Source organism: Rhinopithecus roxellana, chromosome 4 (genome assembly GCF_007565055.1).
Source record: "Rhinopithecus roxellana isolate Shanxi Qingling chromosome 4, ASM756505v1, whole genome shotgun sequence".
Lineage (NCBI taxonomy): Eukaryota > Metazoa > Chordata > Mammalia > Primates > Cercopithecidae > Rhinopithecus > Rhinopithecus roxellana.
The window spans coordinates 30,787,918-31,075,150 of record NC_044552.1 but is presented as its reverse complement, the minus strand read 5'-3'; the positions used below and the strand labels follow the sequence as shown (position 1 = coordinate 31,075,150).

The 287,233-nt window shown below is 44.4% G+C and overlaps 4 protein-coding genes and 1 non-coding gene across 9 annotated transcripts; 2 read left to right on the top strand and 3 right to left on the bottom strand.

Annotated features, from left to right (window-relative positions):
• Nucleotides 1–33,703: 33,703 nt before the first annotated feature.
• RNF8 (ring finger protein 8) lies at nucleotides 33,704–72,314 on the bottom strand. 3 transcript variants are annotated; one of them, XM_010389712.1, is made up of 8 exons: nucleotides 71,994–72,314; nucleotides 65,704–65,832; nucleotides 57,143–57,880; nucleotides 54,802–54,864; nucleotides 51,285–51,374; nucleotides 48,679–48,786; nucleotides 44,567–44,771; nucleotides 33,704–34,199 (listed from the first exon to the last, which is right to left on the bottom strand). In XM_010389712.1, the coding sequence occupies exons 1-8, from the start codon at nucleotides 72,102–72,104 to the stop codon at nucleotides 34,183–34,185; spliced, it is 1,461 nt and encodes a 486-aa protein (XP_010388014.1). In that variant the 5' UTR covers nucleotides 72,105–72,314; the 3' UTR covers nucleotides 33,704–34,182. The 3 variants fall into 3 exon arrangements, 2 of the variants coding, with proteins under 2 accessions (XP_010388014.1, XP_010388015.1); XR_004056861.1 differs by having other exon boundaries at nucleotides 33,712–34,199; nucleotides 51,253–51,374; XM_010389713.2 differs by lacking the exon at nucleotides 44,567–44,771.
• A 21,831-nt stretch (nucleotides 72,315–94,145) lies between these two features.
• On the bottom strand, nucleotides 94,146–170,130 carry TBC1D22B (TBC1 domain family member 22B). Its single transcript, XM_010389709.1, has 13 exons — nucleotides 169,904–170,130; nucleotides 157,693–157,749; nucleotides 147,505–147,812; nucleotides 145,008–145,187; nucleotides 144,419–144,489; nucleotides 142,928–143,056; nucleotides 140,633–140,698; nucleotides 136,346–136,460; nucleotides 114,974–115,080; nucleotides 114,109–114,184; nucleotides 111,157–111,284; nucleotides 110,780–110,875; nucleotides 94,146–96,031 (listed from the first exon to the last, which is right to left on the bottom strand). Exons 1-13 carry the CDS (start codon nucleotides 169,957–169,959, stop codon nucleotides 95,903–95,905), a joined length of 1,518 nt encoding a protein of 505 aa, XP_010388011.1. The 5' UTR covers nucleotides 169,960–170,130; the 3' UTR covers nucleotides 94,146–95,902.
• On the top strand, nucleotides 169,722–217,228 carry TMEM217 (transmembrane protein 217). 3 transcript variants are annotated; one of them, XM_010389710.2, is made up of 3 exons: nucleotides 169,722–170,310; nucleotides 210,352–210,967; nucleotides 216,418–217,226. In XM_010389710.2, the coding sequence occupies exons 2-3, from the start codon at nucleotides 210,363–210,365 to the stop codon at nucleotides 216,446–216,448; spliced, it is 636 nt and encodes a 211-aa protein (XP_010388012.2). In that variant the 5' UTR covers nucleotides 169,722–170,310; nucleotides 210,352–210,362; the 3' UTR covers nucleotides 216,449–217,226. The 3 variants fall into 3 exon arrangements, with proteins under 3 accessions (XP_010388012.2, XP_030784958.1, XP_010388013.2); XM_030929098.1 differs by lacking the exon at nucleotides 210,352–210,967 and having other exon boundaries at nucleotides 216,418–217,228; XM_010389711.2 differs by lacking the exon at nucleotides 216,418–217,226 and having other exon boundaries at nucleotides 169,733–170,315; nucleotides 210,352–211,197.
• Nucleotides 177,977–178,080, top strand: LOC115897202. The gene has a single exon (XR_004057130.1). It is a non-coding gene; the product is annotated as a small nucleolar RNA U13 (small nucleolar RNA).
• Nucleotides 217,229–266,076: 48,848 nt separating the features above from the next.
• On the bottom strand, nucleotides 266,077–271,337 carry PIM1 (Pim-1 proto-oncogene, serine/threonine kinase). Its single transcript, XM_030929066.1, has 6 exons — nucleotides 270,836–271,337; nucleotides 270,611–270,717; nucleotides 270,458–270,508; nucleotides 269,998–270,364; nucleotides 268,330–268,506; nucleotides 266,077–267,564 (listed from the first exon to the last, which is right to left on the bottom strand). Exons 1-6 carry the CDS (start codon nucleotides 270,915–270,917, stop codon nucleotides 267,407–267,409), a joined length of 942 nt encoding a protein of 313 aa, XP_030784926.1. The 5' UTR covers nucleotides 270,918–271,337; the 3' UTR covers nucleotides 266,077–267,406.
• Between the last annotated feature and the right edge of the window lie 15,896 nt (nucleotides 271,338–287,233).

Sequence of the window (287,233 nt, the reverse complement as noted above, 5' to 3'; positions counted from 1 at the left end):
CCAGCCTGGGCGACAGAGCGAGACTCCGTCTCAAGAAAAAAAAAAGAGGCCGGGCGCGGTGGCTCAAGCCTGTAATCCCAGCACTTTGGGAGGCCGAGACGGGCGGATCACGAGGTCAGGAGATCGAGACCATCTTGGCTAACACGGTGAAACTCCGTCTCTACTAAAAAAATACAAAAACTAGCCGGGCGACGTGGCGGGCGCCTGTAGTCCCAGTTACTCAGGAGGCTGAGGCAGGAGAATGGCCTAAATCCGGGAGGCGGAGCTTGCAGTGAGCTGAGATCCGGTCACTGCACTCCAGCCCAGGCGACAGAGCGAGACTCCGCCTCAAAAAAAAGAAAAAAAAGAAAAAAAAAATACTTAGAAGTAAATGAAAATAAAAAACACAATACACCAAAACTTATGAGATGCAGCAAAAGCAGCGCTAAGGGAGAAATTTATAGCTATAAAGGCTTATATTAAAACAATAAAAAAGATCTAAAACGAGCAACCTAACTTTACAGCTCAAGAAACTACAGGCCAAGCACGGTGGCTCACACCTGTAATCCTAGAACTTTGGGAAGCCAAGGCAGGCGGATCACTTGAGGTCAGGAGTTTGAGACCAGCCTGGCCAACATGGTGAAGCCCCATCTTTACTAAAATACAAAAATCAGCTGGGTGTGGTGGCATGTGCCCATAATTCCAGCTACTCAGGAGGCTGAGGCAGGAGAATTGCTTGAAACTGGGAGGCGGAGGTTGCAGTGAGCCGAGGTCCCGCCATTGCACTCCAGCCTGCGGGACGAGTGAAATTCGGTCTCTTAAAAAAAAAAAAAAAGAAAGAAAAGAAAAGAAAAAGAAAAAAAGAGAGAGAGAGAGAGAGAAAGAAGCTAAGGGGAAAAGAACAAACTAAACCCAAAGCTGGCCTAAGGGAGGAAATAATGAGATTAGAGCAGAGATAAGGGAGATAAGGAAAATACAGACCAGAAAAACAATAGAGAAAATTTGCCAAGCGAGTTGGTGCGTGCCTGTAATCCCAGCTACTTGGGAGGCTGAAGCAGGAGAATCACTCGAACCCAGGAGACAGAGGTTGCAGTGAGCCAGAATCGCGCCACTGCACTCTCACCTGGGCAACAGAGCAAAACTCTGTCTCAAAAGAAAAAAAAAGAAAGAAAGAAAGAAAGAAAGAAAGAAAGAGAAAAGAAAAAGAAAAACTATAGAGAAAATCAATGAAGTCAAAAGTTAGTTCCTTTAAAAGATTGACAAATCCCAGCACTTTGGGAGGCTGAGGTGGGTGGATTGCCTGAGCTCAGGAGTTTGAGACCAGCCTGGGCAACACGGTGAAACCCCGTCTCTACTAAAATACAAAAAATTAGCCAGTCGTGGTGGCGTGTGCCTGTAGTTCCAGCTATCTGGGAGGCTGAGGCAGAAGAATCACTTGAACCTGGGAGGCGGAGGTTGCAATGAGCCGACATCGCACCACTGCACTCTAGCCTGGGCGACAGAGCAAGAATCCGTCTCCAAAAAAAAAAAATTGACAAAATTTATAAACCTTAAGCTAGATGAATGAAGAAAAAAACTAAAATTATTAAATCAGAAATGAAAATGCAGACATTACTACCAATTCTAGAAAAATAAGGATTACAGGAGAATATTATGAACAATTGTATGCCAACAAACTGGATAACCCAGACGAAATGAATAAATTTACGCCGGGCGCGATGGCTCACGCCTGTAATCCCAGCACTTTGAGAGGCCGAGGCGGGCGAATCACGAGGTCAGGAGATCGAGACCATCCTGGCTAACACGGTGAAACCCCGTCTCTACTAAAAATACAAAAATTAGCCTAGCTTGGTGGCAGGCGATTGTAGTCCCAGCTACTTGGGAGGCTGAGGCAGGAGAATGGCGTGAACCCAGGAGGCGGAGGTTGCAGTGAGATGAGATCCTGCCATGCCACTGCACTCCAGCCTGGGAGATGGAGAGAGACTCAGTCTCAAAAAGAAAAGAAAAGAAAAGAAAACCCATAGAATAGGAAAAAATTTCAAATTATAAATCTGACATGAGTTTAATAGCCAGAACATATAGATACTCTTAAAACTCAACAACAGAAAGACAAAAGACCTGATTAACAAATGGGCAAAAGACCTGAATAGACATTTCTCCAAAGTGGATATACAGATAGCCAATAAGCGCATGAAAAGATGTTCAGCATCATTAAAGAAATTCAAATCAAAACTACAATGAGATACCACCTCACACCCAAAAGGATGACTACTATTAGAAAAAAAGAAAAAGTGTTAGCAAAGATGTGGAGAAATTGGAACCCCCATTTATGGCTGATGGTAATGTAAAATGGTACAGCTGCTGTGGAAAACAGTATGGCAATTTCTCAAATACTTAAACATAGAATTGCCATATGATCCAGCAATTTCACTTCAGGGTATATACCCAAAAGAATTGAAAGTAGAGTCTTGAAGGGATATTTGTACATCCATGTTCAAAGCAGCATTATTCACAATAGCTAAAATGTGGAAGCAACTAAATTGTATATTGGCAGATAAATGGATAAGCAAAATGTGATATAAAAATGCATACAATAGAATTCATTCAGCCATAAAAAGGAAGGAAATTCTGCAATATGCTATAACATGGAGGAAACTTGAGGACATTATGCCAAGTGAAATAGACCAATCACAAAAAGATAAGTACTATATGATTCCACTTACATAAGATACTTGGAATAGTCAAAATCATAGAGACAGAAAGCAATAATGGTGATTGCCAGAGGCTGCAGGGAGGAGAGATGGGGAGTTAGTGTTCAATGGGTGTAGAGTTTCAGTTTTACAAGATGAAAAGAGTTGTGAATGGCTGGGCATGATGGCTCACACCTGTAATCCCAGCACTTTGGGAGGTCAAGGTGGGAGGATTGCTTGAGGCCAGGAATTAAACAGCGTAGGAGACATAATGTGACCTCATCTCTACAAAAAATAAAAAATCAGCGATTTGGTAATGCACACCTGTAGTCCCAGTCACGCAGGAGGCTGAAGTGGGAGAATCACTTGAACCTAGGAGGCCAAGACTGCAGTGAGCTATGATCACACCACTACCCTCCAGCTTGGGCAACAGAGTGAGAACCTGTCTCAAAAAAAAAAAAAAAAAAAAAAAAAGGCCGGGCACAGTGGCTCATGCCCGTAATCCCAGCACGTTGGGAGGCCGAGGTGGCGGGCAGATTGCCTGAGGTCAGGAGTTCCAGACCAGCCTGGCCAACGTGGTGAAATCTCATCTCTACTGAAAATACAAAAATTAGCTGGGCATGGTGGTGTGTGCCTGTAGTCCCAGCTACTTGGGAGGCTGAGGGAGGAGAATCGCTTGAACTCAAGAGGTCAAGGTTGCAGTGAGCCGAGATCCCACCACTGCACTCCAGGCTGGGCGACTCTGTCTCAAAAAAATAATAATAATAAAATAAAATAAAGAAAGGAAAAAGAAAAGAGTTGCAGAGATGGATGGTGGTGATGTCCACCCAACATTACGAATGTATTTCATAACGTGGAACTGTACACTTAAAAATGGTTAAGAGGACAGTTTCATGTTATGTGATTTTTGTTTTGCTTTGTTTTATTTTTTTTTTTAAGATACAGGATCTCACTCTGTTGCCCAGGCTGGAGTGCAGTGACACAATCATGGCTCACTGCGGCCTTAACTTAATAGGCTCAAGAAATATTCCTTCCTTGGCCTCTCAAAGTGCTGGGATCACAGGCATGAGCCACCATATCTGGCCATGTTATGTGTATTTTACAACAATAAAAAAAAATGGAAAAAAATCTAGCCTCAAGCAATAGTATCTGTGGAAAAAAAAAAAAAAAACCTGTCAAAATCAACATTTTTTTTTTTTTTTTTTTTTTGAGATGGAGTTTTGCTCTTGTTGCCCAGGCTAGAGTGCAATGGCACAATCTCGGCTCACGGCAACCTCCGCCTCCTGGGTTCAAGCGATTCTCCTGCCTCAGCCTTCTGAGTAGCCAGGATTACAGGCATGCACCACTACACCCAGTTAATTTTGTATTTTTAGTAGAGACGGGGTTTCTCCATGTTGATCAGGCTGATCTCGAACTCCCGACCTCAGGTGATCCGCCCACCTCGGCCTCCCATAGTGCTGGGATTACAGGCACGAGCCACTGCACCCGGACCAAAATCAACTTTTTCAGAACTCTGGAAAATACAAAAGGCTTGCAAAATTCGAAGAGTGTTTATTCAACAATAATGGCTTAATCTCAGTAATACAGAGCTTTGTGGTATTTCAACTTGTTAGAGTTCCAACCCTTTTTGGCAGCTCCATGCTCACCTTCAAAAACAACAGCCTTGCAACTATGATAACTGTGAAAACCAGCAATGAAGCCACCACTAGAGAGGACAAAAATGGGTTTTAACTTCCCGAAAGCCCCACTCCCAGAGAAATTGTGAGAAGCTCTATTCTTAGAGCTTGTCTTATTTTACCTAACTCAGGGCTCACTCTGTGCAAACAGTCCTGTCTGCAGAGCATTGTCAAAAATAATTAGCAGCAATTGTTTAACAGTGCAGCTGCCTGAGGCAGCATTACCAATTGGTGCTAACAAAAATATTCAAAAGAAAAACCTGGGGAATGAGATGTCCATAGAAGGCTCAGAAAAGCCCTGAATATTCCAAGAGAGCTAGAAGGCTGCATGCATGTGCAGGGCTACACAAATGCCCAGGAGAGATCTGAGAAGGCCCTAATCTCTCACCTTTGACTTTGAGGCTCTATACAATAAAAGAATAAAGTGAAGGTTAAAACACAGTTGTATACTGCCTGCCAGAGCATTGAAGCCATATACCAACACACACAGAGAGACCTTCAAAAAGGCTGGGAGATTTATTGGTTCATGGAATTTATGGAAATCTGTCCAGTCGTTAGGCAACCACTAAGCTTACCAAGAAGAGATTCAGTAGACAAGCATGAAAAAGTACATAGACTGCAGAATCAGTCCAGGAAAGTGATTTAAAAAACAAAAACAAAAACAAAAAAACCAGCAACAAAACAAACCTGGGTGATCTGATTTCCACAGGTGCCACGTTATTTAAATGTTGGGCTTTCAACAAAAACTTAAGAGACACACAAAGAAAAGGTAAAGTATGACCCATAGACGGGGGGAAGAGCAGTTAACAGAAAGTGTACCTGAAGAAGCACAGACATTGAACACATTAGACAAAGACTTTAAGTCAGCTATTATAATATGTTAAAAGAATTAAAGGAAACGATGTCTAAAGAATTAAAAGAATGAGGACAATGTCCCACTAAACAGAGAAAATAAAGAGATAAAAATTACTTCTTTTTTTTTTTTGAGATGGAGTGTCGCTCTGTTGCCCAGGCTAGAGTGCAGTGGCACGATCTTGGCTCACTGCAAGCTCTGCCTCCTGGGTTCACGCCATTCTCCTGCCTCAGCCTCCCAAGTGGCTGGGACTACAGGCGCCCGCCACCACGCCTGGCTAATTTTTTGTATTTTTTAGTAGAGACGGGGTTTCACCGTGTTAGCCAGGATGGTCTCGATCTCCTGACCTTGTGATCCACCCTCCTTGGCCTCCCAAAGTGCTGGGATTATAGGTATGAGCCACCGTGCCCGGCCAAAAATTACTTTAAAAAGAACCAACTAAGACTAAATTGTCTTCTCCAAAAATTTTTATGTTGAAGCCCTAACCTATATCATGACCATATTTGGAGATGGGGTTTTAGGAAGTTAAATGAGGTCCTAAGGATGGGCTCCTAATTTGATAGAACTGATCTACTTATGAGAAGAAGAAGATCACTCACTATCTCCTTCTCCCCTTCCCATTCCTCCGTCCCCCCTTCCTCCATGTGTACACAATGAAGAAAGACCATAGCACACAGAGAGAAGGTAACCATCTGTAAGCCAGGAAGAAAACTCCCACCAGAACCTGATCATGCTGGCTGCAGAACTGTGAGAAAATACATTTATTTTGTTTAAGCCACCCTGTCTATGGTATTTTGTTAGGACAGCCCTGACTGACTAAGGCAGCACTCAACAGCAGAGTTGAATTGTCAAAAGAAAGGATCATAAAACTTGAAGTCAAATGAGATTATCCAGGCTAAGGCACAGAAAAAAACAATAGTGCCGGGCGCGGTGGCTCAAGCCTGTAATCCCAGCACTTTGGGAGGCCGAGACGGGCGGATCACGAGGTCAGGAGATCGAGACCATCCTGGCTAATACGGTGAAACCCCGTCTCTACTAAAAAATACAAAAAACTAGCCGGGCGACGAGGCGGGCGCCTGTAGTCCCAGCTACTTGGGAGGCTGAGGCAGGAGAATGGCGTGAACCCGGGAGGCGGAGCTTGCAGTGAGCTGAGAGCCGGCCACTGCACTCTAGCCTGGGCGGCAGAGCAAGACTCCGTCTCAAAAAAAAATAAAAAATAAAAAATAAAAAAAATAAAAAATAAAAAATATAAAAAAGAAAAAAACAATAGTAATGAAGAAAAATGAACAAAGCCTCAGACACCTATGGTACACCAGCAAGTGTACCAACAAACACATAATGGGAGCCTCAGACATAGAGGATAGAGGAGCAGAAATAATATTTGAAGAAATAATGGCCAAAAACTTCCCAAATTTACTGAGAAGCATTAATCTGCACAACCAAGAAGCTCAATGACCTCCAAGTAGGATAAACTCAGAGATGCACACTACATTGTCAAAGTGTCAAAAAACAATAAGAGAATCTTGAAAGCAGCAAAAGAAGCAACTCATTACATATAAGGGATCCTCAATAAGATTAACAGCTGATTTCTCATTAGAAACCGTGGATGCCAGAAGGCATATTCAAAATGTTGAAAGAAAAAGACTCTCAACCAAGAATTTTTTAAATCACTCTCACTAAATTTGTCTAGCTTATTAATATTTTCAAAGAATTACTTTTTTGTTGTTTTTTTTTTTTGAGATGAAGTCTCGCTGTTGTCAGGCTGAAGTGCAGTAGTGTGATCTCGGCTCACTGCAACCTCCACCTCTTGGGTTCAAGTGATTCTCCTTCTGTAGCCTCCCAAGTACCTGGGACTACAGGCGCCTGCCACCACACCCAGCTAATTTTTGTATTTTTAGTAGAGACATGGTTTCACCATGTTGGCAAGGATGGTCTTGATCTCTTAACCTCATGATCCTCCTGCCTCAGCATCCCAAAGTGCTGGGATTACAGGTGTGAGCCACTGCGCCCAGCCACAGCTACCTATTTTTAAAGAGATGGTGTCTCACTGTGTTACTCAGGCTGGCCTTCATCTCCTGGGTTCAAGTGATCCTCCCACCTGAGCCTCCCAAGTAGCTGGGATTACAGGCATATGCCACTATGCCCAGGTTCAGCCAAGAATTCCATACCCAGCAAAACTATCTTGCAAATGTGACAGAGAAGCCAGGCACCATGGCTCATGCCTGTAATCCCAGCATTTTGGGAGGCCAAGGCGGACAGATCATGAGATCAGGAGTTCAAGACCAGCCTGGACAACATGGTGAAACTCCATCTCTACTAAAAATACAAAAATTAGCCAGGTGTGGTGGCTCATGCCTGTAGTCCCAGCTACTTAGGAGGCTAAGGCAGGAGAATCGCTTGAACCTGGAAGGCAGAGGTTGCAGTGAGCTGAGATCATGCCATTGCACTCCAGTCTGGGCAACAAGAGTGAAACTCCATCTCAAAAACAAAAACCAGAAAAAAGTGACAGATAAATGAAGACATTTCCAGATAAACAAAAACAAAAAAGAGAATTTGCTGTTAGCAGATCTGCCTTACAAAAAGTATGGAAAAGAATCCTTCATGCTAAAATGAAAGAATACCAGACAGTATATTGAATACATACACACACACACACACAAACAAACAAACAGATGTTCCTCAACTCAATGTAGGGTTAGACCCCAATAAACCCATCATAAGTTTAATTATCATAAGTCAAAAATGCATTTAATATCCCAATAAACCCATTGCAAAGTCAAAAAATTGTCCATCAAACCACTGTATGTTGTCAACTGGCTGCCCCAAATCTATTTTGGGAATAGGAACTGGAAAGAAATTATACTCAGAGTTCTCTGTTTCATATTCTCTTCCATTTTCACCCTTTCCTCCTAAGCGGAAAATCAAGTGAGAAGCAACTTGAGAAGATGGATTTTTTTCTTCTTTTAAAAATAAATAAAATGAATATCAAAAATAGTCAAAATTCACTACAGCAATTAAAATTGAGTATTTAAAATTTTCAAATAATCCAAAAGAAGGCAAGAAAGGGAAAACAGAAGTACAAAGAAACAGAAAACAAGGCCGGGCCGGGCGAGGTGGCGGGTGCCTGTAGTCCCAGCTACTCGGAGGCTGAGGCGGGAGAATGGCGGGAACCCGGGAGGCGGAGCTTGCAGTGAGCCAAGATCGCACCACTGCACTCCAGCCTGGGCGACACAGCGAAACTCTGTCTCAAAAAAAAAAAAAAAAAAAAAAAAAAAAGAAACAGAAAACAAATAGTAAAATGGTAGACCTAAGCCCAAACATATCAATAGCTGCATTACAAGTCAATAATGTTTAAAAAAAAAACAATTAAAAGATATATTATAGAAGGACTTTTTAAAAATCAAGAACCGATTTCATGCTGTGTACAAGAAACTCACTTTAAATATAAGGGTATAAGCTGGGTCTGGTGGCTCACCCCTGTAATCCTACCACTTTGGGAGGCCAAGGCAGGCAGATTGAGCTAAGGAGTTTGAGACCAGCCTGGGCAAAATAGCGAAAACCCATCTCTACTAAAAATACAAAAAATTAGCCAAGTGTGGTGATATGTGCCTGTAGTCCCAGCTATCTGGGAGGCTGAGGCAGGAGAATCACTTGAACCTGGGAGGCAGAGGTTGCAGTGAGCCAAGATCGTGCCACTGCACCCCAGTCTGGGTGACAGAGCAAGACTCGGCCTCAAAAAAAAAAAAAAGAAAGCTGACGTGGTTATAATAATATTAATCAAAGTAGACTTCAGAGTGAGAAAAATTACCAGACATTAAAGAGAGGCATTGTATAATGATAAAAGTAAAATCATCAAGAAGGCATAACAATCCTAAATATGTATGCACATAGCAATAGAGCTTCAAAATAAATGAAGCAGTCTGGATGTGGTGGCTCATACCTATAATCCCAGAACTTTGGGAGACCCAGGCAGGCAGATCGCTTGAGCTCAGGAGTTCAAGACCAGCCTGAGCAATATGATGAAACCCTGTCTGAAGGGGTGGCCTGCCCCTCTACACCTGTGGGCGTTTCTCGTTAGGTGGAACGAGAGACTTGAGAAAAGAAATGAGACACAGAGACAAAGTATAGAGAAAGAAAAAGTGGGCCCAGGGGACTGGTGCTCAGCATACCGAGGACCCACGCCGGCACCGGTCTCTGAGTTCCCTTAGTATTTATTGATAATTATCTTTGCCATCTTAGTGGCAGGATAATAGGATCACTGTAGGGAGAAAGTCAGCAGTAAGACATATGCTCTGTGACATGAATAAGTTTAAGGAAAAGTGCTATGCCTTGATATGCATATGTAAATATCTCCATAAACCTTTTTAGTGCATAAAGAGCAGCATTGCGCTAGCAAGTCCTGCCTTTCGCCCTAAGGCGGTTTTCTCCTTTCTCAGTAAACAGAACATACAATTGGGTTTTATACCGAGATGTTCCATTGCCCAGGGATGGGCAGGAGACAGATGCTTTTCTCTATCTCAACTGCCAACAACCGCCAAGAAGCCTTCTTTCCTCTTGTACTAGTCCTCCTCAGCACAGACCCTTCACGGGTGTCAGGCTGGGGGACGATCAGGTCTTTCCCTTCCCACGAGGCCATATTTCAGACCATCACATGGGGGAGAAACCTTGGACAATACCGAGCTTTCCTAGGCAGAGGTCCCTGCGAACTTTGGCAGTGTGCATATCCCCGGGTACTTGAGATTAAGAGAATGGTGATGACTTTTAACCAGCAAGCTGCCTTCAGGCACTTGTTTAAAAAGCACACCCTGCACAGCCCAAAATTCTTTAAACCTTGAGTCATCATAGCACATGTCTCTTGCAAGGACAAGGTTGGGGGTAGGGTCACAGATTAACAGCAGCACAAATACAGAACAAAATGGAGTTTCTCATGTCTACTTCTTTCTATGTAGACACAGTAACAGGCTGATCTTTCTTTCTTTTCCCCACACCTGTCTCTACAAAAGCTGGATATGGTGGCATGTGTCTCTATTCCCAGCTACTTGGGAGGCTGAGATGGGAAGATCACTAGAGCCTGGGAAGTCAAGGATGCAGTGAGCCAAGATTGTGCCACTGCACTCCAGTCTGGGCAACAGAGCAGGACATTGTCTCAAAAATAAATACATAAATAAATAAAATTAATGAAGCAAAGACTGATAGAAATGAAAGGAAAAATTAACAACTCCACAAATATTGTTGGAGAGTTCAATATTCATCTCTCAGTACTCTGGAATATTAGAGATAAATCAGCAAGGATTTATAAAAACTGAACAAAATCATCAACCAGCTGGATCTAATTGACACTTATAGAACAATCCATCCAATAACAGCCACAGAATACACATTCTTTTCAAGTATGTGTGTGTACCAAGATAGACCATATCCTGGATCATAAAACAAATGTGAGTAGATTTACAAGAACTGAAATCATACAAACTAAGTTATCTGACTATAATGGCATTAAAGGAGAAATTAATAACACAAAGATAATGAAAAAATCTTCAAATATTCGGAAATTAAGTGATTTAATTTAATAGTTAAATAGTTATTCAAAATACTTCATAAGTCATAAAGATATCTCAAGAAAAATTAGAAAATTAGAAAATGTTTTGGTCTGGGCGTGGTGGCTCACACCTGTAATTCCAGCACTTTGGGAGGCTGAGGTGGGCGGATCACCTGAGGTCAGGAGTTTGAGACCAGCCTGGCCAACATGAAGAAACCCTGTGTCTAATAAAAATACAAAAATTAGCTGGGCACGGTGGCACATGCCTGTAGTCCCAGCTACTCAGGAGACTGAGGCATGAGAATCACTTGAACCTGGGAGGCGGAGGTTGCAGTGAGCTGAGATCATGTCATTACTCCCGCCTGGGCAACAGAGTGAGACTCCTTAAAAAAAGAAGAAAGAAAGAAAGTGTTTTGAAAAAAATGAAAATAAAAAAACAACATGTCAAAATTTGCAGGATGCAGCTAAATAATGCTTAGAGGGAAATTTTATAGTATTTAATTGTATTAAAGAAAAGAAGAGCCAGGCATGGTGGCTCATGCCTGTAATTCCAGCACTTTGGGAAGCTGAGGCAGGTGGATCACCTGAGATCAGGAGTTTGAGACCAGCCTGGCCAGCATGGTGAAATTCCATCTCTGTTAAAAATACAAAAATTAGCTGGGTGTGGTGGTGCATGCCTGTAATCCCAGCTAATGGGGAGACTGGGGCAGGAGAACTGCTTGAATCTGGGAGGTGGAGGTTGCAGTGAGCCGAGATCGTGCCACTGCACTCCAGCCTGGGTGACAGAGCAAGACTCCATCTCAAAAAAAATTAATTAAGAAAAGAAGAAAGGTCCCAATTCAACAATCAAAGTGTCTACCTTTAGAAATTAGAAAAACAAGAGCTAATAAACCCAAAGCAAGGAGAGGAAGGAAATAACAAAAATATAAAGATAAATTAATAAAATTCAAAACGGTAAAATGAGGGGAAAAAACCAAAAATCTGATTATTTGAAAAGATTAATAAGATTAATAAACTTCTTGTCAGACTGACAGAGGAAAATAAAAGAAGATACATATTGCCCGTATCAGGAATGAAAGAGGGGAATATCTCTACAGACATTACAGTCATGCAAGTTTGGCCGGGCGCGGTGGCTCATGCCTGTAATCCCAGCACTTTGGGAGGTCAAGGCGGGCAGATCACTTGAGGTCGGGAGTTCAAGACCAGCTTGATTAACATGGAGAAACCCCATTGTACTAAAAATACAGAATTAGCCGGGTGTGGTGGTGCATGCCAGTAATCCCAGCTACTCGGGAGGCTGAGGCAGGAAAATCGCTTGAACCCAGGAGGCGGACGTTGCGGTGAGCTGAGATCGCGCCACTGCACTCCAGCCTGGGCAACAAAAGCAAAACTCCGTCTCAAAAAAAAAGTAAAAAAAAAAAAAAATTAACGAGGAATACTGTGAACGTCTTTACACACATAAGTGGACCCGTTGATAAGGGCCAACTTCTTAAAAACTGCAAACTACTAAAACTCATCCAAGAAGAAATAGATAACTTGAACAATCCTATATCTATTAAAGAAATTGACGGCCGGGCGCGGTGGCTCAAGCCTGTAATCCCAGCACTTTGGGAGGCCGAGACGGGCGGATCACGAGGTCAGGAGATCGAGACCATCCTGGCTAACACAGTGAAACCCCGTCTCTACTAAAAAATACAAAAATCTAGCCGGGCGTGGTGGCGGGCACCTGTAGTCCCAGCTACTCGGGAGGCTGAGGCAGGAGAATGGCGTCAACCCGGGAGGCGGAGCTTGCAGTGAGCTGAGATCCGGCCACTGCACTCCAGCCTGGGCGACAGAGCGAGACTCCATCTCAAAAAAAAAAAAAAATTGCCAGGCGCGGTGGCTCAAGCCTGTAATCCCAGCACTTTGAGAGGCCGAGACGGGTGGATCACGAGGTCAGGAGATCGAGACCATCCTGGCTAACACGGTGAAACCCCGTCTCTACTAAAAAATACAAAAAAGTAGCCAGGCGACGCGGCAGGCGCCTGTAGTCCCAGCTACTCGGGAGGCTGAGGCAGGAGAAAGGCGTCAACCCGGGAGGCGGAGCTTGCAGTGAGCCGAGATCCGGCCACTGCACTCCAGCCTGGGCGACAGAGCGAGACTCCGTCTCAAAAAAAAAAAAAAAAAAAAAAAAAGAAATTGAATTCATAATTTTTAATATCATCTTCAAAAATTGAGGTCCAGATAGCTTTGCTGGTGGAGTCCACCAACCATATAAAGAGGAAATAATACCAGTTCTACACAATCTCTTCCAGAAAATAAATTAAGAAGGAACACTGTGGCCAGTGGTGGCTCATACCTATAATTACAGCACTTTGGGAGGCTGAGGTAGGCGAATCACAAGGTCAGGAGTTCGAGGACAGCCTGGCCAACATAGCATAACCCCCGTCTCTGCTAAAAATACAAAAATTAGCCGGGCATCGTGGCACGTGCCTCTAGTCCCAGCTATTCGGGAGGCTGAGGCAGGAGAATTGCTTGAACCTTGAACCCGGGAGGTGGAGGTTGCGCTGAGCCAAGATAGCGCGCCACTGCACTCCAGCCTGGGCAGCAGAGTGAGACTTCGCCTCAAAAAAAAAAAAAAAAAAGAAAGAAAGAAACATTTTCCAACATCTCTTATGAGGCTCAGCATCACCTTGATACAAAAAGCAGATAAAGACAGTAGAGTGAAAGAAAATCACAGACCAATATCCTTCATGAATAAAAAACAAATATCCTAAACAAAATACTAACAAATCAAACCCAGCAATACATAAAAATAATTATACACCATGGCCCACTTGCAAGACTGGTTAAATATTCAAAGATCAATCCATGTAATCTATCATATTAACATACTTGAGTATCAAAACTTCATATTAATTGCTGCAGAAAAAGCATTTGACAAAATTCAACATCCACTAATTATTAAAAATTAGTAATAAAAGGGGACTTTTATAACCTGATACTGAAGGATATATGTGTATATTCATATTGGAGTGCATATATATATATATAGAGAGAGAGAGAGAGAGAGAGAGAGAGAGCTAACATCCTCTTCAAATCCTCATGGATGTCCTAGACAGTGAAATAAAGGCAGGGGAAAAGGACATACAATTGGCAAGGAAAAAAGAAAAATGCCCTGTTCAACACATTACATGATGAATTCACAGAAAAATCACAAAGAATCTACCAAAAAAGCTCCTAGAATTAATGAGTTTTCAAAGTTTGCAGAATCCAAAGTCAATAGATAAAGATAAAGATTTCTATACGCAGCTGGGCGTGGTGGCTCACGCCTGTAATCCCAGCACTTTGGGAGACCGAGGCGGGCGGCTCACCTGAGGTCAGGAGTTCGAGACCAGCCTGGCCAACGTGGTGAAACCCTATCGCTACTAAAAATACAAAAATTTGCCGGGCATGGTGGCGCACACCTGTAATCCCAGCTACTCAGAAGGGTGAGAAAGGAGAATCGCTTCAACCCAGGAGTCAGAGATTACAGTGAGCCAAGATCGCCCCACTGCACTCCAGCCTGGGTGACACAGCAAGACTACATCTCAAAAAATAAAATAATATATATGTATATTATATATTATATATATTTATTTTATATATTTGTATATTTTAAATATACTTATATAACATATATGTTTCTGTATGCTTGCAATTAATAATTGGAAATTAAACACAATTTTAAATGATTTATAATAGCTTAAAGAAAATGGAATATTCTAACAGAACTTGTGCAGGATGTGTCTGCTAAACAATATAAAATGCCAATGAACTAAATCAAGGAAGACTTATATAGAGAGATATAAAACATTCATGGATTAAAAGACTCAATATAGTTAAGATGTCAATTATCTCTAAGTGATCTATTGATTTAGTACAACTCCAGTAAAAATTCCAACAAGAATTTTTGTAGAAATAGATACACGGATTTTAAAATTTATGTGGAAAGGCAAAGGAACATGGATAGCCAGCAACAATTTTGAAAAAGAAGAATAAAGCTGGAGGATTCATACTACGCAATTTTAAGACTTGCTATCAAGCTACAGTAATCAAGGCAGTGTGGTGCTATAGAGTAATAGAAACACAATCAGTAGGACAGAGAACAGAGTTCAGAAATTGGCCACAAAAATACTGCCAGTTGCTTTTCCCCCCTTGAGACACAAAAATACAAACCAATTGCTTTTTAAAAAACTTTTTACCAAAAACGGGTACATTTCTGATCAAACTAATTGCTTTTTGACAAAAGAGCAAAGGAATAGACTATTATCCAGCTGTAAAAAGAATGAAAGCCTCTCATTTGCAGTAACATGGATGAAATTGGAGGCCACTCTTCCAGGTTACTCTTTTTTTTTTTTTTTTGAGATGCAGTCTCACTCTGTTGCCCAGGCTGGAGTCTGGAGGGCAGTGGCACGATCTCAGCTCACTGCCACCTTGGCCTCCCAAAGTTCTGGGATTACAGGCGTGAGCCACTCACTGCTCCTGGTCACAACTGGAAGTCTTGTACATTACATGGGAATACAAAATGGTACTGGCAGTCTGGCTAACAGTTTGGCAGTTTTTTATAATAAAACTTAAGCACAGGCTTACTGAAATGACCCAGCAGTTCCACTGAATTGTTTAGTAACTAGAATCTTATGCTTACAGATAAATGAAGCTTATGCTCACAGAACAATCACAAACAAAAGTTTTTAGCAGCTCTTTTCATAATCGTCAAAATCTAGAAACCAAATGTTCAACAGGAGAATAAACAAACTGTATAAAACTATACAATGGAATACTATGCAAGCAATAAAAATGAACAAACTGTTGACATAAGCAATGACGTGAAAGAGTTTAAAATGCTGACCGGAAGAAGCCAGGCTCCAATTGTTATATACTGTATGATCCCATCTACATGACCTTCGGGAGAAAGCAAAACAACAGGACAAAGAATACATCAGTGGTTGCTAGGGGTTAGAGATGCGGAGGGGGGAGTTTGACCACAAAACAAAGGGGAATCTACGAGGGATTTTTTAGGGTGATGAAACTGTTTTACATCTTGATTGTGGTGGTGGTTACACAGCTCTACATACGTATTAAAACTTATAGAACTGTTTACCAAAAAGCCAATTTAATTGTATTCTATTAGTTATCAAGAAAATGCAAATTAAAACCACCACAATGAAATACCACTTCCCACTCACTTGAATAGCTAAAATTAAACATACAGACAAAACCAAATGCTGACAGGGTATGGAGCAACCATAATTCTCACACATTAATGTGGGAGTGTAAAATGGCACAACTATTTTGGAAATCAGTGTGGCAGTTTCTCCTGAAGTTAAATATACACCTACTCTATGACCCAGCAATTTCACCTCTAGGTATTTACAATAGAACGAAAACACACAAAAAGGCTTGCACATGAATGTTCACAGCAGTTTTATTCATAATCACCTCAAAAATAAAACACTATGCAAAAACACCATGCACAGAATAGTATATATGCTATGATTTTATTTATATGAAGTTCAAGAAGTGTCAGAACAAATCTGTGGTGATATTTGAGCAGTAGTTGGCTCTGGGACAGAGGAATTAACTGAAAAGAAGTATAAGGGAACTTGGTGGGCTGCTGGAAACATTTTATACTTTGATTGATGTGGTGGTTACACAGGTACATACATTGCCAACACTTATGGAACTGTTCACTTAAGATCTGTGAATTTGGGCGCAGTGGCTCACACCTGTAACCCCAGCACTTTGGGAGGCTGAGGCAGGTGGATCACGAGATCAGAAGTGCGAGACCAACCTGGTCAATATGGTGAAACCTCATCTCTACTAAAAATACAAAAATTAGCAGTGTGGTGGTGCGTGCCTGTACTCCCAGTTACTCAGGAGGCTGAGGCAGAAGGATCGCTTGAACCCGGGAGGCAGAGGTTGCAGTGAGCCAAGATCATGCCACTGTACTCCAGCCTGGGTGACAAAGTGAGACTCCGTCTCAAAACAAACAAACAAACAAACAAACAAACAAAAACTGTGACTTCACAGTATGTAAAATTTAACTCAATAAAAACACTTAACATATATATGTGTGTATGTATGTATGTATGGTAAAATTTATAAAGGAAAGAGATTTAATCAACCCAGTTCCACGTTGCTGTGGAGGCCTCAGGGAACTTACAATCATGGCAGAAGGCAAAGGAGAAGCAGGCACCTTCTTCACAGGGTGACAAAACAGAGTGAGTACAAGCAAGGGAAACACCAGATGCTTAGAAAACCATCAGATCTCACGAGACTCATTCATTTATCACGAGAACAGCATGGAGGAAACTGCTCCCATGATTCAATCACTTCCACCTGGTCTGGCCCTTGACACAAGGGGATTATGGGGATCATTAAATGATTCAAAGTGAAATTTGAATAGGGACACAGAGCCAAACCATATCAGTATGTATGTGAGAAGGCTGTTACTTAGCTTAAATAAGAAAATTAAATTGTAAGATGATGTTTGACAATGAATGTTTTGTTACACATTAAATCAATCTTCAATGGTCGTAAGTGTTGGAAAATCCCCATTTGTGGATTCAAAAACTATTGTTGCAAACAGAATGAAAGTTTCTGGACCTTGTTAAAAATCAAGGCAAAAATAATCCTTTATTAAGGAATTCAATAATTTTTCAAGGATTTTTGAGTTAAACTTCAACTATATTTTTTATCCTAAGACATATTAATTCATCTTCAGTTAGGTCAACATCTTAACATCTTTGATTCACTTTGTGTAAGAAATAAATAGATTGCACGTCTCTGGGTCAACTTAGAAGCCATCAAGATAGAAATAGCCTTTGGAAGATTTCTGAAGTGTTCAAGAAATTTACAGATTTCTCTTTTCAAAGAAAATGACAGAGAATTGTGTGTTACAACTCCATCTTAGAACAGCATATCCTCCAGCTTCTTTCTTATTGGCCACTTAGCCAGGAATCTTTTTAATATTTTCAGTAGTATCTATAACGTTGATGTCATAACATTGAACTGGAGGTTCAACTCATTCATATGGTTTAAAGTATCTGCCAAGTAAGCCAACACATTGATAAAATTCCTTTTCTTGTAATGTCCCAAGAGTGGGTTTTCTTTTCTTTTGCTCTTGTTTTATTTCAGTTAAAGTAAAACTTCAGTCCTTAGTTTGAAAAAGTGCTTCAAGGCATATTCTCATAAGGGTAGCAAACTTCTGTGTGGAGAGAAGCAATTCATATTTTGCTCTCACCTCTTAATGGAAAATTTTTAACGTGTTTGACTCAGAGACCTGCCTCTGATAAAGCTGATGACGTTTATGGCTGTTGACACACCTTATTTTTCAGGATTGTTGAAGGAATCTTTCTTGTCAGTACATGTCTCTGTAAAAAAATATAATAATGATGATGCCTATGTGAAGAGTTTGCTTTCTCATTAAAGTAGGAAAACTAGATGCAATATCAGGCATTGCAGGAGCTCCATCTGTGCAGAGTATGAAAGTCTTCATTCCAAAGTTTTATTTGGCAAAAAATCCTTTCACCATTTCCAAAATGAACAGGTTTTGTAGTTTCCAAAAGGACTCACAAAACAAGAATTCTCTTTGATGATATCAGCATGCATACTGCATACAGAGACAAAAAGAGGGAGCTGGCTACATTGACAGATGTCTGCCAGGACACATATCTTACTTAGATGCCCTTTCAAGCTGGGCAGATGTGATACACTCTTTCAATTTTTCTGATGTCATACTTCAATTCACATTAATTGCTATAGACACAACACCACTCTGCCCTTTGTGTCCCATAACGTTCAATAATAGAAGTTAAAAAATATAACATATGATTTTCATCATTTGTCATTTTCTGTGACATTTCATTCTAAATTGGGTTTGTAAAAAATATGCAAAGTAGGCCAGGCGTGCTGGCTCACGCCTGTAATCCTAGCATTTTGGGAGGCCAAGGAGGGTGGATTGCTTGAACTCAGGAGTTTGAGACCAGCCTGGGCAACATGGTGAAGCCCCGTCTCTATCAAAATTACAAAAAAATTAGCCAGGGGCCAGGCGTGGTGGCTCATGCCTGTAATCCTAGCACTTTGGGAGGCCAAGGCAGGTGGATCACCTGAGGTCAGGAGTTCAAGACCAGCCTCGTCAACATAATGAAACTCCATCTCTACTAAAAATACAAAAATTAGCTGGGCATGGTGGCATATCAGCTACTTGAGAGGCTCAGGGAGGATAATCACTTGAACGCAGAAAGTGGTGGTTGCAGTAAGCCAAGATTGTGCCACTGCACTCCAGACTGGACAACAGAGTAAGACTCTGTCTCAAAAAAAAAAAAACAAAAACAAATTAGCCGGGCATGGTGGCATGTGCTTGTGGTCCCAACTACTAGGGAGGCTGAGGCCAGGGGATCACTTGAACCTAGGAGACAGAGGTTGCAGTGAGCCAAGATCGCACCACTGCACTCCAGCCTGGGCGACAGAGTTAGACTCTGTGAAAGAAAGAAAAGAAAGGAAAAGAAAAGAAAGGAAAGGAAAAGAAAAGAAAAAGAGAAAGAGAAAGAGAAAGAAAAGAGAAAGAGAGAAAGAGAAAAGAAGAGAAGAGAAAAGAAAAAGATAGGGTGGGCAGGCAGGCAAACTAAAATAAAAATTTTGATCCAATTTACTTGTTTTAACTTTTTTATTTTGAAATAATTCCAGACTTACAGAAAATTTGCAAGAATAATACAAGGAATTTCCATATACCCTTGACTTAGATTCTCCAGTTGCTAACATTTTACCACATTTACTCTCATGTTCTCTCATATACATCTCTTTATGTATACATGGTTTTCTGTATTATTATTTTATATACACACATACTTATCTCTTTATGTAAGTAAACACTGTTTTTGTGAACCATTGAAAGTAAATTGCAGGCATAATGCCTCATTATCCCTAAATGCTTCAGTGTTCATGTCATAGAAACAAGGATAGTCTGTTACTTAACTACAGTATAATTATAAAAATCAGGAGGTTAACACTGATATGACACTTGAATCTATATTCATATTTCACCAGTTGTCCCACAGTGTCCTTTGTAGTAAACAAGAAATTTTTTTTTTTTGAGACAGAGTTTGGCTCTTGTTGTCCAGGCTGGAGTGCAGTGGCATGACTCAGCTCACTGCAACCTCTGCCTTCCAGGTTCAAACGATTCTCCTGCTTCAGTCTCCCGAGTAGCTGGGATTACAGGAGCAAGCCACCACGCCTGGCTAAGTTTGTATTTTTAGTATAGATGGGGTTTCACCATGTTGGCCAGGCCGGTCTGGAACTCCCGACCTCAAGTGATCCACCCGCCTCAGCCTCCCAAAGAGCTGAGATTACAGGTGTAAGCCACTGTGCCCAGCCGTAAATAAGATTTTTTTCCCCAAGGACCATTTCAGGATTATATATCAAATTATATGTAATGCCTCTTTAGTCCCCTTTAATCTGGAACAGTTCCTAAATTTATCTTTGTCTTTCATAATTTTGACATTTTAAAAAAGTTATCTAGTCAAAAGTCTCCACCAGGTGCAGTGGTTCATGCCTGTAATCCCAACACTCTGAGAGGCTGAAGTGGGAAGATTGCTTGAGCCCAGGAGTTTGAGACCAGCCTAGGCAACATGGCAAGACTCCATCTCCACAAAAGAAAATAAAAAATTACCCAGGCATGGTGGCATGTGCCTGTAATCCCAGGTACTTGGGATGAGGCAGAAGGGTCGCTTGAGCCTGGGAGGCGGAGGCTGCAGTGAGCCTTGATTGCGCCACTACACTCCCCCTGGGTGACAGAGCAAGACCCTGTCACAACAACAACAACAACAACAATAAAAGGAAAGTCTCTCAATTGTATTTGTCTGAGTTTTCTCATGATTAAGTTGGAGTCGTGCACTTCTGGCAATAATACATTGAAATGATAGTGTCCCTTGCATCAGGAACGGCATGATGTCAGTTTGCACCATTACTAGTGAAGTTAACTTTGATCACCTTGCCTAGGCGCAGTGGCTCACGCTTATAATCCCAGCACTTTGGGAGGCCTAGGTGGGCGGATCATCTGAGATCAGGAGTTCGAGACCAGCCTGGCCGACATGGTGAAACCTCGTCTCTACTGAAAATACAAAAAAATTAGCCAGGCATGGTGGCAGGCACCTGTAGTCCCAGCTACTTGGGAGGCTGAGGCATGAGAATCGCTTGAACCCGAGAGGTGGAGGATGCAGGGAGCCGAGATCACACCACTGCACTCCAGCCTGGGCGACAGAACAAGACTCCATCTTAAAAAACAATAACAACAACAACAGAAAAAAAATCTGCACTCATATGTTTATCACAGCACTATTTCCAACAGCAAAGTTATGGAATCAATCTGAGTGTCCAACAGTGGATGATTGGATCAGGAAAATGTGATATACACACACGATGGAATACTACTTAGTCATAAAAAATATAAAATTGTGTCTTTTGTAGTAACATGGATGGAACTGGAGGCCCTTATCTTAAGTGAAACAACTCAGAAGCAGAAAGTCCAATATTGCATGTTCTCACTTATAAGTGGAAGCTAAATAGTACGTGTACGTGGACATAGCGTGTGAAGGGACAGGCATTTAAGACTTGGAAGGGTAGGGAGCAGAAGGAGGATGGTGATGAGAAATTACCTAATGAGTACAAGGTACATTATTTGGGTGATGGATACTAAAAGTCAAGACTTCACCACTAGGCAATGCATCGTATAACAAAATTGCACTTGTGCCCCTTAAATTTATACAAGAGAAATTAGTTTAGGTGCTGTGCTGGGGGCCAAAAAGGACAAATATAGGTGAGATAGTTGCAGGAAAAGGGCAGAAATCAAAGAAGATTTTTGCAACATTTCATGACAATGTGAGGCGGGAAGTTAAAGAAAAATAAAATTAAAAAGAAAGAGAAATAAGCTTTCCTGTATTAGGCTGACTTGACCTAGAGGCAGCAACAAGCACAGGCCAGACCGAGGAAAAGTCTTAATAATATTATCTGATGTGCTCTGGAACTCTCCTAGCACTCCCTCAACATAGGGAGAAGAAAAACAAATTTTCTTTTGTTTTATGATATGAGTTTATAGATTCTTGTTCTCTGTAACTAGTAACTTCAAGTATCCTGTTTTATCTAGTAAGTACAATGAAGGTCATGAGAAGCTGGAGCAGGCCTGAACTACAGCTGCCTGGGCACCGCAGTGAAGGTTATGAGATAAATCAGTGCAAGGCCCTTTAGCGCAAAACCTAGATAACAGACATCTGGGTTGCATAGCAATGGTCACGTGCAATCCTCAGTTATGAACCTGTTACAATTTAATTAACTGTCTTTGTCCTGCCCCTGTATCCTTCTTTTACGCCACTGTAAGCTTGCCCACTCCCTTTTGTGAAGTGTGTATAAAAGTCAAGTGCTGTCTTTGTTCTGCACCCAGTCTTTGGACGTTAAGTCTGCCGGGTCTGATCGCACTCAATAATAAAGATATCCTCCTGTGTACACCCCAAGGTCTCTCTCTGGTCCTCCTAATTCCACAACAAATGCATAATTTGTTCCTGCTGTTGCAGCTGAAAATTAAAGAGAAAAGAGAGTGGGAAATTAAGAGATATAAGAAGAATATATTATTGAAAATGAAGAGTTCCTATGGACATTTTGTTTAATACTTACTCTTATTTTTAATATCTGTAAGACAAATATAGCCACAAGAGCAGTATATTGATGTATATACATATATATGTATGTGTACACACACACACACACACGCACACACACAGTTGGTCCTCCATATCCATGGGTTCTGCATCCATAGATGCAACTGAGTGAGGAACAAAAATATTCAGAAAAAAAATTATACAAAGTTCCAAAAAGTAAAACTTGAATATGCCATGTGCCAAGTACGATGTTGAATCCACACAAACGAAGTGATGTGTAGGCCTTGTTTAGGTATTATAAGTACTCTAGAGATTATTTAAAGTATATAGGAGGATGTGCATAGGTCATATGCAAACAGTATGTCACTTTATATCAGGGACTTGAGCATCTGTGGATTCTGGAACCCATGGGGAGTCCTGAAACCAGCAATCCCCCACAGATACCAAAAGATGACTCTGTGTGTGTGTGTGTGTGTGTGTGTGTGTGTGTATGTGTGTTTACACTGTTCTTTGACCCTGCAGGAAGCTTCCCCAGACCCTGGACCTGGACCTGGATAAGTACTTTCTACTTATCAACTCCCTCCTGTTTTCATTTTCCACCTTAACCAGACCTGAATCCAAGTTCCATCACTTCATTAACCTCTATTCATCTCCAGAGTACCCCATTACCACAATCCCAACCCTGGGTCCATCCAGCTGCCTTTTCTCCAGATGTAGGGTCTGCCGGGGAAAAACCACACAAAAGTGCCTACTGGTGTCATAGACACCCATGGCCCCCTCATCACCATGCCCCCACACAGCCCAACAATCCTTCTGTTTCCCTTGTGAGCACTCCCCTGTTCTCTCCAGTAGCTATTTTAGACCGTCTTCTCCTTCTTCCAACCTTCCATCCAAACACCTCTCTCCCTTCACACTTGTCAGAAGATCCGTTTTCAACTGCACAGCATAAATAGAAACCATCAGTAAGAAAATTCCTCAACTTCCCTCTTCCATATTTTCAGACTTTTCTCTCCATCTCTATTCTATTTTTTCTCTTCTCCTGAAATATAGTAAGTGCTTATTTTTCACTCATTCCCTAATGCAAGGAAAATGGTTGTTTTGCCTCTACTATGCCACTAAAACTGCTCTTCCAACAGCTTCCTGGTTGCTAAACCTGTTGCGATGTTTTTAAGATCTTATCTTACTTGATCAAACAGCAACCTTTGACCCGTTTGACCATTCTCTACTTCTGGAAACACGGCTTTGCTATACTGGTCAGGGTTCTCCAGAAAAACAGAACCAACAGGAGAAAGAAGGAAGGAAGGCAGGCAGGAAGGAAGGAAGGAAGGAAGGAAAGAAGGAAAGGGAGGAAGGAAGGAAGGGGAGAAAGGAAGGAAGGGGAGAAAGGAAGGAAGGAAGGAAGGAAGGAAGGGGAGGAAGGAAGGAAGGAAGGGGAGGAAGGAAGGAAGGAAAGGGAGGAAGGAAGGAAGGGAGGAAGGAACGAAGGAAGGAAGGGGAGGAAGGAAGGGGAGGAAGGAAGGAAGGAAAGGGAGGAAGGAAGGAAGGGAGGAAGGAAGAAAGGAAAGGGAGGAAGGAAGGAAGGAAAGGGAGGAAGGAAGGGAGGAAGGAAGGAAAGGGAGGAAGGAAGGGAGAAGAAGGAAGGAAAGGGAAGAAGGAAGGAAGGGGAGGAAGGAAGGAAGGTGAGGAAGGAGGGAAGGAAAGAAGGAAGGAAGGAAGGGAGGAAGGAAGGAAGGGATAATGAGGGAAGGAGGGAAGGAGGGAGGGAGGAAGGAAGATCCATTATATGGAATGAGCTCACACAATTATGGAGGCTGACAAATCCGAAGATCTTCAGTCAGCAAACTAGAGACCAGGAGAACTGACGGTGTATATAGATCTAGTCCAAAGACCTGAGGCTTGAGACCCAGCCAGAACTGATGTTTCAGTTCAAGTCAAAAGGCAGGAAAAAAACTGATGTCCCAGCTCAAGGCAGTCCGGCAGGAAGCAATTCTGTCTCACTTTCCAGAGGGTCAGCCATTTGGTTCTGCTCAGGCCTTCAGCTGTGGATGGGGCCCATCCACATTAGGGAGGGCAATTTGCTTTATTTGGTATAGATTCAAATATTAGTCCTATCCAGAAATACCCTCACATACCTAGAATAATGTTTGGCCAAATGCCTGGACACTCCATGGCCCAATCATGTCTACACAGAAAGTGAATTATCACATTTGCCCTCTTAGCTATGTCACCATTTTTATCTCCTACCTCTTGCCTCCTACCCTTTATCGTTTTCTGCAAGCTGCTCCCTCGAATATCTGTTATCCTCAATGTTCTGTCTTGGGTAATTTTTCCCTTGCCCACTCTCCCTAGGGATTTCACCCTCTCTCAGGACCGCAATGACCATCTATACATCCATGAGTCTCACATTTGTATGACCAGGGCCAGCTCTCACCTCTGCACTCTCAACTCTGTTGAGAAGCCACAAAATCCTTATGATTGACACCTTCTCCTCTGCCCAAGGGCAGCAGCTGCTTTATGTCCTGATATGGGCAGTGATTTCATACGTTCACTTATTGGGGCATTTCTTTTTGTCAATGTCAACCACAAGGGTTACTTGAGTACATTTCACATGTGAATTTTCCCACAACTGTGAGAGGAAGGCCTTGAAGCAACAGCTCTCCTGCCCCAGCACTTATGCTCTCCCAGTTAGTGGATACTTATCTTGACAACCAATTACGTGGATGCTGGAATGGGTGTGGGTGTAATAGCATATGGCACACTTAACAACATGTGATGATTTTCTTTTGGACGTTGTGAAAGAGTAAATTCTCAAATCTACACAATCTAGGACAGTTTTAATCATTTCCAGCCATGGCTATGAAAGGTGATGTCCAGAAGGCTATGAGGAAAAATCTAAATTTGTGTGAATAGCAGAGGGGAGCATACAAGTCAGCATACATAGGGACTCTGTAGACGTTCCATGAAATTTTCTCTTTTTTTGAGATGGAGTCTCGTTCTGTCGCCCAGGCTGGAGTGCAGTAGAGCAATCTCGGCTCACTGCAACCTCCACCTCCCGGGTTCAAACGATTCTCCTGCCTCAGCCTCCCAAGTAGCTGGCACTATGGGCATATGCCACCATGCCTGGCTAATTTTTTGTATTTTTAGTAGAGATGGGGCTTCACCATGTTGGCCAGGCTGGTCTCGAACTCCTGACTATAAGTGATCTGCCTGCCTCAGCTTCCCAAAGTGCTGGGATTACAGGCATGAGCCACTGTGCTGGGTAAAGTTTTCTTTTTGACATCCCAAAACAGAATTCATGCTTGCTCAGCATCTCCAGTGTCTTCCCCAGACGTGTTCCTCTCCCTGAGTTACTTCAGTGAACACTATTACTGAGATTGTTGTCCAAGGCAGAAACCCATGGTCATCTTTCCCTCCAGGCTCTCCCTCACCCCCACATTCAATCAATCATAAATCTTGATCTCTCATTGCCTTCACTTCTCATCTATAAAATGTGAGACCCTGTCTCTACTTAAAAAAAAAAAAAAAAGTTCCTCATCTAAAGTGCTGGTAACAATGCTCAACCGAAGTTATTGTGCTGCTACTAGCTAACATGATGATTTATCTCTTCAAAGTCCACAATCCAGTCACACAGAATGCCTTTCACTTCAAGGGGCCAGGCTGTCTCTCACCTCCACACCCTCCCACTTCCTTGTCTGCTCCCCAGCCCTATCCTCTCCCCACCCTTACTCTGCTGACCCCTAGTCATCCTTCAAGTCTTTACTAAAATGCCACATGCTCCCGGAAGCCTTCCATGCTCCTCAGTCTGGGTTAGTTGTCCCCTCTCATGCTTTCTTGGCTCCAAGACTACACCTACGAACACTTGTTACTCTGTGTGTTCTCCGCAGGACAAGCTCCAGAAGGTCACACATTGTGCCTGTCTTTTTTCAGGGTTGTAACCCTAGTAGCTAACACAGTGTCTGGCACGTTAGGTATTTGGTAACTATTTGTGCAACGAATGAATGTGAACACTTCTTCCCCAGGAGTTCGGAAGCTAAGTTCTCCTTAGAAGGGACTGGGTAACTCCAGGAGAGCAGGGAAAAGTGAGTAGTCTGGCCAGGCGCGGTCGCTCACGCCTGTAATCCCAGCACTTTGGGAGGTCTAGACGGGTGGATCACGAGGTCAGGAAGTTGAGACCATCCTGGCTAACACGGTGAAACCCCCATCTCTACTAAAAATACAAAACATTAGCCGGGCGTGGTGGCGGGCGCCTGTAGTCCCAGCTACTCCAGAGGCTGAGGCAGGAGAATGACATGAACCCGGGAGGCGTAGCTTGTAGTGAGCTGAGATCATGCCACTGCACTCCAGCCTGGGCAACAGAGCAAGACTCCATCTCAAAAAAAAAAAAAAAGAAAGTGAGTAGTCCTACCCTTCATATTCAGGTATGGGAAGAGAAGGTAGGGGAGACTCCTTTCGTCCCTTGAATTTCAGGACCTGACCTGTGGCAGAAGGGTAAGGAGATTTTCCAAATGGGAGGAGGATAGCCACAGCAGCTCTGTGAGGATTGTACACTTAGAAACAAATTACATGACTAGAGGCATTCACTGGGAAACCAGCCTGCTCTCCAGGTTAACCCTCAAGCCCCATACTATGATCTTTGAGTCAAGGGCAGCTGCCAGCTCCCAGGTCATAGCATGCTTGGGAGGGATTTTCCCCAAAATCAGGAAAGACGCTACCCATGACAGCCTGTGCCTTTGCTGGAAGAAGTCAGAGCTGCCTTGCATGGGGGGAACCTCCTGGGTAGAAACCATGTATCCCAGGGGAGGAAGGGCTAATATCCAGACTCACATGGCTCAGGGTGAAATGTAGTTCACATCATTCAGCACTGTCTCCAGCTCTGGAGAAATGCCCAGTGCCCCAGCCACAATGTCTTTTTCTCTGTTAAAAGAATTCTTGTAGGAGGTTGGAGGTGGTAGTTCATGCCTGTATTCCCAGCACTATCGGAGGTCAAAGTGGGAGGACTGCTTGAGGTCAGGAGTTCAAGACCAGCCTGGGCAGCATAGCAAGATTCCGTCTTCACAAAAAATTTTAAAAATTAGCTGGACGTGTTGGCATGTGCATGTAGTCCTAGCTACTTGGGACGCTGAGGTGGGAAGCTCACATGAGGCCCGGAGTTCAAGACCAGCTTGGGCAACATAGTGAGATCTTGTCTCTACAAAAAATTTAAAAAATTAACTGGGTGTGGTGGCACATGCCTTTTGTTCAGGAAGCTGAGATGGGAGGATTGCGTGAGCCCAGGAGTTCGAGGCTGCAGTAAGCCATGATGGTGCCACTATACTCCAGCCTGGGTCAGAGTGAGAATCTTGTCTCTTAAAGTAAAAAAGCTTGAAGCCGGGCATGGTGGCTCACGCCTGTAATCCCATCACTTTGGGAGGCTGAGGCAGGTGGATCACGAGGTCAGGAGTTCAAGACCAGCCTGGCTAATATTGTGAAACCTCATCTTGACTAAAAATATAAAAATTAGCTAGGTGTGGTGGCATGTGCCTGTAGTCCCAGCTACTCAGGAGGCTGAGGCAGAAGAATTGCTTGAATCCAGGAGGCAAAGGTTGCAGTGAGCCGAGATCGCGCCACTGCACTCCAGCCTGGGCGACAGAGCGAGACTCCATCTCAAAATAAATAAATAAATAAATAAATAAATAAATAAAATAAAATAAAAAAGCTTGTAGAAGGCAGGCTTGAGGAAGTATAATGGAGCACACTGACTGACTGGCTGTGCTGAGGACTGAGGCTATGCTGGTGGCAATGACATCCCTTGCCTCCACCCCTTCCACCAAGTGCCTATCTTATCTACATTGACAGCTATGAGGAAGGAAATGGGGGCTATTTACAGGGGGCGCCATGACATCTACTTTCTCCCTGGTCTCTGGGATACGTTCTGGGTTCCAGTGGTTATGGTACTGATGGTCAGCAGCAACTTGGTTGAGAAAACTGAGAATTCTAAAGGTGTTGGTGATACCAAAGGTGCCAAAATGTGGCCTCAAGTTTTGGGAAGAGCTGTTCTCCTGCCTCTGTAGTGACACTGCTACCATGCTGGGCAATTCCAGAGCACCAGGAAGGAGAAGCATTCTTAGACTGAATGGTGGCTTTCTCACAAGAACAGGGAAGACCTGGGGTGAGCAGGCTTCAGGAGTCAACCATGTGGGGCGACGCCAGCGATGCTCTGGTGAATGTTTAACCGCCTATCCAGGGGTGGGGAAAGCTCCAACTTACAGCATTTGCCAATTTCCATGGTGTGAATCCTCCCACCATGGCTGATTTCAAACTACCAACATGACCTCACTGAATGCAGAGTTGGGAACAGATGCACACCATTAGCTGCAGAACCAGGGCAGCACTGGGAGAGGCCCAGGGAAGACGGGGAGGAATTGAGATCAGGAGAGCACTCTCACAGCCAGGCTGAAACTCACAAAGGCTCATGGTCCTGAAAACCTGTCCAGCCCTATCCACCACTAGGTTAAGTTTGGTGTCAATATTCGCATCAGAAACATTCAGCTGTGCTTACCTTGGCTGAAGTATCTGAGGCTTCCACAGAGGTCTTCTGGGTACCTGCCTATACAGGACAGTGGTGTGTGGTGCTTCAGAGCCTATTCTCCATGCTAAGAGGCCAAACTTGCCCTGAAACCTGCCACAGATATGCCCTTGAAGGCCCCTGGGTAGAGCTGGGTAGAGGCCCAGGAGAGTTTGATCTCTAAGGAGCTGATCCCTACATCCTGAGAGCCGGTGGATGGTGGTAAAAGCAGCAGACTGCAAACGTTTGGGGCTACCCAGGTCCTAGAGATGTGAAATGCCAGCTCCGGATCTCAAGGTGGGCCAGCGTAGCCTGCTGGCTCTCCTGCGTGGAGGTTGAGGAATGTGAGGAAACACCCACTATTGCTAGCTCAGTAGGCAGCAGTGCGTAAACCCCTCCCACAGCATCTGATAAACCTTTGAAACGCTTTTGACACCTTACTAGAACATCAGCTCACAATGGTTGTTTTGCTCATTGCCATACCAAACACCTACAGCAGTACCTAGTAAGAAAATGGGCATTTGATAACTATTAATGAATTGAATTTATTGGATACATGCAGAGTATAAATAGCCCCAAATCACAGCAGGTTGAAGTATTCACAGAGCCTGAAGGAAAGTGGATGGCAGAGATAGTGGCTCTGGAAACTGGATGAGGTGGGCATCTGGAATGCAGTAAAGCAGCAGCAGGCAGGAGATACTGCTTGGTGACTAAATGAGCTCAGGCAGCCCATCACTGGTACATTGTTTGGGGATGCTGTAGACAAAGGAATGACAGCATTGGAGTATTTATTGAATACCTATTGCAAGCTCAGCCCTTTCCTAGGATCCATATACTTTTCTAAATGGGAGAATCAAGAAAATAGTTCATTATTTCTCCTTAATACAAGGCCCCATCGTCTTCCCAGGAACCCCACACTCCCACTGCCTCAACTCCCATTTGTGGGAGAAGCTGAAAAAGCTGACCAGGCAGGAAGTTTTTTTCTCTGAATGAGGCTAAATAGGGTTCACAACAAGCCCTTGGCCTATTGTGACCAATGGCAGATCCTGTTCCAATCAGACCCCACATTTAGGAACAAGTCTGCGTCTCAGAGCAAGAGACAGATTCCAGGATTCTCCTCATCTTAGATTAGGACCACGATACAAAGTAGACATTCCTTCTCTTAATTTCTATGTCAAATTTAGCTAATCATTGGATTCATCAGAAGCCTAGGGGGTTGAATGTCGAGGTAAACATACCTAGAGTACCCCATGTTTCCGGCTTATCTCTCCACGATGAGGTGGAGAGATTCCAGCCACAGAGAAAGGCTGTAAAGAGCAATCAGACAGTTGGAGAGAGCTACCAATCCCAGACACTCCAGCAGCTATGGTGACTGCCTAGATGGTCACTCACAGAGGAGGAAAAAGTAGTGAGAGAACTGGAGATAAGGGGGAAATCCAGGTCTTTCTATGCAACAGCAGCTTCCAATCAGAGAAACAGATGATGGGTATCCAGCTATCCAATCCACAAAGCACAAAGTCCCCTGCTTTGGCACAGCCTGATTGTTGGGATGAAGCATGCCTAGAGGTAGAGTGAGCCCTTTCTAGGTTAACACAACCAGATACGGGACACCTGCCATTCACTGCAAAGTGCTTCACATAGCTGGCCGCATTCATCTGCTTAATAAAACCAGATAATGAAACAACTCCCCTTTTCCAGGTCCCCAGAGTCCTGCTGTAAAGAATGTGCCTTTAATTAGAGCCAGACTGCACAGCACTGGGGCTCAGCTATACTACAGTTTGATGCTGCAAGGCAGAAAAGTTACTATGTATTTTCTAGGCAAGCAAAATGCAGATGATGTTTAATATCAGGTATCTCTCCAAGGAAAGAACATTCTGTAGCTGAGACAAATAATGCAAGTTTGTGTTAATTTTTGGTTTGTCTTTTAAACATAGTACATTCAGGCCTTTGTTTGTGATCAGTGCAATAATGACAGATAAAATTATTTAGAGATGAAGAAACCAAAACGAAGATACCAAGGAGGTTGTGTAACTTGCCCAAGGCCCACACAGTTACTAACAGCAGGGCCAAGATTCAAATTCTGCTAGTCTGGCTTTTAATGTTGTTGTATTGATTTATTATTCTTTTTAGTCTATCTTTAAGAGCTCACTTTCCTAGATGTTGTGGAACATTTGAGAGGGATATGGTATTCTGAAAGGAGGGGCTGCAAATCACTCTATGTCCAGCAGCTGTGGGACGGAATGGTCAGTCTGTGAGGTCAGTCTCTGTACATAGTCTTCAGGCTCAAGTCAAGATGATTCTTCTTGGCCAGGTGCAGTGGCTCATGCCTGTAATCTCAGCACTTTAGGAGGCCGAGGTGGTAGGATTGCTTTAGCCCAGAATTTCAAGACCAGCCTAGGCAACATAGTCTCTATTAAAAAGTAATAAAATAATTTTTAAAAAGATATTTTCTTTTTAAAATATCTTTTCTCTAAAGATGTATGTACAAGGTGTTCACTGCAGCATTGTTTTAAGAGTAAAAAGGTTTGAACCAACCTAGATTTCTATCAAAAATAAGCCGGAAAAGTAAATGATGGTGCAAATACACAATGAAATAACAGGCAACTGTAACAAAGAAAGGAAACTATGTACTGACATGGAATTGTTGACAACATATATCTGAAAATAGCAAGGTACAGCATAGTGTACAGTTTATCATTTGTGCAAAACAAGGAAAAAGACCACATGTGTATTTGCTTGTGTGGACAGGGAAGATCTCTGGAAGAATACACAAGGAACTGTAATACTTGTTGCCTCTGAGTGGGAAGTAGTCGCTGTGGGGAAAGGGTGAGAGGCATTTCATTCTACGCCATTTTGTACCTTTTATTTCAAACTATGTGAACATATTGTCTACTCAAAAAGTGTACGTCTGTAACTCTCCTAAAAATGAATTACAATATGTAAACTAAAGACATTACATACAAAAGTTGACATATACCCATGCAATCTATAAACAAAACACATTTATGGGGAAACAAGAAGTTATTAAATCAAGGTTGTAACAATCTTTTCCTTTTGCTATTTTTCCAGAATTGTTATGATGTGGTTATAGTAAGTAATTTTAAAGCAATTTTTCCATGTTTAACTTGACTTCCTCCATGATTCTACCAGTATTTCAATCAGTAATCATGGGCAGAAGAATGGAAATGAAGACTAAGGACTCCAGAATCCTCAAATTCACAATATATTCAACAAAGAAAAAAATCCCTGCCATCCTTAAAAAGTTGGCAAGTCAATAGTTTCCAACCCTTTATGAAAATACATGGGGTATAGGCTGGGAGTGGTGGCTCACAGCTGTAACCCCAGCATTTTAGAGGCCGACGCAGGTAGATCACTTGAGGTCAGGAGTTTGAGACCAGCCTGGCCAACATGGTGAAACCCCATCTCTACTAAAAATACAAAAATTAGCTGTTTGGTGGCACTTGCCTGTAATCCCAGCTACTCAGGAGGCTGAGTATTTCAATGTAATCACTTGATCCTGGGAGGCAGAGGTTGCAGTGAGCCAAGATCACACCACTGCACTCCAGCCTGGGAAACAAAGCGAGACTTCATCTCAAAAAAACAAAAAAGAAAATACATGGAGTATAAAGAACTACGAAAGAACGGTTCTTGGCTGAGCATGGTAGCTCCTGCACGTAATCCCAGCATCTTGGGAGGCTGAGGCAGGAGGGTTGCTTGAGGTCAGGAGTTCAAGACCAGCATGGTCAACATAGCAAGATTCCATCTCTACAAAAATTAAAAAAAAAAAAAAAAAGAAGTGGAAAAAGGAATGGTTCTCTAGCTAGGCAGTAAGAAGGCAGAGGGAAGCAAATCATTAAATTATGTAATGCACAGTTTCACAACCCGAGTAGAGGGCTCCTAGTTTCAAATAACCATTCTTTAATTTCTCATATTTTTTCTCATTCTCATCATAGGAAACCAAGGAAGCCACAGGTTATCCCTAACCTTCTATCTCCTAAACATCAAAACTAGTTTCCTTTCTGTTTAAAAAGGGGATGTTGGCCAGGCATAGTGGCTCACGCCTGTAATCCCAGCACTTTGAGAGGTTGAGGCAGATAGATCATTTGATGTCAGGAGTTTGAGACCAGCCTGGCCAACATGGTGAAACCCCGTCTCTACAAAAAATACAAAAATTAGCTGGGTGTGATGGCATATGCCTGTAGTCCCAGTTACTCGGAAGGTTGAGGTGGGAGGATGGTTTGAGTCTGGGAGGTGGAGGTTGCAGTGAGCTGAGATTACACCACTGTACTCCAGCTTGGGCAACAGAGTCAGATCTTGTCTCAAAAATAAAAATAAAAAATAAAAAATAAAGGAGAGGTGGAGAAAAGAGAGACTTTTAATTTAAAAGAAAAATAAAGAAAAAAGCACATCAAGTTGTCATAAAATCATTGCCTGTGTGTTTATGACGCAGGATAAAATAGATTTGGAAACATTCAAATGCCAGCTGAAGGAAAGGAGTTCTTCCCACCCCTGAAACAAGGTAAACAGTGACCCAGCTCTGTAATAAAAAGGAAACACGACAATCAGGGGGTTAACAGAGCTCGTCTGGTGTGGCCATGATCTGCGGCTTGGCCTCTTAGGCTGACATTCACTTGAAGTCTATCATCTGATATAGTCACTTTCTTGGTTGTAATCTATGAGCTGCCAGTGTTTACTTGTGAGACTGTCTGGGAGCAGGAAGGGAAGGAAGGTAAATATACCAAAGCCCAGCTGAGCAACTGACAGGTTTTACATTTTATTTCCAGGAAATGAGACAGTATTTTCACAAAGAAGAGGTAAGCCATCCATTCAAAATAGACACCGCCTTCAGAGGCAGCCACGGGATACACCCAACCTATCCAAAACAATTGTCAACGGAGGTGTTTCTGAGGTATCAAAACAGTAACAACAACAACAAACAAAAAACAAAAGAGAACTCAAATAACTCATTCGACATGTAGTGAGGCAGAGTCTATAAAGTACCCTAAAGCAGTTGGGTGCCGGGAATCCTGGTGGTGCTTCAGCCAATGATGGCAGCAGGGCTGGCCACTGTGGAAGGCAAGTGACTGAGGGCTTTCTAACTCAGTCTCTGTCCCACAAGACTTCTCAGTTGACCTTCAGAGCAGCGGAGTCACGGCTAGAGAGAATGCTCCAGACCATCTCAGGCTCCCATTGCCTGGCAGTCTTTCAAAGGCCCTTAGAGCATGGTCTTCAGAACAATCTCTTTGCTTTGGAGAAAAAGAAGAGAAATAAATAAATGAGGAGCTGGCATTTCCCTTCCCTGGACTCCCTGCTTCCAGCCTTGCCACTCTGTCTCTTCCTCACACAGCAGCCATAGCAAACTGAGAAAACAGAGGTCAGATCATGTTACTCTCACTCAAAGCCCATTCCTCATTCCTCTCATAGTAACAGTTAAAGCCAAAGTCCTTTCAAAGGCCTACAAGGCCCTATACAATCTGCATCTTGCCCAAGCTTCCTCTCCTCATCTCCTACCCATTCCCCAGTGTTCACTCCACTCCCCAGCACTGGCCTCTTTGCTGCCCCTCCAACATACCAGCACGCTCCCCCTTACCATTCCCTCTTTCCCCACACGGCAGCATGGCCACCTCCTTCAGAGCTTCCCTCAATAGTTCCTGCTCAGAGGTGCCTTCCTTGATTACCCTATCAAGCATTGCCAAGGCTTTTACCATCACCCCTTCTCCCCTTCTTGCTTGATTTTTCTCCACAGCATGAATCACATCTAACTTAGATTTTCACTTTTTACATCCTCAGCATCTAGAACAGTGCCTAGCACAAACCTGGCCCTCAATAAATCTGCTAAAGCATGTTAAAGGAGGGAATGAATTATATACAAGAATAGACAGGGAGAGGCGGGAGTTCTTCCTGTGTCCAGAGAGGAAGGGGACAAGAAAGGCTATTTACTTACTAGCCTCCAGGCTTTTCCAATAGCTTCTGCTTCCTTGATCCCAGAAAGGTGGGGATCCTGGCCTATGCCAAAGGCACAATAAAGTCACCGAGCAAATTTTCCCCTTTCTCTGAGACTGAATTCTGGAATGCTTTGGTAGGGGATTGAAAGGACTACAGAAGTTATTCGTCTCCCACTTCTGGGTAGCCTTTGAGGTGGTGGGCCTTGGGGCTGGGCATGCCTTCAGCCTTGGAGAGAGAGAACCAAGTGGGGTTCCCTCCCTCTTAGCTAACGGTCTCAGCTATTAGCTCACAGAAGAATACAGAAGCCACAAGAAAGAAATTACCTCGACGCCCCTCAAGCAAACTTCCTTGCCCCACCTCCCACATGAAACTCTTCCTTCTGTACAACAAAGAATGTACCCTTTTACTCTTCAAGACTAATTCCTTTCTGAGCTCTGCACTCCCTGTCTTCCCCTGCCTTCCAAAGAATCACACCCTATCCGCTATCTTGGTTTTCCAGCATGCCCTTCTCTACCGGCTCCTTTCAATCAGCAATTGAACATGCTCGAATCTCGTCTTTAAAAAACAACAAAAACTCCATTTCACCCTACTTCCTCCTCCAAATACAGCCTTCTTTTGGTGGTGGTCCTCACCATCTTAGTCACAGCCAAATGTTGTGAAGAAGTTGTCCATTCTTTCTGGACTCCCTCATCTCATACTCACTCCCCAATCACTGTAAACTGACGTCTTTTTTTTTTTTTTTTTTTTTTGAGACGGAGTCTCGCTCTCAGTGCAGTGGCCGGATCTCAGCTCACTGCAAGCTCCGCCTCCCGGGTTCTCGCCATTCTCCTGCCTCAGCCTCCCGAGTAACTGGGACTACAGGCGCCCGCCACCTCGCCCGGCTAGTTTTTTTTTTTTTGTATTTTTTAGTAGAGACGGGGTTTCACCATGTTTGCCAGGATGGTCTCGATCTCCTGACCTCATGATCCGCCCGTCTCGGCCTCCCAAAGTGCTGGGATTACAGGCTTGAGCCACCGCGCCCGGCGGTAAACTGACTTTTGACTCCACCATCCCCCATGACTTATAGTAGATAAAGTCACTGATATCCCACATGCCTGCACACTCAATGGGCAATTTTTCATCCTTATCTTGTTTAATGTCTCAGTAGCATTTCATATACGGACTTCTCACTTTATAACTCTTCATAAACACGTATTTACTGAAGAGCTACCATGTGCCAAACACTCTTCAATGCCCTGAGAATACTACAAGGAGTAAGATAAAATTCCTGCCCTCAAGGAGTTTAGAAATCTAGAGGCAAGAGTACACTAACAAATATTATTTCAATCTGGTAAATGCTTTCAAAGAAATAATAGGGCAATGTCTAGAATGTAATGAGGGGGGTCTACCATAGACAACAGTGTGGCCCAGCAAGGCTCAAAGGACACCATGTAATGTCTGTTTTTTTGAGACGGAGTCTCGCTCTGTGCCCCAGGCTGGAGTGCAGTGGCCGGATCTCAGCTCACTGCAAGCTCCGCCTCCTGGGTTCACGCCATTCTCCTGCCTCAGCCTCCCTAGTAGCTGGGACTACAGGCGCCCGCCACCTCGCCCGGCTAGTTTTTTGTATTTTTTAGTAGAGACGGGGTTTCACCGTGTTAGCCAGGATGGTCTTGATCTCCTGACCTCGTGATCCGCCCGTCTCGGCCTCCCAAAGTGCTGGGATTACAGGCTTGAGCCACCGTGCCCGGCCTGTCTTTTTTTTTTTTTTTTTAAGAGATGGGGTCTGGCTCTTTTGCCCAGGCTGGAGTACAATGGCACAGTCACAGCTTACTGGAGACTTAAACTCCTGGGTTCAAGGGATGCTCCAGCCTCAGCCTCCTGAGTAGGCAGGACCACAGGTATGTGCCACCATGCCTAATTTTTTTTTTTGAGATGGGGGTCTCACTGTGTTGCCCAGGCTGGTCTTGAACTCCTGGCATCAAGTGATCCTCTCACCTCAGCCTCCCAAGTAGCTGTGAGGACAGCCGTGTACCAGCTCTAGTGTCATTTGTTGCCTGCCCCACATACCTCTTTTCCCAGCTCTCTCTTTGACCATTCATCAGACTGTCCTGTAGGCCCTTCCTCTACTACTCATCCTCTAATGTTGGTGTTTCTCACGGCTAAGAACTTGCCTTTTGGCTCTTAATACCACAGAGAGGGTAACAGTGGTTCATCCACTTCCATGGCTCATGATCCCCAAACCCAGGATCTCAACTTGGCCTGTCCTTCAGGCTTCAGATCCACACATTCAAATACCCACTGAACAGCTCCATTGATGCCCTCAGGTGCCTTAAACTTTTCAGTTGAGAACTAAATTTGTCTGCCCCAACTGCTCCTATTTTAGTAAATGCATCATCATCAACTCAGGTGCCCCTAATAGAAAGAAACCCGGACATGATCTGAGCTCCCCTGCACTCCCCACAGCATATCAGTCCCACAGACCTGTGGATTCTACCTCCTTAACTACCTCTTGAATCTATCCACTCTGGCCATCCCTGCTGCTACTTCTCTAGCCTAGCCACCATCATCGCTGGCCATGATTACTGCCTTTATTCTTGTTTCCAGAACCATGTAGTCTCTTCACTACAGCCAGACTAACCTATCCAGAAAAACACAAACATCAACAGTCAGATCTCCACTTAATATCTTCTGATAGTTTCCCCCTGCACCTAGACTAACTCTGCAACATGTGTGTAACACCCTTCATGACCCAGTCCTGCCTACTTTTCCAGGCTGAATGCTCAGTATTTTCTCTAGCACTCTGTACTTCCCTCAGCCCCTACAAACCCCTTGCTTTTGCTTCTTGTCCTTCCACCTAAAATATACACTCCATGTCCTTCACTGACTCGGGGAAGACTTTCCTTGACTCAGCACCCTTTATTATTCATATTGTAGGATTTTACTATAAGGAGCCTAGGGCCTGCACTTAGAGCAAAAGTTCCACGAGGGGAGAGGTTGCACATGCCCTCTTTGCTTTTATCCCCAAGCACTTAGCATTTAGTAGGAGCTAAGAAAAAGGAAAGACCCAGGACTGGGCATGGTGGCTCATGCCTATAACCCCAGCACTGTGGGAAGCTGAGGGCTGATTCAATGAGCACAGGAGTTCGAGACCAGCCCAGGCGACACAGTGAAACCCCATCTCGGCCGGGCGCCGTGGCTCACGCCTGTAATCCCAGCACTTTGGGAGGCCGAGACGGGCGGATCACAAGGTCAGGAGATCGAGACCACGGTGAAACCCCGTCTCTACTAAAAATACAAAACAAAAATTAGCTGGGCGTGGTGGTGGGCGCCTGTAGTCCCAGCTACTTGGGAGGCTGAGGCAGGAGAATGGCGTGAACCTGGGAGGTGGAGCTTGCAGTGAGCCAAGATCGCGCCACTGCACTCTAGCCTGGAGGACAGAGTGAGACTCCGTCTCAAAAAAAAAAAAAAAAAAAAAAAAAGAAACCCCATCTCTGCAGAAAATACAAAAAATTAGCCAGGCATGGTGGTGCACACCTGTAGTCCCAGCTACTAGGGAGGCTGAGGTAGGAGGATGCTTGAGCCCAGGAGGTGGAGGTTTGCAGTAAGTAAGCTGAGATCATGCCACTGCACTCAGCCTGGGCGACAGGAAAAAAAAGGAAAGACCCAGAAGAAAGGAAGCAAGGAAGAGATTTTCTTTGGGGTTGGTTCTGGTTCAAGTTTAATGAGACAAGGGTAAAAGCAGTCCAAACTCTCCAGGGTACAGAAAGTAATTGAAGTAGAAGCCCTAGCCAGGAAAAGGAGCATGTCTGGTTATATCAAGAACCATAGCAGTAGGCAGTTGGACAGAATATATATCCAGCTGATGAGGTATAACCAGACACTCTCTATGATTAGTTCATAGAATATCAACTTATTTGAGCTTGCTCTAAAAATACTCAGTGTTCATCTAGGGTTAACCAAGAAACTCAAAGAAAAGTTGCTTTGGTTAATGATGCTACTCTATATTTGCACAGGTAGTCTCCTACAATAGACATTCCTGGAAGTAGGTATGAAAAATCATAAAATTACATGTTAGGAGGGAAGGAGGACCCATTTTTTAGAGGGCCAAAATAACTGTATTATCACTAAAAATCAAAAAAGGGCAGGAGAAAATTTTACTGTGGGAAATAGCAATGAACAATCTGAAGTGTCTCCTGCTAAACACCAGAGATGGCCAGAACTGCTCGTGTTCCATCTCCAGGCCCTTTTCCCAGCCTGATGGACAAGCTAGGCTGGTGGGCTGACAGCTGGGCTGCAGCCTCCAGCAGCAATGGGATCCCACCGTGGCCAGCAAGCACTGATTTTCACTCTCAGTACAACATGGTGCAGGGCTCACTGGAGTCACTGACTCTCCTGCATTGGACTCCTCAGGGTGTGTTTAAAGCTATCGTAGCCCAGCAGTCAAAGTCAGCCCTGGATCTCTCAACCGGGGCATGCATGGTTCCCTTAAACTCAATCTTCCATACATTTAGGGTGCACTGAAAGATGATTAATAGCATCTAGGAAGGCCACTCTCCTAAACTGTGAAAACTTTTCTGGGTGCCGGCAAGACGGCAGCAGCTTTTGGTGAAAGGGAGAAGACACTCTACCACAGAGCACGAAGTCAGAGAACAGCCTTTTGACCTCCAGAGGAAGGACCATTCGGAAATCACAAGGATTACAGAGACAATAAGGAATTCAAGGTTCTAGGACTTCCTGGGTTGCTACTCCATACAGTCCAATTAATCCCACAGCAGACCTCTACTAAGTTTCACTAGGTGAAGAGTTCCTATGATGCCCTTGTCATTTCAAACTGTGTATTCTGAGGTGTCAATAAGAGTGATAGGGGGAAAAAAAATTAGACCAGGCGCAGTGGCTCACACCTGTAATCCTGGCACTTTGGGAGGCTGAGGCAGGTGGATTGCTTGAGCTCAGGAGTTCGAGATCAGCCTGGGCAACATGGTGAAACCCTATCTCTACAAAAACTACAAAATATTAGCTGGGTGTGGTGGCACGCACCTGTGGCCCCAGCTACTTGGGAGGCTGAGGTAAGAGGATTACCTGAGCCTGAAGGCCAAGGCTACAGTGAGCTGTGATCACGCCACTGCACGCCAGCCTTTTTCAAGAAAAACAACAACAAAAAAAAGAATGACAAAGGAAAGAAATTCAAGAGAGGAAAAACCACACCTTGATGACAAGGAAGGATACTAGGACACAAAAGAAGAGAAGGAAAAAAGAAGGGGGATGAATAGGGAAGTGGTGAGAGAGAAATTAAAAAGCTTCTAGTAACAAGTCTGATAATGTTCCATCCCATTACAATTTTGCAAAGCATACTTTTTCTTTCTTTTTTTTCTTTTTTGAGACGAAGTCTCACTCTGTTGTCCAGGCTGGAGTGCAGTAGCGTGATTTTGGCTCACTGCAACCTCTGCCTCCCAGGTTCAAGCAATTCTCCTGCCTCAGCCTCCTGAGTAGCTGGGATTACAGGTGTGTACCACCACGCCCAGCTAATTTTTGTATTTTTAGTAGAGATGGGGGTTTCACCATATTGGTCAGGCTGGTGTCAAACTCCTGACCTCGTGATCTGGCCCCCCTCAGCCTTCCAAAGTGCTGGGATTACAGCTGTGAGCCACAGTGCCCAGCCTGCATACATTGTTTAAAGTAAAAAAATCTTAAGAGCCAGACGCAGTGGCTTACGCCTGTAATCCCAGCACTTTGAGAGGCAGAGGTGGGCGGATCACCTGAGGTCGGGAGTTCGAGACCAGCCTGACTAACAAGCAGAAGCCCTATCTCTACTAAAAATACAAAATTAGCCGGGCGTGGTGGCGCATGCTTGTAATCCCAGCTACTTGGGAGGCTGAGGCAGAAGAACCGCTTGAACCCGGAAGGCGGAGGTTGTGGTGAGCTGAGATCGTGCCATTGCACTCCAGCCTGGGCAACAAGAGAGAAACTCCATCTCAAAAAAAAAAATAAAAATTCTTAAGAATACAGTGTTATATACTATTTGAGTACAAGCATGTGGACACTTCTGCCTCATCCTGACCTTGCCACGATCCATTTTCTCTTAGACAAACACTGTCTTATACAAGGCAGGCAGAAATGCTGACTTCATGCAAATGACCCTGATTCTCCAGGGACAGAACTGAGTAGGTTACAATTACCTGCTAACAAGTACTCTCTCTGGAAGAGAGAGGATTACTGCTGCCACTCCCTCAAAAATCCCTTTAAAAGGCTGTCTTTCAGCAAAGGAGGATGGGCAATATCAGGGAAAGCCTTACAGGTGGGCTGACAGATACTCCTCAGAGCTTGGGCTTTGCCAGTTTCTCCTGTCCTGTGTTGGGACCACCCTCTACTTAGCCTATAGGAAGCTGGCAAGAGATACAGGCCATGTGGTCTGACCTGGATACATCTTCCCAGACACCCCCAACCTCTGGAGGGGACTTTGTGTCACAGATTTACACAATAGTTCACAAACAACTCACACATGTGAAGGCCATGGCACACTCTAACTAGTAGCCACAATTCACTATTATAGTAGCAAGGGGCCAGGCGCAGTGGCTCACGCCTGTAATCCCAGCACTTTGAGAGGATGAGCGGGGCATATCACCTGAGGTCAGGAGTTGGAGACCAGCCTGACCAACATAGTAAAACCCCGTCTCTACCAAAAATGCAAAAATCAGCTGGCTATGGTGGTGTGCACCTGTAATCCCAGCTACCCAGGAGGCTGAGGGAGGAGAATCACTTAAACCTGGAAGAGGAAGGTTGCAGTGAGCCAAAATCGCGCCATTAAACTTCAGCCTTTCAGCCTGGGCAACAAGGCAAGACTCCATCTCAAAAAAAAAAAAAAAAAAAAAAAAAAAAAAAAAAAAAAAAAAAAATTGTAGCAAGGCAGCTAAGGAATATAGTTTGAAAAAGCCCCTTGGTTGAAAATCACTGTTCTAAAGGACCAAGGAGATTTTATTTCTACATTGCTTGTTATTTTCTGAGTACAACCCAAAGAAACTGCTAGGAAAAGCAAAACATAAGAGTTTTAACACTCTTGTCAACCAACTAACATTGAATGAGAACGAAATAAACGGGAGGGGAGCAGCTGACAGAAGACTGCTCTCTCACCTCACCAGCTCCAGAGGGAGATCATCTATAGGGGATTTCAAAAAAACTTTTCCATTCAGAAAAAGTCTCATGTCAATATCCCAGAGAGCCACAGTGACTCATGATACAGGACAGTCTGTTATCTGTCCTAGCTCCAGAGCATCCATCTCCAACTCAGGACCCAGCATCCTAACATTCCCATCCTCCTCCTCTCCTCTGGTCTCACACAAGAGATCAATGGCTAATCAGTCATGAGACTCTACTCCTCCCACTGACATATGAAGCTTCAATAACCAGCCCAGGAGGCCTAGAAGTGAGGCTGCTCTTGGTGAAATCAGAATACAGGCATGTCTGCATGGGCAACCCCCTGCTGCCACAGGCAGGCAGGTCTCCTCTGAATTGATAAGAGCAATTCCTGCTCCAGGGCCTGCAGTGGTAGGACTCTGACAATTATAGGCTTGCCAGTCCTAGTTCCCAGATCCTAAACTTGGTCCTTTTTAAAAATTCCAATGCAACAGGGATTAAACCAGCTTTCAGTTGGCCGTGGAATATGGAAGGAAGGTTGGTATTTAAACCGAGAATTTTCTCTAAACCCAGTGAAGCTGTTGATAGCTCTGGCATGTCTTTCCCTAAATCAGGTCTCAGAAAACCTGTCTGTCTCTAGAGAAAACTTCAAAGCTGCATTCGGTGCGATAACTACAGAAACCAAGATGGGTGCCAGAACTGCTCCCAGCCAATGCATTTAACAGGGAAGCTGACTCATTTTACTGTGTAGCCCTCTAGTGTTACAAAAAAAGTGAGAGACACCCTCTTTAGCCTTTGGAGAGAAAAAGGGTATCTGTTATTACTCCGCAGAATTAGCTCTGTGTAATAGGAGCCAGACGTAAACTTAGGACACAGGGCCCAAGGCCCTTCTTTCCCTTTTTTTTTTTTTTTTTTTTTGAGATAGAGTCTTGCTCTGTCGTCCAGGCTGGAGTGCAGTGGTGCAATCTCGGCTCACTGCAACCTCTGCCTCCCAGGTTCAAATGATTCTCTTGCCTCAGCCTCCCAAGTAGCTGTGACTACTGGCGTGTGCCGCCACACCCAGCTAATTTTTGTATTTTTAGTAGAGATGGGCTTTCACCATGTTGACCAGGCTGGTCTCGAACTCCTGACCTCATGATCCGCCCATCTTGGCCTCCCAAAGTGCTGGGATTAGAGGTGTGAGCCACCGTGCCCAGCCTTTTCTTTCCCTAATGTTTTGTGAAGCCATTTACCATGCTTAGATTGCAGGGAAAGAACTTAGGTGGTAGACTGGGTGAAGAAAGCCCATGGGTGTCCCTAGGTCTGCCTCCAACCCCATCCCCCGACTCAGCAGACTTCAGTTCAAAGGCCACAACCTGATCTTGGCCAGATCTGGGTTCCCAGATCACCGCTCCTCTCAAAAAGGGAAAGAGGGAAGAAAAAACATTCGCAAAGCCTCCATAGGTACTTTCTAAGCCTTGGCATCATGTGAATATTATGTCTCGTGTGGGCCACACTGGGAACTGGGGCAGGGCAGGTCACTGCTTCTCATGCCTGTGTTTTGCTTGTGCTACTGTCTCTGCTTAGAAAGCTAACTGCCTAGGGAAGCTTTAAGGCTCATTCACATGTCATTTCCTTGATGAAGCTTTCTCCCATACCTGCACCTCCCCAGGCCAAATCAGATGTGTCCCCTCCTTTGAAGTTTCATAGCACCCTGATAAGGAACTCATCACACTATCTACTTGCCTTTCTATCTTCTCCACCAGACTGTTCATGCTGTAAGGGATGAGATAATGTCTTATTTATCTTTTTCTCCTGAGGCCTAGTGTAGTATTCCTATAAATGCTTATGGAGTGATGGGAGGTGAAAAGGAAGAACAATGGGATTCTGCCAGAATCAAGTAGCTCTTGGAGGTGAAATTCTTTGGGGGCTTAAATTTAGGCACAAAACCCAGTAGCATACAGCTGTTAGTAAAGTGGTAAAACTTCAGTTCCAAACAGCCAACTTTCAAAGGCCGCTCTGCCCTCCCACAGGTCAGAATGTATTCCTTGGGCATAACAGGCACAGACACACGTCCTGCTCGGCCTTTGCAACAAGCCTGCTGCCTCCATTCTGGCTGACCAATCGAGGGCCAGTTTCAAACTACAGCTGCTTGCAAGTCAGCATCAGATTCCTGGCCCTACTATCCTATTTATAACTCACTGTATACTCAACTCAAGGTTTTTTCAACACCTGGACAGCAACAGAAGTGTCTTGACAACAGCACCATCTAGTGATTGGTACAGCAAAACGTCTGACTGCGTGTGTTTTTTAAAATCACATCTTTATTTTACCTCCACAACCAAGGCACACATACGTAGCCTCCCACTTCCCTGCTGCTCAAGTAACAGTTGAGGTTAATTCTATCTCAACTCTTCCTCTCATGCATTATCTTTAACTCCCTTTACTCCTCCCCATTTATTCCACCTCTTCCCTAGTTGAAGAATTGTTTATCTGACTCTCTTTCCAAAAAAATTTGTTGAAGTTTGGAAGTAAAAAAGTCCTTTCTTGAGGGGTAGGGATTCTCACACCCACTCACCTTTTCGTTCCCTAATGAGAACAATTCGTCGTTCTTTCACTTCTGAGCTCAGATTATTTACCATTTTATTAATGCAATTGTCCAGAACCAAAGAGTACGTTTTGGACTCAATGTCCTTCCGACAAATGGGGCATTCTCTCTTCCGCTTCATCCATTCATTGATACAGTAGGAGCAGAAACTGTGGGCACAGTTCAAGGTGACAGCCTACAACAGGAATGTGAACACACATATCAGAACTTTCATGCTTACTTTCTCAGGATGCTTCTGATCTCAAAGTTAGGCCAGGAGGGAATTTCAAAGGCCAAATGGAAAATCAACCACAATCCCATCTTGAGGGCTTACAAAGAGTATCAGAATCATTCTTGGGGTTGGGCCAGGCGTGATGGCTCATGCCTATAATCCCGGCACTCTGGAAGGCCGAGGTGGGTGGGTCACCTGAGGTCAGGAGTTCGAGACCAGCCTGGACAACATGGTAAAACCTCGTCTCTACTAAAAATATGAAAATTAGCCAGTCATGGTGGTGCACACCTCTAATCCCAGCTACTCAGGTGGCTGAGGCATGAGAATTTCTTGAACCCAGGAGGTGGAGGTTGCAGTGGGACAAAAATCGCGCCAGTGCAGTCTGGCCTGAGTGACAGAGGGAGACTGTCTTTAAAAAAAAAAAAAAAAAAATCGTTCTTAGGGTTGGGAAATTTTGAGCTTTATGTTAGACAATTCTTTTATTTTCTCAAAGTTAAGGGATTTGTCTGTTTCAGTCCACCGAGACCACGCTCCCAGTGTGGGCTGGCCACCTTGCAAACAAAATGTTACTGGATATGAGTAGGACTAATAAGTGTGTGAATGCTTACACCTGTAATCCTAGCACTTGGGGAGCTGAAGAAGGTGGACTGCTTGAGCCAGGAATTCAAGACCAGCCTGAGACATGGTGAAATCCCATCTCTACAAAAAAAAAAAAAAAAAAAAAAAAAAAAAATATATATATATATATATATATATAGCCGGGCATGGTGGCACAGTCTGTAGTCCCAGCTACTCAGGAGGCTGGGGTGGGAGGATCACTTCAGCCCGCGAGCTAGAAACTGCAGTGAGCCATGACGGCGTCACTGTACTCTAGCGTGGACAACAGAGTGAGACATTGTCTGAAAAAAACTAACAAACAAACAAAAACAAACAATAAATATTATTAGTTTACACCAATCTGATGCTTTTGTAAAACAAATTTTTCAAAAAGAAAAACAAATTTATGTCTTGCTAATTAACATATGAAAGGAAACACATACTAAATTTTCAGTACAGAGAATTATATAAGATATCATTTCTAAAACTGAAAAAGTAAAATAATATAGAAGGCAACTAAAAATGCTGGGCAAAAAAAAGAAATGAAAAAAGTAAAAACATAATGGGTTTATTGACAATGCCTGAATATCTAAGTAAACATGCCAATGAAGAGAGAAAGCAAAAAGAAGCCTGTATTTGTGGGGCTCCTCTGAGTAATCCCTCTGGTCAATTTCTGCCAGAGCCCTTTTCACTCTGGAGAATACAAACCTTTCTCTTTGTTACTTTTGTTTATGCACATCTCCTAAGATACAAGGCTCTTGTATCCTATGCTCAAAAGTGCTCATTCTTGCTCTTAGGATAACAGTGCAAAATAACACTGATATTACGTATTTTTCAAATGCCAAGTTGAGCACAGAAGCTAGGAAACACTGTGTTTATTATATAAGACAAGCTCTCATAAACAGTACTGAAAACCTATGTGATAAAAATGAATCACTGAGGCTTACTGTATCCCCAGCACTTTGGGAGGCTGAGGTGGGCAGATCACCTGAGGTCAGGAGTTTGAGACTGCCTGGCCAACATGATGAAATACCATCTCTACTAAAAATATTAAAAAAATTAGCCAGGCATGGTGGTGGGTGCCTGTAGTCCCAGCTACTCGGGAGGCTGAGGCAGGATCACTTGAACCCAGGAGGTGGAGGTTGCAGTGAGCCAAGATCACACCATTGCAATCCAGCCTGAGCGACACAGTGAGACTCTGTCTCAAAAATAAACAAATAAATTAAATAAAACATATTTCTGAGACTGATTTTAAGAGGTAACCAGTAAAGTAGATAAGATAGTATTCCGTAAACAAAACACAGGTCAAGTTGTTTATGTCTTATATGTCTCTGCAGATGCTCCAGGTTGGCTAACTCATCATTTATTTCAATCCGTTTCTTGTCTTCCTCTTCTAGAGTCCATAAGCCTTGTCAAAACAACACAGAGCTTCTCCAAAGTAGAGAATCAGATGACTAGAAATTATGGGGGAAGTTACGATCTGAAGTCTAAGTGGACCCAGAGCAAAAGAAAAAGGTCTGCCCAAGAGAGATTTTTCAAGAGGCTAACAGACCCAACCTCCCTAAAGATCACCTGAGAAAAGAAAGCTGTGCGTATATGCGCTTTCTTTTTTTTTTTTTTTTTTTTTGAGACGGAGTCTCACTCTGTCACCCAGGCTGGAGTGCAGTGGTGCGATATCACTTCACTGCAACCTCCACCCCCTGGGTTCAAGTAATTCTCCTGCCTCAGCCTCCTGAGTAGCTGGGATTACAGGTACATACCACCATGCCCGGCTAATTTTTGTACTTTTAATAGAGATGGGGTTTTGCCATGTTGACCAGGCTGATCTTGAACTCTTGACCTCAGGTGATCCGCCCACCTTGGCCTCCCAAAGTGCTCGGATTATAGGCATGAGCCATTGCACCCTGCCTACATTTTTTTTTTCTTTTTCTTTTCTTTTTTTTTTGGGACGGAGTCTCGCTCTGTCGCCCAGGCTGGAGTGCAGAGGCGCGATCTCGGCTCACTGCAAGCTCCACCTCCCAGGTTCATGCCATTCTCTTGCCTCAGCCTTCTTTTTCTTCAGCCTTGCTCTGTTGCCCAGGCTGGAGTACAATGGTGTGATCTTGGCTCACTGTAGCCTCAGCCTCCCGACTAGCTGGGACTACATGCACACACCACCATGCCTGGCTGATTTTTGTATTTTTAGTAGAGATGGGGTTTCACCATGTTGGCCAGTCTGGTCTCAAACTCCTTACCTCAAGTGATCCTTCTGCACTCGGCCTCCCAAAATGGTGGGATTACAGGTGTGAGCCACTGTGCCTGGCCTTCTTTTTAAAGGAGTCTGAAAAGCACTGTCATTTAGTAACTTGAGTTTAACACTTGTGGTCTAAGGTGAACTGGTCACAAATGGCAGAATTTGTTAAATAAATAAATAAGTCAGTGCAAAAATATGACAGGCTAACAAATGGTAGAGGTTTCAAGTTTCCATAAGGAGCCTCAGAGTCCCTGAAATATACTCAGCTTGGGCCCTGAATTCCCAAAGTGACCACATTTTAATGGCGTTTACCCCCTCGTTTAAAAGGCTGCACTATAAGCATATTCTCAGCATTGGGCCCATTCAGAGTAAAGAAAGAATAGCTTTTACTGAGCAGCTTTATTCTGATACTTCCAAAATCTAATTTGGCCCTGTTTTCCCCTCAACAACAAAGAGATAAAGGCTTCACTGCAGCTAAAAATGTTGATCATACCAAATAAACATTTAAGAACAGATGAAATGCCAAAAAAGGACAGTGAAGGGACAGAAGATTATAAAAACAAATGAGAAATGGTCACCTCTAGAGGTCACTTTGAAATCAAATAGTTATAAGTTCCTGGAAGAAAATCTCTTCAGAATGTTCCCCTATAGTAGAAGCAGGCTGTATAGCCCAAGCTCCATTCAGGGTTGGGAGAATAAGAAGGGGTTGGCCAGGTGTGGTGACTCACACCTGTAATCCCAGCACTTTGGGAGGCCGAGGTGGGCAGATCACCTGAGGCCAGGAATTCGAGACCAGCCTGGCCAACATGGCAAAACCCCATGTCTACTAAAAATACTAAAACTTAGCCAGGGGTGGTGGCATGTGCCTGTAATCCCAGCTACTCAGGAGGCTGAGGCACAAGAACTGCTTGAGCCTGGGAAGTGGGGGTTGCAGTGAGCCAAGATCGCAGCACTGCACTCCAGCCTGGGTGACAGAGTGAGACTCTCTCTCAAAAAAAAAAAGAAGGGGTGAGCAAAAGAAGGGGTGAGCAACTTCATTACCTCAATGAAGTATTCTGAACAAATAATACATTGGAGCTCATTCTCTAGCACATCATTCATGTGGCTGAGAACTTCTTCCTTCTGTGCTTGCACCATCTCCTTCTCTTCCTGCAAGACACACAATCCTACCTGTCATTCAGAGAACCAACAAAAATGCAAAAGGGGACAGGGAGCAGGGTTAATTATTTAGAAGAGGATTCAGTCTTAATGAATGATTCATTCTGGTGTAGCAACATTAAGAATAGAACACTTTCCCTAAGGGTTATTGTTAATAATTGTTTTCTAATACAGAGCACTAACCTCCTTTCTTTCCTCTCCCTACTTGCTATGGTGTGAATGTTTGTGTTTCCTCCCAAATTCCCATGTTGACACTTATTTCAAATGTGATGGTATTAAGACGTGGGGCCTTTGGGAGGTGACTAGGTCATGAGGGCTCCATGCTCATAAATGGGCCCCTTTATAAAAGGGGCCCAAGGAGAGCTCATGTGCCCCTTCCACCATGTAGGGACACAGCAAGACTCTATCTATGAATCAGAAGATAGCCCTCACCAGACACCAAATATGCCAGTATCTTGATCTTGGATTTCCCAACCTCCAGTACTGTGAGAAATAAATTTCTGTTGTTTGTAAGCTACGCAGTTTATGGGTCTTTTTTGTAGTAGCCTGAATGGACTAAAACACCACTTTTTCAGTATTTGTTTTGCAGCTTCTGTCTCCTTCCCCAAAATTAGTCAAATGAGAAAAATGCAGGTGGTATACTAACCACACTAACCACCCAACACCAGATGGGACATTAAGTAGTTTATAGCAAGCCGTAGTTCAGATGTTACATAAGATCATCCCAAACAATTTAAAACTCACTGGACAAGAAAAGAGGCATGAATAGTCCAGAGAGGCAGGACACTTGAATTAGTTATAAAGTTAAAGTGTTCTTTGCAGCTGCCTTTTCTATAAAGTAAGGCACACCTGGCCGGGCGCGGTGGCTCAAGCCTGTAATCCCAGCACTTTGGGAGGCCGAGACGGGCGGATCACGAGGTCAGGAGTTTGAGACCATCCTGGCTAACACGGTGAAACCCCGTCTCTACTAAAAAAATACAAAAAGCTAGCCGGGCGAGGTGGCGGGCGCCTGTAGTCCCAGCTACTTGGGAGGCTGAGGCAGGAGAATGGCGTCAACCCGGGAGGCGGAGCTTGCAGTGAGCTGAGATCCGGCCACTGCACTCCAGCCCGGGCGACAGAGCAAGACTCCGTCTCAAAAAAAAAAAAAAAAAAAAGTAAGGCACACCTCTGGAGGCAGAAGGCTGGAGAAAGACCTCTTGAATTACCTTCAGGCTCCATGCTCTATGATACCTGCCACTTCCCACTCCTGCAGAGGCCTGCAGTAACATCTCCCCGGCTTTCCCCAAGAGTGTGGACACAGTTTTTAAGGAGGATCCTAGGTATGCTCTCTTGAAGCAGACATTTATTCATCCCCAAAACAGAAAGCATTAAGAGCCCCTGAGGGGGACAGGATAGGCCATTTGAGGTGTATTTGAGTGGCTGGCTCATTTTTCATCTTTTTGTTTTCTTTTCCAATCAAAGCAAAGACTGGCAGACTGCTTAGGGCAGTGAAGAAAGTCTGGACCCCCTTAACTATAGTCAAATTGCCTGAGAACTTAAGAATCACTGGGTTTAAAAAGATGTGGTAGTTTCTTGGAGGTTGGAGAGGAAGGTATTATGTGATTTAAACAGGAAATCAAACCAACTAAAGTCCCTCCTTCAGCTCTAGGTCTGTACATGGAGAGGGTGGGATGAGAGATGCAGTCAGACTCAGGTATTAATTTCAGGTCAGAGGTTGCAAATTGGTGGCCTGTGGACTGGATCCACCCTGCAGACTTGTTTAATTTGGCCTTCACATGAAAGAAAACACACACAAAAAGCTGAAGTTGGTGCCAATATTTAAAATTTGGGATATTTCACTTAAACATTTGGACTTTCATCTGCTGTGGAAAAATCAGAAGATCTGACAACACTGGGCCTGCACTTCTGGATGGCAACAATTGGCTGAGCAGAGAAGAGTTGCCTCCTGGGATGGGGGTGTGGGCAAATACCCCATCCAATGAACCATAGCCCACACAGCTCCCTACTGTGTTCTCACATTCAGGCCACTTCACTCACTTGGATTACCAGTCTGGCCCTGGTGGGCATTTAAGTTTATAACCCCTAATTCAAGAGTTCTCCTGATTTGACATAGGAAGGAATTGTATTAAGTAATTCACTTTACTTTATGTAATTCAAATTACATAGTTCAGGAGGAACTATTTCTTGACTACAATATTCCTCAGTCTGTATCAGTGACACACCCTGAAGGAGTACCCACCATAGACAAAGGACTAGAATGCAGGATGCAAGTGCCTTATTCCCAGCATTTTGCTTCTGAACAAGGGAAGGAAATAGATCTTGTCTGACAGGCAGAACCTTCTATAGACCTCTATAACCTTATAGATTATTTCCCCAGAGGCAAGGAGCAGCCATAATTTCTCTCATTCTCCATAGCAACCCTTACACTGTTGAAAATGCTGAGTTGCATGCACTAACCAAATTCTAAACTTCCATCTTCTTTCCAGTACCTTGGTCTGCTCTAATTCTTTGTTCTTGGCTTGAATGATTGCTTCAAAGTCCTTCTTGCTGCGATTTAGCTCTTCCATTAGAGCCCAATGCTGCAAAAACATAGCAGATACATACTCAGGATGAACTACAATGCAACCTTCCTTTTAGCCACAAACATGCCTGTTCTCTCCCTCTAGTTAGTGACTTTGGTTCAGGGATCGATAAAATGGCAATTTCAAAATAATACCTTTATTCCATCGGGCTATGTTACCTACCTGCTGCTTTTTTTCAGGGGAGATGGCAGTTAGGGAAGGAGGCCACCAAATGCACCGGGGCCTCTAACACTAACCCATCATTGGTGGCCATCCATGTCAACTGAAGAACTTTCACTGCGTCCCAGAGTCTGCTTCTATAGGTTTGGCTTGAAGCCCAGATATGTGCTTTTTTTTTTTTTTAAGCCATGTAAGTGATTGTGGGAACAGTATTTAAGAACTAGTAAGTAGGCTGGGCGCGGTGTCTCAAGCCTGTAATCCCAGCACTTTGGGAGGCCGAGACGGGCGGATCACAAGGTCAGGAGATCGAGACAATCCTGGCTAACATGGTGAAACCCCGTCTCTACTAAAAAAATACAAAAAACTAGCCGGGCGAGGTGGCAGGGAACCTGTAGTCCCAGCTACTCGGGAGGCTGAGGCAGGAGAATGGCATGAACCCGGGAGGTGGAGCTTGCAGTGAGCTGAGATCCGGCCACTGCACTCCAGCCTGGGCGACAGAGCAAGACTCTGTCTCGGAAAAAAAAAAAAAACAAAAAAACAAAAAAACAAAAAAGAAAAAAAGAAACAAAAGAAAGAAAAAAAAAAAAAAGAACTAGTAAGTAATTACAAGCTATTCAGAACTGGAAGCGGCTTTTATGAAATAATCAGGAGGAAATGGGAATCAGCGAAATTAGATACTCATTTTTATTGAAATAAAAAAATCTTTAACCTATTTATTCTACAAATCACACACTACATGCTCATAAGATAATGCTGCCTGAACCCTGCCAGTGTCTTCTGGAAGAAGGCACACCCAGGAGCTAACAGCTCATTCATTGTGACTAAATGCCTATGCTGAATGTCAAGAGGTTCCACATATATGAAACATAATTTATGAGCACTCTCATGCTTAAGTATAGCTTATACTTTAGAATCTCACCTCAAATTCTTTTTAAAAGAAGGTGGAGTAAAGGTAAGTATTTTTGAAAAGATATTATTCAAGAACCAAATTTTAAAATGTGTGATCTCCTGACAAAAAAAAAAAAAAAAAAAAAGCAGTTATATCAGAAGGCCTGGGTCTTCAACTTGACTTACTAATGAGATATGTGCATTTTAACCTTCTCATCTATAAAATGGAAAATACAGCCGGGCATGGTGGCTCATAATACCTGTAATCCCAGCACTTTGGGAGGCTGTGCTGGGTAGATCACTTGAGCTCAGGAGTCTGAGACCAGCCTGGGCAACATGGTGAAACCCCATTTCTACCAAAAACACAAAAAATTTGTCAGGAATGCTGGCACGCGCCTATGGTTCCAGCTACTCAGGAGGCTGCAGTGGGAGGATCACTTGAGCCCAGGAAGCGGAGGCTGCAGTGAGCTGAGATTGCACCGCTGTACTCCAGCCTGGGTGACAGAACAAGACGCTGTCTCAAAATAAAAATAAAAATAAAAGGAAATGGGAAAATAGGTGCTCCCTCCTACCTCAGTGTTGATAAGAAAATAAAATAATAGGTATGAAAAGCAGTCAGAGAAGTTTCTTGAGCCGTATATAAATGCATCTTTTTATTTTCTTTTCCACTCAAAGACTGGCAGACTGCTTAGGGTAGTGAAGAAGGTCTGGACCCATTTCTAACTATAGTCAAATTCCCTGAGAACTTATGAATCACTGGGTTGAAAAAGATGTGGTTGTTTCTTGGAGACTGGAGAGGAAGGTATTATGTGATTTAAACAGAAAATCAGTTATAAAACACCATTATAAAATCAGTTTTTTAATAAACTATAAAGAACAGCTTTCAAAAGGATCAGCATAGTGGAACAAAAAACCACCACCGCATGAGTGGCACGTCCCCCAGGCATGAAATAGATCTAGATCTATGACCTAAAAGTATCATTTTTTTTTTTTTGAGATGGAGTCTTGTTGCCCAGGCTGGAGTGCAATGGCACCATCTCGGCCCACTACAACCTCCACCTCCCGGGTTCAAGCGATTCTCCTGCCTCAGCCTCCTAAGTAGCTGGGATTACAGGCATGCATCACCACGCCCGGCTAATTTTGCATTTTTAGTAGAGACGGGGTTTTTCCATGTGGGTCAGGCTGGTCTTGAACTCCCTACCTCTGGTGATCCACCTGCCTCGGCCTCCCAAAGTGCTAGGATTACAGGCTTGAGCCACCGTGCCTGGTCGAAAAGTATCACATTTTAAGCTAATAAATCCATGGCCAAGTATCCCACACAAAATGATAGTGTGCTTTCCTGTCTCAGGAGAGGGTGCAGGGTACTGAGTGATCCCTCAGCGATTTCCAACTAGCAGAACCACATTCTTTTTCAATTTCAAAACAGTGTCTGAATATTAACTTAATAATGCTCCAAATGGGAAACACGCCTACTCTCCCACCCTAGAAAATAAACAAGCTCAAAAAATAAAATTCTAAAACGACTGAATTAATTTTCATCTAGTTCTTTCCAAAGCTGTTTGTGCAACCCTCAAGGAGATCAAGGTAGGCACCCTGTCGTGCTTATAATACAATATGACTGTTAGCACTGTAAGGTTGGGAAGTAGGTTTACGATAAAAGAATAAATTCCCCTGAACAAATTCCTATGCGATTTGCTCACTCTCTCCAGTGAGATCTGAACCATCCTGACTAAATGGAACTACTAATCATAATACATAAAAGGTAGAAGACAAAGTAGGTTTTAAAGATGCAAAAGAGTGCACAAAAAAATAATCAAATGAGAGTAGTCAGGTTAAATTAAATAAATTACAGGTAATCTTTTAGGAGAATTTTAGTCCTGCTTGAGCTTTACCTTTTCAATAAATTGATATGTTTTGTTGATTGTTAAACTGCACATTCTCAACCTGGCCTAAAATGCTTAACTGGAACATTCTCGAATTGTTTCTGGTTGGCTACAGCTCAGGGACATTGTGGTAACAGAGGCCTTCACGGGCCTGGTGGCCAAGTCATATCTCACATTTTCCCTCTGCTGCCCTCACCTTTCTGGAAGTGGAGCCACTTCCCCAGAGAGCCTCTTAACTGCTAACGTTCCATTCCATCTTCACCAGAGCAACTTCAGATCAGATGAAAATCTAAGTTTTCATGCTGAGTTCTGGCATGTTTGTAAGGCTCCAAATCTCTGATGTGATGGTGTGAGCAGCTGCAACCTGCTCTGTTTACAGACTGGAGATGCCACAGAGGTATGCGCTAAGCAGCAGAGGCAATCAATGGTCATGTGATGCCTGGTTGCTCCCCACTCCACAGCCCACTATAATCTTAGTACTATGGCAAAGTTACCTCCTCCAGAGCCTGGGCCAGCTGTTGCTTCAGGTCCTCTTCTCCTTGGGCTATCTCCAAACCCTGCAAAGCCAAAACAAAATGGAAGGTTTCTCTGCAGGGAAAAGAAAAAAGGAACACAATCCAGCAACAAGCAGAGCAGACCAGCTAGTGTGAGCATCTGGAAACAACAGGGGTGAGGGAGCAGGTGGAAAATCTCCTGTTTTACTTCAAGCTGTTGGCAGTAAAGATTTGAGCAGAGTTATCTGCTCAAATGCTGCACACTTCAGGACTGTAAGGTTTAAGACACCAATTGGATTATTCTGGAAATACTATGGCCTAACAGTCCAAGCCTCCTTCACGGACTAGGCCATGATTCCCAAAAGGATGTAAACTGAGAACTTCTGAGCCCCCAAATAACTATAAACTCAGATGTATTACCCAATGCTGGCACTCACAACATCTAGCATGCTTCTTTTCCCTCTACTCTGGCCACCTTGTCTCTCATTCTGAGTCTTTACACTTCAGTTTATATACTGCTCTTCCTCTCTCCTTGCCTGAGCTTGTATTTCCTCATCGGCCCCCTCCAATGTGGAAGCTTTCCAGGTTATCATTAACCTATTTTATCCAGCACCTTCCAAAAGAACTTCTGGGCCCTTCTGTCCTTAAGAATTACCTACCCATTTAATATGCCAACTTAAAATTGTTCTCTAATTTACTATATTGACTGAAAACTATTCTCTGATTATATCATGTGTATGATACATCTTGCCTCCTCAACAAGATAAATTCCTTAATGGCAAAAACCATTTGTTAAGCATCTTTATAACTGCCAGAATTCCCTAGTTCCAGGCAATTTGAGTACTTAAAAAAAAAAAGTGTGAAGCAGCAAGGGTTTAATGAGCCTCTAACAAGTAGTAGGGGGTAGGATAAATCCCTAGGGCTTGGTGGGCAGAGGGAGATGCAGCTGATAAACAAGGGACTAGATACACTTCACTATGAGCAATATGTACACGACCTACTCATACCCAGAGAAATTATCCAAACTGATCCTTTTGCCTTTAACATTTTGGTTCAAAAAAAAGATTTTGCAGCTATACCTTGAGGCATGTCCAGAGCAGCCACAAATATTAATCAACAGTAACTTGTTCCTGAACATATTAGCCTTTACAGAGAGTTCTGTCCTAGTGAAGGTGTGATATACTAAACACATAGACATAAACCACCCTCTACTAATTTCAAGAACTAGTCTAGGCTGGATAAGGGAAGCAAAAAGGTACATGCAAGCAAGCAGTGTATACTCTCAAAAGACCTATTTAATCCATGGCTTTTGCTAATACTACCAGTTCAAGGGGATGGCAGAGATCAGAATGAAATTTATAAATTGCTCAGAAATAAGCCAACACTACCTCTGGTTGTTCCTTACCCTGAGCAACCCAAACAAAAAAGTTTATTCACTTTAGTTGTGACTGGTCCGTGTGAGTTCTAAGTCAACAATAGGGAATTCTTGACATTCAATATTATCTGAGCAACTGGGTGGGAGTAAAATGTGTGGTTCCTGCCAGATAGGAAATGACATTTTGAGTAGGGACAGGATCTGCTCTAGCCTAAAGCTTTGTGCAAGAGTTTGTCATCGAAGCAAATGACTCAGGGATGGAAACACATTTGGTCTTACCTTTACACAGTTAAGACAGTCATTATTTTACCTTCCTACTATAAGCACTGTGGAAGGTGGTTTATCATTCAACCCAACAATGCAGTCATGGTGCATCTGTCCCATCACATGCTGGCTGCTCAAAATAGAAACAAAAACATTTTCTGCCTTTTTAGCCTCTCACCTCCTGGGTTAGCTACAGAGTTAACTAACCTTTATAGCTAACAAACTGTCAGGTACAAAGGCAGAGGAACCAGCTGACCTGTACTTGCCCTGGGACTAAGTGATTTGGCCTTGGCCACAGAGCAAAGATAGGTAAGTCTTGAAGACAACTAATGATTTAATTGGACTATACTGTGGTTTTGTGGCATCTTGACCTTCACCTAACTTCCCCCTGAATTCATGTTGGTTCTGAGTTGCCTCAGCTTTGCATCCTGAGATAAGTTATGTCCTGGTTGGCTCTGCTGGTCACTTTACCCTATCTTGGCACCCCATCTCTGGCTCTTGATCTCATCAGCATGCTGAAGCCTTAACCCTCTACTCAATCTCCTTCCCTGATCTCAAAAGTTTACTGTTCCCATTCCATTTCTTGTCTTTGGTGCTCAGAATTTGGTACCTGGCCCAGAAACTGAGAACTCTGGCCAGAGGTTCATGAAGTGCCTGCCCTACTCCTGAAGACCACTCTTGCCCTTCCCTTCTGTGTGGTACCTCAAGATGCCGTTCCTCTTCCTGGAAAGTCTTCTCTAGTTGCTCCACTCTTGCCTGCTGCTGCGCCTGCTCTGCACACAGCTGGGACTGTAAGTCCTGCAGTTCCTGCTCCATTCGCACAATTTTCTTTGAGTTCCCTTTTTGGGTCTGCTTTTTCACATTCATAACGGCTTCATGTTTTTCTTGCATCTGTATTTTCAGCCTCAGAATCCTGGACATGGTCACCTTAAACATCTGTAAGCTTCTCTGAGATGCTGAAGAGTTTGAGGCTTTCTGCTCATGATGAACCTCTGTGACTACGGGGAAGCCAGGGTAAATGGGAGCCCCTGTGGTCTTCTTACTTGGCTCAAGGGCAGTCAACTTAGGATCCAAATTTTCAGAGGGTGTACTGGCCACTTCACCTTTCCCCTGTGATTTCACTGACTGACCAGATTCATAAGACACTTTATTTATTTTGGATTTCAAATTTGACGGGCCTTCAGCTCCAGGACCTCCTAATTGATCCAAACTGAATTTCCTTTTAGTTCTCAATTCCTTATTTTTTTCTATCATCTGGTCATTCTTTGGGGAAAGACAAGGATATATTGTCTCCCAGTCTTCTTCAGTAACTTCATATTCATACTCGGCATTCTCCTTATTTTCCAGAGGCACTCCAAGTTGGATGTAGTCCCCCTGATGAATGGAATAGACCCTTAAAGGTTCCAGACGTGCTCTGTTCAGCCAAACACCATTTAGACTCTGGGGAAAGGGAAAGACAGAAGAAATAAGCTTCGTGATTTTCGTCTTCTTAATGGAATCTCTCTCCTGCTGCTGTAAAACCTTTTGCCTTTTCAGAAGGAAAACTCTTGATAACAAATAGAAAAGAAAGATTCATAAACTACCATCCCTAGAAACAGCATTCGTTAAGCAGTGCTTCGGCTTTTTACCTATATTTCACATTCATGCTTCCACAGAGAACTGCCATATTAACAGGCAGGAATCACCTTATTATTGGTGGATAATTTACCCAAACACATGGAATAGCATTAAAGGAAACTGAAATTGGCTAGCTCCTATTGACCTAAACTGCAGCAACGTCCCAAAACTAGAAAAAATGTTATTAGTGAAGAAAGCAGTAGTTAAGGGTGAGGTCCATGAAGTAGGTTCAAATGCTATCTCTGGATGTGGTTCCTTAACACACTGGTAAACAAGCACGCACACATAAATAAAAAAAGAGAGTACTAAATCCGGTACTGGGGTCAAATGGCAGATAGGATCTGAGCCACTTAATACCAACAGGGATATATGGGCAATACAGGATAATGGATAAGAGCTGGAGCTCTGGACTCAGATGCGGGTTCATAGTCTGCATGGCATTTGACAATTCACTTAATCTCTCCATGCCTGTTTTGTATGCAGAATAGGGATAGTACAGTACCTATCTCATACTGTTCCTGTGAGGAATGAATAAGATAATACATGTGAATCACTTAGCACAATGACTCACATAGAATGAATGCTTAAGAAATATTTACTGTCTGAGAGTGGTGGCTTACATCTGTAATCTCAGCACTTTGAGAGGCCGAGGTGCGTGGATCACTTGAGGCCAGGAGTTCAAGACCACCCTGGCCAACACAGTGAAACACCCTCTCTACTAAAAATACAAAAATTAGCCAGGTGTGGTGGTGGGTGCCTGTAATCCCAGCTACTTGGGAGGCCAAGGCATGAGAATCGCTAGAACCCAGGAGGCGGAGGATGCTGTGAGCCGAGATCGTGTCACTGCACTCCAGTCTGGGTGACAGAGCGAGACTCTTGTCTCCAAAATAAATAAAGTAAAATAAACTTTTATGGTTTTAAAGAAGTCATAGTATCGAGGTTAAGAGCACAGATCCTGGAGTGAGACTGCCTGGGTTTGTAATGTGGCTCTATCGCTTAGCAGCTGGGTGATTTTGGCCAGGTTTCTTGACCTCTTTATTGTCCAGTTACTGCATCAATAAAATGGAGGAAAATAAGTCTCCCCTCATGGGGTCTGTGTGGATTTAATGAGATAACATATGGCAATTATTTAGACAGTGCCTGGGCATCGTGTTACATAAGTGTTCACTACTATTACTATGCTTTGGTTCAACTGATTCATCAACAATCATTTCAATTCTATGCTCAATGTCATGCAAGGTAAATATATTGAGTGGAAAAGACATGAAAACTTTCAGCAGCTGACTGTGGAAAAGACAACACAAGGGCACAAATAAGTAAATATGGGATTACATGGCATAGCCTATAAATGCAAAGGAATATCATGTGCAGCTGGAATAGCTAAGGGATGCTACATGGAGATGATAGGTCCTAAAATAGACTTGAAACAAAGGCAAGACTCAGAGTTGAAATATACTGGTGAGCATTTTAACCCATATCAAGGACTTAAGTTCAGGGGATAGGCCAGAGATGATGCTCACTTCTGAATTGGGACCAAGATTTATGTTTACACTGGCAACTATAGCTACCTACTTTCAGCTAGAAAAAAATCCCCAGTCAATACAAATGTAAGGGACAGGGGGCTTGACCACAAGGCACAGAGGGTAAAGGGCAAGTAGAGATCAGATCTCAGCTCTGGTTTGGCATTAGGCTCTTGCTTCCAGTTTTATCTTCTATTACTTGGTTTACACAGAAAGAAAAGACTGGCATAGATATATACAGAAAGATTAGTCTTAACCCACTGTGCATTGGGTCTAACCTGGTTCATCTAGGAAACCTCCTCACACCCTTTCTATACAGCCTGAGAAACTATGGGGAGTGATAAGTTTTACTGAATTTTGAAACAACATATGAGAAACAACAAACAAGAGGGATGGAGCCAGAACAATCTATCCGAGAACAATTTTAGAGCAGGACAGTCAATTTTAGATTATATGCAGGAAAAAGGTATCAGAAAAAGTAGTAAGACACAGAAGGCCACCCACCTAGTGCCAAAGTACAGAAATTTAAGGAAAGTCTCCAAAGCTAAGATAAGGTAAAATAAATAAATAAGATTACAGAAGCAGCCCACAGCTAAAGAGAATAAGAATCCCTCAGAAGCTGGGGCAAACTTTCACAATATGTTGCAGACCTCCATTAGATCCTCTACATTAACCCATTGCCTTCAGAGCCCTTTTAGAAGCTGGCAAGTAAACTCAAAATTCTTCCATCACGTTTTGTCCTTGAATCCTTGTATATTTACCCATTCATCACTTCTTGATGACATCTAGTGGTATAATTTAAACCAAAGCCCTGAGTCAGCTCTGTTCATGTAAGGAGACCAGAAAAGGACAAACGTCCCATGGCTGTAGAAGAACAATCAAGTACTGCTGGAGATGATATCAAATACAATGGTTTAAATAATCGGGCTCTGTTCAAGGCTTTCTTGATGTTGGTTTTCATAACTACCCACTTGAACAATGTTAGCAGCAGAAAACGATACCCAGGTCTGCCTGATGTCTCTCAGCCACCAATGGGAAAAAGGTGGGATAATGCACATCCGCTTAGATAGGAATTACTTCACTAGATGCTCAATCTCTGTCCAGCTGCTTTTAAACAGTTTATTGAGGAAAGTGGAAACTCAAAACCAAAAGGCAATGTTTTCTTGGAGTGCTTTAGATAATTTATGTAGCTCAGTGGTTCTCAACCCTGGCTATACAGTAAAACCACCTGGGAAGGTTTAAAACAAAGAGTGGTGCCTGAGTTTCACCCTCAGAGTGAGTTAACTGGTCTGAGATAGGAACTAAGTATCAGTATTTTAAAAGTTACATTTATATACCAACACATACAGTTGTGTAACTACAGCAAGATACACTGCCCCTTGGTAGTCAACCTTTCCCGCATTCCCAGGCAACTACTTACCTGTTCTCTTCCCTTTCCTAGAATGTAATACAAATGGAATCTTATTATCTACACTTTTGAGTCTTGCTTCTTTCAATTAGTGTAATGCCTCTGAGATTCATCCATGCTGTTGCATTACCAGCAGTTATATTTTATTGCTGAGTAATATTGAAGGTAGTATGGGTGGAGCACAGTTTATCCATTCCCTAGTTGTTTTTTTCCAGTTTCTGATGAATATTAATAAAGCCACTACAGGCGGGGTGTGGTGGCTCACGCCTGTAATCCTAGCACTTTGGGAAGCCGAGGCGGGTGGATCACCTGAGGTCAAGAGTTCAAGACCAGCCTGGCCAACATGGTGAAACCCCAACGCTACTAAAAATACAAAAATTAGTTGGGCGTGGTGCTGCACACCTGTAATCCCAGCTACTCGGGAGGCTGAGGCAGGAGAATTGCTTGAACCCAGGAGGTGGAGGTTTTGGGGAGCCGAGATCGCACCATTGCACTCCAGCCTGGGTGAAAAGAGCAAAACTCCATCTCACAAAAATAAATTAAAAAAAGAAAGCCACTAGAAACATTCACATACAAGTTTCTGTGAGAACATAAGCTTTCATCAATCTTGGGTAAATACCTAGAAATAGGATCACTGGACAAGTATATATTTGACTCTTAGAAACCACCAGTTTTTCAAAGTGGAGGTACCATTTTATATTCACACTTGAATGTTGAGGAGTTCCAGTTATTCTGCATGCTTGCCAGCACTTGATATCATCAAGTCTTATTTCAGCAATTGTATCATGTATCCTCAATATATTTTTTAAACTCTTTACTAAAGTAGAACATGCAAACATAAAAGTGCACGAATCATAAATGTACCAACTAGATGAACAGTCACAAAATGAACATCATAGCGTAACTACCACGAGGTCAAAAACAAAACAAACCCCACATTATCAGCATCCCAGAAACCCCGTGTGCCTCCTAGTCAGTAGCCACCCTGGCAATAAGGTGACTACTATCCAGATTTAATAGCACATGTTAATTTTGCCTGGTTTTAAACATTGTATAAATGGCATCATATAATATGTGTTCTTTTGTGTCTGTCTTCTTTCACTCAATATTATGTGAGATTTGTCCATGTTATTAGATACAGTAGTTCATTCATATTCACTACAGTATAGTGTTTCAGTATAAGATTATTCCACAATTTATCCATTCTACTGTTGATGGACATTTGGGCTGTTTCCCTGGGAGTGAAAATACGGTGTCAAAAGCTATATGTACACTGAACTTTAATGAATAATGCCAAATAATTTCCCGAAGTAGCTGTACCAATTTACACTCCCAACAGAAGGGTAAGAGCATTCTATCGCTCCATATCCTTACCAATACCTGGCATCACTGGTCTTCAATTTTAGCCACTCTGGTGAATGTGTAGAGGTATTCCATTATGGTTTTAATTTAAATTCCCCAAATTATTAATGAGGTTGAACAACTTTTCATTGGATACAAACTTTTGTGAAGTGCTTGTCTCTTGCTCATTTTTAAATAGGGCATATCTTTTTCTTATTGGAGTTCTGCATGTAACTCAGGATAAGCCCTTCATTGACTATAATATGTAGCAAACATCTTCCTCTGAGTTTGCCTTTTACTCTCTTAATGGTGTCTTTTGACGAATGAACGTTTTTATTGTACTACCATCAGTATTTTTAAAAAGTACCCCAGGTGAGAGCAAAAACTGGAAACGGGGTTGATAACCACTGCTCTAGTTGCTGAGGACCAGAAGAAGCTGGACTGTCCCAAGCAGCAAAGATTGTTCACATAAGAGTACACTTACCAAAGACTTCAAATGCCAGATTCTGCAGAAGAACAATAGTAGGAATCACCAGGCAGCAGGTGAAAAGCAACAGGAGAGGAGGGTAAGAATGGGAAAGGCTCAAGTAAGACGTGACCGAACCTCTAAGGCATTTCATACTGTGACTTTAAAACAACCAATTTTCTGAAAGAGCTGGATACCAATACAAAGGATGGCCAACTGAAGAGCTTATGAATTGACCAAAACCTACACAACTAGAACTATCCTCATACTGTGTGCAGAGTTAGCTGTCCTCCAAGGGTTTTTTTTCCTATATCTTAAGCCAATTTTAAACCAAAATAACATTTCTTGCAATTTTTGTAACTATACTTAAGCTCTCACTTTCCAGCCATTCCAGCAGATAAGAGAATGCAGCTCTGAGTGTTAACTTATTAGAAACACCTATCTCTTGAAAGAGACTTGGCAAATGACTTCAAACACAACCACAGCAATAATATCCTACAGCTGAAATTCAGGTCCCTTATCAGCAGAAGAGGGCTGCCATGGCATCATGCCAGGAGGAAGCCAGAAAGGGGGCATCTGTAATCAAAAGAAAAGTGCAGAGGGGAGGGGGGATTTACTTGTAAGAATTGTTCCATCAAAACACCCCAGTCCTAGCTTCTCTTAAAAATCAGTTATCTCACAATCACAGCTAAAAAGTTTAAACAGGTTGTTAAGAAACCTATCTTTCCTTTCTATTGCCTGAGTGAGACCTCAGAAGAATCACATGGTAACAGCAACCCTAGAAGGAAGGGTACAAAGCAAACATTGGAGAGTGAGCCCGGAGCACAGTCATGATCTGATCTTGCACAGGCTGCCTCTGTATCCCTGTGGTTGACATTTAAATAACACTAAAGTTGATCAGCTGTTGGCTTCCCAACCTATGAAAATCTGCTAATCCCATAAGTGGATCACATCTACTGCACATAACTAAGAAAAGCAGCAGCAGAAAACTCACCTCTATAATACTGTAATCCCAACTCTCATACAGCCTACTCTGATGAGGAAAACATCTTTTCCTAAGCTGTTTTGATATACACTATTTCAGAGGCTTTAAAATCTTGCAGCTATATTTTAAATATGCATAATTAATTGTTTGACGTCATAAAGCCAGTATAGCAAATTGCTTACGTACTTTACTGGTATTTGCACAGGGCATAGCAGAGAAACTTAAGTCCTGGCTCATTATAGAGAAGGACTTGGGCAAGACAGTTTATCTCTCTGGGCCTCAGATTCATCTGTCTACATAAGGGGTTAAAGTAGATAATGCCAGTGTCAATTTTTACCCCACTCATGGTGCATTGCTGAAAGTGCTGAACCTATTTACTTAGCATTTGTGTATTGTCTCCTTCAATACAGTGCCAACTCAACTTAATTCTACAGCAGGAAGATACTTTACAACAGCTTAAATCTAGGAGTTTTATGCATGCAAAATGAGGCTGCTGGGCAGACCTGTGGGATATCCTCCCTTCTAATGGTACCTTTAAAATCCTAACTGGGGCAGTGAAGCAATATGAAATGGTACTTAAAGACATGTTATACTTCCTAAACATGAACTGTTTATGTTAGAATTTCTCTCACCTCATAGTCTATATTTTCATCATATATCCTGGGTGCTTATATATCTGCACTTTAGGTATTTTCTTTTCTTTTTTTTTTTTGAGACAGAGTCTTGCTCTGTTGCCCAGGCTGGAGTACAGTGGCCAGATCTCAGCTCACTGCAAGCTCCGCCTCCCGGGTTTACACCATTCTCCTGCCTCAGCCTCCTCCCAAGTAGCTGGGACTACAGGCGCCCGCCACCTCGCCCAGCTAGTTTTTTGTATTTTTTTTTAGTAGAGACGGGGTTTCACCGTGTTAGCCAGGATGGTCTTGAACTTCTGACCTCGTGATCCGCCCGTCTCGGGCTCCCAAAGTGCTGGGATTACAGGCTTGAGCCACCGCGCCCGGCCCTTCTTTTCTTTTTGATAGAGACAGGGCTTCACCATGTCAATCACACTGGAGTGCAGTAGCTACTCACAGGTGCAATCCCATTGCTGATCAGCACAGCAGTTTTGACCTGCCCTCCTTCCAACCTGGATCAGTTCACCTTCCTTAGACAAACAGGTGGTCCCCTGCCCCCAGGAGGACACCATATTGATGCCAAACTTAATGCAGACACCAGAACAGCGTAGCACACTATAACCCAGAACTCATGGGCTCAAACAATCCTCTTGCCTCAGCTTCCCCAGTAGCTGGGACTACAGGCATGCACCACCACGCCCAGCACATTAGGTACTTTCTAATTGCTGGGCTTTATATACTATTGCACCTCCCTCAACACATTTACCACTAAACTAGTGGTTTTCAAATGTGTCTAAAGGAGAAAAACCCATTATTCAAAGGAAATCTTCAGAACACCAACATTTAAAACATGTTTTAAAAGCCAGGGGAGGTTGCTCAGATTGAAAGGAATGAGGAAAGCAAGGAGCTAAGTGCAGTCAGATCAGTTTCTCCCTTCTCCCCCTGTTCACTGAGCCGTAAGTGTACTCCAGAAGCATTAGCGGATTCTGCAGATTCCCAGGGTCTCTGGGAGCTTCACCTCAAACAGGCTGATTTGCCCAGTAACTTAGTCTAGTTTCTGGAATAGGACCTACTACCCCAATTCAGGTATTCTCCTCAAGGTAACAAACTTCAACCCAAATCAAGAGAAATTATTTTAGTATAATCTAATCTCTGGCAGCATATGGAAGTGGCTGCGCCTCTGGAAAAGGAAACTGGATGGCCACGAAAGAAGAAGTTATACTTTTGAATTTTATACCATGAATTACCTATGCAAAAAAAAAAAAAGTAATTTAAAAACAAATAAAAGTCATCAGGATTCTGTGAATTCTCGTACCTTGTTGTCCATGATTGTCCACTGGCCCTCAGGATTCTGCTTCAAAACACAGTGGTTTCGAGAAATCATCAGGGGGCAGATTTTTGATACCAGTTGGTATGTGACACCAAATCCTCGTCCTACAGTCACCTGGGAAGACAACAACAATGTAAGAAATACAATCAGTCATTGTGCTGAAAAGGGAGTGCCTTTACAAATCTCGTCAACCAGCAGCATATGCAGGTCCTGACTTATGAAACCAGACACCTGTGGAACCAAAACAGTGCATCAGCTATCTCCCCTTCAGCTGCCATGAGAACCACCAAATAGAAAAAGGCAAACAGTTGTGACAAGAAGAGAAAGCTGAAAAAGAGTTATCCATGTATCTCAGGGTTGGCAAGATCTTGAAAGGTCATCTGGTTCAGTGACCATGAGATGGAGGAATTCTTTCTACGCATCCCATCAACTCATAAATACTGCCAGTAACTTTATGTAAGGCAGGCCCTCCAATTTTTAAAATGTCTCTGACTTGGCATCTTTCTCCCTGTAAATTCCATCCATTGGCACTGGCTTTGCCCTGGCACCATCAGGAAATCTCCAGTCCCCTTTCAATGTCACAGCTATAAAGTGAACCCTGAGTTTTCTTTTCCTGACTCTGTATTCCCAGTTACTTCAACTTAACTCCCAGGGGATGGGCTTGAGTCTCTTTGCCATTCTAATGAGTCTGTGAAAGGACTGCTGGTTTATCTTTATTCTTGGAAGGCATATTAAGAAAAATAAACTTAATTTCTATTACACAGCCAAACACAAGTGTTACTTTCCCAGTTCTAGAAATTATCACTGGAGCATATAAATTGCATTAGCTTTCACAGCAGATCTAGTACACTGCCAATGTATCCTCCAACTTAGGAAGGATTAAATTTCTTGGTCTCCCCCTCCTCCAAGAAATGCTATGCTAAGTCATGTCTCTTCCGTTCTATACTTGATCGAATGGAAAACCTTGGATTCAAGTGCAGGACCTTAGATTGATTCCTACTAAATTTCATCTTGCTAGTTCAGCCTATCAAACCAATTTGTCAAGACCTTTCTGAATTTTTAATCTGCCATCAGATGAGACATACTTAATATCCCTTCCACCAAATTTATATGATATGATGCCTTCTATACCTTCTTTCAAGACACAGAATGGGATGCAGCCAAAGGCAAAGTTTTCAGGAAAGCCTAGTAAACACTAACCCACACAGCCTGGATATACCTTTGGCCAGTTATAATTCAACCAAAAGTCTTTGCATTGGAGTACATATTCTCTGTCTTATCCACAAGAACAGCTTGAGAGCTTCTGGAAAAGGTTGAAAAGAAGCGCCAATTCACATCTATCATACTTTCCTGTTGGACCAGTCTAGTTCATAACAACCCTGTGAAGGAAGGAAATGAAATTCTTCTGAGATCCAGATCACAGAATTCCCTGCTTCTTCTTCTTCTTTTTTCTTTTTTTTTTTTTTTTTTGAGACGGAGTCTTGCTTTGTCACCCAAGCTGGAGTGCAGTGGTGCAATCTTGGCTCACTGTAACCTCTGCCTCCTGGATTCAAGCGATTCTCTTGCCTCAGACTCCCACGTAGCTGGCATTACAGGCATGCACCACCATGCCCGGCTAATTTTTGTATTTTTAGTAGAGATGGGGTTTCATCATGTTGGTCAGGCAGGTCTCCAACTCCTGACCTCAAGTGATCCGCCTGCCTCAGCCTCCCAAAGTGCTGGGATTACAGGCCTGAGCTACCGCGTCTGGCTCCCTGCTTATTCTTTTTAGTGCACAAATGACCTCTTTAATGACCCATACCACAACCTTAACTGGGAACTTTAAACCAACTTTAGCTAAAAACTGCCCTCTTCTCTTCGTTTGAAGATCTTTCAGAATCATGCGTGTCCTCCTCAGTCCCTCAAAGACCACTACGACTCACTGACCTAATCTATTCCTTCCCACAAACTCTCATCTCAGTATTGACAATACCATCCAATCAACTATTCAACCCATAACCCAGAAGTCATCTTTGATTCATCTCTGTCCCTCATCCCCACACTGAAATCACTGGTAAATTTTATGGGCTATAATCCAAATATGTCCTAAGTCTGTTCATTTCTATCTCTACAGCCACAACCTTAGTCCAAAACACCTGGCCTCCTACTGTTTCTGTTCCCACTCTAGCCCCCATAAACTTTATAGAGTAACTGGAATAGAAATGTAAACATTTTAAATCAGATCATTTTCCTTCTTTCCTTAAAACTGTCCAATCATTCAAACTTCCTTCCATGGCCTATAAGACCCTGAAAGTCCTGAGCCCCTCTACTCTTTAGTCTTAACTCATATCACGGTGCCAACATTAGCTGCTCCAGTCCCTCAAACATTCTTCTTGTTGTTGTTCCTTAAGCCCCTCTCCCTGAAGTGCCAGCCTACCCGAGGGTCTTTTCACTTAGCCCCCTGCTAAGAACACTCTTCTCTCAGATGTTGCATGGGCTCCTTATCTTTCATGTTTCAGCTACTCATAAGCCTACTCTGATCACCACTGTCTAAAGTTGGTTGTCTGCTTCCCATCATATTTCTTCAGTTATTAGGATGCTCTTATCATAAACCAAAATTACCTTGCTTATTTTACTTTTCCCCTCCGTGCCCTTAACAGAATATAAATTAGATAAGCAGGGACTTTATCTGTCTTGTTTACCACTGTGTTTCTATACCCGGCATAGTGTTCAGTTAAGTATTTGAGAATGAATGAAAAAATAACGAGGTCTTGCATATGAGTCCTCAAGATTTTAGGGTGGGTGTTTCTATGTCAGAAGTTAGAGACTGTATTTATTACCACTGGAAAATATGGAGCAGCAGCTGGAACTCATACGGTCTCCTTGTTCCTCTCTAAAATGTTGTGGCGACCACTCCACCAATACTGAGCACAAAGTTTTTCAGTTCTTTCACACTCTGCCAGAATTATATTAATTATAGAAGTTCCTCTGAATACACATGTCTGTTAAAATTGGAATGGTTAGGGATTTATCTGTCATCCATATTCCGTAAAATTTCTATTTAGGTAGCTTTATCTCTAAGAGAGGAAGCATCTCATATATTACATGCTAATACTGGAGGGGAGACAGCCAGACTGCCATTGTGAGTAGCCTGGGGAAAACAATACCAAAAAAGTGGAAGAGTGCCTTTTTCTGAAACTGCCTCCAACAGACTCTGAACCCAGAAAAAGGAATCCTTCTTTTATATCCTTCCCTGCACTGCCTGGTCTTAGAATTTACCTTGGTACTACTGATATTTCTCCTATACTATAGTTAAAGAGTGCAGTGAGGTTAACTGGAAATCTCAGGACCACTCAATGGAACACTAAATTTCCCATGGGAACTGACTGCTGACCTATATGTGAGGGGTTGTTTTCATTTACAATAGTTTTGTAAGCATTTGAGCTTACATACATTATTGATCTAAAAGATCATCTTGTCCTTGCCCACCTTCACAAGACTATCTCTTTCCTCCTGGGCACAATTCCTACTGTTTCTCAAATAACAATATGGCCAGGTACAGTGGCTCACACCTGTAATCCCAGCACTTTGGGAAGCCCAGGCGGGTGGATCACATGAGGCCAGGAGTTCGAGACCAGCCTGGCCAACATGGCGAAACCCTGTCTCTACTGAAAATACAAAAATTAACTGGGCATAGTGGTGCACATCTGTAACCCCAGCTACTTTGGAGGCTGAGGCAGAAGAACGGCTTGAACCAGGGAGGTGGAGGTGTGATCACACCACTGCACTCTAGCCTGGGTGACAGGGAGTACTCTGTCTCAAAACAAAACAAAACACCCCACAACAAAAGCCCCCAAACCAGTAAATATAACCATCCTTTCCCTTTTTTCCCTTGGGGCAGAAAATTTAATGAAAACTAAATACAAGAGAAGAAAAGGAAAGAGAAGGTTCTGTTGTTTTTCCCAAAGGCCTAGATACTTTATAGTACCTGAGAAGTAGCTAATTTGCAATAAATCTCCATTGGTTTTTCCACCAAACTCTACGCATTGCTTTAACAAGCTTAAAGCCACTTATTTAGACAATTTACTACAGTATTCTCACTAATGAAATGAAAGGAACTCTGTTTTATTATTTTATCCACAACATCTGAGACTAAGAACTAGAAAGGCAGGGAGCTGACCTACCTTTGCTGTTATAATGTTATTAGCATACCTCTTAAAATCTTGTGCAAAACAGCTTGTGCTACGATGTGGGGACATTACAATAAGTACAACTTCTTCTCTTGCCTTTGATTCAGACTTCTTTTCAGGCTATGCTACGACCTGACCTTGCAGGCAGCCAAGCCTGGCAGGCTTCTCCTACACACAGGTCCCTGAAGCCAGCCACAGTCTTACCACTGTGTCTTTACCATTCACTCCGTTTGCACGGGTCCCTCCCCATAGAAGTGTCCCCACAAAGAACTATCAAATGGTTCAGAATATGTCTAAGAGTGCTTTGGAGTCTTCCTGCCCTTCCTACAGGTGCTTTAATTCTTCCTCCCCATCCCACCTGCCCAAGACTGCAGTACTACCAAGCTATTCAGAAGAGTCATAAATTAATCCACAACAATTGAATCTAAAGGAATAACACTTGCCCACTAAGTTACCTTATAAAGTTGTGTGTATGCAGGAATCACACTAAGTAATGTATGTGAAATTAACTAATAGTTATACACGAAAACAATTTATTTTTGTGTGTAGTATTCAGGTTATCATTCAGGTGTTCGTGTTTTAATTTGTTAAACTTCTCACAAACATATGCTGTTGGAAAGGGCCAGGCAGGGAAAGATCAGTGCTCAAGCTAAAAGACTGAATGCTTAATGTGGACTTTTAGGCACTAATACCTGGATAGAAGAGGTATTTGGGGGCAGAGATGTTTTCTTGGTGTTCCTCAAATCACAGCACACAAGTAACCCTTTATAACACCCCCTAATCGAGCAAAATTTGAGCCTGGACATGAATTCCTCCTCTGACTTGAAGAACTACTGCTCTGGGATGGAATTAAATAATCCACATCTTGGCACTTGATCATACAGCCCATATGGATGTTCTTAGACTGCTTCATTGTATAAATCCTCTCTCCCCACTCAAGCCTTAAACTCTTCGAGCGCAGAAATTTTATTTGTCCTCATTGTACACCAAACAATGTTAAATACTCAAGAAATACCTGGCAGACTGAATTGAGGCGGTACGGCTTATAGGAAAAATCTACCCGAACATACATTAAGACTTAAAAGACTTACTGAATTTACAACATCATGACCAACCATCCACTTTTACTGCGAAGAGAACTTTTCATACAGATTATTTCCAAAACCCAGGTGGTTCCCAGGCATGACAAGCTTGTCCCTGACCCAGTTCTCCTTCTCAACCTGATTGCAATCTAACTCCCTCCTCCCCTCTCTCGCCCTTTCAAGATGCACCACGCTGGTGCACCTTTCCGCTTAAAAATTTTTTCATTTGCAACTGCATTAATAAAGACGACAGGCAGCCTCTGGAGAGAACTCTGAATCCCTGCCCGACCCACCTCAGGGAGGGCCACTCGGCCGTACCGAGCCTCACCGGAGAAAGGTGGCCCCAGCCCAAGTTGCCCATGTTCCTCAGAGTTGGGAAGGAAGAATACATTTCTACGTGAAAGTTTGATTGCTTTAAGGGACAAAGCCCAAAACTTGAATCGTTTTCAAAACAAACTCGAGAAAGTTCACGCGCCGGGCCCTGCCTCGGCTTCCCTGCGGCTCGCGGCCCCCGCCACCGTTCCCCGACCTGGGGACCGCGGGGCTCCGTGCGCCCTAAACCGGATCTGGCCAGCCCCCGCCCTCCCCTCCTCGACACCCCCACGTCTCCTCACATTCTCTGCGCGTCCCTCTCCTTCCCGGCCCCGGCCCCGCTACCCGCTGGCCCAGGCCTCTCTGGACGGGGCCAGCTTCTCGCCCCACAGGCCGCGGGCCAGGGCCTCCGTCCTCACCCCAACCCTTGTGGCCCCCCAGGGCTCCCCAGAGCCGAACTCTCTTTTCTTTCTCTCATTCGGCTATTTCTCCCCCAAACACCTCCCACCGCAGACCCTTCAGTCGCTCGCGCCAGAACCGCTTTCTCCCTTCTCTCCCCAGGAATCCACCCCCCACAGACACTTCGCTCCTCTTCCTGGTGCCCGCCTCCTCTCTGCCATTCATTCAGCGCAGCAAGGCACCTTCCTCCCTCCCCGGAGCCCCGCTCCCTCCAGCCCCTGCCCTCCGCCCCACAGGACCCCTTCCCCCGTACCTCGCGCCCATCTTCCAGCAGCAGCCACCCGGCGCTCATTCCCACCCGCCGCAGGCACCAGCTCCGGCCACCGGCGCGGTCTCCTGTGACGAAGAAGCCGGGCTCCCCCATCGCCTACTCGACCCCGGGGGCAGTCAGCACCGAGCGAGACCCCGACCCAGGTTCCGGCTGCCTCTGTGCATCCTCTCAGCTTCCATATCTAAACAACAGACAGAAGCAATCACCACACGCTCGCGATCGCTGCGAATGCAGGCTCCGCTCGCCCGCCCTCGGCCAGGAAGCAGGAGCACTGCGCCTGCGCAAGAGGACGGCGGCCGCCCTGAAGCAAAGAGGGTGAGTTAGGAGCCAATCCGGCCCTGGGCGGGGCGGGCGTGACGCGAGGGCGCTGCTCCCCTCACAACTTCCCTCGCCCCCACAGAACCATCACCTCAGTCCTAGCCGCCCCAGACTGGAACCTCTCCTCACCTTTCCTCTTTTTAAAAAAATCATGTAAAACTATAGCCCACTTTTAAACAACTTTAAACTTTCCATCAGATTTAAGTCTGCCTAGTCTGTTCCTAAATAGTCTCTATTTTGCACGACCTCCTTATATTACCGAAGTAAAAAATAGATTACACTAGGCAAATCTACAAAGACACAGAGCACAGTTACCTGGGGCGAGGTGTGGGAGCGGGGATTGAATGCAGATGGGCTTGAAAAAATTGGAGGAAAGCGGTAATAGAAATGTTCTAAAAGTGGATTGTGGTAACAATTGCACAACTGTGTAAGTTTATTAAAAAGTCATGGAAGTGTGGCCGGACGCAGTGGCTCACGCCTGTAATCCCAGCATTTTGGGAGGTCGAGGCGGGCAGATAGCTTGAGTTCAGGAGTTGTGACCAACCTGGCCACAAGGGGAGACACCGTCTCTACAAAAAAAAAAAAAAAAAAAAAAAAGGAGGAAGGGGGAGGAAGGGAGGGAGAGAAAGAAAGGAAAAAGAAAAATTAGCTGGGTGTGGTGGTGCACACCTGTAGTCCCGCTACTCGGGAGGCTGAGGTGGGAGGATCACCTGACCCCGGGAGGCAGAGGTTGCAGTGAGCGGACATGGCGCCCCTGCATCCCAGCCTGGGCGACAGAGTGAGACCCTGTAAGGTGAAGTGAAGGAAGTGTACACTTTCAGTGGGTGAATTTTATGACATGTAAATTATACTCAATAAAACTGTTAATTTTATTATTACTATTATTGATTAGAGACAGAGTCTCACTTTGTCACCCAGGCTGGAGTGCAGTGGCGCTATCTCGGCTCACTGCAACCTCCGCCTCCGTGTTCAAGCGATTCTCCTGCCTCAGCCTCCAGAGTAGCTGGGATTACAGGCATGCGCCACCAAGCCCGGCTAATTTTGGTATTTTTTGGTAGATACTGGGTTTTGCCATGTCTTCTGGATTCAAGCGATCCAACCGCCTCGGCCTTCCAAAGTGCTGAGATTACAAGCATGAGCCACCGAGCCCCGCCAACTAAAAAAGCTGTTTTTAAACTCAGCCTCTCATTTGGATTTTCCATATAGTGTGATAGCTGCTGCCTGTAGTGAGTACCTCCAATGGTTGAGCCCCTTTTGTCTTTTCAGTTTTCCAACACCTAGTTAACAATTTCTTTTCTTTCTTTCTTTCTCTTTCTTTCTTTCTTTCTTTCTTTCTTTCTTTCTTTCTTTCTTTCTTTCTTTCTTTCTTTCTTTCTTTCTTTCTCTCTCTCTTTTCTTTCCTTCCTTCCTTCTTTCTTTCTCTCTCTTTCTTTTTCTTTCTTTCTCTTTTCCTTCCTTCCTCCTTTCCTTCCTTCTTTCCTTCTCTTTCTCTCTTTCTTTTTTTTTTTTTGCACAAGGGGAATGAAGGAAAACAATTTTCCTAAATAAAATTCTGTCAAAAAAACAGCCAGGCCTGGACATGGTGGCTCATGCCTGTAATCCCAGCACTTTGAGAAGCCAAGGTGGGCGGATCACCTGAGGTTGGGAGTTTAAGACCAGCCTGACCGACATGGAGAAACCCCATCTCTACTAAAAATACAAAGTTAACCCAGCGTGGTGGCACATGCCCGTAATCCCAGCTACTCAGGAGGCTGAGCCAGGAGACTCGCTTGAACCCAGGAGGCAGAGGTTGCGATGAGCTGAGATCTTGCCATTGCACTCCAGCCTGGGCAACAAGAGTGAAACTCCATCAAAAACAACAACAACAACAACAAAAACACAGCCAGGCATGGTGGCTCACTCCTGTAATCCCAGCACTTCGGGAGGCCGAGGCAGATGGATCACCTGATGTCAGGAGTTTCAGACCAGCGTGGCCAACGTGGTGAAACACCATCTCTAGTAAAAACACAAAAATGATCCGGGCATGGTGGTGAGCACCTGTAATCCCAGCTACTGGGGAGGCTGAGGTGGGAGGATCCCTTGTACCTCGGAGGCAGAAGTTGCAGTGAGCTGAGATCACACCCCTGCACTCTAGCCTGGGCGACTGAGCAAGACTCCGTCTCAAAAACAAATACACAAACAAAAGAAAACAACAAGAAAAGAAAATATTTACACTAAATGAATTACACAGCGTACAATAGTAAATGGCTAACTTTTACTGAGTGCTAAGTGCCAGGTACTAGGCCAAGCACCCTACGTACTTTATTTGTCCTTTGCAAACAAAAAGAAAAAAGAAAAATTAGCCAGTTATTAGTGGTTACAATTATAATCCTTACGTTAGAGATGATGAGAAAAGAGGCACAGAGAGGTTTTGGTAATCCTCCCAAAGTAACAAATGAAATGGCGGAGTAGGATGTCAATTCAAGTCTGTTTCAAAAGTCTAGTTTCCTAACCATGGGTGCAATCCCAACCTGGAATGTTTTATCTGTGTTGCACAATCAGATCAAGAAATGCAAGCCCTGACATCACAGAGGGCCAGGAACACTGGTGAGAGTCATAGCTGCACTCATGGAGATGCTTCCCTAAGCTGTGCATAGGTATCTGTTGGTGCCCCCACCCCACCTTAGCATTCTATCCCAGGAACAGCAAGCACACCTAGAAGCCGCCCTGACATTTAGTCTGTGTGTCTCCTTAGGCTTCTCTTGGCTGTGATAGATTCTCAGACTTTCCTTGTTTTTGATGACCTCAACAATCTGAGGAGTACCAGACAGATATTTTGTAGAATGTTCCTCAATTGGGATTTGTCTGATGTTTTTCTCATGATTAGACTCAGGTTATGGATTTGGGGAAGGAAGACCACATAGGTAAAGTGTCATTCTCATGGAATCATATCAAGGGTACATGTTATCAACTTGAACTATCCCTGTTGGTGTTCATCTTGTTCACCTGGCGTTTCTTATTTCTTGATCTGACAGTGCCACGCAGATAAAACTTTCCACATTGGGATTGCAACCATGGTTAGGAAATCAGTCTTTGGAAATCTAGGTAGTTTTTGTCAGGTTTCTCCATTGTAAACTTACTTTTTTTTTTTTTTTTTTTGAGACCGAGTCTCGCTCAGTCGCCTAGGCTGGAGTGCAGTGGCGTGATATCCGCTCACTGCAAGCTCTGCCTCCCGGGTTCACGCTATTCTCCTGCCTCAGCCTCCCGAGTAGCTGGGACTACAGGCGCCCGCCACTACGCCCGGCTAATTTTTTTTTTTGTATTTTTAGTAGAGACGGGGTTTCACCATGTTAGCCAGGATGGTCTCAGTCTCCTGACCTTGTGACCCGCCCGTCTTGGCCTCCCAAAGTGCTGGGATCACAGGCGTGAGCCACCGCCCCCGGGCTTTTTTTTTTTTTTTTTTGTTGAGACGGAGTTTCACTCTTATTGTCCAGGCTGGAGTGCAAAGGCGTGATCTCGACTCACTGCAATCTCTGCCCCCCGGGTTCAAGCGATTCTTCTGCCTCAACCTCCCGAGTAGCTGGGATTACAGGCATGCGCTACCACGCCCGGCTAATTTTGTATTTTTAGTAGAGACTGGGTTTCACCGTGTTGGCCAGGTTGGTCTTGAACTCCTGACTTCAGATGATCCACCCTCCTCGGCCTCCCAAAGTGCTGCGATTACAAGCGTGAGCCACCACACCCAGCCTAAATTTACTCTTTTTTTCTCTCTTTCCACACTGTACTCTTTGGGATGAAGTCACTATTCCTAGGCCAAATTTAAGGAGTGAGGAATTCTGCTGCATTTCCTTGACTGCAGGGTCTCTACAGAAACTGTCTGGAATTCTGCATGAGAGTTTGCCTCTCCTCCCCTGTTATTTATTCAATCACTTATTTGTGTCAGGCCGGGTACGGTGGCTTATGTCTATAGTTCCAGCACAGCACTTTGGGAGGCCAAGATGGATGGATCACTTGAGCCCAGGACTTCAAGATGGGTCTGGGCAACAGAGCAGGACCCTCTCTCTACAAATAATAAATTAAAAATTTAGCTGGGTGATGGTGGCACGCACCTGTGGTCCCAGGTACTTGGGAGGCTGAGGCAGGAGGATCGCTTGAGCCCAAGAGGTCAAGGCTGCAGTGAGCCACTGCACTCCAGCCTGGGTGACAGAGCGAGACCTGTCTCAAAAACAAATAAATAAAATGAAAAATATATCAGTGTGAACCCATGGATATTTATTTTATACTTTGGGTTATAATCTCATACTGCTTTATTTTGTTTCTCAGATTGTTCCTACTTTGGCCATTGAGAGCTCTTTCAGGTGGCTATGGTGTCCTTTTGACATACTCCCATTGTTGTGTTTTGCTAAGTACTTCCTTACTTTCTGTCACAAGATGCCCTAGACCTAGAATCAGCTATTTTTTTTTTTAATTATTTTATTTATTTATTTTTTGAGACAGAGTCTCGCTCTGTCGCCCGGGCTGGAGGGCAGTGGCCGGATCTCAGCTCACTGCAAGCTCCGCCTCCCGGGTTTACACCATTCTCCTGCCTCAGCCTCCCAAGTAGCTGGGACTACAGGCACCCGCCACCTCGCCTGGCTCGTTTTTTTGTATTTTTTAGTAGAGACGGGGTTTCACTGTTAGCCAGGATGGTCTCGACCTCCTGACCTCGTGATCCGCCCGTCTCGGCCTCCCAAAATGCTGGGATTACAGGCTTGAGCCACCGCGCCCAGCCTAGAATCAGCTATTTCTCCAAGGATCTCTGGTTCCTTTTTTGGAAAATGGTATTAGAAACCAAGAAACTCTCGGCACTAGGTGCAGTCATTGCTAGTGGGATGTCATTGTTTCTAGGCCTTCTCAGCTGACACGGCAAATAAATATATGGGTGAATACTAACCTTCTATATACACATATTTATAAATGTTTATGCATATATACACATTTGTGTTATATGTGTGTGTGTATCTTTAAGCTAGGCATGAGTTCATTCTGATGTCTTACCACTCTAATCCATTCCCAGAATCATCCTAGTTATCTCCCCTTGTTTATCTGTAACCTTCTACTTCAAAAGTGAGAACCCAGAATCCCACCATCTGCCATCCCTTGACTTAATCTTCCATTTCCAGTATACATGTGTAGTGATTTCAGAATTGTTAAGCCATACACTTGTGGAGACAACTTTATCACGTATAGTACAGTACTTATATGCAGGTCTTTTGACTTCGGTCTTACAGACTCCACTCATTTCCAAAGTGGCTGAGGTTAGCACCCTTTTCCCTCAAACCCCTTCAGAGAGGTTGTTTCATACATTTGTAATACAGTTAGATTAGATTTTTTTTTTCCGAGATGGAGTCTTGCTGTGTTGCCCAGGCTGAAGTGCAGTGGCCCAATCTCAGCTCACTGCAAGCTCCGCCTCCCGGGTTCATACCATTCTCCTGCTTCAGCCTCCCGAGTAGCTGGGACTGCAGGCGCCCACCACCATGCCCGGCTAATTTTTTTTATTTTTAGTAGAGATGGGGTTTCACCATGTTAGCCAGGATGGTCTCGATCTCCTGACCCTGTGATCTGCCTGCCTCGGCCTCCCAAAATGCTGGGATTACAGGCGCGAGCCACCATGCCCGGCCAGATTGTTTTGTCATAGTCTATTCTATGTGGGATCCTCTGACCTGCTAAATGATTGCTTAGAATTTGTATACATTTTACATTAATAATGATTGACTAATGTATACATTAACATAAGGTTAACATAAGGTTAAGGTTCACTCTTACTGCAAAGTTCTATGGGTTTTTATAGATGCATAGTGTCATGTATCCACCATTACAACATCAGAGAAAATAGTTTATCACCCGAAAAAAAATCCTTTGGGCTTCACCCATTCAGTCCCACTCCCACCCACTGTACCCCACCTCACTTGTTTTAACTAAGTATCCTGGAGATTACTCCATAACAATATATACATATATTCCTCCTTTCTCTCTCTCTCTTTTTTTTTTTTTTTTTTTTGAGGTGGAGTCTCGCTCTGTCACCAGGCTGGAGTGCAGTGGCATGATCTCAGCTCACTGCAACCTCCACCTCCCAGGTTCAAGCGATTCTCCTGCCTCAGCCTCCTGAGTAGCTGGGATTACAGGCACGCACCACCATGTCTGGCTAAATGTAGTGTTTTTAGTAGAGACAGGGTTTCACTATGTTGGCCAGACTGGTGTCAAACTCCTGACCTCATGATCCACCTGCCTCGGGCTCCCAAAGTGCTAGGATTACAAGCGTGAGCCACCACGCCCAGCCTCTCTTTTTTAAATTTAATAATAATTAAACAAAAAAATCCCTCAGCCTCCCAAAGTGTTGGTGTGAACCACCGTGCCCAGTCCCTCCTTGACAGCTGTATATTGCTCTATTGTGTAGATGTTGATGGCTGTTGTGAGACCTTAGTTCTTGTCTTCTTAGTTTAAAAGAATTTAAACAAGAGACACACAGCAGGAGATGCAACATAGAACAATTTATTGCAAAGGAAAAAGAATATTTTGAAAGTTAAGTGCAGAAGAGGTAGTCCACCCTGAGAGAGGATTCAGGGTGGGGCAGCCAAGACTGGCACTAGGGAGACTCCCTTTACGGGAGACTTACATCCTTCTTAAAGGATTGGAAAGAGGTGTTACTAGGAAGCATGCTCCGGGTGGTCCTCTGGGTGCACATGTGCAGTAGCCGTGCCTGCCTATTCATTCCCCACGTCTCATTAGCACCTCACATCTCTACCCAAGGGTGTGGTTTTTACTATTATGATGAGCAAAGGGTCAGTCTGAGGACAGGTAAAATCAAAATATGCATGCTGTCTACAGGGGAAATTCTCTACTAGAGACAACTTTGCTTGAATGAGCTTGACTACAATGTGAATGCTGGGGCTTATTGTGTTGACTGTACAGTCACCATGGTGACCATGGTTGTTGCATCCTGAGGACATGGTTACTTCCTTGAGTACCTATCCTGCTTCATAGATAATACCATTGTTTATTCAACCAGTCCCTTGCTGATATGCAGTAGGGCTCTTTCCGGTCTTTTGCTGTCACAAATAGCCCCGCCATGAATTCACAGGCACCACTTTTGAGTGCCTATTATATGCTTATCGTATATCGTCTTATTAATCCTCACTACCATCCTGCAAGTTATCCTCATTTTGCCTGTGAGAAAACTAAGAGTTTCTTGAAGGTTATGTCTTGTTTTCCATTGCATTTCTGACATTTTATTGAATGAATAAATGTAACTCAACTAGTAAATGGCAGTGCAGGAAACAGAAACCAGTGCTGTAAGCCTAGATCTGTCTGGCCCCAGAGGTTGCATTCATTATGGTCTAGCACTAGAAATGGCCATCCACAGAGAGTGACCAAGATGATTATATCAGGATATTTAATTAGTTTTTATTTTGTCTTTTTTTTTTTTTTCTTTTTTGAGACAGAGTCTCCCTCTGTTGCCCAGACCTGAGTGCAGTGGCATGATCTCAGCTCACTGCAACCTCCGCCTCCCAGGTTCAAGCAATTTCTGGCTGATTTTTGTATTTTTAGTAGAGACGGGTTTTCACTATGTTGGTCAGGCTGGTCTTGAACTCCTAACCTCATGTGATCTGCCTGCCTTGGCCTCCCAAAGTGCTAGGATTACAGGCATGAGCCACAGTGCCGGGCAGTTTTTGTTTGTTTGTTTTGTTTTTTTTCTTCTTCTTCTTCCTTTCTTCCTTGCGTTTTTTTTTTTTTTTTTTTTTTTTTTTTTTTTTTTTTTTGGTGGAGTCTCACTGTGTTGCCCAAGCTCGTACTGCACTCCCAGGTTAAAGTAATCCTACCTTGGCCTCCCAAAGTGCTGGGATTACAGGGGTAAGTTACCACACCTGGCCTCTAATTAGGTTTTTATCTAATCCTTTTAAAAATGCCTACTTTTGTGATTATTTTATAATTACAAACAAGATCAACATAGAAGATATGTATAGACTTTATATGAATAAAGAAACATGCACATATTGGGTTGCAGTCTCAGACATTTGTTTTGTTACTAAGGGTGCATGACCAAAACAGTTTGAAGACCACTGACTTCTGTCTATGGCCATACCACCCTGAACGTGCCCGATCTCGTCGAGACCACTGACTTCTAAGATTTGGGGATTTTATCAACTCTACCTCCGCTATATATTCCCTTTTAACAGTGGCTCTTAACTGGGGGTAATTTTGCAATGTCTGGGGACATTTTTGGTTGTCATGATGTGAGGAGAGGTGCCACTGGCATTTAATGACTAGAGGCCAGGGATGCTGCTGAACATCCTACAAATCACAAGATAGTCCCCACAACAAGAGTTATCCCATACAAAATGTCAACAATGCTGAGGCTGAGAAACCCCATCTCGGCGGATCACGAAGTCAGGAGATCGAGACCATTCTGGCTAACACGGTGAAACCCCGTCTCTACTAAAAAAAATACAAAAAACTAGCCGGGCGAGGTGGCGGGCGCCTGTAGTCCCAGCTACTCAGGAGGCTGAGGCAGGAGAATGGCGTAAACCCGGAAGGCGGAGCTTGCAGTGAGCTGAGATCCTGCCACAGCACTCCAGCCTGGGTGACAGAGCAAGACTCCGTCTCAAAAAAATAAATAAATAAATAAACCCCGTCTCGGCCTGGCGCGGTGGCTCAAGCCTGTAATCCCAGCACTTTGGGAGGCCGAGACGGGCGGATCACGAGGTCAGGAGATCGAGACAATCCTGGCTGACACGGTGAAACCCCGTCTCTACTAAAAAATACAAAAAAACTAGCCAAGCGAGGTGGCGGGCACCTGTAGTCCCAGCTCCTCGGGAGGCTGAGGCAGGAGAATGGCGTGAACCCGGGAGGCGGAGCTTGCAGTGAGCCGAGATCACGCCACAGCACTCCAGCCTGGGCGACAGAGCGAGACTCCGTCTCAAAAAAAAAAAAAAAAAAAAAAAAAAGAAACCCCGTCTCATACCCACCTCAAGAGGGAAAACTGAAGTGGGAAAAGACAGCAGGATATGGAAAAGTAAGTAGGGGGTTATTTACGTGAAACTGACAACTGTCACATTATATATGCTCAGTTAATGTCAATTAAACAGAACTGAGGAGTGTTAGAGCTGACTGTGGACAGGCTTGGGGAGTGGGGAAGGAACATGACAAGAAGGAGAGAAAGTACAGGGCAAGAAGAAGAAAGGGAAAGGGATGAGAAAAGTGTGGAAAACCTGAGCACAGTGGCTCACACCTATAATCCCAACACTTTGGGAGGCCGTGGTGAGAAGATAACTTGAGCCTAGGAGCTCAAGACCAGCCTGGGCAACATAGGAAGATTCTAGCTCTACAAAAAAAAAAAAAAAAAAAAAAAAAAAAAAAAAAAAGTTTTTTAATTAGTCAAGTGTGCACCTCAAAAAAAAAAAAAAAAAAAAAAAAATAGTGTGCACCTGTGGTCCCAGCTACTTGGGAGACTGAGGTGGGAGGATCGCCTGAGCCTGGAAGGTCAAGGCTGCAGTGAGCCATGATTGTGCCACTGCACTCCAGCCTTGGTAACACAGTGAAACCGCAAAACCCTGTCTCAAAAAAAGAAAAAGAGAAGAGAAGAGAAAGAAGAGAAGAGAAGAGAAAGAAGAGAAGAGCGAGAAGAAGAGGAGGAAGAAGAAGAAGAAAAGGAAGGAAGGAAAGAAGGAAGGAAGGAAGGAAAAAATAAAAGAATTATGGAAAGGAAGTGTGGCAGGTCACTCTTTTAAAAGATGATTATAAAATCTCCCATCCCTCTTGCTCTTAACATGTAACACTGACATTCCTCACATTGCAAGGTGGAGTTTATATTTCCTCCCCTTGAATCTAGATGGGCATGGGACTCCAGCAGAAGTAATGCTATGTCATAAAAGGTGATATAGCTTCCACCTGGTCTTTTTGGGATGTTCACTGCTGGAACCTAGTCTACATAAGGAAGTGGAGAGATCACATGAAGAGGCCACATGTAGATGTCCTGCCTGACAACCCCAGCTGAGGTCCCAACTGACATCCAGCATCAATGGCCAGTCGTGGGAATGAAGGTTCCCCTGGATGACATCAGCCTGACCCTGAATCATCCCCAGTCCTCTGTGTCTTCCAGCTGAGGCTTCAGACATTGTGGAGGAGATCCAAGCTCTGTTGTACCCCACCTGAATTCCTGACCCACAGAGTCGGTGAGCGTAATACGATGGTTGGGTTAAGACATTTAGTTTTGATGTGGTTATGCAGCAGTAAGAAACTAGAACAGAAAGGGTGCAGGGACATGCTGGGGGCTCTTTGACAGTCATTGGTTGTGTGCTTTATATATTAAGGTAATGCTAGCTGCGGTAACATACAAACCCCAAGTTTCAGTGGTTTAACACAACAGAAGGTTATTTCTTACTCACGTATTTGTTCAGTGTCCCTAGACAGTGGACAGCCTTCCATTAAGTCATTCAAGTACTCAGACTACTTTCTTCCTGTAGCTTCTCTGTTCCCTAGGGCTTGGAGTCCTCTGCATCGAGAAGGCAAAACAGGGGAAGAGAGAATGGAGAAGGTACACTTGCTTCTTCATTGTCTTGTCAAAGTCACATACACTCCTTTGGCTCACATTTTACTGGAGAAAACTGGTCCACGACCCCACCTAGATCTGAGGGAGGCTGGGAAATTCAGGCCCTAGTTGATTAGTCCTTCCCAGAAACAACTCTAAATTGTGGGAAGAGGAGCATGAATTCTGCCAGACTTTAGAACTCAGGTTAACAAATTAAAATGATGATAATAACATTATCTCTCCTATTTCCTTTGTTTTTATCTCTCTGCAATAGAAGTAAAAGGATAGAATTTTTGCTCACTCCATGGCTTTTGTGTAAGACCAGCTTTTAATTCAGTGGTAAACTAGAGGCTACTGTAGCATAGTAGTTAGGCACATGGACTCTGGAGCCCCGCTGTTCAAATCCTAGCTCAGCTATTTGCTACATGAGACCTTGGGCAAGCTTCTTGACCTTTCCAAGCCTCAGTTTCCCCATTTGTAAGATGAAGGTGTTGCTAAGTATAGCACCTAACTTATAGGATTGTTTTGTGGGTCAATTCTTGTAAGATACAGAGTAAGTACCAACAATGGTCAGCTACCATTTTGTGGAAGAAGGGAGCACTGGCTTCTGCAGATACAAACACTATCTCCCCATGCCTTTTCTACACTCTCTCATCCAAGAGACATAAAAATAAAAGCTTCCTCCTCTTTAAATTGTTGATGTTATAAGGTAGAAATCTCTTCAATCAATGTTATTCTTTTTAAAAACAACCCATGTCCGAGCAAGATGGGTTTTTTAAATGTCTAAAACACATAGTTCCCGCTGTGAGCAAGGGTCGGTCCACTTTGGGGGCATAGCTCTGCCAACTGAAGTGTGGTTTCCCTGTGTGTTTCAATAAAGGCGAGACACATAGTGGAATTTTTCATTATGTTTTCAAAAGATTGAGCAGAGAAGAAAAGGGTCTTGATGTAGCATCTCAAGGAAAGTCCTGTGTTTCTCCGAGTACTTTCTATCTTGAGACCACAGGCAAACTTTTCAATAGATTGCTGCATGTAGCCATCTTGTGGGTGGGGTGGGCAGGGAGTGCTCAGATTAGTACCATAGACTTGGAGGAATTCAGGGTGACTGGGGGAGATGAAATCCCAGATGGGATGATGCAGCCTGAGTGTGTGGTAGGGAGAAGTAGGGAGGTGAGACTTAGGGCACCACATTCTTATTCATTCTACCTTTTCTCTCACTCCTTTATTCTACCACCTTCTCGTCTCCACCCATCCCCAAAATGTAAGACTCCACACTGAAGGAACCAGGAAAAGATGTCTTTCATCTTGGAAAAGGAAATGTTTTAGAAAACCAGAAGACGGCCGGGCGCGGTGGCTCAAGCCTGTAATCCCAGCACTTTGGGAGGCCGAGACGGGCGGATCACGAGGTCAGGAGATCGAGACCATCCTGGCTAACACGGTGAAACCCCGTCTCTACTAAAAAAAAATACAAAAACTAGCCGGGCGAGGTGGCGGGCGCCTGTAGTCCCAGCTCCTCGGGAGGCTGAGGCAGAATGGCGTAAACCCGGAAGGCGGAGCTTGCAGTGAGCTGAGATCCGGCCACTGCACTCCAGTCCGGGTGACAGAGCGAGACTCCGCCTCAAAAAAAAAGAAAAAAGAAAAGAAAAGAAAAGAAAAGAAAACCAGAAGACGAGAAGGGGAAAAGTAACCACTTGCTTTGGTCGGCTTGTGTGTTCAGTGCTATTTTATGTAAATATAGGGTTTCAAGTATAGAGCTGTAAGATATTTCTGATACCTTCGATCAAGTTTATTATATTTCAGAAGTACTTGTAACAGGTAATCAAATTTACGATATTCTGGAGGTGTCTGTTTTTTTTTTGAGATGGAGTCTCGCTCTGTTGCCCAGGCTGGAGTGCAGTGGCGTGATCTCGGCTCACTGCAAGCTCCGCCTCCCAGGTTCAAGCAGTTCTCCTGCCTCAGCCTCCCGAGTAGCTGGGATTACAGGCGCCCACCAGCCACACCCGGCTAATTTTTGTATTTTCAGTAGAGACGGTGTTTCACCGTGTTAGCCAGGATGGTCTCGATCTCCTGACCTCGTAATCCACCCGCTTCGACCTCCCAAAGTGCTGGGATTACAGGCATGAGCCACTGCGCCCAGCCTGGAGGTGTCTTTGATCAATAATTAAGGTGGATATTTTGGAGGTACTTAAGATTAGTAACCACCTTTTTGGTGGGGGCCCTGTTTAAGCATCTACATCCTTTAACTTGCCAAGGATCAGTATCCAGATAAAATATTTATTGCCAGCCAGGCTGGTGGCTCATGCCTGTAATCCCAGCACTTTGGGAGGCAGAGGTGAGCAGATCACCTGAGGTCAGAAGTTCAAAACCAGCCTGGCCAACATAGCGAAATCCCGTCTCTACTAAAAATACAAAATTAGCCGGGTGCAGTGGTGGGCACCTGTAATCCCAGCTACTCTGGAGGCTGAGGCAGGACAATTGCTTGAATTTGGGAGGCAGAGGTTGCAGTGAGCCGAGATCGTGCCACTACACTCCAGCTTGGGCGACAGAGAGACACTCCATCTCGGAAAGAAAGAAAAAAATTCATTACCCAGCTGATTTTATTCAGGAAGAGGGGAGGAAGGAAAGAAGGGAGGGGAGCTAAAGGGGGCAGCAGCAGCAGAAGGCAGTGAGAATCAGGCATCAATAATGACCACTTTGTTTTCCTCTGAGTTGGCTTCAGGCTGTTTATTTTGCAAGTAACATGTGTATCAGGCACCTAATATAAAATTTAGATTTTGGATGACTTACAGTTGCTTCATATCACTTTGAGTTTGCTATTTTTGGACTACAAAAGATTACAAAGATCCCTAACTCCATTCACCTTTGTCAAGGGTTGAGGAAGGGGAGCAGAGAGTCAGGTGTTTCTCACATGGAGAACCTGGAGTTCTACAATTAAAGGTGATTATGCAATTCTCATCACATTTTTTGACTCGCAAGTTTATTGTATCATCAGTTGTGGTATATATTATTCAGGACTTGTTTAAATGTACTTATTTCAGCTAGTAGAAGCCTTGCCTCTCCTGTTTCAGTGACAGTGTTTAGAGCTCTGTTTTTCAAACTTAGGTTAACGCCGAGTAATGAGTCTTAGCACTATTTATTTATTGACAAGTTCTCTCTCTCTCTCACCAAGGCTGAAGTGCAATGGCAGGATCATAGCTCACTGTAACCTCAAACCTCTGGGCTCAGGCAATGATCCTCTCGCCTCAGCAGCATCTCAGGTAGCTAGGACTACAGATGCATGCCACCGTGCTGGGCTAATTTTGGCTTTTGTATAGATGAGGTCTCACTATGTTGCCCAGGCTGGTCTCAAACTCCTGGCCTCAAGCGATCCTCCCACATGAGCCATCACACTGGTCTCTTAGCACCATTAAAACATAAGAACAATAAAACCGAAAAGGAATACAATAGAATAAGTAAGAGGCCATCACACACAGCATTGTTTGTGAAACACTGATCGTCTGTGTATGTGTGTGTGTATGTGTGTGTGTGTGTGTGTGTGTGTACTGAGTCTCAATGTAAAATGTGTTTTTTCACTATAGGTCGTGGTCACAAAGAAGTTGGGAGGTTTCCAGTACCAGACAAAATGGAGTAAGGCACTGCAGTCTCTGCCGCTGATCACAACTAAAAATTCTGGACAAAATGTAACTAAGGACTCTGAAAAGTAAACAAGCAGCCAAATTACGGAAAGGAATCAAAGCTTGAGGAAACTATCTGTATGGGGTGAGTTTCCCCCAATTTTCTTCTTTTCTATCACAGCTTTGAGATGAGAATAGGTCCAGTTGGGGAGCTGCATGGTAGCGGAGACAGCAGAAACTCTGAGAGAAACCCCATCTCTCTGACCAGAAGACTTAGGAGAAGGGTCCCCGTGAGCCAGAGAGTGTAGAGTGAAATCCCCATTAAAACTATTTCATTTTCTCTCTCCTAGATCTGTCCCCAAGATGATGAGACATAATTTGCAGTTTGAACCTCATTAGATTGATTGCCTGTGAAAACAAACAAAACAAAAACAAAGTCAACACTTTTTTTTTTTTTTTTTTGACGGAGTCTTCACTCTGTCCCCGAGGCTGGAGTGCAGTGGCACGATCTCGGCTCACTGAAACCTCTGCCTCCTGGGTTCATGCCATTCTCCAGCCTCAGCCTCCCGAGTAGCTGGGACTACAGGTGCCCGCCACCACACCCAGCTAATTTTTTGTATTTTTAGTAGAGACGGGGTTTCACTATGTTGGCCAGGATGATCTCGATCTCCTGACCTCATGATCTGCCTGCCTCAGCCTCCCAAAGTGCTGGGATTACAGGCGTGAGCCACCACGCCTGGCCCTACACTTTCTAAAGCTGAGGTGAGCAAACTTTTTCCACAAAAGGCCAGATAATAAATATTTTAAGCTCTGTGTCATACAGTCTTCCATCACAACTACTCAACCCTGCTATTGTAGTGCCAAAGCAGCACAGTATGTAAATGAATCAGCCAGGCTGTGTTCCAGTACAACTTTACGTATAAAAACAGGGGGAAGGCTGGATTTGGCCTGCAGGTCATAGTTTGCTGACTCTTGCTGTAGAAGAATTTTAACAAGATTCAGAGTCTCACAACATATTAATACTATTCAAAATATCCAGGATGCAATCCAAAATTGCTCAACAAAGCTCTAGAAAATGTTATCAATTTTTATGGGAAAAGATGATCAAAAGATGCCAGCACCAGAGAGGATGTGGAGAAATAGGAACGCTTTTACACTGTTGGTGGGAGTGTAAACTAGTTCAACCATTGTGGAAGACAGTGTGGCGATTCCTCAAGGATCTAGAACTAGAAATACCATTTGACCCAGCAATCCCATTACTGGGTATATATCCAAAGGATTATAAATCATGCTACTATAAAAACACATGCACACATATGTTTACTGTGGCACTATTCACAATAGCAAAGACTTAGAACCAACTCAAATGTTCATCAATGATAGACTGGATTAAGAAAATGTGGCACATATACACCATGGAATACTATGCAGCCATAAAAAAGGATGAGTTCATGTCCTTTGCAGGGACATGGATGCAGCTAGAAACCATCATTCTGAGCAAACTATCACAAGGACAGAAAACCAAACACCACATGTTCTCACTCATAGGTGGGAACTGAACAATGAGAATGAGAACACTTGGACACAGGGCAGGGAACATCACACCCCAGGGCCTGTCATTGGGTGAGGAGTGGGAGAGGGATAGCATTAGGATAAATACCTAATGTAAATGACGAGTTAATGGATGCAGTAAACCAACATGGCACATGTATACCTATGTAACAAACCTGCATGTTGTGCACATGTACCCTAGAACTTAAAGTATAATAATAAAAAAAGCAAAAAAAAAAAAAAAAAAAAAAAAAAAACCAGATGCCAGCACCAATATGACCAAGACGTTAGAATTATCAGATAAAGACTTAAAACATCTATTATAAGTATGCTGGATGAAATAATGGTAAACACACTTGTAATAAAGGGAAAGCTAGAAGCTCTCAGCAGAAAAATAGAAACTATAAAAAGAACCAAATGGGAATTTTAGAACCAAAAAACACAGTATCTGAAATAAAAATTAACTAGATGGGCTTAATAGCAGAATGGAGACCACAGAAGAGGAAGTTAATGAACTTGAAGATAAATGAAGAGGAATTATCTATTCTGATGAACAGAAAGAAAAAAAGATTGGAAAAATAATGAAGAGTCTCAGGGTCTAATGTTCATATCACTGGAGTCCCAGGGGAGGAATAAAAGATTGGTGCAGAAAAGGAACTACTTGAAGAAATATGCTCAAATTTGATGAAAGATATAAAATTACAGATTCAAGAAAATTAGTGAACCCCAAACAGGATGAATGCAAAAGATGAACAAACTCCAGAAAACAAACACAAACAACTTACACTCAGACACATAATCAAACTCCAGAAACTTAAAAAAAACAAAAAATCTCAAAAGCAGTCTGAGAAACAATACAGAAGTTCTTGAGAAAATTAAAAAAATAGAATTATCAGCAATTCCACTTCTGAGTATATACCCAAATAATTGGAAGCTGGGTCTTGAAGAGATGTTTGCACACCCATGTTCATAGCAGCATTATTCACAATAGTCAAAAGATGGAAGCAACACAAGTGCCCGTCAACAGATGAACGGATAAACAAAACGTGGTATATATACACAATCAAAATTTAACCTTAGAAAAGGAGAGAAATTCTGATGCATGCTAAAACGTGGATGAACCTTGAGGACATTGTGCTTAGTGAAAGAAGCCAGTCACAAAAAGACAAACACTATATGCTTCCACTTCTACGAGGTACCTAGAAAATTCAAATGCAAAAAGACAAAGTAGAATGGTGGTTGCCAGGGGCCGGGGGCAGAAGAGAATGGGAGCTGTTGTTTAATGAGTATAGAGTGTCAGTTTTGCAAGGTGAGAGTTTTGGAGATTGACTGCACACAATGTGAATGTGCCTAACACTACTGTATACTTATAAATGATTAAGATGGCAAGTTTTCTGATATGTACATTTTACCAGTTATTTGTTTTAAAAAAAAGTCAGAGGGCCGGGCACAGTGGCTCAAGCCTGCAATCCCAGCACTTTGGGAGGCCGAGACGGGCGGATCACGAGGTCAGGAGATCGAGACCATCCTGGCTAACACGGTGAAACCCCATCTCTACTAAAAATACAAAAAATCTAGCCAGGCGAGGTGGCGGGCGCCTGTAGTCCCAGCTACTCCGGAGGCTGAGGCAGGAGAATGGCGTAAACCCGGGAGGCGGAGCTTGCAGTGAGCTGAGATCCGGCCACTGCACTCCAGCCCCGGCGACAGAGCAAGACCCCATCTCAAAAAAAAAATAAAAATAAAAAAATAAAAAGTCAGAGGAAAATAATGAATTAAACACAGAAAATTATTCAATGACTGTGGATTTCTTTTTTTTTTTGAGATGGAGTCTCGCTCTGTCACCCAGGCTGGAGTGCAGTGGTGCAATCTCAGCTCACTGCAACCTCCACTTCTTGGGTTCAAGCGATTCTGCTGCCTCAGTCTCCTGAGTAGCTGGGATTACAGGCATGGGCCACCATGCCCAGCTAATTTTTGGTAGAGACAGGTTTCGCCATATTGGCCAGGCTGGTCTCGAACTCCTGACCTTGTGATCCCCCCACCTCGGCCTCCGAAAGTGCTGCAATTACAGGCATGACTGCGGATTTCTTATCAGAAGCCATGGAAAAAAAGATGATGGAACAACATGGGTAAAGTGCCAGAAAGTAAAAAAAAAAAATCCATATCAAGAGAAAATAGATTTAGGATGAAGGCAAAATAAAGGCATTCTCAGATGAAAGACAACTAAGAGAACTGTTGGCAGATCTGTTCTAAGTGCTAAAGAAAGTTATTTAGGCTGAAGGCAAACAACTATACCAGAAAGAAACCTGGAACTTAAGGACTGAAGGAAAAACATGACAGGTCAAGTGTCCCCTTCAGTTCCTTCAAATATGTATGACTGTTGAGAACAAAATGATAATAGTATCTAGTAAGGTTTTCAATGGATGTATATGTAATTCATGTAATGATTATAAAGGAAGGAGAGATTAAGGACCTAAATGGTTGTAATACTTCTGAATTTTAATTGAAGAGATAAAATATAAACTGTAAACAGACTGTGAACAACTTCAGGTATGTATATTGTAATCTTCAGAGCAATCTCTTAAAAATATATATATAGTCAAAAGCCAACAAATATGTTATTCAAATAATTCAAAAGGTGACAGGAAAGGGTGGGGGGAAGAAAGGGAACAAACAGTAAAAGAAATAAAATGGTAGACTAAATCCAACCATATTAACAATATTAATTGCAAATGGTTTAAATACACCAATTAAAAACAAGAGCTTGTCAGACTGGATTGGAGAACAAGACCCAACTACATTGTCTTTAAGAAATCCAGGCCGGGCACGGTGGCTCAAGCCTGTAATCCCAGCACTTTGGGAGGCCGAGACGGGCGGATCACGAGGTCAGGAGATCGAGACCATCCTGGCTAACACGGTGAAACCCCGTCTCTACTAAAAATACAAAAACTAGCCGGGCGAGGTGGCGGGCGCCTGTAGTCCCAGCTACTCAGGAGGCTGAGGCAGGAGAATGGCGTAAACCCGGGAGGCAGAGCTTGCAGTGAGCTGAGATCTGGCCACTGCACTCCAGTCCGGGCGACAGAGCGAGACTCCGCCTCAAAAAAAAAAAAAAAAAAAAAAAAAAAAGAAATCCACATTGAGGCTGGGCACAGTGGCTCATGCCTGTAATCCTAGCACTTTAAGAGGCTGAGGCGGGTGGATCACCTGAGGTCAGGAGTTGGAGACCAGCCTGGTTAACATGGTGAAACCCTGTCTCTATTAAAAATACAAAAATTAGCAGAGTGTGGTGGTGGGCGCCTGTAGTCCTAACTACTCAGGAGGCTGAGGCAGGAGAATCGCTTGAACCCAGGGGGCAGAGGTTGCAGTGAGCTGAGATTGACCCACTGCACTCTAGCCTGGGCAGCAAAGCAAGACTCCATCTCAAAAAAATAAAAATTAAAATAAGAAATCCACATTGGACATAAACACATAGATAGGTTAAAAGTAAAGGAAGGAAATTAAGTTTGGAGACCAGTGGTTTGAAGAGGTTTGGGCTTTCCTTTCAGATAGCTGGGTTGGGTGGGGCAGGTTTAGTGGGGTCACTATTGAGACAAGCTTAGTATCCATACAAGCAAAAGTAGCCCAGGGTCTGGCTCCCAGATTCCCCACAATGGCTCTCACTTCAGGCAGGGACTGTCACACTCACCCTGCAGAAACCACAACACCTGCAGAACCAAACTGAACAGGGATTCTCCTTGCTTCCAAGAATTCTAATTCAGCCTTTGCCAAAGCAAGGGGATGCCTTTCCTTGGGAGATGCCTTGGTTGGCCATGGTTGTGGGCGTGTGGCACCTATCCTGGCAAGTTGGCACAGGCTCAGAAGACCCTGGTCTTGTGGTACTGCACTTTAGGCTGATTCTGTAGGAAGCTCATCCTTTTCGTCAAGAATCTAAAATCATCACCTTGGCGTCTACGGCAGCTTCCAAAACTGTCTCCAACGAGGAAATGAGTGTTGGACGTCCTGAGAGAGGTAAGAAAGGCTCGGTTATGGGGGCTTAGTTTTTGCCTCCAATCCTCAAAGCTTTACATAACTGTTTTGAAATGCAAAGTCCAGTTCAAGGCAAGCCAAATGCTGTCAACAAGAGGCTCTTGCCTCTAGAAGCAAATAAAGTCACTGTTTGAGGAATCTGTGCCACTATCCCTTTGCAGATCAATACAAACAGAGGCAGGGCCTGTTTTAAGTAGAATCTTGTAGAGATTTAAATTGTAGAAATATTGGATAAACTGTAGGTTAGAGTATGCCAGGATTAGTTCAGAAGATTTCATCAATTTTCTAGTCATGATCAAACAAACCTGTCTCAGAAAATGCTTGACTTCCTGCATAAATGAAAAGCAGAATGTTTGAATGAAGACTAGTTCAGATTATTTTTAGCCTCAGGAACAATTAATAGCTTCAGTTCAAATAATATCAAGTAGAAAGTATTTGTGTTTTATGACAAAGGTTAAATTCCAAATTGTGAAGAGTGACTTAGATTTTCAACACACATTCCCTTTCTGTATGCTTATGGGAAAGTCTGTCTCTATTGTCAACTTATTTTTGTAAGTTCTTATTGTAGAGACTGTTACCTGAATCCTAATGTCTGTGTTCCCCTTCCTCCATATTACCAGAATCCTTTTAGCCAGGCATATGGTTACCTGCAATGGACTCATCCTCCCAACCTCTCCTGCAACTAGGTGCAACCTACCATGGACTAAGTTCTGCTGTGAGTTGTAGGAGGAGGTACGATGGGGCACCTTCCTGGAACCTTCCTTACAACACTGCTGGCACATTTCCTTTTTCTTCTTTGTCGCCTCTTTAATTCATCCTGTGGCTTGGAAAGTTGGTGTTAAAATAGTTGGAGTGCTGGCTACCATCCATGAAGACATAGGGAGGGAGTCCAGGTTCCTAAGCACTTTGTGAAACAGTCATCTTACTAGCCCTGTATTGCCTACTTTTAGACATTTATGTGAGGGAGAAGTAAATTCTCATCCTGTACAAGTCACTGTTATTTATTTATTTACTTATTTATTTATCTATAGAATGAGTCTCGCTCTTGTTGCCTAGGCTGGAGTGCAGTGGTGTGATCTCGGCTCACTGCAACCTCCGCCTTCCCGGGTTCAAGCAATTCTCCTGCCTCATCCTCCTGAGTAGCTGGGATTACAGATGCCCACCACCATGCCTGGCTAATTGTTTTTTGTATTTTTAGTAGAGATGGGGTTTCACTATGTTGGCTAGGCTGGTCTCAAACTCCTGACCTTGTGATCCGCCTGCCTCGGCCTCCCAAAGTGCTGGGATTATAGGCATGAGCCACCGCGCCCGCTGTATTTTTGTTTTTTGTTACACATAGCTGAATTTAATTTTTATATGGTTCCTAATGACTGAAACCAAGAAATACTCTCAAATAAATCCTAGGAAGGAATTCTGGGTGGAGAAACCATTCCAACCTGTCCTTTGTAGAGGAAACGTAATCAGCTACCTTTCTTGAGATATTTCACAGTAAGGTTACCAAGAAAAAAAACCAACAGCTGACAACCAAAATAAGACTTAAACACAATCTTACATGGCGGCCGTCTTAGTTCTTTCTGCTTTGGTGGAAACGCACTGAACAGGCAAGCCAGGACACCGGTCCTCTGGTTCTTACTCTGATGACTCTGATGCCGTCTTCCTTGGCCTTGGCTTGGATTTTCCTCTGTGAATGAGGGGGTTAAACTAGATATCTCCAGGTTTTCATCCAGCACTGAAATTCTAGTCTGTTTTCTACCCTCCATCAGATAACATACTCCTTTTGGATGAATCAACTAATCCATGTAAAGTGCTTATCAAAGTGGTTGGCAAGTTAACTCTTTTTAGTAGTTTCATTTACCAAGTTACTCATTTGTGTAGTTTCCACAGTACCTTTCACAGATGGATGTTGGGTAAGTGTTTGCTCGCTGTCCTCTAAGAATGCCTTTTGATCCTCTGCTGATCCTCTGCTGATCCCCTGCTCACCTCACAGAAGGCCTGACTGCACACCTACTAGTATCAGCAAGAAAAACTCAGGAAGAGGAGACTCTTTAGGTTCCATGAACACACAGGAGAAAAACCAGCAGATGGAGGAGGAAATACACCATTTATTTACAATTCTTTTCACTTTATCCACAATTTCCCATACAAACATAAAAACTAAAAAAATAAAACCACCACTTGGGAACACAAGTGTCTTTCTTTAATTAGTCCGGTTGAGGGGACCACTGAGGCACACCGAAGGGGAAAAGGAAGAGGGTCGGGAAGAATGCCTGAGAAACAGCTCCAGATGAGAAACCTAACTCACACTGGTGTGGTGGGCCTCACTGGCAAAGAGACTCAAGGGTGTTACCCACCAGGCTTCCCAGGAGGATGACAGCTACTGGCCCCCATCCCCCCACCCTCCACTACCAAATACCAAAACTCAAACAAGGGGTCACACATCTCATGAGCTGTGTGGGGAGTGAAGGTGACAGTAAGGGACAAGGAGTGCTGCTCTCTGAGAAGAGCCCCAAACCCGAGGGACACACAGGAAGCCCCTTTCCTTGGCACAGTCTTCAGTCACAGCTTCTGTCCTGAATACAACGCTGAACTTGAAAATGTGAAAACAAAAGCCCTCCCCAGATTCTGGGGAAGGTGGGAATAAAAACATAGAGAGGGCTTGCCTGCCTCTGCAGTCCCTTCTTGGGGAGGCTGCTAGGAGCAAAGGGAAGATGCTCCAGGAAAGTCTGGGGGTTGGAGGGCAGGGTGAAGAAAGGGGCAAGGAGGACTCTGAGACACTGATGCTTGGGATGGCTCCACCTGCTCAGCCACTCACTCCAGCAGCCTCCAGTTCTACCCCTCACAGCAGGACACCCAGAACCAACCTGGAGGCACTGAAGCCACCTTCCTGGCAACTTCCTCTGTGCTAGTGACCTAGATTGCTTTCACATGTTGATGCACATTATAAATATAAAATCATATCTGCTACAAAGAGGACATATATTTGTACATCTTTACCCATATACATAATAACACAATTTACACATAATATCTTGGAGTGGGTCATCATGGAAAAGGAGTTTGGAGAGGTAAACAGCCCCTTCTGCCTCCCTGGCCCTGATCCCTCTTCAAGGGATGCTTATACACTTGGTCACTGGGGCCCTTCCCAACTAGTCTGATGGGGCTCATCTGGACACAGAAATTCAGACATGTGACTAAATGCTGATGGGTGTGTATACACATTCACACCCACACACACATGCAGACACCTGGTGAGAAAAGGAAAAATAAAATTCCTAGCTCTTGGGTGTAGGCCTCTTCCCAGAGTTACAAGCATCAGTGCCTCCTCCATCTAGAATAATGGTTTTAAAAAGCTACCCCTCACTGGCTCAGACTAGGGCAGAAGGGGAAGGGCTAGGAAACCAGGGAGAGGGAAGAGGGGCCAGGAGTCTTTTGAAAATATAAGGCGTTTTTGACCTGTGATCAAATCAAACTATGTTCACAAAAAAAAAGCAACGGTTATCAGTTGGGGCCTGTCCTTGTAGGGACAATGTGAGTTGACACCCTGAGCCTTCCCCTTCTTTGTCCAGTTTCTTTTAAAGGGGCAGACAACCCTGTACCACCTTTTCTGTCCTCTCCCAGAACTGGGCCCATCCACGTGGCATGGAATACTGACAGTGGTCCAAGTGACACATCCAGAGACATGGAGTGGTGGACGCCAGAAAGTTAAGACCTGGGCGGCGGGTGTGAGCTTTGTACAACAGGAGTGGTTCCTGGCCGGGGTCCACGGCTCGCACAGTGGCCACAGTGATCAGACTGCCATCAGAGATGAGGGCAGTCTGGGTCCCCGGAGGAGACAGCACCTATCGGCGGTAGTGATTCGGGGCATCGGCAAACATGTACTTGAGTCTGTACGCCTCGGCGAGAAGCAGCCCAATCTCTTCGTTGCCCCAGTGTATTGTAGGTAGGTTCTGCAGCAGCATGAGGAGACCCTGGAATACAAGAAAGGACTTTTATATCATACCAGACTATAGACCAGCGGACCAGCGACCCCATTCTTAGAGACCAAGGCCTAGAATGGGGCCCCTTCCTCCTGGCTCACACATCCGAAAGAGTCCAGCCTCCTTCCTCCCAACAGCACACAGCTTTCAGTCCTAGTTCACCTCAGGAAGCCTTGCAAGCCTCTGCTGATTCTCTAGTCCGTTAACATCTGCCTCTTTAAAAACATAAAAACATAAGTAGGGAATGACAACAATAAAGATTTTTAAGAGAGAAAAATAATCACATCCAAATATATCTCTCTTAATCTTAAAGTATTCATTTTCAGTCTTTTTTTCACATGCATATTTCTTTAAATAGTTGTAACAATAATTATGACTTTTTTTTGAGACAGGTTCTTGCTCTGTCACCCAAGCTGGAGTGCAGTGGTGCAATCATAGCTCACTGCAGCCTCGAACTCCTGGGCTCAAGTGATCCTTTGACACAGTTAAAATATAGCCCGGGCGCGGTGGCTCACGTCTGGAATCCCACACTTTGGGAGGCTGAGGCGGGTGGATCGCGAGGTCAGGAGATCAAGACCAGCCTGGCTAACACAGTGAGACCCTGTCTCTACTAAAAATACAAAAAATTAGCCAGGCAAGGTGGCACATGCCTTTAGTCTCAGCTATTCAGGAGGCCGAGGCAGGAAAATCGCTTGAACCCGGGAGGCGGAGGTTGCAGTGAGCCCAGATTGCACCACTGCACTCCAGCCTGGCGACAGAGCGAGACTCCATCTCAAACAAACAAACAAAAAAAAGAAAGAAAGAAAGAAACGGACAAAATATTTATAACATTTATAGAAGATAAAGGGTTAATATATGCAATCCATAAGGAATGCCTACAAATCAGTGAGAAAGAAGGCGAACAACCAAATGGGAAAACAGACTATCCATGTGACTAGCTAACGCACTAATGCCAGTGGCCACTCACACTGTGATGACTTACAAACCCTGCTCCTAGCTGATCTGAATACTCCAGCAGCATCCTGCAGTGCTGAGTGGAAAGGTCTTGTGCATCCTTTACAAGATTTCCTCCTTTAGTACTAGAAGTGTAGCTGGGCATAAAGCTGCCCAAGGCACATCACTGCTATGTGTGGCCAACACAATTAGGTTCTGGCCAATTCTGGATATGAACAAAAATGATAGGTGTAACTTCCAGGTTTTGCTCTAAACTTCTCTCCTTCCTAGAAAATGGATATGAATGGAGGAGTAGAAGTGTTCATCTTAGACCATAAAATTAAAGCATGTTTTGAAGATGGCAGAGTAATAAGACAAAAGAAATCAGAGTCCCTAACACTCCAAAACCATAATGTTAGCCCTGGACTGCTTACACTTAGACTGTTAGTTGAAGGGAAATAAACAACCATCTTGTTTTAAGTCACTGTTATTTTGAGGTCATGGTTATAGTAGACAAGTTTATATCATCTTAAATACATACTATATCCATCAAAATAAGAAATGCACATGGTCTTTGATCCAGCAACTCTCCTTCTAACTCTCTATCCTAGGGAAATAGTCACACTATTGTGTGTACAAAGGTATTCACTGCATCATTGCTTCAAATAGTGAAAAAGGATACTAGAAAAGCATCTGCCAATGTGGGAATGGTGAGATAAACCATGGATTATCCACATCATGAGATGCAAGGCAGCACTTGAAACAAGTGAAGCCGGTCTACATGTATCAATATGGGAAGATATAGAAGACATTTTGGAAAGAATAAAAAAGGTAGTTGCAGAAAAATATTTACAGTATGATCCCACTTAGGTAAAAGAAAAAACACAACAATCTATTTGTGTATGTACATGTACATATAAACATTTTAGAGAAGTGGGAAACTGTTCACAGTGGTTACCCTTTGGGAGGGAAGCCTTTCACTTTTCTCTCATTATACTTATGCATCTTTTAAAATAAAATCTTTGTATATTATTGTTATGAAATAACTTTCTTTTGAGTAATAACTACTCTAGGCTGGGCACAGTGGCTCATGCCTGTAATCCCAGCGCTTTGGGAGGCCAAAGTGAGCCAATCACTTGAGGTCAGGAGTTCGAGACCAGCCTGGCCAACATGGTGAAACCCCATCTCTCCTAAAAATACAAAAATTAGCCAGGCATTGTGGTGGCTGCCTGTAGTCCCAGCTACTTGAGAGGCGGAGACAGGAGAATTGCTTCAATCTGGGAGGCGGAGGTTGCAGTGAGCCGAGATTGTACCATTGCACTCCAGCCTGGGTGAAGCTACTCTGTGGAAATTTTGTTTACTAAAAAGTAAAAAAAAACCCAGAAAATAAATTACCCATAACTTCACAATCAAGAGGAAGCCATTTTAAGAGATTTTGGCGTATTTCCTTCCAGTCCTTTTCCTATACATTTTACATACTTGAAATATTTTCTCTATATAATTTTGAATCTATTAAGCATTTACCATAAGCATTTCCTCTAATATTAAAAATTCCTTGTAGATATTTTCAATAACCAAAGAATCTTCCATGATGTAAGATGTACCATAATTTACATCCTCCTGTTTTGAGCATTTAATTATTTCTGGTTTTTCACTATAAAAAATTATAATGAACATCTTTATGCACAAAGTCTTATCTTGGATTATTTCCCTAAGCCAAATTCCTAGAAATGAAATTACTATTTCAAAGGGCATAAACTTTAATTAATTAATAATTAATTAATTTAGAGACAGAGTATTGCTCTGTTGCCTAGGCTGGAACGCAGTGGCATGATCTCAGTTCACTGCAACCTCCGCCTCTCCTGCCTCAGCCTCGCGAGTAGCTGGGATTACAGATGTGCGCCACCATGCCTGGCTAATTTTTCTATTTTTAGTAGAGATGGGGTTTCACCATGTTGGCCAGGTTGGTCTCAAACTCCTGACCTCAAGTGACTCACCCGCCTTAGCCTCCCAAAGTGCTGGGATTACAGGTGTGAGCCACTGCGCCTGGACTGCCACAAACATTTTAAAGGTTTCAACATTCAACCAGAAAATATATTCCAGAAAAATGTCCATTTCCCTAGATCTCTACCAGCACTACTCTCATTAAAAACAGCAAACTTTGCTAATGCTAATGTCTTCCCTTTGATCCCCAAGCCTGAGAACAGTACTCAAAGCCGTAAGTCACTATGGTGGTGAACCGCCCGAGGACTGCACATCCCAAGGTCCCCACTCTCCCCTCCATGGTTGCTGGCATCTGCTTTCTCCAACCCTCCAGGCAAACCCCTCCAGTCACATGGTTACAGAAATTCACTCAACCAGACCAGTTATTCAACCAGTTATTGATATTCACTCAACCCAGCAGATGCTCTGCTTTTAAAAACTCTGCCTTTAGCTGATCGGAACATCTTTGGAATACTTCCCTCTCACAGGAGTAATTCTCTCTTGGTTCTATCCTGGCCTCAGTCCTGTCTGCCTCAAAGTTTTTTTTGTTTGTTTTCTTTGAAAGAGAACTAGCCAGGCAAGGTGAATTAGCCTTTTGGCCGGGCGCGGTGGCTCAAGCCTGTAATCCCAGCACTTTAGGAGGCCGAGACGGGCGGATCACGAGGTCAGGAGATCGAGACCATCCTGGCTAACACGGTGAAATCCCGTCTCTACTAAAAAATACAAAAAAACTAGCCGGGTGAGGTGGCGGGCGCCTGTAGTCCCAGCTACTCCGGAGGCTGAGACAGGAGAATAGCGTGAACCCGGGAGGCGGAGCTTGCAGTGAGCTGAGATCCGGCCACTGCACTCCAGCCTGGGCGACAGAGCAAGACTCCGTCTCAAAAAAAAAAAAAAAAAAAAAAAAAAAAAAAAAAAGAGAGAGAGAACCATCATTTCTATCTCAGCTTATTTTTTAAAATGCTGACCTTGGACTATAATACATGCCCCCACCCCCACGCCACCATGAACTCCCTGGCCTGTGTGGTCCCTTTGACTCATCTCTCCTGCTTCCTACCTCCTTCCCGCAACGTGCCTCTATCCCACAACAACTGGAAAAGGCGTTGCCTCTTTTTGCTAACTTTCTCCTCAGGTAGGCAACTTCTATCCTAAGTAGGCAGGTTCTCTTTATAATGCTCTCAGTCTTTTCTGTACCTTAGACTCTTGGGCTGTCTGGTGAACCCCATCCATCTCCTCAGAATAATGGTTTTAAATATTAATACATAAAATAAAATGCATATTAATAAAAAAAAAATTTTTTTTTTTGAGCCGGAGTCTCGCTCTGTCGCCCAGGCTGGAGTGCAGTGGCCGGATCTCGGCTCACTGCAAGCTTCGCCTCCCGGGTTTACGCCATTCTCCTGTCTCAGCCTCCCAAGTAGTTGGGACTACAGGCGCCCACCACCTCGCCTGGCTAGATTACAGGCTTGAGCCACCACACCCGACCCAAAATTTTTTTTAAAATTTGTGATATTCACCTCTGTGTGGTATAAGATTTATTTTTCTTATTTTTTGAGACGTAGTCTCGCTCTGTCGCCCAGGCTGGAGTGCAGTGGCACGATCTTGGCTCACCACCACCTCCGCCTCCCGGGTTCAAGTGATTCTACTGCCTCAGCCTCCTGAGTAGCTGGGACTACAGGCACGAGCCACCACGCCCGGCTAATTTTTTAAAAATTTTTAGTAGAGACGAGATTTCACCGTGTTAGCCAGGATGGTCTCAATCTCCTGACCTCTTGATCCGCCTGCCTCGGCCTCCCAAAGTCCTGGGATTACAGGCATGAGCCACCACGACTAGCCTAAGATTTCTTACTGGAATTTTCTAAATTTTTCTATGATGGTTACATACACTTGCATAACTGATAACAAACAAGAACAGCCAACAAAGGACATAGCTCTCTAGAAGAGAATACTTTTTTTTTTTTTTTTTAAGGCAGAGTCTTGCTCTGTTGCCATGCTGGAGTGCAGTGGTGATCTTGGCTCACTGCAACCTCCAACTCCCAGGTTCAAGCGATTCTCCTGCCTCAGCCTCCCGAGTAGCTGAGATTACAGGTGCGCACCACCGCACCTTGCTAATTTTTGCATTTTTAGTGGAGACGGGGTTTCACCGTGTTGGCCAGGATGGTCTCGATCTCCTGACTTCGTAATCTGCCTGCCTCAGCCTCCCAAAAGTGCTGGGATTACAGGCGTGAGCCACCACACCTGGCCAAGAATACTCTTTGTTGAGATGAGATCTACCTATAATTTCCAATTCTTCCAGTCTTAACAGAAACCTCTCAAAAGCTTCCAAATAATTCCACCCCTGGACAAGTGAACGTCCCCACTTCCCCCAAGGGAAGTGACGCTTAGCCGTAAGGAATCACTCTGCCACCTGGTGGCTACGCCTAAAACTGCCACATCCCCTCCTCTAGCCCCTACCTAGTCTACCGCCTGCTGTCCTCATGCTGCAACAATGGGAAATCCTGCCCAATGGATTAAAAAGTAGAAACTCACTTTGGGAGGCCGAGGCGGGCGGATTGCCTGAGCTTAGGAGTTCGCGACCAGCCTGGGCAACACGGTGAAACCCCGTCTCTACTAAAATACAAAAAATTAGCCGGGCATCGTGGCGTGCACCTGTAGTCCCAGCTACATGGGAGGCTGAGGCAGGAGAATTGCTTGAACCCGGGAGGCGGAGATGGCAGTGAGCCAAGATTGCGCCACTGCACTCCAGCCTATGCGACACAGCGAGGCTCTGTCTCAAAAAAAAACAAAAAAAAAAAACAAAAAAAAAAAAAAGGAGAAACAATAATTATGGCTGGGGGATGAAGGTGCTAATCACAAATCAGGAGCTTTTATCTAGGGTCAGGGAAGAGACACTACCAGGGCAGGGAACAACTGAAGATTTGTTACAAAGCCAGTTAATGGGAGCACTTAAGTATGACATGCACTCAGATGAGATACTACAGTCAGGAGGAGGAGAAAGCTTGTAGGGCAAGCATCAGAGATGCCCAATTAATAGAAAGGGAGCAAACACCTCTTGTAGAAAACAGCTGGAAATAGCTGAAATAGCAGAAAAGGGCCAAGCATAGTTATCGGCTGAAAATCCACACAGGAAAAGGCAATATGGCAGAGAAGGACTTTGAGCCATATGTGACTGGTGGAAAAAAAAACAATTAGATAAGAGGCCAAAGGCAAAAGGATAGTGGGTAATAAGCAGAGATTTTGAAAAGGGAAAGGTATAAGAAAATTCCACTAAAGACTGTCCAATAAAGGTGGCAGAATAATTGAGGAGGAAGACAAACACCAAAGATAATCAGTATAAAGGCAGTTATTATTTATTGAGCACTTATTACATAACAGATGGGGCTCTAAATGTTTCACATGTACTTTGTACTAGTTCGTTTAATTCTACATCTACTCTATGAGATACATATTATTACCTCCATTTTACAGATGAGGCAATTGAGGCACAGAGGTTCAGGAACTTGCCTAGGGTCACAGGGTAGTACTGGCCAGGGATTTGAGTCTAGACAATCTGGGCATGTGCTCATAATCACTAGACTATCTACTGCCTGCCCTGGCATGAGAAGTAAGGCATAAAGCAGAAGGAACAAAAAGAAGAGAAGTCATAAAAGAGGCTGTTTGAAGGAAATCTAGAAGCATTCACTTTTTTTGTTGTTGATTTTTACTTTTATTTAGTCATTAAGTCCTTGGACTCATAGTAAGGCTTGATGCCATATTGGTGTCACACTGCCAAGCAATCCGAAGCATATGTTAGCCTTCTATTTCAACTTCTTTGTTTACTAATGTATCACTGGACCCAGCAGGCAGCTCACCCAGACAATCTTAGTAAGGATTTTGGTGCATAATAGGCCACAGTCCTTACAAAGTATCCAGTTTGTCTTATAGCTGAGAGGTGTGAACCGGCTGCAGATGTGTCACAGCTAAATTCTTGAATGGATTTTTATTATCAGTGCCACCTCTTCCTCTGCCTCTTCTTGGTCTTTCCCAGCCACCAGTGTGACCCAGCTGGTGACTAAGAGTTGACTAATTTTACTCTGCAATAAGGGCTGGCACAACCAAAGACAGGATGTATCATGATGAGCAACAAAAGAACATTAAATATGTGCTACTAAATAAGATACTGTATATAGAATCACTTTGCAGTACTGGAACATTCTTTGCAAATGTAAAGTGTATTCAAGCATGTAAAAATACCTTTCTAGTCAAATACTTTAAAACCAACCTCTTCTATTTTGAGAATCAGTGAGGAGGCAAAACATTTCCTCTGGTCACAATACAACTTTTCAAAAACATGTCCCTGCCATATAAGCTTGTTGAGAGTCAAACTTTTATTCATTGGCTCTTCCTGAATCTAGGCATTTGACAAAGTTTCCTCTCAAAGAAAGCTGTGTAGTTTCCCTCAATGGCTTGTTTTTGTTCATATGTCTAGGAATTGTGCCCTTTCTCACACCAGCTTGTTTTGGGCAGAAAGATCTTCAGTTCCCAGGGTTCCCTCCGAACTCTTGTGTGCAGGATTCAAACTGGCAATTCACCAAATGTCTGTAAAGACAGGGCCCCCATTTGGGCAATGTTCCACAATCGCACCCTTGAGTTCATGCAGAAGTGGTGGGTGGATGCCATCTGGTTCCAGGGATTTATTTACATTTAGTTTATTATTGAGGTCTGGAACATCCTACGGGCTTAGCACTATTTAATAACCCCGACCTGTCTCCTACAAAAGAAACCTTCAGAGTGGGAATCTCTCCAGTGGTTTCTTCCAGCTGACTCCCTTGTCATTTCACTCACTCACTCACTCGAGATTAACTCTGTTGTCCACTGATGGCTCATCGCACCCTCGACCTCCCTGGCTCAGATGATCCTTCCACCCAACCTTCCTAAGTAGCTGGGACTACAGGTGTGTGCCACCATGCCTGACTAATTTTTAAATATTTCCCTATGTTGCCCAGGGTGGTCTTGAACTCCTAGGCTCAAGTGATCCTCCTGCCTCAGTCTCCCAAAGTGCTGGGATTACAGGCATGAGCCACTGCACCTGTCCTCTTTTTATGTATTTAAAGAAATGTTGATTATTAGTCCTTAGAGTGCCCTGCATGGTGCTTCTCAAATTCCGTCCTGAGTCCTCTGAGGCCTTGCTGGTGCTGGCCGACATACTCCTGGGCTTCCACGTTCTGGGCTTCACTGCTGCTGCTTTCCCGAGATGACTTTTTAGAATAGAGTAACCAGGTATTTGCTCAGGCACCTGTCCCCTCTGACTCAAGCAGACACTCTTCATAGAACTATTATCCTAGAGTCGGTTTTCAGGCCTCCTATGGGTTGCTTAATACTGTACAGATTTTCTGCCTGCTGCTCATCTAAGTGCCCACAACTGGGCACAGCTTATGCTCGTCTACATGTGCCGTGAATTTTTGATTTTTGCAGGTGTTCCCCTGCTCCCTGTTGTAACCCCTTGGTTTTGGGTTGTAATTATGTGTGCTGCAGTGACCACAGGGAAGCCCCATCATGCCTTTCCTCATCACAGAACTCACTCAACCAGTTCCTGTCCCAAAGTCTGACATTAATCTGCTTTGGGAAGTCTTCCCCAAGTCTGACATCAGCAACCTGCCTTGATGGCATATTCTGCCAATGGCTGTTGGGAATAAAAACATGTTTTTATTACAACCACCTGTGGGGATAGCAGGCCTCTCAGCACTCACAGGCTCCAGCCGTATTCCCTCAAAAGTTCCCTTTGCTTACTTCCTTTTTCTTTTTCTTTTTTTGAGACAGAGTCTCACTTTGCTGCCCTGGCTGGAGTGCACTGGCGCGATCTTGGCTCACTGCAATCTCCGCCTCCCAGGTTCAAGCGATTCTCCTGCCTCAGCCTCCCAAGTAGCGGGGATTACAGGTGTGTGCTATCACGCCTGGCGAATTTTGTATTTTTAGTAGAGACGGAGTTTCACCATGTTGGCCAGGCTGGTCTTGAACTCCTGACCTCAGGTGATCTGCCTGCCGTGGCCTCCTCCCAAAGTGCTGGGATTACACGCATGAGCCACCATGTCTGGCCTCTTACTTCCTTTTTCTAGGATCAGAGTGGAAACAGGAGGCCCTGACAGGCCTCCTATTGCTAGCCCTGATGGCCCCGTCCTCTGGGCAGATACAGTCCTCGTCGGGCTCCCTGCTGGGTAACAGAAGCTCCATTCACTTCCTTAGTAGTACATAACTGTACACTGTGGTAATGAATTGTGATTATGTAAAAATGACCCGCATCAAAATGGGTAGAAAACATCTATTTGTCTATTTGGTAGGTAGATTTGAGCGCTCTTACACTGTCTCCACCATTTACTTTCTTTCTTTTTTTTTTTTTTTTTTTTGAGACGGAGTCTCGCTCTGTCGCCCAGGCTGGAGTGCAGTGGCCGGATCTCAGCTCAGTGCAAGCTCCGCCTCCCGGGTTCACGCCATTCTCCTGCCTCAGCCTCCCGAGTAGCTGGGACTACAGGCGCCCGCCAGGTCGCCCGGCTAGTTTTTTGTATTTTTAGTAGAGACGGGGTTTCACCATGTTAGCCAGGATGGTCTTGATCTCCTGACCTCATGATCCGCCCGTCTCGGCCTCCCAAAGTGCTGGGATTACAGGCTTGAGCCACCGCGCCCGGCCGTCCACCATTTACTTTCCTTCCAACCTTTTGAGGGTGGACTCATGACATAAATCTTAAGCGTGCAGGTTGATGACTTTTTACATAAGTACACACCCAATTAACCACCACCCAGATGAAAACAGAGAACACTTCCTGTGTCTCAGGGACTCTTGCTCCTCCCCAGTCAACACGGCCTCCCCAGCCACTGATCTAACTGAAGCCTGAGAGCTCCACCAGGGCCCAGGCAGGGCTCTACCGCTCCACAAATAGGCCCAGAGCTGCTCTTCACCCATAACCTGCACCAGCCCAGTGGACTCCCTGCTGCAGTCCGCCCTGGAGCATTAGAGCCTCTGCTTCCCCCAGGGATGCATGCGAGGTGATTTCAGGCCACTTGGAGGGAGAGCATGAAAGGGCAGTAGGAGATCACTGATCTTTCTGGCAGTGGAAGGAGAAAAACCCAACAGCCAGAATAGGAGGAGGTCACAAGGAAGACCCTGGGAGGAATTCTTTTTCAGTTTTAAAACAATAGGTTTTTGTTGTTGTTGCTAAATGTTTCTTTGTGAGGAGAAAGCCTGCTAGCAATCTCCAATGTAGGGGGATACATGGGGAAGAAGAAATCTTGAGGTGGAAACATAAGCAGATCCTTGCCTGGGAACAGCCACCATGTGAATTTAGCTCAAGAGCTCCAGGAAGCACTTGGCAGGCCTGGGACTGACAGGCAGCAAAGCACAGTGGTTCAGAGAGTACCACTCACTCGGGTGACCTCGGCCTAGTTACTTAAAAAAAAAAAAAAAAAAAAAAAAAAAAGGCCGGGCGCGGTGGCTCAAGCCTATAATCCCAGCACTTTGGGAGGCTGAGACGGGCAGATCACAAGGTCAGGAGATCAAGACCATCCTGGCTAACCCGGTGAAACCCCATCTCTACTAAAAAATACAAAAAACTAGCCAGGCGAGGTGGCGGGTGCCTGTAGTCCCAGCTACTCGGGAGGCTGAGGCAGGAGAATGGCATGAACCCGGGAGGCAGAGCTTGCAGTGAGCCGAGATCACGCCACTGCACTCCAGCCTGGGCGACAGAGCGAGACTCCGTCTCAAAAAAAAAAAAAAAAAAAAAAAGCGCTAAGATTTAGCTGCTATGAGATTGAGCCTCACAAAACTGCCAATATTCAATCATTCTGATCTACAAAAACAATTGCATATGATTCAACCTAACATTATTATTACGATTCTATTACACTAGCCCAGGCTGAGGGCAGGAATTGTCGAGAGTCCCCTCCTACCACGAGAGGCTTTGGCCCAGCTCTGCTGACAGCTCTCATTTCAAGCCGCCCATGGGCCCCGGAGGATCCAGCCGTTCTGCTCCCAGAGTCCTGTGTGCAAATGTGCCTCAGGCTCCTTTGTCCAGCGGTCTCAGGAAGGAAACCTCTGTGTTATCTCCTTTGTCAGTTTTTGGTCCCTCTGCCAGGCAGTGGCCCCAGACAACTGCTTGGCCAGGGAGAAGCACGCACCCTTGCTGCTGGGGGGTTTTGCCGCAGCTAGGACCCAGCCCTTTGCCCCTGTGTTCATCTGGACGCCCATCCTCTTTTATCCCTGTTTCCTATTCGCCAGGTCAAGCAGTTTCCACAAGCATGAACGTATGGTCTAATATTATGTTTAACCAAACCACTTAATTAGAAAAGTGGGTTTTTAAATCTAGCCTCATTAAAGGTAGTATTAAAATCAACGACAATAAGCTCACTGTTTGGAGGACTATGTATCAAGTACACTATTCTAACTGCCTCACATGTATTTGTTACTTTAATCTCATCATAGCCCAAGGAGGCAGGTCCTATTGCCCCATTTATTTATTAATATTTTTTTTTTTTAGAACGAGTCTGTCTGCACAGAGAGCGCAGTGCCAGATCTAGCTCACTGCAGCTCGCTCCCGGTTCCGCCATGCTCAGCTCCCGAGTAGCTGGGATCAGCGCCCGCCACCTCGCCGGCTAGTTTTTTTTTTTGATTTTAGTAGAGACGGGGTTTCACGTGTAGCCAGGATGGGATCTCTGACTGTGATCCCCCGTCTGGCTCCAAGTGTGGGAAGGCTTGAGCCACCTGCGCTCCCCATTTAATAAGAAAATAGAGGCACAGGAAACAGTTTACTTACAGCCACTTAGGAAGATGGAGAGCTGGATCTACCTAGGCATCGGCTCAAAGACCATGATACATGTACGATTAAGTCCCAACTTGACGGACTATTGCTCTCCTCTGAACCCCTTACTGGCTTCCCTTATATCTAGCTCTTTTTCCCTGTTCTTTAAGTGTAATCAGTTTGCTGGTCTGCTAAAACTGCTGCAAGTACCACTTTTATTTCTGTAACCACTTCACCTGGTTTTTCTTTGAGTCACTTAAGGTGGCTTTTAGCCCTAAAACTTCTCTTCCAGGCTGGGCATGTTTGGTTTTTTACAATACCTGTATTCATCTACAGAGCTTCCTTCACAGTGATTTCACCACAAGCAGCCCTTCAGCAGTTAGGATACAGGTGCCTACTTTCTCTGTGAAAGTCACACCCAACAGGTCAACCTTACACAATGCTTTGTGCCCTTGTTCCTCACACCTCTGCCATGATTCTGTCTCCTAAAGGGCACTGCCTGTCTAGCCTAACACCCAGGCACATTTTCTTCTTTTATCATTCATAGAATTTTAGAACTATGGAGGTGGGAGGAACTTTTCACCTTATCCAGTTTAATCGCCCATTCTACTTTGTCTGAAAGAAAGACGTGAGACTCCTCCACGAACAGGATTAATCGAGGTGTTAATAGAGCAGCAGACAATATTCCCAATGCTGTTCTGTTGGGTATTGCCAAAAGACCTCAGACCTACCAGATAATTGAAAATGCTACCCAGTAAAGAACATCTCTAGGATTAACATAGCTGTAAAGTCACAGAGCATTGTCCTCTGTTCTGCCGATATTGTGAACTGCTAAAAGCCGTTCCAGGAATCGTCTGCACCTCCCTGAGCTGATCTGGGAAGCACTTTTATCACATATGGCAAAGCTCTGTGCCTGGCTCATGATAACTAAATTAAACTTCATGCTCTTATTATCCGGCTCCACCTCAACCACATTATCAAAATGGACAGCTCATCCCGGCATACAGCCATTCCAGCCCCTTGTCCTCATTTATCCTAGAATGCCACATATGCTGCTCACTGGCAGAAGCCATGGTTCTTAATCAGTAGCCTGAAGCCTCGGCACCATGGCTAGCATCTACTCACAGAAATCAACACATCCGCTCTCCTTTTTCTTCCAAAGCCCTTACTTGGGCAAGCTGGGTCCTGTCTTTCCATCTGTCTACTAAATAGTCTTCTGTTCTTTTGCCGCCTAACACCAATCACAGAGTGGTAATGCTCAGGGACCACATGGAGACACTGCGGATCTTCAGAACATCTACGTTATAGTTAGAACTTATAAAAGCATTCAACTTTCTCTGGCCTTTCCCCCTGCTTTTAAAATAAGTATATGCCTATTAAAAACAAACAAACCAAAAAAACTCTCAGTTCAGAAACATGCAAAGCATTAAAGCAACACAGCCCCCACCCCCAACCCCAATGATTCTCTCTGGAGAGCCTGACAATCTCTCTCCTCAATCCTTATTTCCCTGACCCTGGAACAGCTCCTAGCCCACTCATCACATAACACAGGCCCTTCTTGAGTTTTCTACATAGGGACTCTGAAGCACCCCCACCCCAGGGGTTCCTAGAAGCTGTACTCTCGCTGGTCATCCCCTCTCAGCCTCCTCTGCTCCCTGACCTCTTCATGTAGTCACATAAGAGTATGTCAGGGCTGGGGCCCTGATCCCCTTCTCTGTCCATCCTTCCTTCCTTAGGGATCTCATCCAGTGTTGGCTTTAAGTAGCGTCTAGGCAAAGGCTCCTAAATTTATAGGTCCAGTCCAGATCTCTCTTTCAAACTCCAAACTCAAGATATATTTGCCTAGTCTGCATCTCTATTTAGACGTCTAATGGCACTTCAAATCCAATATGCCCAAAGCTGGACTCTTGCTGTCCCCACTGTAGCCTTCTCTATAAACTATAAAGCCATCCAGACTCACCCGTTTCTGTTGTACTCTACACCCAATTCATCAGGAAATGTTGTTGGCTCTATTTACTAAATAGATCCAAAATCTGGCCACTTCTTACACCTCCACCGTCACCATCCAAGTCCCACCACCCTTCATGTCTCATCTGGAGGACTACCGTAGCATCCTGGGTGGTCTCTATTTCCACTCTTGCCCACACCTACAGTCTACATAGAAGCCAGCATGGCCCTATTGAAACATAAGTCAGATTGTGCCACTCTCTTCTGCTCATGGCTCTCTTACAGCTCCTCTTCCACTCAGAGTAAAAGTCAAAGTTCTTACAGTGGCTACAAAGTCCTCTGTGATCTGGGTCCCTGTGACTCTTCTGACCTCACCTCTTCCTACTCTTCGCTTGGATCACTCTGCTCCAGGCCACACCAGTGACCGCCATGATTCCTTCCGTGGCTCAGGCATGCTGCTGCCTGAGGCCCTTGCACTGGCTGTTTCCTCCGCCTAGACACTCTTCCTGCAGATGTCCAGGTGGTTCGCTCCTTCACCTTCCCCAGGTCTTTCCTCAGACGTCACCTTCTCAGTGAACCTATCGAGACTACTTTATTCGAAATTGCAACCTGTCTCTTCTCTATCACCTAATAAAACCTTTACCCTGCTCTACTTTTTAAAAAAAGATTATTTCTTAGCACCTTTACATTCTTGTTAATTTACTACTTACTATGATGTTTACTGTATGTCTCCCCACAACTATCAGAATATATAAACTTTATGAGAACAGAGACCTCTCTCTGTTTCACTTCCTAATACAGCCTTTGTCTTTGACAGTGCTGGCATGTGGCAAGCATTCAATAAATGCTTGTCAATGAATGACTGAAAGATCTCTCAGGCCTGCCCAGTCACTCTGCAGCCATTCTGGCACAAAGACCCTTCTCACACTGAAGAACCCTGGGCTCCAGTGACTTCCTGCCAACTAAGAGGGACGACCCCTTCAGAGCACCCCTTCTGCCTTCCTACTCCCAGCCAGGTACCTGCTGTGGCACCTTCTGTCTGCGCTGCCCACTGAGGGGCTAACTCCCTTTCTAATGTTCATTCCCTGCCCACACTAAGCTCTTGGCCACTCACCTGAAAGTCCTCCTCATCCAAGATCTCTTTCCTCCACTTGATCAAGAAGGCTGCACACACATAGAGATGAAAGTGGGAGAACCCTTCTGGTTCAGACTGGGAAGCAAAAAAATAAGAGTTAGGTCTTCCAGCCCTGACAAGGATTCAGCTCTGGTCCTCTCAGTTCCATTCCTACTGGGAGGAGGGAAACTCTTTCACGGTTGGGGAGATGGAGTTGTGAAGAGACTTAGCAAAGGCCCTGCCCTGAGGCTAAAGCAGACATGGAAGTAGAAAAGGGGAGAAGGGGAAACTTCTAAGCAGCTACACTCTACAACTTGGCAGGGAGCTGGACACCTCAGGGACAGCCTGGCACAGAGAGGCCTGGGAATCCCTCCTACCTGATATGTGTCCCACAGGCGGATGGTGCAGCGAAGAGGAAGCTCCCGCATAAGCAGGTTGTTCATCCAGCGGAAGGCAAACTGCAGGTATTCTACCTCGTACCTCCTGAAGTGATTATGTACCTGCTCTGAAACAGGAAGCATCATTGGGGATCATCATCCTAGGGGACTGGACCCTGACAGGGCCACAGGAGCCAAAACAGCAGCCCCCACTTCTTACTGCCCCCTCCCATGGGTAAGCAGACACAGAGGGGGCAGACAGGCATCTGACTGTCCTTTATGTTTGATTCCATCATCTCACAGCAACACTGCATGGTTAACTCAGCCCAGCAGACAGAACCATTTTAACATCCCACAGCAATGTTCTAGGAGCCCCACTTCCTTCACGGGGCTGCTCTGGCCACAAAGCAGAGGATATGAGGTTCACTTGGCTGCTCCACCTTAGTACTCATCAGAGAAGGAGCCAGAATGGAAAAGGACCATGGAGGTCACCTTGGCCACCCTCCTACTGGCAAGGAACTCCTCTTCAGCATCCCCGCCAGATGGCTAGCCAGCAGGGATGTGAACACTGCCAGCGAAAGGGGCTCACAAACTCCACTCAAGGGCAGCCTCTTCCACTGATGTATGAAGTGATTCACCAGAAAGCGCTTCACCATATTCAACAAAACCAGCTGCCTCCTCACTCCCACCTCTTGGTGTTCGTGTGGTGTTCTCAGGTAAGCCCAAATAAACCTGACTGCTGTTCTACATGACAGCTCTCCAAATAACGCTTAGTGGGATTGTTTTCTAAATTACTGTCCTCAGTTTCCTAACCTATAAAACGGGAATAATCACTCACACCTCAGAGGGTTTCAGGGAAGATAAACAAGAAAACACAAGTAAAGTGCTTACAGTGGCACCTGGCACGTGGTAAATATTTCAAACAATTCTTAGAAGAACTATGAACAATGGTTATGGCCAGGTGCCGTGGCTCATGCCTGTAATCCCAGCACTTTGGGAGGCCGAGGTGGGCGGATTGTTGAGCCCAGGAGCTCAAGACCAGGTTGGGCAACATGGCAAAAGCCTGTCTCTACTAAAAATACAAAAATTAGCCAGGCATTGTGGTGCACACCTATAGTTCCAGCAACTCGGGAGGCTGAGGTGGGAAGATCCTTTGAGCCAGGAGGTCCAGGCTGTAACGAGCCAAGATTGCACTCCAGCCTGGGTGACAGAGCAAGACTCCATCTCAAAAAACAACAGTTATTTCTGGGGAGAAGAATTTAAGGAGAGGAAGGATTCCTACCTTATCACCCTGGCTGGAGTACAGTGGTGCGACCTTGGCTCACTGTAGCCTCGACCTCCTGGGCTCGAGAGATCCTTCCATCTCAGCCTCCTGAGTAGCTGGGACTACAGTCGTGTGCCACCATGCCCAGCTACTTTTTAAATTTTTTGTAGAGAGGGGATCTCACCATGTTGCCCAGGCTGGTCTTGAACTCCCAGGCTCAAGTGATCCTCCTGCCTCGGCCTCCCAAAGTGCTGGGATTACAGGTGTGAATCACTGTCCCCAGCCTGTTTAAATTTTTTTAAATGAGGAAGTATTACTTCTACAATGCAAAGAAACATCCAAGATATATATACACTTAAAAATCCACTATTCCAAAGTACTATGCCTTTATGTATCATGTACTTGTAAGGGCGGAAAAAATAAGGATAGGGCAGACAGTGGCAGAAACCACAGCATCTGCTTGTTGGAACCTGATTGATGACCAGCCTCTGGCAGCCAGCTTATCCCCCAGAAGAGGGCAGCATACACCCTGTGCTAGGATAGGCTCCAGTTGAGGGATGTCAGAGACCTGCACCTGGGGCCCCACCATGAGGGCTAACAGCTGGGCCAGAGTGATAAGACACAGCGGAAAAAAACATTCCACATGTGACATATGGGAAGTAACTGTGAATAAACAAATGGGTTCAGAAGATTGAAATGTTGAGTCAAAAAACAGAGTGAGTGGAACAACTCAAGGAAGGTTTTCATGAAAAGAGAACCTGGGAAAGAAGAGAGAAAGATATACAATGTTGGGGTTGGGGGTGGGCAGCAGGTAGGGAAGAAAGGCTTTGCTTGGGTGAAGCAGAAAATCCAATGAGTAGGAAAGCCTGGGAATAACATTTGTTAGCTGGTGTCAGGACAGGCAGAGTCCTATGGGGGCTACTACAACTTAACTAGTGTTAGAGATCCCACCAACTTCTCTCCCAGGGCCTCAGTTTCTTCATCAGTCAACAGCAGAGCTTCCTGAGTTGTCCTTTCATTCTAACATTCTACAACTCTAGGCTAAAGCTGAGGAATTCCATAAGGCTGTTCCTCAAAGACATGTGCCTTAGGAAGAGCCACATCTCAATTTCCCCACTCCACACAAGTCCTGGGAAGCTGTGTAAAGTCCTTCTCGGGTATCAGCCAGGCCCGAAGACTCCGTGTCAAGCCCAGGAGTTCTGAGTTACATCACAACATGGAGGACAAGGCCGGATGACAGGCTGGATGCTGAAGGCAATGGAGAGTCATGGGAGGCTTCAGAGCAGAAGAGGGATGTGGCCAGAACAGAGCTGCAGAAAGATGCAGTTGTGTGACAGATAGTTTGGAAGAGAAGAGTATGGAGGAGGCAAGTCCTCTGAGAAGGAAGCTGAACCAGAGCTGTGGCTGGGGAAATGGGGAAGGGGCGTACTGAGGAGAGCTGCTGAAGGAGAACCGATAGAGACTGGTGATAGGAAACCAAGGGGCAAGAAGAACTTGAGATAACAGCACAGTTCTCACTTTGCCTTCCTGCTGAGATGTGGAAGGATGCTGGTGCTGCCAGCAGCACTGAGTGCACTGGAAAGGGTCATGGCTAGGAAGACAGCTGAGGAGAGGACCCACAAGTACAACCGGCTCAAATCAGAATCAACTGTGCTATTGCTAGAGAACTCTTCTCCCTCTGAACCTACCATCAATCCGGCTGACAAGCTCTTCCAGTGCCTTCACCTTCTTCTGGATCCCTGGTTGTGCAAAGGTGTAGTTATCCTGCAAATGACATAGAGCCCAGGATGAACATGGACTCTAACTTGTGCTACCACCTGACATTCACTGAAACAAGTTTAAAAGTTCAGGCTGTTTTCCAAAACTAGTACCAATGGCCAGTGACAGTGTTCTGGGAAACAAAGAAATCTACAGAACAACAGTGTAGGGGGAAAGCCCAATGGAGCCCTACAGTGTGGAAGCAAACCAACATGCTTGGGGTGCAGGGCAGAAAGGAGCAGTCTACTTCAATGACAAAGCCAAGGCAACATGGAGATTTCTGCAGACTCCAAGGGACATGACACCATCACTGTTTTGTTTTTGTTTTTGTTTGAGATAGGGTCTCACTCTATCGCCCAGGCTGGAGTGCAGTGGTGTGATCATGGCTCACTACAGCTTTGACCTCCTAGGCTCAAGCAATCCTCCCACCTTAGCCCACTGAGGACCTGGTACTACAGGCACATGCCACCACGCTTGGCTAATTTTAAAATTTTTTGTAGAGATGGGGTCTGTCTATGTTGCCTAGGCTGGTCTTGAACTCCTGAGCTCAAGCGATCCTCCAGTCTTGGCCTCCCAAAGTGGTGGGATTATAGGTGTGAGCCACCGTGCCCGACCCACCATTGGCTGTTTGAAAGCTGTAAAGCTAATGAAGAAGGATAGAGAGGGACCAAAAGGAGGAGAAGCCATAGTGGGTGGGTGGGTGGTCCTGCCTGATACAGAAGAGCAAGAGTGAAACCAAAGGCCTGCTGGGAGCCCCTGGACCTAGATGCTCCCACAAGGGCAGAAGCAGCTCACCTGGATTCCATCCAATAGCTTGCTCATGCACCAAAAGCTGTCAGCCTCAATGCTTCGCAGCATGTCTTGGGACAAGTTGGTCACGTCAAAGTTCTCCACATCCTCTTCTGTAAAACAAAAGGTGAAGAAAGTCCAGAGGTCTTATCTAAAAATAGAGAGAGAAAGATAGATTCGAGTGTCTTCAACGGGGTCTTTAGCACCAAGTGAGGACCAGGCTAACCTGATGTTAAGAAACAAGGGCCTGCCCCTCTACTCTCTGTGTCAGGTGGACAAATGTGTCCCAGGGAAGTTCTTGAAGATCTCATTACAACACTGGACAGGCCATTTCTCACACTAGTCCCATCAGGTTCAACATATCTTTCTCTTCCTTGGTATTTGTTCACTCAGTTTTAGAATATGATACTTCAGGTCTCATGTTCAATGAATTATACTCAGCTCCCTGAAGATGGCCTGGAAAATGTCTTTGATTTCAGCTCAGTGAGCTGTCTAGCACACTCACACTCATATGTAGGGAGAACAGCTAGGATCAGAAAGCCCCCACAGTTTATTTTAAAGATGGAATTCCCAAGTTCTGGTAAGGCAGACCCACAGTCTTGCCACTCAGAGGAGAAGGTATGCATGTAAAGGAAAATGAGTCAAGCCTGTGAGTGCTTCTAGGACTTAATTCCAACAAGATGGTATTTCTCAAGATGGGTTCTGCAAAACATCAATCCTACACGACACTCAAAAGGGGGGGGGGGGTCGGGTTCCACAGACAAATATGGTTGGGAAATGATGCATTAGATATCCCCATCTTGGAGATTAGCAAAGATCACAGAACACAAAAGGGTTTGAGAAGTTAACAGAAATTCTGCATTAAGTAAATCTGCTTAACTTGTTTATCCAGCATTTCCCAAGTTTATCTAGCCACGAGACCTCTTTGGAGAGGATTATTTGTTAGCTTCTCATGGAAACCTCCCACTGAGTAACAGGAATGAGAATCTGTCTCGTCTGAGATGCAAGTGAGGAAAACATAAGCAGCCTTCCAGAAACCCGAAGAAGGAAAAGAAACCCGAAGAAGGAAAAGGCTATGTGATGTGTCCTTCCTAGCCCGTGTTTAACTCCCTCTTCCTGTCACAGAGAGGTGAAGTAGTAAGAAGCGCTGTATTTGCCCAACAAGAAAGGCCTCTGTGTATGTCTGTCAGAGGCCACACACACACACAGTCAAGCCCTTGAGTTCTCCACCAGACAGCTTTTCTCCTCAGACCTACAACCCCTATTCTGGAAACAGATGTTCACTGCAGTCCCTTGCGCTACAGAGACATAGGCATCAGACAAAATGTATTCAGAATCTAGCTTTTTCTTCTTTCTTTCTTTTTTTTTGAGACAGGATCTCACTCTGATGCCCAGGCTGGAGTGCAGTGGCATGATCTCGGCTCACTGCAGCCTTGACTTCCCAGGCCCAGATGATCCTCCCACTTCAGCCTCCCAAGTAGCTGAGACTACGGGTGCACACAACCACGCCCAGCTAATTTTTTGTAATTTTTGTAGAGATGAGTTTTTGCCATGTTTCCCAGGCTGGTCTCAAACTCCTGGACTCAAGTGATCCTCACACCTCAGCCTCACAAAGTGCTAGGATTACAGGAGTGAGCCACTGTGCCTGACCCCAGCCTTTTCATTTCTAAGAATTGTTACTAAGACCTATAACTGAACCTCCTTGAGATAACATGTAACAACTCTTGGATTCTCATCCTGTTTGAAAAGCCATTTTTAAAATGAACATGGAGGCTGGGGGAAAAAAAAAACCCTCTTGAGAAGGGTGGGGTGCTTTATCAGAAAAGCTATGACTCTACGAATGACCTAAAAAAAAAAAAAAAAAATCCAACTTGAAGGCCAGCTGCAGTTAATATACATAAAGTGCTAAATACAGTGCCTGGCACACAGTAGGCACAATATAGCTATCTTAGATGAAATTTATTAGGAACTTGTAATGATATAAAAAAGCATGTCACAGTATTAAGGAGAAAAGAGGGGAAAAAGTATTTATGGCATACTTTCTTACTGTACATACAATATTTATATGTTTATATAAGCACAGAGGAAAGACAAAACATCGCAAGGTTTATAGTATTTATTCCCCAGGTGGTAAGAATGAAGGATTTTATTTCCTTAAAGCTTTATTGGACTTTTCAAAATTTCTATAATAAGCAGAATTTTTATAGTCATTTTACATGCACAGTATCTTAGAAAAAAAAAGAGCCACAACTGACTACATCTGCCGTTTATCACCAAAAAAGAATAAAGAAGATTTTGTAAAACAACACTAAACTTGCAGAAACTAAAAATCTAGATAGCATATAAAGATCAGTTTGAGAAATCACATTTTATTTTTGAGACAGAGTTTTGCTCTTGTCACCCAGGCTGGAGTGCAATGGCACGATCTCAGCTTACTGCAGCCTCTACCTTCCAGGTTCAAGCAATTCTCCTGCCTCAGCCTCCCAAGTAGCTGGGATCACAGGCATGAGGCACTATGCCTGGCTAATTTTGTATTTTCAGTAGAGACGGGGTTTCACCATGTTGGCCAGGCTGGTCTCAAACTCCTGACGTCAGGTGATCTGCCTGCCTCTGCCTCCCAAAGTGGTAGGATTACAGGTGTGAGCCACCATGCCCAGCCGAGAAATCATATTAAAAAAACTCTTTCAGGAAATATCATTTTTCTTTTATTCCTATTATTCCTTTTATTATTTTTCTTGCATTCCTATTATTCCTTTTATTCTTTTATTGTATCCTAACTTAAACATTTACTGTGTAGTGGTTTTTGTTTTTTTATGTATGTAAGTATATATAGATATTTGTGTTCTTATATATGGAAGTATATATACACATTTTAAAATATATGTAAGTAAATTTTATATATAGATCTACAGATCTAGATATCTACATACAGATATAGATATATATATCTATAGCAGTCTATAGATCTCTGTAGATATCTATAGAGATATACTTACATCTATTTAATATAGACAAAGCTATATTAAAATATAATTATATTATATATAATTATATTTCATTTATATTTCATATATATGAAATATAAATTTCATATATGAAATATAATTATAAACTATATAAAATAATTATATATTTTATAATATATATTTACATATTAAGTTTAAATTGTTTTACCTAATATTTTACATTATGTTTTATATTATATTTTAATATTATATAATTAATTAATTTAGTTAAATGATACTGGGCTGTAAAACCCAGTTCAGGATCTTCCTTTGACTTTTTGCTTCATGTTACATTTCTAAGGTCTGTGTTCCTGTACATGCCTCTAGTTCATTGCTGCATAGTGTGCTTCCATCACACTTTATCCATTCCCTCAGGGATGGATATACCCAGGTTGCCTCCAACTCTTATGACCATAAACAATGCTCCAAGGAACTGTCTCCTTTGAGAACTGCTCTGGGTCACAGGCTCAGGCAGACTCTTCTTCAGGACTAATCTCACAACAATGCACAAAGGAGGAGAGCCCTTTCCCTATTCATGAGCATGACTTCTAATCCATCCTAGGCAGCAGCTCCCTCTTTATGAGAACAGGGTTGTTGGAAAAAAGTGAAACCCACAAGGAAGGATCGAGACAAAACCACCCCCACTCCTCATACACATTTCCCAAAGGAAGATCCAGAGCTCCATAATAAATTGAAGGGTCTTTTCCAACTTGGGCATTTTAGGATTCCAGAACATTGCAATGTAAATACAAGCAGAATTGGAAACCGCACATGGCAGGGTAAAAAGAGAGCAAGAGCCCCAGTTCCTGGGGGCAACAGGATCATCGCTGTCACATCAGCCCTAGTGACCTGTGGCTTTTTTGTCAGACAGAATAGCAAGCACGTGGCTAAGACTCTGGAGCCAGACTGCAGAGCTCAAGTCCTGGCTCTGTCACTCAGTAGCTATGTGACTTTGCACAAATGACTTTACTTTCTGTGTCTCAATTCTCATCTGTTAAAGTGGTAATATCGGTACCAATGTCATAGGATATCTTATGGATTAAATAAGTTAGTTAACATATGAAAAGTGCTAACAACAGTGCCTGGCACAAAATAAGCATTACATAAAAGTTAGCTGGCATAATTATTATTGTTACCAAAGGAACAAATACACTTCTATCTTAGTTCAGCCACTGGCACTTTTTTTTTTTTTTGAGATGGAGTGTTGCACTGTCACTCAGGCTGCAGTGCAGTGGCGCAATCTCGGCTCACTGCAAGCTCCGCCTCCCAGGTTCATGCCATTCTCCTGCCTCAGCCTCCCGAGTAACTGGGACTACAGGCGCTCGCCACCATGCCTGGCTAATTTTTTGTATTTTTAGTAGCGATGGGGTTTCACCATGTTAGCCGGGATGGTCTCGATCTCCTGACCTCGTGATCTGCCCGCCTCGGCCTCCCAAGTGCTAGGATTACAGGCGTGAGCCACCGCACCCGGCACTTTTTTTTTTTTTTAATTAAGAGACAGGATCTTACATTATTGCCCAGGCTGGTCTTGAACTCCTGGGCTTAAGTGATCCTCCCACCTCAGCCTCCCAAAGTGCTGAGATTACACGTGTGAGCCATCATGCCCAGCCAGCACTGATATTCTGGATCTATATTATTCATAGCCAAACTTAATCCTAACTGATATACCTGCCATCCCAAAACATACTTTAAAAATAAGTCAGTTTTAAAAGTTCTCTACTTCTGCCTTTCGTCTTAAGGAGGAAAACCTGACTAACAACATGAGGTCATAAGTTGGTAAGGTGCCATGCTCGGTAACTGTACCCACTCCAAACCTTTAGCCATCTAGGGAGCAAAGGGAACAACAGACAAGGCACTGAACCCTATTTTGGGGCCCTGAATTGGGGGCTGTTGTTTGCCCATTAGCCCTTCGTTTTCACAGCCAGTGAGATAGCTCCGCAGCACTTCAGAGAGTGGGAGGGAGGGTTTAGTTCTATTTTTCTGCCTGCTGGGAGGATAAAATTCAAACATTTAGTCAAAAACTGTGAGCTGAGTACACCAGCAAAAAGCAGCGGAGAAAGGGAGGAGCAAATGCTCTCTGAAGGGCTTCATTCAGCATAAACAATCTGTTCAGAAGGATCATTAAGCGTCCACTTGAGGAAATTCAACATATAATTGAAGCTGAAATGGGAAACCGTGCCAGCAGTGTAGTCTCGAGCGAGGGCAGCATCTTTGGTTGTCATGACAGAGCATACAGCAGCAGGACTCAGATGGGAGGAAACGAGATTTGAAGGGATATTTTATGGCTATTTTAAGAGGCAAGGCATCCAAAAGGAGGAAACCCAAAAGCTCTTCATAAAAATCAAATTGGCCACTCTGGGCCTGACAAAGAACATGCTTATTTATTAGCTGATGAAATATACTTGAGTGATGGCTCCAGTCAACTGTTTAGTTTTTTAAGAACTGAGCCCCAGTCCTAAAAAATCAGCTTAATATATGCCTGAAAAATTCCCTGACAGCTTTGGGAAGAACTGGTTTTGCCTACACTGACAAGAGTAACTTGTCTATTCACTGCTCTAGGCATTTCCCAGGAACCATCTGTGATCTCAGGGCAATTTCTAGATGTGATCTGGTGGGCCAGCATGATTCAACCTGACCAGCCGGACCAAGAGGCTCCAACGCCTCAGCTACAGATAGCCTGTTTTCCAAAGCCTCTGGTTTACCTGATCCGGGTCCTTGTTGTTGTTGTTGTTTAACTGGACTCATAAGAATACCTTGTGTAATATTTTCTGGTAACAGGCTGGGTGCTGCGACTCACGCCTGTAATCCCAGCACTTTGGGAGGTCCAGGCGGGTGGATCACAAGATCACGAGTTCGAGACTAGCCTGGCCAATATGGTGAAATCCCGTCTCTACCAAAAATATAAAAATTAGCTGGGTGTGGTGGTGGGCACCTGTAGTCCCAGTTTCTCAGGAGGCTGAGGCAGGAGAATTGCTTGAACCCGGAAGGCAGAGGTTGCAGTGAGCCGAGACTGCGCCACTGCACTCCAGGCTGGGCGACAGAGAGAGAAGACTCCGTCTCAAAAAAAAAAAAAAAAAAAAACAAAGAAAAACAAAAATGTCTGCTAACAAAAGTAAACTGAGAAAAATAGAAAATCCTTTTCAACCATACATCTAAAGAACCCGTTAAAACAGGAACAAATATTTCATCCAGAAAAAAACAGTTTTAAGAAAACCGTCAAGAATTCATCTTATTACTTCTTTTTTTTTTTTTTTTTTTTTTTGAGACGGAGTCTCGCTCTGTCGCCCAGGCTGGAGTGCAGTGGCCGGATCTCAGCTCACTGCAAGCTCCGCCTCCCGGGTTTATGCCATTCTCCTGCCTCAGTCTCCCGAGTAGCTGGGACTACAGGCGCCCGCCATCTCGCCCGGCTAAATTTTGTATTTTTTTAGTAGAGACGGGGTTTCACCGTGTTAGCCAGGATGGTCTCGATCTCCTGACCTCGTGATCCGCCTGTCTCGGCCTCCCAAAGTGCTGGGATTACAGGCTTGAGCCACCGCGCCCGGCCTCATCTTATTACTTCTATGTAATAATTTTAAACTGGTTCAAGCGCTATATATAAACGCAATATATATATTGTTGGGTGTTATGCATCTGGCATTTTCAGGCAAGTACCTCATGGGAGCAGCTGAGACAGTAACAGCACTGCAAACCTGTAAGCATAGAGAGGGTGGAGAGGCCCGTCACTAAACCTGGGAAAGCCAAACCACCTGACAAAGACAGGGGAAACTGGTCTCTGAGAGAGACGGCCACTCCAATGAGATGGTTGGAGGAAAGACTTATTCTGAGATTCCCACGGAGAAGAGACCCACTGGGAGGTAGTTCTGTCTCGCGAGGCCCATGTTTCTGACTGTCAGAGGAGATGTGCTATTTTGAAGATGCTGCTTAGCTGACCATACAGCATTCTGACACTGTGCCTGTCAATCAGGGTGGTGACTATTAACTTGGAATAATACATGAACTCTGGCTGCTCAGTATGGGATAGCACAGGTATACGTGTATCATGATGCCCTGGTTAAAATTAATTTTAAAAACCAACATACCACCAAGTTTTCACTATTTTCCTTAAGTTGCTGTATTACTTTTACTTTTATTTAGCAAACATTAGTTGCTGCTGGTTAAGTCAGCCTCCTGACATTGGCTATAGGATCCCAGATTATACGAGCCCAAACTCTGAGTATTCGGGCTATGGGGTAAAGGAAGAGGAGGCAAAGGAAAGGCAAGGTCCAGCACATACTTAACCTTCCAGGACCTGCCCAAAGACCATTCCCAGAGATGGGCAGCCTGTTACTAAGATGCTGTGGATGTGAACAGACTCTGGGAGGCTCAGGACCCCCAGTGCCAATGTCAGCTGTTCATACCTCAACTTCTCCTGTTATGATTTCTCACTTATCCCTGGGGTCAGATAAGGGACAGACAGCAAATGCGTACCACACCCTGCTCAGCTCCCTGCCAGGGTAGAGGACCAGGCTAAGTCTTATAGTCTCAGAAATGATAAGCCACAACTTGCCCTTGGAGAGCTCACCTCCTGCAATGATAGGAAATGCAGCACTGGACACCCCACCAAACGCACACACTGTCCTCAAATGTCACTGAAAGCAGCTCAGCATCCTGGCTGGGCTGTCTCCACACACTGCTGGGAAGACCCTCAATATTTTCAGCTGCCTATCACACAGGAGACTACTTCCTCTATGAAGATGGGGCCAGGAGGCAGCTTGAGTCCCAAATAGGGTGGCTGCTAAAAATTCAGCATCAAGCCCACTCCCCACCAATTCCCTCCAAACCAACAACATTAAAGTGGAAAGTTCTTACTGTATGATTCAATTTAGATAAAGCTTAGAACTAGGCAAAACTAATCTAGGTGTTAGAAATCAGTAAAGTAGTTACCCTTGCAGGGGCAGGGGAGGAGAGGACGGGGTAGGGTAACTAGGAGGGAACACAAGGGGACTTCCGAAGTTCTAGAAACATTCCATGCCTTGCTGTGGGTGCTAGTTATTTTGGGGAAATTCATCGAACTGGGCATGTATGACAGATGCACTTTTCTTTTCTTTTCTTTTTTTTTTTTTTGAGATGGAGTCTCGCTCTGTCGCCTGGGCTGGAGTGCAGTGGCCGGATCTCAGCTCACTGCAAGCTCCGCCTCCCGGGTTTACGCCATTCTCCTGCCTCAGCCTCCCGAGTAGCTGGGACTACAGGCGCCCGCCACCTCGCCCGGCTAGCTTTTTTTGTATTTTTTAGTAGAGACGGGGTTTCACCGTGTTAGCCAGGATGGTCTCGATCTCCTGACCTCGTGATCCGCCCGTCTCGGCCTCCCAAAGTGCTTGATTACAGGGATTACAGGCTTGAGCCACCGTGCCTGGCCGATAGATGCACTTTTCTAAATATACAATTTAATATAAAGTTCACATTTTAAAAAGCAGAAAAGGAATATCCTCTTGAGACAATAATAAAGTTTGTCCAGTTTCATCTCTGGCCTAGCCAGACAGGGAAGAACAGAATGGGCGAGCTGATGTCATGTGCAGTGTCAGATGTAAGATGGAGGATGCTGCCTCCCAGGACTACAGCAGTGCCCTGCACGTGTGGGTGCTCATCAAAGACTTGTTGACTAAGTGGTGGTGCTCCACTCCATCTCTTAGGGGAGAGAGAACTTCGGCTAATTCAGCACAGAATCAGAAAAGTGTAACTCACTGCCCTCCAGTGGCCAAGCCTGGTGAAACTATACTCATTTCTGGGTATTCTGCAGTTATCATGGAATTTTCATTCTCTCATTCATCTGGACATGTGTGGAATGCCTATTTTGGATGCCAAAATGAAGGTACTGGGGATATGAAGATGTTTAAAATACTCTTTCGTCTCAAAAGTGCCACGGGAGAAATCTACAGAGTGACAGAAATAGCAATACTGGATGCCGGGGGTCAGGGGGACCCCAGGGAAGGCTTCTAGGAGGAAGGGGGGTCTTAAAGGGCGCACAAAGATTAGCTCAGGAGATAAAAAGGTGGTGCAGGACAAGGCTTTACATTTACAATGCCCATTTTGGATTGCTGAGTTTGAGGGGTGAAGCAGAGAGCAGGTCACAGGGCCTTTACATGCCAAGTTAGAAAACCTGGACATTTAACCTATAGGTGATGGAATGCTAAGGAAGGCTTTTGTCAGAGGAGTTGTGTGGGCGAGTCTGTGTTTGAATGGTGTGGAAGATGGGTGTGAAGGAGATAAAACCGGGGGTGGAAAACATGCTTGGCTGGTTCAGCAATCTAGGCCTGACCTGGGGCATGCATAGTGGGAATGAAGAAGCAGCATATCAAGAAACATTTAGGACATGAAATCATCAGAGCTTTGTAAATGATTGGATATCGAAGAGCAAGGAAACAGAATCATGAACAATTCTTAGCATTTCTGACTTAGGTGACAGGAAATGCTGCCAACTAAGAGAAAAGGGTGCCTGGGTAAGGGAAGGAGAAGAGCCAAACACAGAGTCTGAGGAGCCTAGGAATAGCAAAGATTGCCTAAAAATAACTGTTCCCTTCTTCCTCCTCGGTAACAGGACCCCTAAGGGTATTGGCCACCTAAGACAGACTGTTTCTCAGCCTCACTTGCTGCTAGGTGTGTCCACAAGATTAAGTGCAGACAAAAGAGAATCAAGCCCGAGTCATGCACCACTTTCAGAAATGTTCTTAAACAGAACAAGTATACCTTGCTTCCTTTCCTTCTCTATACTGGCTGGAATACAGATGTGATGGCTGGAGCACAAACAGCTCTTGGATCATGAGAAAGAAACCACATGCTGAAGATTGCAGAATGAGAGAGAGGAACCTGGATCTCTGATATTTTGGAGCAGCAGATAAGCCCCAGATCACTTACCTCTGGACTTTTAATGTGAGAGAAATAAGCTTTTCCATCTTACTTAAGGAACTATTACTTGGGTTCCCTGTTATGTGCAGCCTAGCTAATCCTAAGTGATCATCTATGACATAATCAGGTGGAATGTCATGCAGGGAACTGGACACAAGTCAGAGGTCTGCGGAGGACTTCCTTTCTGAGAGTTCCACTGCCATCATGCTTCCAGGTAAAATCTACGGTGAAAATCCTATTGTGCTATTTCATGCAGAGGAAAAGAGAAAAGGTTACTTGATAATTGGTGTTGCATTTTGTACCTAAAAATATCATCAGATAGGACTCTTCTTTTGAAATAGGAAACATCATGAGTCCTGCTCTTCTACATGACTTCCTTATATGAATCACTTCTGTTGTTCCTGTTAAGCAGTTTATTTTGATGATGGCTACATGGTCAATTATATTGGACCTTAGTAGTTCAGAGCTAGACTAATATTGCCTAAGCCTAAAAGCTCTTGGAGGAAAGAGTTCAGAATTATACCAGTCTCAGAGATAAGACTCCAGAGACTTTATCTCCACAGGGGTGACCCCCCACACCTGCAGCATTGTCACCACTAGACCCAGACACAGCTGGCTTATCTGCAGAGGACCGACTTTTACACGAGCAGCTGGCTTCAGCAGATAAAGAAGCTGCTTGGCGGCAAGGCTAGAGCTATAGACAACTTCTCTATCAACTCACAGGGGAATCACTGGAACTCACTGTTTCCAACTACTTTACAACAAACATGACATAAAGCATGAAGCATGCTCAGGTACTAATTTTTAAAAGTGATACAGGTGGTAGAGAATAGGTAGGGGAAGAGATATGACAGAAGCCAAATAATGTCCCAGTGGCATGTGGACCCCATGGCTCTACTAGGGCAGATCCCCCATGCTATGATTCAGTGAGATGGGGCAGTGGGGTAGGGCTGCCTGGAGAGACCTGCCCAGGATAATGAGGGCAACTGCTGGCCTGTTCCATGAGAAAGACACTTGAGGCTTCCTACAGTAGGGAGAGTCACACCAGGAGGGCCATAGCAAAAAACCTTTGACAGCAGCTGCCTCATTCAGGTATGCCACCATGAGAGAAGTACAGAAGAGAAGCATTATTGTCCAGACAAAAAAATGATGCTTCATGGCCACAATGTTGTATCTATCTCTGTTCAAGACACCCGTGAGGGTGAGAAGTCTGTATTTCTTTGAAATTTAATTGATACCCAGCAAGTGACAGGTAAATAAGATGAAGTACATCCATATAATAGAATATTTGGCCATAGAAAAGAATGAAGTACTGACACGTGCTACAACATGAATGAATTTTGAAGATATTATGCTAAGTAAAAGAAGCCAGACACAAAAGACTCCATACGGTGTGGTTCCATTTATATAAAATGTCCACAATAGGGAAATCCCTAGATACAGAAGATTAGTGGTTGCCCAGGGATACAGGGGCTGGGAGGCTTAGGGGTGATGGCTAAAGAGTATGAGCATTCTTTTTGGGGTGATAAAAATGTTTTTAAATTGATGTGGTGATATACAACTCTGTAAATATACTAAAAATTATTCACTGTACCCTTTAAATGAGTAAACTGTTTGGCATATGAAGTACATCCCAATAAAGCTGTTCCCAAAAACCCCACAAAAATGGTAACTTATAAATTTATTGCAACTCCAATAAAAATTGTATTAATAAAAGGTTCCCCACTCCTAAATTTGATAAAAGTTGATTCTCAAGCTCAACTGGATGAACCTGGAAGACATTATGCAAAGTAAAAGTTGGTTTACAAAAGGACACATGCTGTACGAATCCACTCATATGAGGTATCTAAAATAGTCACAAACATAGAAACAGACAGAGTAGTGGCTGCCAGGGGCTGGGGAAAGGGGAAACAGAGGGTTGATGTTCAGAGGGTACAAATTTGATAACTGTATGCAAGATGAATATGTTCTAGAGATCTGCTGTACAACAATGTGCCCACAGCTAACGATACTGTATTGTGCACTTCAAAATTCATTAAGAGGGTAGACCTCATGTTAAGTGCTCTTATCACTATAAGAAAAAGATAAAAAATAAACAAAATTGAAAAATAAAGAAGTTCACCTGGAAGAACAACCAAGACAGTATTTTTTGAAAGGATAATGAAAGAGACTGGCACTGGGGTGGGCAGGGGGGGGGGGGGCGCGGAATTAAAAGAAAAAAGCCACTAATAAAGAATAATTGGCCAGGCGCAGTGGCCCATACCTGTAATTCCAGTGCTTTGGGAGGCCGAGATGGGTGGATCACTTGAGGCTGGGAGTTCCAGACCAGCCTGGCCAACAGGGTAAAACCCCGTCTCTACTCAAAAACACAAAAATTAGCCAGGCATAGTGGTGCATGCCTATAGTCCCAGCTACTAGGGAGGCTGAGGTGCGAGGATGGCTTGAACCCAGGAGATGAAAGCTGCAGTGAGCCGGGATTGCGCCATTGCACTTCAGTCTGGGCAACAGAGTAAGACTCCATCTCAAAATAAATAAATAAATAAAATATATAATAATAATAATTTAACAACTTTATAAACTCAAAAAAATCTAAGCTGTGTGGTACTGGATAGAAATGGAGACAAATGAAATTAAACCAACAAAGCAGCAGAACCATGTAATTAAATGTATGTAATATTATGAAGAGAGATTTCACATCAGTGAAAAGATGGTGTATCATTTATAAATGGTGTCAAAATATTAGCTATGCAACTGGAATAGTAACTATAAATCTCAGTTCTCACCATACAAGAAAATAAATTAGTAATGGAATTTAAAAAGTTAAATGTTAAAACCACCAGAATATTAGAAGAAAACATGGGAGAGTATTTTTGTAATCTGTTTTTTTTTTTTTTTTTTGACAGTCTCACTCTGTCACCCAGGTTAGAGTGCAGTGGCGTGATCTCGGCTCACTGCAACCTCTGCCTCCTGGATTCAAGCGATTTTCCTGCCTCAGCCTCCCAAGAAGCTGGGAAAACAGGCAGCCACCACCATGCCCAGCTAATTCGTGTATTTTTGGTAGAGACGGGGTTTTGCCATGTTGACCAGATTGGTCTTGAACTCCTGGTCTCAGGTAATCCACCTGCCTCAGCCTCCCAAAGTGCTGGGATTACAGGCGTGAGCTACCGTGCCTGGCCAGTACTTTTGTAATCTTGAGGTGAGGAAGGAAAGTGTTCCTAAGCAAGATACCAAATCCAAAAATCCTAAAGGAGAAGCTGCTTCCTTCAAAGGCTTCATCACAGTTTGCAACTATCTGGTGACTTGTTTGTGAGCCTCCCTACCAGACAGGAGTTGCCACAAGGGCAGGCCATGTCTATCTCCTGGCACACAGTAACAGCTCAATAAATACTTGTTGGACAGATCTGACTGCATAAAAATTAGTAAGTTCTACATAAAGAGACACAATTAGCAAAGTTAAGAGATAAATAATGGTCTGGGGAAAATATTAGGTTGGACTATATAAAATCCCCATGTTGGGGGGTAAAAAATGGTTGAGTATTAACAATTTATATGATTCAACCTAATATTTTAACACATAGCAGATGAAGGATGAATTTATCTAATATACAAAAAGCTCTTACAAAACAAGACACGTCAATAATCCATTAGAAAAAATAGGTAAATGATTAAAGCAGCAGACCACAAAAGAAAATGATAATACAGATGAGAAAAGACACATAGTATCACTGACCAGAAAGTAGGAACAAAAACTGAAACACAAACCATAGTTTATCTGCTAGACAGGTAAAATACACTAGACTTCATCCATACACAGGTTTTGCTAAGGAGGTGAGGAAAAGTGCATCTACATATTAGTGGCTGGAGTACAAAGTGGTATAAACATTTTTGGATTATAATTTAGTAGTACCTATTTGGCATGCTTTTAGGATTATTAATTTCACTTCTAGGACTCTTTCAGAGAAATACATATTTTAACAAGTGCACAAGAAAATATGTACAAGGATATTCACTGCAATGTTACTTATAACAGCTAAAAACTGTAGGCAACTTAGGCTGGGCGCAGTGGCTCACGCCTGTAATCCCAGCACTTTGTGAGGCTGAGACGGGCAGATCACAAGGTCAGGAGATCGAGACCACCCTGGCTAACATGGTGAAACCCAGTCTCTACTAAAAAATACAAAAAAATTAGCTGCATGGTGGTGGGCACCTGTAGTCCCAGCTACTCAGGAGGCTGAGGCAGGAGAATGGTGTGAACCTGGGAGGCAGAGCTTGCAGTGAGCCGAGATCACGCCACTGCACTCCAGCCTGGAGTAAGACTCCATTTAAAAAAAAAAAAACAAAACAAAACTGTAGGCAACTTAAATGTCCTTCTAGAGAAGAAAAGTTAAATAAACTGGTTAAGTCTTATTACAGAAATAATGGAATTGCTGAAAATAATGAAGTGGATCTGTATGTTCAGGCTTGGAAAGCCTGCTATATGACATTTTTAAATGAACACAAGCAAAATATAGAAAAGTATGAATAGCTTGATTTCATTGTTCTGAACCCAGTAAAGAAAAACAATGCATGCAGCTCCATCCATACATAGGAAATGGTCTGGAAGAACATATAACAATAGGTTAACAACTGTAGTTATCTTGGGGGTGTGTGCGTGTGTGTTGTAACACTTCTATGTTGTTTTGATTTTTTTTTTTAATTATACTTTAAGTTCTGGGATACATGTGTAGGACATGCAGGTTTGTTACACAGGTACACACATGCCATGGTGGTTTGCTGCACCCATAAACCTGTCATCTACATTACGTATTTCCCCTAATGCTATCTCTTCCCTAGGTCCCCAGCCCCCAACAGGCCCCGGTATGTGATGTTCCCCTCCCTGTGTCCATGTGTTCTCATTGTTCAACTCCCACCTATGAGTGAGAACATGCGGTGTTTCGTTTTCTGTTCCTGTGTTAGTTTGTTGAGAATGATGGTTTCCAGCTTCATCCATGTCCCTGCAAAGGACATGAACTCATTCTTTTTTATGGCTGCATAGTATTCCATGGTCTAAATGTGTGACATTTTCTTTATCCAGTCTATCATTGATGGGCATTTGGGTTGGTTCCAAGTCTTTGCTATTGTGAACAGTGTTGCAATAAACATACACGGGCATGTATCTTTATAGTAGAATGTTGTTTTGATTTTTTAAGCATACTTCTACTACATTTTTTTTTAAAAAGATGAGCAATAAGAAAGGTACTGCCTGCTTTAGAGCATTAAATATAATCAGTGAAGCCATTAGAAGCTCAAGGACAAGGATTGAAGTTGAGATTCCACCAAGTCATATAAAGAGCACAGGTATTAAGACCAAAATACCTAGGTTTGAGTTTGAGAAGCTCATTAGACCCCTGAGTCTTGGATTTTTCACCTTATAAAATGGCTTGATACATCTACCTTCAACAGACATTGGGCCCTACTAAAGGAAATCAGGTATGTCCAAGATCTTTGCAAATAGTGAAGTACTTTAAAAACCAGTGTAATGTTACTGCTTGGCCAGAAAAACAAGGGCTACAACTACAAACTCCTAGGGAAAGAGAGATGGATGGGAGCTGGAGGATTAGGAGAGACAGCCAACTATAATATGCAGCTCTGATTTGGACCCTGATTCAAACTGTTAAATAGATTTATGAACACGACTGTATACTAGATTACATAAAGGAGCTATTACTACTTTTTAGATGCGATAACTGCATTATGGCTTTGTGTTTTAAAAAATGTCTTTGGTCAGGTGCAGCGGCTCACGCCTGTAATCCCAGCACTTTGGGAGGCTGAGGCGGATAAATGGCTTTGAGTTCAGGAGTTCAGGACCAGCCTGGGCAACATGGCGAAACCCTGTCTCTACAAAAAATACAAAAATTAGCCAGGCATGGTGGTGCGAGCCTGTAGTCCCAACTACTCCGGAGGCTAAAGTGGGAGGAATGCTTGAGCCCAGGAGACGGAGGTTGCAGTGAGCTGAGATCGTGCCACTGCACTCGTCTGGGCAACAGAGTGAGACTGTCTCAAAAAACAAACAAAAAATTATGATATATATACGTGTGTGCGTGCGTGTGTGTATGTGTGTGTATATACATATATACCTTTCAGAGATACATATAAAAACATTTATGCATAAAATGATATGATGTTTGACATTGAGATTTGCTTCAAAATAATTCACAATGGTGAGGGAGTAGAGAATGGATACAGGTTTAGATAAAACAAGACTGGGATCAGGCATGGTGGCTCTCGCCTGTAATCTCAACACTTTGGGAGGCTGAGGCAGGAGGACGCTTGAGCTCAGGGATTCAAGACAAGCCTGGGCAACGTGGCAAAAACTTATCTCTACAAAAAATACAAAAAATTGGCCAAATGTGATGGCACTCCCCTGTAGTCCCAATTATTCGGGATGCTGAGGTGAGATGATCACTTGAACCAGCAGGTTGAGGCTACAGTGAGCCATGATCATGCCACTGCACTCCAGCCTGGGTGACAGAGTGAGACCCTGTCTCAATCAATTAATCAATCAACAAATAAATAATACTTTATTATTTATTAATATTTTTTGAGACGGAGTCTCCCTCTGTTGCTCAGGCAGGAGTACAATGGCACGATCTCAGCTCACTGCGACCTCTGCCTCCTGGGTTCAAGCAATTCTCCTGCTTCAGCCTCTCCAGTAGCTGGGATTACAGGTGCATGCCACCTTACCCCACTAATTAGTAAATAATACTTTATTATTAAAAAATGCTAACAATCATCTGAGCCTTCAGCAAGTCATAATCTTTTTGCTAGTGGAGGATCTTGTCTCACTGTTGATGGCTGCTGACTGTCAGGGTGGGTGGTTGCTAAAGGCTGGGCTGGCTGTGACAATTTCTTAAGACAGTAATGAAGTTGGCCACATTGACTTTTCCTTTCACAAAAGATCTCTCTGTAGCATGTGATTCTGTTTGACAGCATTTTACCCACAGTAGAACTTCTTTTAAAATTACGTCAGTCTCTTGCCTGCCACCATGTAAGACATGACTCTGCTCCTCATTTGTCTTCTGCTATGATTGTGAGGCCTCCCCAGCCATGTGGAACTTTGGCTGGGGAACAGACCAGGGAATCAATGGCTTTGGAGAGGAGCCAGGAATTAAATCTCAGCTAATGAACCTTATTCAGTCTGTAAGAATTTTGATGAGAGTGCCGTTGATAATAGTAAACTCAACTGCAATTGTGTTTGTCTTATTATTTGGATAAGTATCAGTGAAGGAAATGGAGACTCAGAAGACATGCCAGCAGAAGTTATTACCTCAGTCATTACTGGAAATCTTAGCTGGCTGACCTTGCACTTGACAAGAATGTAACGCTGAAAATAAAACCAGACTTTCTATTTATCTGAAAAAAACAAAACAAAACAAAAAAATGAAGTCAATCTGGCCAGGTGTGGTAGCTCACTCCTATACTCTCAGGACTTTGGGAGGTCAAGGCAGGACTGCTTGAGGTCAGGAATTCAAGACCAGCCTGGGCAACACAATGAGAACCCCATCTCTACAAAAAATAAAAAAATTAGCTGGGTGTGGTGGTGCACAGCTGTAGTCCCAGCTACTCAGGAGGCTGAGGCAGGAGGATCACTTGAGCCCAAGAGTTTGAGATTACAGTTTGAGCTATGATTACACCACTGCACTCCAGCCTGGGCAAAAGAGTGGGACCCTGTCTTCAAATAAATAAATAAATAAATAAATAAATAAATAAATAAATAACATTTTTTAAAAAATTGGAGTCAACCTTCTCAAGTCCTGCCACTGCTTTACTAATTGAGTTTACGTAATATTCTAAATCCTTTGTTGTCATTTCAAATGTTCATAGCATCTTCACCAGGAGTAGATTCCATCTCAAGAAAGTATGTCAGCTATAGCTTTACTAAATTACTAAATATATCTCTTAAATAATAAGACTCAGAAGTTGAAATGACTCCTTGATCCACAGGCTGCAGAACAGACATTGTGTTAGCAGATATGAAAACATTAATCTCCTTGTACATCTCCATCAGAGCTCTCAGGTGTCTAGGTTCATTGTCAATGGACAGTGATATTTTGAAAGAAATCTTTTTTTGTGAGCAAGAGGTCTCAACAGTGGCCTTAAAATATTCAATAAACCATGCTATAAACAGATGTGCTGTCATCTAAGCTTTATTGTTCCACTTATAAAGCACAGGCAGAGTATATTTTGCATAATTCTTTTTTTTTTTTTTTTTGAGACGGAGTCTCGCTCTGTCGCCCAGGCTGGAGTGCAGTGGCCGGATCTCAGCTCACTGCAAGCTCCGCCTCCTGGGTTTACGCCATTCTCCTGCCTCAGCCTCCCGAGTAGCTGGGACTACAGGCGCCCGCCACCACGCCCGGCTAGATTTTTGTATTTTTTAGTAGAGACGGGGTTTCACTGTGTTAGCCAGGATGGTCTCGATCTCCTGACCTCGTGATCCGCCCGTCTCGGCCTCCCAAAGTGCTGGGATTACAGGCTTGAGCCACCGCGCCCGGCCTATTTTGCATAATTCTTAAGGGCTCTAGGGTTTTTGGAATGGTAAGTGAGCACAGGCTTCAACTTAAAGTCACCAGCTGCCTTAGTCCCTAACAAGAGAGCCAGCCTGTCCTTTGAAGCCAGACTCTGACTACTCCTCTCTAGCTATGAAAGTCCTAGATAGCAGGCTGGTCATAGTGGTTACTACGTACTTGTAATCCCAACTACTCAGGAGACCAAGACAGGAGGATCACTTGAACCAGGAATTCAAGACCAGCCTGGGCAACATACTAAGACTCCCTCTCTACAAAAATTGTTTTTATAAAGTTAGCCGGGTGTGGTGGGTGTGCATCTGCAGTTCTAGCTACTCAGGGGGCAGGAGGATTGCTTTAGTCAGAGTATAAGGTTACAGGTGTGCTATGATCATGCTACTGTCTCTTAAAGAAATAATTAAATTTAAAAAAGAAAGTCCTGGATGGCATCTTTTTCCAATAGAAGGCTGTTTTGTCTATACTGAAAATCTGCTGTTTAGTGTACCGCCTTCATCAATGATCTTAGCTAGATCTTCCAGATAATTTGCTGCAGCTTCTCCATCAGCACTTGTTGCTTCACCCTGCACTGTTATGGAGATGGCTTCTTTCCTTAAACTTCATGAAAACCAACTTCTGCTAGCTTCAAACTTTTCTTCTGCAGCTTCCTCACCTCTCTTAGCCTTTATGGAGTGAAGAGAGTTAAGGCCTTGCTCTGGGTTAAGCTCAGGATTTAGGGAATGTTGTGGCTGGTTTGATCTTCTATCCAGAACACTAAAACTTTCTCCATATCAGCAATAAGGCTATTTTGCTCTCATATTATTTGTGTGTTCACTGGAGTAGCACTTTTAATTCCTTCAAGAACTTTTCCTTTGCTCACAATTTGGCATGCTGGCACAAGAGGCACAGCTTTCAGCCTGGCTCAGCTTTTGACCTGCCTTCTTCATTAAGCTTAATCACTTATAGCTTTTGATTTAAAGCGAGAGATATGTAACTTCCTTTCCCTTGAACACTTACAAGCCATTGGAGAGTTATTAATTGACCTAATTTGAACATTGTTGTGTCTCAGGGAATAGTGAGGCCCAAGGAGAGGGAGATGAGGAAAGATCAGCTGGTGGAGCAATCAGAACACACACAAAGTTCACTGTCTTATATGGATCAAGTTCATGGCACCCTGAAATAATTACAACAATAACATCAAAGTTTGCTGATCACAGATGACCATGACAGATATAATAATAATGAAAAGTTAAAAATACTGTGAGAATTACCAGAATGTGACACGAGACACAAAGTGAACACACGCTTTTGAAAAATGGCACTGATAGACTTGCTCAATGCAGGGTTGCCACAAATCTTCAATTTATAAAAATGCAATATCTACAAAGCTCAATAAAACAAGATATGCCTGTACCAAGATTAGAAAGCAGTCATATCTATCACAGGAAGGCACACTGCTTGATGGGGTTGAGGTAGTAATGGGATGGGCACCTAAAGAAAGTGAAGACAGGCTTGGAACAAAATATAAATACAAAAAACAAAGCTAACAAGATAATTAAATATCTAATCAGAACTACAGCTGCTGAGAATTATTTTTAACTGGTACAACACTGTTAGCAAGATTTCATGACAGCATTTAGACTTCAAATGTAAATTAATGAATGGGTTAATACCATCCTAGGCTCATTCTTCAATACTATTTTAGAAAATTACTACCGCAAGAAGCAACTAAAAAATCCCAACAGATCAGCTGAACTGCTCTCTTGATAAAATTACACAACATAGTAGAATTATGCTGCTTCCATAAGTTGGTCTATTAAGGCGGGGGGGTGGGGGGAAGATGTAAAAAGTCCTCTAGAAAAAGCCTTCTTAGTCAGTTGCCTTAATTTTCCAAGATTGCCTCATGAAAGACCTCATCATCCCTCTGAGCCCCATTGGAAAACCTGGATAGGATAGACCAAGTGAGACATTTCTTACGCTGTCCTCTCCAAACGGCTCCACTCTCACCCATTTCTCATCACCCAACCCCCTAACCCCTCCAAATGGCTTCCTCCAAAAACCACAATCATCCACCACCCTCAGAGTCTAAAGAAAATGGTTTTAGTCCTAGCTCTGCCTCTAATAAGGAGACAGAGAATCTCACAACTTCTCAGTGAAATGAGGAATTACATGAATGGCTTTCTAAGATCCCTTTCGATGTTCTTATTCCTACATGAGGTTCTCCTTAGCTAAGGAAACAAAGCATCAGGCCGTGGCAGATGGGTTTTCCTGTGACTCTCTCAGCAGAAGTGATTAAGGAAACCAAAACAGAGAAACACAGGATCCTCAACTCCTTTAAGACTCTGCTTAACTTAGGCTGGCTGGCAGAGGCTGGGACTACAAGAAAACCTAACTGCTGCCATGAAATCAAATCTCTCTCTAAAGGGACAAGAACCCAGTGGGGTGAGAAGTGAAGAAGGAGTGGGGAGAAATCAAGGTCTTGGAGTTCTCCTTGGCCCATTCCATCACTTCCCGTATGTGCTAGGTTCTGGTGCCACAACCTTTTGTCCTCTGCATGTCCACATCCTACTCCTAAGATACAGCAAGTGAACTGGAGTGTGCAGGCCTGATGTCCAATCTAAAATTCCAGTTTACATGGATGAAAGCCTGAGTTGGAAACAAGTTCAAAATAATCCTAAAATAATCTCAAATAAACTATAAAACTACAAAACATATCAATGTGGTCATTCTTGTGACAAAGCAGATCTTTTTAGGTGAGATCTGTGACCATCTTAAGAGATAAATTCCAGGCAGCAACCGCTGTTAAAAGTAGTTTTAGCTGTGTATTCCAAAGGCACTATCTATTTTCTAGCAAGACATACCCACTGGCTGGACTCTTGGGAAAAACAGACAGACAGACGGCAGATAAGAAAGAGCAACAGCTTGTTCAACTTGGTACTAATGCTTCTTACCCACATATTCTGAGAGGAAGACGACAAAGAATGGAGTGACCAGGTCATTAATTCCCTGGACATACCCACTGGCAGGGTGGCGGATGGCCCAAATAAATAGAATTCTTTCAAAGATCTAGGAAAATGAGAAAGAAAGACACGAGTGTTAAATCATGGGGACACACTCCCTCCCTCCGTTTACCTACTTCACTATTTACCTCTGGGTTGGCTTGGAATTTTTTGGAAAATTTAAAAATACTGTGGGATAAAGAAGTATATAAATGCAAAAAGTTTCTAATACACTAATTGTTTTCAAGTAGGGGTAGATACTTCTTGCCCTTTCTTCATTTTTTCATTATCTGGTCACCATAATACGAAATTCGGAAAAGGAAAGAATTGCAAACCAAATGACTTAGAAAACATTTGGGATGAATGCTGTTAATTCAGGCCACCACATTCTCATCTGTAGATACTGTTTTCTATTTCCAAGAGCAAGATATCAGAACATTCTAGTTCTGATGCTTTTTTCTAAAATTTTTTTTTTTGTCATTATAGGATTTAGAGAGGAAATACCTTCTCTACTACCCTCCACTCTCCCTGCTGAGAAGAAAGGAGGTCTAGATTTAATTCTAACCCAGCCTGACTAGGACCAAGTGACAGACTGCACATTGCAGGAAGTCACTTCACATATCAGGATACAACTCAGACATCTGCTAAGGATAGGAAGTCAAACAAAATCCTATGGACTCCTACAGCTGGGTATTTGAGAACACAGAAACCACCCAGGGCCCCCATGGGAAAGACCCTGGGGTTTAGCATATTAGCCACAAGAAGCCAGAGGCCTAGGCTGGGGACAAAGGAAAGATCTTTATAGTCCCTTTACAGAATCATGCCCTGTCCCACTCAACTATACTCTCCTTGCTTTCATTAGGCCCTCTGAGTTTCTCCCCACCTTCTTTCAACCTGATGATACCCATTGCCTGGTTTCATCCTGGTGACCACAACTCCTGAGTCTGACACATTCTTGAGACTGGTTTTGACTGGGCTGCCTTATGTCTCTGTGAATCACACCAGAGAGATGGCAGAGGTGATGGTGAGTACATGCAGATGATAGGGTAGGAGATTAGAAAGCACGTGGACTCAGGAGAATCTCAGCCAATCACCTCAGCATCAGAATGAAGAGGCCCTCTCAAGCAGGTGCAAGGGAGAAAAACCTCCCAGGGAGACCAATAAACAGGAAATGGTTATATGGTTTTTGAAGATGGTTATCTAGTGTAGGAGGGACATAGAGAATCTAGAGACATATAAAGGATGCTTCCCAGCCCCTCTGTCATAGATAGTTGTGTCTACAGCTGGCAAACAGAGCTGAGAAACGGCTTCCTTCACTGTCAACACTGCTGCCTTCACAGGCAGTGAGAACAAAGCCCTCCCTGGAAGGGAGCTGGCCTCTCTGCCTTCACTAGACCTACCTATTTGCTTTGTGCGGTTGAGGAAAAGGCACAGCAACCTCATTTGCATTCAGCCCAACACTCTAATGGGAGCATTCTTACACTCTATTTCCTCTCTGTTGCTAAACGACCCCTCTATCTTGAAAACACAGCCAAAGCTAGAACCATCATTTTCAGGAAAATCTCAAGAATTCCCTGGCTCACTCTCTTTCTTTGTACTTCTTGTGACCTGGGTCTGTCTAGATGCCTCTGTTAAAAAGCTCCTCCAGGTTGGTCTTTCCAAAGGACTTAGAAGGGCTTCTACCCCATAGGATCAGCTCTTTGTAAATACTCATATCCTTGGCGCCTGGCTGTAACAATGGCCAAGTACATGGAAGCTAGCTGTTCAGAATCAGGAGACCTGCAATCATCCTGTCTAATAAGGGTGGGACAACACAGACACACTCACACGGTCAAAGTGAAGTGGTCAAAGAGATGGAAACTGAAGAGCACCAAGCCTGGTAATCAGGGGAGACCATGGGATGCTCACTGTAGAAAAAGTCTGGGATAATCCTGCCTTAGAGAGAGGAGTGGATAGGAGAACCCCTGGAGGTTTTCCTATGTCTTTTCTACTAGTGTGGGTAATTTTTACATACTATAGTCAATTCTCAGGTACCTTTCAGGTTTTCAAAGCAAGCCTTTCTATATTCAGTGTTACTTAGTTCTTTGCTTCTTGGTTGGCATTTTTACTAGACTGGATGGTGGCTCACGCCTTGTAATTTCAGCATTTTGAGAAGAAAAGCAGTAAGAGTGCTTGAGGCCAGGGGTTCAAGACCAGTCCTGGGCAACAAAGCAAGACCCCATCTTTACAAAAAATTATGAGAAAAAAATTAGCCAGGTGTTGTGGTGCATGATTGTAGCCCCAGCTACTTGGGAGGCTGAGGCAGGAGGACTGCTTGAGCCCAGGAAGTAGAGGCTGCAGTGAGCTATGATCTGCATTGATCCATTGTACTCTAGCTTGGGTGACACAGTGAGACCCTGTCTCTTAAAAAGTTAAAATAAAAAAAATTAAAAAGATGACTGTAGCCTGCTAGATGAAATGTAATTCAGGAGAAATTGGAAAGAATAAAGTTTGAGTTCCCATATTGTATTCAGGATGCACTACTAAGAGAAGCCACCAGCCCCCAACCTTTTTTTTTTTTTTTTTTTGAGATAGGATCTTGCTTTGTCACTCAGGCTAGAGTGCAGTGGCATGATCACGGCTCATTGCAGCTTTGATCACCTGGGCTCAAGAGATCCTCCCTCCTCAGCCTCCCAAATAGCACAGGCACAGTAGCACAGGCACATACCACCATGCCTGGCTAATTCTGTAACTTTTTTGAGACAGAGTCTCGCTATGTTACCCAGACTGGTCTCAAACTCCTGGGCTCAGGCTGGTCTCAAACTCATGGGCTCAAGCAATCCCTCTGGCCTTGGCCTCCCAAAGTGCTGGGATTATAGGAGTGAGTCACCATGCCTGGCTGAGAAGCCTTTTAAACTGACTACTTTCCCCATCTCCAAATTTAGAGTAAGCATGCACAGGTAAAAGAAAAGTCTCTGAACATCTCCAAGTTAAAATGAGGAATAAGCAGTGCTGAGCCATGGAAAACCGTATGGGACGATAAAGGGATCGTGAATGGGTTTTTAGCTTCCTATGAGCTGAATCTTATAGTTAAAATAATGGTGTTACCTTCAAAATCTTCTTTATGCTATGGGTAAGACATGAGGGACCCCCCCAGTGAAGACATCTATATTTAAACACAATTATAAATATAACCCAAAGTCAAATAGAAATTATTTTCAGCATTTTAACCACCATCCCTCTCTATTATGAGAATGGCAAGTTCCGTTAAAAGAGCACTAACACTTAGTGTCCTGGCTACTGTCAAGTTGCAAAGGAAATCCCTAATCTTAAGAGGTTTACAGTTACTGCTTGAGTCAAAACATAATAGTCCCACTGACACTTTCCATGTACTTCATTAACTTGTTAGGTCTCAAAACATAACTACTAATCCCACTTCTAAATATACACCCAAAAGAATTTAAAATAAAGACTCAAACAGATAGTCACATACCCATACTAGCAGCAGCATTACTCACAATAGCCAAAATGTGAAAGCAACCCATGTGTCCACTGACAGATGAATAGCTCAACAGTATGTGTTACATATGCACAACGGAATATTATTCAGCCTTAAAAAAGGAAGGAAATTCACACACGCAACAACAGGCATGAACCTTGAAGATATTATGCTAAGTGAAATAAGCCAGTCACAAAAGGACAAATATTGTATGATTCCACTTATTTGAGCTACCTGAAGTAGTCAAATTCTTAGAGACAAATAGAATGGAGGCTGCTGGGGAAGGGAGTTAATATTTAAAGGGTACAGAGTTTCAGTTTGGGAAGATGAAAAATGTTCTGGAAGTGGACGGTGATGGTCGTACAACAATGTGACTGTACTTAATGCCACCGAGCTGTACACTAAAAAATGGTTAACAGAGTAAATTTTTTATTATGTATATTTTACCACGATTTAAAAAATCACTACTTCCAGCTTGATAAAGTAGAGCAAATACAGGAATAGGAATTCTAAGATGTGGGTTCTTCATTCTGCCACCAGGTAGACTCAAAATTCTGAGCAAGTTCCTTAGCCTTTCAGAGTGTTATTCCGCTCACAGATTTGTTATGAAGATGAAATGAGAATGCATGAAACCGTGCTCTAAAGGAACCAAAGCTGCGTATATGAACGTAAGGTACTATTATGATTAGCCGCAACCTGTAAACAGGTGCCACAGAACTATGCGGGGCGAAGTGCCAAAGAACATTAAGTAATTCCCTCACCTCCTGTACAAGTGGTTGCTGGAACAACGGAATGAGAGGATTCGTCCTTGGAATGTCAATGTGAATCTGAAAAAGAGAAGGCATGTCCAAAAACACAAACGCCAGTTTGTTCTTTTTTTGTTGTTGTTGAGATGAAGTCTCGCTCTGTCCCCCAGGCTGGAGTGTAATTGGCACTATCTCGGCTCACCGCAACCTCCGCTTCCAAGGTTCAAGCGATTCTCCTGTCTCAGCCTCCCAAGTAGCTGGGATTACAGGTATCTGTCCCTATGCCTGGCTAATTTTTGTATTTTTAGTAGAGATGGGGTTTCACCATGTTGGCCTAGCTGGTCTCGAACTCCTGACCTCAGATGACCCACTCGCCTCGGCCTCCCAAAGTGCTGGGATTACATGTGTGAGACACCGTGCTCGGTCCAGTTTGTTCTTTTGACAAGCTTTTTTTTTTTTTTTTAAGAAATGGGAATCAAAGTAGTAAGAAAACACAATTTATCTTCAGAAAGAAGTGACTGACAGAAAAAAAATCTAGTTATACCTACCTGCCCATATGGAACATGTTTCCATGATAACAGTAGTTTATTAGGAAACCTCCCAAAAGAAACCACTTAAGTCAAATGGCAATAGGCTTCACAGCCTGAGGGTTTTTTCTTATTGCTCTGAAGTCTGTTTCACTCTGGGCTGGCATGTATGTAGCAGGTATGATCCAAGTGGGTACCCTTCTTTCAGAATCTTACTCATCGACAGTTCCTAAGAACGAGAAGAGCTCAGAAAGCTGCATAAATGTCCTAAAATAGGGAACCAGAGATGAACTTGTTTATGAAGTCACGACGTGTAAGAAGTGGGGAAAGGCCAGGGGCGATGGCTCACGTCTGTAATCCCAGCATTTTGGGAGGCCGGGGTGGGTAGATCACTTGAGGTCAGGAGTTTGAGACCAGCCTGGCCAACATGATGAAACCCCATCTGCACTAAAAATACAAAGATTAGGGCTGGGTGCAGTGGCTCACACCTGTAATCCCAGCACTTTGGGAGGCTGAAGTGGGTGGATGGATCACCTGAGGTCAGGAGTTCGAGACCAGCCTGGGCAACATGGCAAAACCCTGTCTCCACTAAAATTACAAAAATTAGCTGGGTATGGTGGTGTGTACCTGTAATCCCAGCTACCCAGGAGGCTGAGGCAGGAGAATTGGTGGAACCTGGGGGACAGAGACTGGAGTGAGCCGAGATTGCACCACTGCACTCCAGCCTAGGTGACAGAACAAGACTCTGTCTCAAAAAAAATAAACAAAATATTAGCCAGGCCTGGTGGCACATGCCTATAATCCCAGCTACTCGGGAAGCTGAGGCAGGAGAATCACTTGAACCTGGGAGGCGGAGGCTGCAGTAAGCCAAGATCGCGCCACTGCACTCCAGCCTGGACGACAGAGCAAGACTCTATCTCAAAAAAAAAAAAAGTGGGGAAGGACCAAAAGAAGTTGGCCTTCAGTAACTGAAGCTGAAAGTTCTTACTTCTGTTACCTAAGACATCACTATGGTCCATTTCAACTCGGGGATTTCCCAATGCCCAGTCTAGCTATGCAAAAGACTGTGTCAGCAGCAGCAGCAGAGGCTACTTCAGTTCTTGAAGCTTGTTGTAGATAGCTGCCCACCTTTCATTTTCTGCGACCCCTGGCCTACTCTTCTCCTCCCTCCATGTGTGATGTTGGGAGCAGACCTTTCCGCAGACCATGAGGACCATTATGGGCAGACGGAAGACTCCCTGACAAGACTACTGATAGCTACAGCTCCTACAGACAGTCACAGAGGGCGAAACAGCACTGCAGCTGCCAGAAAGACATACTGATGTCATAGTCCAGAGGGACTGGACCACTGCTAAGTGAGCTTGTCTTTCCTCTCCATACTCAATAACTCTTACTACTCACAGTGTGGTTGGTGGACCAGCAGCAGCAGCATTGCAAGGGAGCACATTAGAACTTCAGGTTTTACCCGAGACCCGCTAAATCAGAATCTGCATTTTCTCATAATCTCTAGGTGAGATCGTATCAAAATCCTAGGTGATTTGTATGTACATTAAAGTTTGAGAAGCACTGCACTGACTAGTGCCAAAAAAGTCTGTCTATTTAAAATGGCTAAAATCAGAGCTGCTGAATGAAAAGAGGGGAAACAGTTTTGAGGATAAATTTAACTCCTAACCAATATACCACAGCCTGAGGACTTGGAAAGCCTGTACCCTGAGAGCACTACCATGAGACATACCTAAAGTGTATGACTGGTAAGCAAAGAGGCAGCAGGTGATGACTGTACCTGTCTGTAGGTATCCTGGTGATGTTCCTCATTTCGAGAGTCATAATACTGTTCAATGAAGCCAAAATATTCCTCCCGCTTCCGCTGCAGGGTCAACTTCCTCCTCTCAGTGTTCGCTGGGAGATAGCCCTATAGACAAGACTGCTGGTCAGATGGGGAAAGACAATGGTTGGATAAATCCTTAATTTTTATTTTAATCTATGCAGTGGTTTGGAAACTATCAAGAAGGAAAACTGCCAAGGGTAAATCCCTTTTTGGTTCTGGCCACCCATTTTTTGCCCTCTTCTCATTGAATGAGATCCACATGTGAGCAGATGAAGCAAGGCCAGCTTTCCCAGGATTATTTACTCCCTTGGCCCTGCACTGTGCTGGAGCTTGAGCCACTGGTGAGCACTCCTCAGCTCCCAGAGCTGGCACAGTACAGGAGTGAATGTAGGTCAGCGGGAGGGAGCTGGACCCAAGTCATGGCCTTGGAGGGCTGCGTGTGTCCAGGGCCATACTTCTGAGAAATGCAGGGATATAGCAACCTCTACAGCACATCTCAGCAGTGTGCCAAGTAAGTTGGTGCCAGTTACATTCTTTTCCAGTGTAACTTTCAGAATTACCAGCTTAGGAAGCAGCTGAATGGAATCCGTGACATAACAGCTACAACACTCAGACAGAACTTCTGGCAGCAGCCCCCAGCCTAGCCAAAGCTCCAGGCCAACTTTCATTCTTATCCTTGGTCTAGATCCCACTCTCATTCTTGTATTTTCTGTTCCCCTTCCGTTCTCACCAAATCTACTCTGAATAGCATTCAAACTGATTAGAAGTGGCAGAGGCAATGATTATATGGTTGCAAGAGCAGAGGTGGGGCGAGCAGTCAGGAGACAGACCCTTCTTCTTGAAAACATTTATGTAATGCATTCCACAGTGAGTGCCTGGAGAGTAGGGACTGTGGTTTATTCATTTTTGTATCTGCTCAGAGCATCTGGCACTATGCCTGGCAAACAGCAGGCCCTCAATCAATCCTCACTAGATGAATGAATGAATTTTACAGGCTCAGGAAACCCAAGTGTTCCTATCGTAGCGGTTGGCACAGTGCTCTGTACTTGGTGAAAGCAGGACTAGTAAGGCTTCCAAGGGAGGCCCATTTATCAACTCTTCACAGATCAAAGTGGGTTTCAACTTTTGGTTATTCCGACTGAAACAGGAGTGAAGCACAGGGAATGTTTGAGCTTGCTCAAAGCTCACTCTATTCTTCTTCCTCGCTGTTAAGAACGTGAGACCATGACTATTGGTACAAGTCTGTGTACCTCTACATGTGTGTGAATAAACTCTCAAGAATGTGTTTCTTTATGCACAGAAATAGGACTACAGTCCCATAGTTCTGTCATATCCAGTAGGACTAGAGAAGTCTATGGAGTTAAGACCAATGTGTCCAGACTAACCTCATCAGGCAAGAAGGGCTGTGTGAGGCTCACACTTCTCTACACAGTAGGTAGAACTCACCGACAGGAGTCTCCAGGTTACAGGTCGAACCTCCCTGGGAACCCCTGGCCAGCTACACTTCCTCAGTTCATCTATAAACAGAAAACAGCCTTGTTAGGTGAACTCTCCACAAATGCTCTAAAGCAAACCGCAACCAGCACTGCCTGATGTCTCCTTCCATTCATGTAAGACCACCACCACCACTTGGTACCCATAAGCACAGGGAAAAGCCCAAAACAGCCCTGAGCAGCCAAGTGCCAAGGACATGGCCTTGCAGTAGCAGTCCTGTCAGCTCAGAGATGAAAGTTAGAAGGGAAGAGAAAGACCAGTGGGTGCAGATTTCAGTAAGAGTCACCATGAGATAGGGGAGATCAAAGTCAGAATAGGTGCACTAGGGTCTACAGGCCACAGAAACCAGTCCCACCTAATTTGGTCCATAATCTCTAGTAACATATGTCTGACTTAATACCTGCATGTCACTGCAATGGGCACCAGGTCAGGAGAAGCTAGAAAAGTAAAAGAAGGAAGAATAAAGAGCAGTAGCTTCCAGGTCTCCGAGAATTTCCAGTCACCAAAAGCTCCTACCTTGCCTGGGCCCACAGGGACTCACCTAAGTCAGTGTTGTGGCTGGAGAGAAGCTGACGGAATTTTTCTAGGCGGGTTTTCTCCCGGACAGTCATTGGGGGGGCCCCAGAAGCGTTCTGATCCGAGATCCGGGCAACGAGGGGGATGATGGGCCGGAGAGGGAGTGACTGCTGTTTGTGGAGTGGGTTCCTCAGGCATGTATCACCTGAGATCATTTGAAAAAGAAACAGAACGGGCTGTGTGAGGAGCATGGATTCTGAGAAGCCTTAAACCTAACTGTTCAGCATCGTGTCTCCTCCCCAAGGCCGTGGCTGCCTGTGTGCACTGCCTAAGGTGCCCAGCTGAGGGGCAGTGAGGGCCCAGAACCCAGCCACGCTCCATTCACTGCCCAGAGAAAGGGCTGCATTTATATCAAACACACCAAGGCACCTTAGGTGCTAACAGAGACTCCAGATGCTGCAGCAACTTTTGAGAACTTTTTTGGTGACTCTAAAGGAAAATCAAATGTTTTCCTTCTACCCCAACTTGGAACTTTTCTTGGTGCCAAACAGTGAGTTTAATTTAGTCTAAGGCAGAGTTTTCCTTCCCATTCCACATCCCAGAGCACATAAGGAATGATGACAATGCAGATGACACCACAAAGCACAAGGCTGCAATAAATGGAGGTGGTTGCTCTCCACAAACCCCGGAACCCCCGGCTGCTCCATGGACTAAGAGGATCAATATGTCCACACATCTTGTACCCGGTTCTTGGCCCATCAGTGTGCCCTGGTGAGAAGCTCTGGCCTAAGGCAATCCTGCCTTTGGTGGCTGCAGTTCCTTGTGCGCCTACATTTCCCACCAAAATGAACCAGTTCTTAATTCTGCCAGGATATGACTGAAATAACAAAGACTCAAACTGAACTCTGTCATGTTCTCGACATTTCTAGACTAGATGGTGGGTAGGGAGAATAAGCACTACAGGACTCAGATATATTGAGTGTTTCCTATGTATAAGGCATATAGGTCACTTTTACATATGACCTCTCATTTGATCCTTAGAACACATGGTAGGAATGTATAACTATTTTACAGACAAGAAGCTGCAGCTCAAGGAGGTTAAATTATTTGCAAGTGAGAGGTGAAAAACCACCTTAGGTAAGCCTGACTCTGAAACTCTTGTATTACCACAAGCAAAACTCAGTTTTCAATTCTAGTTGTGCTTACATGACTGCCTCATATTCTTTACACGGCTGGGCCTTAAAAAGTAGTAGTCACAACAAAAATTAAACAGTGAATATCAACCAACCAGTACTACTAGAAGGTTTACAAAAACAACTTCCACGAGGCAGTTGGCTGGGAAGCCTAGTGTAACGAGAGGACTAGAAAATGCAGACACACTGCAAAGCTGAGACAGATGTAAATCTCTGCTATTACCTATTTACAGACAGATGCCCGCAGGAGAAAACCTCCTCAGGGAGAATGCTCTGGGCTGGGCCGGGGAGGTCCTGGCTGCACAGGGCAGCTCATTATGGATCACAGTAGGGGCCTTCCTCACACTGGGAATCTCTGGAGACCCGCCATCACCATGTGTAGACACCTTCCACAGCCTGCAGCTGTGGCCACCTGGTCAGTAACACTGAATGCCTATCTGTGCATGGCACTGAAGGTTCACGCCAGAGCCCAAATCAGTGATGGAAAATAACTGTGGAATGATCGCAAAGACCTTACAGCCATGAAAAAAGTTCCCTCAGAACATGAGCCAGGGCTCTGATGTTCTTTTACTTCCTTTTCATCCTTTACCCGCTCACCGCTTTAACTCTCACTGCAATGACAAAGCTTCCCTCTCCAGTTCCCAACATACTTTCATAAAACCCATTAGGGCATCATTAAACACAACCATGAATATTTAAAGGAATACACTGAGAGTCCTCAAAGGTCTAATAAAACCACCATCACATCAACCGTTACTCTGGCCAGTTTCCCAAAAAGAAACAGAGAGGCCTCTACTTCCATCCCACCCAACCTGATGGGACCTGCCCGATGGTCAGGAAGCTGAGACCTGGGGCCTTTAGGCACATTTGCTCCCTCCCTCAGGAACAGGAAGAGACAACTGTATGCTAGTAGCTGTTCCCTAGGGCTGAGAAAGTCAAACCACAGTGGCCAAACAATTGTGAAATTCAGCCACTAACAGCTTTAAATACATTAGTTAATATTTCTAAACCTGACCAGGCCTAAAGCAATGTGAAGCAATCAAACCAGAAGTTTTGGACTCCACCACAGGGAAAGGAAGAAGAGAAGAGGAGAATGGCAAACACCTGGGTGTTAGAAAGTGAAGGCCCAGGTTACCAGACTGGGCAGCCACCACTGTGGGAGGGGCAAGTATAGCTTGTGACCACTCAGGCTTAATGATGCCATATCTCAGGTTTGAATTTACCACCCCACTGAATATTTATTGAGTGAGGCCACAAAGAAAATCGCTTTTATTTAAAATGCACGCTGCTGAGAAGGCTGAGGCTATGAAGGGAGCAGGAAGGACTTACTAGAGTTTCTGGACAGCTGGGCATCACTGCTGGATTTTATGACCTTGTAGTTGGCAGGAACATCCGATGTCGTTGACTGGGACCGTTCTGGTTTTACCCTCAGCTTGCTGTGGTTTTCTAGAACTTGGGCTGCAGTTGCCAAAGCAACTTTTGAGTTCAGAGTTTGGAAAGAAGGTGAGGAAAAGTCCTCTTCCTCATCATCGCCAATGTCCCAAGCATCACTGGTATTCCGTGCAAACTCATGAAAACTGGAGGCCTTCTTATTCTTCAGAGGAACTGTGCTGACTTTTGATCGTTCTTTAATGAAACTTCAAGAAAGGAGACACGATTACCAAGGAATGGCCTGACACATCTGACCACCTGCATTTGCTTATTATTATAATGTTAATAAATTACAAACTACTCCATACATAATCATTAGCTTCTTCAAACAAAAACAGCCCATATCCATTCTTCATCTAGATACATCCAGACCAGCCTGAGATCGCAGAGACAGATGTAGCAGAGACAGCCAATGGTCACCAAACATCCCATGTGCTCTTGTATACTTTCTGGCCCCCATGCACTTAGGTGAGGCCATATGACCAGTTCTGGCCAATGGACTAAGAAGAGAAATAAGGCGATTACTTCCAGGCAAAGTAGAGAATAGGTGTCAGTTCTGTATAACCTCTTTTTTTTTTTTTTTTTGAGACAGAGTTTCTGTCACCCAGGCTGGAGTGCAGTGGTACGATCCTGGCTCACTGCAGTCTTGACCTCCTGGGCTCAAGTGATCCACCACAGCCTCTTGAGTAGCTGGGACTACAGGTGTGCACTACCATGCCTGGCTAATTTTATTATTATTTTCTGTAGACACAAGGTTTCACTATGTTGCCCAGGCTGGTCTTGAGCTCCTGGGCTCAAGCGATCCTCCCACCTCGGCCTCCCAAATTGTTGGGATTACAGGTGTGAGCCACCATGACTGACCTATAGCTTCTCTTCTATCATGATGACTGGCAAGATGGTAGAGACTCCCTCAGCCTAGGTAACTGAGTGACTATGTGAAGCAGCAGTAACTATGTTGAGGAGCCTGCCCTCTGCCCTTACCCCACCCCCATTTTAGACATGTAGCATGAGCAGGAAATAGACCTTTACTGTGTTAATCCACTGAGATTTGAGAGTTGATCTGCTATCACTTAGAGTAGCACATAAACTACAGCCAGGAAACGAGATAATTTTAGGTAGTTCACATATGCAGCATTAAACCTTAAGTCCCAAAATAAAAAAGTTGTTCCATTTTTTGCTCTTCCGTTAGCCTTGAGAAGAAAGTTGAAGTTTGGTGCTACTCTGTCTTTAAGACCATTTTCTAAGTAGGTGCCAAAGTGAGAGCAGCCTCAGAATCAATATATTTTCTAGCAACAAGATCTGGCTCCAAATTTAATAAGACTGTTTGGTTTTTCACTGGGTATTTATATGGTTCTTTTCTTTTAAGAGTCAGGGCCTTGCTCTGTCACCCAGGGTGGAGTGATGGAGTGCAGTAGAGAAATCTTGGCTCACTGCAGTCTTGAACTCCTGTGCTCAAGCAATCCTTCCACCTTAGCCTCCTGAGTAGCTGGACTACAGGCGCACACCACCATGCTTAGATTTTTTTTCTTTTTGAAGAAATAAGGGTCTCATGCTGCTCTCGCTAATCTCAAACTCCTGGCCTCAAGTGATCCTCTCACCTTAGCCTCCCAAATTGCTGGGATTACAGGCATGAGTCACCACACCCAGAAGTTACTTCTTGTTTATGACAAATGTTATTTGTTTTCTATTTATAGAAATTATAATATTTGTTTTTTAAAACAAGTCTATTTGAGTGGCGAGGCATGGTGGCTCACACCTGTAATCCCAGCACTTTGGGAGGCGGAGGCAGGAGTTTGAGATCAGCCTGGCCAATATGGTGAAACCCCATCTCTACTAAAAAATACAAAAAATCTCTACTAAAAAAATATAAAAATTAGCTGAGTGTGGTGGCACACATCTATAATCCCAGCTACTCATGAGGCTGAGGCAGGAGAATTGCTTAAACCTGGGAGGTGGAAGTTACAGTGAGCCAAGATCACGCCACTGCACTCCAGCCTGGATGACAGAGTGAGTGACGCTCCATCTCAAAAAAAAAAAAAAAAAAAAAAAAAAAAGAACTATAGGAGACAAGCACCCAAATCAAAGAAAAGAAAACTGAGGCTGCATGTTCTGGACTCATCCACCATGGCTTCTCCTTTGTAAAAGGGGACCTGATCTACCATCTGCAGTACCACCTCAGCGGATTCACTGTCGAGAACAAACATGCAGCTGTGTAAGAAAGATCTGTCATCTAATATACTGCCCAGGAGTATGTGGATATTACTGTTTTCCTCCTTAGGGGCATGTGTACATCAAGACTGCATAAATACTGGATGTTTTCAGAATTCTTTAAACAATCATCAAATTAAGAAATTGAATTTTAACTCAGGTCAAAGAGCTGACTTGAAGCTGATGGCCTAACATGGGGTGACATACACTCACAATAGGACCGGATGAACACACTACAGCGAGACAGGCCAGGCTGGCTGTCAGGTTCTAACAGGTGCCAACTTCTGAGAAAAATGAAGACGGTTAACCAGCTGAGGGGTGGGTACCAGGGTATGTGTTGTATTTTTCTTCACACCCTTTTTATGCATTTGAAGGTTTTCATTACATATATATATATATTTGTTTGTTTGTTTTGAGAAGGAGCCTTGCTCTGTCACCCAGGCTGGAGTGCACTGGCATGATCTAGGCTCACTGCAACCTCCACCTCCTGGGTTCAAGCGATTCTCTTGCCTCAGCCTCCTGAGTAGCTGGGACTACAGGCATGCACCACCATGCCCAACTAATTTTTGTAGTTTTAGTAGAGATGGTGTTTCACCATGTTGGTCAGGCTGGTCTCAAATTCCTGACCTCAGGTGATCTGCCTGCCTTGGCTTCCCAAAGTGCTGGGATCACAAGTATGAGCCACCGTGCCTGGCCGGTTTTCATTACATTTTTGAAGCAGATGATGATTCAATATATTTGAAGTAGATTAAGAATTGGAATTTATTCAAATGAAGACTTGCCAATAGAAACTGGGAGGACACTTTCCAACACAATGAAGAAGAAAGAAGGGAGGAAAGCCTGTCATTCCCCATGACATAAAGACATGAGACTCAAGGCAGACCATTTTGAGGCTGCCAGAAATGATTTTAAGGACACCAGCCCACAAAACCCAAAATTCAACCAACCAATTTAAAAGGCAGCTCTACCCTGAGGAAAGAAGCTTTCATGGAGGAAGGGGTTGGTTTCACCTAGAAAAGGAAAAGAGTCTGAGGACAAAACAAGGTTGGTGAGAACCACCCACAAGAATGAAAGAGAAGGCCGGGCACAGTGGCTCACGCCTGTAATCCCAGAACTTTGGGAGGCCGAGGCAGGCAGATTACCTGAGGTCAGGAGTTCAAGAACAACCTGACCAACATGGTGAAACCTCGTCTCCACTAAAAATACAAAAATCAGCCAGGTGCAGTGGTGCACACCTGTAATCCCAGCTACTCGGGAGGCTGAGGCAGGAGAATTGCTTGAACCCAGGAGGCAGAGGTTACAGTGAGCCATAATTGCGACACTACACTCCAGTCTGGGCGACAGAGCAAGACTCCATCTCCAAAAAAAAGAAAAAAAAAGAACAAAACAGCAAAGCAAGAAGTGAAAGGTACTTTGGTTTACCACTGACAGAAGGCAGAGAATCCACAGACCAGGAACAATAAACAATAATGGGTAAATTTAAGGCTCTAAAGCTTTTCCATGTTTACTAGTTATACTCTCTCCAGAGGAGACACATAAATTCACACATAAATATTGGCTACTCACTGGCTACCAGACCCTATGTTAAATTTTATATATACCCATTTTCTCATCTAATGCCCATTAATAATCCTATGAGGTGGGTATTGAGCAGGCAGTGAGGTCTGGGCTCAAATCCAGGTCTACCTGACTCCTGAGCCAGCGTGTGCTGCTAACTACTTACTCTACCTAAAAAAAAGCAGCTAAAAAGAAGAAGGCCAGGGCCTAGAAGGATCTGTAGCCTAGGAAGAGAAGTCACCAAGTAAACTGAGCCACACACCACCACAGCTCTAATTCTCCCCAACTATACACAGCCAATAAGCCTGACTCTCACATCCTGTAGGAAAAAAAAAATCTCACCTTGTAAGAAAAGACTTAGGTCTGACACACATTGCCTATTCTGAGTAGACAGGAAAGAAGCCACATCTAGGCATGGGCTCCTGATAAGAGAAATGCCGCCCTTTTCTGTTGACCCCAGTAGTTGCAGCAAAAAGTTAATCCAGGTAACTCCAGCTAGGGATGCCTTCAGTTTATACATTCCATTTAAACACAGTTCGAAGTAGTTTATACTTAACTCAAGGTAAAAGAATGCCACAGTGTGGCTTGAAGTCTAACCAAGATTATTTATTATAATTATTATGATTGAGATGGATTCTCACTCTGTTGCCCAGGTTGGAGTGCAGTGGTGCAATCTTGGCTCACTGCAACCTCCGCCTCCCGGGTTCAAGCAATTCTCTTGCCTCAGAATCCCCAGTAGCTGGGACTACAGGCGCATGCCACTATGCTCGGCTAATTTTTGTATTTTTAGTAGAGACGGGGTTTCACCATGTTGGCCAGGCTGGTCTCGAACTCCTGACCTCAGGTGATCTGCCCACCTTGGCCTGCCTCCCAAAGCGTTGGGATTACAGGCATGAGCCACCATGCCCCACCTTAACCAAGATTATTGAAACACAACTCTATCAAAATCACAATCAAACTGGCCTCTGATGAACACCTTCACCATACCTCCTTACAACTGTACAACAAATCACAGTTTAGAAAGCACCTTTGCAGATACTTCACGCAATCCTCACAAATCTGTGAGGTAAGTCTTACTATCTCTACCTTATGAATGAAGAAACTAAGGCTCAGAAAGTTTCAGTAATTTGCCCAAGGTCATGGAGATGGTAAGTGGCAAAGAAAAAGGTATTCAAGAAGTGTAGGGAATACTAAAAATTTCAAAAACCTAATAAATGCCACATTTGACTTGGTAAAGTACTTGGTGATGAGTACCTTAGCAACACAAACACCTAAGGGTATGTTGAAAAAGAGTGGCCACAGGTTACACTGGTTAGGAGTATAAAAGATCAAACATTCTGTAATTTGATCATACTACACTGTCTTACTGATACAGTTGTTCTACTTAACAGAATTTTCTAGAAAAATGTTTGACACTGGCAAGTGATATGAAGTAGGTGGAGAAATTTAGTAACAATCAAATAAATTCAGGTATCTTAGTAACTAGTGTGGCTTCATATGAACTAGTTTTATAACTCGGAATTAGGACCTAGCATACTTGAGCATCAATTCAGAAAACAATAAACTTAGAAGCTTGTTATACCATCAAGTGGCCAATGGAGCTGCTCAGCAATGAGACTAGTTTTATCTGAGCTATAAAAATTATTGCAGGCAATAGTATCACTAATAGTAATCATCTGGCAAATTAAAGTCAATATACATGGACAGGGAATGACTTCCTGTGCTTGTGCAGTTTAGATGATTGAAGACCCAATGTAAAGGCTTCTGCTGTGATATGTATTAACCACACAGTAATTAATGATGGGCTGAAGTGGAACGATAATCATGTAGCAGAGAAAGTCATAAAAATGTCCTAACAAAGGTACTAAAATAGAAGCGATAAATGTTTTATGGCAACAATCTGAAATTGTAAAATGGTCTGGTGCAGAGGTAGACGTGGTCCCATGTTGTAAAATATCAGTATCAAACCACCACATACATGAAAAAGGGAACCAATTAATCCAGTGACAATTAAATTCCTCCCAAACTGTAAAGCTAAGTAATTACTCCTATTGAAAGCGTAACTGAAACTCTGCTGCAAGGATCAGTGAAAATATTCACGATTTTATATCATTAACAGGTGAGAAAATAATAGTATATAAAGTTTGCCTTGGCAGTTTGGGATATGGAAATATTCTTTTTTTTTTTTTTTTTTTTTTTTTTTTTTGAGGTGGAGTCTCACTCTGTCGCCCAGGCTGGAGTGCAGTGGCGCAATCTCGGCTCACTGCAAGCTCCGCTTCCCAGGTTCACGCCATTCTCCTGCCTCAGCCTCCCGAGTAGCTGGGACTACAGGCGCCCGCCACCGCGCCCGGCTAATTTTTTGTATTTTTAGTAGAGACGGGGTTTCACCATGGTCTCGATCTCCTGACCTTGTGATCCGCCCGCCTCGGCCTCCCAAAGTGCTGGGATTACAGGTGTGAGCCACCGCGCCTGGCCATGGGATATGGAAATATTCTTGAAGATCTGTCCTAAATACAAAATTAGGAAAAGCTCAGTTGATGACAGGTGCAGACAAGGTATGGTGATCTGGATCAAAACATAAAATGGACAGTATACTCAATGCCTTATATATGAATGGATGAACAGATTTATAGGTTAGCCACATGTTTGTCAAAGGTTGTGCTAGAACAGATCTATTAACAATCAATAACTCCTGACTGTGACCAGAATGGTTGTGGCTACATGTAACATAATACTCAACTATGATCCTTAAATCGTAAGACCACAATGTAGGTCTAAGCTGTTGTCTTTGCTATTTTTGTTTTTGTTGTTGTTGTTGTTGTTTTTGCCTCGGGGTTACAAGTTGGCTGCTATAGCTTTCAGAATCACACTCACACTATCACGTTCAAAAGCAGGAAATGTGAGTGGCAGCAAAAAGAGGGTTTCTTCACAGAACCATCTCCCATTCTGACCAAAAAAGAAAATCTTTCCAAGAACCCTCCCCCAGGAGACTTTCTTTGGCCAGAACCAATGAGATGAGACCACTCTATGCCAGTCACTGGCATTACCAAAGAATTATCATGAAAGGCTTAAACCAATCTTAATACCTCCCCTAAATGCATTGTTGCTTACTCAATATCTGAACAAAATTATGGTTCTTGAGCATGAAAGAAGCAGGCACAGGGAAGACTATCAGGTAGGTAACCATTAGTGCCTGCCTCACTGGCCAACAGACCAGAAAGTCGATTCTTGATAAAACCAAAGAATAGCAGAATTCATTCTATTTAATGTGACAATCACACAGATATCACAGAAAACATGCTCCCCTTAAGAGCTAACAGCCAGATACAGTGGCTCACCCTGTAATCCCAGCACGTTGGGAGGCCAAAGCAGGCTGATCACTTGAGTCCAGGAGTTTGAGACCATCATGGGCAACATGGTGAAACCCCATCTACACTAAAAATACAAAAATTAGCCAGGCATGGTGGCCCACACCTGTAGTCCCAGTTACTGTGGGTGGGGTTGGGGGTGAGGCATGTGGGAGCTGAGGCAGAAGGATGGCTTGAGCCCCAGAGGTCAAGGCTGCAGGGAGCCCTGATCGTGCCAGTGCACTCTAGCCTGGGCAAGAGAGCAAGACTCTCTGGAAAAAAAAAAAAAAAAAAAAAAAAAAAAGGCCAGGCACAGAGGCTCATGCCTGTAATCCCAGCACTTTGGGAGGCCAAGGCAGGTCGGTTACTTCAGTTCAGGGGTTCGAGACCAGCCTGGGCAACATAGCGAAACTGTGTCTCTACAAAAAATACAAAAATTAGCCAGTTGTGGTGGTGTACACCTGTAGTCCCAGCTACTAGGGAGGCTGAGATGGGAGGACTGCTTGAGCCCAGGAGGCAGAGACTGCAGTGAGCCAAGATGACACCACTGCATTCCAGCCAATAGAGCGACCCTATCTCAAAAGAAAAAAAAAGACGACATAACAAAAGGTGCAAACCAACGAACATTAAAGAAAAGCCTGCTGTTTAAGTAAATGAGATAGTTTCATTCCTTCATTCAATAAATATGTACTCAGTGCCTACTCTGTGCCACATGCTGTTCTAGAGGCTATGAGTACAGTAATGAACAAAACAAAGCCCCTGCTCTCAAGAAATCTATGCAATAGTGGTTTCTGATTAAAAAAAAAAAAAAAGTGTGCACCTTGCAGACAAGAACAGCAGTCATGCTTCCTCAGTAATTCAGAAGACTGTGCCTTATACATACACCAAATCGCAAAAAGGAAACAAGTTGGTAAAATTATAGAAAGTGCACCACATACTCAACTAGGTTATTTCTAAAATTTTTAAATACTGATAATGCATATTTGATACAGCATTCTTCTAGGTATTCAAAATACTTTAATGTATATTATCCTTTTTCTCTTTTCTTATTTTAAAAACCACTTTATTTATATATTTAGAACAGTTTTAGGTTCACAGCAAAATCCAGAGGCAGGTACAGAGATTTCCTATATAATCCCTTCTCCCACATAGGCACAGCCTCTCCATTATGAACATCTGCCACCACAGTGGTACATTTGTTACAGTCGATGAACCTACACTGATACGTTATAATCACTCAAAGTCAGTAGTTTGAATTAGGGTTCACTCTTGGTGTTGTACATTCTGTGGGTTTGAACAAATGCATAATGACATGTATCCACTGTTTTTTGTTTTGTTTTGCTTTGTTTTTTGAGACAGAGTCTTGCTCTGTCATCCAGGGTGGAGTGCAGTGGCTTGATTTCAGCCCACTGCAACCCTCAGCTCCCGGGGTCAAGCAATTCTCCCGCCTCAGCCTCTAGGGTAGCTGAAATTACAGGCGCCCACCACAAGGCCCGGCTAATTTTTGTATTTTTGTTAGAGATGGGGTTTCACCATGTTGGCCAGGCTGGTTTCAAACTCCTGACCTCAGGTGATCCGCCCACCTCAGCCTCCCAAAGTGCTGGGATTACAGGGATAAGCCACTGCGCCCGGCAGTATCCACCGTTTTTATAGTATCATACAGAGTAGCTGCATTGCCCTAAAAATCCTCAGTGCTCCACTTATTCATATCTCCCCTCAACCCCACCCCTTGGCAACTGATCTTCTCACTGTCTCCCTATTTTGCCTTTTCCAGAATGTCATATAGTTGGAACCATAATTATACATTATCTTGACTTCCCTATTAAGACACAGGCCCCAGGAAAGTGAGAACCTACGTCTGTATCTCCCAAACCATTCAGCTTTCATTACAAACAACAGCTTTCCCAGAAACTAGTCTCTAAAATTAAGCATGCCCTCAAATAGAGGCCAAAGCTCTTAGAAAATCTCACAAGATGACCTACCCCCTCATTTAAGTTTACTGTGTATCAGTGATGGTCCGTGAGAGACAGATGGGATAAAGGGATAATTGGGGGTGTGGATACATAGCCACACACCTTGGATTTAACTAGAGTCTGTTGCATTTGAAAATAATTTATTAGAGTTCTAGAGATATAGCCTCCTAAATAGCTTTTATTTATTTATTTATTTTTTTTTGAGATGGCATCTCACTTTGTCGCCCAGGCTAGAGTGTAATGCATGATCTCAGCTCACTGCAACCTCTGCCTCCTGGGTTCAAGTGATTCTCATGCCTCAGCCTCCCAAGTAGCTGGGATTACAGGTGCCTGCCACCACACCCAGCTAATTTTTGTATTTTTAGCAGAGACAGGGTTTCACCGTGTTGGCCAGGCTAGTCTCGAACTTCTGACCTCAAGTGATCCACCTGCCTCGGCCTCCCAAAGTGCTGGGATTACAGACATGAGCCACCATGCCCAGTCCTAAATAGCTTTTAACTCTTCTGTACATATGCCTGGGTCTCTTTGAATGTGTCAAAGGGAAAGAGGAACTAAAGAATGTCAGCCTACAGTTATATTCTGTTGCCCTAGTTCTCACAGTAAAAGTAAGGAAAACGTGGCAGACCTACCTATATTCAGAAGCAGTGAGCCTCGGAAACCAGATCTCCTGCTAAAAGATCTGGAAGTCATCAATCTTCTGGTTTCAGGGACAACATTTAATCAATAAAGACATTTTGACCATTCTCTTTTGACCAAAGAATCCAATACCAAACCCTACATATACCAGTTCCCAATATGGGAAAACACAAAATCTCTAATGGATGTTAATTTGCCATTTAGCAACGGACCATTTGGAAGTAAGAACATTGCTCACCTCCTGGTACAAAATAGGGCAGAAGAGAAGCTAAAAAAGGTCAAAGTGGAAACTGTCATTTCAACAAAATAGGGGAGGGCATGGGGTGACAGAAGTAGATAGATAAAAGGAAAATGTCTTGACTTACTTTTTGGTGAGCCGAGGGTCAAGAGGAGGATGCTGTGCTCCATATACAGGCTGGATACTAAAAGCAGAAAAAAAAAAAGGAAGAAATAAACTGTTAGTTTAGTTGGGAAACTAAATATGTTGGCTGAGAGCCATCTGCATCACAAAATTGGATGGGACTTTGAGAAATAGGTTATCTCTAATAACCTATGTACTCAAGTCATCCCCCAAAGAGAGCAATCTTCCCTTTAAAAAATATATTTGATAATGTTCATTTTCCCTGGTGAAGTTTCAGTGCCTTACACACCTATGTGTAAAGAAGGCAGGATGGAAAGGTAACGGGCTTTAGAGCTGGAGAGAGCAGAATTCAAATGCCAGTTCTGGCACTCAGTACCACTATGAACTTCCAGCAAGCTTTTTGACTCCTTTGAACCTGTTTTCCCATCTAAAGTGGGAATATTGCCTACTTGAAAGGCTCATTGGGGTAAAAGACAGTGAAGGGTGACCTAAGGAACTCACACACTGCAGGAGGGGTATTAAGTGACATAACCACTTCAAAAAACAGTTTGGGCATATCTAGGAAGAATGAAACATGCATACCCTAAGACCCAGTATTTTCACTCCCAAATAGGTATCTTAAGATAAATACATACCTATATGTATTAGGAGATATATATAAGACTATTCAAAGCACCATGGCTCCTCTTAGCCCCAAATTAGAAATAACCCAAATGTCCATCAGTAATGACAAGAGAAATCAATTGCAACACATTTATACAGTATAACATTATATGGTAATCATAATATATGTGAAGTAGGGCTTCAAGTAACAATGTGGATGATCTTACAAATGTCATGTTGAACAAATGAAGTATAAGAGAATAAATACTGTATGATTCTATTTACACAGACTTCAAAAACTGACAAAAGTAGTTTCTACTGTTTAGGGATGCATGCAGAGTAATATTAAAAAGAAAGAAAGGGGCCGGGCGCGGTGGCTCACGCCTGTAATCCCAGCACCTTGGGAGACTGAGGCGGGTGGATCACGAGGTCAGGAGATCGAGACCATCCTGGCTAACACAGTGAAACCCTGTCTCTACTGAAAATACAAAAAAAAAAAAAAAAAAAAAAAAAAAAGGAGTAAATGATATAGTTCCCTCTAGGGGAAAGAAAGGAGGAGGCAGCAAATAGACACAGAAGTTTCTGGGGGTGTTGACTTTGTGATTATTCATTAAGCCATCATACCACACATTTGTGCTTCACGTACTTTTCTGTAACATATCACAATTAAAAGAAAATGAGCTGGATGGGGTGCCTCACACCTATAATCCCAGCACTTTGGGAGGCTGGGGCAAAAAGACTGCTTGAGCCCAGGAGTTTGAAACCAGCCTGGGCAACAAAGTGAGACCCTGTTTCTACAAGAAAATAAAAAATTAGCTGGGCATGGTGGTGCACATCTGTAGTCTCAGCTACTTGGGAGGCTGAGACAGGGGGATTGCTTGACCCCAGGAGTGTCCAGACTGCAGTGAGCACACCACTGCACTCCAGCCTGGACCCTATTGGAAAGGAAAGGGAAAGGGAAGGAAGAGAAGAAAGAAAATGAGAATAAATGACTTGAGAATAACTATATATCAAGCCAAACTATTGTTTAAGTATAAATGTAAAAAAAAACAAAAAACAAAAAAAACTACTTTCAACATATAAGAACTCAGGGAAAATATGTTCCTTAACTCCTGCCTGAAGAAGTTGTGAGAGAACAAACTTTAATCATGAGATAGAGAAACCATGGCAAAAGGATTGGTGGGGAGCCCTGAATGAATCCAACCTTACAACTAGGTCTTACATTTGAGGCAAAGAGAATGTAAAAGTAATATAATTGACAAAAGTTAAAAGGAGGAAAAAATGGACAAATGAAGTCCATTGACTTCTTCATCTTTTACTGACAGGGCTCAGAAGGTATTTAAAGCAGATAGCTCAATGTGCAAATCTACGTCACTACCTGCTTAACATTAAATCCTAATGTAGATTTGCAAATGTTAATAGAGGAATATGTATGTTTTACGATAGAAAATAAAACCAAGAAAAATAATATAATCAACTAGAAGGAGGTGGAAAGAGAGCGGTGAGGAATATACTTACTAATTTCATCATTGCTCATGGTAGAGAGTCAACGGGTACTGTCTGAAGAAATATCGTATAAAGTTACACTTATAAACATAATCACTAGAATAAAAAGATAAATCTTCCAAATTATCAGAATATATATATATATATGCCCTCCCCTCAAAAGCAAGCACAGTCCACATAGTGAAAGATTTTTTTAAGAAGAAAATATTTTTAAAAGGTCAAGCACGGTAGCTCACATCTGTAATCCCAGCACTTTGGAACACTGAGGTGGGAGAACCGCTTGAGGCTAGAAGTTTGACCAGCCTGAGCAACACAGCAAGACCCTATACCTACAAAAAATTTAAAAATTAGCCAACTGTGGTGGTGCATGCTTGTAGTTCTAGCTACTTGAGAAGCTGAGGTGGGAGGATTACTTGAGCCTGGGAGTTTGAGACTACAGTGACCTATCATCATGTCACTGTACTATAGCCTGGGCAACAGAGTAAGTCCTTATCTCAAAAAAAAAAAAAAAAAAAAAAAAAAGGCAAGGCGCGGTGGCTCACACCTGTAATCCCAGCACTTTGGGTGGCCGAGGCAGGTGGATCACGAGGTCAGCAGATTGAGACCATCCTGGCTAACACGGTGAAACCCTGTCTCTACTAAAAATACAAAAAAAAAAAAAAAAAAAAAAAATTAGCCAGGCATGGTGGCAGGTGCCTGCAGTCCCAGTTACTCCAGAGGCTGAGGCAGGAGAATGGCGTGAACCTGGGAGGCGGAGCTTGCAGTGAGCCAAGATCGCTCCACTGCACTCCAGTCTGGGCGACAGAGCGAGACTCCGTCTCAAAAACAAACAAACAAACAAAGAAGATGAAGAAAATATTAAAAATTGAACTAAAACTAAATAACTAAATATATCAGTTATTCCAATAAATATAAAGGAGCTAACTTACCTATTAAAAGAGAAATTATAATTACCAACAGGAAAGTAGTTAAATAAATTACAGTACATCTTTTAAAGAGAATGGGGCAGTTCTGGCCAGGTACGGTGGCTCGCGCCTGTAATCCCAGCACTTTGGGAGGCCAAGGTGGGCAGATCACCTAAGGTCAGGAGTTCAAGACCAGCCTGGCCAACATGGCGAAACCCCATCTCTACTAAAAAATACAAAAATTATCCGGGCATGGTGGCAGGCACCTGTAATCCCAACTACTCAGGAGGCTGAGGCGGGAGAATCACTTGAGCCCGGGTGGCGGAGGTTGCGGTGAGCCGAGATCGTGCCACTGCACTCCAGCGTGGGTGACAGAGCAAGACTCCGTCCCAAAAAAAAAAAAAAAAAAAAAAAAGAATGAGGCAGTTCTATATTCACCGACATGAAATAAACTCAGACATTAACTGAAAAAAGATGCAGAACTATATGTATGACACCATTTTTGTAAAAATCTTTAAAACAGATATATGCATTTTATGTATGAATAGGTCGATGTATTCACAGAGTACCTGAAAAAGTACAAAAGACACCGGTAGCAGCAGTTTGGAATAGGAACCAGATGACTGGAAGATGATGGGACACCAAAGAGACTCAGTTTTCACTGCAAATCCTTTCCATTTAGTATCATGTACAAGTATCACCTTTATAAGAAATAAGCAATCTTGAGAAGGTTAGAAGGTTCAAGTGGGATGATATGTCAAAAGCCCTTCAGCATAATTCCTGGTGGGTGGTAATGCTCATTTAATGTTAAGCAAGAAGTGACGTAGATTTGCAAATGTTAGAGCACTACCCAGCAAACACTCAGTGCCCAAGAAACGTTGATTTTCTTCCTGCCCCCCATTTTTATAATTTAATCCATACCCAACATTTAGAAATTGAAACAAACTTACCAAATACTTGTTTCACATAACAGAGGTGATCCTAAAGGATGCTTTCAAATAAAAATTAGCCAATTCAATCACTTTCACATTAATTTCTATTAAGATTTCAGAGGAAATCTTACATATAATCTTTAATTTATGAATACAGTCCCTACCTCTTTAGCTATAAGAATATTTACTCCCTAAACCTCTCTGGAAGATTAATATGTGTAAGCAAACTATTACATATATTACTACAGAAATACAAACAGAAATACAATAAACAATACTAATTGATGTGTTTAAAGGGTTTCCTAGGCAGAGAGAAAAAAAGAGGAATCAAAGAGTAAAGGGAAAGTTCTGCTGAGAGAGGAAGGGGGTGTTAGACACAGACACCCCCACCTACTGCAAAAAAAAAATCCCAAAGGGCTACTGATATGCACATTAGCAGCTGCAAATGACCTAAGAGTATACCTGAATTATTCAAGTCCACAAGCCCTCCTCACAGTAAAATATAAAATCAGAGGATAAACTGCACGAAGATCTCAACAAGCCGGTTAGGTAAGGTGACTGGGTAGAAAAATAAGAGAGGGTCCTTAGATCCTCTCCTTAAAGGAGTATTACCGTCTGCGAGTAACCCATGCAGAAAAAAACCAAACCTAATTTGTGTAGGCTGAAGGGGCCAGAGGCCATCAATTACCATCTAGGAAAGGAATCTTACAATCACAGTAGACTATTTTTTTAAAGCTGTCAGCCCAAGGTGCTGGCATAGCCAGAAAGGCTAAGATAAATGATGGACTTCATCAGCAAAGGCATCAGAGCCCAAATTGAATTTGTTAACATATTCTTGAACTAAACCATTATGTATCTAAACCTGGAACACTTTGTATAATAAATCAGTTTATTGCAGCTTAAAAAAGACAGGCAAGAAGTTAGAAAAGAGAAACCAAGATGATCACAGAGACTAAATGGAGACAGACCAGAAGAGCCCAGTGATTAAGGTGCTCAATTTCCTGACATTTACACTTCACCTATCACTGTCTGTACCATCCCTACTCCTTCCAAACCCAAACTCAGCTCTAAGAAAGGCTGATCTCCACTCCACCTTCCAAACTTATTAAACCCATTATTAAATAAGGCTCTTCTCCCTACTTGGAATGCTTTTCTATTTTCTACATCCCTTTTCAAAACTGTATCCATCCTGCAACATTCTCTTCAAATTCTACACCCCTCATGAAACTTTCCATATCCCTACCCCCAGCATCTACTAACTCATGTCTTCTCTAGTTCCCTAACATACATAAATCAGGGCTATTACTTTTTTTAAATAAACTAGATTTAGATCATAATATAAGACACAATCAGGGCTGGGCGTGCTGGCTCACACCTGTAATCCCTATACTTTGGGAGGCCGAGGCAGATCACTTGAGTTCAGCAGTTTGAGACTGGCCTGGCCAAAATAGCGAAACCCCGTCTCTACTAAAAATAGAAAAATTAGCTGGGCTTGGTGGCACACACCTGTAATCCCAGCGACTCAGGACACTGAGGCACAAGAATTGCCTGAGTCTGGGAGGCAGAGGTTGCAATGAGCCGAGATCATGCCACTGCACTCCAACCTGGGTGATACAGTGAGACTGTCTAAAAAAAGAAAAGAAAAGAAAAGAAAAAAGACACAATCAGATAAGCACTCAACATTCAGCCTAAGCAGTAAGACGTTATACAGTCAAAATCCCAGCTGGGGGTGGCTCACACCTGTAATCCTAGCACTTTGGGAAGCCGAGGTGGGGGAATCACCTGAGGTCGGTAATTTGAGACCAGCCTGACCAACATGGAGAAACCCTGTCTCTACTAAAAACACAAAATTAGCTGGGCGTGGTGGTGCATGCCTGTAATCCCAGTTACTCGGGAGGCTGAGGCAGGAGAATCGCTTGAACCTGAGAGGCAGAGGTTGCGGTAAGCCAAGATAGTGCCATTGCACTCCAGCCTGGGCAACAAGAGTGAAACCCCGTCTCAAACAAACAAACAAACAAACAACAACAACAACAACAAAAAAAAACACCCTGGCATACCCCTCCCTCCCTTCCTAGGAAGTTGCTCTACTGGATCTGGCATTTTTCACACTCATTTTTATATTTTCATTTTCTGTGTATGTATCCCTAAATAATGTATGATTTTGCGTGTTTTTTAAACTTTATATAAATAATATCACACTGTAAATATGACTTATTTTGGCTCTAAATCATGTTACTTTAAATTTTACTTAATTCCATGGCTAACTGGCTGATCTCTCCAACACAAGTTAAAAAAATACAAAACATTAACTCTAACACAAGTGAAAAAGCATTTGACATTTTCAAACACAAAGAAAAGTACAGAAAATGATATGATAAACATTCATGAACCCATCACTCTGATTTATAAATGTTAACATTTGTCATATTTCATTTAAGAAAAAAAGTGTTAGGCCGGTCATAGTAGCTCATGCCTGTAATCCCAGCACTTTGGGAGGCCAAGGCAGGTGGATCACAAGGTCAGGAGATCCAGACCATCCTGGCCAAAATGGTGAAACCCCATCTCTACTAAAAATACAAAAAAATTAGCTGGGCATGGTGGCATGCACCTGTAGTCCCAGCTACTCGAGAGGCCAAGGCACAAGAATCGCTTGAACCTGGCCTCGGAAGTTGCAGTGATTGGAGATCAGGCCACTGCACTCCAGCCTGGCAAGAGTGAGGCTCTGTCTCAAAAAAAAAAAAAAAAGAAAAAACAATGTGTTAGACTACTGAAGCCCCAGTTGCAGTCCCTAGTCCTGTTCCTTCACTTCCCAAGAGATAACAATTACTCTGAAATTGGAGGGAACTCCTCCCATCTGTTTTTATACCTCTACAGATATCCATATATCCATAAACAATGCACAGGATTTTTTATGTTTTTAAACTTCACGTAAAATACAGCACATTGTACATATAATTCTACATCTTGCTCTTTGCATTCAACAATGTGTTTTCGCCCAATTCCACGTTTAAGTTTGTCTGATTACAGATGTAACATATGTTCAGTGGAAAAACCAGAAAGTCAATCACACACAGCCTCTTCTCCAGGGAAGCCACGATGCCAAGCAGAGTTTTTAGTGGTGCCATATCTTTTCCTGTAGCCCCCTTGCCACCTGGCAGAGCATGACACATATCAGCAGGTCCTTAACAATATTTAGTAAGTGAAGATTAGATCTCTACAAAACCTAGGCCTCTGCTTAAGCTAGACCTAAAAACCAGAGGTTAACACACTGCATCTTGAAGAAAACACACCACATATGCAGAGAAAAGAATGGCATGGAATATGCTGCCACATAGACAAAATGGAACAAAAGTTCTGATTAACCTCCGTCACTCTCTTTAATAAAACCAACACCATAGAATGTACTGACATAGCTGTTTTGACCAGTTGGAACAGTGCAAACATCTTGGTAGGAAAAATCAACAGGTGTCTGTTTAGCACTGATAAAAGAGCTAGCACAAAATGTGGAAAAGACCTATCAAATTTAAATGCCAAATGTGTTGGCAACTGATCTAGGTTCACATACTCACTCCACATTAGTCTTCCAGAACAGGTGATCTATGCTGTTTCAATGATAATTTGGTATCTTCCAGTGACTCACTCTACCAGTAAAACATCTCCAAGCCAAGAACAGGTTGTAATGTACCTGCCCAGACAGGCTATGACTTTTACACTAAGTCTCCTGTCAGATTCATTATTACTTTAGGATTGGGTTCAAGTCCTTAACTTGGCCTCTCCTTCCAACAATGAAGGGCCTGGAAGACTCAGGGAATTTGGATTTTGGCCAGATACAGAGGCTCACGCCTGTAATCCCAACACTTTGGGAGGATGACATGGGCAGATTGCTTGAGCCCAGGAGTTCATGACCAGCCTGGGCAACATGGCAAAACCTGTCTCTACGAAAAATACAAAAATGAGCCAGAGCTGGGCACGGTGGCTCACACCTGTCATCTCAGAACTTTGGGAGGCTGAGTAGGGGGCGGATCACTTGAGGTCAAGAGTTTAAGACCAGCCTGGCCAACATGGCACAACCCCCTTCTCTAGTAAAAACACAAAACTTAGCTGGGCATGGTGGCATGTGCCTGTAATCCCAGCTACTTAGGAGGCTGAGGCAGGAGAATTGTCTAAACCTGGGAGGCAGAGGCTGCAGTGAGCCAAGACCATGCCACTGCACTCCAGCCAGGGCAACAGATGGAGACCCTGTCTCAAAAAATAAATAAATAAATAAAGTGATTTTTTTTTTCTCCTGTGCCCAGGCTCTAGACACACACACACACACACACACACACACACACACACTGATCAAAGCTTTTTTTCCCCCCACAAGTTTGCGCCACCACGCTCAGCTAATTTTTTTGTGTGTTTTTAGTAGACACAGAGTTTCACCATGTTGGCCAGGCTGGTCTCGAACTCCTGACCTCAAATGATTTGCCCGTCTCAGCCTGCCAAACTGCTGGGATTACAGGTGTGAGCCACCACACTCAGCCAGATCAAAGCTTTTCAATTTCAGTTTCAAAAACTAAAGCAAGGAGAGAAACAAAAATGATAGCTACTATCATTGTAACTATCATTCTTGTAATAGCTAATATTATTGTGTACCTCCTAACCAATTATTATGTATTATCTCATTTAATCCTCATAACAGCCCCGTGGGGCATATACTCTGTCCCTATTTTAGAGATGAGGAGACTGATGCACTGAGGGGTTAATTAAATCCCATAAGATCACATAGCTAGAAAGTAGAGCTGGGATTTGAACCTAGGCAGTCAGATTTCAGAGCCTGCATCTTTTTTTTTTTTTTTTTTTGAGACGGACCCTCGCTCTGTTGCCCAGGGCTGGAGCGTAGTGACGCAATCTCAGTTCACTGCAACCTCCGCCTCCCAGGTTCAAGAGATTCTTGGGCATCAGTCTCCTGAGTAGCTGGGACTACAGGCGCACACCACCATGCCCAGCTAACTTGTATTTTCAGTAGAGATGGGAGTTTCACCATGTTGGCCAGGCTGGTCTCGAACTCCTGGCCTCAAGTGATCTACCCTCCTCAGCCTTCCAAAATTCTGGGATTACAGACCACCACACCCGCCAAAGCCTGCATTCTTAACAACAATGGTACAGATTGCCTCTTATCTTCTAGGCATCAACACAATGACCATTTGACGTGCTAGGTACACAGGGCTCATGTGAATAACTCAGAGAACTTAAAAAGATGTTTAGTTCCACCAAGTTATCACATGACCTAGCAATTCCACTCCTATTTATCAGCAGAATAGAAAATATATATCCAAACAAAAACCTGTGCATAAAAGTTCATAAAAGCATTATTCACAATAGCCCAAAAATGAAAACAATTCAAATGTCCATCAACCGATGAATGAACAAAATGTGGTATATGTACACCATAGCACATTATTCAGCTATAAAATAAAATGAAGTACTGATACATACTACAGCGTGGACAAGCCTGAAATCACTGCGCTTAATAAAAGAAGCCACTCACAAAAGGCCTCATATCATATTACTCCATATATATAAAATGTCCAAAAGAGGTAAATCCACAGAAACAGAAAGTAGATTAGTAGTTACCAGGGTCTGGAGTGGGGTGGATGGGGAGTGACTGTAAACAGGTATGTAGTTTCTTTTCGGGATGATGAAAATGTTTTGAAATTAGTGGCGATAGTTGCACAAAACCATCTGTACTATAATGAATATACTAAATAGCACTGAAATGTACACTTTAAAAGAATGAATTTTATGGTATATTAATATCTCAATAAAGCTGATATTTTTAAAAAGAATGTTTCCTTCATTTGTAACTTGTTATTTTATGTAATAAAATTTCTGTTTGTTGTCACTAAGGTTGTTGGATCACGATCAGACAGGAAGAATCTTGTCATCGCTTTGATTTTTCACCTTTCAATTTGCAATGAAGAGTAAAGTAGTTTCATTTCCAAGTTGCCATGCATCTAGTACAGTCATTTGTGTCATTTTCCCACCCAGGAGAAAGCTTTTCTTCCCTAAGACCGAATGAGTACAGATGCAAAAGTTCTATTCTTGAGAAAATGCTCTAATATTTTCTTTAAATCAAAGTACCTTTCTATCTAAAAGAACTTTAGTTTTCTCCCACGACCAGAGGCTCGTGAGCTTTACTGCTAAAAGCACACAGCTGAAAAATATTTCTCTTTACCAAGTAAGGTACTAAAAATTATTATGAATTGTGACAATATTTGAATACCTTAAAACAAACAAGGAAGACAATGAGCTGGGATAAGGATCTGAGTAACATTCTTTTAAATGTTTACTTGCTCTAATAATGATAGTAATATTAATAACTACTGTCTTTTGAGCAACTATAATGTGCTAAATAAACACTGTCCTAGGTTCTTTACAAATAGGGTATTTCACTTAGTCCCCACAGTAACTCTGAGGAAGGTATTTTTATTTCTCATTTCATAGATAAGGAAACTGAGGCCTAGATAGATTATTTGTCTTGGTCATACACACAGGAGAGCCCAAATAGTAACCCAAGTCTTTCTGAACTCAAAAGTTCTCTATTTCTCTATATTCTTCAAAATGAAAAGGGAATCTAGAAACTTGAAGAAACTGAAAAGACTTCTCTTCCTATCTCAGAAAAGTAGTGCTTTAAAAAAGTTGACTGTTCTTATAGTCAAATACAGGAAATACAGGAAAAAAAGATTGTTAATAGCAACCACCAGTCAGAAGGCACAGAAACCCATGCCATGTCCCACATCTCTTGCACTGCTTCCTGATACAACTGTCTTCCTATTGATTCTGATTATAATCTTAGGATGTCAAAATTTAATGATCTCACTATGGAAAACCCCGGAGAATAGCAGTTAGCACAACTAAAGAGCTCACTAAACCAGGAAGGAAAAGGAATCAGTTGCCAGGAAGTGGTGCTTACCTAAAAACACAGAACATCTTTAACAGTAATATCAACACTGCAAGTCCATAGCACTTTAATCTGAAGTTATCTTTTTATTATTTAATGAGCATTACTAAAAGCTGATTTCCACCTATTCTCCACATGTCTACTAGGATCCTTAATAAAACAAACCTCTTGGTGGGGTATGGTGGCTAACGCCCGCAATCCCAACACTTTGGGAGGCCAAGGCAAGAAGATCACTTGAGGCCAGGAGTTAGAGACCAGCCCAAACATAGACCTTGTTTCTATTTCATTGGGGCGGGGGGGGAAGTAAGGCTCTAACTTAGCCACTATTGACCCTTATCTCCCTCTTGCTTAAAAAAAAAAAAAAAAAAAAAGTCACGAGTTCAAAAGATCACCCCAGAAGGAAAAAACCTGAATCCATTAGAAAAGGTAGCACGTGGGACACAACCAAACATGAATTTCATCACCAAGTAGACTGTGGCTGGCAGAAATCTTAAGATTCACGACTGAAATACACACTCTTCCTTATACTTCTCAGGACTTTGCCCAAAATAAACTGAAACAGTAAACCAACAGTAGACTGATGAATGGATAATTTGCCAAAAGTCTCAACATACACCACAAAGAGGGTGGGAGTAGTCTTAGGGGGTCTGCTCTCCAGCTAAACAACTGAAGAATGAAAGAATTTAGTGCATTTGCACAAGAAGTGCATTACAATACAGGGGAGGAAGAAGTCACTTGGGGTTGGACAAATCCTTAGAAAATGCCAAAGGAATAACCTGATTCTGTGGTCGCCTTGTAATAATTTCTAGTGGGAAAGGCCAACTCAAGATAAAGTAAGGTCGGAGTTGAGAACTGTCCTCACTTTTCCTGCCTAACCCTTTCGGCAGGCGACCCCAAACTCCCACCAGAATCCTAAGTGCCGAGCTGGGGGAGCAAGCCATCGTCGAGCGACCAACCACCTGTGCGTGGTGGAGACCCCTGAGAGGGAGTCCTAATTAGAGTGGGAAGCAGCTCTGGCGAGGAACCCCCGAGACCAGGGCCGACACTGACTACTCACCCAACTCCACTCCCCTTTACGCCCAATCTTCGGCCACCTTCCCACTGAGGTCACCCCTCCAGAAACCTCCGCCCCCAGACCCCAGCCGTCCCCAAAGCTTGCTGTTCGCTCCTCTGTCTGACAGCTGCCCTGCCGCCAACAGGCAGCCCCAGCTTCCCCAAACCAGTCTTCCGGCCTCGGTGGCGCCCCAGGGCCGCGGGATTTAGGGATTAGGATCTGGAAGGGTTTGGTCCAATCCCCTCTCCCTCTCAGCGTCCTGGGCTCACCTCCCCGGCAGCTTAGCGCTCCTCTTCCAAAACTGCTTGCTGTTCTCAGCGGCCATTGCTCTGGCAGGGGGAAGGCCTTGTAGGCGGGCCAAGGGGTTGCCTGGCGAGATGCCCCCAGACCCCGCAATCTGAGGGCCAACCCAGGCCGCTTCCCCGCCGCCGTTCACCCGCTCCCAGCTCCTGGGGACGCCATCTTGGATGTGGGCACCCCTACACCCAGCACGGCTGCCATTGGTGGGCTGCGCAAGCCATGGACGGGCCGACCAATTGGGAGCCGGAATCCTGAAGGCCGCTGAAGCCAACCGGTAACGTCAGGGTCTGGGCACACAGGTGGACGGGGAAGGCGGAGCTTGGACGAGCAGAGAGGCGGGGCTCAAAGTTCCTAACCCGCGAGAGGGAAGAAGCAGGTAAAGTAAGGGACCTATGGGAAGGAAGAGAGGGAATTATCTTCTTCGTGAGGAATGAAGTTCCTGAGTCTAATATTTTTTGGCAAGACAGAGCATACTATGTATTTATATATAGGAATCTTTGACCTAAAAGTAAAGGCCCATGTGTTTGTTGTGGCCCATTTTTAACATCTCTCAACTCAATGACACTCTGGTTATTACCCTCCCTTCCTCGTTCCGTTTAGATGTCCATTCGTTTTTCTGAAGGTCAGCAGGGACCCGATAGCGCGGGATTGCTAACTGCTCAACACGTGAGCAACGGTTCATCAGAGTCTCCCTCTCCCTCTGTTTATTGAAAACGATTGAAGGACTTGTGCTGTGGGTGAAAAATTCAAATGATCTAATCCCTATGTCAATCCATAACTCTCACTTTCTGACTATGCTAACGGTGTATAGGAAATGGTTTATCATAGCTGTCCAACTCAGATGACCAAATACGATTTCTTTGAAGGACACAGTAAAGCTCCATCGTGTGAATCACAAAGTTAAGGATGTATCTCCTCCTGGCCCCACCAACATCCTTAATTTCCCTTGTTAATCTGTTATAAATCTTGCACCCTTGAATTTATTTTCAATCTAATTTTCCCAGACAATGAGATTTAATATTAGCATTTTGAATCCTTTGAATGTCTTGTCGGTGTTTTTTGCTGTTTTTGAGTTTCTGTGGTTGTATTCCGTGGTGATTTGGGGAGAAAGGGAAAGCGGGCACCAGTCCAGAGTGGTTTTTGTCCCATCGAAGGACTGTGAGGTGGGTTGCGTGACCCCCACTCCCACCCCCACCCTCCATTTACAGCTACCACATGTACTTCTACATATTGGAGAATACTTAAAGACCCGACCCCTGACGGGTATGTCCTCCAACGACGGTTTCTACATTACTCCCATTTTCAAGCTTCTTTTGTCCCCTAATTTTAGAATTATAGGATTGGATGACGAGGGCTATTTTTACTTCTTCTGAATCTTTCATGCTTTTATACACTTTCATCTTGTTTTCTTTATGGGCATTTAACCCAGGAAAAAAAGAAAGAAAAAGTCCCTCTATTCTTTTAATCATTTTACCTGCCATTCTCTGGCACTTCTTTTCCCTAGGATGCAGTGACCAGCACTGCACACTAAGCCCAAAGAGGGATGTACTGAGGCTTTGTTAAGGTTGATGTTTTGTCTTTATTCTGGACAGCCAGAACTTTTGCTGGCTGTTTGGGCTTTAGAAGAGTTGATGTCTTGAAGGAGTAATCTAAAACAACTTCTAGATTCCTTACCTTGGTGGCAACCAGCAGTTCAGAGTTCATTGTCTTAAAGGTATCCTCTGGATTGTCTTCCCCTATGTGAGCTGCCATACACTCATCCATGTGACAAGATACCTGCCACTTTCCAGCTTACACACATGGTGTTAGAGACGTTCAAGCAAAGTATAATTTGTGTACCTAGAAATATCTCAAAATACTCCTTTTTCTTAATCTTTTATGAAATGTTAAATAACACTGATTCCCAGGGGATGTTGCTAACAGTGCTCAACCCAGAGAAGCCCTATTATTTCTACACTTTGTTTTCTATATCAGTTTCCCCTCCAAGATTTTTTAAAAATTCACAAGAGTTTCCTGGTGATGACTTTTTAAATAGTATTTGGTAGGGAAATTGAGATTGTTGGAACCTTTTTCACCACTACCAGTTGGTCACCCTAATCTTCACTAACCACACACCCACTTACAGCAGCCTGCTATTGGGCTCCCTGCTTCCACTCTTACCCCGTTAGAGTATATTCCCCATACAGCAGCCAGAGAGACCTTTTTTTTTTTTTTTTTTTGAGACCAGGTCTTGCCCTGTCACTCAAGCTGGAGTCCAGTGACATGATCTCAGCACACTACAACCTCCACCTCCCAGGCTCAACCAATCCTCCCACATCAGCCTCCTGAGTAACTGGGACTACAGGCGCATACCACCATGGCCAGCAAATTTTTTGTATTTTTGTAAAGATTGAGGTTTCACCATGTTGCCCAGGCTGGTCTCGTACCCCTGAACTCAAGCAATCCATCAGCTTTGGCCTCCCAGAGTGCTAGTATTACAGGTGGGAGTCATCACACCCAGCCCAGAGACACTCTGTTAAAATGTAGACCATATCATGTCACTCCTCTGCTCAAAACCTTGCAATGGCCCCCACTGTACTTGGCATAAAATCCAAGCTCCTTAAAGACCCTACATGACATGGCTCCACTCACCTCTCCAGCCTCATCTCATTACACTTTCTTTCTTGCTTAATCTGCTCCAACCATGCCCATTGGTCTTATTGCTGTTCCTTGAACACTCTAAACATGTTCCTACTTCAAGGACTTTGCATTAGCCATTTCCTCTGCTTGGACTTCTCTTCCCCTAAATGCCTTGCTTCCTCATTTCATGCAGGTATATACCCAACTGTCTTTACCTTGTAGAGACCCTCTCTAACCACCCATCTTAAATACTGGCTGCACTGCTCTATTTTTCTTTTTCTTTCTTTCTTTAGCTTTTAGACACAAGGTCTCACTCTGTTGCCCAGGAGTGCAGTGGCATGACCACAGCTCGCTGAAGCCTTGACCTCCTGAGCTCAAGCAGTCCTCCTATGTCAGCCTCCCAAGTAGCTGGGACCACAGTGCATGCCACCACACCCAGCCAATGTTTTTATTATTTGTAGAGACAGTCTCCCTATGTTGCCCAGGCTGGTCCCAAACTCCTGGGTTCAAATGATCCTTCCTCTTCAGTCTCCCAAAATGCTAGGATTACAGGCATGGACCACTGTGCCTGGCTCTATTTTTCTTTAAAGCGCTATCACTACAGGCCATATTATGTACTTGTTTGCTGTCCATTTCTATCCGCTAGAATAGAGGCCCCCTTTCTGTGGCCTGTTAGGAACCAGGCCACATAGCAGGAGGTGAGCGGCGGGTGGCATGCAATCATTACCGCCAGAGCTCCGCCTCCTGTCAGATCAGCAACAGCATCAGGTTCTCATAGGAGTGTGAACCCTATTGTGAACTGCTCATACAAGGGATCTAGGCTGCGTATTCCTTATGAGAATCTAATGCCTTGTGATTTGAAGTGGAAACGTTTCATCCTGAAACCCCCCTCCCCCAAAATTTTCGTGGAAAAGTTGTCTTCCATGAAACTGGTCCCAGATGCCAAAAAGATTGGGGACTGCTGCCCTAGAATGTGAACCCCACTAAGACTGGGACTTTGTTTTGTTTCCTGCTGTATCCCCAGCACCTAGAATAGTGTTTGGCACATAGTGAGTGCTTAGTAAATGTTTACTGAGTGAAAGAAGGAAGAATATAAATATTTCTTGTCTTTCAATTCTATGTTGTTCACATATTTTTTTGTTAGGAAAGATGATAGAAAAAGTGTTTCCTAACCCCTAGTAGGATGTGTCCACTTTACCAATGATTCTACATCCTTGCTTACACTCTTGGTTGAAGAACAGTCTTCTCTGAAAAAGATTGCATTCTTCAAACTCTTTTGCAGCTTTAAAGGAATGTGCCTGTACCTGGAATGATGAGGGAGGGAGGCCACCCACCTAGTCAGGAGATCAGTTGGTAGCTCTCATCAAAGAGCTGATAGCTATGACAGCCACCCTTGCCCAGCAAGAGGTGTAAACCATTGGTTTGAGGTTCCCGAGAGGTCCTTAGAGGCCTTCTGATGGAGGTCCTTCTTGGCAGACATTCACTGGTCCACTAGACCAGTGCTTCCTATACTATATTGCACATGTGAATCACTGAGGATTATATTAAAAACCTAGATTCTGATTCAGCAGGTCTGAGGTGAAGCCTACAACTCAGAATTTCTAACAAGCTCCCAGGTGACACTGATGCTGCTGATCCATGGACCTCACTTTGTAGATCTTCTGTTACTAATATGGTATTGCCTGTGATTGTTGAATTTATCTCAAGAGTTTATTCTGAAACTATAAGTAGAGGCTTCTCAATATTGTTTACCTGCAACTTTTTACTTTTCCCCCTTCAACTTCATCTTCATTCAAAAGAGGGTTAAACAACTTAAAATGGGGCAGACGATAGTTAAGGGATGAGATATGCCTGGGTTGACTGTGGACTCAAAAGAGGTAGGCGTATCCCAACCCTTAGAGAAAGTTTTATGAAAGAGATAATCCTTGAGTAGGGACAGAAAAGGAAGGAGAAAGGCCTGAAGAAAGTGACTATAGGAGGAAAGTCACTTCAGGACAGGAGCTCCAATGGGAAGATAAAAATAGAGAAAAAAGCCTTTGGACTTACAGAGAGATCACTGGCAGACTTTAACCTTAGCAAAGGAGTGGAGTGGAAGGAAGAAAGTAGACACTGTGATGAGGGGAAGGGTTAAGAAATGAGAGCAAGGCCGGGCGCGGTGGCTCAAGCCTGTAATCCCAGCACTTTGGGAGGCCGAGACGGGCGGATCACGAGGTCAGGAGATCGAGACCATCCTGGCGAACACTGTGAAACCCCCGTCTCTAGTAAAAAAATACAAAAAACTAGCCGGGCGAGGTGGCGGGCGCCTGTGGTCCCAGCTACTCGGGAGGCTGAAGCAGGAGAATGGCGTAAACCCGGGAGGCGGAGCTTGCAGTGAGCTGAGCTCCGGCCACTGCACTCCAGCCTGGGCGACAGAGCGAGACTCCGTCTCAAAAAAAAAAAAAAAAAAAAAAAAGAAATGAGAGCAAGAAGCAGCCCTCACAATGCACTGTGCAATATTGGGCCACCTAAGAGATAGTGAGGTCAAGCTGGGATTTAACAGCAAGAGAGCTTTACAGTATCTTAACGACCACTGTGCCAATGCAGAGATCAGTTACATTAAGAGAAGGCAAGGGGATAAGCAAAAAGACTGAAAAAGCAAGAGGTTATAGGAATAAAGAGAGGAAGAGAGAGTTTTCAGAATTTAGGGGTGAAGGGAAAACTAGGTATTTCATTCCTAAGAATTTATTCTAAGAAAAGAAGTTGGCCGAGCGCGATGGCTCACGCCTGTAATCCCAGCACTTTGGAAGGCCCAGACAGGCGAATCACGAGGTCAGGAAATCAAGACCATCCTGGCTAACACAGTGAAACCCCTTCTCTACTAAAAATACAAAAAAATTAGCCGGACGTAGTGGCGGGCGCCTGTAGTCCTAGCTACTCGGGAGGCTGAGGCAGGAGAATGGCGTAAACCCGGGAGGCGGAGCTTGCAGTGAGCCGAGATTGCGCCACTGCACTCTAGCCTGGGCGACAGAGAGAGACTCCCTCTCAAAAAAAAAAAAAAAAAAGAAAAAAAAGAAAAGAAAAGAAGTTGCCATACCTGGCAAGAAGAAAGGGGAAAATCTCTGTGTACAAAGATATTCTTTGCCTTGCAGCCAGTAATAAACAGGGAAAAATGAAAAGAATATGAAGATTTAAACATGAAAAGGCAGTTACGTAAATTATGGTGTGCAGTTTATAAACTTGAACCATTGAAGAGGACAAATTTGAATGCTACATAGCACATCAAAAAGGTGTATGAAATGATGTACAGCAGGGAAAAGGTAGAATATAAAGTATCTTTGCATGTTTTCAGTAAGAATATATGCGTTTTGGCCGGGCGCGGTGGCTCAAGCCTGTAATCCCAGCACTTTGGGAGGCCGAGGCGGGCGGATCACGAGGTCAGGAGATCGAGACCATCCTGGCTAACACGGTGAAACCCCGTCTCTACTAAAAAAATACAAAAAACTAGCCGGGCGCGGTGGCGGGCGCCTGTAGTCCCAGCTACTCGGGAGGCTGAGGCAGGAGAATGGCGTAGAGGCTGAGGCAGGAGAATGGCGTAAACCCGGGAGGCGGAGCTTGCAGTGAGCTGAGATCTGGCCACTGCACTCCAGCCTGGGTGACAGAGCGAGACTCCTTCTCAAAAAAAAAAAAAAAAAAAAAAAGAATATATGGGTTTTGTCAAAGGTTGGAAGAAAACGTGGAAAAAATAAGCAAATTTTGGTAGAGGGTAGAATTATACATCTTGGTACTTCTGGAACTCTTCTTTAATGTTACCATTTTATTTATTTATTTATTTATTTATTTATTTATTTATTTATTTATTTATTTTGAGATGAGATGTTTTTGAGATAGAGCTCTGTTGCCCAGGCTGGAGTGCAGTGGTGCGATCTTGGCTCACTGCAAGCTCTGCCTCCAGGGTTCGCGCCATTCTCCTGCCTCATCCTCCCTATAGCTGGGACTACAGGCGCCCGCCACCGCGCCTGGCTAATTTTTTTTTTGTATTTTTGGTAGAGAAGGGGTTTCACCGTGTTAGCCAGGATGGTCTCGGTCTCCTGACCTAGTGATCCGCCCGCCTTGGCCTCTTAAAGTGCTGGGATTACAGGCGTGAGCCACCGCGGCCGGCCACCATATTTTTAATATTATAAAATATACATCGCCTGGGTACAGTGGCTCACACCTACAATCCCAGCACTTTGGGAGGCTGAGGCAGGTGGATCACTTGAGCTCAGGAGTTCGAGACCAGCCTGGGCAACATGACAAAACCCCGTCTCTATCAAAAATACAAAAAATTAGAGGAGTGTGGTGGCACACACTTGTGGTCCCAGCTACTCAGAGGCTGAGGGGGAGGATCACTTGAGCCCAGGAGGCGGGGGTTGCAGTGAGCCGAGATCGTGCCACTGCACTTCAGCCTGGGTGGCAGAATGAGACCTTATAAAAAAAAAATGTATATATATACACACACACACACACATACACACACACACCCATGCCCCTCACAACATATACATGTTGACATATATGTGTGTATGCATCTATATGTGCATACAGGTATATGTTATGTATGTATACATATATGTATATATGTCAACCAGGGGTTGACAAACTTCTTATATCAAGGGCTGAATTGTAGATATTTTTAGACTTTGCCAGCTATATGATCTCTGTTGCAGCTATTCATATCTGCCATTGTCGTGTGAAAGCAACCATAGACAATAAATAAGTTCTCGGGGCTGTGTTCTAATAAAACCTATTTTATCCACATTGAAATTTGCACTTTATGTTACATGTCATGAAATATTCTTCTTCTTTCAAGTTTTTCAACAATTAAAAAATTTTTATCTCCTAGATCATATAAAAATAGCTTACCAGATTTGGCCCATCATTGGTGATTTGCCATCTCCTGCAATAAATAATAAAGAACAAATAAGAAAAAGATTAATAAACAAAAAATCTCAAAATATAATTAAAGCTCCATTTTGTTCCTCTCTGATCTCTTCCCCTCCCTCTCTCCAGTGGAAACCACGATCCTGAGTTACAAGTTCAGCATTCCCATGCGTGTTTTAGAGTTTTATTACATATGTGTGTATCCATAAACAACATGTTTTTCATGTTTTGAAACTTTATAAATAACATCATACTGTACATATGCTTCAGCAACTGGCTTTTTCACTCAACATTCTGTTAATACATTGAGCTCTAGTTTACTCATCTTAACTGCAATATATCATTCCATTATGTGAATATTCCTCAATTCTCATTTCCAGTTATGTTTATTTTGAGCATTGCTCATTCAACATTCTTTTACACATTATCTCATGGAAATTTTTCTCTAGTGCAGTTTTTTTCAAATTATGGTTTCTCAACTGTCTTAGTCCATTCAGGCTGCTATAACAAAATATCATAGATCAGTCTTTTTGCAGTTCATAAGCAAGATGAGTGGGTGTTCATGCCCATGTGTGAGATGTGCCTCCCTCAAACCTTGTTAAGATGTCAGCACGTTAGCTGTCTGACATGAAGAAATAAAAAACAAAATATCATAGATTGGGTAGCTTGTAAACAGCAGAAATTTATTTATCACCGTTCTGGAGGCTAGGAAATACAAGAAGATGCCAGCAGATTTGGTGTCTGGTGAGGGCCCATTTCCTGGTTCATAGGTAACACCTGCTGGCTGTGTCCCCACATGGTGGAAAGGGTCAGGCAGCTCTTTGGAGCCCCTCTTAAAAGGGCAGTAATCTACCTTCATCACCTCCCAAATACCCCACCACCTAATGCCATCATATTGGTGATTAGTTTCAGCATATGCGTCTAAATCCAATTTTGAGGGGACACAAACATTCCACAGCATCAACTACTAGTGAGTTAAAGTGAACTTAAAGGTTAGGACCTTTAATGAAATAGAATAGACAGAAATAGAAAAGATCAGAATGTGTTGCATGTAATATGGGCATTGTTTTGCAAAATTTTTTCCCAGCTTTTTTACACTTACACATATATATACATGTGTCTGTGTGTGTGCGCACGCCTGAGAGCGAAAGATACTTGGTTGTGATGTAAAATGTACTTCTCAATGAGAGGTTGTGATCAGCATGTTTGAAAAGCAGTGCTTTAAGGTACAGTACTAGGAATATCTAGGAAAGGCATTGCTGGATCACAGAACATGTACAACTTCCACTTTACTCGATGGTGCCAAATGTTCTCCAAAATGGCTTTTCCAGCTTATCCTCACAGCAGTAAGTGTGAGTTTCCATTGCTCCACGTCCTCACCTGTGGTAGAATTTTTTCATGGGATGTTAAATATATCATACACACAAAAGAATTTATAAAACTGATGTGCACAGTTTGATTAATAACATTTGCATTCGTGTACCCACTCCCCATGCTATACAACAGGATATCACCAATACCTTAGAAGCCTCTTAGGGGTCCCTTCCTATGGGCATTCCCCTTTTCTCTCTCTTTCAGATGTAACCACTCTGCAGAATTTTGTGTTAATAATTCCCTTGTTTTCATGTTTTCTACCTATATTTGTAACCTTAAGTAACATACTATTAATATTGTATGTATCTATTCTTCTGTTGCCTGCTTCTTTTAGACAATAGTATGATCTTGATATTTACCTATGTTGATGAGTACAGGTATAGTTCACTCATTTTCACTGTTGTAATAGACCATTTTATAACATCATTTTATCTATGCTGCTACTGATGGACATTTGGTTGTTTCACATTCTGTGCCACTATGAACTCTGCTGCTACAAACTTTCTTATATGTGTCTTCTGGAGAAGTGAACAACTAGAAAGATTTCTCTAGGATGTTGACATGGAAGTGGAATTGGTGGTCTGGAGTGTATGCATAAGTTCACCTTTGCAAAATACAACCCAACTGTTTTTCAAAGTGGTCATACTACTTTACACTTCCAACCACATGGGATGAGAGTTCCATTTTTATTTCCTATAACATGGTTTCAACAGTAAATAAAATTTGGAGGGAAAAGGTGGTTTAAAGTCAGATCCTGAGGGAAGGACAAAATGTGGTTGAACAGGAAGCAGAAAAGTGGAAATCTTAGTCTCTGTACAGTCACATGGAAATCTTCCTTCCACTAGGTGTGGTGGCTCACACCTGTAATCCCAACACTTTGAGAGGCTGAGGCAGGTGGATCACTTGAGGTCAGGAGTTCGAGACCTTCTTGGCCAACATGGTGAAACCCCGTCTCCACTAAAATACAAAAAAATTAGCTGGGCATGGTGGCAAATATCTGTAGTCCCAGCTACTTGGGAGGCTGAGGCAGGAGAATTGCTTGAACCTGGGAAGTGGAGGTTGTAGTGGGCCAAGATTGCACCACTGCACTCCAACCTAGGCAACAGAGTGAGACTCTGTCTCCAAAAAAGAAAAAAAAGAAAAAAAAAAAAAACAGAAGAAGAAGAAGAGGAAGAAGAGGAAGAAGAAGAAGAAGAAGAAGAAGAAGAAGAAGAAGAAGAAGAAGAAGAAGAAGAAGAAGGAGAAGAAGGAGAAGAAGGAGAAGGAGAAGAAGGAGAAGAAGAGGAAGAAGAAAAGATTCCTTTCTTCCTTTCTATTATCATAAATTTCTACATGGCACAAAATCAAAATCTAAAAATGGATATGTTTAATTGTGGCCACAAAAAAGGTATGTCTACATTAAAATCCCTGGAACCTGTGGATGTTATGTTATTCAGAAAAAGGGTCTTTAACAGATATTAAGTTAAAGATTTTGAGATGAGATCATCTTGGACTGCTTGGCTGGGTCTCAAATCCAATGACAAGTGTTCTTTTATGAGAGAAGATACAGACAGAAGACAAGGAGGCAGTGTGACCATAGAAGCAGATTGAAATGATGCAGCCACAAGCCAAGGAATACATGGAGGCACCAGAACCCAGAAGGGGCAGGAAAGGATTCTCTGCTAGAGCCTTTGAAGCATGAGTTTACTTGATTTAGGACTTCCAGCCTCCAGAACCTTGAGATAATAGATTTCTATTGTTTTATGCCACTGTGTTTGTTGTATTTGTTGCAGAGAAGTCCTAGGAAGCTCACGCAGGATAAAGAAAAACTTGATCTCCCTCACAACTTTTTGCCCATTGCCACCTATTTCTGCTCCCCAGAGGCAACCACTGTTACCAGTTCCTTGTACACCATCCTTATAGAGATATTCTTAAAGAGACCCCTAGTAATTGGCAGGAACATTGAAAATCATTTTACAGATGAGAAGACTGAAGCCCAAAGAGAGGAAGAGGCTTGCCCGAGGACCCTCAGGCTAGCCAGCGGCAGATGAATAGCAACCCAGGTTTCCTATTTCTTATGCTCCTTTAATGTAAGAGAAGTATCTAGAAGCAGATTTTGATATTAGGCCAGGGAGAAAGATGAGCAAGGTATTGGGTGAGTGAAGGGAGGGGAATGCCGTGAAGGTGAGAATGGGGGAAAAATTATGATTTTACCTTAGGTTGACCTCAATTCAATGCAGCACTGCACCAAATCATTGCCACACACTATAGATAGAAATTAGTTCTTCTAACTAACTTTTATTCAGCATCTACTATATTCCTGGCACTAAACTATATTAAGAACTATAAACATATAGCCCCTGTCCTCAACAAGTATATAATCTAGTAGAGGAGTCTGGTTAGTAAGTAAAGCAGCATGACAAGTGATAAAAATGGAGGTGTATACTATAATATGTCCTAAGAAAACACAGAGTGGAGCATGATCCTCTCTGATTGGGAAGCTGAGGAAGGCCTTGAAAGATGAGTGTGATTTTACTAGGTAGAGAGGGAGGGAAAGCGTCCTAGGCAGAAGGATGAAATATACATGGAACTATGGATGTCTACAAGGAGAAATTACGTATGAGAAACTGTAGGAGATGCTGTCAGTACCTCACCCACATCCCTCATCCTCTTCATGTGCTAAGTGCATCTCTTTGCCTGAAGGCTCTTTCCCCAGCTCCCAAGAACTATAGAAAACCATGCTGTTCACACTCGTGACATACTGGAAATGTCTAAGAGTTAACTCCTGGGAGCAGCCCTCAACTAGTGACTGACTCTCAGGAGTTGGTAGATAAACACCCAAGTTCCTTCAACACTTAGCGGGGATAATTCTGAGGTGTGTGTTTCTCAGAGTTTCTTTACAGGATTAAGCTCCTGTTGTCCATTGTGGTAGTTGGCTTAATAGTTTGCTCTTGCCAGGTTCACACCTGTAATCCCAGCACTTTGGGAGGCCGAGGTGGGTGGATCATGAGGTCAGGAGATCGAGACCATCTGGCCAACATGGTGAAACCCCATCTCTACTAAAAATACAAAAATTAGCTGGTTGTGGTGGCATGTGCCTGTAGTCCCAGCTACTTGGGAGACTGAGGCAGTAGAATTGCTTGAACCCGAGAGGCAGAGGTTGCAGTGAGCCAAGATTGCACCACTGCACTCCAGCCTGGCAACAGAGCGAGACTCCATCTCAAAAAGAAAAAAAAAAAATCAAACAAATTTCGCCCTTTATTGACTGCCTTCCTTCCCCTATATCACTTCTACCTCTTTCCCCACTCATGTTTCTGTCACCTCCAAATAAACTACTTTCACTCAAATCCTTGTCTCAGGGTCAGCTTCTTGGAGAATCCAAACTAAAATTAACCATAAGTAGTTCTACATGGTAAGACCAAAGAGTACAAGGAATGGTGTGCAGGGACAAAAGACACTGCAGCACGGGCCTATCATAGTAGACTTCTAAGGCCATATAAGTCTTATGTTACCTTTTCCTCTAGGCAATGGGACATTCATTGCCAGTTTAAGCAGGGACATGACATGAACAGATCTGCACTGTAGAAGGACCATTCTAGTCACATAGCTAACTATTAAATGGCTTCTGCTACACTTAGAATGAAATCCAAACTCCTAACCATGCCTGAGAGGTACTGCATGACCCGGCACCTGGCTGTCTCCCCATCTTCTGAGAATTTTTTTTTTTTTTTTTTTTTGAGACAGAGTCTTGCTCTGTTGCCCAGGCTAGAGCGCAGTGGCACAATCATGGCTCACTGCAGCCTCGACCTCCCATGCTCAAGCGATCCTTCCATCTGAACCTCCTGAATAGCTGGGATCACAGCATGTGCCACCACATTGGCTAATTTTAAAAATTATTTTGTGGAGATAGGGTCTCACTATGTTGCCCAGGCTAGTCTCAAACTCCTGAGCTCAAGTGATCCTCCCACCTCAGCCTCCCAAAGCGCCGGGGTTACAGACGTGAACCACCACGCCCAGCCTGAGAAATGTCTATTCCATTTGGCAATTGTGGGTTGGCCCTAATGGCACAGCAGCATCAGAAGCTAGATGAAGAGTAGAAGTAGACTAGATTATTGTTCTCAGTTTCACTCCCTCTTGCAGTGCATGAGAGTAGATGGAGTATACTTCCCTGCAAGACTTCTGGCCAACGGAATGTGAGCAAAAGTAACAGTTTGCCTCAAGAAGTATTACGTGTTTCCACTCCCATGCCTGCAGTATGAGAAGAGCATGCCCTGGGGAGCTACTGGCCCAACGAAGATAACAGACATGTGGGAGCTGTCAAAAATCCAGACTGAAGCCTGGAACCCACTCCAGGCAACCTTCAGCCTGAAGCTTGAATAAGAAAAAGAGATGCTTGTGGTTTTAAGCCACTGAATTTTGCATCATTATTGTGGCAAGAGCTAATTACTACAGAAGAGAATGAGAGGAGAAGTAGAAGAGAAAAGTGAGCTAAGAATACGCTTTCAAGAAGCTTAGCTGTCAAGCAAATGAGAGCCTGTTGGCCGGGCGCAGTGGCTCATGCCTGTAATCCCAGCACTTTAGGAGGCCGTGGCAGGTGGATCACCTGAGGTCAGGAGTTCGAGACCAGCCTGACCAACATGGAGAAACCCCTTCTCTACTTAAAAAAATAACAAAATTAGCTGGGCTTGGTGGTGCATGCCTGTGATTACAGCTACTCGGGAGGCTGAGGCAGGAGAATTGCTTGAACCCGGGAGGCGGAGGTTGCGGTGAGCCGAGATCGCGCCATTGCACTCCAGCCTGGGCAACGAGAGCAAAACTCCGTCTCAAAAAAAAAAAGAAAAAAAAGAAAAAGAAAAAAAGAAAAGAAAATGAGAGGCTAGTCGATCTCCTCCTCCTCCTCCTTATGCTCCTCCTCTTTCTTATTGTCATTGTTGTTCTGTTTTGGTGTTTTTGCTGCCCATGATATAAATCCCTTTCCCACATATGGAGAATTTCCCACTCTATGAAACTCTGTGGGAAACAGAGCCCACCTCCTAGTATTATAGCTTAAAACGCCAGCTACTTATTTTCCCAACCTTCCTGTGCTCTAAGTCATGGCACATGTTGTAGGCTCTGCTAATAAAATGCACCTACTCTAGACTTTGAATCAGGAGGAGTTTGTGATGCAAAGAAGCAGAAGTAGCACAGAATCCATTCCACTGATGGGCAATGCCAGCATGGCAGCAACCCCCAGTTTGGGAGAATAGCTGGGGCAGCAGCAACATTCAGGATCTGGTGCTGGGCTTCTCAGTGTAACTATGGAGTCAAATGCTCATTAGCAGCAGTGGCAGTGTCTTCAGTGACCCAGCTCTGTGGTGTGATGTTGGGGCTATCTACCATCCTGTAAGGAAAAACCTTTGAACATAGTGTGGTAGATTTGTTACATTAACGATCTTAATTCTTCACTGGAGGATCTCATCTTGTTGGACTTCCTCATTCTAACTGGGCTCACCCTTTTGACTTACTTTGGTCAATGGGATGTTAGTAAACACTACCCAAGCCAAGGCTTGCAAAGCACTTGTGTGATTGGCTTGTCTCACTGTTGCTCTCTGCCATTGCCATGAGAACATGTCTAGGCTTGCCTGCTGGATGATGAAAAACATGTGGAACTAGGCCAAGTCTCCCTAAGTTATCCCAGCTGAGGCCATCCTAGTTCAGCCAACAGCCAGTTGAGCCTCGGACATATGAATCAGCTGAGCCAAAATCAACAGAATTGCCTGGCCAACCAACAGTTGACCCCAGACACTTGAGTGAGTCCAGCTGAGATCAGCTCAGGTCAGCCCAGCCCAGCCCCAGATAAACTGAACCTCACAAACTTGTGTACTAAATACATGTCCATTGTTACATGCCACTGTGGTTTTATGGTTGTTTATGTGATGTTATTTTGACAATATACAGCCAATATACATATGATTCTCCAGATTTCTCCACAAGTCTATGAGCTATGGTTTTTCTGCTTAAATCAGCCAAGAGATGGCACTTGTTGCTTGCTCTGACTTACACAGAGAAAGACTGAAAGTAAATTAGAGAGAAACATGGGGTCAAGGGAAAAGTTGAAGTAGGCGAGACTTCAGCATGTTTATGGGCCAAAGATTGGAGGCAGTTGTATTTGTTAGGCTATAAGTGTAGCTGGAAAATAATAGTGCTTTAGACACGATAGAAGTTTACAGTTTTTCTCCCTCATGTGAAAGAAGTTTACAGTTTTTCTCCCATAGGGGTTTCAGCCTCTGGTGAAACCACCTTTGCAAAATTGTGACAGAGAAATCTGACACAGTTGACTCCTTCTTACTTCTAACCTCCAAGTTCTCCTTGTTCATTCCTATGCATAAGCCAGACTTTGGAAAGAATTTAGTTTACAGTTTAACCTTAAAGCAAGGATGAAAATAGCCCTTTCCAAAATTAAACCACCTTTGTAAAACTAATAAAAGGCCACAAGTTTAGGATTATGAGAGGGCCTGAGTTTACTAAAATGTAGGTGGGGTTAAATGATAACCAGCCATTGTTCCAGAGGTCACAAAATTTGTAACTTCCACAGTACCCCTGTAGATAACATCACTACTGTAGAACCTAAGATTGGCCTTTTGAGATGCCTTTTCAGACTTGCATTTCTGAGGACTGGCTGACTCCATCTGGGCGCCTGACTCCTGACTGAACCGGTCCTGTGCACCCCCCACCCAGAGGCAGACTCAGCACACAAGGACGGTTTTCCGCATCCCTATGATGGCATCCCACACCAGTCAGCACCACCCATTCCCTAGTCCTCTGCCCACCAAACTATCCTTAAAAAACCCTAGCCAGGCGTGGTGGTGCATGCCTGTAGTCCCAGCTACTCGGGAGGCTGAGGCAGGAGAATCGCTTGAAACCAGGAGACGGAGGTTGCGGTGAGCCAAGATCACGCCATTGCACTCCAGCCTGGGCAACAAGAGCAAAACTCTGTCTCAAAAAAAAAAAAAAAAAACTAACCCTACCCTCTGAGCCTTTGGGGAGATTGATTTGAGTAATAACTCCATATCCCGTGTGATATGGCCAGCCTCATGTCAATTAAACTCTTTCTTTACTGCAATGCCATGATCTCAGTGAATTGGTTTTGTCTGTGTAGCAGGCAGGATAAACTCCGTCTCATTAAAAAAAAAAAAAAAAAAAAAGAAAAAGAAAAGAAAAGAAAAGAAAAGAAATTACCACTGGGCAATTACACTGGGATGAAGGACAGGGAGAACATGACCTTTCTCTTCAATACCTGGTGGTTTCCTCCATTTTTTCCCCCTTTCAACCCATTCTCAGAACTTGGTCACATGACTACACTCAGCTGCACAGAAGGCTGGAAAATGTAAACCTTATTCTGGACAACCGAATTTATAACTAAACCCCCTGTTTCAGAGTGGAAGAAGGGGTAAACAGAGAGTAGTAGCCCTTGCCAAATTAAAGAAGATGGAATAATTAATGGAACAACAGCTCTATGGTAGACTTTATTAGTTATTTCCTTCCATATTCTTTGTTAAGGGGGCTCTTTTTTTTGTAGGAGGCAGGGCGACTGTGTTCACAATGTGGGTATAAATCATAATTTGCCTAAACGAGTTATGACAATCCCATTCAGCTTTGCCAGGAACTTGCCTTCCCAGACTCTCCTGCAGCTACATGTGCCATGTGACCCAGTTCTGACCAATGAGCCATAAAAAGAAGACTGCTAGGGGTTTTCTGGAAAATGTTTTACTTCCTATGGAAGAGACAAACATGGAGGAGAGCTTACTGGCACACTCCTGCCTAGGATACTGGTGTGAGTCACTGGGGCAGTCAGCTTATGACCACAAAAGTAAGGCCAAAAGAATTACAGATGCCAACCTAGAGCCCTGATACCTTTTTGAGGATTTGAATATCTTGAGAGATGAGCAGGTGGAGAAGGAGAGAAAGAATATTTGAGGAAGTAGGAGTATTCGATGCATGAGAAGGAATGCTTAGCAATACCCCTGGAAAGTTGGGTCCCAGTCAGATCTTGAGGGCTTTGTATGAAGTAGTGTGATTTATTGTCAGAATTACCTCTTTCCAAGCTGGGACTGGTTTCCCTGTTTGTCAGCTGATTCACCACCAAAGCATGACAGGCTTTTCTCTTTGTAGTTTTAAGAGGACTGTCCATCTGTCCCCGTTCAGAGAGTTGAAGAACTTTTGTTTTGGAAAATCTAGGCTCTTGAAAGCAAAGATCTAGATGATATGGATGAGTAGGGAGTGCTGATTTGAAAAGTTGAGGGTGAGTAGAATGGTTCCCAACTTCCTACAGCAAGTGGAATTTCCTTCCCATGGAGGGTATAGAGAGGTACAGGTTCTGCCCACCGTGGGGGCCTGTGTTTGACTCCCTCCCAGACCCCATAGTGGCAGAATGTCTGATGGGTTAGCTGAGTGAACACTTGCCTGGGGACCGAGCTCTAAGCCATTGTCTCCAGGGCTATGAGCAGTGGGACCACTGAAATGTGGACATCAAGCCCTTCACAGTGACCGCACTCTTGAAGTCTAGAACTCTTCCCTCAGATTCCAAGATTGGGTGAACTCAGGGGGTTCTGTGTGACTCCATCAAAGGGCAGGGAAAGAGCAGGCAAAAAAAAAAAAAAAGAAAGAAAAATTGAGATCGAATTTTTCCCTAACTCCTTGAGGAAGCAGGCCAAAACAGACTTCATATTTTTTTTTTTTTTTTTTTTTTGAGGCGGAGTCTCGCTCTCGCCCGGGCTGGAGTGCAGTGGCCGGATCTGGCGCCTCCCGGGTTTGCGCCATTCTCCCGCCTCAGCCTCTCCAGTAGCTGGGACTACAGGCTCCCGCCACCTCGCCCGCCCTCGCCCGGCTAGTTTTTGTGTTTTTAGTAGAGACGGGGTTTCACTGTGTTAGCCAGGATGGTCTCGATCTACTGACCTCGTGATCCGCCCGTCTCGGCCTCCCAAAGTGCTGGGATTACAGGCTTGAGCCACCGCGCCCGGCCGACTTCATATTACTTTTTGAAAATAAAGACAATGTGGTAAAGCCATCTTTTGTATTAGTGTTCAGTTACAGTGCAAATTTACACTGTTACATACAAAGTCAAGGGAAATCAGTGAGAAGAGGTCATAAATTATCTTAATGACTTTTTTAAAAAGTTGATGAAGTTTTAAATAAGAAAATAGGCCGGGCGCGGTGGCTCCAGCCTGTAATCCCAGCACTTTGGGAGGCCGAGACGGGCGGATCACGAGGTCAGGAGATCGAGACCATCCTGGCTAACACGGTGAAACCCCGTCTCTACTAAAAATACAAAAAATTAGCCGGGCGCAGTGACGGGTGCCTGTAGTCCCAGCTACTCAGGAGGCTGAGGCAGGAGAATGGCGTGAACCTGGGAGGCGGAGCTTGCAGTGAACCGAGATTGTGCCACTGTACTCCAGCCTGGGGCACAGAGTGAGACTTCGTCTCAAAAAAAAAAAAAAAAAGAAAATATGGACTGTATGCCTGTAAGAATTCCAGCTTATATATACACAAAGTGTCTGTTTGTTTTTTAAAAAATATAATTTAATTGGCCTGGATATTGCCAGACTAGAAAAAAATTCAATCTCTCTTATCACTGGGGATCCCTCTTGCTCCCAGGGATGCCCCAGAATCCAGATGTAGAACCTGGAACAGAAAACCTGTAGCATCATTGGGGGTGCTGACAGCTGCCTCATGCCAGCCCAAGAATGGGGACCTTGGAGCCCGCCAGCACCTGCTTCTAGCCCCACATGAGTTGTAGGAATCCTTACTGAGGTTGGAGGATGGAAGTTGGAATCCCTAGTACTCAGGGTTCGTTCCCCTCTCCAGGTAAAATGCTGAGGTGTCCCTTTTGAGGTCCTGCTCCCTCCTTGGAGCTCTGAAGCTAAGAAGTGAAGGGTCTCCATATTCCCTACCACGTAGACAGCCACCTTTTTTTTCTTTGGCAAAGAGTAATACCTTTAGCCTGGGCAACATAGTGAGACCCCGTTTCTGAAAAACAAAAAAAATTAACCAGGCATGGTGGTACACAGCTGTAGTTCCAACTACTTGGGAGACTGAGGCAGGAGGATCAGTGGGGTCCAGGAGGTCAAAGGTGCAGTGAGCCAAGATTGTGCCACTACACTTCAGCCTGGGAGATAGAGCAAGACCCTGTCTCAACAACAACAACAAAAAAAGTAATACTTTTATTATATATAGAACTCGTGCACATTGAAAAAATGCTAATATCCTAATACATTAATATATAAAGTACATAACTTGCAAAAAGGTCAATAAAACTGGTTAACTCTTCATAAATGTTCAACCTTAGGAATAATCAATAAGATACAAAAATTAAAATGTTACTTTTCACCTACTACTAGGTTACATGAAGAGAATAAATCAAAATAGAATCTTAAAATAGTAATACCAAATGATAGCAAATATATGCTAAAACAGATATGTACATACATTTTTGATGGAAGAGTGAATTAGTAACAACCATGTGGTGTTTTGTTTTAATGTCTTTTTTAAAATTTATTTTTCTGTTTTAAATTAATCATGTTTCTCAAATACACACACATACATGTATACATACATAGAGGTGTGATAGCCGGCCTCAAGTTTGCCTCAATAATCCCTGCCTCCTGGTATTTATACCCCTATGTTGTCCTCTCCCCATAGTTCCCTGCAGAGTCAGTGAGTGTGACCAATTAAATACAGCTGAAGTGATGGATATCACTTCTGAGATTACTAAGATAGTGCAGCTTCCATTTTGGTCACTCTCTCTCTCTCTTTCTCTCTCTCATCACTTACTCTGGGGGAAGCCAGTGGCCATGTCATGAGGAAATTCAAGTGGCCTATAGAAAGGTCCAGGAGGTGAGGAACTGAGTTCTCCGGCCAACAGCCAAGAAAGAACCGAGGCTTCTTGCCAACAGTCAGAGAGAGAGAGAGCTTGAATGGAGCTTCCCTCCCACAAGTAGAGCCTTTAGATGGCCCCCCACCCCGGCCAACAGCTTGACAGCAGCCCTGTGAGAGACCTTGAGGCAGAACCACCTACCTATGCTACTTGTGGATTCCTGACTTATGGAAACTATGAGATAGTAAATGTTTTATATCATAAGTGTCTAAGGTTTGAGGTAATTTGTTACAGAGCAATAGTGACTAATACAAGAGTTCAGAGGGCAAAATAGTCACACATACTTAAAGGCTTTAAAAAGTCCCAGCAGTTTTCTGTCTCACCTCTTCTTAGCCACCCAGACACACTCCCCAGAGGCTACTGCCCAAGTGCTAGGCTGCCACTGCCAGGTTTCCTGTTAGGAGAAGAAAATAAATCTCTAGTTGTTTAAACTACTATTGTTTGAATCTCTGTTCCTTGCAGCCAAACACTTTTTTTTTTTTTTTTTAATGAGCTAGGTTCTCACCATGTAGCCCAGGCTTGTCTCAAAGCCCTGGGCTTAAGTGATCCTCCCACCTTGGCTTCTCATAGTGTTGAGGTTACAGGTGTGATCCCACAGTGCCCAGCCCCAAATGCATTCTCAACCAATGTAAATGAATCAGGCTCTAAAGCGTTATAATGTGTTCGTCGTCATTGTTCTTTTCCTCCCTGACCCAGTGTTGCAAGAGATCCATCTGAAATGAGCTGGCAGCAACATATTCTACTGAGATCACAAGTCAACTTGTGAGAGCAATCGAGAATATAAAGTTCTTACTATGACTGAGTAAATCTAAGATGCCAGCAACTGCAAAATGCATCATTATCTTAGGTACCATTGAAATACAAGTATCATTAATTACATTATGCTTCAATGCTTTCGCATATCTTAGAATTTTATTTTTTTATTATTTATTTATTTTTTTTGAGACAGAGTCTTGCTCTGTCACCCAGACTGGAGTTCAGTGGCACGATCATGACTCACTGCAGCCTTAGCCTCCTGGGCTCAAGCAGTCCTCCCAAGTAGTTGGGACTACAGGCATGGCCACAAAGCCCAGCTAATTTTTGTATGTTTTGTAGAGATGGGTTTTTGCCATGTTGCCCAGGCTAGTCTCAAACTCCTGGGCTCAAGTGATATACCCACCTTGGCCTCCCAAAATGCTGGAATTACAGGCATGAGCCACTATGCCCAGCCCATGACTGAATTTTTATTGTATGCTTATCAAAATAATTTTTAATACTTATTTAGACATAGGGCTTTTGTTTTTGTTTTGGAGACAGAGTCTCTGTCACCCAGGCTGGAGTGCAGTGGCATGATCTCGGCTCACTGCAACCTCCACCTCTTGGGTTCAAGTGATTCTCATGCCTCAGCCTCTCTAGTAGCTAGAATTACAGGCGTGCACCACCATGCCTGGCTAATTTTTGTATTTTTAGTAGAGACAGGGTTTCACCCTGTTGGCCGGCTGGTCTTGAACTCCTGATCTCAGGTGATCTGCCTGCCTTGGCCTCCTAAACTGCTGGGATTACAGGCATGAGCCACCATGCCCAGCCTAGACCTAGATTTTTTAAAATCATATATCAATACTTAGAAGAATACTCAGCCTCAAGAGTAATCAATAAAATGTAAAAAGTAAGTCTCTCCCTTTCATATTGGCATCCTTAGCCTACTTGTTTTTGTCTTCATGCTTGTTGCTTCAGTAACAAAATAGCTGCTGAGGCTCCAGGCATCACACCACGTTCAAGGCAAGAAAAATGAAGAAGTGAGAATGGTGCCAGCCACATCATCTTCTCTTACCAGGAAAGGCAAAAGTCTTCCTAGATCTCCCAGCAGGTTTCTGCTTATATGTCATTTGCTAGAACTGTGTGCCATGAACACCCTGGATACAAGCAAAACCTGGAAAAGCACATATTTTGCCTGGGTCTGGGCTCATTGCCATCCTGAGAAAAAGCAGAAGCAGACTTCTGGTAGCAAAGAAGGTGGAAATAGGTATCGGGAAGGAAGTTAACATTGTCTGCTACAACACAGCTTAACGAATAGTTTTATATGCATAATAAATAGTAGCTACTCCTTGGCATAAAGTAAGAATAATGATAACAAAAATACTTCCATAAATATATTGTGTAAGTGCTTACTATGTGCCAGGAACTGTTCTGAATGTTTTAAATATGTTAACTCATTTAATCTTCACAGCAATTTTGTGAGGTAAATGTTACTATCCTTGGTTTTTGGGGTTTTTTTTAGTATTTTTAATTCTACTTTATATACATACAATTAGATTGATCATAATCTCTGGTTCATGACATACCCTCATTGATCCATGCTTGGCTCTCTTTTGTTTACTTTTTAAATATTAGTTATTTTAAATAATATATAGGTACCTTCAAATCCCCTATCCAAAATAAAATTAGGGTCTGGTCAGCAATTTGCATCTGGCTGTATGGTACCCCCAACATATTTTACTTCCTCCCCAGGACAAGGTGATCATCATCCAGAATTCTGAGTTCATTATCCTTCATTTTGCTTTTCATACAGTTTTATGGTTTTCTTGTGTCTATATAAAGTCTTAAAAATATGTGTGTGTAGTGTGTGTGTATATATACATATATAGAGAGAGAGGATTTTTTTTTTTTTTTTTTTTTTTTGAGACAGAGTCTCGCTCTGTCGCCCAGGCTGGAGTGCAGTGGCCGGATCTCAGCTCACTGCAAGCTCCGCCTCCCGGGTTCACGCCATTCTCCTGCCTCAGCCTCCTGAGTAGCTGGGACTACAGGCGCCCGCCAGGTCGCCCGGCTAGTTTTTTGTATTTTTAGTAGAGACGGGGTTTCACCATGTTAGCCAGGATGGTCTTGATCTCCTGACCTCGTGATCCGCCCGTCTCGGCCTCCCAAAGTGCTGGGATTACAGGCTTGAGCCACCGCGCCCAGCCTGGATTGTTTTTAACTGTATGTCTTTAGTACTTTTTTCACTTTATATTACATTGTTAAGAGTGTACCATATTGTTGTATGTTGCTACAATTGTTCCTTTTGACACCTGTTTAACACTCCCATTGTGCAAATATGTAGCAGTTTATTCATCCTGAAACCATTCTTTATTGAAGTGCCTATAACATTCTTATTGATTTTCTTTTCTGGTTATTAACTGGTCTAATTCTGTCACACTCAAGCTTTGCCATTTGATTCTAACAGTTTTCCAACATCCTTTTTAACGGCTCCATGAGGGCCTGAATCTTCTGCAAGACTTGCAATAATTTCTTGCAAATGACTTGGCTTGTGTTGTGTGTTGTCAGATATTTACATTGGGCTACCAGGGAGAGGCTGACCAATAAGGATTTTGACTTGATGGGGCTTAGTGCACACAGAGAGCCCTCCGTTTCAGCAAGGGGAACATTGAGGGGCTGAGAGAGGCAGGGAATGTCAATTCACTTGTGAATATTTTCTTTTCATGATGACTTTTATTTCCCTGGGCAACCTGGCAAATGTGGGAGAACTTTGATTATGAACACTCAGATACACAGAAGTCCCTACATCGTGGCAAATTCTTTAACACTTCTCCCACAAAAGGTAGAATCTGATTCCTCTCCCCTTGAATATGGCCTTGGTGACTCACTTCTAAAGAATAGCGTCCAGGAAAAGTGTTGCTATGTTGCTCTTATTCTGAGGCTAGAATAAGAAAAGGTGATACAGCCTCCATCTGGCTTGCTCTTTTTGGGACACTCATTCTGGAGAAGCCAGTCATCAGACTGTGAAGGTACCCAAAGGAGCCCACACAGAGAGACCATGGAAAAGCCCACATGGATGGGAACTGAGGCCTCCAACTGACAGCCAGCAGCAATCGCCAGGCATGTGAATGGGTCTTCTAGGAGAGGCTACAAAGTTTGAGGAGCAGTAGCAAGTCATCCTGGACATGCCCTGTCTAAATTCCCCACAATGTACAGAATTAAGCTAACTGTGCTCTGTCTAAAGTCCTCACCCACCGAATCCATTCACATAATAAAGGTTATCTTATGCTACTGAGTTTTGGGGTAATTTGTTATACAAACTAATAAAATTATTTTTTTAAAAAAAAGTAACTGACACATCCAATTTAAAGATGAGCAAGCTGAATCTTGGAGAGAATAAATTCAGAGTACATTTACTCTGAAGCCAAGCCAAGATTGAAGCCTGGCCATTTGACTTGAAAATTTGCTGATCTCAACCTTGACAGCCTTCCTATAATAGTCTATTATTCCCTTTCATTTTCAGGATATCCTTGGTTACTCAGAACACAACTAATTAGCTTACTCTCTCATCCCAGGATTGAACCTAGGAGGGCAATGCTACCACCAAAAAAATACACATGCTCATACTCTAAAAATAACCCACTCAGAAAGGGTTAAACTGAGCTGCAGATTGGCCAATGATAAATGCTTAGTTCTGGGCCTAAAAAACAAAGAGTATTTAAAAATAAATGGGCGGGCACAGTGGCTCATGCCTGTAATCCTAGCACTTTGGGAGGCAGAGGTGGAAGAATCACTTGAGCCAGGGAGTTCAAGACCAGCCTGGGCAACATAGTGAGACCCTATCTCTGTTTTTTTTTTTTATTGTTTTTAAATTAAAAATAAAATAAACATTACACACTTTTTTGAGTTCAAACATGATGTTAAAGTGAGATGAAAGGATAAAAATCAGTTTTCTTTTACAATGTTTTGTTATATTAAAAATTTTTTATCCATCTAGCTTTATTTTTCTAGTATGAATTTTTTTTAAACTCTACACAAAGATATTGCTATGGTTTGAATATGTTTGACCCCTCCAAAATTCATGTGTTGAAACTTAATCCCCATAGTGGTGGTATTAAGAGATAGGGACTTTAGGGCAGGGATTAAGTCATGAGGGTTTCTTCAAAAATGGGTTAGTGCTTTCTAAAAGGACTAGAGGGAGCTAGTTTAGGTCCCCTTGCCCTTCTATTTTCCTCCCTGTGAGGACACAGCAACAAGGCATCATCTTGAAAGCAGACAGCAGTCCTGACTAGACACGAATGCTAGTGCCTTGATCTTGGACTTCCCAGCCTCCAGAACCATGAGAAATACATTTGCGTTCTTTATATATTACCCAGTCTCTGGTGTTCTGTTACAGCAGCATAAATGGTCTAAGATATCTTTAATTTAAAATAATTTAAAATGTTGCCAACATTCCAAGATGGAATTGGAATCACTTCCAATTGTGTAGTATTTGAAGTAATATATCCTTTCCAGAAATTTTCACAAATAAAAAAAGCTTTGTTCTATCCCCAGCTACTTCTCATGATAATATTTTTAGCTCTTGGTTTAGACTATGATAGAGTTATCCAGCTGTCCTTCCACATTGCCAGCTTTAACCATTTTTGCAGTTAAGAAGATACTGTATTTTTTAAAAAGCCCACACCAGCATAAGGGTAGCCAGTGGGATTTATTTAATGATCTGGGTTTATTAGGAATTCATGAAATAATTATATTTTCATAAATTCATGTTTATTAAAATTGTGCATGTGTGCATAATATTAATATGTAAACCTTATAATAAAACCAGCATTTCTGTTTTCTTTCTACCCTATCCCTATTCATACTTTTCATAGGTAACCACTTTCAATTCTTCTATTTCCCCTTCTATTTACCTCTTTATCTCAAAATTATATGTGTATACCGATATTTCTTTTCTTTTCTTTTTTTTGAGATGGAGTCTCACTCTGTCGCCTAGGCTGGAGTGCAGAGGCACCATCTCGGCTCACTGCAACCTCTCCCTCCTGGGTTCAAGTAATTCTCCTGCCTCAGACTCCTGAGTAGCTGGGACTACAGACACAAGCCACCACATCGGCCAGATGTGGATTTCTTATCCTCTACACACACACTCACTGCCTTTCCTACCAAACTCTTAACTGTGTCATCACTAGTGGCTATCTCAAGATTACAACTTCATAAGCACAGGTACTCCTCAACTTAGGATGAGGTTATGTCCCAAGAAACCCATCATAAGTTGAAAATATTGTTAAGTCAAAAATGCATTTCAGTGGCCAGGCGCGGTGGCTTATGCCTGTAATTTCAGCACTTTGGGAGGCCAAGGCAGGTGGACCATCTGAAGTCAGGAGTTTGAGACCAGCCTGGCCAACATGGAGAAACCCCATCTCTATTAAAAATACAACAATTAGCAGCCGGGCGCAGTGGCTCAAGCCTGTAATCCCAGCACTTTGGGAGGCCGAGACGGGCGGATCACGAGGTCAGGAGATTGAGACCATCCTGGCTAACATGGTGAAACCCCGTCTCTACTAAAAAATACAAAAAACTAGCCGGGCGAGGTGGCGGGCAGCTGTAGTCCCAGCTACTCAGGAGGCTGAGGCAGGAGAATGGCATAAACTCGGGAGGCAGAGCTTGCAGTGAGCTGAGGTCCGGCCACTGCACTCCAGCCTGGGCGACAGAACGAGACTCCGTCTCAAAAAAAAAAAAAAAAAAAAAAAAAAAAAAAAAAAAAAAAAAAAAAAAAAAAAAAAAAACAATTAGCTAGGTATGGTGGTGCATGCCTGTAATCCCAGCTACTGGGGAAGCTGAGGCAGGAGAATCGCTCAAATCTGGGAGGCAGAGGTTGCAGTGAGCCAAGATCATGCCACTGCACTTCATCCTGGGTGACAGAATGAGACTATCTCAAAAAGAAAAAAAAAAAAGAAAGAAGGAAAAGAAAAAAATGCATTTAATACACCTAACCTAACAAACATCATAACTTAGCCTAGCCTACCTTAAATGTACTAAGAACACTTACATTAGCCTACTCTTGGGCAAAATCATCTAATACAAAGACTATTTTATAATAAAGTGTTGAATATCTCATGTAATTTGTTGAATTACTGTACTGAAAGTGAAAATCAGAATGGCGGTATGGGTACTCCAAGTATTGTTTTTACTGAATGCATATATCACTTTTGCACCATTGTAAAGTAGAAAAATTTTAAGTCAAACCATTGTAAGTCAGGGACCATCTGTATTGTTTATTGTCCAAAGGAGATGTGATGGTTTTTGGACTATGATGAGAGCAGTGGAGATGGTTCTACGGTTTGAACGTATATGGCCCTCCAAAATTCATATGTTGGAACTTAAATCCCAGTGTGATGGTAGTAAGAGGTGGAGCCTTTGGGAAAATGATTAAGTCATGAGGGCTTTGTGAATGAGATTAATGCCCTCGTAAAAGAGGATTCAGAGAGCTGCCTCTTGCCCTTCCACCTTCTCCCATGTGAGCATGCAGCAGCAAGATGCCACCTGAAAGCAGGGAAAGCCAGCCCTGCTGGTGCCTTAATCTTGGACTTCTCAGCCTCCAAAACTGAGAAATAAATTTCCGTTGTTTATAAATTACCTAGTCTGTGGTATTGTGTCATATTGCATGAATGGACTAAGATGGATCAGAAAAATAATGATTCAAGAGATTGGTGGGGGGCCGGGCGCGGTGGCTCAAGCCTGTAATCCCAGCACTTTGGGAGGCCGAGACGGGCGGATCACGAGGTCAGGAGATCGAGACCATCCTGGCTAACACAGTGAAACCTCGTCTCTACTAAAAAATACAAAAACTAGCCGGGCGAGGTGGCGGGCGCCTGTAGTCCCAGCTACTCGGGAGGCTGAGGCAGGAGAATGGCTGGGAACCAGGGAGGCGGAGCTTGCAGTGAGCTGAGATCTGGCCACTGCACTCCAGCCCGGGGGACAGAGCCAGACTCCGTCTCAAAAAAAAAAAAGAGATTGGTGGGAAGGAGAGTTGATGGAACTTGGTGAGTTCTTTTGGATGTTGAGGATGAGCAAGAGGAAGGTACATGGGGAAATGGGTAGAAGAGGGTTAATATCATTTACTTAAATAAAGAAAGACCAGAGAAACAGCAGGTGGGGGTGGGAGTTTGGCACATGCTAAGTTTGAGCAGCCCCAAAAGAGTTCCCAAATGGAGGCATTCTAGTTGAATATGTCAACTGAAGCTCCAGACTGAAGACCAGATTGGACTGGGAGTCACCAGTGCAGTGGACAGTCGCATTTGTTCTCTGTGTAGATGGCAGCCGAACTACAGTGAGGTTACCAAAGAAGAGAGCATAAAGTGAGAACAGTGTCTTGGTTTGTGCACTGAGGGAGACTAGCCTTTAGGAATAAACAGAACGAAGCTAAAAAAGGAGCCTGAGAAAGAGTTGCCAGACAGGTGAGAGAAAAACAAGGTGAGTTTGGTGTCAGAAGTCAAGAGAAGATGTTTGAAGAGATAAGGAGTGGTCAACTGAAATGATAAATGGAAGATTCCGGGGAGGGCAGGAGCGTGGGCTCTGGAACAGAGATAACAACATGGTAGAGGAGGAAAGATACTTCCTCTTTGTAACAAAGGAAGGGAGTGTGTATGTGGAAATGGGGTTTGTGGATTCTGAGACCAAAGAGTTTGGACTAGCTGTTGCAGAGAACAGGAGAGGAAGTTAAACAGAGAAGGGTAGTAGGATTTCCCAGCAGTGTTTAGGACCAGTTAAACTGGTGACCATTAATAGGGTATAAAACTATTGTCAGGAGGCTGAGACAGGAGAATGGCGTGAACCCAGGAGGCAGAGCTTGCAGTGAGCTGAGATTGCACCACTGCACTCCAGCGTGGACGATAGAGCGAGACTCCGTCTCAAAAAACAAAACAAAACAAAACAAAACAAAACAAAACAAAACAAAACAAAACAAAAGTGTTACATAGGACCCTTAGTCTAGATTATCCTTGAAAGTTTGGAAAAAGTATATAGAAAATCCATCATGGGCAGGAGCCTTGTGGTAGAAAGTTCTCCTGACTTTTGCTATTTCAGCATGTTATTCTGTTTGTGATCTCTAATTCTATTTGCATCAACCTGGGAAAATTCTATTTTTTGGAACAAGGCGTCCTTTTGTGCCCATTAATCAAATATATTAGCCCAGATTTAAGAATAAATTCCATTTCACCCCTCTCTCTCCCGCCATGAAAGACTTACACAAGCAAAAAAGAAAATACCTCATAAGGTGACTTATCCTTCAGCTGCCCAGTTTCAGGGAAGGAGAAAGCAGATAGTTTGGTGCATGCAAGCTTGAGATTTTTGCCTGGGTCCCACCTCCAGAGATTCTGATTTCAGTAAGTGTGGGCTAGGGACTGAGATTCTGTAATTTTTTTTTTTTAGCCACACAGTAAGGAAGACCTAGGAAGCAGGGGTCTGAGGAAGAATAATGGTCTGAAAGTGGGAAGAAAATCCAGGAGCAGAGTAGCCCCATTTCCTGAAAGAAAAAAAAAATTGTAAATTTCTCTATGCATTGAAAATATAAATATGTATATATATTATATATAAAAGATAAAAGATAAAACACCCAGGCAGCATGAGCTTTCTGTTGATTTTTTTTGTTTGTTTTTTTGTTTTTTTGAGACAGAGTCTCGCTCTGTCGCCCAGGCTGGAGTGCAATGGTGCAATCTCGGCTCACCTCAACCTCACCTCCCGGGTTCACACCATTCTCCTGCCTCAGCCTCCTGAGTAGCTGGGACTACAGGCACACGTTACTACGCCTGGCTAATTTTTGTATTTTTAGTAAAGATGAGTTTTCACCATGTTGGCCAGGATGGTCTTGATCTCCTGACCTCATCATCCGCCTGCCTCGGCCTGCCAAAGTGCTGGGATTAGAGGCGTGAGCCACTGCGCCCAGCCTGATTTCTCAGAAATTAAATGGAGGCCAGGTGTGATCGCTCACGCCTGTAATCCCAGCACTTTGGGAGGCTGAGGCAGGTGGATCACTTGAGGTCAGGAGTTCAAGACCAGACTGGCCAACATGGTGAAAGCCCATCTCTAAAAAAAAAAATTAGCTGGGCGTGGTTGCTTGCACCTGTAATCCCAGCTACTTGCAAGGCTGAGGCAGGAGAATCACTTGAACCCAGGAGGTGGAGGTTGCAGTGAGCAGAGATCATGCCACTGCACTCCAGCCTGGGTGACGAGATGGAGTGAGACTCCATCTCAAAAAGAAAATAAATAAAAATTAAGTTAAACTAAATTAAATGGAATTTAGTGACAGTGATTTAACTAGGTTCTTGAATTGATTTGGTTTAATCCCACAGCCTAACTTAAACAACGACGACAAAAAAAAACCTTTGTGTTGTTATTTAGTTTCACTGAAAAGAAAACTCATCGTTAAAACTCTTTTCAGGCCGGGCGCGGTGGCTCAAGCCTGTAATCCCAGCACTTTGGGAGGCCGAGACGGGCGGATCACGAGGTCAGGAGATCAAGATCATCCTGGCTAACCCGGTGAAACCCCGTCTCTACTAAAAATACAAAAAACTAGCCGGGCAAGGTGGCGGGCGCCTGTAGTCCCAGCTACTCGGGAGGCTGAGGCAGGAGAATGGCGTGAACCCGGGAGGCGGAGCTTGCAGTGAGCTGAGATCAGGCCACTGCACTCCAGCCTGGGTGACAGAGCAAGACTCCGTCTCAAAAAAAAAAAAAAAAAACTCTTTTCAAAAAAATTAACTTAATTTTTACAAGACAACTGCCCAGTTGTAGAGAGGCAATTTACCCAGGTCCAAAGAAAAATTCAAAGGCTGTTCTGCTTAACTGTGTTAAACAGAATTTTGGCCCCTTTATTGGTTTGCTAGGGCTGCTATAACTACATATCATAGAGTGGCTTAAACAACATAAATTAATTTTCTCACAATTCTTGAATTCTGAGATCAAGGTGTCAGTAGGGTTGGGTTTTTTTTGAGGCTTTTCTCCTTATTTTGTGGATAGCCACCCTCACCACCCCCGCGCCATGTTTTCACATGGTCATCCCTCTCTGTGTGTCTGTGTCCTAATCTTCTCTTCTTGTAAGAAATGTCAGATTAGGTCTGACACTAATGATATAATTTTAACTTAATTACCTCTTTAAAGACCCTACTTCTAAATACAGTCACATTCTGCAGTGCTGGGGGTTAGGATTTCAGCATAGAATTGAAATCCCTGGCAAGGAGGGGCACAATTCAGCCCATAACAGACCTTATGGCCTTTGCCCCCTCGTATCACACCTGTGAGTATGCAAAATGGACTTTGCAGATGCAATTAAGGTTAAGGACCTGAAGGTAAAGAGATTATCTTGGATTATATAAGTGGGTCCAGTCTAACCACACGAACCGGTAAATGGAGAGAATTTCTCCAGTTAGAGTTTCTTTTGTGACAGAAGAAGTCAGAGAGATTCCAAGCGTGAGAAGGGCTTGCTGTACCACTGCTGGCTCGGAGAGCCCAGGAGCAAGGCCTGGAAGGAGGCCTCTAGAAGTCAGGGGTGGCCCTCAGCTAACAGCCAGTAAGGAAATAGGGATCTTCATTCTACAGATGCAAGGAACTGAATTCAGCCAACAAACTGAAGGAGGCTGGAAGGGGATTCTTCCCTAGAATTTCCCAAGAATTGTCCCGCTAGCCCAGGATACCTCCATTTCTACCTTGTAAAACCTGCAGCAGAGAAACCACCAGTTGAGTACTGAGGCAACTGGGACTGGTGACCCGCAGAACTGAGATACTATTATAACTTTGTGTTGTTTTAAGCCACTCAGTTTGTGGTAATTTGTTATGGCAGCAATAGAAAGCAAATCAACAACCAACTGCTGCAGAGTCAGCACATTAAGGAGAGGTACTAGAAATTAAATCTATAGATGACTGTAACTTAGAATGAGCCAAATAGTAAAATGAATCTAGTGAAGTTACTAGTAAAACTGAAAGTTGCTAGGGATCCACCAACTTTGGTCTCCCAAAGTGCTGAGATTACAAGCATGAGCCACCGGCCTTATTATTATTTTTTGAGATGGAGTTTCACTCTTGTGAAAATTGCAACACGGCCCTCAAATATGTTTTGTCTGAACAGCACAATCGATTAAGGAAATTTGAATTCAAATACTTTCAGGCAGGTGGACACTGTCCTAATTGCTACAATCTCTACCACTCCCTAGTAACTTTTTCTTTCTTTGTTTTTTCTTTTTTGAAATGGAGTCTTGCTATATTGCCCAGGCTGGCCTCAAACTCCTGGGTTCAAGTGATACTCCTGCCTTAGCCTCTCAAGTAGCTGGGACTATAGGTGCAAGCCACCACACTCAGCCCTAGTATCTTCATACCCCTCAACCTCACCCATTTATTTGACTTGCCTAGCTCTGGAAGGCCTTAGAGTTTGAGACTCTTGCTTTAGAAGTCTCTTTATCTCACTTGACAGAGCAAATGTGAAATTTTCCATAACATGGAAACATTAACTTTTTTTTCTGTGTTCCTATTTGTGACTTTTTAAATCTCAGTATTGGATCATTTTTTTTCCCTACAAACTTTTTTCCTCTATATATATTTCAAGATACATACAAAGCCAATATTAAATTATGTTTTAATTTTGCAAATTAAAATATTTACTTCATATAAGCATATCAGTCAAATGAGATTGTGTAATAATGATAAAGATAATGATAATAATAAACATTTAGGCTGAGCGCAATGGCTCACACCTGTAATCCCAACACAGCATTTTGGAAGGTCGAGCCGGGTGGATCACGAGGTCAGGAGTTTGAGACCAGCCTGGCCAGCATGGTGAAACCCCATCTCTACTAAAGATACAAAATTAGCCGGGCATGGTGGTATGCGCCTGTAGTCCCAGCTACTTGGGAGGCTGAGGCAGGAGAATGGCTTGAACCTGGGAGGCAGAGGTTGCAGTGAACCGAGATCATGCCACTATACTCCAGACTTGGTGACAGAGCGAGACTCCGTCTAAAAAAAAAAATTGTCTTAGCTTAGAGCAATCAAGAGTATACACTTAGAAGTTTTGCAGCATAGATGGGAAAAAGAATAGGAAGGAAGGGTAGGAAGGAGAAGAACTAAGAAAGAGAGAAAGAAGAAAGGAGAAAGGAACATAATGACCCTGAGAGAGTTAGTGAGGAAGATGACTCAGATGAGAGACAATGGAGGAAGAATTGCCAACATTGACCAAAGGCCTACTCTAATCAAGGCCTTACTCTAGCCAAGGCCCTCCTTAGGAGCTGGGGGATGGATGGAGTCTCTGGGCTCAGTGAATTAAAAAAATACCTGAAACACACAAAGCACACGTAGGTTGAGTATGAAGGCAAGTGATTTGGTTTTGGAGGCAGAAAGTTGTGAATTCAAATCCTAATTTTGCTGCTGAGCAGATATACAGACCTGGACAAAATTAATTAGCTTCTGTAACACTCAATATCCTTATTGGTAGCCATGAAAATGATTATTGTAAGTATAAAATATTTAAATAACACTTTAAGACAATATATAATAAAATATGTCATAAGACAATACATGAGTTATTACCAAGTTAATTGTAAGGAAATGGTGATCTTGGGCCGGGTGCCGTGGCTCACGCCTGTAATCCCAGCACTTTGGGAGGCCGAGGTGGGTGGATCACGAGGTCAGGAGTTCGAGCAGCCTGACCAACATGGTGAAACCCATCTCTACTAAAAACACAAAAAAATTAGCTGGGTGTGGTTGCCTGCTCCTGTAATCCCAGCTATTCAGGAGGCTGAGACAGGAGAATCGATTGAACCCGGGAGGTGAGATCGTGCCACTGCACTCCAGCCTGGGCGACAGAGCAAGACTCTGTCTCAAAAAAAAAAAAGAAAAAAAAGAGAGAATGGTGATTTTGAGATAAAGGGGAGATATCTCTTTATGAGGAGATGGTGAATAAGCATAGACTCAGTGAAATAAGCATGTAGACAAGAAGAATCTGCTGGATTCTTCAAAAGAGCAAAGTCAAGGGAGGTGCTAGATCCCAGTGGATCACTAGTTCTCATTACACTTCTTCAATAAAGAAGTTTAGGAAGTATAACATGGTACAAGCTACACCACTGCAGCAAAGAAATCCCAAAAGACAATGGCTTATTTATGATGGGAGTTTATTTCTCTTTCAAGTAGCAATGACCCACAGCTGATAGGGTAGGTCATAGATCAGTTCCAATCATAGCTAAAAAACAGGAAGGGGGAAAGGGAGAGGGTGAGAGCACTCCTAATTCTTTTATGAGCAAGACTGTAAAGTGGCACACATCACTTCCATTAGCATCCCGTTGGTCACGGGGCCACATACATCAGCAAGCGAAGCTGGGAAATGTAGTCATTAGCTGGGTGGCCATGTGTCTAGCTAAAGGTAAAAGTGAAAAGGGAGAAATGAATATTGGGAGACAATTATCAGTCTTTGCTAGAGATAGACCAATGGGAGCCCAAAATTTTAATGAGATTTTAAAGAAGTACAAAGAGGAAGTTTACTATATGTGTTAGTTGGATGGGAGGCAATGAACAACACAGGAAGGCCAATTACGCCACAGTATGCCACAGGTATGAGATTAGATTACATGTCTTTTTCCACTCTTTTTATTTTTTCCTTAAGGCACTCAGGTATACAGAATTGAATTATTCATAATCCTAGGTCATAGAAAACAGTCATCATTAGTACATGCACTTTTGTTCTTTTATTTACTAATTTGTTTTTTAAACTATGATGAACACTTGTGAATTTCTCATTCAATCCAAGAAACAGAATAATACCTCACAATGATCTATGTGCCCCTGCCCCTGTCCCTGCCCTTCGCACTGCAGAAATAACTACAATCCCAAATTTTGTATCTATTATCCCCTTACTTTTGGTAATCTTTTTTTTCTTTTTTTTAGTCAGTGTCTTGCTCTGTCACTGAGGCTGGAGTGCAGTGGCGCAATCTTGGCTCACTGCAACCTCCGCCTCCCAGGCTCAAGTGATTCTCATGCCTCAGCCTCCCGAGTAGCTGGAATTACAGGGATGTGCCACCACCACACCTAGGTAATTTTTGGGTTTTGTTTTTGTTTTTTTTTGTAGAGATGGGCCATGTTGGGCAGGTTGGTCTTGAACTCCTGTACTCAAGCGATTCACCTGCCTCAGCCTCCCAAAGTACTGGGATTATAGGCATGAGCCACCATGCCTGGTCTTCCCTTACTTTTATAATAAAGTTTTATTCACATATATATGTATGGCCAAAATATATATTCTTAAATTTTACTTAGTTTTGATTTTTATGAAAATGTTATCATACTATGTGCTCTCAATCTTGAAAAATATTTTAGAAAAAGATTTACAGTGGCTCATGCCTGTAATCCCAACTGCTCAGAAGGTTGAGGTGGGAGGATGACTTGAGGCCAGGAATTTGAGACCAGCCTGGGCAACATGGCGAGATGCTATCACCCAGGCTGGAGTGCAGTGGCGTGATCTCGGCTCACTGCAAGCTCTGCCTCCCGGGTTCATGCCATTCTCCTGCCTCAGCCTCTGGAGTAGCTGGGACCACAGGCACCTGCCACCACATCTGGCTAATTTTTTATATTTTTAGTAGAGACAGGGTTTCACTGTGTTAGCCAGGGTGGTCTCAATCTCCTGACCTTGTGATCCGCCCGCCTCGGACTCCCAAAGTGCTGGAATTACAGGCATGAGCCACCGCACCCAGCCAAAAAAAAAATTTTTTTAATGAGCTGCATGTGGTAGTGTGCACCTGTGGTCTCAGCTAGTGAAAAGGCTGAGGCAGGAGGCTCTGTTGAGCTCAGGAGTTTGAGGCTGCAGTGAGGTATGATTGCATTACTCCACTCTGGCCTGGGCAACACAGCAAGACTCTCTCTCTCTCTCTCTCTCTCTCTCTCTCTCTCTCTCTCTCTCTCTCTCTCTCTCTCTCTATATATATATATATATATATATATATGAAAAATAGGCTAGGGGCAGTGGCTCACACCTGTAATCCCAGCACTTTGGGAGGCTGAGGAGGCAGATCACCTGAGGTCAGGAGTTTGAGACCAGCCTGACCAACATGGTGAAACCTCGTCTCTACTAAAAATGCAAAACTTAGCTGGGCATGGCAGCACACGCTTGTAATCCCAGCTACCTTTGAGAGGCTGAGGCAGGATAATTGCTTGAACCTGGGAGGCAGAGGTTGTGGTGAGCCGAGATCATGCCACTGTACTGCAACCTGGGCGACAGAGCAAAATTCTGTCTCAAAAAAAAAAAGAAAAATATTTTAGTTGAGTATAGAATCCTAGGTTGGCAGGGTTTTTTGTTTGTTTGTTTTGCTTTGTTTAGCACAATTAAAATATTATTCCATGGGATTTTTGTTTCCTGTAGAAGTCTGTAACTGTTGGTGTTTTAAATAAAAAGTCCATTGGCTGCTTTTGAGATTTTCTTTTTGTGTGTGGTGTTCGATAGTTTGAGTACCATATGTTTTGTGTAGATTTTCTTTCATTTATCCTTCTAGCAATCAGGTTTCTTGAATCTGTGCATTGGTGTTTTTTTTTTTTTTTCAGTTGTGCAAATCCTCAGCTATTTTCTCTGTAAATAGCTACCCCCATTTTGTCTCATCTCTCTTTCTCTATCAGAACATCTTATTATATCTTTCATGTTTCTTAACTTCTCATTCATATTTTACATCTTTTTGTCTCCCTGTGCTACATTCTGGATAATTTCTCGTGATTTATCTTCTGTTTCCTGGTTAACTGATTATTCCTTAATCTGTGTCCAACCTGCTACCGTTTATGTCCACTGGATTTTTAATTTCAGATACTGAGTTTTTCATCTCTAGAAATTCTATTTGGTTCTTTTTCAAATCAGCTAGTGATGGCAGAGGCTGCTGCCATCACTCCGGCTGTCACTCCAACTGCAGCAAAGAGGCGCGGCTGGGGCTGCACACTCCATGGAACCGGTGGAAGCCCGGCCCCTTCTAAGTTAAGGCGGGAGCTCCCCGGGTGCTACTGCAGCCGCCCACACCACAGCCGTAGACCCGCCTCCAGCTCTACGCAGCAGGCAGGAGCCCCGCCCCCTTCGGTGGGCGGCAGCTGCCCAAACTGTGGCTGTGGATCCAAGCCTCCCTGTGCTCTTGGAGGAGGGCCGGGAATAGGCAGGATCTGCCCTCCCAGGTGCAGCTGCAGCTGCCAGGACCCACGGCTGCAGACCTGGGCCTCCCACTTCACTGAGCAGGCAGGAGCCGAGGACTAATAGGAGCTCCCAGGTGCAGCTGCGGCTGCCCTCCCAGGTGCAAGACCCGGGCGTCTCTGCAGCCTGCACCCTCGGGGGCCCCAGAAGGACCCGCTCCCCGGCCTCCTCCCATCCCTGCAGGCTCCGGAATGTCTGCTCCTGCTGCCTGGTCTCTCTCCAATCCCGACACCTGTTCAAATCTCGGAGCCGGGTTGGGGCTGACTCTTGAGGGGCCCCCACGAATGGCAGCGGGAGGCATGCTGATTCCTGGGTGGAAGAGGGCGGGTCCTCAGTAAGGCCCCACTTCAGGCCAGGGAGAGCCTGAAGGCTGGGGCCAGGCCGCCAGTCCTGCAGACCTGAGTGGGAACTCGTGGTACCTCTTCCAGCCTGCCCGTGGCCGCCCATGGACCAATCTGCATGCACTTCCTCCCCTCTGAGGTCCATGAAAGACCTGGGCTTAGCCAGAGCAGGGCAGAGGATGGCTAGAGGATGAAGAGGGCAGAGAGATGATAGGACGACCAGCTGCAAAGAGGAGCTATCCTCTCTGCTGATAGCAGGAGACAATGGGAGGACCAGCTACAGAGAGGAACTACCCTCTCTTCTGAGAGCGTCAGAGACCTGCAGAGACGTCAGGACTATCAGCTGCTTAGAGGAGCAACCCTCTCCAGGGCCTTCTCCCTGCTGAGAGCAGCAGATATTGGCATGACTTGCCTACAGAGAGGAGCTACCCACTGCGAGTCTCCTTTGAGCTGATGAGCACTTAAAGCTCATCTTCATCTTGTTTACCCTTCTCTTGTCTGTGTACCTCATCTTGGACACAGAACAAGAACTCAGGCAAAGGTGCCTCTGGCCACAGAGGTTTCTAGCCTTTTTGAGGGACTTATCAAAAAAAAAAAAAAAAAAAAAATTCCACTTACATGACATAACCAGAGTAGTCAAATTAATAGAAACAAAAAGTAGAATGATAGTTTCCAGGAGCTGGGGCAGGGGGAAATGGGAATTTGTTGCTTAATGGGTGTACAGTTTCAGTTTTGCAAGATGAAAAAGTTCTAGAGATTGTACAACAAAATGAATATACTTAACACTACTAAACTGTCTACTTAAAAATGGTTAAGACGTAAAATTTTATCTTGTGTATGTTATATATCTGTGTATTATATGCGGATGAATTACACTACAATAAAAGTAAAACAAAAATTTTAAATAATGCAAAAATATAGTAACCATAGTTGTTTTATGATCAGATACTCCTGCAGTTCCGTTTTGCTATCTGTTGTTTCCGCTGGTTCTCACAATGCCTTGTTCCCTTACGTGCTTGGTTATTTTTCACTATGTACTTGTCCTTGGCCCTGAGAAACTGCTGATGAAAATTCATAGAGAATGAAGACCAGCATAAAAGTCCAATCCTCCAGAGAGGGTTTGAATTTGCTTCTGCCAGATACTTAGACACACTTTCAGTTTAGGACTACTTTAAACTAGAATTATAACTTAAAGTTAAAAAAAAATTACTTCATGTAATATGGACTATAAATCTACCAAAAAAAAAAAAAAAAGGGGGCCAGTTATGATTACAATGTCTCAAGGAGAGTTTTCTCCCTACCTGCTCAGTGTAGTTAACAAGCCAACTTTTCTTGGAGTTTCCTGGCAGAAAGATGTAGGGGAGGTTTACTTCTGATTCACCTTTCCCCAAATCGTAGGCCTTTGGGGATGCTCACAACTAATACAGGAAAGACTCCTCACCTTGGTGGACCCTGAGCTTTGATTTCATTCTTCTTTACCCTGCATTGCTGTCATAATGAAATCCAAGTTTGCCTAGATTGGCAAATAACCTCAGAGCAAAATTTACTTCCTTCCACTTGGGCAGCACTTCTATACTTCATATTTTTAAGCTATTTTATCCAGCATTTTAAGTTGCTTTGTAGCAACATGTCAGCCCAAATAACCTAACCAGTCAGAAGTCCCTCTACTTTATTTCCTGTTTCATTGACTTATGCTTTTCTATTTATTTTCTTCCTCCTACTTTTGTATTGTTGTTATTTTCCCTCTAACTTCTTGAGTTGAATACTTAGCTCATTATTGCATTTTCTTTTCTATTATAAGGCTAGTCTACCTTAAGGCTCTAAATTCCCTTTACAGTATACATCTTTCATTGTAATCCATACTTTGATATGTAGTAGAGAAGTGATTGCCCGAAGCCAGTTGGCGTCCACCTGTTTCTATCATCTCCACCCAACAGGGTTCTTGTGCTGCCCTGGTTATATTCTGAAACATCTGCACTCAGGTCTGAACAAGTACAGGCAATTTTCACCATCTGGGCAGCAATGGTAGCCCAAGGCAATGCTAGGAGAGTTAACAGCATAATTGTTTTTCTTTTTTTAATTTTTTTTGAGATGGAGTCTCGCTCTGTCACCCAGGCTGGAGTGCAGTGCTGCGATCTCGGCTCACTGCAAGCTCCGCCTCCCGGGTTCATGCCATTCTCCTGCCTCAGCCTCCCAGTAGCTGGGACTACAGGCGCGCACCACCACGCCCGGCTAATTTTTTGCATTTTTAGTAGAGATGGGGTTTCACCGTGTTAGCCAGGATGGTCTCGATCTCCTGACCTCGTGATCTGCCCGCCTCAGCCTCCCAAAGTGCTGGGATTACAGGTGTAAGCCATGGCGCCCGGCTTCTTTTTTTGATACAGGGTCTTGCTCTGTCACCCAGGCTGGAGTGCAGTGGCGTGATCTCAGCTCACTGCAGCCTTGACTTCCTGGGCTCAAGTGATCCTCCTGCCTCAGCCTCCCAAGTAGCTAAAACTATAGGCATGCACCACCACACCTGACTAATTTTTGTAGAGATGGGGTTTCACCATGTTTCCCAGGCTGGTCTTGAACTGCTGGACTCAAGCAGTCTTCACACCTCAGCCTCCCAAAGTGCTGGGATTACAGGCATGAGCCACCGTGCCCAGCTAAGAGCATAATTTAAGCCATCTTTTTCTAACTCAGCTTTTTCCAACACTGGCTACCTATGAAAATTACTAGGAAGTTTTGAAAAATACTGCTGCCTGGGTCCCAACCAGAGAATGTTGTGATTGGTCTGGGGTGGGGCCTGGACTTGAGTACTTTTGGTGATTCTAAGGTGAATCCAGGGTTGAGAACCACTGCTATAGTTTTTTTTTTTTTTGAGATGGAGTCTCGCTCTGTCGCCCAAGCTGGAGTGCAGTGGCGCGATCTCGGCTCACTGCAAGCTCCGCCTCCGGGGTTCACGCCATTCTCCTGCCTCAGCCTCCTGAGTAGCTCAAACTACAGGCGCCCGCCACCACGCCCAGCTAATTTTTTGTATTTTTAGTAGAGACGGAGTTTCACCGTGTTAGCCAGCATGGTCTCGATCTCCTGACCTCGTGACCCGCCCGTCTTGGCCTCCCAAAGTGCTGGGATTACAGGTGTGAGCCACCGCGCCCGGCCCTGCTGCTGTAATTTTATTTGGTCATTGCCACCGACTTGACTGAATCCTCTCTCTTCCCCACCCCCAATCCATTTTAAACAACCTCTGTCTTCCCAAGGCTATAGTTTCTTGGTTTTCATATTGCTGTGTGTGTTTCTCCAAGGTGGACTGGGAAAGGAGGCAGAACCCTGGTAATTTACTATGTTGGCAGGAACTAGAATTCCCCCTCATGTTGTCTGTCTTCACAGGAGGTCTCGGCATGAAACAGCAGCAGTGGTGTGGGATGACTGCCAAAATGGGCACCGTGTTGGCAGGGGTCTTCACCATCATGGCCGTACACATGTATCTCATCTTTGAACATAATCACCTAGGGCATGGCAATTGCACTGAGATCACACTAAAGTACGAGAGTGCAAGTGACATCATAAATGACTTCATCATCTGCTGGAGTTTTAAAATCGTCCTCTTCCTCTCTTTCATCACCATCCTCATCAGCTGCTTCCTCCTGTACTCAGTGTATGCCCAGATCTTCAGGGGCCTGGTCATCTACATTGCCTGGATTTTTTTCTATGAAACTGTAAACCTCGTAATACAAATCCTCACCAACGACGACTTCAGTGTTACAGAGGTCAGAATCATGCGCTGGTTTGGCTTGGTGTCTCGTACCGTCATGCACTGTTTCTGGATGTTCTTTGTTATCAACTATGCCCAGATAACCTACAAAAACCAGAGCCAGGGCAATATAATTTCCTACAAGAGACGAATTTCTACAGCGGAGGCTCTCCACAACAGAAATAAAAGATTATCAGTTTTGGGTGGGCTCAGTGGCTCACACCTGGAAACCCAGCGCTTTGGAAGGCAGAGGTAGGTGGATCGCCTGAGGTCAGGAGTTCAAGACCAGCCTGACCAATATGGCAAAACCCTGTCTCTACTTTAAAAAGTAGAAAATTAACCATCTGTGGCAGCACACGCCTGTAATCCCAGCTACTTGGGAGGCTGAGACTGGAGAATCGCTTGACCTGGGAGGTGGAGGTTGCAGTGAGCCGAGATCATGCCACTGCACTTCAGCCTGGGTGACAGAGCAAGACTCTGTCTAAAAAAAAAAAAAAAAAAAATTAGCAGCTTTATTCACCACTATAAGCAATCATGTTGGCCCTTTTCTTTCTCCTGAGAGGTAGGTATCTCAGGTTCCCAGGGTAGTTCTATTTCCTTTTCTTCCCCCCACTTTTTCTTAGCAGTTCCGCAAGCAGAAACCCTACTGCCACTCTTTCAGGAGAACATGGAGAGAAAATGTGATTATAATCACAACTGGAACATCCTGCTCATTGAGGGTATTTAGTTAAAGGATATTGTGATTTATCAAACCTTCTGTGAACTCCACCTTTCTACCAGCTGATGGGTCAAAATGAACGGAATAAGATGAAGCTGAATTGCAGTATGGCAATCCTTTTTTCTTGGCATCTTCATTAGCCTTCAACCCACAGCTCTTTAACCCTGGGATAAGCAAATCTGTATTTATACCTCAGATTTTTGTAGCACAAAGGATGTTGTTGGTCCTGGGGTGGGTTTGTGCTATCATTTCCCCACTATTCTTCTGGTTTTTTCCAGATAAGAAAAATAATAAAAATAGAGAAAATTCATCTGTCTTGAATTTCCCCACCCTTCCCAAATTTATCAAGGAGTGTGAAAGGCATTTCCTTAATCAAAAGATATATGTTAAACATATTTCTGTATCTGTCGCTGTGCTGTACTCTGTAGTGTGAACACTGTACTGAACATTGTGTATATACCATATACAAAAATGTATAACATATGAAAGACTATGAGAATTTTGTAGTTTAGTGGAAGAAAGTAAATTATTGTTTATGAATCAATTAGCCAGTCATATAAGACAGTATATGATTACATGCTATCACAAATAAACAGACATCACTTTGCATTCAGGTTCAGAGACTGTCCAAAGCACGTTTTTTATTTTTGAGACCGAGTCTCGCTCTGTCGCCCAGACTGGAGTGCAATGGTGCGACCTCGGCTCAGTGCAACCCCCGCCTCCTGGGTTTAAGCGATTCTCCAGCTTCAGCCTCCCGAGTAGCTGGGATTACTGGCACAGGCCACCACACCCAGCTAATTTTTGTATTTTTAGTAGAGGCAGGGTTTCACCATGTTGGTCAGGCTGGTCTTGAACTCCTGACCTTAGATGATCCACCTGCCTCAGCCTCCCAAAGTGCTGGGAGTATAGGCATGAGTCACCCACTGCTGCTATAGTAACTGAGTAATTTATAAAGAGCTGAGATTTATTTTCTCACACTTTTGGAGGCTAGAAGTTCAATACCAAGGTGCCAATAGGTTTACTGTCTGGTAAGGGCCTGCTCTCTCTGCTTCCAAGATGGTGTCTTGTTTCTGTGTCCTCCAGAGGGCACAAACACTGTCCTTACATGGCAGAAAGGATGGAGAGGCAAAATAAACTAGCTAGTTCCCTCCTGCCCCTTTATAAGGTCACTTACTCCATTCATGAGAGCTCTGCCCTTATGATTTAATCATCTCCTAAAGGCCCCATCTTTTAATGCTGTTGCATTAGGGAATAAGTTTCAACATGAATTTTGGAAGGCACAAACAGTCAAACCATAGTACTCACCATTTGCCAAGCTGTACTCATCATTGTCTTCCCCGCTCCCATCCTAAGTGCTCTCCTGCCCCTGTCTCCTCACCTCAGAGGATGGGCTGCTCTCCATCCAGGTGCTCTTCCCAGACTCCTTCTCCCACAGCCCCAGGCCCCAAATCTGTCCCCTAACATCCATCTGCTGCCTTACTTCACCTTATTTCCTTCCATGGCCTCTCAACTACTCTGCCTACCTCCACCTTTGATCCCTTTCTGACCCATGGCCCTCATAGCACCAAGAAAGATTTTTCTAAAATGCAAATAGGGCCAGGCGCAGGGGCTCACATCTGTAATCCCAATACTTTTGGAGGCCAAAGTGGGTGGATCTCTTGAGGTCAGGAGTTCAAGACCAAGCTGGCCAACATGGTGAGACCCCTTCTCTACTAAAACTACCAAAATTAGGCGGGTACGGTGACGGGCACCTGTAATCCCAGCTACTTGGGAGGCTGAGGCAGGAGAATCACTTGAACTTGGGAGATGGAGGTTGCAGTGAGCCATAATTGCGCCACTGCACTCCAGCCTGGGCAACAGAGTGAGACTTTGTTTCAAAAATAAATAAATAAATAAATAAAATGCAAATCTGATTATGTCTGTCTGTCTCTCTCTTTCTCTCACACACACACACCCACACCCACACAGCTACACACCCTGAAGAACCTCTCCTTTACCTTTCAGAGAAACATCCACATGGCTGGTAGCAGGTAAGGATCATTCCTGATCTGGCCCCCAGCCAACCTACACAGCCTTCCCCTCTGCTCAAGCCAAGCCAAACTTGCTGTTTCCAAAATGGCTTTTGCCTGTCCCTGTGCCTACCCCTTTGTGTTGTTCCCTTTGCTTGGGGTGAAGTCCCTCCTTTTTCTGCCTAGTTAATGCCCGTGTCTTTTAAGACCCAAGCTCAGCTATTGCCTACTCCAGAAAGCCTCCCCAATTGTCATCCAATGATTTTCATCTCTCTCATTGTTACATCTTGACAATACTGAGCCATCTCTTCCTCTATCACATTTATCACATTGCACTATAAGTTTTCTTTTTCCTTTTTTTTTTTTTTAGACGGAGTCTCGCTCTATAGCCCAGGCTGGAGTGCAGTGGTGTGATATCAGCTCCCTGCAATCTCTGCCTCCCGGGTCCTGGTTAAGCAATTATTCTGCCAAGTAGTTGGCGCGTGCCACCATGCCCAGCTAATTTTTTGTATTTTTAGTACAGATGAGGTTTCACCATGTTGGCTAGGCTGGTCTTGAACTCCTGACCTCGTGATCCACCTGCCTCATGTTTTCTTTTTTCTTAATTAAAAGCAAATTTTAGTCATTTGTGTTTTTATTTGTCTAACTTCCACACTCACATATTTACCTGTTTATCTCCAGTGCCAAGCTCATCCCCCAGCACGTAGTAGATACACCATAGATGTTTGCTGAGTGAGTGTTGAATGAATAGAATGTACCAGAGGACCTTGGCCAGTGGCAGAAAAGAGAAGTTAGGCCATTATTATAGTGACTCAGGAGAGAGGTGCCAAGGGTGGAGACCAAGGCTGGGGCAGCAGAGCTGTGGAAGCAGTGGGGTTTGTATAGACATTTCCTTGAAACTTGCAACATAGACATAAAGCAAAGGAATAAAACTGTGTGGTTCAGGGCCCTATTTTTAGACGATTCAGATGAGTACCCCATGGGTAGTGGCTGCTCTGAAGGCTGCCCTGTGAACCGAGCAGAGGTGAGGTTTCATTGGTGCAGACGGGGAAGTATGAGTGCAGCTATCCACCAGACAACACATTGCCTCCCTCCTGGGCCCTCCAGCCAGGTTCTAGGGTGCACTGAGAGTTTTGTGTATCAGGAGTCACACAGGGTTGGGAGGATGGTGGGGAATAAAGTATAAGAATATTTGGGATGAATCTGGAAAACGTTATGCTAAGTGAAGTAAGCCAGATACCAAAGGACAAATGTTGTATGATTCCGCTTATATGAGACACCTAGAGCAGGCACATTCATAGAGACAGCAAGAGAAATGGTTAGTAGGGACTGGGGGAAGAGGGGAACGGGGAGTTGATGTTTATAATGGGTACATAGTTTTTGGTGGGGATGATGAAAAAGTTCTGGAGATGGCCAGGCATGGTGGCTCATGCCTGCAATCCCAGCACTTTGGGAGGCTGAGGCGGGAGGATCACTTGTGGTCAGGGGTTCAGGACCAGCCTGGCCAACATGGTGAAACCCTGTCTCTACTAAAAATACAAAAATTAGCTGGGCATGCTAGTGCACGCTTGTACTCCCAGCGACTTGGGAGGCTAAGGCAGGAGAATCGCTTGATCCTGGGAGGCAGAGGTTGCAGTGATCCAAGATCGTGCCACTGCACTCCAGCCTGGGTGACAGAGCAAGACTCTGTCGAGAGAGGGGGAGAGAGAGAGAGAGAGAGAGAGAGAGAAAGGAAGTTCTGGAGATGAATAGCGATATGCTTGCACGACAATGTAGTGAATGTACCTAATGTCACTGAATTGCACCTTCAAAAAGGGCTAAAGTGGTGAATTTTACATTCTGTATATTTTACTGTATTTGGAGTTGATCCAGTGAGTGAAGAGGAGAGGACAGGAGAGAGGCCAGTGGCAGTCTGTCTGTGCTCTGCCTGGCTGGACAGGACCCGTTCTGGTCACCTCAGAGAGAGGCCAGGTCAGGCTTCCAACAAGTTATCCCCCATTGGACATTCATCAGCCAGAGGACAGCCCTGTGTTCTCCTCATGTGTGACTGTGCCCCTTCCTTCGCCCCACAACAGAGGTAGCTAGCCAGTGTAGTGAATGAAAAGGAGAGAGGTTTGCTCAGGAGTCCTCTGAATTGGGAGCCAGTAAGAAGAAGATACAGGCTGTAGAGGAACATTTGCACTGGGGCCCAGCCTACTCCATCCTTGGGTCCTCCATTATCAACATGCCCTCAGCAGGATCAGCTTGGGCACCAGCTTCCTGCTGCCTGCCGTGAGCTGACCTCTAGAGCTCAGGTGTAACATAGGTTGCAGCTGGAGGTCTGCCTGCTGGGCCTTCACCTGCACAATGGTGGCTTATTATTAAGGCATTTTGGCCTTGGGCAGAGAAGACAGTAAGTCTTGCCTGGCTCCATAAACCTCTACCCATTCCACTCCTGCTGGCCAAACCCTATGACTTGGGACAAGGCTGAGCCATACCCAGGGAGCAAATAAGGGAAATTTCTAAGGGCTTGGAAGGAAAGAGTCGGGGGGCAGGGGATGTCAGGGTTGATTCCAAGCCCTTGAGGAGCCATGAGAGTTTTCTGACTTCAGAGAAGCAAACTCCCCAGATGGGAGCTTCGTTCATACCATCATTATTCCCAATACATACAGGAGCCTCTGAATTCCCACAAACTTACATCAACAGGAGCACTCTTTTTGCCACTTTAAAACAAAGCTGAAGCTGGAATAGCAGAATTGGAAGCTACTTAGGAGAGTCCCAGGCCAGTGATACATTCATTTCCCAATGAGGTGGTCACGTCTAGCTAGTTAGGTCACAGCAGGGACTAGACCCCATGTCTCTTAACTTCCAGCCTATTGTCTGTCCACACACCATCATTGCTCTTAGCTCTCCTATTTATATATAGTGGCTTGGGGGATCTGTCTAAGGCTACCTCTGCCATCTTGTCATGTGTCTTCATGATTTTCTTCCTGCAGGAGGTGCTCTGGTAAAACAAGTATAAAATGAATGTCAGGATGTTGTCCCTCATGGTGGGCATCTTCTCTGTCCTCAATACCATCCAGTTCTTCATCTTTGACGTGAACCAGATGACACACATTGGCTGTGAGGCCAAGTTCCACATCTACGTGGACTCAAAGTCAGAGCTAGTCACTTGGATCCTGTTCCACAGGGCTAGCATCAGCACTGGCCTCTCCCTCGCCACCATCGTCATCAGCTGCTTCCTCCTTTATTGTATCCACAAGAATATCTACAAGGGGCTGCTGATCTATGCCATGTGGATCATCACTTACGAGTGCATCAACTTCTCCATAGTCCTGCTCCTCAACAGGATCATCGAAGATTACTTCAAGGAGCTGAGTTACTTGCACTGGATCTTCCAGATCTCACACATGCTCCTGCACTTTTTCTGTCTGCCCTTCATCATCAAGCATGCATACAACCTTTACAAGGAATCCCAGACTGTGTGCAGGAAACGCCGCCACATGCTCTCCTCCACCACTGCAGTGAACTCATGACCACCTGTCCGTCTGGGAATGTTGTACCGGAAATTAAACTGAACCATGCCGGGAAAGGTGGGAGGGAATGGTGCTCCTCAACAATGGAACCTCCCCACCCTGCCTGGCTTCTGTTGATGCTGCTTGGTTTGTCAGGGCTTTTGAGTTTTATGCACTGAGGAATGACTCTCGGGAGAGGGCAGGTTGTGCGGATCAATTATTTTACAGATGTGTTGCGTGACTTGTTTTAGCAGTTAATGATATGTGGCCTTGTGCTTACTTAACCATCTCACTGGTGTCTGTTTTTGCCTCTCACAGTCTCCTCTCCTCTGCATTTCCTTAGTTTCTAGTTCTTCCTTTATGGATTGACCCACAGCTGCCGGTTCTGCTGAGTCCTTTGGAGCAGTGTTGTCCAATAGAGCTTCCTGTGCTGATGGAAATGTTCTCTATCTGTGCTGGCCACTAGCCATGTGTGGCAACTGAGCACTTGGAATGTGGCTATTACAACCCAGTAACCAAATTTTAAATTTTACTCTTTTTTAGCTAATTTCCATTTCAATAACTATGTATGGTTGGCTCAAGACTAGCCTATCGGCCCAGCATGGTGGCTCACGCCTGTAATCCCAGTACTTTGGGAGGCCAAGGCAGGTGGATCACTTGAGGTCAGGAGTTCAAGACCAGACTGGCCAGCACGGTGAAACCCCGTCTCTACCAAAAATGTAAAAATTAGCCAGGCGTGGTGGTGGGTGCCGGAAATCCCAGCTACTCAGGAGGCTGAGGCAGGAGAATCGCTTGAACCCAAGAGGCAGAGGTTGCAGTGAGCTGAGACCATGCCATTGCAGTCCAGGCTGGGTAACAAGAACGAAACTCCATTTCAAAAAAGAAAAAAAAAAAAAGTCTACCCTATTGGACAGCACAGCCTCTGGAGATTCACTTTACTCCTGCAGTAACCATAGAAAAGACCCCTTTCTAGAGTTATGTCTTACCCTGCTTCCCTCATACTTTTCTGAAAGCAATTTCTCATGTTGGTTCATAATAACATGGCAAGAAGGATCCCCATTTAAGGAAGTGCCAGGATTTCTCAACTGAAGCACTACTGACATTCTGGACTGGATAATTCTGTCCTGCAGGGGCTGTCCTTTGCACTGTAGAATGTTTAGCAGCATCCTTTGCCTCTACCCACTATTTTCCAGTAGCATCCACCTGTCCCTCATGCTGTCACGACCAAAAATATCTCCAAGGGATTAAGCCCACCCGTCCCCTCCTGGGCTGGCGGATTACGTAGTTTTCAAGTCAGATAATAAAACAGGATCGGCTGGGCAAGGTGGCTCATGCCTGTAATCCCAGCACTTTGGAGGCCTAGGTGGGTGGATCACTCGAGATCAGGAGTTCAAGACTAGCCTGGCCAACATGGTGAAACCCCCTCTCTACTAAAAATACAAAAATTAGCTGGATTTGGTAGTGCCTGTAATCCCAGCTACTCGGGAGGCTGAGGCAGGAGAATCGCTTGAACCCAGGAGGCAGAGGTTACAGTGAGCTGAGATAGCGCCACTGTACTCCAGCCTGGGTGACAGAGTGAGACTCTATCTCAAAAAACAAAAAACAAAAACAGGGACGGGAACGGTGGCTCATGCCTGTAATCCCAGCACTTTGGGAGGCCAAGGCTGGCAGATCACGAAGTCAGGAGATCGAGACTATCCTAGCTAACATGGTGAAATCTCATCTCTATTAAAATACAAAAAAATTAGCCAGGCGTGGTGGTGGGCACCTGTAGCCCCAGCTACTTGACAGGCTGAGGCAGGAGAATCACTTGAACCCAGGAGGTGGAGGTTGCAGTGAGCTGAGAGGGTGCCACTGCACTCCAGCCTAGGCAACAGAGTGAGACTCCATCTCAAAAAACAAACAAACAAAAATAACAGGGCTGGGCGTGGTGGCTCACGCCTGTAATCCCAGCACTTTGGGAGGCCAAGGTGGGCGGATCACGAGGTCAGGAGATCGAGATCATCCTGGCTAACACGATGAAACCCCGTTTCTACTAAAAATACAAAAAAATTAGCTGGGCATGGTGGCGGGTGCCTGTAGTCCCAGCTTCTTGGGAGTTTGGGGCAGGAGAATGGCGTGAACCTGGGAGGCGGAGCTTGCAGTGAGTGGAGATCACACCACTGCACTCCAGCCTGGGCAACACAGCGAGACTCCTTGTCAAAAACAAACAAACAAAACAAAAACACAGGACCAACCCTTTGAAAAACAAAAAGAACCCCCAAAAATATCTCCAGGCATTGTCAAACATCCCCTGGGGTGGGGGATGGGGGGGTCAAAGTTACCCCTAGTTGAGAGACACTATTGTAAAGCAACAGGCCCTCAGTGTTGAGAGCTGGCAGGCCCCTGCCTTGAACTAGGAGCGCCGTTTTTCCTGAGAGCTCTTCACATTCACTAGTTGTGCAGTCTTCATCCTAACGCTCCTGTTTTATGGTTTGATGAAACTGAGGCTCACTGGGCTTCAGTGATGAGATCAATGTCGTATGGTAGCAAAAGCAGGACTTGCATCTCATCATCTGACTTCATACAGGAAAGTTGGCTCCCTGATTCATTCTTACTTTTAGCAAGATAAAAAGGAAGCACCTCCTTTTAGGGTAGTTCCTTTTCCCTTGAAAAATGTTAGGAGTGAAGTCAAGAGACATGTTTGTTTTGGCCATACTCTTCCAAATCATGAGCATAAGAATGTCAGTAGCTGGCTTTTACTGAACACTGAGAGCCAAGTACCATCCTATGGTACTGGACTCTTCCCACCATCAGTTTGAACCTGGGCCAGTTCCCCAAATGACCACAAGATGGCAGTCAGTAATAAGCTTTTGCTTAGAGCTGTCGGCCCCTAAACCAAATCCTCTAAGGGTGGCTGTTTAGGATTTACTGAGCTTCCAGCAGATGACTGGGAGCTAATGTGTGCGTCTCTGTCCCAGTCTCACAAGGCATGCCTTGTCTGATTGTGACTTGCTAGTACCAGAAACACAAAATATAAAACATGGGCCAACTTCTGGATTCTGATTCCCCATCCCGGTTGAGGTCGCTAGGGTGGGAGGTGAACCTGGGCAACACTGGGGAACTGGAGACCTCTGTGTTGAAGAAGTGTAGGGAGAAGCAGAGTTCCAGGAATCAGCTCAACTGAGAGTTACTTCAGTTAAGAAAGTTTAAGACACTCAAACGCAAGGTTGTGCTACCCTCTATACCAAGACTCCTCAAAAGCATGGTTGCCTCTGCCTTCACTTCCTGGTCTCCTGTTCTTTCTAGAACCCATCCAGTTAGGTTTCTCCCCCACCGCCCCACTGGGACTGCTCTTTTCAAGGTTATATCCACACTGCTCAAGCCAGTGGTCAGTTCTCCACCTTTGCTGACCTGTCCTGCAGTGGCTTTTGACTGCTGATCCCTCTCTCCTGCCAACAGGTTTCCTTGGCGGCTCCTCTGCCTCCGTCTCCGTCCCTGCCCTGCCGCACTGGCTCCATCTCCTCAGTCTCCTTTGCTGGCCTCTCCTCATCTTCCTGACCTCCAAACACTGGAGTGCCCCCGGCTCAGTCCTTGGTCTCGTTCTCTGTCTCACTCGCTCCCAGCTCACCTGGTCCAGACCCATCACTGATAAGCCCCATATACATCTTCAGCCTGGACCTCTCTCCTAAACCCTGGCTTTGTTTATGTAGTGGCTTTCTGGATGTGGCAGCCAGCTCTAACATGGTTCCCAGAGATCCCTGCCAACTGATATTCACATTCATCACCTCTTCTTAGATGTGGGCGGGACCCAGTGATCCTCCTCTAGCAAAGAGAACATAGCAAAAGCGATGGGGTGTCCTTTCCAAGGTTAGGTTACAGAAAGACGATGACGTCAGTGCTGTCCGCTCCCTGAGGGAAGCTGGCTGTCATGTTGAGAGTATCTTTATGGAAAGGCTCACACCGCCAGGAGCAGAGGTCACCAGCCAAGAGCCCGTGAGGAACAGAATCCTACCAACAGCCCCATGGGGGAGCTTGGAAGCAGATCCTCCCCTACACAACTCTTTTTTTTTTTTTTTAAATATAATGCGGGGTCTCCCTATATTGCCCAGGCTGGTCTTGAACTCCTGGCCTCAGGCAATCCTCCCACCTTGGCTTTCCAGAGTGCTGAGACTATAGGCATGAGCCAGTATACCCAGTCAGGATACATTTTGGGGTGGATACTGTCATAGAGACATTTTCGTAGAGATGTGACATGTACTAGTTATCAAATTACCCCAAAATTAGCAGCTTAAGACAGCACATTTATTCTGTCTTAGTTTCTGCAGACAGGAGTCCAGACACAGCTTGCCTGGTTCTCTGATTCAGATTCTCTCAGGGTCTCACTCAGGATGTCTCTACTTTTATTTGCTTTTTAGAGACAGGGTTGCACTCTGTCACCCAGGCTGGAGTGCAGAGGTGCAATCACAGCTCACTGCAGCCTTGAACTTCTGGGTTCAAGTGATCCTCCCACCTCAGCCTCCTGAGTAGCTGGGAATACAGGTGTGCCACCACATCCAACTAATGTAAAAACAATTTTATTTTGGCCAGGCGCGGTGGTTCCCGCCTGTAATCTCAGCACTTTGGGAGGCTGAGGTGGGCGGATCACGAGGTCAGAAGATTGAGACCATCCTGGCTAACACGATGAAACCCCATCTCTACTAAAAATACAAAAAAAAATTAGCCAGGGGTGGTGGCAGCGCCTGTAGTCCCAGCTCCTCGGGAGGCTGAGGCAGGAGAATGGCGGGAACCTGGGAGGCAGAGCTTGCAGTAAGCCGAGATGGCGCCACTCACTCCAGCCTGGGCGACAGAGTGAGACTCTGTCTCAAAAAAAAAGAAAAAAATTTTTTTTTAAAAATTTTCTTAAAATGTGGGAGTGTAGCCTGGCATGCTCACACCTGTAATCTCAGCACTTTGGGAGGCTGAGGCGGGCGGATCACCTGAGATCAGGAGTTCAAGACCAGCCTAGCCAACATGGTGAAACCCTCTCTACTAAAAATATAAAAATTAGCAGGACATGGTAGCGGGTGCCTGTAATCCCAGTTACTCAGGAGGCTGAGGCAGGAAAATCGCTTGAATTCAGGAGGTGGAGGTTGCAGGGAGCCAAGATCACACCATCACACTGCAGCCTGGGCAACAAGAGTGAAACTCTATCTCAAAATAAATAAATAAGTAAGTAAATAAATAAATAAATAAATAAATAAATAAATAACAATTGGGGAGTGAATCCCAATCCACACTCCTGATTTTCTCCCATATACCTGCCCTAACCCCCAGTCTTTGCCACCTCTACCCTTCCATTGCTCAAGTTAAAGACCCAGGAGGCATCCTTGAGTCCTCTTGTTCTATCAGCCTGTATCTAACCCCTCAACACTCCCCATCAGCCCACCCTTCAATACAGATCCATATCCAACCACTTTATATCACCTCCCCTGCTACCTCCCTGGCCCAGGCCATCACCATCTCTTGCCCAGGCTATTGCAGTAGCAGCTCCTGACTGGCCTCCCCACGCCACTGTGTTCCCTTTACGGTCATACAGAGATTCTTCTTCTCCGCCCAGCCACCAGAGGGCTCCTATTGAAACCTGAGTCAGATCATGTCCCTCCTCTACTCCGCTCCTAACCTGCCAGGGCTCCCCACCACACTCAGAGTAGAAATCCCAATTCCTTACCACGGTATGCCAGCTGCTAAATAACCCAGTCCCCTGTCACCATCTGATGTCCTTTCTAACCACTTTGTCCGCCCCGCCTCCCTCTGCTGCAGCCATGCTGTCTTCCTTTCAGTCCCCCTAACACAGCCAGCACACTTCAGCCTCGGGGCCTTTGCACTCGCTGTGCCTTCTGCCTGGAATATTCTTACTCTAGCTATTCACCAGCTTCCTCTCTTGCTTAAAAGGCATCAGAGAGGCCTTCTCTACCAACCAGTGTGAAACAGCCCCTCCCTACCCCACCCATGTGTCTCTTTCCCACTTATTCTGCTACATTTTTTCATAACATGTACTATCACCTGACTTACTCTATACAGTTGCCTCTCCCACCACCCCCCAAAAATATGAGCACCATATTTACTTCACTGATGTTTTCCCAGCACCTAGTTTAATACCCAGCATGTAGCAGGTGCTTGATAAAGATTCATGGAATGAATGGACATAGACTCTCAGTTTTGTTTTTGTTTTTGTTTTTGTTTGGAGACAGAGTCTCTGTCACCCAGGCTGGGGTGCAGTGGCACCATTGCGGCTCAGTGCAACCTCCGCCTCCCAAAGTGCTGAGATTACAGGCATGAGTCACCAGGCCCGGCCTATGAGGGGCAAATTATTACTGCTCTTTCAGTCTCCTGTTCCTGCTCTTTTCTTCTCTCATTCAATTCTGCAGTCTCTGGTGAAGAATCTAGACACAGGTAGGAAAATGCCCACAAAGGATACGATTTCAGCCCCTTATTCCTTTCTTCCTTTCCCAGTCCTGTTCCCTTGTACCAACTGCTGCCACTAGACGCACCACCTCATCTCCATCTCACCGGTGGAAAACAAGTCTTTCTAACAGTGCAGGTGTCCCCGGGAAGAGCAGCACTCTAAGAGCTGTCACCCACCCCTGACACTTTCAGTCCATGAAGATCCCCCAGCCTTCCATCCTACTTTTCTTCATACAGTTTATTACTGTGTGACAGACCCTGAATTAGGAATTGAGGAATACCTGGGGAAGCAAGACACAGCCCACATTCCAAGGGGCTCCCAGCCTAGTGAAGGGCCAAGCCACTTGGGCTATTTGGACCCGGGACGATGGGTGCTAGAGGAAGCACTGGGGGCCGCAGGAGGAGGCCTTGGAGGTGGAGAGTCAGGGAAGTCTTCCTGGAGGAGAAAACCTGTAAACCGAGTCCTGGAAGATAGTATGATTTAGCCCTTAGGAAGGAGGGGAAGAAGGCTGGGTGCAGTGGCTCCCGCCTGTAATCCTAGCACTTTGGGAAGCTGAGGCAGGAGGATGGCTTGAGCCAGGGGTTCAAGACCAGCCTGGGCAATATAGTAAGACTTCATCTCTACAAAAAATTTAAAAATTAGGCCGGGCACAGTGTCTCATGCCATGCCTGTAATCCCAGCACTTTGAGTTTGGGCAGATCATTTGAGTTCAGGAGTTTGAGACCAACATGGCCAACATGGCGAAACCCCATCTATACCAAAAAATATAAAAATTAGCTGGGCGTGGTGCCAGATGCCTGTAGCCCCAGCTACTCGGGAGCCTGAGGCAGGAAAATCGTTGGAAGCCGGGAGGTGGAGGTTGCAGTGAGCCGAGATTGCTCCACTGCACTCCAGCCTGGGGTGACAGGGCAAGACTTTGTCTCAAAAAAAAAAAAAAAAAAAAAAAAAAATTAAAATTAGCCAAACACGGTGGTGCGCACCTGTATCCCAACTACTTGGAAGTCTGAAGTGGGCGGATCACTTGAGCCTGGGAGGCAGAAGTCGCATTGAGCCAAGATTGCACCACTCCCTCCAGCCTGGATGACAATGAGACCCTGTCTCAAAAAAAAAAAAAAAGAAAAGAAAAGAAAAGAAAAAGAAAAAGAAAGGAGGGAGGAAAAGGAAAGGTGGCAGCCTGAGAAGGTGCAGGTACCCCTGGGATAGCAGATCTGTACGCTCTTTTCAGTCATTTCCACCTAGGGTTACCGGAGGGGCTGTGTGCAGGGGATGATAGTGTCAAGAGGAAGCACGCAGGCATGGAACTTCCCCAGAGAGAAGAGGGTCTCCGCTTTCCCACGGCCTCTGTTCTTAGGTGTCTAACCACCAAATATTTCTTCAGCAACTTTCCCACCTGACTGTGGCTGCCTTTAACTCCAAGTCATTTCTAGCAATAGTGTCCCACGGAGGACAAACTTCATTCTCTGTCAGTTTCCCCCCACTGGTTCAAGATGCGTCAATGTTTCCATGAGGTTTACTTCTTTTCACCTCGCAGCCTTCACTCTCCATTTCCCTGGCCTCCTTTCCCCTAGTCCTCCCCACAGGACTTGCTACCTTTCTTCAGTCTCTCTCTTTTTTTTTTTTTTTTTAAAATGTTTTTGCTGTGTCACCCAGGCTGCAGTTCAGTGGCGCCAGGCTCTAGTGATCCCGCTTCAGCCATCTGAGTAACTGGGACTACAGGCACATGCCACCACACCTGGCTAATTTTTGTATTTCTTTGTAGAGACAGGGTTTCGCTATGTTGCCTGGGCTTGTCTTGAACTTCTGGGCTCATGTGATCCTCTGGGCTCTGCCTTCCAAAGTGTTGGGATTACAGGAGTGTACCACTGTGCCTGACCTCCTCAGTGTCTTCTGACTGTTGGTCTGTACACACGGACTAAAGCTTTGCCTGCCCCCCACTCCCACTGCATCACTGTCTCCACCCAGCAAGTGTTTTATGAAGGGCCCTGGGAGCCAGCCCTGGAGGAGGCTGCCTGGAGACAAGGACTGAGCCCCTGACTCCCAGACACACAGGGAAGATGCGCGGGGAAGATGCGCGGGGAAGCGCTCTCAGCCTCCCTCCCATGTCATCCTCTCACCAGTTATTAGTAAAACAGGGACTCCTTTAAATGCTTTTTTCCCACAAATGAATTATGATTTTATTCCCTGGGAAATAGTTTTTACAAATGCCTCTGATCATGTTTTGTTTCATTAACAAAGGATTTTTTTGTTTTGTTTTGTACCTATTTTGTTATTTTTTTAAAATTTTATTTTAGGTTCACAAGCACATGTGCAGATTTCTTTTCTTTTTTTTTGAAATGGAGTCTCACTCTGTAGCCCAGGTTGGATTGCAGTGGCATGATCTCGATTCACTGCAACCTCCGTCTCCTGGGTTCAAGCGATTCTCCTGCCTCAGCCTCCCGAGTAGCTGGGATTACAGGCGCTCACCACCACGCCTGGCTAATTTTTGTATTTTTAGTAGAGAAGGAGTTTCACCATGTTGGCCAGGATGGTCTCAATCTCTTGACCTTGTGATCTGCCCGCCTCAGCTTCCCAAAGTGCTGGATTCCGCAGTTTTGTTGTTGTTGTTTTGTTGTTTTGAGACAGGGTCTGCCTCTGTCACCCAGGCTGAAGTGCAATGGCGGGATCCCAGCTCACTGCAACCTCTGCCCCGTGGGCTCAAGCAGTTCTCCTGCCTCAGTGTCCCGAGTAACTAGAATTACCAGCACCCACCAACATGCCCGGCTAATTTTTGTATTTTCAGTAGAGATGGGGTTTCACCGCATTGGCCAGGCTGGTCTTGGACTCCTGACCTCAAGTGATCTGCTAGCCTCAGCCTCTCAAACTGCTGGGATTACAGGTGTGAGTCATTGCACTTGGCTGGATTTCACAGTTTTGTGATCCTCACCCTTCTCCAAACTTCCACCCTCTAGTAGGCTCCAATGTCTGTTGTTCCCTTCTTTGTTTCCATACGTACTCAGTACTCAGCTCCCACACGTAAGGGAGAACATGCAGTATTTTTTTTTTTCTGTTCCTGTGTTAGTTTGCTTAGGAAACAAGGGTTTTATGCATGTGTGTTTGGTGTATGATGTGTGTGTCTGTGCATCTGTGTTTTGTGTGTGAATGTATGCATTTGTGTGTGTGTGTATGTTCGTAATCTGGGTTTGTGCATGTGCATGTTTGTATTTGTGTCTGTTGTATCTATGTGTGTATGTTTGTGCATCTGTGTTTGTGTATGTGAATATGTGTGTGTATTTGTATATGTTGTGTTTGTGTGTATGTTTGTGTGTCTGTGTTTGTGTGAGTGTGTGTGTGTATTTGTATATGTTGTGTCTGTGAGTATGTTTGGGTATCTGTGTTTGTGTATGTGAATATGAGTGTGTATTTGTGTATGTTGTGTCTGTGTGTATGTGTGTTTGTATGTCTATGCTTGTATATGTGTGTGTGTGCTTGTGTATATGTAAAAGACTGAATTAAATAATTACTTGGTAGCTTCTGTATTGGAAGGGATTAAAAAGAAATAATTATCTGGTGATTGTTAGAAATAACTTTCATATTAAAGATACACAAAAATTTTTTTCAGACTTTACATGTTTTTAAAATCTCCTTCTGCCTCCTACCAAGGATACAGAAATGTATCCTGTGAGGGGCATCTTATTTAAAATGTATGTTTGGTTTCTCTCCCCCTGACAGTGTGGCACTGACAAGATGTCTTTTGTGAATGATGTGATGGAGAATGGATTTGAAGTCAACCTGCTTCTCAAACGGAGTTTTGGGGGAAATAAAGGATTCCTTTCAGAGGCATTGGGAGAAAGTACTTATAAAAGTGTCCCAGTGGCTGGGCACAGTGGCTCATGCCTGTAATCCCAACATTTTGGGGGGCCAAGGTAGGAGGATCGCTTGAGCCCAGGAGCTCAAGACCAGCCTGAGCTGGTCACTACAGGGCAACGTAGTGAGACCCTGTCTATAAAAAATAAAAAATAAATAAATAAAATTAAAAAACAAGAAAAGGCCGGGCGCGGTGGCTCAAGCCTGTAATCCCAGCACTTTGGGAGGCCGAGACGGGCAGATCACGAGGTCAGGAGATCGAGACCATCCTGGCTAACATGGTGAAACCCCGTCTCTACTAAAAATACAAAAAACTAGCCAGGCGAGGTGGCGGGCGCCTGTAGTCCCAGCTACTCGGGAGGCTGAGGCAGGAGAATGGCGTGAACCCGGGAGGCGGAGCCTGCAGTGAGCTGAGATCCGGCCACTGCACTCCAGCCCGGGCGACAGAGCAAGACTCCGTCTCAAAAAAACAAACAAACAAAAAAAAAAAAAACAAGAAAAGAAAAATAAAAAGTGCCCAAGCAATTAGGAGTCCTGTCAATTCAGCAAATAAACATTTTGCAGCTCGTTTTCAAGCGTTTCCCAGCTCCCAGCATCTTCCTCTCCAGCCTCCTCCCTGCTACCAGGACCTCAGCTTGGCCCCACCTGCCCCACCCTTTGATCTGAGGAACTCTTGCATTTTTTGGCCTGATTGGGATTATTTTATTTAGCATTTGATCACCTGTGTACAATAACCATCCACCTTCTCCACCTTCTGACATCCTGGAGCACACCTATGTTTCCCAAACATACGCATTCACACCTTCTTTCATTCATCAAAGTTTATTCATTCATCAAAACGTATGGCTTGTCAACTATATGCCTTGTGCTAAGTGAGGCAAAAATAAAAAGCAAAATGCAGTCTTGGCCCTGAATCAAGTAGAGAGCGTGTCAGGAAGTCATTACAGTACTATGTGATAAATCAGGTAAGAGAGGAAGTCCAAAGTGCTATGTTATCTCTATTTGTCAGTGATTCATTCAACGAATCTTTATTGAGTTCATACTAAATATATCAGGCCCAGTTCTAGATATTGGAGTGACAAAGGTGAAGAAACAGATAAATTCTGGCTCTCACAAAACCTACATTCTGAGGGGGAAGACAGATAGTAAGCAACAAAACATGCACATCTATATAATCATTTCAGCTATGATAGGTGCTGGGAAGAGAATAAGACAAGGTAGTATAATTGAGAGTTTGGTCCCAAATAACAAGACGTTGCCAGTCCTAGTAGTTCTGTCCTCTTGTGATTGACTGGCTCAGGAATACGCTCTTGACTCACTGGAGACGGGCAGCCAGGAGGCCTTTGGACACAGGATGTCTCTCTGGGGAAGGTGATGCTTAACACGACTGAGAAGGTCTGTGGGAAGGACATTTGAAGCAAAGAGCAAGTGCAAAGTTTCAAGCAAGGGGAGCAAGTCTAGGGTGTTCAAAGAACAGTCAGGAAGCCAGTGACTGGGGTGGGCGTGATGTTTCACACCTATAATCCCAGCACTCTGGGAGGCCGAGGCAGGCAGATCATCTGAGGTCAGGAGTTCAAAACCAGCCTGGCCAACATGGTGAAACCCCATCTCTACTAAAAATACAAAAATTAGCCAGGCATGGTGGCAGGCGCCTATAATCCCAGCTACTCAGGAGGCTGAGGCAGGAGAGTCTTTTGAACCCGGGACATGGAAGTTGCAGGGAGCCAAGATCGTACCATTGCACTCCAGCTAGAGTGACAAGAGTGAAACTCCGTCTCAAAAAAAAAAAAAAAAAAAAGAAAGCCAGCAACTGGAGCATGGTGAGGAGGGCATGGAAGACAAGGTGAACCAGTATGCCTTTCAATCCCTCTAATGTACCTTCCTGGGCCTCAGAGCAGAAAGCTAAAACCAACATTCTGGATGCCTTGGCAGATACAGTCTTGGAGGCTGCACCTGGAGAGTGAACTTGGGAAGGTGGAAGTGAGGCAGAGCCAATCTTCCTGCTGCCTTTGACTTTGCTGCTGGCAAGTAAGGTCATGGAGACTCCCTGGATCTCTGCAGCAACGTTCCAGTGTTTGATCGCTAGCTTAGTGAGCAGCTCTAGCTTCCTGATCCCTGTCTTCCTATCGGGAGCAGTGGCAGTGGCTCTCCTAGGGTGCCAGTTCAGTGGTGTTCCTTCAGGAGTTACTCCCAAAGGCCAAGCATGAAGCCTCCTATACCCCTCCTTCCAAGGATGTTGAAGGAAGCAAGTCCCTGTATTAAATCTCTTTCTGCTGCAAATACCTGGAGTGGTCTCTGGTTCTCTGCAACTGGGCCTGGGGGATGCAGAGGTTTGGGGGACCCAGCTCTCATCCTCCAGGAGACCCCACCATTAAGCAGAGAAGAACCCACCAATCCTACTCTCGTTTCCCACGACAGAGTCAAGTCCTTTTTCATAATGAAACATTTCTTCTAACTGCAGGGTAGTTCAAACTTGATCAAAGAATTGTGGGCAGTCTTTTTTTTTTTTTTTTTTTTTTTTGAGACGGAGTCTCGCTCTGCCGCCCAGGCTGGAGTGCAGTGGCCGGATCTCAGCTCACTGCAAGCTCCGCCTCCCGGGTTCACGCCATTCTCCTGCCTCAGCCTCCCAAGTAGCTGGGACTACAGGCGCCCGCCACGTCGCCCGGCTAGTTTTTTGTATTTTTAGTAGAGACGGGGTTTCACCATGTTAGCCAGGATGGTCTCGATCTCCTGACCTCGTGATCCGCCCGTCTCGGGCTCCCAAAGTGCTGGGATTACAGGCTTGAGCCACCGCGCCCGGCGGGCAGTCTTAATAAACATAAATCCACAAGTTTCTCTTTGCCACGTTTGTTGAATTGCTCAAATAATTTTTATTTTATTTTACATACTTTTTTTTAGAGACAGAGTCTCCCTCTGTTATCCAGGCTGGAGTGCAGTGGTGTGGTCACAGCTCACTGCAGCCTCACACCCCTGGGCTCAAGTAGTCCTCCTGCCTCAGCCTCTCAAGTTGCTGGAACTGCAGGCACATACCACCTTGCCTGGCTCTCCCTGCGGAAGAGGTCTCGCTTTGTTGCCCAGGCTGGCCTTGAACTCTTGGCCTTAAGTGATCCTCCCCACTCATCCTCCCAAAGTGCTGGGATCACAGGTGTGAGCTACTGTGCCTGGCCTCAAATACTTTAAGTAGAGGTGGCAGGCTTGATTTCCTTGGGCCATCTATTTCTGAATAGGTTACACTTGGCTAGATGTTCAATGACCTGCTCATTATTACACTTTTATAGACTAGCCAGGTATGGAGGTGATACTGGTCTGCATTTCCAGGTGACTTACCAATGAAAGTCAACACTTATAGAGTGCTACTGTGAGCCAGACCTGGACAAAAAGCACTGAGGGAGATTTTCCCTCCAGGTGCTTACCGTTTAGTGGACAGAAATACGTAAATAAGCCATCAGAACCAACACTGATTGAGTGTTTACCAGGTACTGCTCCAAATGCTTTACATGAATGAACCAATTTATTTTTCAAGACAGTGAAATAAATCATATTGTTTTTCCTATTTTACATATAAGGAAACTGAGGCCCTGTGTTCCTGCCCTCGAGGTGCTCACAAGGTAGGAGGGAAAGCTGACAGCTAAGTACATTAATTGTGATATGGAATAATAAAGGGTTTGGGGGTACCAAGGGGTAGGTTAACTCTTCGTAGGTGACTTACTGGTAAGAAAGCCTTCTTTGGAGAGGTGACACACAAGCTGGGTTTTGAAAAATGAAAAATGAAGACAGTCTGCAAGGTCAATGGTTGTGGGGTGGAAGGTAGGTCAAGGGTCAGGGTTAGGGCAGAAGGCATTCCAGATGGAGGGCATGGCAAGTGCAAAGACAAGGTGGTGTGGAACAGGATGGTGTGTTGCAGGAAGTGGGAGCTCAGTTGGGTTGCAGCAGTGCTAGTGGGTAGCAGCTGGAGGGGAGGCTGGAGAGTGAGCAGCTGCCATGTCTTGAAGGGGACGCCTGTCTGCCGCCCGCTACCTCTCATCACCCCCAGCCCCCACTACTGTGCTGAGTTTACATTTTTCTCTGGGGCAGTAGTAAAGGTTGTAATTCATCCATTAGAGTATTGTGAAATCAGTTAAGCAGGTCAAAAAGGAATAGAATGGAACAGACTAGACTGGAATAAGATAAAGATGCAATGTTCTCGTATTAAGAGTAAATGCCATTCTGAAAAATGCGTCCATTTTATATATTGTGATAGAGGCTGCAAGTTTTCCATCAATCCATTCTCCTCTTCTGTATCTTAATAATCAAATCCCTGGCTGGGCGCAGTGGCTCACACCTGTAATCCCAGCACTTTGGGAGGCCGAGGCAGCAGATCACCTGAGATCAGGAGTTCGAGACCAGCCTGACCAACATGGTGAAACCCCGTCTCTACTAAAATTACAAAAATTAGCCGGGCATGGTGGCGTATGCCTGTAATCCCAGCTACTTGGGAGACTGAGGCAGGAGAATCACTTGAACCTGGGAGGCAGAAGTTGCCGTGAGCCGAGATAGCGCCACTGCACTGCACTCCAACCTAGGCAAGAGAGCGAGACCATCTCAAAAAAAAATAATAATAATTAAATAAATAATCAAATCCCTGAGTCTTGGCACTTTGGCTTCCCAGCTAGAGACTACATTCTCCAGCTTCCTCTGCAGTCAGGTGTAGAAATGTGACTAAGTCCTGACCAATAGGATGTGAGCAGAAGTGGTGTGTGTCACTTCTAGGTCACACTCCTAAAACAAATAGGTATGCACTCCTTTGTGTCTTTGTGTCTTTCTGTCCTTCCGGGGGCTGGGATGCAGACATGCTAGTAGGAACTGGAGCAGCCACCTCGGGCCTGGAGTTGGAAGCTGTGTATTGAGGGTTAACACCCTGAGGCCTGAAAAGCCCAGCCCTAGACTGTAAAAGAGAAGTCAACTTATGTGAAAGAGAAGTGAATTTCCACCTTATTTAAGGCACTGTTACATATCTGTTACATTATCTCAAAACAATCCCTAATACACATACGCACATACATGCACATGTGTATGTGTTCATATATGTATATATGTATGTGTTTACACACACATATGACAAACTATACTGTAAATTATATTTATTACTATGGCTTTGTGGGGGAAAAATAAAGAGAAACTACCTGTCTTTAAAAGATGTTTTGGCCGGGCACAGCGGCTCATGCTTGTAATCCCAGCATTTTAGGAGGCCGAGGCACACGGATCACTTGAGGACAGGAGTTCAAGGCCAGCCTGGCCAACATGGTGAAACCCCATCTCTACTAAAACTACAAAAAAAATTAGCCAGGCATGGTGGTGGGTGCCTGTAATCCCAGCTACTTGGGAGGCTGAGGCAGGAGAATTGCTTTGAACCCAGGTGTCGGAGGTTGCAGTAAGCCAAGATCCTGCCATTGCGCTCCAGCCTGGGTGACACAGTAAGACTCAGTCAAAAAAAAAAGAAAAAAAAAGGTGAGCAATGCAATCAGATTCATGTTCCCAAGCTGAAAGGAATCATAAGGATCACTTAGCCCAGTTATTCCTTCTTATAGATGGAAAATCTGAGCCCATTGAGGTTAAGCAAATTATTCAAGGTCCTGAGGCTCAGTGGCAAGAGCTAGTTTGCGAACCCTGATTTCTGAATCCAAGACCAGATGTCTTCAGTGTCACCAGGTGACAAAGATTCATTTATCTTGCTCTCTCTTTCAATCCTCAAATACATTTCAACATCACTTTATTCCTCTAATTTTCTAATTAATTTAATTCAATTCAACAAATATTTATGTATAACCCTATTATATACTAGGTTATGAAGACAGAGGAATAACCTTCATAAAATTATCCTTAGCTAGTATCAAAAATAGATACAGAAGTAAATATTTATTGGGTTTATGCATGGATTCATATATGTGCATATCTTTCCTAGCTCTAACCACTGAGAGGGCATAGGAGCAATGATATCCTCGTAGCAACTGAGCACATCTAGAGCTCAGATTTTTAAAAAAATAGATTTAGGGGGTACAAGCTCATATTTGTTACAGGGATATATTGAACAGCTGGGCTTTAAGCATGACCATTGCCCAAATAGTGTGCATTGTACCCATTAAGTAACTTCTCATCCCTCACACCCTTCCCATCCTCCTCCCTTTCCAAGTCTCCAGCGTCTATTATTCCACCCTCTGTGTCCATGTGTACACATTATTTAGAGCCCACTTATAAATGAGAACATGTGGTATTTGACATTCTGTTCCTTTTTTTTTTTGAGACAGAGTCTCACTCTGTTGCCCAGGCTGGAGTACAGTGGCGCAATCTCGGCTCACTGCAGCCTCCGCCTCCCGGGTTCAAGTCATTCTCCTGCCTCAACCTCCCAAGTAGCGTGTCACCACACCCCGCTAATTTTTGTATTTTTGGTAGAGATGGAGTTTTGTCATGTTGGCCAGGCTGGTCTCGAACTCCTGACCTCAAGTGATCTGCCTGCCTTGGCCTCCCAAAGTGCTGAACCACCATGCCCAGCAGGACTTTTTGTTTCTGAGTACTCCACTTCAGATAATGGCCTCCAGTTCCATCCATGTTGCTGCAAAAGAAATAATTTCATTTTTTTATAGCTGAGTAGTATTCCATAGTATGTATATTTTATTTATATATATTATAAATATAATATGTATAATAGCCATTTTGACTAGTATAAGGTGATACCTCATTATGGTTTTAATTTGCATCTCTCTGATGATTAGTGATGCTGAGCATTTTTCATGTGCTTGTTGGTCATTTGTATGTCTTCTTTGAAAAGTGTCTGTTCATGTCATTTGCCCACATTTAAATGGAGTTATTTGTTTTTTTCTTGTTGTATGGTTTGAGTTCCTTGTAGATTCTTCATATTAGTCCTTTGTTGGATGCATACTTTGCGAACATTTCCTTCCTTCCTTCCTTCCTTCCTTCCTTCCTTCCTTCCTTCCTTCCTTCCTTCCTTCCTTCCTTCCTTCCTTCCCTTTTTTTTTTTTTTTCAGGATCTCACTCTGTCACCCAGGCTGGAATGCATGGAGTGTAGTGGCATGATCATAGCTCACTGTAGCCTCAAACTCCAAGACTCAAATTATCCTCCCACCTCAGCCTCCAGAGTAGCTGGGACCACCAGTGCGTGCTACCATGCCTGGCTAAGGTTTTCATTTTACTGTTTTGTAGAAATGGGGTCTCACCATGTTGGCCAGGCCAGCCTTGAACTCCTGGGCTCAAGCAATCATCTCACCTCAGCCTCCCAAAGTTCTGGGATTATAGGCATAAGCCACTACACTCGGCCTGCAAATATTTTCTCACATTCTGTAGGTTGTATGTTCACTCTGTTGATTATATCTTTTGCTATGCAGAAGCTTTTTCATTTAATAAAGTCTCATTTGTCTATTTTTGCATTTTCTTTTGAGTTCTTACTGATGAATTATTTGCTTAGGCCAATGTCTAGAATTTTCCTAGATTTTCTTCTAGAGTTTTTGCAGTTTCAGGTCTTACATTTAAGTTTTTAATCCATCTTGAGTTAATTTTGTATATGGTAAGAGATATGGGTCCAGTTTCATTCTTTAGCATATGGCTATCCAATTTTCCCAGCACCATGTATTGAGTAGGGTGTCCTTTCCCCAGGATAAATTTTTGTCAGCTTTGCAAAGACCAGTTGACTGTAAGTATGTGGCTTTTTTTCTGGATTATTTATTCTGTTCCATTGATCTATGTGCCTATTTTTACACCAGCACCATGCTGTTTTGGTTACTATAGCCTTGTAGTATAATTTGAAGTCAAATAATATGATACTTCCAGCTTTGTTCTTTTTGCTTAGGATTACTTTGGCTATTTGGGCTTAAGCCCAGGAGGTTGAGGCTGCAGTGAGCCAAGAATGTGCCACTGCACTCTAGCCTGGACAACAAGCAAGACCCTATCTCTTAAAAAAAAAAAAAAATAGCCTGGGCGCAGTGGCTCATACCTGCAATCCCAGCACTTTGGGAGGCCGAGGCGGGTGGATCTCAAGGTCAGGAGTTCAAGACCAGCCTAGTCAAGATGGTGAAACCCCATCTCTACTAAAAATTTTAAAAAGTTAGCCAGGCATGGTGATGGGCACCTGTAATCCCAGCTACTTGGGAGGCTGAGATAGGAGAATTTTTTGAACCCAGGAAGTGGAGGTTGCAGTGAGCTGAGATCACACCACTGCACTCCAGCCTGGGTGAGAGAGCGAGACTCCATCTAAAAAATAAATAAATAAAAATTAAATAAATAAATAAATAATATAAAAATAAAAATAAATTTATTGAGACCTGTTTTGTGGCCCAACGTAAGGTCTACCTTGGAGAATGTTCCGTGTGCTGATGAGAAGAATGTATATTCTGTTGTTGTTGGGTAGAATATTCTGTGAATGTCTCTTAGGTCCATTTGGTCTAAAGTCCACTTTAAATCCAGTGCTTCTGGCCGGGCACGGTGGCTCAAGCCTGTAATCCCAGCACTTTGGGAGGCCGAGACGGGCGGATCATGAGGTCAGGAGATCGAGACCATCCTGGCTAACACGGTGAAACCCCGTCTCTACTAAAAAATACAAAAAACTAGCCGGGCAAGGTGGCGGGCGCCTGTAGTCCCAGATACTCCGGAGGCTGAGGCAGGAGAATGGCGTGAACCCGGGAGGCGGAGCTTGCAGTGAGCTGAGATCCGGCCACTGCACTCCAGCCTGGGCGACAAAGCCAGACTCTGTGTCAAAAAAAAATAATAATAATAAATAAATAAATAAATCCAGCGATTATAGGCATAAGCCTATAGATTTTCTTTCTCGATGATCTATCTAGTGTGTCAGTGGGGGTGCTGAAGTCCCCCACTATTATTGCATTCCTGTCTATCTCTTTTCTTAGGTCATACTAGTAGTATTTGTTTGATGACTCTTGGTGCTCCAATGTTGGGTGCATATGTATTTAGGACTGTTGTATCGTCTTGTTGAATTAATCCTTTTATCATTATATAATGACCTTCTTTATCTTTTTTTTTTTTTTTGAGATGGATTCTTGCTCTGTCGCCCGGGCTGGAGTGCAGTGGCCCGATCTCAGCTCACTGCAAGCTCCGCCTCCCAGGTTTACACCATTCTCCTGCCTCAGCCTCCCGTGTAGCTGGGACTACAGGCGCCCGCTACCTCGCCCAGCTAGTTTTTTGTATTTTTTTAGTAGAGACGGGGTTTCACTGTATTAGCCAGGATGGTCTCGATCTCCTGACCTCGTGATCCGCCCGTCTCGGCCTCCCAAAGTGCTGGGATTACAGGCTTGAGCCACCGCGCCCGGCCTATCTTTTTTTTTTTTTTGAGATGGAGTCTCACTCTGTCCCCCAGGCTGGAGTGCATTGGTGCGATCTCGGCTCACTGCAACCTCCGCCTCCCGGGTTAAAGTGATTCTCCTTCCTCAGCTTCCCGAGCAGCTGGGACTACCGGCATGCACCACCACGCCCAGCTAATTTTGTATTTTTAGTAGAGACAGGGTTTCACCATGTTGGCCAGGCTGGTCTCGAACTCCTGACCTCAGGTGATCCACCCACCTCAGCCTCCCAAAGTGCTGAGATTACAGGAGTGAGCCACCGTGCCTGGCCTATCTTTCTTTCTTTTTTTTTTTTTTTTACTGTTGTTGATTTAAAGCCTGCTTTGTCTAAGTATAGCTACTCCTGCTCACTTTTGGTTTCCATTTGCATAGAATATCTTTTTCCAACCCTTTACGACCTTCAGTCTATAAGTGTCTTTACCAGTTAGATGGATTTCTTGTGTATATGATTGGATTTTTTTTCTTATCCACTCCACCACGGATTTGGCTTTTAAATAGCATTCTTCAATAAAAGAAACCAAGGTTTCTTGGAGAAGTAGTTGATTTCAGTGCTGGGAAGGGAAAACACAGGAGGAACTCGGAGTAGTTTATGGTGGCAGAGAGAAAGTGCTCAAAAAAGGATGGGAGCTCATTGAAAGGACTCGGGAACCAACCTGAAAGAGCTCCCAATGGCTAAAGCTGAAGCAGTTTGAGCAACCAAATAATTAACAATAGTAATGGATTCTATAACCCATAGAATAAAATACATATCCATGAGTCCATACTGATACAAATAACTGAATAAACAAAATGACCTTCTTTACTTATCTAGATGACTGGAAATGTGAGAATGTCAATACTCATAGCTGTGGGTAGGCTTGAATAATTATACTTTGTAGTATCTGGAATTAAAACCACTTGTAGGCCAGGCGCGGTGGGTCACGCCTATAATCCCAGCACTTTGGGAGGCCAAAGCTGGCAGATCACCTGAGGTCGGGAGTTCGAGAGGAGCCTGACAAACACATGGAGACACGCTGTCTCTACTAAAAATACAAAAATTAGCTGGGTGTGGTGGTGCGTGCCTGTAATCCCAGCTATTTGGGAGGCTGAGGCAGGAGAATCGTTTGAACCCAGGAGGCAGAGGTTGCAGTGAGCTGAGATCATGCCATTGCACTCCAGCTTGGGCAACAAGAGCAAAACTCTGTCTCAAGAGAAAAAGAAAAAAAAAAAACCACTTGTAGTAGACAAGTGGTTTTGTCCACCACAAGTGGCTTATCTCTGTCACTCAACAGTCTTGTCATCCTCACCATCTATAAAGTGGGAATAAGATCATCTATCTTGCTTACCTCATGATTCTCCAAAGAAATAAAGTATATAAAAGGAAGTGGCTGGGTGAGGTGACTCACACCTCTAATCCCAGCACTTTGGGAGGCCAAGGTGGGCAGATCACTTGAGCTCAGGAGTTTGAGACCAGCCTGAGCAGTGTGGCAAAACCCTGTCTCTACAAAAAATACAAAAATTATCCGGGAGTGGTGGTGTGTGCCTGTAGTCCCAGCTATTCAGGAGGCTGAGGCAGGAGGATCACTTGAACCTCAGAGACAGAGGTTGCAGTGAGCTGAGATTGTGCCACTGCACTCAGCCTGGGAGACAGAGCCAAACGCTGTCTCAAAAAGAAAAAGAAAAAGAAAAAATTTCCTTAATCATCAAGTACTCCAATCACCTATGTCATAACATAGTTGATACTCCTTATTTGTGGATTGTGTATTTATGAATTTGCCTACATGCCAAAATGTATTTGTGACCCCAAAATCAAAACTCATAGTGCTTTCACAGTCATTGCAAATATGTGCAAAGTGGTGAAAATTTTGAGTCACCCAGCCGGGAACAGTGGCTCATGCCTGTAATCCCAACGATTTGGGAGGCTGAAGCAAGAGGATCACTTGCACCCAGGAGTTCAAGATCAGCCTGGGCAACACGGCAAGACCCCATCTCTACACACACACACAGAAAATACAAAAATTCGAGTCACCCAATGTGCATGAGTTGCTCAGTGTTCCCCCCTGAGGTGGAACAAAGCAATGCTCTGCCTCCTTGTTTGCGCTCTCAGACTGTCAACAATTGTCCTTTTGGTGGTATATTTAGTGCCACAGTTTTTGCATTTTTGTGCTCTTTGTTGGTGGTTTTACTGTTTAAAACAGGCCTTGCTCTTGCCCTTCCTCTTTCTGCTATGTGAAGACACAGTGTTCCTCCGTCTCCTCTCTGGATGATACAGCAACAAGGTGCCATATTGGAAGGAAGCAGAGAACATCCCTCGCCAAATAATCAATCCTGCTGGTGCCTTAATCATGAACTTCTCAGCCTACAGAACTCAAGAAGGCCATCACCATATGTGAGCTGATCGATCTTGGACTTCCAAGCCTCCAGAACTATGCTGCTCATTTGAAAGTATGATTACTGCTGTTCCAAAACAACAAAAGCTTTGCAGGGAATTCATCCGTGAACAGTAGCAGAAACTTTCATTGCTGTATTAATTATCCCATGCAGAATTTCCGGATTCAACAAATCTTTTTACCCTGTTCTTAAAAGCACCATATTACTAAGAATAGGAGTGTTCCACCTCTTTAAAGACATGCGTCTGTACAGTATCTTTTATATATTGCTTCTCACTTTATGTCATCTTCAGAGCTTAATTTTAAATATTAAATGTCTCTTAACTAATGTAGAATAAAAACCAGTAACCCATTTAACAATTAAAAATAAATTTAAAAAATAATAAAATAGCCCTCAAAGGCAGTGCTGTGGTGCTATCTTATCTTTCTATGCACAAGAAGCTATAATGTGCCTTACAGAGAAAATATATGTGTCAGATAAACTTTATTAAAGCATGAGTTATAGCACTGTTTTATATATATATACACACACATATATATACACATATACATATATACATATACATATATACACACATATACATATATATGTATATATATGCATACACATACATTGGAGACAGGATTTCACTGTGTCACTCTGTCTGGAGTGCAGTGATGCAATCACGGCTCATTACAGCCTCAATCTTCCTGTCTCAGGCTATCCTCCCACCTCAGCCTCCCAAGTACCTGGGACTACAGGTGCACACCACTACACCCAGCTAATTTTTTTTAGTTTTTTTGTTGATATGGAGTCTCACTATGTTGCCCAGGCTGATCTTGAACTCCTGAGTTCAAGCAATCCTCCGACCTTGGCCTCCAAAAGTGCTGGGATTACAGGTGTGAGCCACCACACCCAGCCAACAATTTATATTACATAAATGTCTTTAAACAGAAACACTCATATTATAAAATAAGGTTATGTATAGATTAGTTGATGAAAATGTTGTGACCAGAGGCTTGCAGAACCTAACCCTGTATTTCCCCCAGGAGTAATGGTTCAGTAATCACTAATTCAGTGTTCATGGCAACTTTATAGAACATAACTACTTCAAATAATAAGAGTCAACTACATTTAGTAAAACATTCCATGTTCCTGGTCCACCTGTACTTGTTTTTTTTTTTTTTTTTTTTTGAGATGGAGTTTCGCTCTGTCGCCCAGGCTGGAGTGCAGTGGCACGATTTCGGCTCACTGCAAGCTCCGCCTCCCGGGTTCCCGCCATTCTCCCGCCTCAGCCTCCGAGTAGCTGGGACTACAGGCGCCGCCACCTCGCCCGGCTAGTTTTTTGTATTTTTAGTAGAGACGGGGTTTCACCGTGTTAGCCAGGAGGGTCTCGATCTCCTGACCTCGTGATCCACCCGCCTCGGCCTCCCAAAGTGCTGGGATTACAGGCTTGAGCCACCGCGCCCGGCTGTACTTGTTTTAATATAGTCTCAAGTATTCCTTACAACATAGTAGGAAAATGTATTTATCTAAGGCTCCTACCAGTCATCTAAGCATTGAAGTTTGCTGGTTTGTCTACCACTTTCTAACCCCTGACAGATATCTGATTAGCTGGGCACTTTGTGGTCCTAATTTTTCTCAAGTAGGTTGATAGTTTTTCCTGATTTCTATATTCAGTTTTTGCCAATTTCAGAGAGAAAATACTTACCCTGGTGACAGACACTTGATTGTTTTTCAAAAATTTCCTGTCAGTCAGGTGTGGTGGGTCACGCCTGTAATCCCAGCACTTTGTGGGGCTGAGGTGAGAGAGTCACTTGAGGCCAGGAGTTTGAGACCATCCTGGGCAATGTAGCGAGAGCCTGTCTCTGCAAACAAGATTTTTTAATTGGCCAGACATGGTTGGTGTGCACCTGTTGTCCTAGCTACTTGGGAGGCTGAGGTGAGAGGATCGCTTGAGCCCAGGAGGTTGAGGTTACAGTGAACTAAGATTGTGCCACTGCACTTCAGCCTCGGTGTCAGAGCAAGACCCCCACCTCTTAAAAAAAAAAAAAAAAAAAAAAAAAAAAAAAAAAAACAGAAAAGTTGAGGCCAGATGGTGGTGGCTCATGCCTATAATCCCAGCACTTTGGGAGACCAAGGTGGGATGATCATTTGAGGCCAGGAGTTTGAGACCAGCCTGGCCAACATGGCAAGATCCCATCTCTACAAGAAATACAGAAATTAGCTGGGTGTGGTGGTGGGTGCCTGTAGTCCTAGCAACTCAGGAAGCTGAGGTTCGAGGATCACCTAACCCCGGGAGGTCGAGGCTGTGGTGAGCCGTGATTGTGCCACTGCACTCCAGCCTGGGTGACAGAGTAAGACCCTGTCTCAAAAAAAGTAAAAAAAAAAAAATTAAATTAAATTAAAAATTAAAAAGAAGAAAAGTTGAAAAAATAGTAAGATGAGCACTCATATACCCTCCACTCCAGTTAGATACTTAGATGCCACGATTGCTATCATTTTGTCAGTTTACCATGCTCTCTCTCTCCACACACACTTTTCTTTTTCTTTTGCTTACTTCTTACATTTGAAATTAAGTTTTGATTTAAAAAAATGAAATCAAGATACTTCACGTCAAAATATGTCATGCATCTCCTAAAAATAAGGACATGCTCTTATACAATGACAATATCCTTAACACACCTAAGAAAAAGAGCAATAATTTTCTAATATCTTCTAATATCCAGTGAACATTCAAATTTCCCCAGTTGTGCCAAGAATGACAGAAACATGACATTGAATATCCCCAACTGTGTAGTAGCCATATATTCAAACCAAAAGGCTGGGCGCGGTGGTTTATACCTGTAATTCCAACACTTTGGGAGGTGGAGACGGGTGGATTACCTGAGGTTAGGGGTTCGAGACCAGCCTGACCAACATGGTGAAACCCTGTCTCTACAAAATACAAAAAAAATTAGCAGGGCGTGGTGGAGCATGCCTGTAATCCCAGCTACTAGGGAGGCTGAGGCAGGAGAATTGCTTGATCCCAGGAGGCAGAGGTTGCAGTGAGCCAACATTGCACCATTGTGGTTCAGCCTGGGCAACAGAGAGAAACTCCAGCTCAAAAAAATATATATTAGGGTGTATGGCCAGCCAATGGATTTATTGGACAACAAGCCAGAGGACCCCTTTCATTTCTCTGAGGCCTCCAAGAGCAACCGTCCACACCCTGCTTCCTCTTCCCCTCACACAGGGGCTCCTGCCCCTCCAGAGAGCAATGCCCCAGCCACCCTGCCGCCCCAGGAGTGTCCCGAGTACAGCTTCCCCTTGCCCAGGAGAACACACAGGGGCTTCTCCAGGATTCTTCTTGGCCTCATTTTTATGATCCTCATTCAGTTAATTCCATTTCAGGAAATCCCAAACACAAATTTTCTCTTCTTTTTTATTCCTTTTGTAAACCCAAAGACACCCTAATTATGACTTGTCCAAGAGGATTACTAGTAGCATACATTTATTAAGGAAGAGAGAATCCATACAGCCAAGCTTTCAGGATAAAATAGGTATAATAAGCATCTGGAGGTTCCATCTGATAATTTTAAAGTACTTTAAACCTCTTTTAACATCCACCTCTGTCACACTCACCCATTCTCCACCAATTAAACTTGCTGTGCTACAAAAGCATCAGTCTTCAAGAGACAACAGAAGCTACTTCTTATTATTTGATTATTATTTTAGAATTATTTTTATTTTTAATTGACACATAATCATTGTATATATTTATGGGGTACAATGTAATGTTTTTGTACGTGTATACATTGTATAGAAATCAAATCGAGGAGAAGGAAGGAAACGTCTTCTGATTTCCATGGTATAAATACTCCTGCCATGGCTACCAATGTGATGTCCATTGGCTCATGAAACTCCTGAACATTTTTCACAGTCAGTTTTCCCCAGCTGTCACAAGCTGGCTCCAGCACAACACGGGGCAAGAGGGTCTAGAAACCAGGTCATCCATCAAATAGTCAGAGGACCGACACCCCTTGATTGGGAGTGAAGAGATTTCAGGGGAACAAGTCAGGAGTCCTTAACTATTTGAAGACCTGTTGTAGGGGAGAGTTATCAGATTCATGTAGTCAGACAGTGGAGCTAGGACCAAAATACAAGGTAGGCCCAGCTCAGTGGCTCACATCTGTAATCCCAGCACTTTGGGAGGCTGAGGCAGGCAGATCTCTTGAGGCCAGGAGTTCAAGATCAGCCTGGCCAACATGGTGAAACCCTGTCTTTACTAAAATACAATAATTAGCCCCGAGTGGTGGCATATGCCTGTAGTTTCAGCTACTTGGGAGGCTGAGCCAGGAGAATCACTTGAACCCGAGAGTTGAAGGTTGCAGTGAGCCGATATCGCGCCATTGCACTCCAGCCTGGGGGACAGAGCCAGGCTCCCTCTCAAAAAAAAAAGAGAGAGGGTCAGGCGCGATGGCTTATGCCTGTAATCCCAGCACTTTGGGAGGCCAAGGCTGGTAGATCAGGAGTTTGCGACTAGCCTGGCCAACGTGGTGAAACTCCATCTAGACTAAAAATTCAAAAATTAGCTGGCCGTGGTGGCAGGCGCCTGTAATCTCAGCTACTCGGGAGGCTGAGGCAGGAGAATCACCTGAACCCGGGAGGCGGAGGTTGCAGTGAACTGAGATTGTGCCACTGCACTCCAGCCTGGGCAACAGAGTGAGATTCCTACTCAAAAAAAAAAAAAAAAAGAGAGAGAGAAAGAAGGTAGCAGAAGACAAATAACAACTCGAAACAAGGAAGACTTTTCTAACTGTCTTGGGAGGGGAATACACTCAGCTAAGGGAGAATGCCTATCTATATGGTGGTGCTGATTCCTGCGCTAAGGAGGGAGCTCTAGACAACAAGATGGACCAAGATGTAAGGCAGGAGGGGATGGGGAGATTGACTGGAAAGAGCAAACTCAAATGTCTGAGTCCACAATCCACTGTTTTGTCTGAGCTCTAGAATCCCAAAGTATTGTTTTCATAGCAATTGTATAGTATTTCAGCCACCTCATGTGTTAACTCAGCATTTGAGGGCAGAGCTGAGAGCTCAACCTCCATTTGTAATGTGGTTTCTATAGGAAGATGTGTTGGATTTCAAGCAAATGATACACAAACAAATTTTTGAAACATGACCCTTCAGGAGCAGAGAACTGCCTGCTCTTCTTTTCACTGGTTCTTAAACTCCTTAACACATCCAGCTGTCCTCATGCTACTGTTCCTGGGTTTGGGGATTAAGTCTATGCTTGTCTTATTAAATTATCATTTTCTAAACTTCAAATTCCCGGATGAGTTTGACCAGACAGGAAAGAAGGAAACCCAAGACCTGGCCCCTTCGGAGTCAGATTTTTCCAACCTAGGCCGAGGCGGGCGGATCACTTGAGGTCAGGAGTTCCAGACCAGCGTGGCCAACGTGATGAAACCCTGTCTCCACTAAAAATACAAAAATTAGCCGGGAGGCCAGGCGCGGTGGCTCACACCTGTAATCCCAACACTTTGGGAGGCCGAGGCGGGTGGATCATGAGGTCAGGAGTTCGAGACCAGCCTGGGCAATATGGTGAAACCCCGTCTCTACTAAAAATACAAAAAAACTAGCCAGGCATGGTGGCACATGCTGGTAGTTCCAGCTACTCAGGAGGCTGAGGCAGCAGAATCACTTGAACCCAGGAGGCAGAGGTTGCAGTGAGCCAAGATCGTGCCATTACACTCCAGCCTGGGCAGTAGAGGCAGACTCCGTCTCAAAAAAAAAAAAACAACAAAATTAGCCTAGCATGGTAGTGCACATCTGTAGTTCCAGCTACTTGGGAGGCTAAGGCAGGAGAATCACTTGAACCTGGGAGGCAGAGGCTGCAGTGGACCGAGATCGCACCGTTGCACTCCAACCTGGGTGACAGAGGGAGACTCCGTCTCAAGGAAAAAAAAAAAAAGAAGATTTTTACAACGTAGCTTTATTAGTTTGTCTGAAGTAAATGCCTAGGTTGATAGATAATCCTGCCCCCTCCCCACTTCCCAAGAAACCTGCTGTGACACCTGCAGCCAACATTCTCTTTTTAGGCCCCCAGTAGTGATTTGTATCTCTATAAAGCAGACAACATGTTTTGGTGCTGGGTTACCATTTACTTTATAATGTTATTATGTATCCTCTCGTCTGCTCTCTAGTTGTTCCGTGTACCCTACACCTGCCTTTTCATAAAACTGTATGCTTTGACCTTACATTAACCTATAACATACTCATCTGTTAGAGCCTCCAAAAAGCCAAGGACAGCAGCAACACAGTGTGGGTTTTTTTGTTTTTTGTTTTTTTGTTTTTTTGAGACGAGGCCTTGCTCTGTCGCCCAGGCTGGAATGCAGTGGCATGATCTCAGCTCACTGCAGCCTCCACCTCCTGGGTTCAAGCGATTCTCTTGCCTCAGGCTCCTGAGTAGCTGGGGTTACAGGTGTGTGCCACCACGCCCTGCTGATTTTTAGTAGAGACGGGTTTCACCACGTTGGCCAGGCTGATCTTGAACTCTTAACCTCAGGTGATACTCCTGCCTCAGCCTCCCAAAGTGCCGGGATTACAGGTGTGAACCACTGCGCCTGGCCAGCAATGCAGTGTGTAAGGAAAGACTCTAAAGTTGGCGACACATAAACTTAGAATTCTACTCTGCCATTTACTAGCCATGTGACCTTGGTAAATTATTCCATTTTGGAGTCTTGATTTACTAGTCTCTAAAAGGGAAATGACTGTACACTTATAAAGTGTCTGTCACATGCTAGGCACCCAATAAATCATCATGCCCATAAATAAGCACATGATGTATGACACCACTTAAATAAAATCCTACAACAGGCAAACCTAATCTACAGTGACAGAAAGCAGATCTGTGGTTGCCTGGGGCCAGTGAGGATGGGATGGGGAGATTGACTGCAAAGGGCCCAGGGAACTTTTGGGGGAGGTGGAAATGTTCTATATCCTGATTGTGGTCATGGTTACAGGGGCCTGTACATTTGTCAAAACACATCAAACTGTGTGCTTAAAATGAGTGCTATTTAGTGTATGTAAATTACCCCTCAATAAAGTTTTTTTAAAAAAACATGTATTATCTTTTTTTTTTTTTTTTTTCCTTGAGAGGAAGTCTTGCTCTGTCACCCAGGCTGGAGTGCAGAGGCACAACCTTGGCTCACTGCAACCTACACCTCCTGGGTTCAAGCGATTCTCCTGCCTCAGCCTTCCGAGTAGTTGGCATTACAGGTACCCGCCACCACATCCAGCTAATTTTTGTATTTTAGTAGAGACGAGGTTTCACTGTGTAGGTCAAGCTGGTCTCGAACTCCTGACCTCAAAAGATCCACCCACCTTGGCCTCCCAAAGTGCTGGGATTACAGGTGTGAGCAACCGCACCTGGCCATATTTCCTTTCTTTCTCCATCAATTAAAATACGTTGGATTTGGCTGGGCACAGTAGCTCACGCCTGTGATCCCAGCACTTTGGGAGGCCGAGGTGGGTGGATTACCTGATGTCAGGAGATTGAGACCAGCCTGGCCAACATGACGAAACCCTGTCTCTACAAAAATATAAAAATTAGCTGGGCGTGGTGGTGCGTGCATGTCTGTAACCACAGCTACTTGGGAGGCTGAGACAGGAGAATTGCTTGGAACCTGGGAGGAGGCTGCAGTGAGCCAAGATAATGCTACAGAACTCCAGCCTGGGCAACAGAGCAAGACTCTGTCTCAAAAACAAAAACAATAAAATATGTTGGATTTAGGAACACATTCTAGTGCCAAATATACATTTTAAGTTATCTTTCATTTTAGATTATTCATACTATCATATACTTTCCCCATGGATTGATGTAAATAAATGAGAATCAACTTGATAGCCCAGCTTACTTTCTTTTTATTTTTTGTTTTTTGTTTTTTAGAGACAGGGTCTTACTCTGTCACCCAGGGTGCAATGCAGTTGCACTATCGTAGCTCAGTATCACCTCGAACTCCTGGGCTCGAGTGATCCTCCTGCTGAAGCCTCCCAAGTAGCTAGGATTACAGGTTCACGCCACCATGCCCAGTTTATTTTTATTTATTTATTTATTTATTTATTTAATTTTTTTTTGAGACAGAGTCTTGCTCTGTTGCCCGGGCTGGAGTGCAGTGGCAGGATCTCAGCTCGCTGCAAGCTCCGCCTCCTGGGTTCACGCCATTCTCCTGCCTCAGCCTCCCGCGTAGCTGGGACTACAGGCGCCCGCCACCTCGCCCGGCTAATTTTTTGTATTTTCAGTAGAGACGGGGTTTCACCGTGTTAGCCAGAATGGTCTCGATCTCCTGACCTCGTGATACCCCCGTCTCGGCCTCCCAAAGTGCTGGGATTACAGGCTTGAGCCACCGCATCTGGCCTATTTTTATTTTTTAATAGAGATGGGTTCTCACTACGTTGCCCAGGGGGTTCTTGAACTCCTGGCCTAAAGCTATCTGCCTGCCTTGGCATCCCAGAGTGCTGGGACTACAGGCGTGAGCCACTGCACTCAGCCTCCAATCTCACTTTCTAACTGACTTGCAGTATAAAATTGGACCGATGTGTCAAGAGGAGTTGAAAGGAGCAGACACTGGGGCCATGAGAAAGTGAAAGTATAAAGATACCACACATTTTTTGAAAAATCACTAACTTAGAGGGGACAAGTATTTTTCTTATGAAATACTAAAAGCTTATCACAGGCCCAGACGTAGTGGTCCATACCTGTAATCTCAGCACTTTGGGAGACTGAGGCAAGAGGATCACTTGAGTCCAGGAGTTCAAGACCAGCCTGGGCAATACAGCAAGACCCCACCTCTACAAAAAAAATTATAAAAATTAGTCAGGCGTGGTGTGCGTGACTGTAGTCCCAGCTATGGGGAAGCTGAGGCAGGAGGATTGCTTCAGACCAGGATGTTGAGGCTGGAATAAGACATGATTGCACCACTGTACTCTAGCCTGGGTGACAGAGTGAGGCCCTGTGTCAAAAAAAAAAAAAAAAAAAAGCTTGTCACAAAACAAGGTGATCGTGGTGACAGCTCAGATTAATGATGTGGCCTGAGGGAGCCACTTTTTTTCTTTCTTTTCTGTTTCTTTTTTTTTTTTTTGAGGCAGAGTCTCGCTCTGTCGCCCGGACTGGAGTGCAGTGGCCAGATCTCAGCTCACTCAGCTCAAGCTCCGCCTCCCGGGTTCACGCCATTCTCCTGCCTCAGCCTCCCGAGTAGCTGGGACTACAGGCGCCCGCCACCTCGCCCGGCTAGTTTTTGTATTATTTTAGTAGAGACGGGGTTTCACCATGTTAGCCAGGATGGTCTCGATCTCCTGACCTTGTGATCCGCCCGTCTCGGCCTCCCAAAGTGCTGGGATTACAGGCTTGAGCCACCGCGCCCGGCCTCTTTTTCTTTTTTTTTTTTTTTGAGGTGGAGTTTCACTCTCGTTGCCTAGGCTACAGTGCAATGGCGCGAACTTGGCTCACTGCAACCTCCGCCTCCCAGACTCAAGCAATTCTCCTGTCTCAGCTGCAGCCTCCCGAGTGGCTGGGATTACAGGCACCTGCCACCACATCCAGCTAATTTTTGTATTTTTAGTAGAGATGGGATTTCACCGTGTTGGTCAGGCTGGCCTCGAACTCCTGACCTCGGGTGATCCACCTGCCTAGGCCTCCCAAAGTGCTGGGATTACGGGTGTGAGCCACCATGCCTGGCTGGGCGCCACCTCTTTTCTACTCAGCAAGTTTTCTCCCCCACTCCCACTACTGCCTTCTCATAATAGCTCCTGTTTCCCTCTATCTTGGAAGGAACTTTTCTGGAATCTGCACCAGAACATTTTCACTTTCATTTCATTGACCTTAACTTTGTCATGTGTCCAAAGTTGGTTGCAAGAGAATCTGAGGAATTTCCTGTTTATTCTTAAGGAAGGACTCACGACTTGCTAAAAATAAGCGGTTCTAAAGTAAATAAATAAATAAATAAATAAATAAAAATTTGGCTGGGTGCAGCGGCTGACACCTGTAATCCCAACATTTTAGGAGGCCAAGGCAGGAGGACTGCCTAAGGTAAGGAGTTTGAGACCAGCCTGGGCAACATAGCAAGACCCCATCTCTACAAAAAAATATAAAAAATTAGCTGGGCGTAGTAGCATTTGTTTGTAGTCCCAGTTGCTCAGGAGGCTGAGGCAAAATGACCATTTGAACCCAGGAGTTCAAGGTTATAGTGAGCCATGAAGAGAGGTGAAAGAAGGAAATGGGGAGCTGAAAGGATCGGGGCAGAGGCAGACAAGGAGACCAGGAGGGAGCCAGACCCCAGAGGGAAGCATGTGGTGTTAGCTAGCTGAGGTAAGAAGGTGGTAACTCCAGGAATGAGTATGTATGTACAGGGGCACACACGTACACAACACCCACACCCACTATATGCACACACACCACCCTGCCACCACACACACATAGACACCACCTTCTTTCACCCCTCACACCACACACACCAAAGAGACACATTTGCACACATACATACACCATACACGCCTATACCACACCAGAGTCCGCACCACGTACACAACACTCACTGCCAGATCTATCGATCTCACTGGGAGGACACTGACACCAGATCTTTGCTTTGCTGCAATGCTTGTCTATTTGCTGGCATCACTGGGAACCCTGAAGAGACAATGGGCAGACCTTGGTTCTGTCTACTCACACAGGAAAAGGAGTTCACAGGTGTTTACAGCATGGTGCCTGGTTCAATGTGGGTGCTCCATGAATGGAAGGGCAACATGGTCCCTGCTTCTGGCTCCTGGTTATTTTACAAGGGCAAAACCTTCCTGTGTGTATTGATCTCCTAAGCGATTTAACCCAGGGGACAGACATCTAAAGACTGGCTTCTAGCTGGGAGCGGTGACTCATGCCTGTAATCCCAGCACTTTAGAGGCCGAGGCGGGTGGATCACCTGAGGTCAGGAGTTCGAGACCAGCCTGACCAACATGGAGGAAACCCCCCCCTCCCCGTCTCTACTAAAAATACAAAATTAGCTTGGTGTGGTGCCACATTCCTGTAATCCCAGCTACTAGGGAGGCTGAGGCAGGAGAATCGCTTGAACCTGGGAGGCAGAGGTTGCAGTGAGCTGAGATCACGCCATTGCACTCCAGCCTGGGCAACAAGAGTGAAACTTCGTCTCAAAAAAAAAAAATTCCATCAAAAAAAAAAAAAAAAAAAAAGACTGGCTTCTGCTGGCCATAACCCAAATGCCTCTTCATGCAATGGAATATTCTAGAGTGAAAATGAATGACAGCTACGTTATAACATGCATGAGTCCTTATAACATAATGCAGAGTGGAAAGAACAAGTTCCAGATCACTACCTACATGCATGATACCATTTTTATAACTTTCAAGAATAATTGAAACTAAATAGGCTGGGTGTGGTGGCTCATGCTTGTAATATCAACGATTTGGGAGGCCAAGGCAGGAGGACAGCTTGAGCTGAGGAGTTCAAGACCAGCCTGGGCAATGTAGTGAGACCCCCCATCTCTACAAAAAAATTTTTTAAAAAGTTAGTTGAGCATGGTGGTGCACACCTGTGGTCCCAGCTACTCGGGATGCTGAGCTGGAAGGATCACTTGAGCCTGGAGAGGTCAAGACTGCAGTGAGCCTTGATTATGCCACTGCAACTCCAGTCTGGGTGACAGAGCGAGACCTTGTCTCAAAAAAGCCCCAAAAGGGCCAGGTGTGGTAGCTCGCCTATAAGCCCAGCACGTTGGGAGGCCAAGGTAGGTGGATTATTTAAACCCATGAGTTTGAGAGAAGCCTGGGCAAGATGACGAAGCCCTGTCTCTACGAAAAATACAAAAATTAGCTGGGTGTGGTGGTACAGACCTGTAGTCTCAGCTATCCGGGAGGCTGAAGTGGGAGGATCGCCTGAGCTCAAGAGTGGGAGGTTGAAGTGAGTCGAGATTGTACCATGGAACTCCAGCCTCAAGGACAGTGTGAGATACTGTGTCAAAAACCACCAGTAACAATAACAAACTAAATACAGCTAGAGCAATCACATAAGAGAAAGAAGTAAAGGGCATCCAAATTGGAAAGAATGTTTGCAGATGATATGATCTTATATTTGGAAAAACCTAAAGACTACACACACACACACACACACACACACACACACACACACACACACAACTATTAGAACTGATAAAATCAGCACACTTACAGGATACAAAATCAACATATGAAAATCAGTAGCATAGGCTGGGCGCGGTGGCTCACGCCTATAATCCCAGCACTTCAGGAGGCCAAGACGGGCAGATCATCTGAGGTCAGGAGTTCAAGACCAGCCTGGCCAACATGGCGAAACCCCATCTCTACTAAATATACAAAAATTAGCCAGGTGTGGTAGCACACGCTTGTAGTCTCAACTACTTGGGAGGCAGGAGAATTGCTTGAACCCAGGAGATGGAGGTTGCAGTGAGCCGAGATTGTACCACTGCACTCCAGCCTGGGCAACAGAACAAAACTCCATCTCAAAAAAAAAAAAAAAAAAAAAAAAGCCAGGCGTGGTGGCTAATGCCTGTAATCCCTGCACTTTGGAAGGCCGAGGCAGGCAGATCACCTGAGGACCTGAGGTCGGGAGTTCGAGACTAGACTGACCAACATGGAGTAACCCCGTCTCTACTAAAAATACAAAATTAGCCGGGTGTGGTGGCACATGCTTGTAATCCCACCTACTCAGAAGACTGAGGCAGGAGAATCGCTTGAACCCGGGAGGCGGAGGTTGCGGTGAGCCGAGATCACACCATTGCACTCCAACCTGGGCAACAAGAGCGAAACTCCGTCTCAAAACAAACAAAAAAAGGAGCATTTTATATGCCAACTGTAAACAATCTGAAAAAGAAATTTAAAAGTAATCTCATTTATAATAGTCACAAATAAAATTAAATACCTAGGAATTAACCAAAGAAATGAAAAATCTTTATCATAAAACACTGATGAAAGAAATTGAAGAGGACACCAAAAAATGGAAAGATACTTTATGTTCATGTATTAGAAGAATTAATATTGTTAAAATGTCCATACTACCCAAAGCAGTCTACAGATTCACTGAAATCCTTATCAGAATACCAATGACATTCTTCACAGAAACAGAAAAAATAATCCTAAAATTTATATGGAACCACAAAAGACCCGAAATAGCCAGAGCTATCCTAAGCAGAAAGAACAAAACTGGAGAAATCCCATTAGCTAACTTCAAATTACACTACACAGACAAACCTGCGCATCCTGCACACATATCCAGAACTTAAAAGTTGAGGCCAGGTGCAGTGGCTCACGCCTGTAATCCCAGCACTTTGGAAGGTCGAGGCAGGCGGATCACGAGGTCAGGAGATCGAGACCATCCTGGCTAACACAGTGAAACCCCATTTCTACTAAAAATACAAAAAATTAGCCAGGCATGGTGGTGGGCACCTGTAGTCCCAGGTACTCGGGAGGCTGAGGCAGAAGAATGGCGTGAACCCAGGAGGCAGAGCTTGAAGTGAGCAGAGATCGCGCCACTGCACTCCAGCCTGGGCAACAGAGCGAGACTCTGTCTCAAAAAATAAATAAAAATAAATAAAAGTTGGAAATTAAAAAATATATATATTATACGGTCAGGCATAGTGGCTCAAGACTGTAATCCCAGGACTTTGGGAAGGCAAGGCGGGCGGATCACCTGGGGTCAGGAGTTCAAGACCAGCCTGACCAACATGGTGAAACCCCATCTCTACTAAAAATACAAAAATTAGCCGGGCATGGTGGCAGGTGCCTGTAATCCCAACTACTCGGGAGGCTGAGGCAGCAGAACTGCTTGAACCCAGGAGGTGGAGGTTACAGTGAGCAGAGATTGCGCCATTGTATGACAGCCTGGACAACAGAGTGAGACTTCATCTCAAAAAAAAAAAAAATTGGCAGGGCTCACGCCTGTAATCCTACCACTTTGGGAGGTTGAGGCAGGAGGATCACCTGCGATCAGGAGTTCGAGACCAGCCTAGCCAATATGGCGAAACCTAGTCTCTACTGAAAATATAAAAGTTAGCCAGGCGTGGTGGCAGGCGCCTATAATCCCAGCTACTCGGGAGGCTGAGGCAGGAGAATCACCTGGGAGGTGGAGGTTGCAGTGAGCCAGAACTGTGCCACTGCACTCCAGCCTGGGTGAAAGAGAGACTCCATCTCAAAAAAAAAAAAAAAAAAAAAATTATACTACAGAGTTGTAGTAACCAAAACAGCATAATACTGGCATAAAAATAGACACATACCAGCCTGGCCAACATGGTGAAACCCCATCTCTACTAAAAATACCAAAATTAGTCAGACATGATGGTGTATGCCTGTAATCCCAGGTGCCCGGGAGGATGAGGCACGAGAACTGCTTTAATCCAGGAGGTGGAGGTTGCAGTGAGCTGAGATTGTATCACTGCTCTCTAGCCTGGGAGACAGAGTGAGACTCCAACTCAAAAAAAAAAAAAAAAAAAAAAAAAAAAAAAACAACATTTAAAAAAACTAGACACATAGACCAGTGGAACAGAATAGAGAACCCACAGAACTCAGAAACAAATCCAGACACCTACAGTGAACTCATTTTCAACAAAGGTGCCAAGAACATACGCTGGGAAAAAGAGAGTCTCTTCAATAAATGGTGCTGGGAAAACTGGATATCCATACACAAAAGAATGAAACTAGACCCCTATCTCTCACCATATACAAAAATCAAAATGGATAAAAGACTTAAATCTAAGACTTCAAACTATGAAACTACTACAAGAAAACTTTGGAGAAACTCTCCAGGATACTGGTCTGGGCAAAGATTTCTTAAGAATACCCCAAAGGCACAGGCAACCATAACAAAAATGGACAAATGGGATCACATCATGTTAAAAAGTTTCTGCACATGATTGGGCGCGGTGGCTCATGCCTGTAATCCCAGCACTTTGGAAGGCCGAGGCAGGCAGATCATCTGAGGTCAGGAGTTTGAGACCAGCCTGACCAACATGGAGAAACCCCCTCTCTACTAAAAATATAAAATTAGCCGGGCCTGGTGGCGCGTGCCTATAATCCCAGCTATTTGGGAGGCTGAAGCAAGAGAATCGCTTGAACCCGAACCCGGGAGACGGAGGTTGCAGTGAGCCGAGATCAAGCCATTGCACTCCAACCTGGGCAATAAGAGCTAAACTCCATTTCAAAAAAAAAAAAAAAAAGCTTGTGCAGCGGGGGTTGGTGGCTCACACCTGTAATCCCAGCACTTTAGGAGGCCAAGGTGAGAGGATCATTTGATGTCAGGAGTTCGAGACCAGTCCAACCAACATAGTGAAACACCATCTCTACTAAAAATACAAAAATTAGCCAGGCATGGTGACGTGCACCTGTAATACCAGCTACTAGGGAGGCTGAGACAGGAGAATCGTTTGACCCTGGAAGGTGGAGGTTGCAGTGAGCCTAGATGGAGCCACTGCACTCCAGCCTGGGTGACAGAGTAAGACTCCAACTCAATTTAAAAAAAAAAAAAAAAAAAAAAGCTTCTGCACAGCAAAGGAAACAATCAACAAAGTAACAAAGGGAAGAGGCAACCCAGAGAACAGGAGAAAATATTTACCGACTACCCACCTGACAAAGGATTAAAAACCAGAATATGTAAGAAGGTCAAACAACACAATAGGGAAAAAACCCAATAATCTGAATAAAAATGAGCAAAAGGGACAGGCGCGGTGGCTCATGTCTATAATCCCAGCACTTTGGGAGGCCGAGGCAGGCGGATCATGAGGTCAGGAGATCGAGACCATCCTGGCTAACATGGTGAAACCCCGTCTCTACTAAAAATACAAAAAAATTAGCCGGGCGTGGTGGCAGGTGCCTGCAGTTCCAGCTACTCGGGAGGCCGAGGCAGGAGAATGGCGGGAATCTGGGAGGCAGAGCTTGCAGTGAGCCGAGATTGCGCCACTGCACTCCAGCCTGGACGACAGAACAAGACTCCGTCTCAAAAAAAAATAAAAAATAAAAATAAAAAAAATGGGCAAAAGATTTGAACTGACATTTCTCAAGAGAAGACATACAAAGGGCAAACGGGCGTATGAAAAGGTGCTCAATATCACTGATCATCAGAAAAATGCAAATCAAAACTATAATGCGATATCTTCGCACCCCAGTTAAAGTGGCTTTTATCCAAAAGACAGGCAATAATGAATGCTGGTGAGGATGTGGAGAAAAGGGAAGGAACCCTCCTACACTGTTGGTAGAAATGTAAATTAGTACAGCCACTATGAAGAACAGTTTGGAAGTTCCTCAAAAAACCAAAAATAGAACTATCATATGATCCAGCAATCTGACTGCTGGGTATATACCCTAAAGAAAGGAAATCAGTGTGTTGAAGAGATATCTGCACTTTCATGTTTGTTGCAGCACTGTGCACAATAGCCAAGATTTGGGAGCAACCTAAGTGTCCATCAACAGATGAATGGATAAAGAAAATGTGGTACATAAACACAATGGAGTACTATGCAGCCATAAAAAAGAATGAGATCCTGTCATTTGCAACAACATGGATAGGATTGGAGGTCATTATGTTAAGTGAAATAAACCAGGCACAGAAAGACAAACATTGCATGTTCTCATTTATCTGGGAAATCTAAAAATCAAAACAATTGACCTCATGGACAGAGTAGAAGAATGGTAACCAGAGGCTGGGAAATGTAGTGGGACCCTGGTAGGGAAGAGGGGATGATTGACGGGTACAAAAAATAATAGAAACAGTGAATGTGACTATAGTCAGTAATAATTTAAGAGTATGTTTTAAAATAACTACAAGAGCGTAATTGGATTGTTTGTAACACAAAGGATAAATGCTTGAGGAGGTGGATACCCCATCTTCATGATGTGTTTATTACACATTGCATGCCTGTGTTAAAACATCTCCTGTACCCCATAAATATATACACCTAGTATGTACCCCAAAAATTACAAATTAAAAAACAATTGGCCGAGCACAAATGGTTCACACCTATAATCCCAGCATTTTGGGAGGCTGAGGCTGGTGGATCACTTGAGATCAGGAGTTTGAGACCAGCCTGGCTGACATGGTGAAACCATATCTCTACTAAAAATGCAAAAATTAGCAGGGCATTCTGGTGCATGCCTGTAATCCCAGCTACTCGGGAGGCTGAGGCAGGAGAATCGCTTGAACCCAGGAGGCAGAGGTTGCAATGAGCTGAGATTGCGCCACTCCACTCCAGCCTGGCCGATAGAACGAGACTCCATCTAAAAATGAAATGAAATAAAATAAGATAAAATTAAAAATACTAAATACTACATCATCTCGGGATACATACCTATAAAATAAAATTTTATTTTAAAGTAAGAGAATGCTGCTATGCTGTTAGCCGGGTGCGGTGGCTCACATCTGCATTCCCAACACTTTGGGAGGCCGAGGCAGGTGAATCACTTGAGCTGAGAAATTTGAGACCAGCCCAGGCAACATGGTGAAATCCTGTTTCTATAAAAACTTTTAAAAGTTAGCCAGGCACAGTGGTCACGCCTGTAATCCCAGCACTTTGGGAGGCTGAGGTTGGAGGATTGCTTGAGGCCAGGAATTCAAGACCAACTTATTCAACATAGTGAGATACCCATCTCTACAAAAAATTTAAAAATTAGCAAGGTGTGGTGGCGACATGTCTGTGTCTCAGCTTCTTGGGAGGCTGAGGCAGGAGGATCACTTGAGCCCAGGAATTTGAGGCTGCAGTGAGCCTCGATTGCACCACTGTACCTCAGCCTGGGTGACACACTCAAAATAAATACATAAATAAGCCAGGAGTGGTGGCTTATACCTGTAATCCCAGCACTTTGGGAGGCCGAGGCGGGCAGATCACCTGAGGACAGGAGTTCGAGACCAGCCTGGCCAACGTGGCGAAACCCTGTCTCCACTAAAAATACAAAAATCATGGTGGCACATGCCTGTAATCCCAGCTACTTCGGAAACCGAGGCAGGAAAATTGCTTGAACCCAGGAAGCAGAGGGTGCAGTGAGCCAAGATCATGCTACTGCACTCCAGCCTGGGCAACAGAGTGTGACTCTGTCTCAAAATAAATAAATAAAATATAAAGTAAGAGAATGCCAAACACAAAATTTAGGACAGTGGGTTGTATCTGATGGAGGTAAGAAATGGACTAAGAGAGGATTATATAGATAGATGAATGTCATTGTTAATATTCTGTTTCTTGAGCTGGGTGGTGGGTTCACTACCCAATATGATAAAATGTAATAACAACGGGCCGGATGCGGTGGCTCATGCCTGTAATCCCAGCACTTTGGGAGGCTAAGGCGGGTGGATCACCTGAGGTCAGGAGTTCGAGATCAGCCTGGCCAACATAGTGAAACCCTGTCTCTACTAAAAATACGAAAAATTAGCCGGGCGTGGTGGCAGGTGCCTGTAATCCCAGTTACTTGGAAGGCTGAGCCAGGAGAATTACTTGAACCTGGGAGGCGGAGGTTACAGTGAGCCAAGATCGTGTCATTGCATACCAGCCTGGGTGACAAGACTCTGTCTAAAAAAAAAAAAAAACAAGAAATCATATATATATATGTGTGTGTGTGTGTGTGTGTGTGTGTGTGTGTGTGTGTGTGTATAACAAAATACCATTCTTGGACCAAGGATGAGAATATATGATGAGCCAAGGATTATGATGAATCCACTTCTGTACATCGGATGTCCTGTTACAATAAATAAAAATAAAGACAGTCCTCTGGGCTTGCCCCTAGTTCTGCTTATTTTTATTTTTGCACTTCCTCCCACAGCACTGCTGAGGGGACACTGCAACCTTGCTCTTGGCAATCGGGGTTAGTAGCGCAAGGCTGGGCAGGAAATGAACTGGGGGATGAGGCCATATCTTTTCTAACACTGTTCTCGATAGGTCTTTTGTGGTGAAGGTTTCCAAGAACCAGCACAGCAGTTGAAGGAGCTGAGCAACATTTACAAGAAATGTGCCCCTGCCCCACCCCAACCCCCCTTGGGTCCCCTTTCTTCTCCCTTTTCAGCCTCCAACTCTTCCTCCCCAGCCAGGCCCAAGTGAAAGATAGTTTACAGGAGTTCATAATGACTATTTCCACAGAACAGAATGGCTTACCCAACTCTGGAGTCTGGGGAAGAACTGCTCTCACCTCCAGATCCTGGGCCCTGAAGGGGCCTTCAGGTGGCTAATCCACACAAATGTTTGCAGTGAGCCAAGATCGCGGAGTCCGGATGACCATAGAACACAGATGGACTGGGTTCAAATTCTGACCTGACCGCTACCTAATATGTGGCCTTTGGCATGATACTTTGCTACTCTGCACGTCGTTATCCGTATCTGTGAAATGGGGATACATAACTGCATCAAGCCAGGGTGGGTGGCATGTATCTGTACAGCCAGCTATTCAGGAGGCTCAGGCAGGAGTATTGCTTGATCCCAAGAGTTTGAGGCCAGCTTGGGCAACATAACAAGATCCTCATCTCTAAAAAATAAAATAGGCTGAGTGCAGTGGCTCAGGCCTGTAATCCTAGCACTTTGGGAGGCCAACACGGGTGGATCACCCAAGGTCAGGAGTTTGAGACAAGCCTGGCAAACATGGCGAAATCCAGTCTCTTCTAAAAAAAAAATACAAAAATTAGCTGGGCATGATGGCACATACCTGTAATCCCAGCCACTCAGAAGGCTGAGGCAGGAGAAACGCTTGAAACCCGGAGGCAGAGACTGCAGTGAGCCAAGATCATGCCACTGCACTCCAGCCTAGGCGATACAGCGAGACTCTATCTCAAAATAAATAAATAAATAAATAAATAAATAAATAAATAAATAAACAAAATAAAAATAAAATAAAACAAATAACAGTGTCTCCCTCTCTACTCTCCAATAGCGTCATAGAGAGTTGTTGTAAGGATAAATAAGTTAAATGCATGCAAAGCATGCAGAATAGTGCTGGGCACATAGTAGGTGCTGAATGTTAGCAATTATCACTAAGGAACTACTACATGCCTGGCACTAGGTTAAGAGTTATCAGGCTGGGCGCCGCGGTGGCTCATGCCTGTAATCCCAGCACTTTGGGAGGCCGAGGCGGGCAGATCACAAGATCAAGAGATCGAGACCATTCTGGCCAACGTGGTGAAACTCCATCTCTAATAAAAATACAAAAATTAGCCAGTCGTGGTGGCGGGCGCCTGTAATCCCAGCTACTCTGGAGGCTGAGGCAGGAGAATGTTTGAATAAGGAGGCAGAGGTTGCAGTGAGCTGAGATCATGTCACTGCACTCCAACCTGGCAACAGAGCCAGACTCTGTCTCCAAAAAAAAAGGAGTTATCAAAGATGTAATTGAGACCAGGCCCAATGGCTCATGGCTGTAATCCCAGCACTTTGGGAGGCAGTGGCAGGAGGATCACTTGAGCTCAGGAGGTTGAGGTTGCAGTGTGTCACGATCACACCACTGCATTCCAGCCTGGGCAACATTGCATGACCCTCAAAACAAACAAACGGCCTGTAATCCCAGCACTTTGGGAGGCCGAGGCGGGTGGATCATGAGGTCAGGAGATCGAGACCATCCTGGCTAACACGGTGAAACCCCGTCTCTACTAAAAGATACAAAAAATTAGCGGGGCGTAGTGGCAGGTGCTTGTAGTCCCAGCTACTCGGGAGGCTGAGGCAGGAGAATGGCGTGAACCCGGGAGGCGGAGCTTGCAGTGAGCCGAGATCGCGCCACTGCACTCCAGCCTGGGCGACAGAGCAAGACTCCATCTCAAAAACAAACAAACGAATTAGCTAGGCACCGTGGCGCCCACCTGTAGTCACAGCTACTCAGAAGGCTGAGGTGGGAGGATTGCTTGAGCCTGGAAAGTCAAGTCTGCAGTGAGCCCTGATCGAGCCACTGCACTCCAGCCTAGACGACAGAGCAAGACCCTGTCTCAAAAAAAAAAAAAAAACTCCGAAAAAACAACAACAAAAAATCAGTCAATGGGACCATAATCTAGTGTAGAGATTAGTAAATTTTCTCTGTAAAGGACAAGATAGTAAATGTTTTCAGCTTCACCAGCCATACTGAGTGTCTTAACTACTCAACTCTGCCATCATATCACAAACGCAGCCATAGACAATATAGAAATGGACAAGAATTTTTTATGAACACAGACAATTGACTTGTATATGTGAGCACTTGTGTTTTTTTTTTTTTTTTTTTTTTTTTTTTTTTTAAGACACAGTCTCACTCTGTTGCCTGGGCTGGAGTGCACTGGAGAAATCTCGGCTCACTGCAACCTCCACCTCCCGGGTTTAAGCAATTCTCCTGCCTCAGCCTCCCTGGTAGCTGGGACTACAGTTGTGCACCACCACACTGGGCTAATTTTTGTATTCTTTGTAGAGATAGGGTCTCACCATGTTGGTTAGGCTGGTCTTGAGCTCTTGACCTTAGGTGATCCACCCACCTAAGCCTCCCAAAGTGCTGGGATTACAGGTGTGAGCCACCACAGCTGGTCTCTTTTTTTTTTTTTTTTTTTTTTTTTTAAGAGATAGAGTCTTGCTCTGTCATCCAGGCTGGAGTGCTGGAGTGCAGTGGTGCAATCATAGCTCACTGTAACCTCAAACTCCTGGGCTCATGTGATCCTCCTGTCTCAGCCTCCCAAGTAGCTAGGCCACCATGCCTGACTAATTTTTATTTATTTTTTGTAGAGATGGGAGTCTTGCTAGGTTTCCCAAGCTGGTCCAGAACTCCTGGCCTCAAGCAATCCTCCCACCTTGGCCTCCCAAAGTGCTGGGATTATAGGCATGAGCCACTATACCCAGCCAAGTATTATATAATTTTTACATATCACAACATATTATTCTTCATTTGATTGATTTTCAACTATTTAAAAATGTAAAATCTAGCCTTAGCTTGCAAGCTGTACAAAAACAGTACGGGGACCAGTTCAGGCAGCAGGCCATAGTTTGCTGATTCCTGGTCTAGTGCGGGAAAAACATTTAGCACACGAAGATTTATCTGCTTTATCTGCATGTTTGATGCCCATTTTATAGGGAAACAGGCTGAGGCTCCATCCTTCAAAATCCAGGTGAAATGCCACCTCCTCTTTTAAGCCTTCCCAGATCACCTCAGCCAAGGGCGGTAATAACTCCATCTGCTGCCTCCTACATGATAAGCACAAATATATTCATCAGTTTTAAAAGCTTATCATAGGCTGGGTATGATATTCCACACCTGTAATCCCAGCACTTTGGGAGGCCAAGGAGGGAAGATCACTTGAGGCCAGGAATTAAAGATTAGCCTAAGCAACATAGTGAGACCCTGTCTTAATTAAAAGATAAAGTTAAAGGCTGAGCACAGTGGGTCGTGCCTGTAATCCCAGCACTTTGGGAGGCCGAGGTGGACGGATCACCTGAGGTCAGGAGTTTGACACCAGCCTGACCAAGAAGATGAAATCCCATCTCTACTAAAAATACAAAAATTAGCCGAGCATGGTGACAGGTCCCTGTAATCCCAGCTACTTGGGAGGCTGAGGCAGGGGAATCGCTTGAACCTGGGAGGCAGAGGTTGCTGTGAGCCAAGTTCACGCCTCTGCACTCCAGTCAGGGATACAAAGCAAAAATCTGTCCCTCAAAAAAAAAAAAAAAAAAAAAAATGGACCGGGCGCAGTGGCTCACCCCTGTAATCCCAGCACTTTGGGAAGCCAAGACAGGTGGATCACTCGAGATCAGGAGTTCAAGACTAGCCTAGCAAGCATGGTGAAACGCCATCTCTACTAACAATACAAAAATCAGACAGGTGTGGTAGCACACACTTGTAGTGTCAGCTACGTGGGAGGCTGAGGCACGAGAATCATTTGAACCTGGGAAGTGGAGGTTGCAGTGAACCAAGATTATACCACTGCTCTCCAGTCTGGGTGACAGAGTGAGACTTTGTCTCAAAATAAACAAATTATATATATATATATATATATATATATTTTTTTTTTTTTTTTTTTTTTTTTTTGAGACGGAGTTTCGCTCTGTCGCCCAGGCTGTAGTGCAATGGTGTGGTCTTGGTTCACTGTAGCCTCTGCCTCCTGGGTTCAAGTGATTCTCCTGCTTCAGCCTCCTGAGTAGCTGGGACTACAGGCATGCGCCACCATGCCCAGGTAATTTTGTATTTTTGATAGAGACTGGGTTTCACCATTTTGGTCAGGCTGGTCTTGAACTCCTGACCTCAGATGATCCACCCACCTCAGGCTCCCAAAGTGCTGGGATTATAGGCAAGAGCCACTGTGCCTGGCTAAAATAAATAAATACATTTTCAAAAAGAAAGAACAAAGAAAAAAAAATTTTTTTTTTTTTTTTTTTTTTTTTTTTTGAGACAGAGTCTCTCTCTGTTGCCCAGGCTGGAGTGCAGTGGCTAGCTATCTCGGCTTACTGCAACCTCCGCCTCCTGGGTTCAAGCGATTCTCTTGCCTCTGCCTCCTGGGTAGCTGGTACTACGGGCACGTGCCACCACGCCTGGCTAAGTTTTTGTGTTTTTAGTAGAGATGGGGTCTCACTGTGTTAGCTAGGATGGTGTTGATCTCCTGACCTTGTGATCTGCCTGCCTCGGCCTCCCTAAGTGCTGGGATTACAGGCATGAGCCACCGCGCCCAGCCAGGAAAAAAATTTTTAAATAAAATTTATCATAAAACGTCTAAAACAACCCAAAAGTTAAAAAGAATAATACAAACACCTTACTCCTACCATCTAGTTTATGGAATAAAGCATTGCCAAAACCGTTGAAGGTCTCTTTCCCCAAATCACAAGCTCCCTCCCTTCTCCCCAAAGGTAATAACCAGTTCCCCGACTCTGGGAATGTATTATCACCTCGTGCTTTTTTTTTTTTTCTTTTTTTTTTTTTGAGACAGGGTCTCACTCTTTCACCCAAGCTAGAATGCTGTGGTGCCATCTTGGTTCACTGTAGCCTCCATCTCCTGGACTCAATCGATCCTCCCACCTCAGCCTCCCAAGTAGCTGGGACTACAGGCATGCACCACCACGTCCAGCTAATGCTTCTATTTTTTTGTAGAGATGGAGTTTTGTCTTGTTGTCCAGGCTAGTCTCAAACTCCTGGACTCAAGTGATCCTCCCTCCTTGGCTTCCTAAAGTGCTGGGATTATGGGTGTGAACTACCACACCCTACTCCATCCTGTACTTCTTTGTACTTTTACTACGTGTGTATGCATCCATAAGCGGGAGATAGTATTTTTTCCATATGTAAGTATATCTGTTATTTAACCCAGTCTCCTAATAATCCAATCTAAGAGTATCTCTGTTTAGAGATTAGTTTTAGAGGGTGTAATAACTTGCCCAAGGTTTCTAGATAAGTAAGCTCAAGGTTGATTCCCAAGTCAATGCTTTTCACCATTGCTCTCTATATTCCTCTGGCTGTGACATTGATGCCCCACGGACTTATTAGTTATCTGATTCCCTTTCCATGCTACATGTCAAACTGCCCCTGAGAAGAGACTAAATATGACCTTTCACCCTCCCCCTAAAACTCTTAATATCTTGCACCCAACAGGAGCATGATCTGTCTTTATTTAGAGATACTTCCTTCCATTCCCCCTAAGCAGTCTCATTAGAGGGGGAAACTGCCAGAAACTCACTTCGAGAAAGAGAAGGGTGGGTCCTTGCCTGATTTCGTTAATAGCTTGCAGCAACTTTTAATTATCCAAGTGTCAGCTTTACTGGAAAGGATGAAGCATGCAACCCTCAGGCTCCAAGATGTTAGTAGTGTGTGTATGTTGTGTGGGGGATGGGAGATATTAGAGAAAAGGGGAACCTCAGAAAATCAGCCCCCTAGAACCAAGACATCCTTCCTTCCTCTTTATAGCCACATGGGGGGCTAAGCTGAGATATGGGATCTAGTCTAAGCTTAAGGGTAGACACACACCAGAACCCAATGAGGGGTGAGGGGTAGTGTGGTCTGCACCCTCCAGCAACCTGGAGGGTGCATGTGGGCCAGTGTCCAAAGGGTGTGTGGATGCACTGAGGGTTGGGAGCATGAAGACCCCAGGGAGGGAGTATTATAACTGTGGATATTTATAAAGAAACAAGAAACCAACATTTACCAATACTTAATATATGAATTGACAATGGCACTCCAGTGTGCTTTCAAAATATCAGGATGTATCCAGGCCACACGTACAAAGTGGATTCACGGGTCTTGCCATCCAGTTTAAACTAAACTCATACAAAATGGACAAAGGGCCTATTAAACAGATCCCTGCAAAGAAACCATGGACTAAAAATACTAATTATCCAAGAATAAGCGGTAAGAAAATGGCAGAGCTAACATTTCACCTACTCCCAATATTAGCCCTTTGTCAGACACATCAGAGGGGGAAACCTTAAGTCAAACACACATTTCTACCCATCCACTGTTGTGTGTGTGTGTTTTAAGTGGGGTTACCTGTTGCCCAGGCTGGAGTGCAAGAGCGTGATCATAACTTACTGCAGCCTTGGAGCTCCTGGGTTCAAGCGATCCTCTTGCCTCAGCCTCCTGCGTAGCTAGGACTACAGATGTGTGTCCCAACGCTCAGCGAATTTTTACTTATTTTTTGTAGACCAGGTCTTATCTGGTCACTACTTTAGTATCACCACACCGATCTATATTTTTTCTATGCTGCATAATAAATTATACTATTGTTAAAGACTAGGCCGGGCGTGGTGGCTCATGCCTGTAATCCCAGCACTTCAGGAGGCCAAGGCAGGCGGATCATTTGAGGTCAGGAGTTCCAGACCAGCCTGGCCAACATGGCGAAGCCTCATATCTACTAATAAAACATTAGCTGGCGTGGTGGCGCCTACCTGTAATCCCTTCTCAGGAGACTGAGACAGGAGAATCACTTAAAACACGGCAGGCGGAGTTTACAATGAGCCTGGATTGCGCCACTGCACCCCAGTCTGGGCGACAGAGCAAGACTCCGTCTCAAAAAAAAAAGAAAGAGGCCGGGCGCAGTGGCTCAAGCCTGTAATCCCAGCACTTTGGGAGGCCGAGACGGGCGGATCACGAGGTCAGAAGATCGAGGCCATCCTGGCTAACCCGGTGAAACCCCGTCTCTACTAAAAAATACAAAAAACTAGCCGGGCAAGGTGGCGGGCGCCTGTAGTCCCAGCTACTCGGGAGACTGAGGCAGGAGAATGGCGTGAACCCGGGGAGGCGGAGCTTGCAGTGAGCCAAGATCCGGCCACTGCACTCCAGCCTGGGCGACAGCGCGAGACTCCGTCTCAAAAAAAAGAAAGAAAGAAAGAAAAATAAAGGCTGCCGAGCGCGGTGGTTCACGCCTGTAATCCTAGCACTTTGGGTGGCTCAGGGAGGTGGATCACAAGGTCAAGGATTTGAAACCAGCCTGGACAACATGGTGAAACCCAGTCTCTACTAAAATACAAAAATTAGCCAGGTGTGGCAGCAGGCGCCTGTAATCGCAGCTACTCAGGAGGCTGAGGCAGAACTGCTTGAACCTGGGAAGTGAAAGTTGCAGTGAGCTGAGATGGTGCCACTGGCAGTGGTATGCCAGTTGGTCCAGCCTGAGTGACAGACTCAGTCTCAAAAAAAAAAAAAAAAGACTCAACTTCACACTAAAGGTGAAGGAAACTTGAATCAGGAACCGAGAGTAATATATGCAATAGTTTTTCAATAAACTTAACATGTTTCAAGGGGACATGCTCAAAATGTTTCACTATCAGTGGGAGAAAACTGATAACTTCAGTGGTTAGTTTGGTAATAGGTATGTATTTGTTATCTCTGGATCAACCCTGTCCAATAGAACCTTCTGCAATGATGTCTTATGTGAGGTGGCCACTAGCCACAAATGGCTATTGAACACTTGAAAATTGTCACCATGTATCCTATTTGCATAGCTTTAAAATTTTAATTTGGAAAAGGTTATTTTATTAGGCCCCCCCATGCCAGATATTGCCCAAATCTTGATAATACTGGTCCTATCCCTTGATCATACATTCGTTTCGGGAAGGTGACTACCCCAGAAATCCCAATGGTGAAGGAAGCCAGATTTAGGCTGAAAATTCCTTTCTCCTCCTACAATTCCTTACAATTCTTTGGCACTTACCAAGTGCTCAATAAAAGCAGGTTAGCAATGCCTCTGCATAGACAACGATTGGAAGCCATGAGTTAAGACAAAAGATTTTTATTCAAAAAACGCCAAGTATAAAAAAAAAAATAAGATCTCTTTTATTCCCCTGTACAGTATTTCACTCAGATAAAACCAGCAGGCTACCTGCTGCTCAAAACACAGCCCCAGAGAGGATCTGGAAGGCACACCATCCAGAACTGCTTTTCATAATTATCCTATATACACAGTCAGCAATGCCCCTCCCCACCACCCACGGAGCCGGGACCCACCTGGGTAAGTAGGTGAGGGGCCCCACAGAAGTCAGGGAGCTGCAGCACTGTCCCGCCTGAGTCCCGTCACCCCACAAACAGAGCAAGCGTCGCAGCCCTCCCCCAAAAGGTCCCCAAGTCAGAGGAGGAAAGGAGGAAAGAAAACTAGGGCAGCAGCTATGGAAGCTTGGAACAGGAAGGGAACCAAATAAATAAATAAATAAATACATAACATTGACCTCCAGGTTAGAATGCGCATCTTTCAAAACAAGAAACAAAAACAGGTAAAATAACTTAAAGGCAAAATTTCTTAAAAATTAGATCAACTACAATCTTTTTGTATACTACCATGCCAACTGTACACACATTTACAGCTTTTCTGTTGATTTGCATTGTTTGTGCATTTTGTGTGTGTGTGAGGTCTTGGCTTTGAAACAGTTAAGTAAAAACCAAAAAGGAAGACCAGTTCACTCGGAATTTTACTAAAGGAGGCAGAAAAAAGGGCAGGTGGCTCAGCGTTTGGCCCTGTAGCCTCTTCCATGGCACCTTTCATATGAAGGAGGGGGTGAGGGAGGACGGGAGAGAAAAATAGGGAACCAAACCCAGGCAGATTTTTGGAGAAGCAGCAGGTAAAAGAGGCAAGTTCAAGTATTTCTCCCAGCACAGCCGGAGTCCCCACAGAAGGCACTCAGAAGAGTCGGAAGAGGTGACAGGGACTTAAAATGGTGCTAGTCCTATCCCATCCCAACCTGTTTCCCCCCTACCTGACCCATCGCGGCATTCAGCAGAACTGATAAGGAAACAGCTCCATGGTAGGGTTCTGACCCACCCCCACCCCCCACCCCCGGGATATTTCAGAGTCCAGCCATGCTGGACACCTATGAGAAGGAGAGAGTATCTATGGGAGGAGTTGAGGCCTAGGACCCCTGGAGAGTCTCTTCCCCACTGTTGAGAGGCAGCCTCCAGGGGCCTGGGGTCTGGAATGAGTTGTAAATGTTGTTCCTGTATCAAGCACTGTGCTGCTTGGCGAGAAGTGTCACTGGTACTCGGGAAGCTGGAGACAGAAGATTCCCCTCCCTCGGGCATCTGACAGAGAGGGGAGGACCTGCCAGAAAGGCTGCTATTTGCTGGGCCCCGGCGACAGGCTGTGGAGGTGGATCTCAGCAGTTTCCTGGGGCAGGAGAACATCTTGCATCCATGGATGGTTCTGGATTTCTTCGAAGGTTGGCCTATCTGATGGTCTCAGGGCCAAGCACCATCTAATGAGATGCTGACACTCTGCAAGAAAGGAGGACAGACAGAGGTTATGAATGACTCAACTTGTTTTTACACTGCAAAGGTCTTCCCCATTTGCTTCTCAGAGGCCCACAAGTCTGGGGTCCCAAGGAGGCCAAGCACTTTCTAGAACACTGTGCTGGGTACCCTTCAATGGGAAGGTATTGACTAATATCTGGGTCCTTCAGTCTGCTTTCAGCTAAAAACAGACTCTCCTCTTAAACCTGTGGTTTTCAAACTTCAATAGTGGGGGCCTTTCCCACAACACCCACTCACCAGAAATAGGAAGGACGATGACAATAGATTTTGATGAGACACCACTGAGCATGATGAGATGATTCAACTCACCTACCAACTTACAAACATGAACACCACCCACAGTGAGGTCACTGGTACCAAAATATTTGGAAGTACTGACTTAAAAGTAGATGCTAAAAGAGCTTTTAACTTTTTACTCTTTGGCAAAACAGCCAGGAGTTATCAGGTTTCTGTTGGTACCTTTAAAAAACTTTCTGGGGAAGCCAGATTGTCTTTTCTTCTTAATAGGCTCACACATGCTGTTCCTCTGACCTCCTAAGGAAAGCTCAAGTGCAAACCATGTGATTTATGAGGCCAGCTCTCAAGTGTAAATCACTCACCTACAATTTTAAGCCAAGGGTCAGGGCATCTACTGGAGAGTGAAGTTCTCCAGAATTTCAGACTGTCGCATGAAGACTAATAGCCCCACGGAGACCAATAACCCCATGGCCAGGGGCTTCCATCAGTTACCTGAAGAGACCCTCTGCCTGAAGAAAACTTGGCCCCTGATGATCTCTTCGTCATGCTCAAAAGGAATATCTCCACACACCATATCATACAGCAGGATCCCCAGGGACCAGACTGCCGCCGACCTGCCATGGTAGCGATGGTAGCGGATCCACTCTGGAGGGCTATACACTCGGGTCCCTATGAGCCAAGGGAATAGAAAACACACTTTTAGCAAAAATAAGCACAAAGCAACTAGATAATATATATGACTTTCTTTTAAAAAAAAAAAAAAAAAATCCCTTCTCTCAGGAGCTGGGTAAATTCCATTTTTCTCCCTGGGCTAAGGAGAGTGGAGGCGCAGCTTACGGCATCTCTCCAACCCAAAGCATTACCTGCCTCTCTGCTAGCCCAAACCATAAACAAATTCTTTACAAACTGCTCCAAGAAACAAACACAGCTGGCCGCAGATCCAAAACCTGAGGCTCTGTGAGGCAGGACCGCCTGCGGAAGGATGAAGGGATGCATGTCTGCACAACCAAGAAAGGTATCCCATAGACTATCCATCCTTACGCCGCATTCACCACAGCCCAGGTGAGATTCTCATGGCCGACAGGCTCCAAGCAAGGATGCTTGCACAACATCCCAAGTCAAGGGTGCCCTTTGGGAGGCCTTCCTCCCAACCCGACGCGCGCCGGAGCAGACACCCACACCCTTTCCTCCCTAGACTGGAAAGGTAGACAGAGCTGCAGGGTTGGTTTCAGACCACGTGATTCCTGTTTACAAACTTTGGATAGTAAAAAAAATAGGAGGGGCCATGCCGCTGGTGCTCACCAGGGGGCAGCAAAGACTTGAAGGAAAAAACATGGGAGGACCCGGCCAGCCATTAACTGTTAAATACAAAAAATGCAGCCCAACCCAGCGTCCTCCAAGGGCAAATAAACATAAACCACAAGCCCGAGTCACAAGTTTTGAAAGGCTGTCGTTTGTTAGGTTAAGCCGCTCAAATGATGACCCACCCTCCGCAGCTTTGATCTCAGGCTCTCCATTCCTTCTTTTCTGAAAGAACCCGCTCCAAGCCCCTCCCTAGGATAGGTTTTCAGCCTCTCTGCGGAGACACCCAACTAATTTTCAAACCAGCGACAGATCTTATTTCACAACATTCATTCCTGACTCTCTCACCCCATAACACTAAAAAAAAAAAAAAGGCCACCAATAATAATAGTTCCTATTCCTTAACCTTCCCTAGATCAGAAAGGAGGAAAGAACTGCAGCTCTAAAACTACCATAGAGAAAACTAACTCCCTTATAAAACAAAACAAAAATTACAAAACCCGCATCAATTTCCACCTCTTCCCCCGCCCCCATCCTTTTACTGGCGGGGAAACTGGGTCAGACTTTAGAAAAATCTGGGCTACCGCCGGTTGCCCACAACCTCTTATTCATCGGGAAAGCTTGGAACTCACTGAATTCCACTTGAAGAATAAAATCATGCCAGAAACATTACAGGTTCAGCTGGCTGAAAATCCCCGGCTTTACTACGCTGGGAGGCTCTCCTGCGTCCCACCCCGGCTAGCATCGAGCCAGGCGGCCCAATGACCTTTACAAAAGGCTGGCGCGGGAGACTGGCCGAGGCCTCCGGGCTGGGCCGGGCCGAGTCACCTGGGCAGCTCCCTCCCGGGCCTGGCTCACCATCGAAATCCGTGTAGACGGTGTCCTTGAGCAGCGCCCCCGACCCGAAGTCGATGAGCTTGAGCTCGCCGCGATTGAGGTCGATGAGGATGTTTTCGTCCTTGATGTCGCGGTGGAGCACCCCGCAGTTGTGGCAGTGTCGCACGGCCTCCAGCACCTGCCAGAAGAAGCTGCGGGCCAGCTCCTCTTGCAGGGCCCCCCTTTCCGTGATAAAGTCGAAGAGATCTTGCACCGGCTCGGGTCTCTCCAGGATCAGGACGAAACTGTCGGGCCTCTCGAACCAGTCCAGGAGCCTAATGACGCCGGAGAAGCCCGAGCTCACCTTCTTCAGCAGGACCACTTCCATGGGCACTCGGGTGCCATTGGGCTGCAGGGGCGAGAGGGCCGCGTTACGGCGGGAGTCGGGGGCGCCCCTCACCCCACCCACTCATTCTGGGGGTCGCTCCTGCAGGGCACTCACCAGTTCTCCCCAGTCGGAAATCCGGTCCTTCTCCACGTGTTTGATGGCCACCTGGAAGCCCCAGAGTCTCCGTCAGGTCCCCTCGCCTGGGCTAATACACGCCCGTGCGCCCCCCGCCTGGCGCGCCCTCCCCACCGCGGGGCGCCCACTCACCGGCAAGTTGTCGGAGACGCGGATGCCTGAGTAGACCGAGCCGAAGCCGCCGCTGCCCAATAGCGGGCCCACCTGGTACTGCGACTCCAGGGGCTCCTTCTCCTTGCCTAGGAAAGGGGGAGAGGCACGGGGACTCAGTGCCGGCCCGCGAGCCGCCAGCTCCCCACCCAGGAGATCCCGCCGCCGCCCCGCATCCCCGGGCCGGAGGCGGGAGGGTGCTCTCACCCGGCGCCAGCTTGGTGGCGTGCAGGTCGTTGCAGGGCGCGGCGCGCAGGTGGGCAAGCGAGTTGATTTTGGACAAGAGCATCCCAACCTCCAGGATGACGGCGCAGGGACGGTGCCCCGAGGAGCTGCAGCAGGAGCCGGAGCCGGAGCTGTGCCGATGGCTATGCCTGGGGCTGTGGCTGTGGCTGCGGGTGGCGTTGCGGCTGTGGCTGCGGCTGGCGCGGAAGGCCGAGGGCGAGTCGGAGGACAACTGAGGGCGCTGCCGGGACTGGCGGCGGGAGGGCGCGCCAGCGGGGTCGGGCAGCGCTGAGAGCGGCGGGGTGAGCGGCTCGTGGGGCTCGTGCGGCAGCGCCGCGGGGCAGGAAGCTCGTGGCTGCTGCTGCTGCTGCTGCTGCGGGTCCCGCCGCCGCCGCCGCCGCTGCCACAGACTCCTCTCGGGCCTCCTCCGCCACCGCGGCCGCTGCAGCAGACGCCCGGCTCGCCCCGCAGCCAGGAGTAAAGGGGAGGAGCGCGCCGGCGGGGAGGGCGCGCGGGGAGGGCGCGGCGGGCGGGGACGGGGCGGGGCCTCTCCGGGAGGCCAAGGCGGGGAGTAGGGCTGCCGGGCCGGCAGAGGGAGGAGAGGGGGTGGGGAAGCGGCGGGACGGGGCGACTCCCCTCGGCCCCCGCCCCGCGCGCTCCGTGGCCGCACCCCGGCCCCGCCCCCGCCGGCGCATCTCCACCAACCAGGGGCCTACTGATCTGCATAACTCGGCGCGCCCCGCCCCCGCCCCGCCCCGCTCTCGCGGTCAGAATGGTCTCTACGCCGCCACGACGTGGCGGGAAGGAAAAGGCGCCAAAATGGAGGGGGAGGGGCGCGGGGCGTGAGGGGAGGCGGGAGCTGGGTGTAGGGCCGCGAGGGAGGAAGGATGGGGAGGGGCGTATCGATTCAAACCCAAACAATAACAAAGCCATCAAAGGCCGCCCGAGGCCGGCTCTGCGGCTCTCTGTTTCGCGGAGGTTTTTGGGTCAAGGGCTCGAGCCGGAGCATAACAAGTTGCGCGGAGACGACGGGCGTTGGTGTGTCAGGCGGGGAGGCCGGCGCGCCGGGTGTGGGACTGTGTGTGGGGATGCCGACGAGGGTGGTCTTTCTGTGTGACTCAGACCCGAGACCTCCAAGTCGGCTGGGGCGGGCTGACGTCGCGCTGTAGGCTGGGGGCGGATTCTGGGGGTTTGTGTGTTGGGGGGCGCGTCGGGGGCGAAGGATCCGCAGGACATGAGTCACGGGGGGAGTGGAGGAGTCAGGCCTGGAACATAACTGGAGGCGGGAGCCCCGCTCCTGCGGGAAAGGGATGCAGCCCTCGGTCGCTCCGGCCGGCTAGAAGCTCAGCCGCAGGATTCCCATTTTAGAAATGCAAAAAGGCACCAGCGAATCCTGATTCCTGGGAAGGGATGTGTGTCAAAGGGCCGGGTAAAGAGGAAATCACGAAGCAAATGTTGGTGTTGTGATGCCAGATGCTGTCTCAGCCCCTTCTGTGAGGGCGGAAAATTCCTCATCTAAAACGAGGGTGGGAGAGTGCGCTTGATTTAACCAGTTTTCACGTTGTAGTCACCTTTTCATCAGCCTGTTATTACCAGGAAGGCAATACCAGCAATTATTGGCCAACCCCAAGTCTTGTCTCAAAGGAAACCCCCCACCCTCTGCCTCCCTTGGAAATAACCCGGAACACTGACCAACTCCACTTGCATCCTTTGTCCTTTTAAACTTCATGTAGAGTTGATAACGACGTGTGAAATGAGTAAATTAAAATACTATATAATCCATAAATTGAATTGTTAGTGGCCTAAGTAACTGAAAGCTAACTACATTATATTTTAATTTTTTCAAGTGCCTGCCTGCCATTTAAAGGAAAAATTAGGATCCCCTATAGCTCGTCATTAGTGAATTTAAATGTTTCCTTTAAGAGTTTTCTACAGTGCTTGCTTTATAAAAGTGCCCAGATCCTCCAGAACTTTTATGAATTTATCCTACGAAATATTACATATTTTCCTTTTGTTTGTGTACTGTGACCGAACTCATTCATTTTTTATGACTAAGAGAAAACCCAAGGGAACCAAAATTACTCCCCTTTTGCAGATAGGAAAATGAAACATAAGTAGGATGGCACAGGGTCATACAGCAGCTAAGAGAGGAGATGAAATGACCCAAATTCAACTCCTGAGTATTCAAAGCTTTCTGCTTTTCAGGGTCTAAAACTGTCCTTGGCACTGAAGAAGTTATCATTAAATGTATGTGATTCCCACTTCCATCCCTACTACCCTCCCTTTCTCAAACCCTCAAATGTAGTCAAACAAAACTATTCCCACTTGTTCCCACTCACCTAACACTTGACAGACCCTTTGCCTTTGCAGAAGCAATAAACCTGTCCTGGGAGTGCCCTCTCTACCTCTCCACTTTTATTCAAAGCCTTTCCACCCTTTAGGAAACAATTGTAGTTCTACCACAGATTGATGAACAAACTTAGAGCATTGGTTCACTGCCTACTATCTGACAATCGGGATTTGTTTTTTTAAATCCTTTTTGTTAATTTACTTTTCCATTATACTTTGTCTTCCAATTCCTTGAATGCATACTTTTTTTTTTTTTTTTTTTTGAGAGGGAATCTTGCCCTGTTGCCCAGGCTGGTGCGCAATGGTACGATCTCGGCTCACTGCAACCTCCACCTCCCGGGTTCAAACGATTGATTCTCCTGCCTCAGCCTCCCAAGTAGCTGAGATTACAGGTGCCTGCCACCATGCCCAGCTAGTTTTTGTATTTTTAGTAGAGATGGGATTTTACCATGTTGGCCAGGCTGGTCTCAAACTCCTGACATCATGATCCGCCTGCCTCGGCCTCCCAAAGTGCTGGGATTACAGGTGTGAGCCACCGTGCCCAGCCTCCTTGAATGCATACTTTATCCAACATTTGTTGATAAAAGAGACTATAATGGATCCCAACAAAAAGATCATAATTAAAGTCGATTTATACCAAATTTAAATGAATTAAGTGGGCTTAGGGAACATAAAGGTTGAGAGCAAGGGCTTTAAACTGAGTTATCCTGGTTTCAATTCTGGAATCTGGTAGCTACTAGTTATGTGGCATTGGTTAAGTTAACCTTATTAAGCTTTAGACAGAATGGAGATAATAACAGCACCTACCTCATGGGTTGTTGTAAGGAGCAAATAAAACTTGTTTGTAAAGCGTATAACCCAATACAGAGTAAACTTCTAATAAATATTAGCAATGATGATGGCAATAATGTTGATCGTGGTTATGACGATGATGTTTTTCCAAATGGTCTTATGCCTTGAAGGTATCAAAGGTAAAATACTGGATTAATAGTTGGATTTTTAACCATTTGGGGAGAGATGTGATTTAAAATAGTTGTTTCTAGTAGGTCTTTTAGGCCTTTTAGAAAAAAAAAGTCAAGTTCAACCTTTTTCACTTTTTCTAGGTCTTTGAAGGACTAAATATTTAATTAGAGCTAAAGTGATTAACATTTAATCTATGTACTTTATATGGTGGGGGCTTCACAGCTGGAAGTTACAAAACATGGACTTTGCTTGGCATACAGCTTTCATTTACTTAAAATTGCTTTAAAAGATAATTAATAAACATTCAGATGTGTTGTGGGTCAAAAGTTACTCCTCGAGAGCAGGGAACTTGATGTTTTGATTGATCGAAATACAGCCTTAATAAAATTTAGCACTATTTGTGCTATCTCAAAGAATCTAACAAAGAATCAGAAAAATCACCCTAATAATTAAATGACAAGTGCTTTTGGAAAGGTAAAAGGCCATAATCATGCTAACATTTCTCTGGGAAGAGGAGCATTTATTAATATTAACTTGAATAATATCCAAATTAATCCTTAGGTGGTTTTCATATTCTGCCTGATACGGGTTTAATCAAGTCATTGTCAAAGGAATGACTTCATCCAGGGCCTCTATGTTTATGCAAAAAAATAAATAAATAAATAAAGCAATGACTTCAGCAATTTCTGTAGTCACGGAATTTTTTTAAAAAACAAGTTTAGAAGAAAGTTTGAAAGGGATATCTGTACACAATTTTTTAAAGTGTCTAAGTCTAGTCAGTGCATTTATATAACTAGGATTGTATAACTAAGACTCTATATGCTATTTATGATTAATCAGGTGGAGATATATTGAGTCTATATCACTCATCTCCTAAAAAAATGTACTTACTTTTTTATTCATTTTATTTAGTTTATTTGTTTTTGAGACAGAGTCCCACTCTGTCACCCAGGCTGGAGTGCAGTGGTGTGAGCTCAGGTCACTGCAGCCTCCCCCTCCCGGGTTCACGCCATTCTCCTGCCTCAGCCTCCCAAGTCGCTGGGATTACAGGCGCCCGCCACCACCCCCGACTAATTTTTGTATTTTTAGTAGAGATGGGGTTTCATCAGGTTGGCCAGGCTGGTCTCAAACTCCTGACCTCAAGTGATCCGCCCACCTCAGCCTCCTAAAGTGCTGGGATTGCAGGCGTGAGCCCGGCCAGACAGGAAACATTCTAAATTTAGAAAGACTAAAGCCCAGCAGACATGGTGGCTCACGACTGTAATCCCAGCACTTTGCGAGGCCAAGGCAGGAGGATTGCTTGAGCTCAGGAGAGCAGCCTGGGCAACATAGGGAAACTCTGTCTTTACAAAACAAAACCAAAACTGACTCTTTCTTTTTTTTGTTTTAATTTTCATTTATTTATTTTTGAGACAAAATCTGACTCTGGTCGCCGAGGCTTGGAGTGCAGTGGCACGATGGATCATGGCGCACTGCAGCCTAGACCTCCTGCGCTCACGCCATCCTGCTGCCTGAGCCTCCCACCTAGCTGAAATTACAGGGGTGAGCCACCATGCCGGGCTAATTTTCACATTTTTTGTAGAGATGAGGTTTACCATGTTGCCAAGGCTGGTCTCAAACTCCTGAGTTCAAGTGATCCATCAGTCTTGGCCTCCCAAAATGCTGTTTTTGTTGTTGTTTGAGATGGAGTCTTGCTCTACCTAGCAGGCAGGAGTGCAGTGGCGCAATCTCGGCTCTCTGCAACCTCTGCCTCCCGGGTGCAAGCGATTATCCCTGCCTCAGCCTCCGGAGTAGCTGGGATTACTGGCGCCTGCCACCACACCCGGCTAATTTTTGTATTTTTAGTAGGGACGGGTTTTCACCATGTTGGTGGGGCTGCCCTCAAACTCCTGACCTCAGGTGGTCCACCCGCCTAGGCCTCCCAAAGTGCTGAGATTACAGAGATTACAGGTGTGAACCGCGGCGCCCGGCCCCAAGTGCTGGTATTACAGGTATAAACCACTAAACCCAGCCGAAAACCTTTTTAAATTGAAATGATTGTGGTAGTGGGAGACACTTAGGATATCCACCATGTCCCAATTTCAGAATCATCAGGGAATCTATGTAGTCATTAGAACTAGTTCTTGTCTTTTTTTGTTTTGTTTTGTTTTTGAGACGGAGTCTAGCTCTATCGCCCAAGCTGGAGTGTGGGGGTGCGATCTCGGCTCACTGCAACCTCCATTTCCCGGGTTCAAGCAATTCTCCTGCCTCAGCCTCCTGAGTAGCTGGGACTACAGGTGCCCGCCACCATACCCGGCTAATTTTTTGTATTTTAGTAGAGACGGGGTTTCATCGTGTTAGACAGGATGGTCTCCGTCTCCTGACCTCGTGATCCGTCCGCCTCGGCCTCCCAAAGTGCTGGGATTACAGGCGTGAGGCACCATGCCCGGGTAGTTCTTGTCCTTGATAAGGATATGATAGTTATTTCCTTTTTTTTTTTTTTTAAAGACCGAGTCTCGCTCTGTCACCAGGCTAGAGTGCAGTGGTGCGATCTCCGCTCACTGCAACCTCTGGCCCCTGGGTTCAAGAGATTTTCCTGCCTCAGCCTCCGGAGTAGCTGGGACTACAGGCATGGGCCACCACGCCCAGCTAGTTTTTGTATTTTTAGTAGAGATGGGGTTTCACCATGTTGACCAGGATGGTCTCAATCTCTTGACCTTGTGATCCGCTCGCCTCGGCCTCCTAAAGTGCTGGGATTACAGGCACGAACCTCTGCGCCTGGCCTATTTCAGTTTTATAAATCTATTTTAGCCAGCAAGATTGGGAAAAGAAAGGGTTATTTTACAATAAAGTATATTTAAATTAATTACCAATTCATTTGTTTTTTAGAGGAAATAAAAGTAACCTAGATTTATTTTTGGAATTTTGCACATTAAATACTGACAGTTTGAGTAAAAATAATATTTACTGAAGGCATTATGCACAAAGATTTTATAGTTCCTGAGTATTGCGGGATAGATGAAAAAGGAGTAGCTTAGAACATATAAAGGCTACAGGAAGCCTGGAGACTGTTATAAAATACCTTATTAGAAGACTAGGAAAATGTATGCCTCAGATCAGAAGGACCAGGCAGACACATGAACAAAAACGCTGCATGTCTAACTAACAAAGAAAAGGGCCATCGTGTCTGTGCGTGTGTGTGTGTGTGTGTGAGAGAGAGAGAGAGGGAGAGAGAATGTCTTCTATCTAGGAGCTGGTGAGGGGATTGTCTACCATCTTTTAAAAGTAAAATAAAATTGCTGATGTAAGACTTTGGAAAAGCCACAAAGTTTATCTAGGTGAAATAAAAAAAAAAAAAGTGCAAAAAATATTTCATGGAATATCCTTGTAAGCACTACAAAGAAAGTGATGAAAACATTTCTTTACTGTGTATCTAATTTGTCATCTAATAGTATATAGTCTTATTTTTCTGTATTTGTCTCATCTCTACAACTAGATTATAAATACATTGAAACCAGAAACCATCATCCTTTAATTGAACATAAAGGCTAAGTAATGAAAATCATTGGTGGAGGGGCAAAAGAGATAGGTACTAAAAGCCAATATTGAGCATCAATGATGTGCTAGGCATTGTTCTATTTATATCCTCATATCAATCCTATGACGTGGGCATTTTTACTATCTTCATTGGTTTACAGATAAATAAACAGGAACAGAGATAAGTAATTTGCCCAAGGCTACACTGTTAAGTGGCAGAGCAATCTCCTACTCACCATGCCATTCTGCTTTTCCAAGGAACACAAAATGAGTTTAAGAGATTTAACAGCAAGGCACAGTGGCTCATGACTGTAATCCCAGCACTTTGGGAGGCTGAGGCTGGTGAATCACTTGAGCCCAGGAGTTCAAGACCAGGTAGGCCAATATGGCGAAACCCTGTCTCTACAAAAAATACAAAAATTAGCTGGGTGTGATGGCATATGCCTGTAGTCCCAGCTGCTTGGGAGGCTGAGTTAGGAGGATCTGCTTGAGCCCAAGTAGCAGAGGTTGCTGTGAGCCTTGATCATGCCACTACACTCCCACCTGGGCTATAGAGTCAGACCCTGTCTCTAACATACAAACAAAAAAAACAGATTTAACAAGGTCTACAAAGTCAAGGTTCAGAGGAGGCTGAAGAGGTCTGGGGAGGCTCCATGGAGGATGTAGATCTTAGGTCTTAATGAGTAAAATATAAATAGGTAGGAAGGAGAGAGAGAACAGGGTGAGTAAAGTCAGGAAGTGAAGCAAAAGATGCTTTGTGTTATGTTTTTTGTATTCCCCAATGCACGTGAAATGAATGAATAAAAGTTTTTTTTCTTTTTGAGACGGAGTCTCGCTCTGTCACCCAGGCTGGAGTGTAGTGGTGAGATCTTGGCTCACTGCAACCTCTGCTTCATGGGTTCAAGCGATTCTTCTGCCTCAGCCTCCCATGTAGCTGGGATTACAGGCGTGCACCACCACACCCGGCTAATTTTTGTATTTTTGGTAGAGACAGGGTTTCACCATCTTGGCCAGGCTGGTCTTGAACGCCTCACTTTGTGATCCATCCTCTTCGGCCTCCCAAAATGCTGGGATTACAGGCGTGAGCCACTGTTCCCGGCCTCAAAAGTTTTTAAAATCAAAATCAAGAAGCCAGAGACAGAACCAGTAGGAGCTCCTGATGTCATGTTGCAAAAGGTGAAAGAAAAAGATGATAGAGATATTATTTCAGTCTTGTTTTTTTTTTTTTTTTTTTGAGGTGGAGTCTCGCTCTGTCGCCCGGGCTGGAGTGCAGTGGCCGGATCTCAGCTCACTGCAAGCTCCGCCTCCCGGATTTACGCCATTCTCCTGCCTCAGCCTCCCGAGTAGCTGGGACTACGGGCGCCCGCCACCTTGCCCGGCTAGTTTTTGTATTTTTTTAGTAGAGACGAGGTTTCACCGTGTCAGCCAGGATGGTCTCGAGCTCCTGACCTCGTGATCCGCCCGTCTCGGCCTCCCAAAGTGCTGGGATTACAGGCTTGAGCCACCGTGCCCGGCCTTTTTTTTTTTTTGAGACGGAGTCTCGCTCTGTTGCCCAGGCTGGAGTGCAGTGGTGCAATCACAGCTCACCACAACCTCCACCTCACAGGTTCAAGTGATTCTTCTGCCTCAGCCTCCCCAGTAGCTGGGACTACAGGCACGTACCACCATGCCCAGCTACTTTTTGTATTTTTAATAGAGACAGGGTTTCACTATGTTGGCCAGGCTGGTCTCGAACTCCTGACCTCGTGATCTGCCCACCTCAGCCTCCAAAAGTGCTGAGATTACAGGCGTCAGCCACTGCGCCCGGCTATTTCAGTCTACTGAAGAAGAAACTAGGAAGATTCTCTATTCAAATAATCCTTTGATGCTTATAGTTTAGGAATATTTGCTTATATCATGGTTAATACGCAGAGTATTCCAAGTTCCAAATGATAAAAAAGACATGTAGTAACATTATTGGATGAAATCTACTCAATAATTTGGAGAAACTTACATTTTCAACATATACTTCCTCTTTTCCAACTGTTTTACTTCTCTTTTTAGGTGGCATGCTGCTAAAACAAACATGACAGCTCACCACAGCCAGAACTAGAACAACTATACTACAGATACAGAGCTGTTTTTTATGGCCTTCGATGTATTACTTTGTCAGAGATTCTTTGCATGTCTAAATACAATCTTGCTCACTCTGGAGAACTAGGGAGCTGTGCTGTTCCCTTTATAGAAATGGTGTCACTTTTCTCTGGATAGGTTAAGTTTGCTTCTGTGTTCAGTGATGCTACTTTATTAGAGAGACACCCACTCACTAGATGAGAAAATCAGACTTGGCAGTCATCAGGGTTTTATCTGAAGTTACTCTTGTAAATGGGAGTTATGTTGGCAAATAGCTGGTCCTCTGATGCAGGGCTGTAAAGACAACACAGATTACATTCTCTAACCCAAATTGCACACACATCCCCAAATTCTGTCTGTCCTTTCAGACCAACTCAAGGCCATATGGACTTCTTACAGCTTTCCCTGACCACTCCAGTCAATAGTTTTTAAACTCACAGCAGTTACTTGTAATACTAATCTGATACGATCATATTCTTTTGTTATCTAAGTATTTACTGTAATTGTAGCATCTTTTTTTTTTTTTTTTTTTTTTTTTTTTTTTTTTGAGACAGAGTCTCCCTTTGTCGCCCAGGCTGGAGTGCAGCAGTGGCGCGATCTCGGCTTACTGCAAGCTCCGCCTCCCGGGTTCACGCCATTCTCCTGCCTCAGCCTCCGAGTAGCTGGGACTACAGGTGCGCACCACCACTCCCGGCTAATTTTTTTTGTATTTTTAGTGGAGGCGGGGTTTCACCGTGTTAGCCAGGATGGTCTCGATCTCCTGACCTCGTGATCCGCCCGCCTTGGCCTCCCAAAGTGCTGGGATTACAGGTGTGAGCCACCGCGCCCGGCTGTAGCATCATTTTAAGGAGCAGCAAGCATTAACTTAATACCCACTTTGAAAGGACCCATGTTTCCCCAATGAGACTATCAGCTCCTCAAGTGCAGAGATCATATTGTAAAAAAAATTTTTTGGCCAGGCGCGGTGGCTCACGCCTGTAATCCCATCACTTGGGAGGCTGAAGTCGGTGGATCATGAGGTCAAGAGATCGAGACCATCCTGGCCAACATGGTGAAATCCCATCTCTACTAAAAAAATACAAAAATTAGGTGGGCATGGTGGTGTGCGCCTGTAGTCCCAGCTACTCGGGAGGCTGAGGCAGGAGAATTGCTTGAACCCAGGAGGCGGAGGTTGCAGTGAGCCGAGATCATGCCACTGCACTCCAGCCTGGCAACACAGCGAGACTCCATCTCAAAAAAAAAAAAAAAGAGAGAGAGAGAGAGAGAAGGGTCTCACTACATTGTCTAGGCTGGCCTTGAACTCCTGGGCTGAGTGATCCTCCCGCCTCAGCCTCCCAAGTAGCTTGGACTACAGATGGATGCCATGGTGTCCAGCTTGCATTGCACATTTTTTTTTTTTAGATGGAGTCTTGCTCTGTCACCCGGGCTGGAGTGCAGTGGCCAGATCTCAGCTCACTGCAAGCTCCGCCTCCCGGGTTTACGCCATTCTCCTGCCTCAGCCTCCGGAGTAGCTGGGACTACAGGCGCCCGTCACCTCGCCCGGCTAGTTTTTTGTATTTTTAGTAGAGATGGGGGTTTCACCGTGTTAGCCAGGATGGTCTCAATCTCCTGACCTCGTGATCCGCCCGTCTCGGCCTCCCAAAGTGCTGGGATTACAGGCTTGAGCCACCGCGCCCGGCCGCATTGCACATTTTTAAAGACCACATAGTTCCCTTTGAGAGGTGCTAAACAGATACCTTTTAAAACAGAATTGAATTAAACCCCAAAGAGAACACATCTAAGACACTGAATTTCCCCTGCCTCAATCTTGCCCCTGCCCCTTTTATTTTTTTATTTACTTTTTATTTTTTGAGACAGTCTTACTCTGTCTCCCAGGATGAAGTGCAGTGGCACGATCTGGGCTCACTGCAACCTCTGCCTCTGGGTTCAAGCAATTCTTCTGCCTCAGCCTCCTGAGTAGCTGGAATTACAGGCACCCACCACTATGCCTGGATAATTTTTGTATTTTTTAGTAGAGATGGGGTTTCACCACATTGGCCAGGGTGGTCTTGAACTCCTGACCTCAGGTGATCCGCCCACCTTGGCCTCCCAAATAGCTGGGATTATAGGTGTGAGCCACCGTGCCCAGCTCACTTTTATTGTATGTTATAATGAAAAGATGGATAGTTGTTTGCTCTTTTAAAAATATAGACTTCATAGACGGGCACGGTGGCTCACGCCTGTAATCCCAGCACTTTGGGAGGCTGAGGCGGGTGGATCACAAGATCAGCAGTTCAAGACCAGCCTGGCCAACATGGTGAAACCCCATCTCTACCAAAAATACAAAAAAATTAGCTGGGCGTGGTGGCAGGCACCTGTAATGCCAGCAACTTGGGAGGCTGAGGCAGGAGAATTGTGTGAAACTGGAAGACAGAAGTTGCAGTGAGCCGATGTTGTGCCACTGCACTCTAGCCTGGGCAATAAGAGCAAAACTCCATCTCAAAAATAATAATAAATAAATAAATAAATAAATAAATAAATAAATAAATAAATAAATAGACTTCACCAGGTATGGTGGCTCATGCTTGCAATCCCAGCACTTTGAGAGGCCAAGGTGGGAGGACTGGTTGAGATCAGGAGTTCAAGAGCAGCCTGGGAAGCATAGTAAGACCCCATCTCTACAAAAAAATTTAAAAATTAGGCAGCCGGGCGCGGTGGCTCATGCCTGTAATCCCAGCACTTTGGGAGGCTGAGGCGGGCAGATCACTTGAAGTCGGGAGTTCGAGACCAGCCTGACCAACATGGAGAAACACCATCTGTACTAAAAAATATATAATTAGCCGGGCGTGGTGGTGCATGCCTCTAATCCCAGCTACTCGGGAGGCTGAGGTAGGAGAATTGCTTGAACCTGGGAGGCAGAGGTTGCAGTGAGCCGAGATCATGCCATTGCACTCCAGCCGGGGCAACAAGAGTGAAACTCCGTCTCAAAAAAAAAAAAAAAAAAAAAAAAAAAAAAAGGCCGGGCGCGGTGGCTCAAGCCTGTAATCCCAGCACTTTGGGAGGCCGAGACGGGCGGATCACGAGGTCAGGAGATCGAGACCATCCTGGCTAACCCGGTGAAACTCCGTCTTTACTAAAAAATACAAAAAAACTAGCCGGGCAAGGTGGCGGGCGCCTGTAGTCCCAGCTACTCGGGAGGCTGAGGCAGGAGAATGGCGTAAACCCGGGAGGCGGAGCTTGCAGTGAGCTGAGATCCGGCCACTGCACTCCAGCCTGGGCAGCAGAGCCAGACTCCATCTCAAAAAAAAAAAAAAGTTGCTAGGCATGGTGGCACTTGTGTTTAGTCCCAGCTACTCGGGAGATTGAGGGGAGGATTACTTGAGCCCAGAAGGTCGAAGCTGCAGTAAACTATGATCATGCCACTGCATTCCAGCCTGGGTGATGGAGCAAGAACCTGTCTCAAAAAGTATATATAAAATAAAAAATAGCCGGGCCCGGTGGCTCACGCCTGTAATCCCAGCACTTGGGGAAGACAAGGCAGGAGGATCACCTGAGGTCATGAGTTTGAGACCAGTCTGGCCAACATGGTGAAACCCCATTTCTACTAAAAATACAAAAATTAGCCGGGCCTGGTGGCAGTGGGCTGTAATCCCAGCTACTCGGGAGGCTGAGGCAGGAGAATCACTTGAACTGGTGAGGTGGAGGTTGTAGTGAGCGGAGATGTCCATTGCTCTCCAGCCTGGGACACAAGAGCTAGACTTCCTCTCAAAAGAACAAAACAAAACAAAATACAATCAGGATGTAAGGTAATGAATGGAAAGACAATAGAGTCCATGGATAATTTCCTTCAATATGTGTCCAAAAGAAATGAATGGGGATTGAAACAATGTTAAAAGTCGAACATGGGGCCGGGCGCAGTGGCTCAAGCCTGTAATCCCAGCACTTTGGGAGGCCGAGACGGGCGGATCACAAGGTCAGGAGATCGAGACCATCCTGGCTAACACGGTGAAACCCCGTCTCTACTAAAAAATACAAAAAACTAGCCGGGCGAGGTGGTGGGCGCCTGTAGTCCCAGCTACTTGGGAGGCTGAGGCAGGAGAATGGCGTAAACCCGGAGGTGGAGCTTGCAGTGAGCTGAGATCCGGCCACTGCACTCCAGCCTGGGCGACAGAGCGAGACTCCATCTCAAAAAAAAAAAAAAAAAAAAAGTCGAACATGTAGGTGAGTAGTGTCGAAGAAGAATGGCTGCTAAAAATGAGAGCTTTTAGGCCGGGCGCGGTGGCTCAAGCCTGTAATCCCAGCACTTTGGGAGGCCGAGACGGGCGGATCATGAGGTCAGGAGATCGAGACCATCCTGGCAAACATGGTGAAACCCCGACTCTACTAAAAATATAAAAAATTATCCGGGCGTGGTGGTGGGTGCCTGTAGTCCCAGCTACCTCGGGAGGCTGAGACAGGAGAATGGCGTGAACCCAGGAGGCGGAGCTTGCAGTGAGCTGAGAGCTGGCCACTGCACTCCAGCCTGGGCGGCAGAGCAAGACTCCGTCTCAAAAAAAAAAAAAAAAAAAAAAAAAAAAAAGAGAGCTTTTAGTGGAGAGGCAATATGGAGTAAGGGTTAACCTTAGCTTAAAGGGAAACTACAATCTTTATAGCAGTAAGATAAGAATCTTTTTTTTTTTTTTTTTTTTTGAGATGGAGTTTCACTCTGTCACCCAGGCTGGAGTGCAGTGGCGCAGTCTTGGCTCACTGCAACCTCCGCCTCCCGGGTTCAAGTGATTCTCCTCCCTCAGCCTCCTGAGTAGCTGAGATTACAGGCGCCTGCCACCACACCCAGCTAATTTTTGTATTTTTGGTAGAGATGGGGTTTCACCATGTTGGTCAGGCTGGTCTCGAACTCCTGACCTTGTGATCCGCCCTCCTTGACCTCCCAAAGTGTTGGGATTACAGGCGTGAGCCACTTCACCCAGCCGATAAGAACCTTTTGTATCTTGCAGTGATACTGACTGATTTGGTCAATTAATGAATAAACATTTACTGAACAGCTACTATGTTTAAAGTACTGTGCTAAATACATGGAGATATATAGAGAGGCAAAAGATATGGTCCCAATTCCTGATTAAGGAATCATATATAGGCCTGGCGTGATGGCTCACACTTGTAATCCCAGCACTTTGGGAGGCCGAGGCAGGAGGATTGCTGAACTAAGGAGTTTGAGACCAGCCTGGGCAAGAGTGAGACCCTGTAACTACCTAAAATTTGTGTGTGTGGGGTTGGTGTGTGGGTATGTGTGTTGTGGTTTTGAGACAGTCTCACTCTGTCGCTCAGGCTGGAGTGCAGTGGCACAACCTCGGCTCATTGCAGTCTCAACCTCTTGGGCACTAGTGATCCTCTCACCTCAGCCTTCCAAGTAGCTGGGACTACAGGCACATGCCACAATGACCAGCTAATTTTTGTATTTTTTGTAGAGACGGCGTTTTGCCATTTGGCCCAGGCTAGTCTCAAACTCCTGAGCTCAAGTGATCCACCAGCTTCAGCTTCCCAAAGTACTGTGATTACAAGCCTCAGCCAACACATCCAGCCCCCTAATTTTTTTAAAAATTAGCAGGGCGCAGTGGCATGCGCCTGTGGTCCCAGCCACTCAGGAGGCTGAGGTGGGAGGATTGCTTGAGGTTGCAGCGAGCTATGATCACACCACTGCACTCCAGCCTGGGCAACAGAATGAGAACCTGTCTCAAAAAATTTTTTAAATATCATTTGAGATGGGGGTCTTGCTCTGTTGCCCAGGCTAGTCTCAAAATCCTGGCCTCAAGCAATCCTCCCACCTTGGCCTCCCACAGTGCTAGAACTACAGGTGCAAACCACCTTGACTGTCCTAATCTCTATTTTACAGATGACCAAAACCAAATCTCAGAGACAGGAAGTAATTTGCTGAAGTTCTCATAGCATTTGCAGAACAAGGATAGTGAACTCAGACTTTATTGCTACCCTAGGATCTTATAGAGATATAATTAGTAATGAAAGGTGGTATTTGACAAGTGGCAAATTAATGGCATAGGCAATGCATATTTTTTGCTGTAATATGTTTACAAGTTTAAGGTCTAAAAGCTAACTAGAACTTTTCCTGGGGAATTTTCAGGTGCAAGGGGACTTTCCCAGTTGTCTCCTCAACTGCTTTAGCATGAAAACAGAAAATGGTCTTGTCTCCGTGCACCTGTGCCACCTCAATCATACACATCACACGTGATCTTGATATCTCTGGCTCAGTAGTTCTGAAAGTGTGTGGTCTTTGGACCAGCAGCACCTGGAAACTTGTCAGAAATGCAAATTCTCGGGCCCACTGCCTACCCACTGAATCAGAAACTCTGGGGGTGGAGCCCAGCAATCTGTGTTTTAATAAGCACTCTAGGCAACTCCAGTGTACCTTGGGGTTTCAGAACCCATGGTCTGTCTAATGGCTCTCCAGAGAGTTTATGAACTCCTTGAAGGCAGAGACTGTGTCCTGGCAGTTTTTGTTTCCCTAGCATCAAGCCTTGAACACAGTGGATATTAATAAATATTTCTAAAACTGAACCACAGGAGTGAATATGGCTCGGCAGATAACCAACATCCCATTATCCAACTCTTTTCATATGATGATTAATACTTTTAGGTTTACTTTATGTAATGGATTGAATTGTGTCCCCCAAAATTCATATAGAAGTCCTAACTTCCTAGTACCTCAGAATATAACTGTATTTGGAGATAGGGCCTTTAAGAGGTAATTAGGGTAAAATGAGGTCATATGTGTAGACCCTAATGCAATATGACTGGTATCCTTATAAGAAGAAAAGATGAGGCCGGGTGCGGTGGCTCAAGCCTGTAATCCCAGCACTTTGGGAGGCCGAGACGGGCGGATCACGAGGTCAGGAGATCGAGACCATCCTGGCTAACACGGTGAAACCCCGTCTCTACTAAAAAATACAAAAATCTAGCCGGGCGAGGTGGTGGGTGCCTGTAGTCCCAGCTACTCGGGAGGCTGAGGCAGGAGAATGGCGTAAACCCGGGAGGTGGAGTATGCAGTGAGCTGAGATCCGGCCACTGCACTCCAGCCCGGGCGACAGAGCGAGACTCTGTCTCAAAAAAAAAAAAAAAAAAAAAAAAGAAACCCGTCTCTACTAAAAATACAAAAAAACTAGCCGGGCGAGGTGGCGGGCGCTTGTAGTCCCAGCTACTCGGGAGGCTGAGGCAGGAGAATCGCTTGAACCCAAGAGGTGGAGGTTGCAGTGAGCCAAGATCACACCACTGCATTCCAGCCTGGGCGACAGACCGAGACTTCGTCTTAAAGAAAAAGAAAAAGAAAATACAGGAGGACAAGGCATGAGGATTGCTTGAGGCCAGGACTTCAAGACCATCCCGGGGAACATAGTGAGACCCTGGTCTCTACCAAAAAATAGATAGTTTTAAAATTAGCCAGGCATGGTG

Excerpts from the sequence above, each read along its gene's own strand:
- RNF8 (XM_010389712.1), bottom strand. The coding sequence starts at position 72,104 with ATGGGGGAGCCCGGCTTCTTCGTCACAGGAGACCGCGCCGGTGGCCGG. Across the intron at positions 65,833-71,993 it reads TGCTGGAAGATGGGCGCGAG|GTGACTGTAGGACGAGGATT; the intron begins GTACGGGGGAAG and ends TTGTCTTCCCAG. Across the intron at positions 44,772-48,678 it reads GTTCAGAATACTTCATTGAG|GCTGTCACCTTGAACTGTGC; the intron begins GTAATGAAGTTG and ends TTCCTGTTGTAG.
- TBC1D22B (XM_010389709.1), bottom strand. The coding sequence starts at position 169,959 with ATGGCCGCTGAGAACAGCAAGCAGTTTTGGAAGAGGAGCGCTAAGCTG. Across the intron at positions 147,813-157,692 it reads GACCCTCGGCTCACCAAAAA|TTTCATTAAAGAACGATCAA; the intron begins GTAAGTCAAGAC and ends CCTTTCTTGAAG. Across the intron at positions 145,188-147,504 it reads CCAGCTGTCCAGAAACTCTA|GTGATACATGCCTGAGGAAC; the intron begins GTAAGTCCTTCC and ends AAATGATCTCAG.
- TMEM217 (XM_010389710.2), top strand. The coding sequence starts at position 210,363 with ATGAAACAGCAGCAGTGGTGTGGGATGACTGCCAAAATGGGCACCGTG. Across the intron at positions 210,968-216,417 it reads CAGCGCTTTGGAAGGCAGAG|GAGGTGCTCTGGTAAAACAA; the intron begins GTAGGTGGATCG and ends TTCTTCCTGCAG.
- PIM1 (XM_030929066.1), bottom strand. The coding sequence starts at position 270,917 with ATGCTCTTGTCCAAAATCAACTCGCTTGCCCACCTGCGCGCCGCGCCC. Across the intron at positions 270,365-270,457 it reads TTTCCGACTGGGGAGAACTG|CCCAATGGCACCCGAGTGCC; the intron begins GTGAGTGCCCTG and ends TCGCCCCTGCAG. Across the intron at positions 267,565-268,329 it reads CAGGCAGAGGGTCTCTTCAG|AGTGTCAGCATCTCATTAGA; the intron begins GTAACTGATGGA and ends CCTTTCTTGCAG.